The 288,358-nt window shown below is 44.6% G+C and overlaps 2 protein-coding genes and 1 pseudogene across 11 annotated transcripts in view; 2 read left to right on the top strand and 1 right to left on the bottom strand.

Annotated features, from left to right (window-relative positions):
- Positions 1–7,158: 7,158 nt before the first annotated feature.
- Positions 7,159–186,673, top strand: PATJ (PATJ crumbs cell polarity complex component). Of its 6 annotated transcripts, none has more exons than XM_069981334.1 (46): positions 7,160–7,255; positions 10,902–10,960; positions 11,045–11,226; positions 12,941–13,144; positions 19,746–19,885; positions 22,512–22,695; positions 24,800–24,928; positions 28,310–28,537; positions 30,572–30,674; positions 32,227–32,315; positions 32,864–33,005; positions 35,908–36,051; positions 39,038–39,114; positions 40,801–40,857; positions 41,899–42,033; positions 45,223–45,384; positions 52,259–52,321; positions 54,100–54,246; positions 77,175–77,384; positions 80,963–81,076; positions 82,985–83,287; positions 87,529–87,643; positions 87,917–88,037; positions 95,890–95,961; positions 96,040–96,217; positions 96,894–97,004; positions 98,942–98,995; positions 103,498–103,612; positions 124,469–124,665; positions 128,842–128,933; positions 146,967–147,039; positions 149,360–149,452; positions 159,837–159,902; positions 160,288–160,405; positions 162,238–162,374; positions 162,870–162,953; positions 165,785–165,978; positions 167,770–167,917; positions 171,033–171,119; positions 176,405–176,522; positions 177,393–177,430; positions 177,519–177,641; positions 177,832–177,936; positions 182,605–182,702; positions 183,690–183,813; positions 184,271–186,673. In XM_069981334.1, exons 2-46 carry the CDS (start codon positions 10,939–10,941, stop codon positions 184,415–184,417), a joined length of 5,643 nt encoding a protein of 1,880 aa, XP_069837435.1. In that variant the 5' UTR covers positions 7,160–7,255; positions 10,902–10,938; the 3' UTR covers positions 184,418–186,673. The 6 variants fall into 6 exon arrangements, with proteins under 6 accessions (XP_069837441.1, XP_069837435.1, XP_069837438.1 ...); XM_069981337.1 differs by having other exon boundaries at positions 80,966–81,076; positions 184,271–186,672; XM_069981335.1 differs by lacking the exon at positions 7,160–7,255 and adding an exon at positions 7,428–7,567.
- LOC138800246 (U2 spliceosomal RNA) lies at positions 86,370–86,486 on the top strand (annotated as a pseudogene).
- Positions 186,674–199,316: 12,643 nt separating the features above from the next.
- KANK4 (KN motif and ankyrin repeat domains 4) overlaps positions 199,317–288,358 on the bottom strand; it is a 106,095-nt gene continuing 17,053 nt past the window's right edge. For 3 of the 5 annotated variants that reach the window (XM_069981342.1, XM_069981343.1, XM_069981345.1), the window contains 9 exons: positions 250,503–250,573; positions 243,761–245,422; positions 237,536–237,650; positions 236,409–236,615; positions 223,797–223,884; positions 221,306–221,525; positions 209,201–209,343; positions 205,683–205,883; positions 199,317–201,690 (listed from right to left, as the gene is read on the bottom strand). In XM_069981342.1, the coding sequence (XP_069837443.1) occupies positions 201,562–201,690; positions 205,683–205,883; positions 209,201–209,343; positions 221,306–221,525; positions 223,797–223,884; positions 236,409–236,615; positions 237,536–237,650; positions 243,761–245,422; positions 250,503–250,518 (2,781 nt within the window). In that variant the 5' untranslated portion in view covers positions 250,519–250,573 and the 3' untranslated portion in view covers positions 199,317–201,561. Of the gene's footprint in view, positions 201,691–205,682; positions 205,884–209,200; positions 209,344–221,305; positions 221,526–223,796; positions 223,885–236,408; positions 236,616–237,535; positions 237,651–243,760; positions 245,423–250,502; positions 250,574–251,511; positions 251,568–257,903; positions 257,962–288,358 lie in introns of those variants that run through there. The other 2 variants (XM_069981347.1, XM_069981344.1) reach the window with 2 other exon arrangements.

The raw sequence follows: 288,358 nt of genomic DNA on the forward strand, positions 1-288,358 counted from the left end.
GATAATCGTTCGGTTGAAATGCAGTTAACGATTAACGACCGAACAAGAAATCGTTGATCGCTTTATAAGACCTGGACCTATTTTTATCGTTGCTCGTTCGCAAGACGTTCGCAAATCGTTCGCATTGAATAAGACGTCGCACGGTCGTTTGCAGTAGATACGAACACAATAGCGAAGAAAAAACTATCGCAAATACGATCATAAGTAACGATTATCGTTCCATGGAAATGAGTGAACGTTTTCAGGTCTTTCGCAATAGCGGTAGTTTGAGATTGTTAATCGTTAACGATTATGCAAACGATAATCGTTAGGTGAAATAGAGCTCTTAGATGCTGTTCCTCCCCCTCCTTTATGGTGCTATGAGAGAAAACCCTATTGAGGTCTCTGTCAGACACAAATTTAGCATGGTGTTTCTTTGATCTGAGAAAGGAAACACAAACAATAACACACACACACACCACAAAAAAAAGTTTTTACTGTTTTTTTGTGGGTTTTTTTGTGGTTGTTTTTCTTAATTTTAATGTGAATTAGTACAAGTGATCCCAATGGAGTTGTTTTTTTCATTACAAGTGGTGTAATTCTTTTATAGTGTGATTTAAAAAAAATGCCGCCAAAAAAAAGTTACCAAGTCTATGGAAGTATAAGAGTCACAATTTCTGAAATAAGAATCCAAAACACTGAGAATTCTTTGCTCACTATATAGCAGTATTAATAGCTTACTATATATACGGAGCCGTTATGTGCTCACTATATGGCAGTATTAATAGCTTAGTATATATACGGAGCCGTTATGTGCTCACTATATGGCAGTATTAATAGCTTACTATATATACGGAGCCGTTATGTGCTCACTATATGGCAGTATTAATAGCTTACTATATATACGGAGCCGTTATGTGCTCACTATATGGCAGTATTAATAGCTTCCTATATGTACGGAGCCGTTATTTGAGCACTGTGTAGGAGTTACTTGACTTTTATTTCGGCACTGTACAGTATATTATATGTCCAGCGTATGGCGGTGACGACATTGTATAATAATTTTATTTTAGCTTTCATTGTGCAACCTGTAGCATGGTAGTAGTCTCCTACCTTTGGTTCTCCAGCTGTTGCACAACTACAGCTCCCAGCATGCCCAGACAGCCATGCTGAGAGTTGTAGTTTTGCAACAGCTTAGGTTCCGTAGGTTGCAGAATACTGCCGCGACATATGGAAGGGGCCCAAGCAGAAGTTACACATCGGCACCATCTAACATACAGCCACCCAATAAAAAGTGTATTAAAAAAATGAAATAAAGGAAAATTCCTCGTAGTAAAAGAGGTCAGATGAATGAGAAGCCAGCGATCAGGTAAAGCGAGAACTGCAGACTCTCAGTCTCCAAACTTTATTCCAGGCCCCATAAAAATCAGCTTCCAGGAAATCCTTCAGAGGGCGGATGATAAAACATAAAATTAGTTATATGGCGAGCACTTTATGCCTGACAGCAGCTAATGATAATGCGTCAGCCCTTCTATCAGGACTGGATGCGTGGACTCGGAGATCGGGCCTGCAAAATAAACATCTCCAGTGCCGCGACCTATGAGATGTGCTGACGGGGAGAGGTGAAGGGGGAGCATCATATAGGGGAAGATCAAGGAGGGGAAGGGGGTCTGATCTGGGCCAAAGGTAACAATTTGTACAAACCCTCATCATTCCGTTATGACAGGGATGGGGAACCTTCGGCTTTTGCAAAACTACAATTCCCATCACGCCTGGACAGCCAAAGCTTTAGCTTTGGCTGTCCAGGCATGATGGGAATTGTAGTTTTGCAACAGCTGGAGGGCCGAAGGTTCCACATCCCTGCCTTATGATGTCCCATTCCACTCAGTGTGTGTGTGGGGGGGGGGGGGAGACATAAACAGGCCATTGTCGCTTTAAAAAAACTTTTAAATTGTCCTAAAAACATGTAAAAAGTTTTGATTGGTAGATAGAACCATGAGAATTGTATGCCAAGCGTGTTCTCTTCCAGCTCTGTGCGTGTGACTGAGAGGGGCTTCCATAAGTATATGGGACTGTCTCTTATCTCTCAGCATTACGCTTCTCCTTGATCTTTGTAGCAATTGATGGAGGTCTGAACACCCAGACTCCCACCTATCTGACAGATTATTGAAGCCAAAGCCAGGAATGGATTTGAAAAGAGAAGAAATCTCAGTCTTTCCTTTATGACTTGTTCCCTGTTTATAGTCTGTGCCTGGCTTTGTCTTCAAAAATCTGTCAGATAAATCTCTTTGTCTAAAGGCACACTAAGGGGCCTATTCCACGGAGCGATAATCGTCCGAATCGGCCCGATTATCGCTCGGTGTAATAAATACAACGATCAGCTGATGACAACGATCATCAGCTGATCGTTGATATAGGTTTGAACCTATAATTGTCGGGCGCCATACGTGTAATAGTGGTGCGCGGCCAGCGGCTGATGATATACATTACCTATCTAGCTTGTGCTTTGCTTCTCCCCGGGTCCTTCGCACTCCAGCTTCAGAGTGGCCTGTCTGAGATCACAGGCCGCTCAGCCAATCACTGGCCGTTACCGCCGCGGCCAGTGATTGGCTGAGCGGCCTATCAGCTGAGACAGGCTGCTCTGAAGCTGCAGGATGCGGGACCCAGGAGAAGAAGACCGCAAGAGGAGCCCTGCAGCCTGTATAGGTAATGTATAAAGTTTAAGCAAGGGCTGCAAGGACATCAATAACTATGTCCATGCAGCCCTTGTTAAACGATAATGAGGCCGTGTAATAGGTCCGGTAAATAAGCTCCGATCTAGCAGATCGGCACTCGTTTACAGTTATTTTCAGGCCCCCATCGGCCTGTGTAATAACACCCTAAGTGAGAGTTAGTTATCCCCAATTCCTTACAGCTGATGGGCACAGCTCTCCAACACTGTACTTTGCTGATTCCAGCTGGGACAATTTCAAAATATCAATCTTTAAAGGGGTGGTTCATCAAAAAATGTTTTCTTTCAAATCAACTGGTGCCAGAAAGTGACAGAGATTTGTTATTTACTTCTATTAAAAAATTTCAAGTCTTTCAGTACTTTTCAGCTGCTGTATGTCCTGCAGGAAGTGGTGTATTCTTTCCAGTCTGACACAGTGCTCTCTGCTGCCACCTCTGTCCATGTCAGGAACTGTCCAGATACATGTAACATACATGAAGAAACATATAAACAGTACATACAATAGTATACACTTTATGGGATATGCCTGTCCTAAAATTCTTGTACTGCCTGATAGCCACTTTTAATCCAAGATCTGTCCTGGAGTCCGTTCGGCAGGTGATGCAACACCTCTCCATCCCTCCTTCCCGCCCTCTTAACCATTAGGAATACCCCAGACAGGATTTCTCCTAATCATTACCTGTCTGAACACTGCACATGTGCTGGATAGTTAAGGCACCTGTTTGTTTATACAAGTGATGAATAGGAGAAGGGGTGTTCCTAATGGTGACGAAGGCGGGGAGGAGAGACAGAGAGGCGTCGCAGGCCTAGGGCACAGACACTCTAGGTCACACCAATTTGACACAGGGCTGCAAGTTTAAAGCGTAACTGTCATGTTTTTTTTTTTTATTGCAGAAATCAGTAGTATAAGCGATTTTAAGAAACTCTGTAATAGGTTTCATCAGCCAAAAAAGCCTCCTTCTGTACTCAAGAAGCAATCTCCCAGCCTCCCCCCCTGACTTCTTATCTGTGCATTATCAGGCAAACACAAGACGGGCTCTGCTCTCTCCATTGTAAGCCTATGAAGGGGGAGGGGCCGAGGGAGATGAGGGAGCAGGAAGAGGTGACATGAAGGTCAGCTGTTTGTAGACTCTCTGGGCACCTAAGACGCTAAATTCAGGTGTCAGAAAGGTCAGTGCTTATCTATGAACTTACTGAGAGATGATTGCAGGGTGTTGTGCTGTGCAGGACTGCTCCGTGCTCAGTCACTCCTAACAGCCCCTCCCCTCTCCATAGCCACATAATGGAGACAGAAATCTTGCTTCATTTGTTGTGAGGGGGGAGGCTGGGAGATTACTTTTTCAGTACAGAAGGAAACTCTTTTAGTACATAAAACCTAGAAAAATGACCCTGAAATGACAGTTATGCTTTAAAAGTTGTTTTTAGGACAATAACTGCATCACCTGCCGAACGGACCCCAGGACAGATCTTGGATTAAAAGCAGCTATCTGATGGTACATGCGGTTTTGGGGGAACGGGCAGATTGTGGGTACTGAGTAGCTTTAAATAGAGAAAACAAGTCGGCTTTGATTGACAGCTGGTAAATGAAGTGCACTGCCGTATACTTCCCATGGCCGTATCTCCAGATTCACATCACAGGGAGTCGGAGACAGAGTGATCAGTATCAAGTTACTGGAAATGACAGTAACTTTATTCCTGTAGCGGACGGTGTCAGGGAAGTTCTCCTATTACTTATTTTTGCTCATAAAGTTAATTTACTCGAGTCCTGAGAGACAAGGACAGCGCTGCGGAGTGGATGAGGTGTTGTTATAATTCATCCGGTTATAGGTCATAAATCTCAATGTTTACAAGATCACTTCAATCACTGCGCCATTTTCAGACCCCCCCGCCCTTTTTTCCCCTCATTCGCCATTACTTCCTCACCGCCAGCATTGCGCCATCACTGTAATCTATCACATTTAATCTTGTGAAGCAGAGCGGCAGCTCGCCTCTTTAATATACGATTAAAACCAGGGCTGTGCGGCAGGGCGCTGGCATCTGATGCCGACACAAAGCAGCGGGTCGCTGAGATTTGGAATTCTCTTTCTACTTGTTGAGTGGCAGCGGTTGTGGAGCGCAGATTCATTCCGTCTGTAGTTGGGCAGGAATCAAAGAGGCGCCGACGCACTGTTGAAGTTTATTTGCTGGGGGTCTGTGCTTCAGGGGTTAACATTACGGGGATAATTGTAATATGTCCAAGAACAAGAAGTTACGTCCTGTTTTCTGATTTTAAGTTATTGGCCAAAAAGAAAAAAGAAGAAGAGACTAGCAGACTAATATTAGGTCTGTACTGGGTTTTATTTTGTTCTCATTCACTGAAAGCAAACAGAGATTATAGAAATGGAATATCATCTATACCGGAAGTCTCCAACCAGTGGCTGGTTGAGGAACTACAACTGCGAGCATGCCCTGACGACAGCAGCTGAGATCTATAGTTTCATAAAAGCTGGAGAGTGACAGGTTGAAGAATAATGATTTAAAGGGGTTACACAGCGTTAGAAAAACTTGGCCACTTTCTTCCAGAGACAGCACCACTCGTCTCCAGTTTCGGTGTGGTTTGCAGTTTAAAATGTCACTTTCGTTTACATTTTTTTTGCAGAAATCAATAGTACAGGAGATTTTAAGAAACTTTGTAATTGGGTTTATTAGCCGAAAAATGCATTTTTATCATGAAAAAGCAGTTTAAATGTCTCCCCCCTGTCTTCATTGATCTCCTATGGAAAGGGGAGGGGTGGAGGGAGATGAGGCAGCAAAACGCGGCAACAAAGAGTTAATTTTTACATCTATATCACCGGGCTATCTCCTCTGACAGCACTGACCTCTCTGACCTCTGAATACCGGATTGTTTGCATAATCGTTAACGGTAAACGATCTCAAACGACCGCTATTTTGAAAGACCTGAAATCGTTCACCTATTTACATGGAACGATAATCGTTACTTATGATCGTTCTTGCGGTCGTCTTGTCGTTGCTATTGCGTTCGTAGCTACTTTGAACGACCGAACGACATCTTATTCAATGCCAAAGATTTACGAACGAGCAACGATAAAAATACGTCCAGGTCTTATTAAGCGATCAACGATTTCTCGTTTGGTCGTTAATCGTCAACTGCTATTCAACTGAACGATTATCGCTTAGATTCGAACGATTTAACGATAATCTGAATGATAATCGTCCCGTGGAATAGGGAGTAAAATCTGCGGAATACCGCCTGCCGCCTGTTTCTTTTTTTTTTTTTTTTTTTTTTTTTTTTATTATATTTTTATTAGTTTTTGAAGCAAGTTTTAACAACAACAAGGCCTATATATGGCCTAAAAAACAATAAAACAATTAATATAAGTAAGAGAAGAAACATAAAGAAAGAAAGAAAAACAACTGAGAAAATAGCCTGCCGCCTGTTTCAATGGGACGGCTTGCGCGCCTACACTTCTGACGCTCTCCGCTCAAGGAATTGACATGTCCGCCGCAGAATTCCGCAGATTTTCCTCTGTGAGAACTGGGCCTTAGGGTAGGTTCACATGTACCAAGTTCGCTGCAGATTTTACACTGCAATTTACTATTAGGGCCCAATTATACTACGGATTCGCGTGGAGATTCCGCTGGGGACTCTGTGCCAAATCTCTGCTGCTATGTTTTTGAATGGGATGGCTCGCGCGCCTCTCCAGTCAGAGAATTGGCATGTCCCACTGCCCCGCTGCAGTCAGTGATTGGCTAAGCGGACTGTCAGTGGACCGGATCCCAAAGAAGCAGCCGGGAGCACACCAGAGGAACGGGAGCAAGTAAGCATGGTGGGGGAGATTTATCAAACATGGTGTAAAGTTAAACTGGCCCAGTTGCCCCTAGCAACCAATCAGATTCCTCCTTTCATTCCTCACAGACTCTTTGGAAAATGAAAGGTGGAATCTGATTGGTTGCTAGGGGCAACTGGGCCAGTTTCACTTTACACCATGTTTGATAAATCTTCCCCGGTGTGTTTATTATTTTTACCTTCCTGGCATACAAGTTGTTAAAGAAAGCTGCCATTACATTCTCATGGTGGAAGTAAATTCTGCTGTAAGAATGGAGGGCTATAGACGGCGACGCTATGTGCAGTGTGAAATCCGCTGTAAACTTATTACATGTGAACTGACTTTTAAGGAGGACAAGAATGGAGCTGTTTTTGGAAGAAAGCAGTCATATTTTTCTAAGCCTGAAAAATGTTTCCTTTATGCTCCATGTATATGACCTTTCCTACTGGAGTGCACTTCCCCTTTAAGTGCATTATCTATGTGATCTGCAAACTAGTTATTCCTAGGGGATAGGAGGAGAAGAACTGGCTGTTTCACTCCATTTCCTGTTTGTCAACCTCTTTACCTGCAGCTGCTGTTACCTTTGGGGCTCAACGTCACTTTGTGCGTTTTGTTTCTTTTAAATAAAGCTTGAGAAGAGGGGGAAAAAAAAGAAGTCCAGATCCAAAGTGCAGAAGCTGCCACAAGCTGGGAGTGATTGGAGTTTGCTGGGAGAGAGGTATGTGCCCAGCTGGTGACCCTGGCACTCAGCCGCCCTGCCCCCCTCTCTTCTCCCTGTCCCGTCCAGGTATACCCCCCTCTGTATCAGGTGATCCCACCACACCCTGCTCTCCTGGGAACCTGCATGTCATTGCTACACCCAGAGACAGCAGGAAGTGACTGGCAGCCTGAGATTCCCTTATACACAGCTCCAAACCTCCTGCTGCTTTGCAGTTTCTATACATGTCGTTTGTGGTACACAGCCGGCGCCCAGCAGCTTCCAGTGTTAATTCTATAGATCATCCGATGAGTTTCCGCTAATCCAAAGCCGGTAATTCCTGAAATCTTCGGTAGAAACTATAAGTCCAAGAACTACAGCGACGTCATGTGATTGCCGCTGTCATGTGAATAAAGCTGAGTCGTAGTTTAGGAAATGTTGTGGAACTTTCTAATATACTTTGTGGATCAGTTTCTCATACGTTATTCTATTGCTGTCAGGGAATAGGAACATGGTTGTTCTTATCCGCAGGCTGGGAAATCCTGTAGAACCCATGGTTTTCATAATGGGGGGGTTTGGCATAGCTTTATCCAGTGTAGACAATGCTCTGTGAGCTAAACACCCTGGACTCTGGGCCGATACATTGTACATAGCTAGTCCTGCTCTCATCTGAGGTGATATAATTGTATCCAGTCTACATGATGCTCTGTGAGCTAAACAGCCTGGACTCCAGACTAAGGGTATGTGCACACTGCGGAAAAGCGACGTAAACTACGTCATGGAATCCGCTACTCATGGACTGCGGCGGGCACGCGTGTCTCCGTCCGTGTCATAGACTCCATTCTATGCACGGGCGGATTCTGTCATCCGTCGAAAGAATGAATGTGTTCATTCTTTGGACAGACTACGGAATCCGCCCGTGCATAGAATGGAGTCTATGACACGGGCGGAGACGACGCGCCTGCCGCAGTCCGCGAGCGGCGGATTTTGCGACTGATTTTACATCGCTTTTCCGAAGTGTGCACATACCCTAAGGGTCCATTTACACAGAAAGATTATCTGACCGATTATCTGCCAAAGATTTGAAGCCAAAGCCAGGAATGGATTTGAAAAGAGGAGAAATCTCAGTCTTTCCTTTATGACCTGATCTGTTTATCGTCTGTTTCTGGCTTTTGCTTCAAATCTTTGGCACATAATCTGTCAGATAATCTTTCTGTGTAAATGGACCCTAAGGGTGCCTTTACACAGAGAGATTTATCTGACAGATTTTTGAAGCCAAAGCCAGGAACAGACTATAAATGGAGAACAGGTCATACAGGAAAGGCTGAGATTATGCCTCTTTTCAAATCCATTCCAGGTTTCATCTACAATACCTGACATAATAGCACAGCGTTCTGCACTGATATGCTTGACACCATGCTGGACACCCAACAGACCCGATTAAAGTCATTGGCGTCTGTTGGGGGAAGCTGGAGCGAAACAGTAAAATAAACAAAACTGATGTGAATCTCCAGCCTTATACAATCCTCTGTGAGCCTAAGGCTGGGTTCACACTACGTATATTTCAGTCAGTATTATGGTCCTCATATTGCAACCAAAACCAGGAGTGGATTGAAAACACAGAAAGGATCTGTTCACACAATGTTGAAATTGAGTGGATGGCCGCCATATAATGGCAAATATTTGCTGTTATTTTAAAACAACGGCTGTTATATTGAAAAAAATGGCCGTTATTTACTGTTATATGGCGGCCATCCACTCAACTTCAACATTGTGTGAACAGATCCTTTCTGTGTTTTTAATCCACTCCTGGTTTTGGTTGCAATATGAGGACCACAATACTGACTGATATATATGTAGTTTACACAGAGAGATTGATCTGACAGATTTTTGAAGCCAAAGCAAATAATGACTTTGAAAAGTGGATAGATCTCAGTCTTTCCTTTATTACCTGTTCTCTGTTTCTAGTCTGATTCTTGCTTTGGCTTCAAAAATCTGTCTGATAAATCTTTCGCACATAACACTTCGTACATTACACTGTGAGCCTCTAGCTTTATACAATCCTCTATGAGCCTAAAACGGGGATGGGAAAGCTTCGGCCCTCCAGCCGAAGTGTTAGCTTCAGCTGTCCAGGCATGATGGGAATTGTAGTTTTGCAACAGCTGGAGGGCCGAAGGTTCCCCATCCCTGACCTGACACTTCATACGATCCTCTGTGAGCCTAAGGGTGGGTTCACACTGAGGAATTCTTGCGGATAAATTCCGCAGAATGCCGTCACCTGTGCGCACCCGCGCGCCTCTCCACCCGTGCCATGGACACCATTCTATGCACGGGCGGATTCCGCATTCCACCGAAAGAATTGACACGTCAATTCTTTTGGCAGAATGCGGAATCCGCCCGTGCATAGAATGGTGTCTATGGCACGGGCGGAGAGGCGCGCGTACAGGCGATGGAATTCCGCAGAATTTATCTGCGAAAATTCCTCAGTGGGAACCCACCCTAAAGGTGGATTCACAGGTGGAATCTGCTCAGAGAAGTTCCCGCGGATTCCGTCTCTCGCCCCCACTCGCGGCCTCACACAGCTCTGCCCGTGCCATAGACTCCATTCCATGCGCAGGTGGATTCCGCTGTCAGTTTTTTCAGGGGAACGCGGAATAGAGTCTATGGTACAGGCAGAGGTGGGGCTCATGAACAAGGGCGAGCAACGGAATCCGCAGGAACTTCTCTGCGCAGATTCCTCAGTGTGAACCCACCCGAACACTACTTACAATCCTCTGTGAGCCTAATGGTGAGAGATTTATCTGACAGATTTTTGAAGCCAAAGCCAGGAATGGATTTGAAAACAAGAGAAATATCAGTCTTTCCTTTATGACCTTTATGATCTGTTTATAGTCTGTTCCTGGCTTTGGTTTAAAAAAAATCTGTCAAATAGTCTGTTTAAACGCACCATAACACTTCATGCAATGCTCTATAAGGCTAATAGTTTGTACAATCCTCTGTGAGCCTAAGGGTGCCTTTACACAGAGAGGTTTATCCGACAGATTTTTAAAGCCAAAGCCAGGAAAGGATTTGAAAACAAGTGAACTGGGGGAGATTGATCAAACATGTTGTAAAGCAGTGCTTCTCAAACTGTGAGGCAGGCCTCACCAGTGAGGCGCCCCCTAGTTGTTGGTGAGGCCCAGCTGGGGAGTCAGTATTCACAAAAGTGACTATAAGCTGCACAGTTCTTTCCCTAAATGCAACAATCTCTGATTAAGGAACATTATTGACTCATTTTGTGCTTATTTAATGTTATACAGAGGTTAGGAGACAAATGAAGGGTAGACTGAGCAATAGTTTTAATCTTTGCATGGACTTCCATCACAGATGGTGAGGCCCGGCATCTTCTTGGTCAGTCTGGTGAGGCCCAGGCATCATTTTGTCTATTAGGTGAGGCTCTAATAGAAAAAGTTTGAGAAGCACTGGTGTAAAGTGAAACTGGCTCAGTTGCCCCTAGCAACCAATCAGATTCCACTTTTCATTCCTCACAGACTGTTTGGAAAATGAAAGGTGGAATCTGATTGGTTGCTAGGGGCAACTGAGCCAGTTTCACTTTACACCATGTTTGGTAAATCTCCCACTTTGTGCTTTATCTAAATTTCCCCTGTTTTTTTCTCTTTGCTCACAGAATTTTCGGCTGAGTCCTCCGCTGCCAAAAAGTGAAGATGCCAGAATTTCTAGACACAGGTAAATTTAGTTGTTTTTTTTTCTGGCAATGGCGGTGATGTTGCTTTGTATTATGGGGGTTCACTGCTGATGATCTCATTTTAGGGACGATCTCTGTGGACAAGCAGAAAGTGCTGCAGATCACTGACCGACTGCAGAAGAAACTGAAGGATAAGGGGGAGCTCTCGCACCATGAGAAGCTGTGTATCCTGCGTGACACGCTGGCGAGTCCGCTGTTTAACCAGATCCTTACCGTGCAGCAGTCAATCAAACAACTGAAGGAGCAGGTAGGTGTGGGCTGTCATCGCTGTCATTCTCTGTCATGATCCCCTCACGATCTCCAGTCCTTTTCCTAAAGGCCCCATATTCCAGGGGAAGCAAGCGCCAACCTGTCAGGTCAGCACTCGCTTTCTCCTTGCCCTCTGCTCACTACCTGTGCTATTACAGGCACAGAGAGAGCGAGGAGGAGCAGGAGGAGTTGCCTGGAGGATCCTTAGAGCGGTTGTCCATTGAAGTCAGCAATGCTCTGCTGCTGCTGTTCCTATTAGGGTATGTACACACTGAGAAATTATCATGCAATTTCGAGCGGATTCCACGTTAAAATGCGCTCAGGATCCGCTCGAAATTTTGCCCGTAAAAAAAAATGACAGTCTTGGCTCCCATTGTTTTCTATTGTATTTCCACGCATTAGTGCACACAGTGGAAATTTCCGTCCGGACTCCGCGTTGCACCCGAAGAATCGTTGGCTTCTTTCTTTTGGCGCATTCTGCTAGAGGAATCCCATAGTTAATGGGGCTTAAATTCCGCTCCTATTCTTCCAGAGCAGAAAAGGAGAGGAATTTCAAGCAGAAATCTTTCCTCCTCAATTCCTTGAGGAATCCGCGAGAATTCCTCAGTGTGCACATACCCTTAGGGTATGTTCAGACTGAGGAATCCGCGCAGAAAAGTTCTGGTGGATCCTGTCGCTCGCCACTGCTCACAGCTGCGCGCATCTCTTCCCGTGTCATAGACTCCATTCTATGCTCTGGTGGATTCCGCTGTCCGTCCAAAGAACGAACAGGTTCATTCTTTGGACGGATGGTGGAATCTGCTTGATCATAGGCGGAGATGCGTGTGTCCCTAAGCGGTGGCGAGCGACGTGTGGATTCCTCAGTTTAAACATACCTTTATATGGAGTGCCGAGCAGCAGCAGACCGTCACTGACATGATCTGGGATTTAAAGGGCCAGAATTCAAGTCAAAATAAAAACTGGGTGGAAACATAACAAAGAAGATCGTGACATTGTTAGAGCACGAGATCCGGAATCCTGGCAGTGATCTGTGAGTGGTAGGACAGTTCTGCGGGGGGGCAGAGGGACGGTTGAGAAGAGCTTTTGTATTATGTTCCCACACCCCCTGCCTGCAGCAGATTTGTCATCTTGGCCCAGAGTTCTCCTTTAAGATGCATGGATTAGCCCCAGTCTGTACCCAGGCTAACCAATTCAGTTTTGAAGATGTCAGTAGTGTTGAATGAACTTGCTGAACGTTTGGGTGACACGTATCTTTTTGGGATTTTCTTTTGTAATGTGACCAACAGTCTGGTTACAGGTGACCTTGTCTCTATTGTATAGACCAGTGATGTCAAATTTGCAGCCCTGTGGCCCTCCAGCTGTTACAGAACTACAATTCCCATCATGCCTGGACAGCCAAAGCTTTTTGTAACAGCTGAAGGAGGCGCAGGTTTGACACCCCTGTGCTATAGAACCACAACATTGATTTGAATTAATTTTCCCTATAAAGAACTTTCTTTTGTTTCAAAACTAGTTACATGTAACCATATGAGATAGTTGGAAAACGGTAAAAATTCACAATCTGCGCTTTCATTACTAATGCATCCTGGAATTACTTCAGTAATCGGGAATTGCAGATTTTTTTTAATGGGACTTTTCAGCTTTTCTGCCCGTAATGTGGATTTTAATTAATTTGGCTGCAACCAATTGTAATTTTTTTTTTTTTTTTTTAGCTGAACCGCATGCCAGCCGACCGTTCTGCAGAATTTGATTTCACGAAGAAAGGCTTATTGGTATTTGAAGCCGACTCTTCTGCCCAGTTGCGAAACAAGAGCAACTCTTTGTCCTTTGACAACTTCGTCTCGTCTAGGTCTCCCCTTGTCAACCCCAACTCGGGCACGGAGGAGTTCACAAAAAAAATTCAGCAGATGGCCGAGGTGAGTGATCGCCTTTCCGAATAAAAAATAAATTAATAAATAGTTTAAATAAACTTTTTATATTTAGATTTATTTTTTTATTTTTTACATTTTTATCTTTATTTTAATATAATCATAAAAATCTTGCAAATTTTATTCTCACAACCAGGCTTAAAGAGGTACTCTGGGCTGGGTCATTTTTATTGTACTCTGGGCTGTTCACTGAAAATGACCCCAGCCCGGAGTACCTTTAAATCTAAGCAGAAACTTTTGTTCTATGCAGATTTCCCAGCAGTGTACAGTGACCGGTAATACCAGTATATAGGTAACAGAGGTAACATAGTAACATAGTAAATAGGGTTGAAAGAAGACAAGAGTCCATCAGGTTCAACCTAGGAAAATCCTACTGTGTTGATCCAGGAAGGCGAAAAACCCCTATGGGGCAGAAGACAAACGCCCCACCACAGGGAGAAACTCCCCCCCCTCCCCCGACTGCAATGGCAACCAGAACAATCCCCGGATCAACGTATCACCAGAAATCTAATGCCCATAACTTGTAATATTATATTTTTCAAGAAAATCATCCAGGCCTCCCTTGAACTTATTTAATGAATCAGCCATGACAACATCATGTGGCAGAGAGTTCCACAGTCTTACCGCTCGTACAGTAAAGAACCCGCATCGATGCTGATGATGAAATCTTCTTTCCTCTAGACGTAGAGGATGCCCCCTTGTCATTGTTACAGACCTAGGAGTAAAAAGACCACTACAAAAATCTCTGTACTGTCCATTCATATATTTGTACATTGTGATCAGATCGCCCCTAAGACGTCTTTTTTCTAGCGTAAATAACCCCAAGCGTGATAACCTGTCCTGGTACTGTAACCCACCCATTCCCTTAATGACCTTTGTTGCCCTCCTCTGCACCCGCTCTAGTTCAGCTGTGTCCTTCTTATATACCGGTGCCCAAAACTGTACACAGTATTCCATGTGTGGTCTGACCAGTGATTTATAAAGAGGCAAAACTATGTTCTCATCTTTAGCATCTATACCTCTTTTGATGCACCCCATTATTTTATTAGCCTTGGCAGCTGCTGCCTGGCACTGATCACTAAAGTTGAGTTTACTGTCCACCAATACCCCCAGGTCCTTTTCGGAAGTAGTTTTACCCAGTGTTTTATTATTTAGCACATAACTGTACTTATTATTTCTATGGCCCAAATGCATAACCTTACATTTATCCACATTAAACTTCATTTGCCATTTCTCCGCCCAAGCCTCTAGCTTCTCCAAATCCCTCTGTAATATGATATTATCCTCCTCTGTACTGATTACTTTACCCAGTTTAGTATCATCTGCAAAAATGGAGATTCTACTCTGTAGCCCCTCTACAAGATCATTAATAAAAATATTAAAAAGAAGTGGACCCAACACTGACCCCTGTGGTACCCCACTAGTAACTAAAACCCAATCTGAATATGTTCCATCAATGACCACCCTCTGTTTTCTATCACACAACCAGTTACTTACCCATTTGCATACGTTTTCCCCGAGTCCCAGTATCCTCATTTTGTAGACCAACCTTTCATGCGGCACAGTATCAAATGCCTTTGAAAAGTCCAGATACACAACATCCACAGCCTCCCCCAGGTCCAGTCTATAACTTACCTCTTCATAGAAGCCGATCAGATTAGTCTGACAGGACCGATCCCTCATAAATCCATGCTGGTGCTGCGTCATAAGATTATTTTCATTAAGATACTCCAGTATAGCATCTCTTACAATCCCCTCAAATACTTTACCTACTATAGATGTTAGACTTACAGGCCTGTAGTTTCCAGGATCACTCCTTGACCCCTTCTTGAATATTGGTACCACATTAGCTATGCGCCAGTCCTGTGGAAGAATCCCTGTCGTAATAGAATCTTTAAATAATAGGAATAACGGTCTGTCCAACACAGTATTTAATTCTTGCAAAACCCTAGGATGGATACCTTCTGGGCCCGGTGACTTATGGATTTTAATGTTTTTAAGGCGTTTCCCCACTTCTTGTTGTGTTAGGCAGGTGAGATTTATGGGAGGATTAACATTATCCCTAGTCATGTCGTCTGTTATGGGATTCTCCTCTGTGAATACAGTAGAGAAGAATGTATTTAGTAGATTGGCCTTTTCCTCTTCCCCCTCCACCATTACACCCAGATTATTTTTGAGGGGACCAACATTTTCGGTTTTAAGTCTTTTGTTATTTATATAGGTGAAGAACATTTTGGGATTTGTTTTACTTTCTGTGGCTATCCTTCTTTCTGTTGCTATTTTTGCTTCTTTTATTTGCGTTTTACACATTCTATTCTTCTGTCTATAGTTGCTCAATGCTTCCCCACTACCTTCTTGTTTTAGTAGTCTGAATGCTTGTTTCTTATCATTTATTGCACCCCTTACAGCTGTAGTTAACCACATTGGATTTCTCTTATTTCTACTACGTTTATTCCCATATGGTATGTGTCGTTCACACGATTTACCCAGGATGCTCTTAAATATGTCCCATTTCTCTTGTGTACTTTTATTTCTGAAGGCATTGTCCCAGTCTATGTTCCCAAGGTCCTCTCTTAGTTTTTGGAAATTAGCCTTCCTGAAATTTAATGTTTTTGTAGCCCCTCTGCTAATCATTTTATTGAAGGATACTTGAAAACTTACTATGTTATGGTCACTATTACCTAGGTGACCCCCCACCTCTATTTTTGATATTCTGTCGGGCCTATTGGTTAAGATCAGGTCCAGAAGGGCCCCCCCTCTTGTTGGTTCCTCTACTAGTTGGGAAAGGTAATTATCTTTTACTATTTCCAAAAACACGCTTCCCTTCCTGGAGCTGCAGGTTTCTGCTTTCCAGTTGATATTTGGGTAGTTAAAGTCCCCCATAATAATGACTTCCCCCTGCTTCGCTGCCGCATCTATTTGTCTTATAAGAAGATTTTCTGATTCTTCCACTATACTTGGAGGTTTATAACTCACTCCTATAAGAATTTTATTATTCTTTGTCCCTCCCCTTATTTCTACCCAAAGAGACTCCACATTATCATCACATATATTCTCCCACAGAATAGGCTTAAGGCATGATTTAACATATAGACAGACCCCTCCCCCTTTCTTATTTTTACGGTCATTTCTGAATAGACTATAACCCTGGATATTAACGGCCCAGTCATAGGTCTCGTCCAGCCATGTCTCGCTTATCCCCACTATATCATATTTCTCTTCAACCATTATGAGTTCTAATTCCTCAGCTTTATTAGTGAGGCTTCGAGCATTAGTATACATACATTTAATATATTTGTCCATATTCCCTTTCCTTTTATCACTAGTGACTATTCTAACCCCTCCCGCCGCTCCACCCCCAGTTCCATAATCTAGGCCCAGCTCTCCATCTACTCTGTCTTCACTTACTATATTGTAGTTGCCCTCCCCCCCGGTCCCTAGTTTAAACACTCCTCCAACCTCTTAGCCATCTTCTCCCCCAGCACGGCTGCACCCTCCCCATTGAGATGCAGCCCGTCCCTACCGTAGAGCCTGTAACCGACCGAGAAGTCGGCCCAGTTCTCCATGAACCCAAACCCCTCTATCCTACACCAGCTCTTGAGCCACTTATTTACCTCCCTAATCTCCCGCTGTCTCTCAGGTGTGGCTCGTGGTACAGGTAATATTTCGGAAAAAATCACCTTGGAGGTCCTAGTTTTAAGCTTCCTGCCTAAGTCCCTGAAATCATTTTTAAGGACCCGCCACCTACCTCTAACTTTATCATTGGTGCCAATGTGCACCATGACTGCTGGGTCATCGCCAGCCCCTCCCAGTAATCTGTCAGCCCGATCCGCGATGTGACGAACTCGAGCGCCAGGAAGGCAACACACTGTTCGACGATCCCGGTCTTTGTGACAGATTGCCCTGTCTGTCCCCCTAATAATTGAGTCCCCCACTACCAGTACCTGCCTGGCCTGCCCTGAACTCCTGTTTCCCACCTTACTGGAGCAGACACCCCCCTGGCTTTCAGAGGCAGTGTCCTGCTGCAGCAATGCCACCCCTGAATCAACATCCCCCTCATCCGCCAATTTGGCAAACTTGTTGGGGTGTGCCAGATCAGGACTGGCCTCCCTCACACTCTTCCCTCTACCCCTTTTTCTAACTGTGACCCAACTAGCTGCCTCTTCCTCCTGTACCTCCATGCTATCACACTCTCCCCCATCTACCCCTTGGAGTGCTTGCTCAGTGAGAAGCAGACCCCTTTCCAGTTTGCCAATGCATCTCAATCGTTGCAGCTGCTCATTTAGATCCAGGATCTGGGCTTCCAAACCAGCAACATGCACACATCTCCCACAATGGTATGCACCCTCGATCGGTTGATCAAGGATTGCATACATCGCACAAGATGTACATTGGGCCGCATTGTCAAACATGGCGCTCATTTATATGGGGATATTATGTATAAAGAAAGAAAAAACAAACAAGCGACAAAAGCAAACAATGTGTTCAAAAGCAAATAAACTATTTGTTTTCCTCTAAAACTCCCCGAATCTAAAGTCCCAGAATATTAAAGTCCCACACTTGAGACAAAAACACACTTCAGATCAAAAACTCGCACGCTCCAAAACTCGCTCACAATACAATATAGAAGTACTTAGCTTGCAGAGTTTGTTGCTTCTGGCTCCTGTGTTTGAGAGGTACACAGTAGCTGCTGCTTACAGCTCAGTACTTCTCCATGTAGAATGACCCCCATAAAGGTCACGGAACACACCCAGAAGCCTTTGATCATTTATGTGTCTTTTGTGTCCTATGGTCTATGGGGCTTGCTGTAAAGCATATTTCTAAATGTTGTTAAAATAGCTCAGGCAAGAAAGCAGCCCCATAATTTTTTTTTTATAAAATTACAAAAAAATGGAAAGAAATTAAAAGATAAGAACATGTTTCAGTATCTGGCTCTAATCAGTAAGAAAAATCCAGGTGATACATTTCCTTTAAGGGTATAAACACACACACTGTATACACAGCGTATTTACTGCTGCGATACGCAGCAAATACGCAACACATACGCAGCAGATTAGATCTAAATAACTGAACACAGCATCAAATCTGCACCATCAAATCTGCTGCGTATACAGTGTGTGTGTTTGTACCCTAATAGTCAAATGGGAGGGAATTTTTTATTAACTCCCATTATTAGGGTGCCTTCACACGTGCTAGATCGGCTGCAGTGCCAGTTCTTTTCTATGAGAATACATACTCACAGTAGGGTTGACATCCCACTGCGAGTAGGTTAACCCCCCGCCGTCCGGACCATACATCGGGGGTTCCAGGCGTCTGCACGTCCCGCTCAGCCAATCTGTGCGCTGCCCCGCCGCAGCCACTGATTGGCTGAGCAGGACGTCCAGACGGGAACCCCCGAAGCAAGCTGGAACGTGGAGCAGCTTACCAGTTACCAGTATAGGTTGATTTTATTCGATAGTTGAAGTTTCATGGTTGGAAAACGCCTTTAAACCTTTGCTTATTATGGACTTAAAGGGGTTTGTCCAGGATTAAAAAAACATGGCTGCTTTCTTCCAAAACACATGCTCAGTTTATTTTAGGTTGTAATACCACACAATCTGAGAACAAGAGTGGCGCTGTTTTTGGAGAAAAGCAGCTCTGTTTTTTTTTTTTACTCCTGGGTGACCCCTTTAAGAGTATAGTAGGTGGTCTTAATCGGTCACTGCTAGGACTTCCCACTGGACCCCTAAGCCCAAAATGTGCAAAGGAATAAATGACAAGTTAGACTGAACATGTTCTTACAAATATATATCAATCTACTCAGCTCCTCCTGCTCTATACTATGCTGAAATGCATTTTCAATGTGACTGGTCCCCTTTAAGAACACTCCCCAAAAATCGTTAGAAAAATCTGATTGACCACTAATGTGGCCTTCACCGCAGCTTTTCCGAACATAGGGCGAGATTTATCAAACATGGTGTAAAGTGAAACTGGCTCAGTTGCCCCTAGCAACCAATCAGATTTCACCGTTCATTTACCAAAGAGTCTGTGAGGAATGAAAGGTGGAATCTGATTGGTTGCGAGGGGCAACTGAGCCAGTTTCACTTTACACCATGATTGATAAATCTCCTCTATAAACTTCCAATATGTTTTACGTTTGGGTCGACTCCATAAACGCCATTTTTGCCCCCAATTAAAGTAATTTTTTACCATAAAACATAATCCAGCGGAGAAACTCGCAAGTTCATTATTTTCAACCGCAAAAAAACCCCTCAATCTGCGTCGCCAAACACTAGTTAATTCAGTCCCGGTTTAAGCGGGAACTTATCGTACAACTTTATTTAGCCGGAGAATGAAGTGTGAAAATAGTTCTGAAATTCCCGGAGGTTTTCCGGCGCTGCGCTGACTGCATGTGCTGCTCTCTGTTTCGCGGAAAGTAATGAAGTGAGATCCTCCGCAGAATTAATTTATTATCTAAGTGCTGAGTTTGTTCTGTCTTACAGGATATAAATTTCTCCTAGTTCACCGGTCTCCCCGGACCAGATTGAACGTGTTGGCAGAGACATCGGCTCAACAAATCAAAATTCTATTTGTTTTTGTTTTTCATTAGGGCAGGCAAATTGAATATATAGATATCGAGAAACCTCCTGTAGGAGGCCTCGGATTCAGCGTCGTAGCGCTCAAGAATCCTGCCGGGGGAGACGTCGGGGTGTTTGTCAAAGGGGTTCAGGCCGGAAGTCTTGCAGACAGGTAAGATTTAAATATATTTATTTGTTTTCCTTTTATAAATTTGATTTGTTTATCTTTTATTTATTCTTTTTTTTTTTTTTTTTTATGTAACATATCACAGACCCATAATTTATATCAATCTAAAAAACCTCCAGCCATCAGCGGGATAGAAAACGGATGGGAGGGAGATTGGCTGGGAGGGTAATGTTGTGTGACAAAGGATTTTATTTTATCTTATTTTTTTTTTTTGCGTAATGTGGGTAATGATGTGGTGGGTCAGGTAAGGTCAACGTGTTTCACGTCGGTCATTGATACCAGATGGCATCTGCGGCTATTAGAGGTTCAGAACACGAAGAGCAAGTGGAAAATCGGCCAGTTTGGAGCTGATTTCCCAAGACCATTTACTTTTTTTTTTTTTGGAGGGAACAGAATATAAACATAATTTATATGTGTACAAATCGACCTGCAGCGATATTTATGAATGCGGACAAGTATATGACAGGTGTGCCGGGATCAACTCCAAGGAGCAAATGTGTTTTCTTTTATGGGGAGATTTGAAAGGGCGTGTTGACTTTTGCAATTATTTGTTTTACTGCTTTGATACATCTAAGGGGAAAAAAAGTTATAGATAGTACTGCTTATAGTATACTACTTTATCGTGTATACAGCTGTCAGTGAGTGAGTACAGCTCTGGAGTATAATACAGGATGTAACTCAGGATCAGTACAGGATAAGTAATGTAATAAAGACCTAGAGAAAGAGGAGTGTCTGCACCTCACACCCATGGTTCACATTAGTGCCCCTCGGCTATATTTAAAAACCAACACCAGAATGTTGGTATATAATTTAATCAAACCATATTGCCTCATGTACCGCCTGCAGGTCTTCTGGCACACATGAGTCCCTACTCTAAAACAGCACTGTGCCAGTCAGCGACCGCCAACCCCGCCAAGTAAACACCAACAGGGGAGGGAGGGGGCCACAGAATGGCCCTGCAACCCCACTGTCACAGGACCAAACTCCATGAGCCCGCAGGTGCTGCCAGTGGAGAAGGCTGCCTCCAAGCAACACTAGTGTGAACAAGGTGTTACTACTCACCAATGTTCCTGCTGATTGGGGTCACATGGGCCTTACAAGGGAGGAGTGCTAGCCAGAAAGAAAGCCCCCCCCCCCCTGTTGGCGCTTGCATTGCAGGGTTGGCGGTCGCTGAGTAGCTGAGTGTACTTGTTGAACATCCTTGTACTCACTGTTAGAAGTGAACTGTAGTGAAAAGACCACCTTCTGCCATACCAGCTCAGTGATTGCCAGGTTTGGTAGCACAAGTCCCAGGCCTATACAAATGGGTGAAGGTAACTCCTCAAGGCTTCCCAAGGTATTTGAGCGAAGATCTATAGGATACGTCGGCTTAGGCTTTTTGTCCTACTGGGGATCAGTCTCTTGACTTTTGTAGACTGTCCTGACTTTTATAAAGAAGCATCCTGTGCATAGACAAGGTTAACATCTGGGACGGTTACCCCACCTTTGGGTTTAGCACTGCAATTTTATCCATTGTCTGTCTTGGAAGAAATCTGTAACTGTCTCTTTATCTTAAGTTCCTGATAAGGGCTCTGGCCCTGGGCCAGGCCTGGTTATACAGTATACTGCAGCAGGAAATATGTGTGTCTTGCTCTCTTCACTATCCACTAAAAGAAGACCAAAGACAAACTAGCAAAGACCCCTCCTACTAGGAACTAACTACCCTTTTATAGGGTGACTGGGACTAACCTCCTATTGGTGGGGACAGTGTAGGAGAAAGGAGAGGGAAGAAGTGTAATAGGTGGATGTTGTGCAAGGTACCTGCACCTGTGATTGGTGGGACAGTCAAAAGAACATGGTTAACCCTTTTCTTTCAGCTGTGGTCTGACAAACAGCTAGGGGAGAGTGAGACACCAAGTGGTGACAGTGCTGAAGACATCCATCATCCCAGAATGTGACACCTGAGAGATTTACCTTTTACCTGGGTGACACGTGGGTACACCCATACACCAACACACTCAGGCTATATAGATACACGGGATGGGTATATCATACACGGGGCGGGGAAGAAGAAATGATCAAAATTAAAACCCAAGTATGTCCACTATAAACAAAAACTCAAGAAGTGTTATTAGGGGAACTTCCTGCGGCCGCTTAAAAAAAAATTAAATTCCTGTAACAGCTGGAAAATGAGAAGGAGGTGTAATCTGTAGGGCTATAAGGGAAATAGTTGAAATGGAATAAATATAGATTAACCCTGAAAGTCCCAGGAGGCCTCGGTCTGAGTGAAAAGATAAAGATAAACTATTTGAGTATGCAGCCAGATACTCCTCGTACAGTTTCCACGATACCATTATTTTATTTGTTTTAATGGTTGATTATAAATTTAAAACCATAAAATTAATAAAGATAAAAAAAAAAAAAAAAAAAAAAGAGAGAGAGGGACACAACAGGAAAATAAGCATTGAGGTTGGAGTTGAGTGCGCTTGTTCTTCACGACATATCTGATCATTATTCAACCTGCACCAACATAAGGCGTGCACGGACATTACACTGAGTATTGGGGGATCAGTGGTGAGCATATACCTAGATGTATTGCAGTAAGTTGACCTCTTCTTTTTCCCCATTTCAGAGATGGACGTCTTAAGGAGAACGATCAGATCCTGGCCATTAATTACACCCCGCTGGACATGACCGTCTCCCACCAGGAGGCCATATCGCTGCTGCAGCAGTCCTCCGGGCACGTTCACTTAGTTATTGCTAAACAGCCGCCTCCGCTCCTACCCCAGACCCCGATTCCCCAGCAGCAAGAACAGGTAAGTTCCCTGTCTCATTTCTCATTGTTTAGGAGTATCTACAGGTAACTATGCCTTACATAGAGGAAAGAGAAGGGTTCAGTAGCAGCACAGAGTATTTCAGCGAAGGCAGTAACTTGTCTATTCCTAATGTTGGTGAGTGCGGGGCTCCATGTGACAGATGTGGGAATGGAGATTGGTGGAAGGTCTCAGAGTTAAATAGTGAAAGAAACCTGGCCCATAGCAGCACAGAGTATTTCAGAGAAGGCAGTAACCTGTCTATTCCTAATGTTGGTGGCAGAAGTGGGAAAGGAGATGGGTGGAAGGTCTCAGAGAGTTACATGAAAGAAAGAGCATAGGGAAGTTTGGGTTTTTTTTTTGTTTTAAATACAGATGAAGGGACAAGAGGATGTTGAAGGGGGAAGTAGTATGATGATGGAGGGGCAGGAGGATGAGAGCGGTAGTACTATGATGATGGAAGGGCTGGAGGATGAAGGGTGTAGTAGTATGATGATGGAGGGGCAGGAGGATGATGAAGGCATAGTAATATGATGATGGAGGGGTAGTAGTATGATGAAGGAGGTAGTAGTATGATGATGGAGGAGCAGTAGAATAAGGGAGTAGTAGTATGATGTGGGGTGCAGCTGCATCATATGGGTACAAACTACCAGTATATACAGTCAGTCAGTAGAATGCTATCTCTGAGTCTCATATACTGGGGACCTAATAATGGGGTGTGTAATATACTAGGGACCTAATATCGGGGTGTGTAATATACTAGGGACCTAATATCGGGGTGTGTAATATACTGGGGACCTAATACTGGGGTGTGTAATATACTGGGGACCTAATACTGGGATGTGTAATATACTAGGGACCTAATATCGGGGTGTGTAATATACTGGGGGCCTAATATCGGGGTGTGTAATATACTGGGGACCTAATACTGGGGTGTGTAATATACTAGGGACCTAATATCGGGGTGTGTAATATACTGGGGACCTAATACTGGGGTGTGTAATATACTGGGATGTGTAATGCTCCTTTTGTGTTGTTCTGACTGTAAATTCTAACTGGAAAATTTAGAACCCACACCCATGATAGGCCACACCCCATGGAAACCACACCCACAATAAGCCACACCCCTTTTTATAGCTAAAGTGACCTTGTAAACAATTTTCAAATGTTGGCAACTATGGAGGAGTAGAGTAGTAGAGTGAAAGGAACATGGCCCATAGCAGCACAGAGTATTTTAGAAGAGGAGTATGCGGACCTTGTGGATGGCACTTATGTTATAATGTAGAAAAGGCCCCATATGACAATGCTAGGACATTGGAGACATGGGAACTAACAAGTGGAAAGAGGAAGGTTCAGCAGCACAGAGGATTTCTAAAGAGGAGTGTGCTAACCTTGTACTCAGGTGCAATAGGCCGCATAGGATAATATTAGGAGAAGGGGAATAGAGACAAATTATAAGTAACATGTGAAAAATTAGGGATTTGCAGCAGCACAGAGTGTTTCATAAGAGACATGTGTGTGTGTGTGTAGGGGCCCTTATTCATTCTTGGGATTATGATAGTGAGGACAGATTTGTGTGTGATGGGTATGTGTCCTAATATAAAGTGCAAGATTCACAGCAGCACAGAGTATTTATGACACTAGATAAGTTTAGGAGTCTGCTGGTTCAGTATTCTGACAGTAAAAGACGTGAATTTTATAACGTTTCCAGCGCTGTCACTGGGAATAGCTTCACCCCCGGTATGAGCGCGCCCATCGGAGCGCGGCTAATCAGATCAGCATGGGGGCCGATGTGGCGGGCGCGCTCTAGATGAACAGCATATGTACATGCTAAATATGAGCAATTAATAAAATGGCCAACTGCTAATGTTCATCCTAATGGGAGCCATATGGAGCGGCGGCGGGGTCTCCAGCACAAAGCCCCCTAGGCAGAGCGCTCCTCTGACGCCTCCGGCTCTGTCCATATCATACAATAGCGCTGTGTTATTGCGATGCTGCAGGACTGCGCGTCTTCATGGTTTTATTGTAGGATGGGGGGGGAGGCAGATCCGACATTTGGACTTTGTAAAATGGAAAATCTAATTCTGTGTTTCTTTCCCAATGGCAGATCCGCTGGGGCCACATGGAAGAGATTGAGCTGGTTAATGACGGATCAGGATTAGGGTTCGGGATCGTCGGCGGGAAAGCCAGCGGTGTAATTGTGAGAACCATCTTACCCGGGGGACTTGCTGATCGGGTAATTTATCTTCCCATTTTCCATAATATTTAATGCATGGAAAATAATTAGTTCTATATAAACAATATGCGGGGAGTACTGTATATCTTTCCCATCTATCATCGCCAGAACAATCGCGATTCCAGGCCTGTTACGGTTTTTTTTTCTAGTTATTGCAATCTCTGCTATTTTATGTCTTTTAATACAAGAGTCTTCTCGTGTAAGGCATACAGTATGTCAGCCTGGATAGGGAATTATTGCTGTTTTTTTCTGAAACAGCGCCACCTCTTTATACAGGTTAGTTGTAGTATTACATCTAAGTGCCATAAACTTCAATTAAGCTGTGCTGTAATGGACTGAACACAACTTATAGACAGGTGTTGCACTGTTCTTTAGTCAGAAGGGAGACGAGATGTGACTATCATCTATTGACTTCTATGGAATAGTATTGTGGGCATACTCTGTGATGGTGCAGGGGTTATTTTGCAAGAAGGTGAGCTATGGCCATCATCTGTTCATGTTTATCGGACAGTGTTGTGGCCATCCTCTGTGAAAGGAAGCATTGTAAAGGGAAAGGAAGGGAGTTAAGACCATACTTTAATGAATATATAGTCTGGAGAAAAGAAGGGAAAGGTAACATGTTAAAGGATTAAATATGGTTCAAGAGGGAAGTGTTTTTAAAGGGGTTATCCTGCGCTACAAGAACATGACCACTTTTGCCCTTCTCTTATCTCCAGTTCAGGTGTGGTTTGCAATTAAGCTCCATTTACTTCAATGGAAGGGAGTTTGAAAACCCACCCAATCTGGAGACGAGAGGGGGGGGGAAAGTGGCAATTTTTTTGTAGCGCTAGATAAGCCCTTTAATAAAATCTGAACAAAAGAACTAGAGGACACAGTGAGAGGTTAGTTGGGGAAAAGATCAGAGACAACACATTTTTTTTTTTACTTTACTGAAAGAGTAGTAGATGCTTGGAGGAAACTTCCAGCGGATGTGGCTGGTAAATCTACAAAAACTGAATTTAAACATATATCTATCCTAAGATAGATCCTAGGAAAGGGTATAATATAAGGGTAAACTAAATGAACCAAGTGGTCTTTTTCTACCGACAAATCTTTTATGTTTTTATATCCTTGGGATAGTGTTGTGGGCATGCTCTGTGATGTGTTCAGAGGTCATTTTCAAGGACTGTAGCTGTGACCATAATCTATTGATCGGTGCAGAGCTCATTTCGGAAAGAGCGGAGCTGTAACCGTCATTGATTCATGTTTATGGGGTAGTATTGTGGCATGCTTTGTGGCCCATGCCGAGGTCATTGTATAGTGAGAGGCTGACATTTTTAAGAAACTGGGCATGTTCTATGACGTGTGCATGGAAAGGGAGGAAAATCTGAGCTGTCCCAGCATTCCCGAACAGCCAAAGACTGTGAAAAACTGCTATGGTCCATCTCCATTGTCTAAGACGATGCTCACATGTTGCATGCACAACAATCCTTGTCGTCTTATTATGGACTCCAGATTACCTGCGCTTAAACATTGTAACAAAACTTATGGTCACCTGGGGAAGCGTATACAGGTTTTATCACAGTTTCGGAAAACTGTAATGAAAGCTGCTGCTTGTGAACGCAGCCTTATTGTAGTTCCAGGACTTGATCCACTTTCTTATGCCGCGCCTGCCTCGTATTTCCCGCAGCCCTTGCTGCTTTTTCTTAATTGAAGATACGTTGGCCGTGGCTGGGGCCGTATACTATCTAGATGGAGAGGCCTGTTTTTAGGAATTTAAAGGGGTTTATTGCTGGTTAATTGCAAAAATAAATAGATCTCATCAATTCACCGCCGCAGATAAATAAGCCGTGTAACCGGCGCTGACCGCCACGCCAGAAAATTGGGAGGCAATTAAAGGAAAACATGAAAGTTAGAAAAAAAAAGCTAATTTTACATGAACTGGAGCTGAATAAGACTCGGGCCTAATCTGGGCATTAATATATTTTATGTGTTTTACAATGTCTTCATTAACTAGAATTCCTTCCATATTAGTAATGGCAAAAGACCCCGTCAGCTCTGCTGTATATATAGAGCAGGGAGCAACAAATCCAACCGGGCCGGCTACGAAAGGAAATGTCTCAGCCAGAAATACATGGCTCTAATCTCTTTCTTAAAGGGGAATGCATGGCTTTAGTACATACCGTTTTCCTCCTTTTTTCCATAGTTTTGCTTCTGGACTCTAGGAATCTTATGTCGGAAATAAATCATTAAAGGAGTTGTCCAGAAAAATGACATCTTCCAGACACAGCACCTCTCCTGTCCTCAGGTTGGGTGTGGGTTTTGTAGCTTAGTTTCAATTAAATTAATAGAGCTGAATTGTAATATTACACCCAACCTGGGGACAGGTGGCACTATTTTATAAAAAAAAACTTAGATAATCCTTTAAGTTATAAGAGAACTGAGTTTTGTGGGCATGCTCTGTCACTTGTGCAAAAGTCACTGTATAGGTAAGGATGAGTCAATGCAGTCACCTATTGACGACTATTAGAGAGAGAGACTGTGAAATGCATGTTGTGCAACCAGTGCAGAGGTCGTTATGCTGGGAGAGGGAATTAGTAAGCTGTTACCATCCATCTATTGACATTAATGGGAGAGTGTAGAGGGCATGCTCTGTGGCTGGTGCAGAGGTTATTGTGCAAAGAAGAGGAGAGGTAAGTTATGACCATTACCTAGTTTCTCAGCATGCTATATGAACTGTGCAGAGGTCAAGGGAAGAGGAGGCTGTGGCCATCATCTATTGATTTGTATGGGAGAATGTTGTGGGTATGCTCTTTTACGTGTAAAGAGGGCCTTGTGCAGGAAGGAGACAGAGGTGAGCTGTGACCATTACCTAGTGATGTTTGTGGGAGGGTGCTGTGGGCATACTGTGTGACCCGTATAGAAGTTATTGGGCGGGGAGGGGAGAAGGGGACCTTTTGACATCTATAGGAAAATTTAGTGGGCATAGTTTGTAACCTCTGAGAGGAGGGGAGTTGTGGGCACACTTATTAACCTTTATAAAAGATTGTTGTGAGCATGCTTTGTGATGTAGCTGTGTTTATGAAAGGCCAGGTTAATATTGGTGGAGGCCTCTTTGCTGAGTCTGATAAGAGGTTTTTTTTTAAATTCACTGTATAATAAGTTATGCAACTGAAATATTCTCAACATCTCTGTTTGCTGTCTCTGAATAAGAACATGCGGAGGATGAAAACCTGTAAAACTCTACTTTGTTTGTTAGACTTGTGTCAGGTCAATGTGTCAGTCAATGCTCTGAGAGCTAAACAGCCTCTACTCCAGACTGGTCGATTTGTATAAACTGGATAGTGACATTACTCTCCATACAGAATTTATAACCACCATCACCATTTGATGTCTTCTTAGGATGGACGGTTAAAGACCGGAGATCACATCCTACAAATTGGAGGCATCAATGTCCAAGGCATGGCCAGTGACCAGGTCGCTCAGGTGCTGAAAAATTGTGGAAATTCTGTTCGTATGATGATTGCCCGAGATCCCAAAGGAAAAACTCCTCCGGTGAAACCCCCGGCACCAGCAACATTGCCGGTTGGCTCCCTCCCTCCTCAAGACGTCAAGAGCAGCAGCAATCCGGTAAGTACAGCCCCTTACATCACTAGTGGATCTCTTCCTATGTCGGATAATCAGTGCATTTTCTTGTTGGCGCAATTTCCAGAATTTGTTGCTTTCTCTCAGCTGGTGGGCATATCATCCGGGGGCGGGGGGGGCAAAGCTTTGGCTCAGAGAAAGAATCCAGCCAACCCTCCTGATACAGCAGAGGATGATGTGTTGTCTTGGTAGATGAAGGATTCAGGGAGCCCGCTGAGACAATATACAATCTGCACCAACTGGCCCGATCTGCTAATGAATATGTACCTGACACTCTGCAGAGATGAGTATTAGAGTGACGTCACTGCAGAGCACCTCCCCAATATTTATTAGGAGGGTGGGCTGGCCGGGGGCGGAGAATGGTAGTCCCGCCTCCAGTGCACCAAACCGCCTCATTTACAAATTTAATACACTACAAAGTTCCTGAAATTGGGGCAGAGGATGAAGGTAAAAAAAAATCATTGCCCCATGTGCTATAGGGACATATAAAAAGGTTTGATGGGGCTAGCCTGCTGATAGTTTCCCTTTAAAACATTAAGGAACCTCTTGTGGAGAAATTCTGATCCTCCCAGTGTCTCCATGTGGATACGTAAGGATATTAAGCGCATGGAGGACCTCACAGATCAGTTGTATGATGGCCCCCTTGCGTTTTTTTTGGACCTGGTTTTATTGGGACCACTTTACAGAAGCCGATGATTACAAATCCCTCTTAGCTCAGTGAGGGGGGTCTGTTTCACCCCCCCTTCTCCCTCTTCTTTTCCCCTTTCCTTCTTTACTATATATCCCCACTCTTTCCCTTCTTTCCCCAAGTTCTTAAAGCAACTCTGTAATCACAATCTGCTCCCCTAAACCACTTGAACAGTTGGATAGCTGCTTTTAATCCAAGATCTGTCCTGCTGTCCGTTCGGCAGGTGATGCAGTTATTGTCCTAACAAACAACTTATGAACTTGCAGCCCTGTATAAAGTTGGTGTGGCTGAGAGTGTCTGTGCCCTAGACCTGCACCACCTCTCCGTCCCTCCTCATCATTCTCCTGGCCAGGATTTCTCTTACTCATCACTTGTCTGAACATTGCACAGGTGCCTTATCAAACCAGCACATGTGTAGTGTTCAGAATAGGAATAGGAGAAATCCTGCGCAGTGGCGTTCCTAATGATGAAGAGGGTGGGGAGGAGGGACGGAGAGGTGGTGCAGGTCTAGGGCACATGCACTCTAGGCCACGCCAATTTGACACAGGCTTGCAAGTTTAAAAGTTATTTTTTAGGAAAATAACTGCATCACTTGCCGAACAGACCCCAGGAGAGATCTTGGATTAAAAGCAGCTATCTGAAGGTACAGACAGATTGGGGGTGGGGTGGGCATATTGTGGGTACAGAGTCGCTTTAAGTTCTCGCCCTTAGCGTTTGAACATTGTTAACTTACATGGATGTAATATTGTTACCTTTCTCATTGTCCTATGTTTCACCAGTGTTTTCCTTGCTTGTGCCTTATTGGCATTTGTTGTATTTTTCTTACATTTGGAAAAAACAAATTCTAAATTCAGAATTAAAAATTATATGATGCTTAAATGGGTTTCCCCAGATACTGATGACCTATCCTTACAATGGGCTTCTAATATCATTGTGTGTGTGGGGGGGGGGTCTGACTCCCCGCATCTCCACCAATCTGCTCTGTCTTAGAGTACAGTAAATGTGATTGAGCTGAAATACCGGAAGCAGCCACTCTAAAATGTATGGCGCTGTGTCGGATAGACTTTAGTGCTTGCTGGAGTACCTGGCGCCTTCAACTACTGGTTTGCGGTAGTGCTTGATCCTCACTGATCTGATAATCATGGTCTAGGTCATTAGTATTAATGTCCTGTAAAACCCCTTTAAGTTTCATGATATGATAAAAATAATCCCTTTAATTCTTGGTGTAGGCTGGTGACAGCTTTATGCTTCGGCTCATCGGGATATTTAGACTTCAGCAGCAATGTATGGCGGCCTCTTCTAATCACATGTCATGTTCTTTATACTTTCAGGAAAATGCTGAGAACAATCTATACGACATTACCCTCACCAAAAAGGAAGGTCAGAGCCTCGGAATAACGGTGGTGGGCTACACAGGCGGCGGGGGCAGTGGAGGTAAGAGCCATGTACCTGATATATAATGACTAGTCCGTGTTAGAGGTTACATTGGTGGAGGTGCATCAGCTAAAACACGCAAAGTTGCTAGACAGAGTGACCCCCTCCCCACTCCCTGGATTCCCTGTCCGGCCCACCCCACTTTCATGTAGGCAAGAATCTACATGAAGTTACTTTGGTTCTCAAGCAAGCAAAAAAGTGACCGAGAGCTGGTGCTTCCTTAGAATCATTTTACTGATAGGAAAAAAAGGTGGCAGGTGAAAAATCTGTCTTGATTTTTTTTTTTGTATTTTTCACTCCCCCCCCCCCCCCCCCCCATGGCGGTGTACCAGAGAGCGCACACTCGAGCAGGTATGAGGGTTTTCACTTGTTGATTGTTGCCTAATCCTCGGGCCCTTCTTGGTTAAGGCCCCTCATCCTGCTCCTTCTCATACTCTCCACCACTGCATGATGTAATCTAATCTGTCCTCCATGTTTAACTATCCTCCAACTCATTTCATCGTGGCCAAGCAAGGATGTACATACATCAGACAGGACCCCCACAAAATAATAAGAGTGGACCTCTTCTCCTCCCTAATCATCATTCCTCCATTGCTTTGTTGAAAAATGTCAATACAAACATACCCCCCCCCTTCTTCTAGTGCCCACCATACTCTGTGGTTGTGCCGGTGAAGACAAACTTTTGGTTCTGCCAAAAAGTACATGGGATCCCCATTCTTAGGTGGACAGGGACTGTTAAGAATGTGTCAGTGATGAGACTATATGTTCTCTGCTGTCATCAATTTTTTGTCATACATACTTGTCAGCAGTCCTGGTTCTGGTGTAACAGTCCTGCAAAGTGGGTCTCAAAAGAGGTGGAGTTTATACAATCCCCACCTATTTGGGGTGTTCCTGGATGGCTCTAGGGGTGTGGCTTCAGTGTGCCCTATCTAGCATGGTGGAGGCCCAGTAGCTTGGGCAACCGCTGATCTGCCAGATGAAGAGTCTGCAACCCTTCTCTTCAAGGCTTACCCAGGTACAGCTCTGTATATACTCCGATGACTGGTGGTGCTGCAGTACGAGGCAAAGCCACACCCACATATATGGCGCTGTGTCTGACCATGACTTTCTTATCAATTGCCCTTTTGGAAAAGGTAGGCCATCATTAATAAATACTTGCCAACAGACTGGTAAACCAAAGCGTAAAGAGACAGGTTTGCAAACCCCACCATGGGGCAGGGCCTAAGTATCCTGATTTGCCCAGTTTGTTGGCAAGCATGGCATGTTAGTCCTGTAAATAAAATAATGGTTTGGACTCCAGTCTGAGTATCTTGCATCAGGAGGACTTGTCGTGGCGCCTGGTACAGTTTGGCCATGATGCGTCCCATCTGGCATGTGTCGTGTTGAAAGCAATTACAGTTTTCTGCCTTTAATACCACAGAGAGATCTGTCTGACCACATCTCTGCATATCTCCATCACCAACCTCCCCTATACAATCAGGTTGGGGAAATATATATTTCCTCAGAGGCTCAGCGTTAAGTAAAATTCCCCTTTCTTCCTTTTATTTTGCAGGTTCTTCTGGTATTTACGTGAAAGGCATCATACCGGGCAGCGCTGCCGACCAGAGCGGATGTATTCAGGTTCACGACAGGATAGTAGCTGTAAGTCCGTTTCTTTCTTTGTATTTGTGATCAATAACTTACATGTAGCTGAAGACCATGCAAAACGACTCCCAGAGGGTCCAAGCAAGAAGACTCAGGGGGCATCCACACATTCTGTAATTGGGGTCCATGCACAGACTATGCCCCATAGACCCGAATCACAGAACTCCCAGCATCATGATTCATTATGATGCCGGGAGCTCCGAATCAGTTTAAATCTTTGCACTACTGTACTGACACAGCCGTGTGGCAAAAAAAAATAAAATAAGTACTTTGCTAAACTGCTTGCGATCACAACACCTGTTGATTTCTTAAAGGGAACCTGTCACCCCGCATTATGGCGCAGAACGTTGCAAAACTACAACCCCCAGCATGCTATGACTATTTTGGTCAAAACAGAACAGTCTCTACAATTCCTATCAGGAGTTGATGGTTTTGCAGCAGTCTCTACAGTTCCTATCTGTGACAGCCAAAGCATGATTGGAGTTAAAAGGTTTGTACGTGACATTGCTTTCTCAGTGATTTTGCTGGAACTTTTCATACTCCAGGTTGATGGTAATAACATCCAGGGACTGACCAATCAGGAGGTGGTGACAGCGCTGCGTAACACTGGCCAAATTGTCCATCTAACCCTGTCCAGGGGCAAAGTGCCGCTCAGCCCAGTGTCTCCCGGCATCTCTCCACATAGAGGTATGACTTTTTGCTGCATTAAAACATTTTTGAGCACATTCAGATGTACAGTGTGGAGATCCGATCACAGGCCTGAAGCCTGAGGCTGCACTACTGAGAGACTATGATAATCTCATGACGTCGTCGGGTTTGATATGTCAGCAGTCCTGTACTGAGTGAACGGAGTGGCTTTGCGTATAATTGATCACCGCTCCATTTATCATCCCTCCCCCTTCCCTGTATCCATCCCCTCCTTGGTTGAACTTGATGGACATGTGTCTTTTTTCAACCGTATTAACTATGTAACTATATATTTAAACTCTGGACCCCACATTTTTGTGATAGGTGGGGGTCCCAGAGATTGGATCCTGCCAGCCCTGTGGATAGCTATTAGGTTATCTTGGGATGACCGATCTCAGTTCTCCAACTGTCCTAAGAAACTTTATGGTTCAATGCCTTATGGTACTATTACACAGGCCAATATCAGGGGGAAAGCGAGGGCCAGCCTGTCAGGTCAGCTCTCGCTTGCTCCTCATTCCTCGCTCACTGTCTGTGCTTTTACACTCAGAGACATTACATGGTGTAACGACCAGCAGACCATCGCTATCATTATGATTATTTTGGTTCATGTTTTGAAAAAAACGATTATCCAACATTCTGCATGTCTCCTGAGCAATGCCTTTAAACATGAACTATTACACAAAGCAATTATTGGCCAAAATGGCCGGTAATTGGCCAAGTATGGCCAATAATGGCTTCATGTAATAGCACCCTTAACATTTTTACGATGTCTGTTTGCTGTCAGTGAACTAGAGAATTCTTGTTACATTGCGTTACTGTTCAGACCTTGTCCTGATCTCAGTAGAAAGCTGGATACAGTTGTGTCCAGTTTGTACAATGCTCTGTGAGCTAAACACTTGGATTCTAGGCCGATATATTAGTGTAGTGGAGCTCACAGAGCATTGTCTAGACTAGATACAATTCCCCTTTGAGCTGAAAGGAGGAGCAGCTATGTAAAATGTAAAGGGCCTATTACACGGGTCGTTCCCCGCTTGCTGCCGCCGCTATTCTACGCGGCAGCGGCGAGCTGGTGAGTGCAGGAGGGGCAGCGGGGAGCTGCGGGAGGGCTGCCCGGGTGATCGATGATCGTCCGGGCAGCCCATAGGATAAAGCAGCGTCTGCTGCCGACGCTCCTATTCAACGGAGCGACGGCAGCAGATCGCTGCTATATCAGTCGCTTGTTTTTCAACATGTTGAAAAACAAGCGACTGCAACGATCAGCCGACATGAACGATGTCGGCTGATCGTTGCACTCTATTCCACGGGACGATTATCGTCCGTAGCGGCCGATATCGGCCGAATACGGACAATAACCGTTCCGTGGAATAGGGCCTTAAGGCCCGTGCACACATCAGGAAAATCTATGTGATTTTCTTATGAGGAATCCTGACCCGTAGAGTTCTATTGGGCACAGCTATCCTTCCGGATTTTTCCTGAAGGTCCAGACATTATAAGACATGTCTTATTTTTGTCTGGAATCCTATAGGAGCATCCTGAATTCTGTACAGCTCCTTATGTGCATCTGGAATTCTGGATGCACTGCCTGCCAGACCATGCATGTGCCGCCGAGCGCTGCGTCTGGCCCTTTAACTGTACGTGCTCCTAATGTGTATTATATACAGTTAAATGCAGAGCGGTCTTTGACAGGGTAAGAAGCCATTGGCTCTCTGTCCTGTCAATAACTCCTGTGGCAGGTGGTAGCATTATACACCAGCCAGAAGAGGCCGCTCTTCCCCCAGCACCCTAAAACACAAGCAGAGCGAGGAGGAAGAGCTGTCCAGCAGGTAAGTATATGTTTTTATTATTCTTTTTTTTCCCCTTTATGTTTTTACGATCAGGAAATACATATGGTTTCCTGAAGCCTCCTGATCAGTATTTCTGGACCATAAAAATGGCTACAGACATACAGTATGCAGGCTTTTTATCTCACAGAGCATTGTCTAGACTGGATACAACTACATCTGCTGAGAGCAGGACTAGAAATGTACAATGTATCAGGCTATAGTCCAGGCTGTTTAGCACACAGAGCATTGTCTGCACTGGATACAATTTTATCGCTTCTCAGCTGAGAGCAGGACTAGCTATGTACAATATATCAGTCTATAGTGCAGGCTGTTTAGCTCACAGAGCATTGTGTACACTGAATACTACTACATTGTCTGAGAACAGAACTAGCCCCGTACAGGTTTACAGCCTGTAAATACAAATAAGAATGTCCTCATTCACTGACAGCAAACACTTATCTTGGATATAGCGAGCAAGTGAAATACAAAGTATATTACAAAGTAGCAGGACGTTCCATTTATGTGACTAAACCTTTAAATAAATAATTCTTCCCTTCGTTGTATCTACCGGCCAACCTCCTTTAAAAAGCAACAAAGTAAAGTGAATGACTCCGCCACCTGTACGGCTGGGGCCTCCTGCTGCTGCTGCGGGTGGAAATTGGGCTACGCTTCTCAGATCCTGTGCGCCAACAAAACTCTGAGTCCCCCTATTCCGCATCGTGCCAGGAGCGGAGCGGCGCACATCACTTTCTAGTCCTAATCCCCTCAAACCACCAGAGGTTTCCATGTTAGATTCTCTGATAAGTCCAAGTCTTGCCTCCCCCGTTGTGCCCGGCAGTCGTGCTGCAGACAGCATTACAGTGCCTGCCTAGCTGGGTGCTGCGCTCTGTGCCAGGCGCCGTGTTCTGCTCATTATCCTTACCTGTTAGTCTGCGGAGAACAAGCATTTGTTGTGTTAACATCTTTTGGGCCGCGTTCAGATTTGTGCTGCTGTTAATCACATCCTTCTTGCGACTGGAGAACTTCTCTTTATTCTTCTGCGCGTAAACCCCCTAATAGCCGCGTCTCTTTGTTTGTAGATGTGCCAACTGCGCCAACCGTGCCTCCACCTCCGCTGCCTGCCGTGCCACCGAGGGCGGCAATAAGTGAGATCCCGGATGGTGTCCTGAACGAGGCAGGGAGCCGAGAGCAAGACGATAACTACAAAAATGAACTGAAAACAGGTAGGTTTACGTTGAAAAGAGAAACTCATATTTTTTTATTTTTTTACTTTAATGGCAATGTATACTTCCAAAATATCAGGTTTTTTTTCCCCATGGGATGCTCCTGCTGAATCAACCTTGGTGGGGGCGGGGTTTATGCAAATGTATATAAGGTGGAAGTTTCTATTTGGTTTTCGACCTGATCAGAGGTGGGACTTAACATTTTCCACAAAACAGGATATATCTATGAGCTGTCATATATAACTGCTATATTTCACACCATTAGGCTATGTTCACACAACGTATATTTTTGTAAAATCACGGCCGTTGTACAACGGCTGTGATTATTTATGGGATCCTGGCCGGAGCGTATACGCATAGTGTATGCTACGGCCGGGATCCCTAGCGGCGCCGCAAACAACTGACATGCAGCTGTGAGCTTCCGGCCTCTGTCAGGCTGTGTGTGCCGGAAGCTCACCCTGGCCCCAGACCCTGGCGATTAATACCCCTGAAATCAAGGACCCTTGACCCCGACAGTCAAAGACCCCCCCCCCGGCGCAGACTAGGCACCCGTGGGCGGCGGAGGGGGTTTAAAAAAAAACCGGACCATGGGTGCCTAGTGGCAAATACGGCCCTGAGTAAATAGCGGCCGTAGAAAACCATGTCAGTGCACATTATGGAGCGAGCAGCTCTGACCGCTCGCTCCATAGTGTGCTGTGGGGAGTTCTGATGTGGGCGTGCACGGATGCGCCCGCATCAGAACTCTGCGGCCATAAAGATCATTTGGCCGATACTGCAGTACTGGCCGGGATGATCACGGAACGGCCGGTCTCTTACAGCATGTGAACATAGCCTTATAGTAGATGGGGGTTAAAGTGGTACTCCGGCGACATATATTTCTCTTTCAAATCAACTGGCGGCAGAAAGTCTGACACATTGCTCTCTGCTGCCACCTCTGTCCATGTCAGGAACCGTCAAGTGCAGCAGCAAATCCCCCCATAGAAAACCTCTCCTACTCTGGACAGTTCCTGACATGGACAGAGGTGGCAGCAGAGAGCGCTATGTCAGACTGGAAAAAATACACCACTTCCTGCAGGACATACAGCAGCTGATAAGTACTGGAAGACTTCAGATTTTGAAATAGAAGTAAGTCTATTTAACTTTCTGACACCGGTTGATTTGAAAGATTTTATTACCACTTTAATTATCGTTAATGTGTTGATCGTGCCTCCTCCAACTAAGCCAATGCAATAATTTTTATGCAAAACAGGCATGCACCAAAATTGCTTAAATCAATAAGTAAATTACCCCTGATATAATATTCTTGCCTGAAATATTCAAAATTTAAATATTTCTGGGGAGTAACGTTTTTAATATCCTTTAAAAATAATATGTAAAGTAAAAGTTTTTACGTATGAGAAGTTTTGATCAGCTGAGGTCTGGGTTCTCAGACCTCATTGATTGTTAGATAGAGGAGGGAGAACCACACAGCTAAGCGCTTCTTTCCTGCAGTGAGCCAGGCTATGTACATGTCAAAACCCAGCTTTCCTAGATTCCAGAGCGTCATATATAACAATATAGACATCTGTGACTTGTATACATGGCATGGTCATATGAAAAAGTAAAAGTCACCACTGTTTGCACTCGTATGCTTTAGGAAGCGACGTGCCCCCTTCCTATTCTCGGCAGCTAGTTCCGCATGACAGCCCACGTCAGTGTTTGTTCCATGTTTTCATGTATTTGATTTAGTTCAGAGATCAAGCACAGATGGGATGTGTCGTCGGTGATGATCATCCACCGAGGCCCCCGGTCCTGTGACTGATGGAATACGCTTTTCATTTCCCGGCATTTCTCCTGCAGCTGATAGGGGCGGCCGCAGCTTTTTGCAGGTTAAATATTTCCTAAGTAGGAACATTAGACCTGCACTAAGCTACCGGCCGGGGTCAGCTGCGGGACAAGGTAGTCACTCTATGCCGCAAAGGCTCATCAGACTGTCTTATTTATGCAACCCGGGCTATATTACCGTCATGTAAGGCGGCCAAAGCGCTGGAGATGTCAGAGAAGCTGCGACCACGGAAGACTGCCCCAGAACCGCGGCTTCTACCGGGTGTCCTGTTACCCCTCATCCTTATTAATCCAGACGAGACGCCTCACCTGACTACTCTGTATCATGGCGGCTGAGTGATAACAATGACGTTTTGTCAGGAGGTTCATTAACCCCCTCATGTCTCCTCATGATCGTGAAACATGGCTGCTTACTTTAATATGCAAAACCACACTTATGAATGGACTGTGTATGATATTGCGGCACAGCTGCAATACCTGACCCAACCTGCAGACAGCCATGGCACTATTGTAGAAGGAAACGGCCAATAATCTAGTTGATTACGAATGTTTGGTTAGATTGTAAATTACATTGCTGCAATAAATACTAAATTAGATGAATCCTGCAATGAATCCTGTATTATATTCCAGAGCTGCACTCACTATTCTGCTGGTGGGGTCACTGTGTACATACATTACTTATCCTGAGTTATATCCTGTATTATACTCCAGAGCTGCACTCACTATTCTGCTGGTGGAGTCACTGTGTACATATATTACATTACTTATCCTGTACTGATCCTAATTATATCCTGTATTATACTTCAGAGCTGCACTCAATATTCTGCTGGTGGGGTCACTGTGTACATACATTACATTACTTATCCTGTACTAATCCTGAGTTACATCCTGTATTATACCCCAGAGCTGCACTCACTATTCTGCTGGTGGGGTCACTGTGCACATACATAACATTACTTATCCTATACTGATCCTGGGTTACATCCTGTATTATACTCCAGAGCTGCACTCACTATTCTGCTTTTTGCTATTGGAATCTTGGTATCAGGATCTAACAGCTTAGGTAAGTTCCTATGATTGTACCAGCAGAATAGAGAATGCAGCTCTGGAGTAGATTCGGGTACTAAACCTAGAGAACTAATCGCCATCTCTTACATCCCAGTACCAGCCCTTTCTCCAGAAGCTGAAGCGTTAAAGTCAAAGTGGGAAAAGCAGCTTGGACCGGATTATCTAGTAATGGTAAGTGCACGGATCCTGTGAGCCCAGATATATGTGAACCATGCCTTGTATTCTGCCATGTTTATTACCATATACTGCCAGTGGCAAAATTGCACAAAGGTGCCCAAATGCATAACATGCTGGGTAGCATTTCATGGTGTGGTAACCAGATGGGGTAACTTGTGTGTTGTGCAGGTCTGCAGGAATTGCCTTTTTTTACTGGAATACAGTCTCTTTGATTCTGGAGTACTTAAAGGGAATTGGTCACCTAAATTTTCTTTTTACTGATTAGTCTGATACTAAAACTTGTTAGTTTATTCCAATCTGTTTCTATTTTCTGATTGTAATTTTCTTTTATTCCACTTTTTGTACATGATTATGGGGGCTGCCATCTTGCCTGGACTGGTTTTAACAGCAGTTAGTGACGTGCTTTACAGCAAGACTCATGGACATAGATGACAATAAACATTTGTCCCATTGAGATGAATGTGAAACATCACTGAGCACGATCTGTGACCTATTAAGAGGTCATTCCACAGGGAGCTGCTATATTCTCCTCTATATACTGGTGTCACATGTCACTGCACTGCTGTACAGATCACTTTACAGCAGCCTCCTCTTATTACCACAGACACAACAGGAAATCTCAGCTTGGCTTTAGCCCCAGTGGTGAGAATGAAAACTGCAAGATTTCAGGATTATTGTTAAATCTAGATAGGAAAATAGAAAATTAGGAAAAGTGTCACCAAAAAATCTTAATATGTTTAACATAAAAATGTTCTTTTAGAAATAGGTCACTTCCTGATGACACTTTCCCTTTAAAGGGAACCTGTCACCCAGGATGACGGCGCCAAGCCTGCCCGACTTCCCCTGGTGAAGCCCCGAATACTTACCCTTTCCTGCAAGTCCCGCTCCTGGACACGGTCCCGGGACAGAGATATCCCCCCCCACGAAGGTGAGCGTGCGCTGTATGCTAATTACCTGAGATGAGTCCGATGCCCATAGAGAACGAGATTCTCTATGGGTGTCGGACTCCTCTCTGCTGATCGCGCGCACGGCTTTCGACTGCGATATCTCCGTCCCGGGATCGGGTCCAGGAGCGGGACTTGCAGGAAAGGGTAAGTATCCGGGGCTCCACCGTGGGTGTGGGGGGGTTGGGCGTATTTGGTGCCGTCATCCCAGGTGACAGGTTCCCTTTAAGCGTTTTAAGTTCACTTTGACTCTAGAGGATTCTCTCAGAACTGGCAACTGCATTGTAGTGTACTGAAGCAGACTTTCTTTAAGGTTGAGGTTGAGATACAGGTGTATAATAGGGTGTAAGCATATCTGTTTTTGTTTGTTTGTTTGTTTTTGTCAATAGTGTCAAATTGGTTAGGAAACCCCTGGGAGTGAAAGAGTTAAAGGCATTGTCCAGGCTTAGAAAAGAAAAACCTGACCACATTCTCCCAAAAACAGTGCCACCCCTGTCCTCGGTTTGCATGTGGCATTGCAGCTCAGGTGCCATTGAAGTGAATAGAGCTGAATTGTAATACTACACACAACCTGATGACAGAAGTGGTGCTATTTTTGCAAGAACTTTTTTTTTTTTTTTTCTTCTTAATTAAATCCCAAATAGCCCCTTTGAATTTTCCAGAGAGTTTTATTTGCCTCTACTGTGATGGGTGGACTAGTCTCATATGGAGAACTTTATTGTTTATGAATCTACAGGTGGTTGATCTGGATACGAAGATTGAGGATGATGAAGAGTTACAGAAATACTCCAAGGTGAGGAGTTCCCCTTTAAGTAACACACAGTAAAGGGTCTGGGTGAGATTTTTCCACTTTCTTTCACTCTGTGCTCTACGAAAAGGTTATGTGCACAACGAAAAAACGGGGAGATTAGCGATGAGGTTAAAAAGTGCAGGAATATTATCAGATGACAGAAATAGAGCCAGTCTATATTGTTCTTGTGGCATGATATAGCTGGTGCAGCTTGTTAGGTGCATTAGATGTTTCCCACTTCCTTGTGGCTGTTCCGTAGTTGTCAGTAAATTACAAAATTCTTATTTATATACCTATATTGATAGCCTGTACTGGTTAAAGGGGTACTCCAGAGGAAAACAAATGTTTTCAAATCAACTTGTGTAAGAAAGTTATATAGATTTATAATATACTTCTATTTAAAAAAATCTCAAGATTTCCAGTACTTATCAGCTGCTGTATGTCCTACAGGAAGTGGTGTGTTCTTTCCAGTCTGACACAGAACTCTCTGCTGCCACCTCTGTCCATGATGGGAACTGTCCAGAGCAGTAGAGATTTTCTATGGAGATGTGCTAACTGCTCTGGACAGAGGTGACAGCAGAGAGCACTGTGTCAGACTGAAGAGAATACACCACTCCCTACAGGGCATACAGCAGCTGATAAGTACTTGAAGTCTGGAGCTTTTTAAATAGAAGTAAATTACAAATCTGTATAAATTTGACAACAGCTGATCTGAATTTTTTTTTTTTTTTCACTCTTGATTGAGAAACTCCCTCTTCTCTGCTGGACCACAGGCTGATGCTCTTAGATACTGATGCATTGTAGCAAACTGTCAGCTGTGTAAGCAGGACTACTGTATATGAGGATATTGTTCCAGCCTCTGTATGTGTAATTACAATGATTCCATCCTGTAAAAGGAAGTAGAGATCTTCTGCATCTCATTTGTTTAGATGTTGTTTAGTATCTGGTTGACACTGTTCACACTGGGAGTTGTGCTTTTGATGCTGGCTTAATGTTGGAGATTTTTTTTTTTGTTAAATGTCCCAAATTTCCCCTCCTCTGCAGCTGCTGCCAATACACACAATGAGGCTGGGAGTAGAACTGGACTCCTTTGACGGACACCATTATATATCCACCATTGCTCCCGAAGGTCCCATGGCCAAACTTGGAATTTTGCAAACGGAAGATGAATTATTAGAGGTAAAATCTCAAGTTCCTACCTGAGATCTAGATAGGACAATTATTATTACCAAGCGGGTCACTGTGTACATACATTACATTACTTATCCTGTACTGATCCTGAGTTACATCCTGTATTATACTCCAGAGCTGCACTCACTATTCTGCTGGTGGGGTCACTGTGTACATACAGTACATTACTTATCCTGTACTGATCCTGAGTTACATCCTGTATTATACTCCAGAGCTGCACTCACTATTCTGCTGGTAGGGTCACTGTGTACATACATTACATTACTTATCCTGTACTGATCCTGAGTTACATCCTGTATAGAGATGAGCGAACCAGGTTCGGGTTCGAGTCCATCCGAACCCGAACGATCGGCATTTGATTAGCGGTGGCTGCTGAAGTTGGATAAAGCTCGTAAGGTTGTCTGGAAAACATGGATACAGCCAATGACTATATCCATGATTTCCACATAGCCTTAGAGCTTTATCCAACTTCAGCAGCCCCCGCTAATCAAATGCCGAAAGTTTGGGTTCGGATGGACTCGAGCATGCTCCAGGTTCGCTCATCTCTAATTCTGTATTATTCTCCAGAGCTGCACTCAATATTCTGCTGGTGGGGTCACTGTGTACATACATTATATTACTTACCTGTACTGATCCTGAGTTACATCCTGTATTATACACCAGAGCTGCACTCACTATTCTGCTGGTGGGGTCACTGTGTACATACATTACATTACTTACCTGTACTGATCCTGAGTTACACCTTGTATTATACTTCAGAGCTGCACTCACTACCCTTCTTGCTGCCTGTATATGGTCTGCTTCTCCCTTGTACCACATCTTCCCCCAGCTATACTCCTATGTTATGGTCCTGTGCTGTAGTAGCCATATACAGTAGTAGAATACACTTGTGTCGACAGATCCTGTCGTACACAATAGATACAATGTAACAATAAGAGACTGGATGCATCTGCTAGTTAACAGATCTTATTGACAAAGTTTACTAGAAGAACATTCCCAGGCCTGTAGGATCTATCCGGATTCGTCTCACGCACATTCTGACCTAAAGAGCTATACTGTCATGTCAGTACTCTGTGTGCACATAATTTAATAACCTCAAAAGGCTCTTGGATCTGGTTTTGTAGGAAATTTAATCTCGCTCTGGAAGAAATGACATATTTTGACAAAAAAAAATCCCTTCAAGTACAAGATGTAATGTTGGGTAAAACTGTGAGGAACGTAACTGAGGAAAAGTTTTATTGTAGAATGAGACTATTGAACGGCTCGGCCACACCCCGACATCTCGCTGCCATCTTATATTTGCCTGGAAGTGTGAGAGATATATAGAGAGTCAGTATATCTTAACAGTTTTTTTTTGTTTAAGTAAAAATCCTAAACGTACCTTTTTACCTATTTGTGGTGTCCCACTAGGGATGTTACTGTTATTTACTCCCTTCGCAAAAGTCCGTACTTTTTGTGGTCTTATTGCAGCCAAAGTAGTATTAAGAGATGACCACTAGATGTAGATGTCGCTATTTTATGTATTGAAGTATGGAAGCTGCACAGCTGAAGTGTCTCAAAGGGTTATTTTGTTTGTGTGTACCAGAATCTGTAAACCAGTAGGATCTTCACTTTCTTCTGTCCTATCACCTCTTCTCTCTATTCTTCTGTTGCACTCTTTTCACCCAACCACACTGTGCCTGACGCGCTGGATTGGAAGTTAGTCCCTTGGGGAAAGGAGGAGTCTTAGTAGGGATTCTGTGGAGGAAGGATGCACCCCAGATTGCTCTCCACAGTGGTCCTACCTGGGCCCCGGCCCTCTGCCAGGTCCCCCCGTAAAGAAGGGGAGTGGTCTTAGTCAGTGCCCCGCATGGGTAGGACGCAGGACAGTGCTCTGTTACAAACTTCTCTCTCAGTGCCTATACCCCGTAGGATGCAGTGTTAAACCTCTCAGGAGAGGACTAGCCAACAGATCACCTCAACCCATGCTCTGGACTAGGAGAGACGACCGTGTAGGACCGTATCCACTAAAGAGCCAATGAGCTAGGAACTGATCCGGGTGGAGCAAAGTTACTGTAAAAGTCTATGAACTCCATCTCGCAGCCTGAGTGTCAGCCAGGGAACCCTCAGCACTCAGCTCATTCCAGGTAACAAGGTCTGGGGCCTGTGTCACCCGTTAGTACGGTTCATCCAACGCTAGTGGGCATAAGGTGGTGTGAAGACTATAGGAAGGTCAATACACAGGCACAGGTTTTTTCATTCTTCTTCTAAAAGTAATCTATATACTGTAACATCCTGGCAGAGCACATTACTACATGGGTTGAGACTCACACGGCACCCTCCTCTCTACTACGCTACTTCAGTACCACTCTACCAGCACTACTATATCCTACTCAGCACTTATCTCGCAGATCTGGTGGTTCTATGTTCAAGTGTTTCTTGGAACTTTATGCAGTGTATACCTGAGCTCATCTGTATTACCTGTTGCACATTTGCCAATAGTAAATTAAGTCATTATTGTCCACGGAGTCTGTGATTATTCACCACCACCTACACAACACTTACACCACAACATTGGGACATCTCCCCTTTCTGTGGGTGGCGGGTCCTACTATCCGGGAGGGTTATTACACCGCTCTCGCCATCTGTGACTATATCATCCGTGACTACACTATCCCAAGGGACCCGGTAGCAACCTGACAGGACACCGACCACAGGGGAAAAGAGTACAACCGACCTTACACCTTAAAAGCAGGCGTGCCATCAAACCTGTGTGCCCACCTGGCACTGGTGTCACCTTTAAGTGCAGCTGTATCTCGACAATCCACCACAGGAGTGGCGTCACACTTCCATCTAGCAAGTGACCGGCCGTCCCACCGCTACGACACCATCCGGGGGCTACTTAGCTCTTAGAGGAGCATACACTGCAAAATATCCTCATAATGGAGACTAACGTTTAGTGAAAAAAAATTCTTACCATACATAACTGATCCTGAATTACAACCTGTATTATACTCCAGAGCTGCACTCACTATTCTGCTGGTGGGGTCACTGTGTACATACATTACATTACTGATCCTGAGTTACATCCTGTATTATACCCCAGAGCTGCACTCACTATTCTGCTGGTGGGGTCACTGTGTACATACATTACATTACTGATCCTGAGTTACCAGACACATCACCCCTGTGTTGCAGGTGAACCAAGTCCAGCTGTATGGAAAGTCTCGCCGAGAAGCCATTTCTTTTCTCAAAGAGGCGCCCCCACCCTTCACACTGGTGTGCTGCCGACGTTTGGTCGATGATGAAAATGAGAACTTTGTGGATGATCCAAAAGACCTCAGAGCTCAGAATGATAGAGTAAGTGTGTAACGCTGACTGTCAGCTCTGACATACAAAAGTCTTTTTCATGTGGGTTGGTTTTGTATGTGGTTTTAGTCTTTAGAGTTTGGAGCATGTTTTTGCAGTTGTGCCATACTTCAAGATTTGGGACAATTTTTTTCCATAGTGATTGTTGTTGTTTGTTTTTGTTTTGTTTTATGTTTTGTATTTTAAAGTAGTTTTTTTTGTGTAATTTCACTAAATGTCATCGTAAATGTCACTAGAATGGGTAGGATTTGGGATATTGTTTTGCCTACTTGTATTTTTGTTATAGCTTTTGGTATAGTATGGGATTTTAGGAAACGTTTTGGGCTTTTATATATGGTATATTTCAATCTTCGCATAAATATCTAGACCAGGGGTGTCAAACTGGCCGCCCTTAAGTTGTGGCAAAACTACAATTCCCATCATGCCTGGACAGCCAAAGCTAAAGCTTTGGCTGTCCAGGCATGATGGGAATTGTAGTTTTGCCACAACTTAAGGGCGGCCAGTTTGACACAATGATCTAGACTAACAACTAGGACCTATGGGGAGGGGGGGGGGGCAGGTGCTCTTGGAAACCCTTTTGCTCACCAATCGCTAATGAGGTTGTCCAAGGTAAGAGAAAGGAGGAGTTTTTACTCACCGTAAACTCTCTTTCTCGTAGTCTTCATTGGGGGACACAGACACCATGGGTATAGGCTGCTGTCACTAGGAGGCTGACACTAAGAAAAAATAAAACAAGTCGGCCCCTCCCAGCAGGCTATACCCGCCCACTGGCACTGAGCTAATCCAGTAGTGAAAAGCAGTAGGAGGAGCCGAAGGAAAAAGGAAAAAAACCAAAGTCCACCTCAAGGTCTGAAAACACAGGCCAAACGGCAACAACAACACAGACAACAAGGGGTGGGTGCTGTGTCCCCCAATGAAGACTACGAGAAAGAGAGTTTACGGTGAGTAAAAACTCCTCCTTTCTCGGGCGTCTTATTGGGGGACACAGACACCATGGGACGTCCCAAAGCAGTCCCTTGGGAGGGAAAGAGCAGAGAAGAACTTAAGGGGAAGAAGCCACCGCTGCCTGCAAGACCAAGCGGCCCAAGCTCGCATCAGCCGATGCAAAGGTGTCCACCCGGTAAAATTTCGAGAAGGTATGCAGAGACTTCCAGGTGGCGGCCTTACACACCTGAAGGGCCGAAGCCCCATGCCGGATAGCCCAGGAAGCCCCGACCGACCGAGTGGAGTGAGCCGAGACTCCGAAAGGAGGAGCCTTCCCCTTACCACTGTAAGCTCGAGAGATAGCAGAACGAATCCAGCGGGCAAGGGTCGCCTTGGACGCCGCCGATCCCTTGCGAGGACCCTCAGGGATGATGAAAAGGGAGTCAGAAGTGCGAAACGATTTTGTCCGCGCAAGGTAGACGCGCAAGGCGCGAACCACATCTAAGTGGCGGAGCGCCCGCTCCCTCGGATGAGAGGGGGCGGGACAGAAGGAGGGGAGGATAATATCCTCATTGAGGTGAAAAGGCGACACGACCTTGGGCTGGAATGAGGCCACAGGCCGCATCACCACCTTGTCTTGATGAAAAACCAGGAAGGGAGGGCGGCAAGAAAGAGCGGCCAACTCCGATACTCGTCGAATCGACGTGATGGCCACCAGGAAGACCACCTTGAAGGAGAGAATAGACAGGGGCACGTCCCTGAGGGGTTCAAATGGAGAAGACTGCAAAGCATCCAAAACCAGGTTTAGGTCCCAGGAGGTAATTGGACGACGATAAGGGGGGGCAAGATGTGCCACCCCCTGAAGGAAGGTCTTCACCTGAGAGATCGAAGCCAAGGGTCTCTGGAAAAAAACAGAAAGCGCGGAAACCTGACCCTTAAGGGAACTAAGGGATAAGCCTGACTCCAGTCCTGCCTGGAGGAAGGCGAGGAGCCGGGCCACCGAAAAGGAAAGCGGGTGCGCCGCGCAGGCCTCGCAATGACGGAGGTAGGCCTTCCAACAGCGATAGTAAATCCTGGCAGAAGACGACTTCCGCGCCCCGATCATCGTCCTGACGACCGCGTCCGAGAAACCCCGGGATTTTAGGACCCAGGTTTCAACAGCCACGCCGTCAAACGAAGCGACGCGAAATGCGGGTGGCAGATCGGGCCTTGACTTAGAAGATCCGGACGGTCGGGCAGACGCCAGGGGGCGTCGACGGCGAGGTTCACTAGATCCGCGTACCAGGCGCGGCGAGGCCAGTCCGGAGCCACCAAGATGATTGGAACCCCTTCCGCCTTGATTTTTCTCAGGACCCGTGGAAGGAGCGGGAGGGGAGGGAAAATGTAAGGCATGCGGAACTGCCGCCAAGGAATCACCAGAGCGTCTGACGCCAGAGCCTGAGGGTCCCGCGTCCGACAGACAAACTTCGGCAGACGTCGGTTGATCCGGGATGCCATCAGATCCACGTCGGGCGTTCCCCATCTGAGACAGATCTGGGAGAACACCTCGGGGTGCAGGGTCCATTCCCCTGGGTCCACACGTGCGCGGCTTAGGTAGTCGGCCATCCAATTGTCCACCCCCGGAATGTGGACAGCCGACAGGGCCAACACGTTTACCTCTGCCCAGGAGAGGATCAGCGCCACTTCCGCCATGGCGGCCCTGCTGCGGGTGCCGCCCTGATGATTCACGTACGCCACCGCGGTGGCATTGTCTGTCTGTACACGAACGGGGAGACCTCGGAGCTGCGCCTGCCAGTGCAGGAGAGAGAGCCTGATGGCCCGTAGTTCGAGTATGTTTATAGGAAGCCGAGACTCCTGCGGCGACCAAGTCCCCTGCGCGGTGAGAGTGTGCCACACTCCTCCCCAGCCCTGCAGGCTGGCGTCGGTGGTCACTATCTGCCAGTGGATGGGCAGGAATGAGCGACCGATGGAGAGGCTCTGAGACTGGAGCCACCATTGGAGATCCCTCCGAAGACGAGCAGGGGGACTGACCCGGCGATCCAGGGAAGGAAGAGACCTGTCCCACTGCGCCAGAAGGAATAGCTGAAGGGGACGAGAGTGGAACTGCGCAAAAGGCACTGCCTCTATTGCGGCCACCATCCTCCCCAGCACCCTCATGCAGAATCGAATGGACACCGGGCGATGACTGCAAAGGGCTCGAACCCCGGAGCGAAGGGACGCCAGCTTGTCCTCCGGGAGAAAAACCCGAGCCTGAAGCGAGTCCAACCTCATCCCCAGAAACACAATGGACTGGGAGGGGGTCAAGGAAGACTTGGGTCGGTTGAGGAGCCACCCGAAACGAGAGAGAGTGTCCAACGTTATCCGGAGGCTTTCCAAATTCTGGTCCCGGGACGGGGCTTTGACCAGAATGTCGTCCAGGTAGGGTGTTACTGAAATCCCCCGGGACCGTAAAAGAGCCATGACAGCCGCCATGGTCTTTGTAAAGACACGAGGGGCCGTGGCCAGGCCGAAAGGTAGGGCCACGAACTGAAAGTGGTCCGATCCGATGGCGAAGCGAAGAAAACGCTGGTGGGAGGGAAAAATCGGAATATGGAGATACGCGTCCTGGATGTCCACCGAGGAGAGGAACTCTCCCGGCTCCAGGGACGCGATGACAGAACGCAGAGACTCCATCCGAAAATGAGATAGCCGGACGTGGCGGTTCAGACGCTTGAGGTCCAAGATTGGACGCACCGAGCCGTCCTTCTTCGGAACTACAAAAAGGTTTGAATAGAAACCGCGGAACCGTTGGGAGGAAGGAACGGGGACGACAACTCTCTTGTTGAGGAGAGACTGGAGGGCCTGAGAGAACCCGGCCGCCAGAGAGGGAGACCGAGGCAGGCGAGAAGGGAAGAAACGGTCGCGAGGAATGGAGGAAAACTCTATCTTGTAGCCCCGAGAAACCACGTCCCGCACCCAGGCGTCCTCGACATGGGAGAGCCATGCCTCCTGGAAATGCAGGAGACGGCCGCCCACCAGCGGGGAGTCGCACGGGGGGAAACCTTCAGGAGGAGGCGGTCTTGGGAGCGCCTGACTTGAAGGGGGGCCGGGAGGAGTTCGACCTGGTTTGCCAGGAAGGACGGTTCCTGGGGAAACCAGTCCTCTTGTTTTGAAAGCCCGCGTTTTTAGTGGAGGGAGCAGGCGGGAGCGACCGAAAGGAGCGAAAGGAACCCGGCTTGCGTCGGGTATCCTGACGCTTCGGGCGCTGCTGGGGAAGACTGGTACTCTTACCTCCGGTAGCGTCAGAAATTATTTCGTCCAAGCGTTTCCCAAAAAGACGGGAACCTGCAAAAGGAAGACTGGTAAGAGACCTCTTAGAGGCCGGGTCAGCCCGCCACTCACGGAGCCATAGGGAACGACGTATGGCCACAATATTAGCTGAAGCGAAGGCTGAGCTGGCTGCGGAGTCTAAGGAAGCTAGACAGATATACTGGGCCGCATCCTGTATCTGCTGAGTAAGGTCAGCCAGGTCATCAGGGGGCGCCCCAGAAAGAAGACCGTCCCTCAGTTGTTTAGCCCACACCGATATCGCCTTGGAAACCCACGTGGAGGCAAAGGTGGGCAAAAGGGAGGATCCGGAGGCCTCGAAAGCCGACCTAGCCAAGGCTTCCACCCGTCTATCGGTGGAATCCTTGAAGGAAGCCACATTGTCAAGGGGAAGCGTAGTGGCCTTAGTCAAACGGGAAACTGGAGGATCCACAGAAGGGGGGGAGGACCAGAGAGACACAAGGTCCTGCGAAAACGGATACAAGGTGTCCAAGCGTTTGGGCTTGGCAAACTTTTTATCCGGGGACTTCCAGTTCTTGGTGAGTAAAGCGTCAAATTCCTTGTGGCTTGGAAAAGAGCTACGGACACGGAGGGCGCTCCTGTTGAAACAGACCTCCCCGGATGGAGGAGGATCCGCTGAATCCTTCAACTGGAAGGTATCACGGATGGCGGCCACGAGGTTATCCACCGTGGCAGACATGTGAGGATCCTCTGAGTCAGAGGCGGAAGCCCCCTCAGAATCCGACTGGTCTCCAGGAGAATGAGACCGTCTAGCTGGGGAGATGTGGGCAGGAGCCAGACTCGACCTAGGGGAGCCTGAAGACGACCGGGAAGAGGCCGCCCGAAGGCGTTTACGGGAATGACTCCGACCGGAGCGACTGGTGGAAGGGAGAGGGCGAGCCTGAGCTGCCGCGGAAGCGGATAGACGGTCGAGGGCGGCCGCGACCGACTGGGAAAGCTCAGCCATCTGAGAGACAGAATGACAGAGGGAACGCGCCCAAGCTGGAGCTGGCTCATCCGACTCCTGGGAAGGAGGGGGATCCTGTGCAAGGGACTGAGAAGAGCAGGACTGCATGGAGCAAGCAGTGCAGAGTGGCTGAGAATGGCCAGAAGAAGATTTAGTGTTACAGGATGAACAGAAATAATAAGTAACAGAAGAAGGGGGAGGTTGCTGACGGCGAGAGGAGTCAGACCTTGACTCAGACATAATGCATATAAAGAGAAAAAAACACAAGTGCAATCTCCTAGGCAGACAGCTTAAGAAAAAAAAAAAAGGTGTCGTGTGGAAGGATTCCAGCAGAGTACCCGGAGACTGGTGACAGGCTGCAGGGGGAGAATAGAAATCCAGTGAGCCGGCAGCAAACAGACAGTAACATAAAGTAAAGAAACCCAGAGGGCTTACCCGGGAGATTCAAGCGTCCTGAAGATGAAGCAGGAGCAGCGGCGTAAAGACCGGCAGAAACGGCTGCAGAGCAGGGTACAGTGACGGCGAGTGGACCGGAAGCCTGTATCCTGGAGCCGACGCGCGGGAATGTGGAAGCGCGGCGTCCTCAGCGCAGTGACGTCACCGCGCCTGCCCGCGCGCAAGTACTGGCGCGGCGTCCTCAGCGCAGTGACGTCACCGCGCCGGAAAATTCAAACAGGCGCCTGAACCGGAATGGCGCCGGGACTGGAGTGCGGCGTACGCGGCCGGAGAAAACCAGCAAGCTGCCGCTCGGGACCAGAGGGACCCAGTATCCTCCGGTACCAGGCCCAGGTGGAGGGGTGGCCGAGGAGGGGCAGGACCTGCGCGCTACAGCCGGCGGGAGAGTCGGGCGCGCGCCGGGGTCGGGGTAGCGGCAAGCACGAGCGCACACAGCGAAGGCCCGCCGAGACCAGAAACTCACCGTTCCGATGTCTTCTGGTCTTCTGCCGGCACTGTGCCACGCTGAACGCTCAACTCTGGGAGGCTGAGGGTGCAGGGGCTGGCGGAGTGAGGTCCGCAATGAGGAGACAGACAGCTGAGCAGGTCTGTGTCCTGGGCGCTGAGTCCGGCCGTAGGTGACCTAGGGTAGACAGTCCCTCTATATTTAGGGTCTGTTCCCTGGTCACTTGGGGAGTGGGATCAGGGTGAGTCTAGATTACTCACCGTGCCCAACCTGTAAGGAAAAAGGGGTTGTTAGTAATAGAAAGTAGCAGAGATGATCTGGAGCAACCAGACCTGCATCTGCCTCCTACTGACACTAAGCTAAACTGGATTAGCTCAGTGCCAGTGGGCGGGTATAGCCTGCTGGGAGGGGCCGACTTGTTTTATTTTTTCTTAGTGTCAGCCTCCTAGTGACAGCAGCCTATACCCATGGTGTCTGTGTCCCCCAATAAGACGCCCGAGAAACTAATTTCTTCCTAAAACATCACCCCCACTATCCATAGGCTGTGAGCAGTATAGCAGCTCAACACCATTCACTTCAACTGTGCATTGTAATACCGAGCACAACCCATGCACACAAGTGGCGCTGTTCCTGAAAGAAAAGAGAGGTTTTTCTATGCAGCCACTAAATTCCTCATGTCAATATATTATGTCCTGTGTCACTTCACTCTTTTTATCAGTCTCTTGATATCAATGTTCTGTTACTTATTTTTGTATTTTTTTTCTTAGCAAGATGAAGAGGATCAAGTCTTCAAGTCACCAGAGTTAGTTGGGACCGATATTTCTGAAAAGGTAAAGTGTATGAATTTAAAGAAAAATATTTGCAGGATTTAAATGTTAAGGATTTTGCAGATGGAGGGATTTCCTGGATTTTTATTTTTTTGCTCCTATTTTATGTGATTTTAAATTTAAAATTGTTAAAGGGGTTGGTCACTTTATAGTAAAATAGGTCAGTGTATAGTAGTAGTAGTAACTGTACTTACTGTATATACTGACAGCAGCTCCCTGTGTACCTCATAGAGCTAATATCAGACTGCCCTCCTCCAGACTGGGCTGTCCTGCTCTGTGGTGATTCTGTCCATAAGATGGCCGACATGGAGGAGTATGTGACCATGCCCCGCCTCCAGTGTCCTCCATAGGCATATACAGACTAGATGGTGGACACTGGGGGGCGAGGCATGGTCACATGGTCCTCATGTCAGCCATCTTATGGACAGCCTCACCACAGAGCAGGACAGCACAGTCTGGAGGAGAGGAGTCTGATTTTAGCTCTATGAGGTACACAGGGAGCTGCTGTCAGTATATACAGTGAGTACACTTACTAATACTATACACTAAGCAATTTTACTATAAAGTGGCCAACCCCTTTAAAGAATGAACTTTTTTAATTTAAATTTTTAGTAACTTTTAGATACTTTGGAACCTTTTCTGCTGTGGGAAATGTTTAATAGTTTGACTGTTGATAGTTGAACAAATATCACCCTGTAATGTGCTATTAACATTGCGTTGGTTACAATTCCTCATCGGCTTCCCACAGACTTTTGCTGGACGTACTGGGGGCTGGGACATGTATTTTCTTGGTAATGCTAGGATCTGTTTTGTGGGAGAAAACTAATAAAAATATGTTTTTAAAAAAAGGGAGGGGGAGATGGAGAGAAAAGCTCACACACAGTTTTTTGTGTCGTCAGCAGAAAGCAGCAGCTCAGAACTGGGGAAAGGAGACTGAATAGATAATAACAAGTATGGAAGGAATTGTTAGTCTCACTATGGACAGCAACATATGAAAACTTATGTTTGAGCGGCATACCTTTTTAAGGTTGATCACTACAGCTCCGCTTCCATTCACTTCATAAAGAACTGAACTGCAGTAATCTCTCTTGGCCACTACACAGTGGACGGAGCTGTTTACTTATAGTTTTATTGTGTATACCAGCAGCAAAGCTGATGGGTGGGTGTGCAGGGTGTCAGGCCTTCACCATATTAATTACATTTTATGATATTAATGACATTTTGTTGGCTAATAATGCATTTTGCCTGGAAAACCTCTTTATAGATAAGCCTCACTATACTTTGGTTTACTTAGCTTGCGTTTACCCTTAGTAAAAAAAAAAAAAAAAAATCTCTAGTTACGTCCAGAGTAGAACTCAAATATTCTGCCTCTTTTGTTTGCAAACAAAAACTCTGGTTGCAAGAGCTCACATCCCACTACTGCCCCCTGCTGGTCTGCTCTGTCAGAATGCATTATGGGACTTAGAATTTATCAGATATAATTGTCTTATGAAGAACTAGGTAGCGAGGTAAACGCTTATGGACCTGAACCTAACAAGGTTCCCTGACTGAATACCTTTTGAGGTTTGCAGGATTTGGCCAGTTCAATTTGCTGGTAGACCGGCTCTGATTCCGTGTTGCCAGCTGAATTTACAGGTTTGCTGATCCACTAAAATTCGGCAGAGAGGACGGACGCTATAGTCCATGGTCGATTCACTATGTACCGCTCCTCAATCAGCAGCCGCTTTTATAGTTTTTCCGTCTTGTTGATTAAATCGGTAACGGTACCAGTTTCATTGTAGGAACCACCAGCTAATGACTTCACCAACATCCTTGAGGCCGAAGACTATGATGACGAGGAAGAGTTAACCTTGTGGTCTCCAGATGTTGACGTTGTTGAATTGGAAAAGGATAAGCGGGGTCTTGGGTTCAGCATCTTGGACTATGAGGTAAGCGTCGCGAGGGATCAGAGGCTGCGACTGCATGGGGTATCTCAGTGGGCCATACAATGTTGAGTATCCTTTAAATGATCCCTTTAACTGAAGGAGGAATATCGGTCTGCTTAATAATTAGAGGGTTTGGCCTAAACCCCCATAGGAATAGATTTATCAAATATGGTGTAAAGTGAAACTGGCTCAGTTGCCCCTAGCAACCAATCAGATTCCACCTTTCATTTTCCAAAGAGTCTGTGAGGAATGAAAGGTGGAACCTGATTGGTTGCTAGGGGCAACTGAGCCAGTTTCACTTTACACCATGTTTAACAACAGTGCCAGCTTCAACAGATGCCACGTTCACTTTAAGGTGAATAGACTAAGGGTCCATTAACACAAAGATTTGAAGCCAAAGCAAGGAATGGATTTAAAAAGAGGAGAAATCTCAGGCTTTCCTTTTATGACCTGATCTCTGTTTAAAGTCTGTTTCTGCCTTTGGCTTCAAATCTTTGGCAGATAATCTCTCAGATAATCTTCCTGTGTAAATGGACCCTAGGTTGTAACCTTGAATTTTTTTCAATTACAATCCATTACTTATTGTTGCCTGATCTTGATTACAGTCATCTTAAAAAATCCAGTGGGTTTCTCCATTTTGACTTTCCACTATTTATGTAAAAAAAAAAAATAGTCAATCAATGAAAGTCCTGCAATGTTCTACTGTCTTTTCTATGGAGCTTCAGCCTCTCGATCTATACAGCGATTCACTGATGGCAAATAGAGGTGGCGGGAGCTAAGATACAAAGTATATTAACTAATCGCAGAATTTTTCATGATACAATAGTTTTTGGTTTTTTTTGCGTAAACTGACCTGTCTGCGTCAGGGTCCCTGCAGAACTGGGGAGATCCTCCTGTGGAAACGAGCAGTTCTGCCTTATCTCCCCTCCCCGCTGCCGGAGGACTGGGTGTGAGTGAGGCTGCGACACCCTCCTACTCCGATGTTCAGGCAGCCTAGATCCTGCAAGCTCAGACATAATCCAATCGGTGAGTGCTTCAACTCCCCGGGGCCTCGTCCTGACATCTTCCACCGCTGACGCACACATGCCGCCAGCATCTTGCCAGCACCGATAGCTGCTCCAGGCAGCCGTCACTAGTACCAGCACCAGCAGGTTTGCAGTCACCTGGGAGGTTGTGTGAGGAGGGAGAGTTAACTGTTTAACCCCTTCTTTACTGATAGCGCTCTTTATTGATACAGAACACCTTGCCTATCTTATTTTTGGGTTGTGGAACAAATTGTCTGCAGTTTAGTAATTTCTTATGGGAAAATCTGCTTTGATATACAAGTCATTTGGATTACAAGCATGTTCCCGGATCGAATTATGCTCGTAATTTAAAGTGTCACTGTCATTTTATTTTTTTGCAGAAATCAATAGTCCAGGCGATTTTAAGAAACTTTGTAATTGGGTTTATTAGGCAAATATGCCATTATCTGCATTCAAAAATACTTTCCCCAGGTCCCCCCCCCACTCCTCTCTCACTCACTGCTCATTATCAGGAAATCTTGACTCTTTTACATCAGTCGCGCCCTGTGTAATCTATGGAGAGGAGAAGGGGGAGGAGGGAGATTAGTCGGCAGCAGAGAACAAAGAATTACACAGCAGGGAGCTGTGTTAAAGCCGATATCCAGAGGTCAGAGAGGTCAGTGCTGACTTCAGAGGAGATAGCCCGGTGATGTAGCTGTAAATTAACTCTTTGTTGTCCTGTTTTGGTGCCTCATCTTCCTCCACCCCTCCCCTCTCCATAGAAAATCATGAAGACGGGGGACAGCTTTAAACTGCTTTTTCATGATAAAAATGCATTTTTCGGCTAATAAACCCAATTACAAAGTTTCTTAACATCGCCTGGACTATAACTTAACATCGCCTGTTCTGATTTCTGCGAAAAAAAAAAAAATTAAACGGCAGTGACACTTTAAGGTTTCACAGTACTGACCTTCTTATCAACTTCTCTAGTGCACCCTAAGCCCAATACCAATGTGGAAAGAATCCTGAATCTTACAGAAAAGTGTTTTCTAGTTATGTGGAAAGGCGAAGGCTTGGATAATGTCTGGTTTATGGTATTTGTTTTTCTTTTTTTGTTGTTATTGGTGAGGTGAAACCTGTCGGAGTCAGTAACTGTGTGGCTATATCTTTCAGCAGACCTGTCCGTACACGGTGCACAATTCTGCTTACACCAGTCAGAAATGCTTCTCGGGGGTCATCCAACTTGATAGTCATGAATTAATTTTTTATTAGCACTTATTTCATATTTTTTTTTTATAAATGTATATCCATTTTGTCATATAAGTAGGGCATGTCACTACCCCTTCTAAAATACTCTGTGCTGCTGGGAAACCTGCTCCTTTGCTATGTGACTCTCAGTCTGTGACTTCCCACTTCATTCTCTAATCATAAGATTACCTGTCGCATGTGATGTTGTCCCATGATGCAACAGATTATTGTCTTCCACAACAACATTACACTCTCCTGAAATAGCATGAGGGTTATAGGGTTAAAAAATGTTTCTAAATCAGCGGATGTACAGATAAGGCAAAAAAAAATTGAGCTGCGGTGTACTGGGGGAGGCAAGTATTAAAGGGGCAGTGAAAATCTTTTTTCTTTTAAATCAATTCAGAAAGTTCTATAGATTTCTAATTTACTTCTATTTTAAAATCTTAAAAGAGTCTCTGTCCATTTCAGGAACTGTCCAGGGCAGGAGAGGTTTTCTATGGGGATTTATTATTGTTCTGAACAGTTCCTGACACGGACAGAGGTGGCAGCAGAGAGCACTGTGTCAGACTGAAAAGAATACACCACTTCCTGCAGGACATACAGCAGCTGATATTACATACTGGTCTACGATCTCCAGTGTTGTTCTCACTTCTGCCCACAGCTGCTGATGGAACTTCAGAGCCAGTCTCCGCAATGAAAGGCCGCTTAGCCAATCACTGGCCAAGACAGGGGCCTGTAATTGGCTGAGCAGCCTTTCACTTCAGAGACCGGCACAGAAGTTCCAGCAGCTGCTGCGGGGAGCGGGCAGAAGCAAGAAGAACACCGGGAGCCTGGACATGTGTGTATTAAGTTTTTTTTATTTTACACTAAAGGCAAGGGCTACATGTGCATTGCTAACGATATATATAAATATATCTATATACATACACATATATTCCTTGCTGCACGATTATGGAGCCGTGTAATTGGCTCAGTAATGAGCGCTGATCTGGCAGATCGGTGCTCGCTTATCTGGAATATCAGCCCGTGTAATAGGCCCCTTACATTTGTTTTTGAAGCCATGCCAGTAACATAAGTAGATGTAAAAAAAAAAAGGAATACCCCTTTAACAGTCCTTGTGTCCTACTGCAGATCCGGCAGATGGGGGAGGTTCCTGCTGCAGTCAGTTGTTTCATGGCCACATACAGGGCAGTGCGGAGTAAGCCGGGCACATGGCCTTTATTTAACATGGTGCATTTTTATGGATGTCTCTGTTTCGACACAGCCCTAAACTTAGAACGAAAGAAATTCTGAAGAAACGATACTAGATGGCAAGCTGGTACGTCGCCTTTAAATCGTGCCTATAAGTTTCAGAATGCACGTATTATTGAATTACAGCGCTTATCCATAAAAGACCTTCAGATAATAACCCCCCCTCCCAATCTATACAAAGTTGTAGAGTAAATTCAATGAGCAGGATTTGGCAATGATTGAAAGCTGCACACAATAATTACTGATCACAATGACACAAAAGTGCCCGGATGAAACGTTCCCTTATTCTGCTCATTGCTCCAGGACTTAATTTAGTCAGCTAGTAATTTCATATAATTGTTGCAATTTAAGGTAGAGAGATGAGATTTGCAGGGAGAGGATTGCCTCACAATGCCTCATAACGCCTCGCAGTACCTCTCCTCTGCTCTCCCCCTCGTCTCCCGCTCTGTCACTTTTATTTATTTATTTCCGCCGATCCTGACGTTAAAATAAATGTGATCTATCTGCTGCCAGTGGCTTTTTAAAGCATGACATTACATTTTAAAGTTATTGGCTATAAACATTCACGCAGGCAGCAAAGCCTCGGGGCGACAAATGGACCCCGCGCCCGATCGTTCATCTTGCAGAATTGTCTGATGTGCTGATCGCGTTCAAATTTGTTTGTGAACTTTACAGATATTCGTGTAATTATACCGGGGGCCGCCGGGAGTAACCAAGGACAGGGGTTCAGCTGAGTTATGTTGTTCTGTATAAAATATAATAACAACAATACTGCCCCCTGTGCAAGAATATTATTACTATAATACTGCTCCCCATATACGAGAATATAACTACTATAATCAAAAAGGGGGAGAAATGGATGACACCGTCCTCACAATCTCCGGTATCTGGATCCAGTGGAGAGAGACCCGCGGCGTAACCCTGGTGCGGCCACTAAACTCCGGGTGCTCCGTATATGCAGATAAGTAATGTACAAGATAAAAGGTCAAAGAAACGTGCACTCACCGATGCAGTGTGCCGCTGTGAAACTAATGGAGGTTACTTTCACATATGCAGGGAGGGGGGAGTGCGGGCAGGTGTGTTCTCAAGAGTAGACAACAATTGTTTCACGTGTTCCTACGCTTCTTCCGGTCTACGTAGACCGGAAGAAGCGTGGGAACACGTGAAACAATTGTTGTCTACTCTTGAGAACACACCTGCCCGCACTCCCCCCTCCCTGCATATGTGAAAGTAACCTCCATTAAAATTTCCCAGCGGCACACTGCATCGGTGAGTGCACGTTTCTTTGACCTTTTATCTTGTACATAACTACTATAATACTGCTCCTATATACAAGAATATAACCACTATAATACTGCCTCCTATGTACAAGAATATGTGGTACAGCTTTGCCCCTTATACACAGGTACGGTAATCCAGTGATATTAGTGGAGCACAGAGTCCTCCAGGACCAAAAGGTCTCATTTTTCCACATTCTACAAGTTGACCGCTTCCCAGCTCTTTTTCGTGTGGGGGGGGGGTCATTTAAGGTTTTGGAGCAGGTGATTTAATGAAAGAATTGGCTAATTTCCGATATATTTCCCCTCCTCACTTCCATGGTAACAGACAAGTCTTATTTTTACTCAAGAAGCTGTCATTCCCTCCGCTCTCGCCTGTCTTTATAGTCTCCCCTCTCTGCCAGACTGCCGGATTCAATCAGAATTGCAGAGGTTGCTTCTTATTTTCACCTAATTCCAAACTTCATTCTTTAACAACGCCATGAAAAATAATGAATCACCTATAAAACGGCCCCTAAATGTAACCGTCAAATTATTGCTGATTTTATATAAATATCATTATTCAATAGAGAGGGGAAAACCGACGCAAGATGTGAGGAGGTCCGTAACAGCAGGGGTGGAACCATCATGGGGCTAGAGCTGGGTTAAGAAAATACCTAAGAAATAAAAATAAAAAATTGGCTGATTTCAGGTGACTAACCCATCAATGAACTATATCTACCAGAATCTGACCGATTTGAAAAAAAAAAAAAAAAACCTATTAAAAATACAATATAAATATAAATAATGAACAGAGTTTCTGATTGTGGTGTGACAATCAGCCTGAGGAAGAGAAGCTTCAGTATAAAGCATAGTAAAGAATAAAGCATAAGAATAAGCCAGAAGGAAGGTGTATTTTAGATGTCACCAGGATCTTCGGCAGTGTAGCTAAGCAGAAGTCCCTGATCATAGCTGTATCCTATTGAGTTTAACTTAGGCCTTAAAGGAGAAGTCCGGCGAAACCTTTTATGAAAGTATTGTATTGCCCCCCCAAAAGTTATACAAATGACCAATATACACTTATTACAGGAAATGCACATAAAGGGCTTTTTTCCCTGCACTTACTACTGCATCAAGGCTTCACTTTCTGGATAACATGGTGATGTCACTTCCTGTCACGACCCGACTCCCAGAGCTGTGCAGGCTGTGGCTGCTGAGGAGGATGATGACAGGGGGACACTGAGGGACACAGGGCACTGGAGGGACACTGAGCATCCCCCTACCATCATCCTCTCCAGCATCCACAGCCCGCACAGCTCTCGGAGTCGGGACATGACATCACCATGTTATCCAGGAATTGACATCACCATGTTATTCAGGAAGTGACATCACTATGTTATCCAGGAAGTGACATCACCATGTTATCCAGGAAGTGAAGCCTTGATGCAGAAGTGCAGGGAAAAAAGCACTTTATAAGCATTTCCCGTAATAAGTGTATATTGGTGATTTATCTAACTTTTGGGGGCAATATAATACTTTAGTAAAAATTTTTATCTGACTTGTCCTTTAAAATCCAGCAGGGGTAGGAGGGAAATTGATTACAAGTCTTAACTTACCTCTCCCCGTGAGCAGCAGGGCCAGATGCAGGACCCCCGCCGGGCTCCAGGATCTCTAGAGCTGATATGTCACAACCCGTCTGATGGACTGGCCGCTGAGCCAGGCAGTGACTGGGGAAAATGCCTTCCGGTGGGGGTCCCGAGGGCGGTCCCGCTGCTCACCACGGGCACAGAAAGAGGTAAGTTCCTACTTGTAATCTGTAATCTGTTTCCCCCCTGTCTGCTGCACGTCTCCTTTAAACATAACGATATACATATTGTCATAAGCATGTCTTCTAATACACTGCTACAAATTTCCTGCATAAAGTTTAAACTATACAATTCTTGCTCCGTGCAGATGCCACTAGGGCCCTGATGGCAAACCTATGACACGTGTGTCAGTCCTGACACGCGTAGCCATGTTCGCTGACACGCGGCCACATACAGAAAAGTATGCTGCCGCATGCCGACTCCATCACAGCTCTGGCGGCGCCAAAACAGAAGCTGGAATGCACCCTGGCCTCTGACCCCTCGCTGTGTTCACGTACAGGCCGAATGCTGCTGTGGTGACGTCACCCGGCACACTTCCATTGGAAGCAGAGTGTGTGGGGAGTGATGGGGTCGGGTGGGCTAGTGTGTGTGGGGATGGGGGTCAGGTGGGCTACTGTGTGGGGATGGGGGTCAGGTGGGCTAGTGTGTGTGTGGGGATGGGGCTCAGGTGGGCTAGTATGTATGGGGAGGGATGGGGGTCAGGTAGGCAAGTGTGTGTGGATGGTGGGCTAGTGTGTGTGTGGGGAGGGATGGGGATGAATTGTAAACCTGGGGAGGTGTGGGGATGAACAGATGAACAAAGAAGTCACTAAGCGGGTATGTTAAATAATTACTTTTTGGTTTATTAAGTACAGTTATAGGCTCCGTTCCCACTGAGCAAAGGTAGCGGAATTCCGCGACGGAATTGTCCGCCGCGGAATGCCGTTAGCCTCCCGCTCATAATGGGACTCTATGGGAGGCGCGCGCTCCTGCCCTGTCCGCGCTGAAGAATGAACATGTTCATTCTTCAGCGCGTACAGAGCAGCAGCGCGCGCCTCCCATAGACTCCCATTATGAGCGGGAGGCTAACGGCATTCCGCGGCGGACAATTCCGTCGCGGAATTCCGCTACCTTTGCTCAGTGGGAACGGAGCCTTATATTACAATTACATATTTTGTTGTTATTTAAACTATAAATGATGCAAATTATAGGGGTTTTTTTGACACACCAAGCTCAAAAGGTTGCCCATCACTGCACTAGGGGGAGCTTGTTAAACTATTGTGTACTGGAGATGAGCGATTGTTACAGCACAAATGTATCGAAGCTCTGCGTTAGCTCTGCAATCAGCTTGTCAGCCGGCTGCCTTTTAAAGTCTCTGCTGATCCACTCCGGGTGCCTGGAAAAGCTGGATCCAGTCCTGGGAAACTGAGAAGACTGCTCCCATATTTAAAAACACATACTCACTTGTTTGCACATTTGTTTCCCACTGGTGCAGCGGCCCCAGTGGTGACAGGTACTCTTTAAAGGGTATTCCGACAAAAAATTATTAGCTGGAATTCCGCTTTAAACTCAATAACATTACAGTGTGCCGGAAGCTCCTTAAAGAGGATGTACCACCAGGTACGTCCTCTTTAATTTGACACAGGGATAGAACGGCGCTGTGACGGGGAAGCCGGTGCCGTGGTCTGTTTTTCGAACCGCGGCCCTGTTCCCCTGTACGGCGCCGTTCTTTCCACGGTTACCGGTGCTCAAGCACTGGAGGCGGGCCGCCCCGCCCCCAGTGGGAGGGAATTCCCTCCCCTGTATGACGCTTCTCCATTAGAATCAAAGGAGCCGCGTCATACAGGGGAGGGAATTCCCTCCTACTGGGGGCGGGGCGGGCCGCCTCCAGTGCTTGAGCACTCACCGGTAACCGTGGAAAGAACGGCGCCATACAGGGTAACTGGGCCGTGGTTCGAAAAACAAAGCGCCGCACCGGCTTCTTCATCACGGCGCCTTTCTTATCCCTGTGTCCGATTAAAGAGGACGTACCTGGTGGTACATCCTCTTTAATATCCCCTAGTGGTTGTAATTTAATTCTATGCCTGTGCAGGGGATTTGGCGGTGTGTATCAGGAAAACAATGCTCTGACCTCTATAAGAATATCTAATAAAGTTTCCCTGTGCAGAATTTCGGACATGATGGTGAAAAGCAGAGATTCACAAATCCGACTTGTTACATTTTAGTTTTTTTGTTTTTTTTTGCAATAAACATAAAAACCGATAATTAATTTTTTCATAACTGTGCAAAATACAAGCTCTCCCGACGGCCAGTGGTGAGGCGGCACGTTCTGGTTAATATTTCCTTCCTGTTCTCGGAGCCAGTGATGTCACACGGGCCGATAGGTGGGCCGGGCCCTCAGATTTATTAGTATCAATTACCATATTTGATAATATTTGAGATGTACAGGGAGCACTTTGCAAGAATTAAACTTTGCCGTAAAGATATGCATTTGCAAAATTGCATATCCCCGCAGGCATATTTCCTCTGTGATTCCAGCACGTCACGCTTCCCTATGCAGAAAAGCCTCCAAAGTGTAAGAAATGCTTTTAAGAACCCGCACCTCCCCCTCCATGCCCAGACATCCAGGCCGGCGAGTGGCTCGGAGGTTAAGGTTACTGGTTCATATAGACTTTTCCAATAAGTATTTTACCTGAGCACGGGCTTAATATCTTAAATATTCAGTCATATGCTAATGTGTAAATCCATTTTGAGTAGATTGAAGTTTGAAGTCCTCTAGAAAACACTCATTCATTACTTACTAAATAGCGACCTCTTGGCCCGAATTACTGTCTTCTCCGGGAAAGTGGTGAGATGGAAAATTTCATTTTTTTTTTCTCCTTCCACCCTTCTTGGCATCCTCCTTCCATCTTTCTTACCTATAATTAGAATTAAACTTCGATTTAGCTTTACACATAGACATGTTGGGCCCTAATCCCCTTGGTGACTAAATCAGACTGATTCATATTTAAAGAAATGCTCCAGACAACGCTGATGTCCTATTCCAGGACCATGGGGGGGGGGGGGAGCATAGTACAGGGAAGAGCTATCTCTATTAGGAAATTCTAGGTTTCATTTAGACGCTGGTACCTGCCCTATAATTCTAGCTGGTTTCCCACCAGTTTCATGCTGTCAGTGAATGGAAGCCTGTCCTGACCTTGTCCTATTACCAAACTAACCTCACTGTCCCTGCAATTTCCCTATGGAATCCCTGGACTAACTGTCCCTAGCAAAAATAACCAGAAAGTTTGAGGAAGCAGAGAAAACTAACAAAGAGACTAAGGGGTTACTCTAACATTCTGTGCAAAGTCTGTAACCATTTAAATCTTTGTGCTACTGTACTGACTCAACATGTCAGTACAGTAGTGCGAAGATTTAAACAGTCTTGGACCTCATGGCATCATCATGAAGGATGATGCTGGGAGTTCCAAAGTCTGTTTCGTATCACATCGTCCTTATATAGGGACCAGGCACAGAATGTGTGAATGACCCCTTAAGCGACATGAATGAAGTAAATGACAGATTGGTACATAGGGACCTTGCCTGTGAGGGCTTACAGGCGACAAGGTGAGGGAGTACAGACTTACAAATCACACATTATAATCCGCACAAAACTGCAGAAGCCAGGGATTTTTAAGGAGTGAGTACATCAAAAGATTTGGCAGCTGCAGGTGGCTGAAAATTTACACAGCACGACAAATTGAGGGTCCAAGCTGCACAGACGATCCATGTGTCAGTCACGCTGCCCAGGAAACTAACAGCACAGATATGTATGTAGGATATGTATATGTCTGTGCTGTCAATTTCCAGATTACAAGCAGCGGGGTATATTCACCTAGCGCACTCCTTTTTATCCGGCATCCTGCTCCTGTATCTTCTGGCCCCGACAGCGGCCAAAGGATGGGAGAGCTGTTCTAAAGACACGATTATTTGAGGATTGTGAGTTTGCCTGATCCTCAGCTGATCACTGTCACTTTTACATGGGCCAATTTTCACCCGAAGGAATGTTTCTAGCAAAAGACCCTTTAAAGGAGAAGTCCGGCGATTTATAAAATCTGTCAGGAGCAAATTTGATAACTAGTACTAATTTACCTCTCCCCGTGCCCATGATGAGTGGCAGAACTGGCCTCAGGACCCCCACTGGGCTCGGGTTCTCCGGCGCTGACACATCATGACCCGGATGATGGACTGGCCGCCCAGCCAGGCAGTTACTGGGGCATGACAATCACTGATGGGATGAACGGCCTGTCCATGAGCCAGGACAGGTCTTTTCCCCCTGTCCTAGTCGTGACGTCTGAACTCGAGGGAAAAATGCTTTCCGGTGGGGGTCCCAAGCCTGGTCCCGCCACTCACCGTGGGCTAGTTTTAACGACTAACGATAGCAAACAAGATTGTTTATCATTAACCTGAAATCGTTCACCATATTACACAGAACGATAATCGCTATTGCAATTGTTACTATGATCGTTTACTTCATCTGATCCCAGCAAAAGAATGAACAATGCAATTACACTTAACGATTATTGAACAAATGCGGACATGAGCGAACAAATGTGGAATTACAGCGAGCGATTAAGGATAATTTTAGGTTCAGATCTAAGGGCCCTGTTACGCAGGACGATTATCGTGCAAAAAATCGTTATCGTTCTACTTTAAACTATAATCGTTCTGTGTAATTGCAGGCAACGATCGAAAAATCGTTTGTTAATCGTTCGCTGTAATTCCACATTTGTTCGCTCAAGTTCCGCATTTGTTTGCTAAACGTTCAGTGTAATTGCACATTGTTCATTGTTTTGCTGGGATGAGATGGAGTAAACAGTCGTAGTAATGATCTCAATAACGATCATAGTAACGATCGTAACTAACGACTATCGCTCTGTGTAATATGGTGAACGATTTCAGGTTAACGATAAACAATCTCGTTTGCTATCGTTAATCATTAAAAATTGCTTTGTGTAATAGGACCCTAAGTCAACGATTTATCGATCGTTGCCTGCAATTAGACAGAACGATTATCGTTTAAATTTGAACGATTTAATGATTTTTTTGCACGATAATCGTGCCGTGTAATAGGGCCCTTAGAGACCCCTCCTTTAAAATCTCGTTATTTGCTTCTGTAAGAAAGAAACTCCCCTTCTAATTCCTGTAACATCTCGTTGACCTGATGCTCTGATGTTGGATCTCTATCTAACTGACCCAGAGCTGTAATAACATATCGATGACATCACTGCTGTAATAACGGTGTCATGGCTTTCTACCAAGCCATAGAGAAACACAATATTCCTCCAGGTAGATAGTTAATAACGGTCCTGATGCTCGGCCGCCCGCTCTCCCGTGGCTACTTCTGGCCGCAGGCAATGTGTTGCTTTCTGCCAGACTCTTGTACTAACAACAACCTCCCCGTAAATAATGAATTGCGGCTTTCTGTCTCATTGAAATAAATGGATTTTCCGTTCCAGACCACAGAAGGCTGCGTGGCCTTATTACTGCTATTACTGTTCCCGTATTATTACTATTGTTACTGTTTTCAAAATTACATTTGGCAAAAAAAAAGAAAATAAAAAAATTACAACATGTCTTCCTGGCCCTTTACTTTATTGATCTAGTGTTAACAGAACTGACCTGCAGTCGTCTTCTCTCTGATCAATCTCTGGGGCGCCCACTGTCCTTCATCCGGGGTACAACCCTGACCACACCGGGCCCCCCAGGTAAGAGATGTGCATGGGGCCCTGTGCAAGAGGTTTGAACACACATCTACCCCCTGCGCTTAGGGCCCTATAACATGGGATGATAATCGTTCGAAAAATCGTTATATCGTTTGAATTTAAACTGTAATCGTTCTGTGTAATTGCAGGAAACTATCAAAAAATCGTTTGTATGTCGTTGATCATTGATTTAGATCTGAACCTAAAGTTATTGTTAATTGTTGGCTGTAATTCCACATTCGTTCGCTGTAGTTCCGCATTTGTTCACTAATGGTTTTTTAACAATTCGTTTTTTAATATTAATAATAATAATAATAATAATAATAATAATGCTTTTATTTGTGTAGCGCACACAAATTTCGCAGCACTTTACATAGTTTTTTGTTTTTTTTATATCGAACAGCGTTTAGATGAATAAATCGTTCGAAAAATCGTTAGAACATTTGTAAGAAAAATCGTTATTGCGATCGTTTTAAGTTCGTTAAAAACTCAGTTCCATAGAAGTAAATGGAGCTTAATTGCAAACCCCACCTGAACTTGAGAGAAGAGAGTGGAAAAAGTAGCCATGTTTTCGTAGCGCTGGATAACCCCTTTAAGCCCATCTCACACATAGGGTGAATTGGTGAAAGACTGTTTAAACAAAGCAATCTGCAAATTTTTAGCGAACGACCAATGACGATTTGAGAACATGTTGAAAGATCAAAATGAACGATTTCTCGCTCGTCGCTTGATCGTTCACATGGGCCGATTATCGCTCGAATGCGACCATTATCGGTAACATTCGTACGATAATCCTTCCGTGTAAACGCAGCATAACTATCGACCATCGTTCTGTGTAATATGGTGAACTTTTTCAAGTTAACTATAAACAATCTTGTTTGCGATCGTTTATCCTTAGATGTTAATCGTTAAGGGTACATTTACACGGAAAGGTTATCTGACAGATTATCCGCCAAAGATTTGAAGCCAAAGCCAGGAATGGATTTGAAAAGAGGAGAAATCTCAGGCTTTCCTTTATGACCTGATCTCTGATTATAGTCTTTCTGGCTTTGGCTTCAAATCTTTGGCAGATAATCTTTCTGTGTAAATGGACCCTAAAAATCTCTCCATGTAATAGGACCCTTATACTTTCGCCGGCTGTGGCTTAGGGCATTAATATCCAAGCGTCACTAGAAACTCTCATGCAGCCGTTAATCGGCCGGTGTAAAAGTGTCAGCTATCAGCCAAGGAGTGGGAAAGATTGCACCTTTTGAGCATCCCTATAAATCATTGTTTATCGGCCAGACATCTCGCTGTGTAAATCGGCTATTGTATTTTGCAATGGCAGATTTCATTTTTCCATAAAATATGTTACGAAAATGGAAAAAAAATTATTTGCATGGTGAAATTGAAAAAAACAACGCATTTTTTTAAAAATTTACTGGGGTTTTGTGTTTATGCCGTTTGCTCTATGGTAAAAATTACTTCTATTAAATCTATGTTCCTCAAGTCACTACAATTACAATGATCTCCAACTTGCATAACTTTTATTTTATTTGACAGCTTTTAAAAAAAATCAAAACCTTTTAAAAGGGACTAAATGTTCCTTAGAGTTGCTCTGTGACCATGCTCATAGTACTTTTTTGGTGAAGCGTCATTTTTTTATCTGTTTTGTTCGTACCTTGTTTGTGTATATGCAACTTTTTGGTCACTTTTTATTACAATCTTTCTGGATTTGATGCGACCAAAAATGTGCAATTTTGCACTTTTTATTTTCTTACCAGTCTGACACAGTGCTCTCTGCTGCCACCTCTGTCCATGTCAGGAACTGTACAAAGCAGTAACAAATCCCCATAGGAAACCTCTCCTGCTCTGGACAGTTCCTGACATGGACAGAGGTGGCAGCAGAGTGCAGTTTCAGACTGGAAAAAATACACCACATCCTTCTGGACATACAGCAGCTGATAAGTACTGAAGACTTGAGATTTTTAAAAGAAGTACAGTGGTGCCTTTGGGCATAATTTGTTCTGGGACCGCGCTTGTAATCCAAATCCACTCTTAAACCAAAGCAGATTTTCCTATAAGAAATCACTGAAATGTCAACAATTGTTGCCACACTCCAAAAATAATGATTTTTTTTTCTGAATAACATGTAGATCAGATGAAACAAACAATGAGAAACAGCTGAATATGTGATATTATAAGTTACTGTACAGTATAGCAATCAGCATGTGGAGTATAATGTATAGTAAGTGCATAAACCTGAAAAAACTGCAGCAGTTTGTAGATACAGGATGGAACTGCAGATCCCCATAATTCAGTAGTGTAGTACAACAGGCTAGAATAGAGAAGCAGGGGTCAGAGGTCTGCTATCAGAGGTCTGTGTGGTCACATGACAGCAATGGGGAAGGGGTGTGTGTTCAGCCTGGACCAATCAGGAAGTGAGAATCACAGAGCTGTGCAGGAGGACAGTGACAGAAACTTATACAGCAGTTTGTATAGCTGAGTGTGAGTGCAGACACATTATGGCAGGAATGGAGAGGATGGAAAACACAAGGGCTGACAGAGACAGCAGAGAGCATGAAGAAATGAGCAGGGCATTTCTAGTACAGGAAGCTTTTAAACCAAAGCAATGCTCTTAAACCAAGTTACAATTTTGAAAAACTTTGAGCTCTTCTTGCAAAACGCTCTTAAAGGGGGTTATCCAGTGCTACAAAAACATGGCCACTTTCCCCCTACTGTTGTCTCCAGTTTGGGTGGGGTTTTGAAACTCAGTTCCATTGAAGTAAATTAAGCTTAATTGCAAACCGCACCTGAACTGGAGACAACAGTAGGGGGAAAAGTGGCCATGTTTTTGTAGCGCTGGATAACCCTTTTAATCCAAGTTACTCTTAAACCAAGGTACCACTGTAAATAACAAATCTGTGTAACTTTCTGAAACCAGTTGAATTAAAATCATTGTTTCTCTGGAGTATCCCTTTACTGTGACTATCCTCCTTTTAAAGTCTTATTGAAAGTGTTATCCACTGTGAGAAAAACACCTGCCCGGGTGATCGCTGATCGTCCGGGCAGCCCATAGGATATAGCAGCGTCTGCTGCCGACGCTTCTATTCAACGGAGCGATGGCAGCAGATCGCTGCTATATCAGTCGCTTGTTTTTCAACATGTTGAAAAACAAGCGACTGCAACGATCAGCCGACATGAACGATGTCGGCTGATCGTTGCACTCTATTCCACGGGACGATTATCGTCTGTAGCGGCCGATATCGTCCGAATTCGGACGATAATCGTTCCGTGCAATAGGGCCTTTACTGACTGACACACACAGGGTCTGTTTACACAGAAAGATTATCTGACAGATTATCTGCCAAATATCTGAAGCCAAAGCCAGGATTGAATTTGAAATGAGGAGAAACCTCAGGCTTTCCTTTATGACCTGATCTCTGTTTATAGTCTGTTCCTGGCTTTGGCTTCAAATCTTTGGCAGATAATCTGTCGGATAATCTTTCTGTGTAAATGGACCCACAGTCTTCTCCCTCCCTCTTTCCTTCTTTCTGCCCGGCCAGTCTCCACACTGTAGTATTGAGGACCTGCTGGTCATGTGATCAGGTCCTTCATCCCTCTCTCTCTCTCTCTCTCTCTCTCTCTCTCTATCTGCAGGATGCTCTCAGGTCCTGCTCTTTCTCTGTCTTCTGATGTTCAGCCGCTTACCCTGCGCTACAGTGAGCAGACTGAACATCAGAACACTGGGCCTCCCTCCCTCTCTGGTCCCCTGCGGTCATTTTGGGCCCAGCACTTGCCCGGGTAAGCCCTGTGCTGACGCCGGCCTTGGTTGTAGTTCTGCAAAAACTGGAGAGCCACAGGTTTGTGAACGCTGCGTTATCCTCCTAATCCTGGGAATGGAGGGGCCACGATACTGATTTAGCATCAGGTCCCCTTCTGAGTTTTCCCAGGTATTAATGATAGATTAATGGCATATCCTACAGCCATGCTAACACTGTGTAGGTTTGGAATACCCCTTAAAAATGGTATCATGGAAGCACAATACTGAGGGCCTAGCCATTGCAGAGCCATAACTTTATGTAGGGGGCGTAGCAGGAATCGGACCCCCTATTAAGCATGGCCCTTCAGTTGTTTGGTGCCCAGGGTCCTCTTTTTGGCTTTTTCTGGAATGGAACTTTCAGCTCTAAAGGGAAAATATAGAGGAGTAAGCGAGCGCCAATCTCAGGTCAGCGCTCGCTTCCTCTTCAATCCCTGTACAGTGTCTGTGCTATTACATGCACAGACAGTGAGCAGGGAATAGTGGGAGGGGCCTTAGATTGTCCGGGCGGCCCATTGGAGTCAACAGCGTTGTGCTGCCGCCACTCCTATTACTCAGAGCGATGTGCAGCAGACCGTCAATATCGTAATCGGGATTTTCCAACTTGTTGTCATACAGCTTCTAATATTAGACATTGAAAAGTTGCCATTCTGGAGCCTGGGAAAGCTGGGTGAACACTTCCATGGGATAGGAGTATGGTTTATTTTATGGGTTTTTGGGGAAGCTGGATGGCAATAGGTATATTTGCCATTACAACTTTCATAGAGAGGGGGATCATCCAGCTTTCCTTGAGTCCTGAACAGCAGGTTTGTTCAATTAGATGGAGTTAGTCAGTCATTAGTTCTTTAGGAGAATTGCCATTCAGGAGGCTGGATAAGCTGGGTGGACACTCTAGTGAGTAGTAACTTAGGTTATGACTTCATTTTCTGCTCCTTTTCTGGTGTTCTTACCCCCTCCACCACCTGAAGGTGCCCCCCCCCCTCATGTGTGCCCGCCCGGACCCTGCACCACCACCACATACCAGGGCAGATTATTTCAGCCCTCAGTTTATTTGCCTTGCAGTCAGTATCAGCCCGGCGTGCCTGACATTCCTGCTGTGCTCTGATTCCAGGAGGGATCCAGGGGAGGAAGACTCCATCGCTATGGAGGGAATTACACTAGAATGTATGAGAAGTGCAACACTTGGGCCTGGGCCAGGAGGGTGGGCCGCTGTATCCACACCTGGGGGGGCTCCTGAGGATAATGAATTAGGGGTGTGGGGGCTCCTAACATTTCTTTTTCATTCTCACATTTGGGCTTTATAATGTTTTCCACTATTTGCACTTCTCTTGGTGAAGGGATCCCAGCAGCACAGAGTATGTAAGGAGAGGAGTGTGCTGATGTTGTAGGAGCAATAACCCTGGCTCTCATGTGATGACATGGGGCTGCATCATGATGTCAGGAGGGGATAGAGGCAAGTGGGAGATCACAGGCTGCACGGTGCATGGTGGAAGGAGGGAGATCCACAGCAGCACAGAGTATGTAAGGAGACGACTCTGGGAGTCGTGATCTGTTTTCAGGGGCTGCTTGATGATGTCAGAAGGAGATTGAGACAAGTGGGAGATCACAGGCTGCATTCCACAGCAGCACAGAGTATTTGGAGATTACTGTAAAGCTCTTTTGGGGTGCAGTGACCTGAGCTGTCATGTGAGTCATGATGTAAGAAGGGGAATCGGGCAAGTGTGTGTATGGGGAAGGGGATTACTGAGAATTATATAGACTTCCATTATGGAAAGAACAGGGTTCCCAGCAGAAGAGAGTATTTCAAGAGATGAGGACAGCAGCACAGAGCATTTCAGAGGAGAAGTGTGCTTCAAATTTTTCACTATCCAGGCATGTTGGGAATTGTAATTTTGCAATTGATGAAGGGCAGCAGGTTCCCCTTCCCTGATGTATAAGGTCACACACAGTGGAAGGAGCATGCGCGTGAGCAGCACAGAGCATTTCAGGAGAAGAGTGTATTGATCCTGCAACAGGTCACATAGTGGAAAGAGCACAGGCCTGAGCAGCACAGAGCATTTCAGAAGAAGAGTTTACTGATCCTATGAGAGGTCACAGACTGATAGTTGTTAGGGTTAGAGACCCCAGCAGCACAGAGCATTTCAGGAGACTGATCCTGTGAGAGGCTGTGACAAGGACACCTAACATCTTCTCCACACAATACCCACCTCCCCATTATCTCCTCCTGTACCAGATCACATCCACATTATGTGTTTTGTCTTTTGTATATAGCAATGGATTTATAGGTGATGTTGTTCAGGCCGGGGTCGCCCTATATCTTTGCACCCACAGTTTCGTCTTTTTGGCGGTGGCTTTGTTACCCAGCGAGGAACGTGTTCTTTTAAAGGGGGAAAAAAAAGCGTGTCCTTCAGCAGTTTGTGCTGTGCGCATCACAAAAGTGACGACTGCTGTAACTGCATTTGTTGGGAATTATTGATCGTTACTGCCCTCTCTTGGCCAATACACATATATCTTCGCTCGGAGAATATTCTGAAGTTCTCCTGAGTCAGCATATGTGCTTAAGTTTTCCATCAACCTAATGGATCAATTCAGTCTACTCCAAGGAACGTCTGTTTAAGCTGCAAAATAGGCGCAGCAGCACATTTTCAGGGTTATATCTTCCATACCCCCCCACCCCCTTTTGCTATGATGATCATTGAGTAGATGAAGAGGGCCTCGTGCCGTATAAAGTGCTGCAGTCCCTTATCATTGGGAGTTATCGCTAACAGGGAGGGAAAAAAAATGTGGCTTTATCTCGACTTAATGAATGCTAATTTCAATTGACTGATGTGCAATTGGAGTTTTTGCAAAGTTTTGGCCCTGCGGGGAGCGCCGCGCTGGTGCAGACTCTTACAAACGCCCTTGACACGGACAGTGTCACCGGCGTAAATTCACTTGTCTCCTGTGGAAGCCGTTTTGAGGACGTCGCTTCTGAAGAGTAAGCAAAGAGAAGGCTGTCAGTGGGAATTTATAGGGTTGATCTCATTTGCAATGGAAAGGAGATGTGACTACTTATTGCTGAGTTAAAGGGAGTGTTTACTTTAGACAACCTTTTTGTCAGGATCCTTTTGATTATAAGCTTATGAGACCTTTAGTGAGTAGCTTCCCCCCAAGCACACCCTGACTTTAAAACCCTTGTGGATGGTGCATTGTCCTGCTGACAGTCTCCTTCTGCCATGGGAGAAATGGCTGGTATAAAGGGATGAACTTGGTCACCGTTATGATGAGATAAGTCCTACTGTCCAAACATCCATCCCCAGGTATCAGAGAAGCCAGGGTGCACCTAGAAACTCTTTCTCCCCCCCCCCCCCCCCCCCCCCCACCATTATACCTGCTCCACCAGCCTGAAGTGTTCACACCTGACAGGAAGGGCTCAAGAATTCATGCCCGTTCCGGAACCTCCCATCTGTATGGCACCACAGAGATCTGGGTCCATCCAACCGGCCATGTTTCTCCAAAAATATCCAAATCCATCAGACTGGTCCTATTCTTCCTCAGAGATCTGGATCCATCTGACTGGGGCCATGTTTCTCCACAAAGGTCTGGACCTATTTGACCAGCCATGTTTCTCCATACAGATCTGGATCCATCTGACCGGCCATATTTTTCCACAGAAATCTGGATCCATCAGACCAGCCATGTTTCGCCACACAGATCTAGATCTATTTGACCGGCCATGTTTCTTCACACAGATCTAGATCCATCTGACCAGCCATGTTTCTCCACATGGACTGGATCCATCTGACCAGCCATGTTTCTCCACACAGATCTGGATCTATTTGATTGGCTATGTTTCTCCACAGAGATCTGGATCCATCTGACTGGGGCCATGTTTCTCCACACAGATCTGGATCCATCTGACTGGAGCCATGTTTTTCCACACAGATCTGGATCCATCTGACTGGAGCCATGTTTTTCCACAGAGATCTGGATCTAATTGACCGGCTATGTTTCTTCATACAGATCTGGATCCATCTGACTGGGACCATCTGACCAGCCATGTTTCTCCACACAGATCTGGATCTATTTGACCGGCTATGTTTCTCCACGCAGATCTGGATCCATCTGACCAATCATGTTGTTCCACAGAGATCTGGATCCATCTGACTGGAGCGATGTTTCTTCACAGAGATCTGGATCTATTTGACCGGCCATGTTTCTCCACACAGATCTGGATCCATCTGACCGGCCATGTTTCTCCACACAGATCTGGATCCATCTGACCGGCCATGTTTTTCCACACAGATCTGGATCCATCTGACCGGCCATGTTTTTCCACACAGATCTGGATCCATCTGACTGCCATGTTTCTCCACACAGATCTGGATCCATCTGACGGCCATGTTTCTCCACACAGATCTGGATCCATCTGACCGGCCATGTTTTTCCACACAGATCTGGATCCATCTGACCGGCCATGTTTTTCCACACAGATCTGGATCCATCTGACTGCCATGTTTTTCCACACAGATCTGGATCCATCTGACGGCCAGGTTTCTCCACACAGATCTGGATCCATCTGACTGTGGCCCTTGATCTGTTTGTCTGCTGTTATAGCCCATCTATGTTAAGGAGTGGCAGGTTGTTGGTTCCGCTGTGTATAAGTACCCATACACCTTATACTAAAGTCAGTCTGTCGTCGGCAGGTTTTCCTCATTGTTGCCATTCTCTGTATACTCTCCCCACATTATTACATAAGAATCACAGCAGTGAGGTCCTGGCTCCAGCTGATCTAGCTCCAATGACCAGGCCTCACTCCATCACTCTGATCACTATATTTTTCTATCCAATGTGGATTTATACTGAGACTGATCCATTGAAAACCAACCAAGCACCCTGGGTCTAATATAGGGAAGATCCAAGCATGAAATGGATTATTTGCACTACCCAGATGAGAGCCATTAATAGTCTGGGGTTCAGGGGTAGGTGGTCAGAGGTTGTGGCTATGTAGACGCTTCAGTCCCTGCCCTTCTCTATTGAACAGGCATTGATAACAAGGTTGTCATGGATTAAAAACATGGCTACTTTCTTCTGAAACAGCGCCACACCTGTCCACAATTGCAGCTTTGCTCTATTTAAGTGAATGGGGCAGAGCTGCAATACCACTCACAACCTGGGACAGGTGTGGTGCTGTTTTTTTTTCTTTTTTTTTATTAAGAGTGCTTCCATGTTTGGTTGTCTAATCCTTTAAAAATAACTGTTGCACTGTAGTCATTTCCCGCCACTATATGTGTATCCATTAGAGATGAGCGAAATTACCGTATGTTTGGCTTTGCATAAACCTGAACGCTCTGTATTTGAGTCTTGGTGGCTGGAAAAGATGGATGCTGTAGGAATGCATCCATATTCTCCAGCCCCCAGGATTGAAATACTGCATGTTCAGGTTTGTACACTCATCAGGTTTTCTCATCTCTAGTGTCTATAGGTCATCGCTGTACTATATCAGTTTCCCCCTGTATAGAAGGCTGAAGGTCCGTTCATAGTCAAAAATTAAAAATAAAAAAACTGCCACTGATACGTTTACGTGTTTTCTATCATCCATATTGGTTATGTATATAAAGCAAGTTGTTGTCCAGGATTCAGAAACATAGCTGGTTTCTCCCAAAAGAGCGCCACCCCACTTTACAGGTTGTGTGTGGTATTGAAACTTTAAAGGAAATCTGTCAGGTCAGTACCAGGTACAGAGCTGCAGACACCGGCAAATGGGTGATAGTGAGATAAAACAAATGATGACTTTGTCTTTGCCGCCATTTGTAGAGTTATAAAATAGCGTTTTGCTTTGGAAGCTGAAGTACCGCAGCGATCTGCCTGCATCTGCAGCTCTGTACCTGGTATTGACCCGACAGATTCTCTGAGCTACAGTGACGGACACAGCCTGTGGTTAGAGGTGGCGCTGCTTTTGGGAGAAATCAGCCAAGTAATTAAAGACGACCCCTTTATTCACTGTAGGATGAAAAGTTCTGCTATTTTTTTTTTTTTTTTTAAATCAGATCATTTTTATTGAAAAAAAAAGATTTTTTTAATAAACACAAAAAGTGCTTTATTTTCACCCCTTACCCCTTTTTTGGTCAGAAAATACTAATCAACAAGAATTCAGGAAATGGTCAAAAAAAGAAGGAAAAAAAAGCCATACTCACCTGCTGCAGGACTGCTGTTGAGCTCTCCCTTTCTGCACTAGGGCACAAGGGACATCACTTACGTGCCCAGAGGTATAATGTTACCTTCAGCCAGAGGAGTGGTTAACAGGATGGGGAGCCAATGGCTCCTCGCCCCTTCAAACACAGCAGCACATTTAACTGTATGCGCTCCTGATTAGTAAGGCATACAATTAAAGGGCCAGAGGGGAAGCAGAGCACAAAGCCTTGATAGCCTTAGAAAGTTTATTTTCTTTGTTACAATTATAATAATTATTATTATTTATATTTTAATATTGTTATAATAATAATCATTTATATTATTGTTGTTGTTAGTAGTAGTTTATTTATTATTATTATTTTACTTGTTTCTATGGCCTGCAGTAAAAGAACTATAATCCAGCATTCAGTAGTCCATAAATTTCCATAATCCAGCAGTGATTTTTAGCACTGACTTGCATTACATTGCATGCTGTTCACCATTCATTGTTCTATATGTCATAATTCAAACCATGGAATGCCGGATTAAAGGAATTTTATTGTATATTTACGCTGTGCTGCTCTCTATATGTGCCGGTCACCTCCAGCTGCTCTCTATATGTGCCGGTCACCTCCAGCTGCTCTCTATATGTGTCGGTCACCTCCAGCTGCTCTCTATATGTGCCGGTCACCTCCAGCTGCTCTCTTGCCTTCCTCTATGTATCTGTATTGTACTTCTATACTCTGGTGACCCCGGTGTATCGGCAGCTCCCTGTCTCTCTGTCTGTGTGTATGAAGCTGTAAACTCTTTTGGGTGTCTCTGACTATTTTGGCTTTTGGCTCCATCTTCAGGATCCCTTAGATCCAGCACGGACGGTGATTGTGGTTCAGTCTCTGCTAGCAGGTGGTGTAGCTGAGGAGAGCGGAGAGATTCTGCCTGGTGACCGCTTGGTCTTTGTAAATGACAGTTTTATGGACAATGCTTCGCTGGAAGAGGCTGTGCAAATATTAACATCTGTGCCACCGGGAAGAGTCCGCATTGGCATTTGCAAGCCATTGGTGGTAAGAAGTGAACCCCCGGCCCAGTGCACTGAATTGTGATTCCATTGGGGGCCGTGAAATCCACGTCTAATCTGTCACGTCAACCAAATATCAGCATTACCATAATGATCATTTGGCTTCCTGATAATCTGGACATTGCAAGATTCTTCTCTCCTAGCTCACAAATGAGGTGATGCGTGGGAGAGAAGCCAAATCCAGCCAGATGCTGAATCCCCGTAATTTCCTGCAGCTTTTATTACAATCGGTTATTCCAAAACTATCAATTTTCCAGATTTAAAGGGGAGTATTCTATTTTCATCAAACTATTTTTTTTATATATATTTTAACACTTCCTTGCAGATTTTAAGATCTCTGCTTGCTGTCATTTAGAAGGACTCTTCAATGTTCAGTCCTGGTCATGTGACAACGTGGGTGCGAAGAGCTGCACCCCTTTATTTCCATCACATGGCAAGGACATATTTTTACCCACTTAAAGGGGTTCTCCGGCGAAAATCTTTTTCTTTCAAGTCTATTTACTTGAGTTTAAAATTCTCAAATCTTTCCATACTTATCAGCTGCCGTATGTCGTGCAGGAAATGTTTTCTCTCCACTCTGACACAGTGCTCTCTACTGCTACATCTGTCCATGTCAGAAACTGTCCAGAGCAGCAGCAAATCCCCAAATTCCCTCTCCAGCTCTGGACAGTTCCTGACATGGACAGAGGTGGCAGCAGAGAGCACTGTGTCAGACAGGAAAGAAGTTCCCCTTTAAAGACATTCAATGACAGCAAGCAGAAATACTAAGAAGCCATGATTAGTATTAAAAGGATATTGGATATTTTCATGGAAAAACTTTGTATGAATAATACCCTTTACCTGCTGAAACTGGAATACCCATTTTATTAAGGTGTGTAATCAGGCGAAATATTGAATAAAAAAAATTGGGAAATTGAGGAATTGCAAAAATTGTTGAAAAATTGTGAATCTCCACAAATGCTATTTTTGAAAAGATCATCCACCAGATGTAACTTAACAATTGTAGATTGAAAAGATTTTCAACTTTCTAATGCATCAATTCTATACTAATATCAAGAGCTCTGCTTACTGTTAGTGAATGGAAGTCTTCTGGTTTATGTTCAGAGGCTGTAAACTGTAGACAAAAGAAAACAACCGTGCCTCTGCCCCCCCATGCATTTAGAGAGGGGCATGGGTTTTCTGTTCTCATGATCAGTGGAGCCCCCAGGGATCAGACACTAACGGCCCCCATACACCTTCAGTTCAGTTATGTCTCCCACCTGTCCTCCCTATATACAGGAACATTTAGCACAGCCGAGCGTTCCTGTGTTCTCTATGGGGAGGGGTAATACACAGCAAGAGAGCCCTTACTGCAGCTTCTCTGACTCAGAACAAAGGAGTCATCCGTGATTTTCCATCATGACTGACCACCATCACCACCACCACCACCATCTCTCTATGGTAGTTCAAGATGGCCCTATACACTGTTTAAATGGCCCAATCTGGGGCAGTCTACAGAAGCAAATGAGCACTGATCAGCAAGATCGGCATTCAATTGCAGTGCCTTGACAAGGCTCAATTGAGGGGCCTGGCCTTGTGAACAATCGCTGTTTTATTTGTACAGCCATTTAAATACATTGCTATCAGCCGCACATCCCCTCTTAGCCGCACATCCACATTTTAAGGCCTGCTTAAAGCGGCACTATCAGCAGCTTTTGCCCAAAGAACCCGCTGATAAGCCCCACAAGCTCTTTACCTTATAACTGCATGGCTGTTAATCACCGTCTCGTGCTACCCAGTCCACCCCTTTCCGTGCCACCCACTATGCATATATGAATATGCGTAGTGGGTGGCACAGAGCTCCCCCCTAGGCCTGCCCAGTATGCCCCCTCTCGTGCTACCCAGCCTGCCCCCTCCTGTGCTGCCCACTATGCATATATGAATATGCATAGTGGGCGGCCCAGAGCACCCCCCACGGCCTGCCCAGTACGCCACCTCTCGTGCTACCCAGCCCGTCCCCTCTTGTGCCGCCCACTATGCATGCTGGGCGGGTTGAGGGGCGGTGCTCCAGGCTGACAGGTAATGCCCTAAATGCGCCTAAATTCCTGATTAGCATAGGGGCAATTAGGGAATATCAACAAAATGCTGAAGAGAAGAATAATTAACAGCAGTTATAAGGTGATCATTCATTTCTTCTCCTAGACATTTTGTTGATATTCCCTAATTGCCATATGCTAATCAGGAGTTTGGGAGCATTTGGGGCGTTACCTGTCAGCCAGGAGCACCTGCCCAGCACGCCCCCTCCGTGCTGTCCACTATGCATATTCATATATCCATACTGGGCGGCATGGGGGGAGGGTTCTGGGTAGCATGAGAGGGGGCTTACTGGGCAGGCCGAGGGGGTGCTCTGGGCTGCCTACTATGCATATTCATATATGCTTAGATGGCGGTACGGGAGGGGGGGACTGGGTGGGCTGAGCCGGTGCTTAACAGCAGTGCAGTTATAAGGTAAAGAGCTTGTGGGGCATATCCGCAGGTTCATTGGGCAGAAGCTGCTGATAGTGCCGCTTTAAAAGATGCGATCAGCCAAGGAGCGCTTCTCCGCCAAAAGGGTGTTTCTAGGACCGCTTGTTGCCAATAATCCGCCCGTCTCAAAGTCCCTTACCACCTATCATGTCCCGCCTCTTGATATATTTAGCTCTGAGTGGATTGTAGACACAAGGATCCAAATAAGAAGCCGTCAGCTATACGGAATATTAGGTCTGCCCTGGATTTCAGCCTCTGGATGTACACAACCAGTCACTTACAGTACATGTAGGTCTTCAGATTAGGGAAGAATTGAGATGAGCTGTATGATCACATTGCAGAGCGTTTTCTTATGCGCATGCCATCGCAGGTCACTAAGCAATTGAGCGGATACTGGGTTTTCTGGCTGGATACGCTACATAAAGGGGGGTTCCACTGTTATTTGCATTTGTGTTCTTGCAACTTTTACTAAATGCAGACTGTGCTACCCATGCTTCTGTATCATACTCCACCACCCTGTCCCTTCCATCTTCTGCTTGTCTACATATAAGCCCCCAATCCAAACCTTTGGACATATATTGGGCACCTCAGCCCCTCACCTCCTAGGCCTCCGTGGCACAGGCTCATAGCTAAGATTATTTAACCATATTATCTAATATATTGGTTATTTTCATTGCCTTGGGGTTATGCTCAGTGGCCTCTGCTGGGCTCATTGCAGAGGATACAACAGTGGAACATCCCTTTAAGTACTGACTGTGTGCAGGTGAAGGGTGGCTATGCACATCATACTGTGATTAATCCTACTAGAGAGAATTGACTACTAACCCTAGACTAGTGGCAATCAAGAATCAGGAGGGTGCAACTCGTCATCCTTAGTAAATCTGCCACAAGTCTCGTTCATCCTGTTTTGTCTTGAATGGAAACTTTGTATATGTTTATGTATATGGAATCCCCCTGAAATCATATTGAGGAATGAGAGAATGATGAGGGTTATCCCTTCAGTCCTAACCTGAAACCTGTTTATTATTTTTCTATTTTTCTTTGTGTCTTTTCTTCAAGCAGAATGACATAAAGGACGGACACGTGTACATCCCGCTGGTGGGGGAATCGGTGGATAGTGAGGAATTGGCGGTGGATGACCCATCGCCGACTGCGCAGTTCTACCATGTTATGGTAACACAGACTTGTACACACTGTGTTATACTTATAATTTAGAAACTGGCAGAGTGCAGACACATTGTCCATAATCCAGCACCTATCTGACACCATTAATGCCGGATAGTGTTGAGCGGACTTGTGGAACTGTTCAGGTTCTGCAATGTCCCCCACGCTTAGCATTTGACTAGAGCCTATGACTGTATCCATGTTTTCCAGGTCTCCCTGGGGTGGCATTTACCAGCCACTGGGAGGCGAATTCTGAGCATTTGGGTTCTGAGAGCGTTACTAAACCCGAACAGTAAGGCAAGTCTAGTAAAAAAGTGACCTTTATCACGTGCAAGGTCTTTCACTTAAAGGGAAATTATCAGCAGGTTAGAGTCATCTAACCTGGTGATATGTTGCTATAGCACACGAGGTGGTGAAGGTACTTTTCTTACCTTAGAGTCACTGTCTTTAAAATTTTTATTGCAGAAATCAATAGTCCAGGCGATTTTAAGAAACTTTGTAATTGGTTTTATTAGCCGAAAAATGAATTTTTATCATGAAAAAGCAGTTTGAAGCTCTCCCCCCTATCTTTATGGTTTTCCTGTGGAGAGAGAAAGTAGAGGCAGCAAAACAGGACAACAAAGAGTTAATTTACATTCACATCACAGGCTCTCTCCTCTGCAGTCACCACTGACCTCTCTGACCTCTGAATAGGGCTCTGAATAGCTCCCCCGCTGTGTAATCCTTTGTTCTCGGCTCTCTGCTGCCTGCTAATCTCGCTCCTTCACCCTCCCCTCTTCATAGAACAGACAGATCTGACTGATGAAAAAACAGTCGAGATTTCCTGATTCTGAGCAGTGGATGACAGAAAGGAGAGGAGGGGGGGGGACCTGAGAAAAGGCTTTTTACATGCAGATAATGGCATATTTGTCTAATAAACCCAATTACAAAGTTTCTTAAAATCACCAGGACTATTGATTTCTGCCAAAAAAAATAAATAACGACAGTGACTCTTTAATCCTTGGCGCCTTTTTTGTATGTTTTGTAGTTTAGTCCATATGCTAATAAGATGGTTTGGTGCCCTGGAGGCGGGACTAGCACCCTCTGTGCACCAGCATGCCTAGCCTCCTTTTAAATATTCATCTGGTGCAGAGCGCCACCCCAGTATTTAGCAGAGTAGTAGTTCCGTGCACCAAACCAACTCATTAGCATATGGATTAATCTACAATGTACAAGAAACTTTCCTCCTCAGCGCCCTGAGCAATATCAGTAGGTAAGATACTTCTAACCTGCTCATAGTTTCCCTTTTAAAAGAAAAAAATTTAAAAACTTTTACAATTTTCGAAATCTCTGCATCTGTGACGACCCATCCGATTACCACATCATCCTACATGACCAAAATAAGTAATCATTGCCACAACTGCTGTTTTTGTTCATCCCCCCTCCCCCACCAAAACAATAAAAGGTGATCACGAAGTCATATCTACCCCATCCATCTTCATAAAGGGGAAATGGGCTCTGAATGCAGTGACACAAAAATAAATTATTTTCTAAAACAAAAACAAAACAAAGTAAAAAAAAAAAAAACTACATTTGGGACCTCTGTATTTGTAGCCATAGAATAAGTTATTCTGTTATTTATACAATCATTCATTGCTGTAGCCTTCCTCTATAATAAAAAATAGACATTTACCCCAAAACACAATAAATATCATGTAAAGAAACCCCCATATATTTATGTTGAGTATTATTATTTTTTTTTTAAATGGAGATTAAATGTGGAGATCGAAAAGCAAAAAGCACTGGGTACCAAACTAGGCCACATCCTTAAAGGGTTAAATCCCTGTGGCACCCGGCCCTTTAAATTCTTATCCCGGCACCAGATGGTGTCTATATTGACTTATCCTCACATTGTATTTGATGTTTTGCTCTTTTTAGGAGAAATACCAAGTGGAGCCATTCACAGATGACGGCCGAGAGGAGCTGGTGGATGAGCCGTCGCTGTCTATGGGGCCGGCCTTTAATATCCAGCACAATAATCCCGACCCTTTACAAGAATCGTGGGAAATGCATGAAATGGGGGGATTTATAGAAGAAAGAGAGATGCTGGTGGATGATGAGGACACCCAACAAGCCGCCGCTCAGCCAGACAATGATGGGTATAGTCTGCATTATAATGGGATTCCACCTCCCTCCGTCCAGAACGCGTCTTCTGCCCCGGCCTGGCTAGACGCTGCAGCCGTACGTATTCACAGGCAATATGGGAAATGGGCATTGAGGGAACCTGGAGTTGAACTGATTATGAGATCGTCTGGCCCAGATAATGCTCTTCTTTTCTCCCTGACTGATTTATCACTCCGGATCCCGTCTGAGTCTCCTTCCCCCCCCCCCCCCCTTTGCTTTCTCTAGGATCAGATTAGTTTCTTAGGTTCTAACCCCCCCGGAAAAAAAAAATGGTCACAAAGTTATTCATTGATTCACGGAAAATTGCAAGCTTGTAAGTGCTTCAGAGCTTCGCAAATCACCATCTGATTGAATGCAAAAAAATGTTATTGGCCCAACGCGGAGTGAATATTTATGAGGTACCTGTCATCCTCTAAATGTAGTTATTGATCAGGCCGCACGTCTGTCGCACATTTTATTGACTCGTCTTATTCATTAATGCAAAAGTTGTAACAGTTTTTTCGGCCGGACTCGGAGGAGTTGTGTGCAGGTCCCGTGCACGGCTGGAGGGAACGGCCCGGGGCTTGTTAGAATGGTGTTTTTTTATTTTTTTAGCAATATGCTTTTTATTTGTTCATCTTTTTGATAGTATTTTATCTCTGTAAATCCGGGTTCGCGTATGTCCAGCAATTCAGAGCCACTCTAGATGTGGATGCTGGATCTATAACCTTGATTACCCGCCGAATTAAAACATGCTATATGCATTATTTTTTGATGGCAGCAATGGTGGATCATGGATATACGTGAATCCGTTTCTGCTGTACTTCACTGCAAACACAGATATGTTAAGAGTCACTGTCGTATTTCTTTTTTTTTTTCTTGCAGAAATCAATAGTACAGGCAATTTTAAGAAACTTTGTAATTAGGTTTATTAGGCAAATATGTCATTATCTGCATTCAAAAAGACTTTCCCCAGGTCCCCCTCCCCCCTCCTCTCATTCACTGCTCATTATCAGGAAATCATGTCTTGTTGCATCAGACATGCACCTGTCTGTTCTGTGGAGAGGGGATGGGGAAGGAGGGAGATTAGTCGCCAGCAGAGAGCAGAGTACAAAGGATTACACAGCGGGACCTGTGTGAAAGCCTCTATTCAGAGGTCAGAGAGGTCAGTGATGACTTCAGAGGAGATAGAACATTGATGTAGCTGTAAATTAACTCTTTGTTGTCCTGTTTTGGTGCCTCATCTCCCTCCACTCCTCCCCTCTCCAAAGCGAACAATGAAGACAGGGGGGGGAAGAGCTTCAAACTGCTTTCTCATGGTAAAAAAGCTTTTTTCGGCTAATAAACCCAATTACAAAGTTTCTTAAAATCGCCTGGACTATTGATTTCTGCAAATAAATAAATAAATAAATGACAGTAACACTTTAAGTCTAACCTGCACCACAAGGGGATGATCTTCAGGGCTCCTAATTCTTCTCTCTTTCTTGGACCCCATTATGTACACTTATTGGGCGCCTGTAGTAAGGGAGCTCTCTTTGTAATATATAGGCTCCTATGGATTTTTTTTTTTTTTTAAAGAAATCAACAGGGGTTATGATCACAAGCAGTTTTGCAATAGACTCCTCTTTACTTTTTAAAAAGTTTTCTGTATTCAAATCGTTATTCATATGGCCACTAGCTGTCTCCCTTCACAGCTGCTGCTCGTCCAGATGTGGCAGCAGAGAATTCTGGGGGGTGCTTGCATTGTAGGGTCGTCTCTTCTGTCACACAGCACCAAAACCGCTGTAACCTTTACAGTGACATTATTCTGACTGAATTGTCTCCTGGTTAGCTACAGATTTGATAATATAATTAGGCTAAGTTAAAGGGGTAGTGCGGCGCTCAGAAATTATTCACAGAATAACACACATTACAAAGTTATACAACTTTGTAATGTATGTTATGTCTGTGAATCGCCCTGTTCCCCGTGTCCCACCACCCCCGCACGTGTACCTGGAAGTGTTGGTGCGTTATACATTACCTGATCCGTGTCGAGGGCCGTCCGCCATCTTGTGCCAAACGTCCTCTTCGGACGGACGAGTCTCTGCCGCCCGTCCCCCCTCCGCCGCATCACAACTGTGCTCAGCCGCGAGCATCGGATGACGCTGTAGAGGGCGGCCGGCCGGCCGAAGAAGACGTCACTCGCTGAAGATTGGAGACTGGTGTCGGCACGTGACAGGTGAGTATAGCGCACCACACTTCCGGGTACACGGGTGGGGGTGGTGGGACACGGGGAAGGGGGCCATTCACAGACATAACATACATTACAAAGTTGTATAACTTTGTAATGTGTGTTAGTCTGTGAATAATTCTTTACCGCCGCACTACCCCTTTAATTACTCTCAGTTGATAAACAACCTGCATGATGAGCAGGTGTCTTTCCTTGCTTTAGCGCACAAAGGACTGGGATTTCCTGTGTTTGGTCTCTTAGGGTCCCATTACACAGAGCGATTTTTAACGACTAACGATAAACGATCGCAAGCGAGATTGTTTATTGTTAACCTGAAATAGTTCACCATATTACACAGAACGATAATCGTTAGTTACGATCGTTACTATGATCGTTATTGCGATCGTTACTATGATTGTTCATTGTTTTTCTGGGATCCGAAGGAATAAACAATGTGCAATTACACTGAACGATTAGTGAAAAAACGCGGAACTTGAACGAACGTGGAATTACAGCGAACGATTAACGATAATTTTAGGTTCAGATCTATATCAATGATCAACGACATATGAACGATTTTTCGATCGTTGCCTGCAATTACACAGAACAATTATCGTTTAAATTCGAACGGTTTAACGATTTTTCGCAAGATAATCGTCCCGTTCCTCGCTCGCTATTACACGCGATGGCAGCGAGTGGGTGAGTGCGGGAGGGGACGCGGGGAGCTGCATGGAGGCTGCCCGGGTGATCGCTAGATCGTCCAGGCAGCCCATAGAGGATAGTGGCAGTCTGCTACCGCCGCTCCTATTCCACGGAGCCACATGTTTGAAAAACAAACGACATGAACGATCAGCTGACATGAACGATGTCGGCTGATCGTTGCCTTCTATTCCACGGGACAATTATCGGCCGATATAGGCCGAATGCGGTCGATAATCGCTCCGTTGTAATAGGGCCTTTAGTCCTTTGGCTAAGATCAAGTGTAGTATCTGTTCTTATCAGTTTAATATCCGATATGCCCCTTATCTGTGGACCGTATGCATAACGTTTATTTAAAGAGAAATCTTTTAAAAAATATATAAAGAGAATATATTCCAAAAATGCTTGTTATCACAACACCTGCTTAAAAAATATATTTGCGGTAGTTACACTTTAAGGCCACATTCACATACTGTATTTTAGCATTAAACAATGACAGTGATCTGTTACGTTGAAGTGTATTGAACAACAGCCGTGGTGTATACAGTATGGGTGTTCTCTGCGGCGGCACAGAATAATTGACATGATTTTAACTGGAATGTGCTCACATTCCAGTTAAAATCAACCTCAGAACGCCCGTCCGTGGCCGTAATCTGATTGTAAAGTCATGGATTTGTGCTGTAGCTGTTGCACTCTGCAAGCTTCCGAACTTAGCTTTAGATTGGTGGGTGCCCCAGCTACACGACCACAGTCAGGAGGAGGATAAGTGGAGCTGTGGCCGAGCATGTGTAGTGCCACACCATTCATTCTCTATGGGAGGGAGAAAAATAGTGGTCGAACCCCCACCCATTTAACATTGGTCGTCCCTCGTGTCCCCAGTGCAGACCCTAACCCTAACCCAAGAATCTGTAATGGTGACTAAAAGATAGCAGAACAGGGTTCCTAACTTTATTGTATTTGACAACTCAAGGCTTTTCTGTGCCACCAGAGAACATACCCTTGGCCATCCAAGCAGGGGCTCCTATGATTGTGGGGGCTCCAAAAGCCTTTGATTGAAGAACTGGGGGTCATATAAAGAAAAGCCCTTTAAATAATAAGACATTCCAATTGACCCCTGTCCCCTCCCCGTATAAGATTTAAGAGTCTGAGATTTTTGTGCTTTCAGCACTTTTTTATTTTTATGCGGCTATAAATAAAGTTGTTGAGAAGATTTAGGATCAATTAAGCAGATTCTGCAGAACTCGGCCGTCCGTTATATTGACAGGAGCTGTAGATATCGGGGAATTATGTCAGTCTGAGAACAACGGGAATAAGGATTGTCCAGATATCTGGATTATTTTTGAATCTCTTATATGGGAAATACTGTTATATTACTATGGTAATGCTAATGGGGGTTTTCTTTCCTTTACAGTATGGAGACTCAAGAGACCCCAGGTCACCATTGGTGCCCCTCGATGCCGTGAAAACGTATGATGCCGACATCCATGATCCTGAAGAAATCAACATAGACTTAGATGTGGAGCAAAGTTAGTATTATGGAATGGACTTTAAACCTTAAAATTCTGATGTTTATGCAATGGACCCCCATACATTACACTCACAGGAAGCTGAGATATGAGGAGCTGTTTGCACAGTTTTCATTAGTAGATTCATGAGATAGGTTAAGTAAAATAACAAAGCCTAAATGCTATATTACAAGGGATTATGCGTTTCGAGAGGGTCCTCAACTTTCTTCATCGGATACAATGATACATAACATAGCATGGCTCTGTCTAATCCAGTCCACTCTTATCCTGCAGGTGAAAACTCTCTTCTCAAAGAACCCTCCATCATTTTTGATCCAGATGCGATTGCCAAAGAGCAGATTCACAGGACGGAGAGAGATTCTGGGACTCCGCGTCTGCAGAGCTTATCTTCCATGTATGTGATCAGATTGAACAGTATGATGTATTGTGATGCTCAACGTTTCTCCATCTACTTTATGGTAGATTTTGCTGCAGACACTTTGGGGGAGATTTATCAAACATGGTGTAAAGTGAAACTGGCTCAGTTGCCCCTAGCAACCAATCAGATTCCACCTTTTATTTTCCAAAGAGTCTGTAAGGAATGGAAGGTGGAATCTGATTGGTTGCTAGGGGCAACTGAGCCAGTTTCACTTTACACCATGTTTGATAAATCTCCCCCTTTATGTTCTATTTATATGGATATGAATATTTATAAGGACCAGGAGCCGGTTTGCAGGCGGATCAGGGTACAGGACCACCCCCGGCGCACTGAATTTACATATTACCTTATTTACATATTAAAAATTTAGATGGTCTGTTGCCACATTAAAGGGAATCTGTCAACACTCAGACCCGACCTGAGTTTCTGTCAGTGTTTTATATAGGTCACAGCACTCTATTCAACGTGGTAACTAAAGCTTATCCATCCATGTAGCAAAAAATGTGTAATCTTAGTGTGAGGAGTTGCGGCTCTCCGGCTGTGCCACGCTCTGTCACACCTCCTCCTTGGTTCCTCCATCCTCTACCTTTTAAATAATAATTTTATATCAGCCTCCAGTTGAACCAAGGAGGAGGCATGACAGAGCGCGGCACAGACGGAGAGCAGCTACTGCTGTTTGACACTTGATCACACTTAGGGCCCTATTACACAGAGCAGTAATAGGCCTAATCAGGATGATTATCACTCCGTGTAATAGAGAGACCGATCAGCCAATAAACGATCATTGGCTGATCGTTTCTTTAGGTCCAGACCTAAAATTGCCGGGCACGCATTGCTACGTGTAATCGTGATCCGCTGCCGACAACTGATTGTAGTATAAAATAATTAAGTATCTACTTACCTTACTGTGCTCCCTGGCCTTCATTGTAGAGACCGGAACAGAAGGCAGACCTGCACACATCAGGGAAGCCCTCCAAAGACACCAGGGAACGTGGTAAAGTAAGTTTAAAGGGGTAGTGCGGCGCTAAACATTTATACACAAAATAACACACATTACAAAGTTATACAACTTATACAAGTTATGTATGTGAATGGCCCCCTTCCCTGTGTTCCCCTCCACCCACGCTAGACGCGGAAGTGTGGTGCATTATACTTATCGCATTCGCGTCGACCCCCGGCCGCCATCTTGTGACAATTCCGGGTCTAGCGTGGGGGGGTGGGGAACACGGGGAAGGGGGCTATTCACATACATAACACACATTACAAAGTTGTATAACTTTGTAATGTGTGCTATTTTGTGAATGAATGTTTAGCGCCGCACTACCCCTTTAATACTTAAAATAATAATGATATATTATAGTCCTTGGTGCCTGATAATCGGCCCGTGTAATTGCTCAGTGCTTGTTCACAGTTTAGGACTAGGGATGGTCCGAACCTGGTTTGGACAGGGTTCGTACGGACCCGAACCCTCCGCAATGATTACCGCTGTCTGCCTGCTCCATGCAGCGGGCGGATCCAGCGGGAGGAACGCCTGGAAAACTGGGATACAGCCATAGCCATAGGCTGTATCCCAGTTTTCCAGGCGGTCCTCCCCCTGTATCCGCCCGCTGCGCGGAGCGGGCAGACAGCGGGAATCCAATGCCGAGCGTTCGGGTTCAGCCGAACCCGAACCTCGGCGGGTTTGGACCATCCTTATTTAGGACCCTAAAATTACACATTTTCTGCCACATGGACGGATAAGCTACAGGTGCCATGTATGTAAATATATAATACTGTCCGCAACCTGGGTCTGGTCTGAGTGCTGACAGATTCCCTTTAATGTGGCAGCGGACCATCTAAATAAAGGTATCATCGCATTCCCTGCCACTGACCTTATTATAATCTATAAGCAAGTTAGATCTGTCTAACCTGCTAGATTCCTTTTAAACTCTGCCGTAGAGGATCCCCACAAAATTGGTGAACTGTGGTGTAGTGAACGGAAGTATACTTATGCTTCAGGTTGCAGTATGGTCCTACATGAAGGACATTTCCAGAAGAGACTGTTGTGTTATGGAAACCACTAAGCACTAAGTCAAGCACTGAATTAAACCAACAGAGAGTTTAGTCCTTGAAATACAGATACCTCTCTTAGGTGTGCAATTTTTTCCTGTTTGTATTAAGAAGGGGTGTTTGAATAAGACAGTATAGACTGTAGGCGGTCTTTGGTAAATCCTCCTGACTCCATATGATGATGTGCTTTACCGTGTACACAGCCCAGATCAGTTACTTTAATAACAGGGTAGCTGGTAATGGATTGGGTTAAGAGGCTTTGAAGAAGTAAAAGCTTCTCTTTCTGTTGCTTGATACCTCCTAACAGGAACTGTAGACATGGTAGCAAGTTACTGGAAGCTGGTGGTAGGGTAATGCTGCATATTACTTACTTGCTTTAACAGGTTGCTGGGAGTTGAAAACTATCAAGGCCTAAGGCTTGGTGTGAGGCCTAGATCCTCGATACGGTGAACACGTATGATTCACCATGTACACAGCCCAGATCTAAAATAAAGCAAAGATAGCAACTGAAACAGTATCTTTACTAACAGGGTAGCTGGTACTGAATTGGGTTCAGAGGCACCAAGAGGCTAAATTGAGTTAAAGTGGATTGGGTTCAGAGGCTTTGAAGAAGTAAAAGCTTCTCTTTCTGACCCCTTCTAACAGGAACTGTAGACATGGTACCAAGTTACTGGAAGTTGGTTGTGGAGTAATGCTGCAGTTTAGTTATATTATTTGCTTAAGGCTTTAGCCTCCTGAGGAGAGGGGGTTGGACTTTAGCTTTTTGCAGTGAATGGTTCTAACTAGAGATGAGCGAACTGGGTTCCGGTTCGAGTCCATCCGAACCCGAACGTTCGACATTTGATTAGCTGGGGCTGCTGAACTTGGATAAAGCTCTAAGGTTGTCTGGAAAACATGGATACAGCCAATGACTATATCCATGTTTTCCACATAGCCTTAGGGCTTTATCCAAGTTCAGCAGCCACCGCTAATCAAATGCCGAACGCTCGGGTTCGGATGGACTCGAGCATGCTCCAGGTTTGCTCATCTCTAGTTCTAACCACTTCACATTAAAGTAGCCTGTTGGGGTGTCATGTGGCTGAATCTTTACTCCTTAGCCACACAACTAGTAGACCGTAGGCTGGGATATGGGTACCAGGACACTGCAATTGGGAGGGGCAGTTCTTCTGCCTCCACTACTTGAAAAGGATAGCATTGGGTTCGGCTATTCCAGTTTTTGGATCCCCACCAGTATATATCACCTATCATGTGGATTGGCGAGAAATCTAACTAATAGGGAAGACTCCTTAAAGGGGTTGTCCGGCGATAAAAAATTATTCACAGAATAACACACATTACAAAGTTATACAACTTTGTAATGTATGTTATGTCTGTGAATGGCCCCCTTCCCCGTGTTTCCCCCCACCCACGCTAGACCCGGAAGTGTGGTGCATTATACTCACCGCATGTCGTGTCGTCCACGGTCTCCGATCGTCAGCAGTGACGTCTTCTTCGTGAGTCCGGCGGATCTTCCCGAGTGCCGGCAACCCTCTGCAGCGTCATCCGAAGCTCAGCCGCGATTGGCTGAGCATAACTGTGCTCAGCCAATCGCGGCTGAGCGGCTGATGACGCGGCCACGTCATCAGCTGCTCAGCCGCGATTGGCTGAGCACAGTTATGCTCAGCCAATCGCGGCTGAGCTTCGGATGACGCTGCAGAGGGCGGCCGGCACTCGGGAAGATCCGCCGGACTCACGAAGAAGACGTCACTGCTGACGATCGGAGACCGTGGTCGGCACGTGAGAGGTAATGTATAGCGCACCACACTTCCGGGTACACGGGTGGGGGTGGTGGGACACGGGGAAGGGGGCCATTCACAGACATAACATACATTACAAAGTTGTATAACTTTGTAATGTGTGTTATTCTGTGAATAATTTTTTATCGCCGGACAACCCCTTTAAATCCACTTGTCAGACATATTTTATCGATGTACCTTTAGGACTTCATTAGTTACATAAAACAGATTGTAAATTGCGAATATTTTATCAGTTTTTGTTACTTTACGATTCTTATTGGACTGAAATGTTTTTGGCAAGTTTTCAATTTTAGGAATTGGGGTTCATAGTCAGACAAGATGCGTAGACGCGGGGCCGGGGTCTCGTGGAGGAACGCCATCACTCATTCGGAGACTTGATCTATTTGGCTTTTGTAAGGGGGAGCCCATAAAACGTTATTGTGTTTTTCGTTCGCATCATTTCAGGAGACGTATAATTTTACGAGGATATAATGAGCTCGCTCCTTCTGACTCCGTAATGGAATGATGGATTGGGTTTCCGAAGGATATTGTGAAGTCCCATTAACGGCTTTTGCCAATCAACTTTTAGTGTCTCATCTCCTCTGGGGAGCATTTTATGTTAGGTTTTTTTTTTCTTATATTTTTTAATCAGGAGGGCAGCTCGAGAATCTCCGAGACTCCAGAAGCCGCTCGCTGAACCCCACCAGCATCCCGGGCTTTGACGGATTGTTGGGCCTTAATAGGCTGTCCCTGCCGTAGCGAAGCGCAGTCTGTGAGATGGATATATATATATATCGGGACATGAAACTTTGTTGACTTTTTTTTTATTTTATTTGTGTAATGAGGAGTTCTGGAACTTTCTAACATGCTTGCTGTCATTGAATTGAAACTTTTTTGCTTAAACTACAATTCCCATCATCCCTGGACATCCAAAGCTTTGGCTATCCAGGCATGATGGGAATTGTAGTTTTGCAACAGCTGAAGGTTCCTCATCCCTGCCTTAGGGTACTATTACATGAAGCGATTTTTCGACACTTAACGATAAACAAACTTGAACGACCGCTATGGCGAACGGCCTGAAATTGTTCACCCAAATACACGTAACGATGATCGTTACTTATGATCGTTATTGCTTTCGTCCTGTTGTCGCTACTGCGAACGACCGAATAACGTCTTATTACATGCGAACGATCTGCGAACGATCAACGATAAAAATAGGTCCAGATTCTATTAAACGATCAACAATTTCTTGTTGGTCGTTTAATCGTTGTCTGCTATTACACTAAATGATTATCGTTCAAATCCGAACAATTTAACGATTTTTTGAATGATAATCGCTCCGTGTAATACCACTCTTAGAGGCAGAAGACCTGAGGAGAAGCAGTGCTGCTCACAGCTGAGCGTTTGTTACAATTTTATCTAGTCTAGAATGCTTTGCAAACTGGACAATGTGAAAAGAGCCTACAGTCTATAAGTACACCACAGGTATGTTAGGCTGTCTAGGCTGGTTGCAGTCTTATGTCTCTCCTGACTATCGCCCTCTATTGTGTATGCTTTCAATAATGGCAAATACAATTTTAAAATTGTAATTTTCAGGTTTTGGGATATAGATCATTGGGGTCTGACTGCGGTCTCCCATTCTCAATGTTGTGTCATAAATTAAAACATGGTGCTATTCAAGACATTGCTGGGGTCAGAGGTCCTGTGTCCCCTTCATTCATTCCTGTAATAAATGGCAGTGGCCTGTAGGTGGCGCTGTCTGCTTTGTTTTCTATGGAATTTGCTCACTTCTACGCGTCTTTAAAAACCCTTAAATATCTCAGGTGTCACCCACAATGTTTTTTGTCCTGTTACATAAAGTTTGATCTCTTAAATATTTTTTCCTTCTACAAGTTATATAGTTATGCTATTGGCCTTCTGGTTGGTAATCTCACTTTGCAGGATATATTTGTGAGTATACTTCACACATAGGAGATACAATGCAGATTTTCCTCTCACGCTTTTAACCACTTCTGTTTTCTGTTCTTTCTGTATTTTTTACGCATTGAAATGTGCTGCAAATGCTGAAAATCCAGATGTACATGCAATTTTTTTCCCTTTTTCTTTGTGGCAAAATGTGCAACCAACTTTTTGCATCTCATGTTGATGTTCCCTTAGGGCCCTATTACACGAAACGGTTATCGGCCGTACTTGGCTGATTACCGGCCGTTCTGTTGGATAATTGTTCCGTGCACAATGTTGGCTGATCATTGCCTTTCAGCATGTTGAATAAAAACAACGACATCGACGATATGCTGGCCATCGGTCCGTGTAATAGGAGCAGCAGCAGACCGCCGCTATCCTCTATGGGCCGCCTCGTCGATCTAAAGATCGTCTGGGCAGCCCCTCCTGCATCTCTCCGCGGCCCCCCCGCTCCTCCATGCTCGCTGTCTGTGCGTGTAATAGCGTCGGCAGCGAACGGGGAACGAGCAGCAAGCCAGCGCTGACCTGACAGGTCAGCTTGTACTTGCTCCTAAATATTGGGCCGTGTAATAGCGCCCTTAGGGTCCTATTTGATTAACCGATTTTTAACAATTAACTATAAACAATTGTTATTACACAGAACAATAGTCGTTCGGTTGTTACTACGCTTGTTTACTCCATCTGATCCCAGCAAATGAAGGCACGATGTGCAATTTGGGTCCATTTACACAGATTATCTGACAGATTATCTGCCAAAGATTTGAAGCCAAAGCCAGAAACAGACTATAAGCAGAGATCAGGTCATAAAGGAAAAATTGATATTTCTCCTCTTTTCAAATCCATTCCTGGCTTTGGTTTTTGGATTTTTCCCTGTAAATGGACCCTTACATTGAGTGATTTGTCAATAAATGTGAATTGACAGCGAACAGGGTCGGGACAAGGTGTTTTGGTTTCCTAGGCAGAGAGTGTATAGCTCCCACATACAGTATAGCCTCCTGGCACTGAAAGCCGCATAGTTCTACCACAGCCACACAGAATCATGCTGGGAGCTGTAGTTCTACCACAGCCACACAGGATCATGCTGGAAGTTGTAGTTCTACCACAGCCACACAGGATCATACTGGGAGTTGTAGTTCTATCACAGCCACACAGGATCATGCTGGGAGTTGTAGTTCTACCACAGCAACACAGGATCATGCTGGGAGTTGTAGTTCTGCCTCAGCCACACATGAGCACTAACACACACTCCATTAGCGCTCACACGCACACAGATAAATAGATACATATACTCACCCACAAAGCAGTAGCAGTGGATGGATGACACTGTCTGTGAGCAGAGGATTATACTTCTCATCTGTCTCTGTCAGGAGGTGGCGGGGGTTGGGGCATCTGTCACTACAGTTGACTTGGCTCCAGACGTCATGTGACATTGGTCAGAAGCTTATCTTCAGCTCCAGAACCAAGCAGGAGAGAGGAGGAGAGCAGGTGTTGCACCCCCTGTAATTCAGCAGGAGATGGCGCCCTAGGCCATAGCCTACCCTGGCCTACTCTTTGTCCTGGCCCTGACAGCGAACGATTAACAACAAACAAACAGTGAACGATTTCTCGTGGGTAATTTGATTGTTGCCTGCATTTACACAAAACTATTATAATTTACATTTGAACGATTTAACAGTAATTGATACGATAATGGAATCCTAAATGTTTCCATAAACTGCAGGAGGATTTCAATATGGTCCCACATTGCAGAATACGAATTGGCTACCGCACAGACATAGGAAAGCCATTGTCTACTTGATTTTGCGAATAAGACTGTTGCATTACTGGCAAAATCTTGCAGCCATTGAGCAGTGAATGCAGGTTCTGTCCACTTGCCATCAGTCTGAACAAGCAGAGCTGCAGTGCAAAGCATAACACGAGGCGTTGAGGAGACAGCACTGACATTTCTGACTACCATAGATTCCTGATAGACACTGTAGCTTATCGGGAGTCACTGATCCTAGCTAAAGTATTAAATATGCCGAATGTTCTTTTTTTTTTAGTGAACTTCCTGAGCGAGAAGAAGGGGAAGGAGAGGAGACCCCGACATTCAGCCACTGGGGGGCGCCCCGAGTGTAAGTAACGCCTTGTCTCCACCTTAGTATCTTCCAGCTGACCTGATCTGACCATGTCTTATGTTCTCATCATCACAGAGTAGAGATTTGGAGAGAACCCCAAGTGTCCCTGGGGATCAGTATAGTCGGGGGACAAAACATCATAAAACGCTTGAAAAACGGGGAGGAGCTGAAGGGAATATTTATCAAGCAGGTCCTGGAGGACAGTCCGTCGGGAAAGACCAAGGCGCTAAAGACGGGAGATAAAATCCTGGAAGTAAGTGCAAAAAACCCAATGGGTGACTGCAGCTAAACCCAGTATCCTCACCTCACTGTGTCCCACACACAGGAGCTGAGATATGGGGAGCTGTTTGATAGGGATGCCCTATTGGTGGGGGTCCAACTGTTATAACTGGTCCAGTCCACTTTTTGGCTGCCTAATGTATTTTTTATTATAATTGGGACAGAAAGGCGAAACAGATACGTCACTTTTTATTTTCCCGTCAGGTAAATATACCATAATGTGGTTTCCCGTAAAAAAAAAAAAAAAATAGTACACATAATGCTTGTTTTAAAGGGGTTATCCAGGATTAGGAACAAACAAAGCTACTTTCTTGCAAGAACAGTGCCACCCCTGTCCTCAGGTTGTATGTGGTATTAAACTTCAGCTCTATTCACTTCAATGTGATTGAGCTGCAATACTGCAACCAAACTGAGGACAAGAGTGGTGCTCTTTCTGTAAGAAAGTAGCCCTGCTTTTCTAAGCCTGGACAAGCATAGTCTGTGTCGATTTTAGCTGTGCCAACACAGTCCTAATAGTCAGCCATAAAAAATCACGTCTGGTGTAGCTGACAGAAGATAAACCGCACATTGCCGTTTCTGTAATTCAGGGTATACATTCTCAGTATTTGCTTCAGGTTCATTGATCTGATCAAGCTGAATGTTGTTTGCAGGTGTCCGGCGTGGATCTGAAGAACGCTACACACGATGAAGCCGTGGAGGCGATTAAAAACGCAGGAAACCCCGTTGTCTTTGTCATACAAAGTTTATCAGCTGCACCACGGGTGAGTAGTGAATGGCAGAGGCCCACGTCTCATAGGGATTCTGCAAGATTAGAACAAAGCGTCTGTTTTGCACACAGCGCCACCTTTGTCCCTGGGTTGTGCTTGGTATTATGGTTCAGGTCTATTTACTTCAATGGAGATGAGCTACAGTGCCACAGACAACCTGTGGAGTAGAGTGGTGCTGCTTTGGAAAGGAGGTAGTAGTAGTGTTTTTTTATTGCTGCAGAGACCTTTAAATTACAGGATTCCTAGGAGTGGCTATAGAGTCCAGAGTGGCGATGAATCGGTTTTTGATGGTCCCTTTAAAGGGGAAGTCCGGGCAAAATAATTTTAAGATATTTTATTGTCCAACAAAAGTCATGAAAATTACTAATAGACACTTATTATGGGAAACGCACCCATAGTGCATTTTCCCTGCACTTACCACAACATGGCGTGTTCAGATCTCAGTTGGTGATTTCACGTCACATAAACTGCCGACTCCTGCCGCTACAGTAGGTGTCAGCGGTTGTGACGTGATGTCACCAACTTTACAGATAGGGATGGTCCGAACCCGCCGAGGTTCGGGTTCGGATGAACCCGAACTCTCGGCATCGGATTCCCGCTGTCTGCCCGCTCCGTGCAGCGGGCGGATACAGCGGGAGGACCGCCTGGAAAACTGGTATACAGCCTATGGCTATGGCTGTATCCCAGTTTTCCAGGCGGTCCTCCCGCTGGATCCGCCCACTGCGCGGAGCGGCCAGACAGCTGGAATCATTACAGAGGGTCCGGGTTCGTACGAACCTGAATCGAACTCTGTTTGGACCATCTCTATTTACAGAGAAAATGAGCACGCCATGCTGTGGTAAGTGCAGGGAAAATGCACTATAGGTGCGTTTCCCATAATAAGTGTCTATTAGTAATTTTCATGACTTTAGTTCGGCAAAAACATATCTTAAAATAATTTTGCCCCGACTTCCCCTTTAAGCTATGTGTAGACTTGCTAAGTAATGTAAAATAATATCCCTGTGGGAACGGTATACATAGAGTAAGAGAAGATTTTTAAAGGGTTTGTCCAGGATTGGAAAATCATAGCTGCTTTCTTTCAGAAACAGCACCACTCCTCCTCAGTTTATGGTATTGCAGCTTAAAGGGGTTGTCCAGCGACTTTTTTTTTTCTTCTTTCAAATCAACTGGTGTCAAAAAGTTTTATATAGATTTGTAATGTATTTCTATTTAAAAATCTCAAGTCTTCCCATACTCTGTAATAGCTGCTGTATGTCCTGCAGGAAGTGGTGTTTTATTTACATTCAGACACGGTGCTCTCTGCCCACTCCTCTGGCTGAGACAGGAACTGTCCAAAGCAGGAGAGGTTTTCTATGGGGTTTTGCTACTGCTCTGGACAGTTTCTGAGAGAGATGTCAGCAGAGAGCACTGTTTCTGAATCTAAATAAAACATTTCCTGCAGGACATACAGCAGCTGTTAAGTATGGGAAGACTTGAGGTTTTGTAAATATACAAATCTATATAACTTTCTGACAGTTGATTTGAAAGATTTTTTTTTTTTTTCGCTGGACAACCCCATCAATGAAGCTGTGTTGTAACACCAAACATAACCTGACAGCAAGAGAGGCATAATTTTCTAATGCTGGACAATCCCTTTTTTTTTTTTTTTTTTTTTTTTTTTTTAATAAATTCTTGATATTTATAATAATCTATTTGCAAAATTTCACATACCTCGTAGCGTCCAATCACACATTATGGTAGGTTTAGCCTGAAATTGCAGAAAATGAAGCCAGTTCTCCTTCATATTGTATGATATATATTTTTTAATGCTGTTCCCTACCATGTAACATCTGACTCCTGTGTAATATGGAAGAAGCCAAAAACATTGATGTGAGCAAATCCTAAATCTGTAACCTCATCTGACTGTAAATGTTATTACTTGTGTATTTCAGCTGCTCTCCATTGTGAAACCATCAAACAAGGGGGGCACAGAGTCCAGACCACAGGTAAATAATAGTGATCGTTCTCCAATGCCCTGAAGTTACATTATTGTCAATGTTTAAGTTACATCTACTTTGACTTTTTGAAGTTTCCCACTATAGTACTAATCCTGAGTTACATCCTGTATTATACCCCAGAGCAGCACTCACTATTCTGCTGGTGGGGTCAGTGTGTACATACATTACTTATCCTGTGCTGATCCTGAGTTACATCCTGTATTATACTTCAGAGCTGCACTCACTATTCTGCTGGTGGGGTCACTGTGTACATACATTACATTACTTATCCTGTGCTGATCCTGAGTTACATCCTGTATTATACTCCAGAGCTGCACTCACTATTCTGCTGGTGGGGTCACTGTGTACATACATTACATTACTGATCCTGTACTGATCCTGAGTTACATCCTGTATTATACCCCAGAGCTGCACTCACTATTCTGCCATACACTTTTTTTTTTTAACTGTTTATCACACATCAAATTAATCATTACAAATGAGCGCCACATCTTCTGCTTTGTGTCTCGGCTATTTTACTAATAGTTTTAATCATCACGATCGTTACTGCACTGTAATTATCTGGAGTTATTCTCATCCATTTGTCTTTTTTTTTTTTTTTGTTTCATTTTTATTTTATTTTTTTTATTTTTATTTTTATTTGTGTTTTTTTTTTTTTCCTCCTCTTTTTGCTGCTCGGCACCTCGCAGGCTTCTCCAGATGGCGCTCACTTTTAAGTAAACAAGAACTTATTCAATTAAATTATTTCCCAAAGTGCGGCATTGATATTCAGCGGCCGCCTCCGGTCCCCGGTAATTATCATCTCTAATCAGCCGCCTGATTGCATGCCATTCATTACTTAGCGAACGCTGGAGATTCGTGACTCTGTTACATTCCTTATACTTTTTTTAATTTTTCTTTTAACCTTTTTGAGATATTTGTTTGTTGTGATGTTTTTGATCAGAATTCAAGTTTTTGATTTAGAATGTGAAAACTTTTTTTTTTTTTTAGATGAAAATTCAGAACAATAAGGATGGAATCCAGACACAACTGTTGCAGCCTCCTTAGGCTTTAGTTAGTCCGTTGTGTGGTGCAGAGCCATAACAGCGTGTGAGTTGGCAGCGTAATGCTGTTTTTTGGCTGGGCGCCCTATACAGGTGTAAGCAATGCAAAACGGTTATGTTTATGTTGTTTCATCTTCACTTGTGTGTTGGATGGTTATTATATCGGGTATTTGCTTCCTTTGTGCCCCATCACAGGTTCATTTCCTCATTTCTCCAGAAACATGTTTGCTTCTTACCTCCCAATGCCACGTGACGTGCCTCAATTTCTCCAGTACCCAGTGGGCTTTTTTGGTTCCACTCTTCCTGGTGCCCAGTGGCATGTTGGTTCCATTCTCTCTGATGCCCCATCACAGTTTTATTTCCCCTTGTCCACAGATAAATATTTGGTTCCCCTTTTCTTGGTGTCCATGTTTGTTTCTCCTCTTCCCTCAATTTTCACCAGTGCCCAATGGGCTTTTTTGGTTTCATTCTTCCTAATGCCCCATGACAGGTTTATTTCCACTTGTCCACAGAGACATACTCGGTTCCCCTTTTATTGGTGTCCATGCTTGTTTCCCCTCTTTCTCCAGTACCCAATGGCCTTTTGTGGTTCCACTCTTCCTGGTGCCCAGTTGCATGTTCAGTTCCAGTCTTCCTGATGCCCCATCACAGGTTTATTTCCCCTTGTCCACAGATATTTGGTTCCCCTTTTCTTGTTTCCCCTCAATTTCTCCAGTACCCAGTGACCTTTTCTTGTTCCACTCTTCCTGGTTCTCATGTGTTTGTTTGATTGCTTAGTTCTAGTGGCAAGTTTGTGTCTCCTCACCCTGGTGCCCACAGGCTTATTTAGTTGGCATTTCCAGTGCCCAGCATCATGTTTGGTTCTGCTTCTCTTTGTGGCCAGAATTGTTTTGATGACATTTTTGCTCTCCCCAAGTCCCTTTGACATGTTTGTTTCTCCATTCTGGCAGTACCCAAGGTAGTTTTTTTTTCCCCTCCAGTGCCCAGTCCTTTTTTGGTTCCACTTTTCCTAGTGCAAGTGACAAGTTTGTTTCTCTTCACCCTAGTGCCCTATGACATTCCTGGTTCTCGAATTCTCCAGGGCCCTATAGCCTTTTTGGTTTCTTCTCGTTCCCAGTGGCATATTTGTTTTGTTTTTGTTTCCCTGCATTTCCCAGTAGGATTGGTCTTCCACTCTTCCTGATTCCCAGTAACATGTTTTTCTTCTTTTTCTGGTGCTTTGTATTGTGAATGATTCTCTTTTTCTTCAGTACCCTGAGAACTTTTTTGGTTCCAGTTTTCCTAGTGCCAAGTGACATGTTTGTTTCTCGTTACCCCAGTGACCCATGACATTCCTGGTTCTCATTTTCTCCAGTACCCTGAGGTCTTTTTGTTCCTTTCTTCTCATGCCCAGTGGCATATATGTTCGTTTTCCCCCCTGCCTTTCCCAGTGAGATAGGTCTGCCACTCTTCCCGATCCCCAGTGACATGTTTGTTTCTCCTCCTCCTGGTGCCCTGTAATGTGAATGGCTCTCTTTTCTTCAGTACCCTGAGACCTTTTTGGTTCTGCTCTACCAGGTACCATTTCATTTTGGATCAACACTAACTGGTCCCCAGTGACATGTCAAGTTCTGCTCTTCCTGGTGACTAGTAGCATGTTCAGTTCCAATGTTCCTAGGCAGTACCCAATGGCATATCTGGTTCCTATTTTCCCTTTGCCCATTGCTTTGCTTCTTTCCCTATTTCCATGGGCCATTGAAATGTCTGGGACACTTCTATATGAAACCCAAGCAGGCTCTCCTTCGGAGCCATGGGAAGACAGGGTTGTGTCATCGTGGGTGTCTTCCAGGAATAATAAGGCCCCGTTCCCACTGAGCAAAGGTAGCGGTAGGGCTCCTGCCCTGTCCGCGCTGAAGAATGAATATGTTCATTCTTCAGCGCGTATAGAGCAGGAGCGCGCGCCTCCCATAGACTCCCATTATGAGCGGGAGGCTAACGGCATTTCGCGGCGGACAATTCCGTCGCGGAATTCCGCTACCTTTGCTCAGTGGGAACGGGGCCTAAGAGTGAGGACTATGTGACTATTTAAAAGAAACAGTAGCCCTATAAGAGCTGACATGGCTGACAGTGGAAACACCTGAAGAGCCGCAGGTTGGGCTACACTGGTATAATGGGTTGTAATATTAGAATTAAGACCAGTCAGCGACCTTATACAATTTTTTTTTTTTTTACCATTGTTTATGTTGCACCTTCCGACTTTTTTGGTTCCAGTCTTTTCGTTACAGCATCTTCTATCGTCTGGGGGGATGTGACCATTTTCAGGACTGCACGTGATGTTCTCATCCTGTATACTCTCTGACTTCCAGGCCGGCCTCGCTGGCTTTTTGTTACAGCGTATTCCCTTTTTTCCATAAGTGCATTTTGCTATTAGCAGCGAGATCGATTGCATAATGAAATAAATCCTTTTATTTGTGTCCAAATATATCCGGCCGTCCTGAGAGCCAATACATGAGAAATACAAGACCCGGGCTGTGGGCTTTTTAGTTTATTCTCCATAAAGGACACAATGTTGAATCCCGGTGACTCTCGGCGGTTTTACTGCGCCCACTGCCTGCGGCTCTGCCAGGTAACCCGGAGGGATTGTATCTGTATAGTTATAGCTTCACAACACAAACCTTTTCATATGATAATGGTGATTTCTTGTCCCTGCTATATGTCTGTGTGTTTGGGATTATGTATATTGGCTTTACTATAGCATTTCTGACAATGACATTTTCTGTTTGTTTGCTTTTTTAAATCTCTTTTTCTAGTGTTTTGATCATTATAATTTTTATATATATTTTTTGTCATTTATTTTCAATATTATACCATGGTTTTACTCTTTTCTTTTTTTTTTTTTATGGTTATAACAAAACATATGCTTTGAGGTCAAATGGACCTGATGGAATCTTTGCGGTGTGTGTTGTTTTGTTTTTTTTGTTTGTTTTTTTAGAATTCAGCTTTGCCAACCCTCTCGTATTCCCTCTCACAACCTAAATAAATTTGACCAAGAAACTGAACTGTTACAATTCTTCTTTTCAAAGGGCTTTGTCCCTATGTAGTGTGACTGCCCGCTCTGATCAACACTATGGGAAGGGGACTTGGTAACGCCCTGTTGTCAATTTATGTATGTTTAGGCGTAAACAAAAAAAAGTCACATTTGCCCAATGCTGAGGATCCAGAATAGTTATTTACGGGAAGCAGACAGGCCAGGAGAGAGGACAGGTCTTCTTCAATGGCAATGCAGATTTGTTTTCTTTTGGCCACTGTATATTTTCAAGATTGTACATTTTACATTTACTTCTTTCCACACTTTGCATTATTTTTTTTCAAATTTTTTTTAATTTTTTTTTATGGTTTTTCACCAGACTGTTTGTGAACAGAAAGTAAAATTCTTCCCCCCCCCCCCTTTTGCTATATTCTCTGCAGAGCGTCTCTCCTGTACCTGCTGGCACTCCACCACCAATGAAGCTTCCTCCTCCGTATAGAGATTCCCCCAGCCCTGTAACACCTGGGTTTGATCCTGATGTTGTGGACAGCGATGGTAAGAGGCTATTATGTTGTGGCCTTTTTCCTATTCCCTCATTATGTCATAGTGATATCTATTTCTTACATTCTCTGTTTATTTTGTATCTATCTATCTTCTATCTATCTATCGATATATCTATCTATCTATCGATATATCTATCTATCTCCTATCTATCTATCTATCTCCTATCTATCTATCTCCTATCTATCTATCTCCTATCTATCCATCTATCTCCTATCTATCTATCTCCTATCTATCCATCTATCTCCTATCTATCTATCTATCTTCTATCTATCTATCTATCTATCTATCTATCTATCTATCTATCTATCTATCTATCCATCTCAGTTCTAACCTATTGCCATGTAATCTTGTGCATGTATAGTCCTCCAGATAAGTTTATTCATCTAGAAAGATAATTTTACAAATATACTGAGAGATTTTGATGACCTCACGTTCCCTTCTGATATCATTGAGACTCTGTACAGTCAAATAACCAACAACATCAATGTCTACACATATGCACACATAACCACCACTATAAAGGACAAGGATATGGCTGATAATTTGGATCCACACTCTCTCTTTATGACCATTATCGCTCTTAGAATTGTGGCCTCAGACTCTGGGCCTGTAACTTCATGTTATCGGATCTGCATAGAAATGAGATATTAAAAACAGTTTTTTCCCCATTATGTTTGTACTCTAAAGAGTCTTGTGCATATTCAGTCCATGTACACCTCACCATGATGACCATTCCTTAGCCCGCTTACCGTGCTGACATCACTGAAATTAAAAGATTGCTCCCAATGTTGGTCTCTTCCTATGTGAGATATACTTAGTGCCTCCTGGTTGAGCAGTTGGTCAGCACTACAATACCCAGAATGCATTTTTTTTTTTTAAGCTTTTCATCACAGCCTTCCCGCTCTGCTTACTCTGATTCTTCCCTAAATGTCTCATTAGGCTGTAAGGGCTGGTTAGATGGGGTGGTGCTTGACTCTTGAGACTGCAGAGGATAATTACACTATATTAGTAAGTTATACATCTTGGGCTGATAGCTCTATTTTCTTATGCAGGAATGCCCCTTTAATGAGATTTACAGAGATTCACAGGAGGATAGAGACAGAAACTTTATATACAGCAGTTTGAATGGCTGAGTGTAAGTGCAGGCACATTATAGCAGCTGCAGTGTGTATAGCTGAGTGTGAGTGCAGGCACATTATAGCAGGAATGGAGAGGATGGGAAACACAAGGGCTGACAGAGACTGCAGGGAGCATAAAGGAATGAGCAGGGCAGATGTGGGCACATACATGCAGCACTCTCTGTCCAGGGAGAGAGGGGTTACAGCTATGAAGAGATTACCTCCACAGTCCTGTCCCCTGATGGGAGCCCCAGCCTGAAGTAGATCTGCTATGATTTGGAAGGTGAGGGAGACTTACTGGGTTGGAGTACAGGACTGTAGACCACCCTGTGTTGGCCGTGCCCTTCCCAGACTTTCCCTCCCACCCAGTACAGGGAGCGCTTAAACCAAAGCAATGCTCTTGAACCAAGTCACAATTTTGAAAAACTGTAAGCTCTTAAACCAAAACGCTCTTAAACCAAGTTAATCTTAAACCAAGGTACCACTGTAATTGCTTTATTAGATTATTTATTTCATTAAGCTATTGTTTAACTTTTTAACATGTTTACTAGTTAAAAAAAACTGCAACAAGGATGTAGCACTTTAGCAATTTTACTTATACTGTATAAAACACCTTATGGGTGCCTTCACACCTACCGTATCGCAGCTGAAAATCCGCTGCGGATCCGCAGCAGATTTAACTAAATGAATGAACTCAGCATTAAATATGCACTTACAAATCCGCTGCGAATCCGCAGCAGATTTGTAAGTGCGGATTTGATGCTGTGTTCATTCATTTAGTTAAATCTGCTGCGGATCCGCAGCGGATTTTTTGCTGTGATACGGTAGGTGTGAAGGCACCCTATATCACATTTGCCAATGACTTTGGCTCTTTTGGGTGAACATGTAAAGTACCGGTTATGACCATTAGGTGGCAGTGTGGAGCTAAGGTAACCATTGACTGGTGAAATTCCTTTACACTTTATATATATGCCAAGAGAGTAAGGGTCCTATTCCACCGAACGAGCAGGACCCGATCAACGACGTAAATGAGCGTCGATCTGCTGGATCGGCGCTCGTTTACTGGGGCTATTCCACGGCCCCAAAGGTTGTGAAACAAGGGCTGCAGGGACATCGTTACCGATGTCCTTGCAGCCCTTGTATCATACATTACCTGTCAGGACCGCAGGTCTTCTTCTCCCGATCCTGCGCGGCAGCATCGGCTTCGGAGCGGGGCTATCTGAACTGACAGACCGCTCAGCCAATCACTGGCCGCGGCAGTTCCGGCCAGTGATTGGCTTAGCGGCCTGTCAGTTCAGACAGCCCCGCTCCGAAGCCGATGCTGCCGCGTGGGATCGGGAGAAGAAGACCTGCGGTCCGGACAATGTATGGTTCTGCTGAAATTGTTGGATTTTAGGTCTGAACCTAAATGAACGATCAGCTGATGACACGATCATCGGCTGATCATTCTCTCAATTCCACCGAGGGAAAATCGGACGAATCGGGCCGAATGGGGCTGATTCGGCTGATTTTCGCTCTTGTGGAATAGGCCCCTAAGGCACCTAGTGTCCCTATGACTGTGTAATACACAGCTATAGGGAATCTCTGTGCTACCATTCAGTGACTACACTGCACCATATTGTGGAAGTGTTATGTTATGCTTCTAGTGAAGAATGCTTCCAAAGCCCGTCATATTATTCTGTATTTATTCTGGTAGTCCTCCATGTTGTGTTCTGCTCTTTACAGAGTTCATATCTCTCAAAGTTTAATATTCCTTAAAGGGGTACTCTGGCGAAAATCTATTTCTTTCAAATCAACTGGTTTCAGAGAGTTATATAGATTTGTAATTTACTTCTATTTAAAAATCTCGTTTTCCTATACTTATCAGCTGCCATATGCCCTGCAGAAAGGGTGTATTCTTTCCAGTCTGACACAGTGCTCTCTGCTGCCACCTCTGTCCGAGACAGGAACTGTTTAGAGCAGGGATGGTTTTCTATGGGGATTTGCTGCTGCTCTGAACAGTTCCTGTCCATCAGTAGCAGCTTGCTGATTGTTGAATTGAAATCAACTTAAAAATCAGCCAAAACCGGCAAAAAGGAATCAAAGTGACATGAAAAATTCTAGATTTGATGTGAGAACATACTGTACACTTTGAGCTTTTTCTCCTGTCGGTGTGTTTCTTATTTTCTACCACCGGGTGTCACTGTTGGAAAGTTTATTTGAAATTCATAGACGTGAATGGTGCGAGGATCACTCACATCATCTTTGTTTTTGTGTTTTCTTTTTACTTTTTCAACAAAAAATAATTATGTATAAAGGAGAATTGGGTTAGGATGGGCTGGCTTTAAATAATACAAAGTTCTCATCATCCTTGTATTGTAAGGATGGATGGTCACTTTCAGTTTAAAACAGCGCCACCCTATCCACAGGTTGTGTGTGGTATTACATCTCTGCTCCATTCACTTCTGTGGAACTGAGCTGTAATACCACACCTAAACTGAGGACAAGTGGGGTGCTGTTTCTGAAAGAAAGCGACCATGTTGGTATAAATCCTGGATAACCCTTTTAAACTTAGATTAGACTGTCTAAGTACTGTATACTCCACACTGGTCACAGGGGCTCAGGCTGTTTGGTAATTTCGGCAACAACCCTTTCATGTTTGAATTTTACCATAGACGCTTTTGTCTAACTTTTCACTACTAATTAGTTGGCTTAAAGGGGTTGTCCAGGCTTAGAAAAAAATGGCCGCTTTGTTCCAGAAATAGCGCCACTCTTGCCCTCAGTTTGGTTGAGGTATTGCAGCCCTATTAAAGTGAATGGAGCTGAGTTGTAAAACCACACACAAACTGAGGACAGGGGTGGCGCTATTTTTGTTCAAAAGTAGCTGCATTTCTCTAACCCTGGACAACCCCTTTAATTTACTACAGAGCTTTGCACCTCTATTTTGACACAGATTATCACCTCGAAAGCCATACCCCTTTTCAGTAAAGTCAGTGTGCACACCTTTTTTTTTTTTTTTTTTGTGCAATATCCTGGGACATCTGCAATAACAAATCTGTCCCACTGTATCTGCCATCAGGACAGAATAAAAGTGCTGATGATCTGTTTACCTGCAAGTGTAGCAAACCCTCAGCTGTGGTCTGAGCGTTCCTATTCACTGACAGCAAGCAGAGATCTGGAACCCTGTAAGGAACTAGAACACAAAGTATATGGGAAAGTTGCTACATCTTCATCATACTAAATATATTCCTGAAAGTGTGTGGCTGCTGCCCTTGGGACTGTGTGAGCGCCCCCTGCGCCCCCCCTGGTGTCGGTGCAGGCGGTGCAGCAGCTGGGCTGATGTCTCTGTGGGGCAGATGCTGGGAGCCGCCACTTGCTCTTCACACGTACTTTACTAGTTAGAGCCCATCTGCTGAGACTCCAGCCTCCCAGCCTCGCTGTCTAATTGATCGCATCTCACAGAGAAGGAAAGACACTCATAGGCCCAAGGTCATCGGAAGAGATCGGGGTCTGCCGGAGAGAGCGGATCGTAGCCTGGTGCTGAGTGAAGACGCCCGTCCGGCTATGTATCCGCGCTGAGCTGCCGCTGGATCAGCCATGGTGCAGGGGGGGTTCCCAGGTAAGAGGCTGCCTTCTGCTCTCCCACCGCTGTCCTATTTGCATGCTTTATAGGATGCGCCAGCTTTATCCCGCTGGAGGCTGAGGTCCCCCCGGGTGCATGACAGATGTAGCAGAGCTGGATGAAGTAGCTGAACTTGTCTTCTAAGGGATGCATGGTTTAAACCGTTGTGATTTAGCATTCTATTAGAGATGTAGCAGAGCTCAGGGGGTAAGGATGTAGCCGCTGGATTTATAATTAAAGTGTGTTAGCTTTGCCTATTGACATAACTGATATTGGTTTAGTCAACATATTACAGATATAGCAGAGCTGATAGAGTTGGAGGAAGCAGCTTGACCTGGAATCTGAGTGTCTTAAGGTTTGCACATTGAGATAACTCTGAAATTAATATTGATTTTAGTCATTTTATTGCAGATGTAGCAGAGTTGAATTTGTCCTCTGAAGTGTTTAAGGTTGGCACTTTGACTAGGTATCACCTTTTATTACAGACCAAGCAGAGCTGAGGGGGTAGTACGGAGCAGCTGAATGTATAACTTAAACGTGTGAGGCTTGCATGTCAAGATCATCGATATATTGGTTTAGTCATTTCATTACAGATGGAGCAGAGCTGAGTGGGTTGGATGGAGCTGCTGAACTTGTCTTCTGAGGGTTGGCGTTGTTTAAACCAGTATTACAGCGCTGAAACCAAGCATATAGCTTGCTATATCCAACCCTATCAGCTCTGCTACATCTGTAATAAAATGACTAAGCCAGTATCTCAATGCTCAGTCCTTCTATTATAGATGTAGCAGAGCTCAGGGAGTTGGAGGAAGGTAGCAGTTGAATTCATAATCATAAGTGTGTGAGGGTTTGTGCATTTAAATAATCGGTATTGGTTTTGTTAGTTTATTGCAGATGTAGCAGAGCTGGTAGGGTTGGATGAGCAGCTCATATTGTCCTTTGAGGGTCTAAGGTCTGCACAATGTGATGATATGGGTTTAGTCATTTTATTGCAGATGTAGCAGAGCTGAAGTGGTTATCGAAGTGTTTAAACCAGTGTTTGTTTCAGTTATCACAGTCGTTTTGTTATAGATGTAGCAGAGCTGATGGTGTTGGCTGCAGCAGTAAATTCCCCACCTAAGTGTTTGTAAGGTTGGTGCCCTGTGTAGGTTTGCACTCTAAGGGTCCTATTACATGGGACGATTATCGTTCGAATAATCGTTAGATCGTTCGAATTTGAACGATAATAGTTTAATGTAATGGTGCGTTTACATGGAACGATTATTGCTCGAATTTTCACAATAATGATCGCATTTGAGCGATAATCGTTCCGTGTAAACACAGCGAACAATCAAGCGACGAGCGAGAAATCGTTTATTGTGATCTTTCAACATGTTCTCAAATCGTCGTTTGCTAAAAATTCGCAGATCGTTTTGTGTAAACAGTCTCTCACAGATTCACCCTATGTGTGAGATGGGCTTAAGCGATCTTAAAAACGATCGCAATAACGATTTTGCTAACATTTTTTATAACGATTTTTCTAGTGATTTATTTGTCTAAATGCTAATCGTTATAAAGACCAAATTGTTGCTTCAAAATCGTTAAACAATCGATTGGCCGAATTATCGCTTTGTGTAAACGGACCATAATAGCAGACAACGATTGGACTTCCAACAAGATATCGTTGGTTGTTTGAAAGAATTGGGAACTGTTTTTATCGTTGATCGTTTGCAAATCGTTCGAATGTAATAAGACGTCGTTCACAGTAGCGACGACAAGACGGCCGCAAGAACGATCATAAGTTACGATCATCATTGGGTGAGATTGTTTGAGATTTTGAGATCGTTGAAAAAATCGCTTTGTGGAATAGTACCCTAAGGGTCCATTTATACAGAAAGATTATCTGACAGATTATCTGCCAAAGATTTGAAGCCAAAGCCAGGAACAGGCTATAAACAGGGATCAGGTCATAAAGGAAAGACTGAGATTTTTCCTCTTTTCAAATCCATTCCTGGCTTTGGCTTCAAATCGTTGGCAGATAATCTGTCAGATAATCTTTCTGTGTAAATGGACCCTAATGATGCATTTACATAGACAGTTTTATCTGACAGATTTTGAAAGCCAAAGCCAGGAATGGATTTGAGAATAGAAGAAATCTCAGTCTTTCCTTTATGATCTGTTCCCTGTTTATAGTCTGTTCCTGGTTTTGGCTTTAAAAATCTGTCAGATAAATCTCTCTGTGTAAACGCACCATAACTGTGATATTTTTAAAGGTTTACCCAATTAGAATAGACTAATGGTGCGTTTACACAGAGAGATTTATCTGACAGATTTTTGAAGCCAAAGCCAGGAATGGATGTGAAAGGAGGATAGATCCCATTCTTTCCGATATGTCCTGTTCTCTGTTTATAGTCTGTTCCTGGCTTTGGCTTAAAAGATCTGTCAGATAAATCTCTCTGTGTAAACGCACCATTAGTTGGAGTGAGTTTGTCATGGGTGATGCAAGCTCACCTTCAGTCCAGTATACAGTCACACTTTGCAGCCCATCTGTGCCTATAGTCCTATGTAGAATCCTATCTACCTGGGATGAATTTACAAAGAACTGGAAAGAGGGATGCAGCAGAGTTGAGTTAGTCAGATGTAGATGAGCCGACTGTGCAATTTTACTAGACCCATAAATCCGCAGAGGGCAAATCTTAACTTCAGCATGAGATGTGTAAAGATAATAGGGGGAGATTTATCAAACATGGTGTAAAGTGAAACTGGCTCAGTTGCCCCTAGCAACCAATCAGATTCCACCTTTTATTCCTCAAAGACTCTTTGGAAAATGAAACATGGAATCTGATTGGTTGCTAGGGGCAACTGAGCCAGTTTCACTTTACGCCATGTTTGATAAATCTCCCCCAATATGTATCGGTCCACTAGATATGTATTTTACATCCTATGTACTATCAGACAGGAGAGTGTGACAGCAGTGTGTGCGCTGTCAGCTGTCATTCATGCTCCAAACTGCTGACACTGTTAGATCGCTGTTAGATCAGGAAGACACAGGGTACCTTTCATATATCTGTGATTCCAAAATGTAGAAAATGCGTCCCTGACCTCCCGAACTGCTGCAAGCTGTAACCCCTTCTCCCCCCCATATCTGACCCTGCTGGGACCAGAGAGATTTATCTGATAGATTTTTGAAGCCAAAGCCAGGAACAGACTATAAACAGGGAACATGTCATAAAGGAAATACTCAGATTTTGCCTCTTATCAAATCCATTTCTGACTTTGGCTTCAGAAATCTGTCAGATAAATCTCTCGGTGTAACTGGTGTCAATCAAGCAGGGAGGGAGGGGGAGAGAGGAGGCATGGCAGCTTGCAGCTGTTCAGGAGCTTGGAGAAGCCTCTTTGACTCCTTGTACCAGAGAGTAACAGCATGCTTCTCTATCCTGGCAGCACAGACAGATATATGGAAGGTACCCTGGATCTCATTGTCCCAACAGCATCTAACAGTGTCAGCAGTTTGGGACATGAATTACAGCTGACGGGAGATTTTTTTCAAAAGTGCCAGCATGGCGGGGAAAAATATATAAAAAAAAATAACATGCACTTACCTCCCTGGCTCCAGCGCTGGTCCTCCGGTCCCTGGCCACTTCCTAATTAGAAAGAAGACTTGGGACGTGACGTTCCAGGCCCCCTCATCTAATCAGTGCCTGTATCTGGGTCCTGCCTCTACCACTGAATGGCTAAGCGGGCCTGGAACATCACGTCCCAAGTCTTCTCTCTAATTAGGAAGTGGCCATGGACCGGAGGACCAGCGCTGGAGCCAGGAAGGTAAGTGCATGTCGTTTCAGCCTCCAAAACTTTTGAAAAACATCTCCCTGGCTGGACTTTTTTTAAATCTGCAGAGTTGGAGTAATGTCACCTGTGGTACTCTGCACAACCAGGAATTTTGCGAAATAACAAACTTGTGAAAACCTTTTTTTTTTTTTTTTTTTTTTTTTTACATGTAGCAGTGCGGAGTGTGTCACTTGGTACATTGAACATTTCTAATGCATCAAACAACCCTAGAGTTCAAAGACAAACTCTGCTCTGCAAAGGGAGCGCATACATCTTCTACCATACTGATGAATGAGGGAGCGGGTGAATGCAGGAGACAATGAATGTACGCAACTCTGCCGCTAAGAAGAGTTTATAACTAATCATAAATTTAATTTAGAGATGCCTTGCAGGGCCGGAGCACAATGCTCAGAGGCGGGGGGGGGGGGGGGGAGGGGGGGGGAAGCTTAATTAGAATTTAGTTTCTTCTTGGAATAGCACAGTACACCTGCAGACAGTCTTCTCTACATTTTCTTTCTAGTTTAACGCAATCTATTGTTCTCTGTTATCAGCCAGCATATCCTTATAGCTTCCCATTATATATCAGCCCATAGACCAAATCTTATAATTTATACTAAAGCCAAGGACACCATTAAGATACATGTTAAAATTAATCACTACAGAATGTGGGGCCCAACTCGATGATAAGGTGAAGGTTCACTTTGAATAGTCACTAAGCCTTCAACAAACTCCTTAATAAATAATAATAGCAAATATGATAAACATTGTAATATATCTTATCAGGAAAAAATGCCTTAGCAGATTCCTTCAACCCCCCCCCTCCTTAAATTCTCTCTGTAAAAAAACAACTAACATCCATCTATAGAGGGACAAACTCACTGGGGGATTAGGTTACAGCTGCCCATAGACTATGGGGAGAGGAGGGAAGGAGGAGTTTACTTAGTGAGAAACAAGCCTAGCGCCTGAGGAGCTGCTAAAGACTCTAGTAAGTGTTATATTTCCCACAGTGCTGGATTTGCTGCGTACACTGCTCAGCACTACCCTTTAATGTCCTTCATGCTGCTGCTGCTCCTGAGGGTGTCTTATAGCGACATAGGAGGGGCAGAACCCTCTCTTAGTCACTATATGAAGACTAATGGAGCTAATGTATACCTCTTAGCTCAGGGGCAACTAAACATTAGGGATGTTAGAGCCTGCAGAGGTGAAAATGGTTAATGGTCAAAAAATATTGCCACTCAGGTATACACAGCAGCTTATCTGGGATACTTGCCCAACATGGCTGGACCACATTACAGGGGCCATTCAGTGTTAGAAAAATTTGGCCACTTTCTGGCAGATACAGCACCACTCTTCTCTCCAGTTCAGGTTTGGAATTAAACTCTATTCACTTCAATGGAACTGAGTTGCAAAACCTGCACCCAAACTGGAGACAAGAGTGGTGCTGTTTCTGGAAGAAAGTGGCCATGTTTTTCTAATGCTGGATAACCCCTTTAATCACAGTAATGCTGGAACTTACTAATATAATTTGCTTCAGTTCACAGGTTTCAGCAGCTCTGCCTGCTGTCAGTGAATAGGAACATTCAAATATTAATGGTTAAAACTATGACATACACCATATAGTTCTCACTGTTTGATGTATCCAGTTGACACAATCCTGTTTACGCTGAATACAAGAGCAGCACAATATTAGGGAGTCCTCCTTTTTAAATCTTCATCTCTTGGCCAGAATGGAAGCGACTACAAAGAGCTTCTTTCTTCCTGGAGGACCTGTCCAACCCTACATTACATAGAGGGCACATTGAAATGAATGGATACTGTGTAATACTTCAGTGGTGGCGCTGCAGGGATTTGTACATTTTCTGCCAGGTTTTCAGTTGTACAAAGCTAGTGGCCCCTTTTGACAAGCAGATTCCCAGTTGTTGACAGCAAATGGAGATCCGCTTACCTGGAAATCAACTGGTGTCAGAAAGTTAAATAGATTTGTAATTTACTTCTATTTAAATATCTCCAGTGTTCCAGTACTTATCAGCTGCTGTATGTCCTGCAGGAAGTGTTGTATTCTCTTCAGTCTGACACTGTGCTCTCGGCTGCCACCTCTGTCCATGTCAGGAACTGTCCAGAGCAGTAGCAAATCCTTATAGAAAACCTCTCCTGGTCTGGACAGTTCCTGACAGAGACAGAGGTGGCAGCAGAGAGTACTGAGTCAGACTGGAGAGAATACGCTACCTCCAGCAGGACATATGTGGTGACCCACAACTGGTGTTTCTAGTTTGGACACCTGTCGTAAAAGCACTGTACTGTAAAGCAAAGTGGTAATAAAGGTGCATTCTCAGGTTTTACCAAAAGATGTCACTGTATATACACTCACCGGCCACTTTATTAGGTACACCTGTCCAACTGCACGTTGCCACTTAATTTCTAATCAGCCAATCACATGGCGGCAACTCAGTGCATTTAGGCATGTAGACATGGTCAAGACAATCTCCTGCAGTTCAAACCGAGCATCAGTATGGGGAAGAAAGGTGATTTGAGGGCCTTTGAACGTGGCATGGTTGTCGGTGCCAGAAGGGCTGGTCTGAGTATTTCAGAAACTGCTGATCTACTGGGATTTTCACGCACAACCATCTCTAGGGTTTACAGAGAATGGTCCGAAAAAGAAAAAAACATCCAGTGAGCGGCAGTTCTGTGGGCGGAAATGCCTTGTTGATGCCAGAGGTCAGAGGAGAATGGGCAGACTGGTTCGAGCTAATAGAAAGGCAACAGTGACTGAAATAGCCAACCGTTACAACCAAGGTAGGCAGAAGAGCATCTCTGAACGCACAGTACGGCCAACTTTGAGGCAGATGGGCTACAGCAGCAGAAGACCACATCGGGTGCCACTCCTTTCAGCTAAGAACAGGAAACTGAGGCTACAATTTGCACAAGCTCATCGAAATTGGACAGTAGAAGATTGGAAAAACGTTGCCTGGTCTGATGAGTCTCGATTTCTGCTGCAACATTCGGATGGTAGGGTCAGAATTTGGCGTCAACAACATGAAAGCATGGATCCATCCTGCCTTGTATCAACGGTTCAGGCTGGTGGTGGTGGTGTCATGGTGTGGGCAATATTTTCTTGGCACTCTTTGGCCCCCTTGGTACCAATTGAGCATCGTTGCAACGCCACAGCCTACCTGAGTATTGTTGCTGACCATGTCCATCCCTTTATGACCACAATGTACCCAACATCTGATGGCTACTTTCAGCAGGATAATGCGCCATGTCATAAAGCTAGAATCATCTCAGACTGGTTTCTTGAACATGACAATGAGTTCACTGTACTCAAATGGCCTCCACAGTCACCAGATCTCAATCCAATAGAGCATCTTTGGGATGTGGTGGAACGGGAGATTCGCATCATGGATGTGCAGCCGACAAATCTGCGGCAACTGTGTGATGCTATCATGTCAATATGGACCAAAATCTCTGAGGAATGCTTCCAGCACCTTGTTGTATCTATGCCACCAAGAATTGAGGCAGCTCTGAAGGTAAAAGGGGGTCCAACCCGTTCCTAGCATGGTGCACCTAATAAAGTGGCCGGTGAGTGTATTTATGTATGTTGCACAGCTGTAGTAAGCAAAGGGTTATTATTGTATTTTGTGATTCTTTGCACCAATGAGAGGTGGTGTTCTTTTTCTACCTATCTCTACCCTCTTTTCTTCTATACACTCTCTTCTCCACCACTCAGAGGAGCTGTTGCATACACCCTGTAGGAAGTAGTCACATGGGGAGAGGAAGTGTAGGTCATTTTTAGTCAGTTCTTTTCTGATTCTCAGTGGAGCAAGATGCACAGATCAGGCATCCCAGCTGAACTTAGCCAGGAACCTGGCTCTGCCAGGTTTCTTGTCCTGGTCAGACCAGCTGTGGTGTTTGGACACACGAATGGAGAACACAGAGACTTTCTTTCTTAAAGCGACACTTGTCCTCCCTTTAGTGTTTAGTCATGCATCTTGAGCATAAGTCAGAGAACACCTAAACCCATGCGGTGAACATATCTACACAGTGCAGGGCAGTCTTAAACAGAGGAACTGATTTGGATAGAGCAAAAAAGCCATAGTCAAACGTACTCTATCTTCTACAGAATTTCGGGCAGACCATAATACTAAATTGGGTTGGGGCTCTCTACTCCTCTCCACTCCTCTGAACTCTCTACTCAACCAAACCAGCACTACTGTTCTACCTCAGCACTTCAGCAGCTCTCAGTACAGATCCAGTAAAAGCAAGTCTGTGTCAGTTGCGTATTATACTATTCACCTGTATCATCAGAGACTTGTCAGTAAAGTTTTATTTATAGTATTTATGTATAGTATTAGTTTATTTATTCAACTGGGACTCAGTACTATTTGCACCAGCACCTCTATACACACAGGCTACACCGTCCTTGGGTTATTTTCCCCTTTCTGTGGGTGGCGGTACCGACAGTTCAGGTAGGTCATCTCTCCACTCCGGACCACCATAACAAGTGTCCAAGGGACCCATCGCAGGCCACGACCATTGGGGATCAATATAGCCAGGCACTACACAAAGCAAGTATACCATCCCACCTGTGTGCTGAGTTAGCACTGGCGTCACAACAGAACTATCACCGGCCGACTGTACTACACCACTGACCAACCACCACAGAAGTGGCGTTACCAGAAACAACTCTACAGGTGACCGGTCAGACACCACACATATGTCAGCTAATAAGTACTGGAAGACTGGTGATTTTTAAATAGGAGTAATTTACAAATCTATATAACATCATGGCACCAGTTAATTTGAAAGAATTTTTTTTGTTGCCGGAGTACCCCTTTAAAATAACAAGTAATTCGATCTTTTCCAGGTCTAGTAAAAAAAAAAAGTTTCAGAACTTTTCTTTACTCAATGATTAGATTTTATTTACAAACACACAGAAAATCCCAGTAAATCCCCCCTCGGCCTCTGGGCACTGATTAAGTTGTGGCGGTAAGGAGCAGCCGGCAGCCATTTATATTACAGGTGGATAAAGCCGGAGATTTGTCACCCCTCACCCTGTGCTCCATCCTCGGGAAATCAATAAGACTCTGCTCTGCGCTGATATTAACTGCAGGGAATGGAGGCCGCACATCATCTCTGCGCTGCATGGCGGGTTTAGTTTTTTTTTAATCATCTTCACTATGATCTTGATATGTTATTCTACCCCAGGCATTGGGGGGGTCCGTCTGTTCTAGCACCATGGCGGACAGCCTCTATCCTTAGTGCTTTAATACTGTGCATCGTTGGCGCTGTCACTGCAGCGGCAGTCGGTGGCGGTTCCAGCTGTTGTTTTTCCTATCATCAATAATACAGGATACGTAACTTCTCTGCATTCTGCGCATTGAGGAGGAAAATAAATCGTGCTGTGAAAGTGAGAACGCGGTTATCTTAGTGTTATTCTCCCCACCTGGAGAGGAGATTGCAGCGCAGGATGTAACGCCGACCGTATATACACAGCAATGCAAGGAGAGACATTGCCAGAATATATTAAGGTCAAAATCCACTGTGCCACTAAGGGGTTAAACTAAATTCTTGAAGGGGTTAAAAATCGGAAGAGACCCCAGTAATACGTCCTTGATTCGTCCTCTACTTTCATGCTGGTAAAAATTCTATGCAGTAGTTTCATAGTTGTATCTGTTTCTGGGAAAGCAAGGTGGCAATCAGTAAGGCCGCTGTGTCCGTACCTACAGGGGTCACCATTGGTGTTGAGCGGACCTGTCAAACTGTTCAGGTTCTGCAACATTCACAGAACCCAAACACTCAATATTTGATGCCCTGCGGCTGCAGAAGTTGGGTGGTTGTAATTAAAAGGTTGAACAGAGCATTAAATCTGCTGCAGCTCCTGTTCATGTGAATGTAACCTAAGGACCAGTTCACACTGCGCATATTTGTCGGAAATCCCGCCCACCTGCACTGTGTTAAACAGTGTGTATATGGGAGGGCTCGCGCACCTCCGCTCTCCTCGGGCCTCTGCTTAAAGAATTTACATGACATGGAGAGTTCTGCTGCGGAATTCTGCCGAATTTGCTCAGTGTGAACTGGTCCTAAAGCTCCGTCTTTGTTCTGCTCATGAGTCACTGTGTGACTGACGAGTGAGCACAGCTCTGGAGTATAATACAGGAGGTAACTCAGGATTAGTACAGGATAAGTAATGTAATGTATGTACACAGTGACCTCACCAGCAGAATAGTGAGTGCAGCTCTGGAGTATAATACAGGATGTAACTCAGGATCAGTACAGGATAAGTAATGTAATGTAATGTATATACACAGTGACCCCACCAGCAGAATAGTGAGTGCAGCTCTGGAGTATAATACAGGATGTAACTCAGGATCAGTACAGGATAAGTAATGTAATGTATGTACACAGTGACCCCACCAGCAGAATAGTGAGTGCAGCTCTGGTATATAATACAGGATGTGGCTCTGGATCAGTACAGGATACATAGACTCTGCACTGCTTTGGCACATGGCCGGCACACTGGATCAGCCATCAGTATGCTCTTACAGTCTTGCAGTTGTTATATAATGCAGATCCTGAGTCTCCTCTGGACTCGTTGCTCTGTGATGTCTTCAGTCACCGCTTCACCTTTCGTCCTTGCTCCTGTGCTGCCGAGGATTCTGCATTTCTATTATTTCTTCTTTTATGTGAGCATTAACCTTTCCCATCAAGCCATTGCCGTCCAGCACAGCTCTGTTACATCATTCTTGAGTTTGTCACTTAGTTGGCGGCCGTTCAGCCCGGCTGTGACTTAATGCGGTTCTGCAGTGACAGAGCACGACTTGGTGACTGCTGCAGTACATCATCAGCAATTTACACAGGAAGATGTGTGTCCGGCTGGCACCCAACTTTCCTACAGTCCTGAGTGAATTCCTCTTATTCCATGTCTCTGTATAACTAGAGGGATGTGTTTTCAGGAGCCTAGGAGAGTTGGGTTACATCATCCTTCCAGATTCTACAATTGCATAGGTCACAAATAGCTTGCCACCTAACTTTCCAAGAGTTCTTAGTATGAAATCTATAGCTTAGTAATATGGGTCTATGAGAGGTGTCTACATTGCTAGGCCAGTTTGTCATTCAGGAGTCCAGGAAAGCTGAATGAATCATCGGCCAGGTTGACTGTCACTCATTTTTCCAGTAAACCAACAAAATGTCTAATTGTCTTAAATGTCTTAGTGCCCATTGAAGTAAATGGAGCTGTATTGTAATACCACACACAACCTGAGGACAGGAGTGGCGCTGTTTTTGCAAGAAAGTACCTGTGCTTTTTCTGATTCTGGATAACCCCTTGTATGAGGACCTGTCTGACTGTGCTGCTGGGGGTGTAATACACTGACAGACACCTGGTGGGGTATAACTTGAGGCCAGCAAGGGGCAGGTTGCTTATTCCCCCTCCACGGGGGGGGGGGGGGGGGGGGGGGGGGTGTTCACATTTGCTGCTGTGTGTTGTGCAGTCTGAGGGATTATTGTGACCTTTTTCTTCATACATCATCCTTGTTGCTGCGGCCTTGTAGGTCACTGCTTGTTGATGCATGAGAGTATAACCAGCTCCCCGGGTCGCTCAGCGGACTATCGGGGCGTGCAGATAGTCAATGACTACTGATTATATGACAGAACAAGCTGGGGCGGAATCCATCCTTATACTCATCCAAGGCTGGAGATGGTATTAGTGTGAGTGATGCTCAGGAACAGCAAGTGTGTATATGGAAATGATATGGGTGAGCGCTCTGCACAAGCTTTGCTGCAGCAACCACAAAGTGCACCAGTCCCTCATCTTATCATATTATCAGCAGAATAGTGAGTGCAGCTCTGGAGTATAATACAGGATGTAACTCAGGATCAGTACAGAATAAGTAATGTATGTACACAGTGACCCCACCAGCAGAATAGTGAGTGCAGCTCTGGAGTATAATACAGGATGTAACTCAGGGTCAGTACAGGAGAAGTAATGTAATGTATGTACACAGTGACTTAAATTTGATGTAGCTTGATTCTACATATAAACAGTAATATGGTGATCAGCGTTGGATGTCGCCAATATATTCTTAAAAAACAGGTTACAAAATAGTAATCATATTCCTCCCTGCGCTGCCACAGTTCTAGTGAAATTTGTAGAAGCGAAAGCATAAAAAAAAATTATTCACAGGAGCTGAGTTCCATTACCAGCCGCTGAGGCAGGAAATGATCAAAATGTATGCAATTTTCTAGCTGCTCCTGGTTTCTGGGTAATGTGGATACAGGAGTGCAAGATGGATTCTTATTCCTGCACCTCACATCATAAATAAGGAGGGATCTATATGCTGCAATAACATGTCACCCTATGGCTGTGTTTTTGCTTAGTTTCTTTGATTACATGTTTAGAATCTAAATTGTCTTTGGGGGTTTTGCAGTGTGATAAGCACCAGGCTTAATTGGGTTCTTTATAACTATGAAAGACAGTTGCAAAATCATGTTTTTTTTCCAGCATGCTGCTTACAAACACACATCTTTTTAATCTTCTCAGCCATAAACGTGGGAACACAGCCTACTTTTCACAAGCATATTACTACTATAATACTGCCCCCTATGTACAAGAATATACCTACTATAATACTGCTCCTATATACAAGAATATAACTACTATAATACTGCCCCTTATGTACAAGAATATACCTACTATAGGACTGCTTCCTATATACAAGAATATATCTACTATAATACTGCCCCTATATACAGGTATATAACTGCTATAATACTGCTCCTATATACAAGAATATAACTACTATTATACTGCTCCTATGTACAAGAATATAACTACTATAATACTGCTCCTATGTACAAGAATATAACTACTATAATACTGCTCCTATATACAAGAATATAACTACTATAATACTGCTCCTATGTACAGGAATAGAACTACTATAATACTGCTCCTATGTACAAGAATATAACTACTATAATACTGCTCCTATGTACAAGAATATAACTACTATAATACTGCTCCTATATACAAGAATATAACTACTATAATACTGCTCCTATGTACAGGAATAGAACTACTATAATACTGCTCCTATATACAAGAATATACTACTATAATACTGCTCCTATGTACAAGAATAGAACTACTATAATACTGCTCTTATATACAAGAATAGAACTACTATAATACTGCTCTTACATACAAGAATATAACTACTATAATACTGCCTCCTAAATACAAGAGTATACTATAATGCACAAGCAACAAAATAAAAAATCTGGAGCACTCACCGGTGCAGGTAATCTTCAGCGGTTTATTTCAACACATCAACACAGGGAGGGGGAGAGATGGCACAGGTGCGGGAGTGTCTCTGCTAACAACGGTTTCACGCCGAAGCACTTTCTCAAGTTCAGAGCACCAGTACCCTGAACTTGAGAAAGCGCTTCGACGTGAAACCGTTGTTAGCGGAGACGCTCCCGCACCTGTGCCATCTCTCCCCCTCCCTGTGTTGATGTGTTGAAATAAACCGCTGAAGATTACCTGCACCGGTGAGTGCTCCAGATTTTTTACCTTGTTGCTTGTGCCATATACAGTTTCCAGTTTCACTGCAGCACCCCGTTTCATAGTCCAGTGGTCCTACAACATTCACGTCCCAGCGGTCATCCATAGCATAGCCTTATACAGCCGTAGTTAGTAGTGCCGGCCCTATCTTCTCATGTATCCATAACTACTATAATACTGCTTCCTATATACAAGAATATAACTACTATAATACCGCTTCTGTATACAAGAATATAACTACTATAATACTCCCTCCTATATACAAGAATATAACAACTATAATACTGCTCCTATATACAAGAATATAACTACTATAATACTGCTCCTATATACAAGAATATAACTACTATAATACTGCTCCTATATACAAGAATATATCTACTATAATACTGCTCCTATGTACAAGAATATAACAACTATAATACTGCTCCTATGTACAAGAATATAACTACTATAATACTGCTCCTATATACAAGAATATAACTACTATAATACTGCTTCTATATACAAGAATATAACTACTATAATACTGCTCCTATATACAAGAATATAACTACTATAATACTGCTCCTATATACAAGAATATAACTACTATAATACTGCTCCTATATACAAGAATATAACTACTATAATACTGCCCCTATATACAAGAATATAACTACTATAATACTGCTCCTATATACAGGAATATAACTACTATAATACTGCTCCCTATATATAAGAATATAACTACTATAATACTGCTCCCTATATATAAGAATATAACTACTATAATACTGCTCTTTATATACAAGAATATAACTACTATAATACTGCCCTATATGTGCAGGAATATAACTACTACTATAAATCTGCTGTATCATTATTTTATAGCATTTGTAGTTTTGTACACTTGTCACCTCCAGAATTTTTGCTGAGATTTGAAAATCCCATCTCTGAACCATTGTTTGTACGGCAAGTACATGGTTTGTTTAGACGCTCCATTCGGATGATGTGATTCCCTCCTTAGTTGGTTTCCCTGTGGAGCCGGTAATTGGGTTGGAGAGCTACAGAATTGGATACAATGAGTAAATAAGACGTCTGTAGTGAGGCTGTTAGTGCAGAGTGTGTAGAATGCCGCCATCGTGTGCTGAGGAAACCTCTCGTGTCCTGACATTCACATTATCAGGATCATTAGTAGAATTAGTTAGCGGCTGATCCTTCCTCCGGGATAATACACAGGAGACGCTTCTTAGCATTTCTTTCCTTGGTTCGAAGCAACTTTTGCTTTAAAACAAATGAAGTCTTCCCAATCTTTTAATATCTTTAGCCTTGGGTGAGCATTTTCTTCTTTCCGCTTCTGTCGTCTGTAACCATGGCAATGTCCTTTTTTTACAGACCTCGGATAACATGAAGGTGCAATTATGGGTAGTAGCGTCCAGTCACAGGAATCGATCCGGCAAATTCCTGAATGATTGCAGCACTTTTCAGACACCGGAGGCACTAAGTGAAAAGTTTAGTTCCCTTAAGTGCTACACACGTTTAAAAAAATATTTTTAGCCTAGTTTTTTTTTTTTTTTATCCTTTACATGAGCAGCATATACACAGCACAATCTGAGGGAAAAAGAAGACAAGGAAATGTTGGCCTATTGGCAGCATACTCGGCAGCTTTTGTGAAAATTAAATAGGCTCTGGGTTCATTTACACAGATTATCTGCCAATGATTTGAAGCCAAAGCCTGAAACAGACTATAAACAGAGATCAGGTCATAAGGAAAAGCCTGATATTTCTCCTTTTGAAATCCATTCCTGGCTTTGGCTTTAAATCTTTGGCAGATAATCTGTCAGAAAATCTTTCTGTGTAAATGGACCCTCTGTCGTTTCGATTAACATTGCATAAATTAAGGGTACAAAAATAAGAAACTGTAATATATCTTATCAGACAAAAATACTTCTTTCTCCTTTTTTGAAGCATCATCCCTCTGAAGCATCATCAAGCACTCAGAAAAATCATCTTAGCAAAGACTTTTTTTTTACTGCTTACGACTTGCTCAGGAATTGGTTTACAACGAATACAAGCCTATGGGAGGGGGGTGCCTGGGAACACAGAAATGCTGCAGAGCGAGAGAGAGAGCGAGAGAGAGAGAAGCAGCTTAAAGGGGTTTTCCAGCGCTACAAAAACATGGCCACTTTTCCCCCTACTGTTGTCTCCAGTTCAGGTGCAGTTTGCAATTAAGCTCCATTTACTTCAATGGAATTGAGTTTCAAATCTCCACCCAAACAGTAGGGGAAAAGTGTCCGTGTTTTTGTAGCGCTGGATAACCCCTTTAAAGCAACTTCCTAATTGATTTCAATGGAGCCGCGTCATAGAGGGGCGGAGGATTCCTCCCACTAGGGGCGAGCCGCCCCGCCTCCAGTGCTCCAGCCTGGGCTGGTGCACAGTAATAGACCAGAGCCGTGTGCAGGAACCAGGCATCCTCACACCGGGGCTAGCCTAATCATATGCAACAATTAAAGGTACATTCGCTGTAAGCAACAGATTAGAACCAGACATGAATTTTTCTAAATTAAAAAAAAAAAAAACAGCTTTGTAAATAGTTTTGAACACAAATCAGTTACTGTACGATGATCTAGGTGTCTCTATGGTAACAGACTACAAACACGTTGATCCTGTAGTCGTGGTCTGTCCTATCTGTTCTAGTTTCGATATCTGTCATATCTGAGGCTATGGTAAGGATGCCATTTTTCCTTAATAATTATCTAAATTTTCTTCCCCCCCCCCCCCAGAGAAAATCAGGCAGAGATATGCAGACCTTCCTGGGGAGCTGCTCATCATTGAGCTGGAGAAGGATAAGAACGGACTGGGACTCAGCTTGGCGGGTAATAAGGACCGATCCCGGATGAGCATCTTCATTGTGGCCATTAATCCGGATGGACCTGCAGGAAGAGACGGGAGGATCTGGGTGGGGGATGAGCTGCTGGAGGTAAAAAAGGTTTTTCTTTTTTATAAATTTTGTAATAATCACTGTTCTGATTGGTTGCCTCATCGTCCTATGTCAGTAGTGTTAAGGGTAAGTCACTGCTATACACAGGCAACAACCTCTCTTCTGGCAGACACTGTATCACACATAATATACTTAGATTCATCAGTTAAGCAGACAGTATAATGCACAGTATGATAGGCTTAGATACACCTGCCCTTCAGATTGTATCTCGCATTATAGGCTTAGATGCATTGGCTCAGCAGACTGGACCACACATGAAAGGCTTATATATAGCAGCCTAGTGAATGGTTTCACATATGTTAGGCTTAAATGCGTATTCTCAGCACAGTGTATTACACATCATAGTGTTAGATGCTTAAATTCGTCAGACAGTATTATATCTGATAAGCTAAGATCAGAAAATATCACACCTGGTGATAGGTACAGACACACCAGGCCCGGACTGACAATCTGGTGTACGGGGCAAGTGCTGGTGGGCTGCTCAGATTGCTGGTCCCTAGGTTGACTGTTTCGCTGTATATTTACTTTATGTAGTGGGACAGTAACTATTACAAAAGCTCAGTAGAAAGTATCAGCGCTGACAGGCTTAGATACGTCACTGAGCAGACAATATCAAGAGAATACCCATTGATCAGCAGAGATTACTACGTATAAAAAATATTGTATGACACATAATAGGTTTAGCTATACCAGCCCAGCAGAGAGTATCACATGATAAGCTTAGATGCATATTCTCAGCCGAGTATCACATAGAATATTCTTAGATACACCGCTCTGTATGACAGTACACTGTGATGTGATTAAAATCCTGCCGCCTCCTCCTTCTCCCTCTGTATAGAATACACTTCGGAGTCGGCTTCCCCATAAATGAGCCTGTAAATTGCTCTGGTTTATGGATTTTTGAATCTGATACATTTGGGATCCTGGCGTGATGATCTTCTGTAATTGCTTCAATTCTCTGTATTTTAGTCAGAATATACAATTACTATATATATATTCTATATACTATAGGTTCCTGGGGAACTTACGGCCTTCAAGTGTTGCAAAACTACAATTCCCATCATGCCTGGACAGCCAAAAATGAAGCTTTGGCTGTCCAGGCATGATGGGAATTGTAGTTTTCCAACAGCTGGAGGGCGGCATTGAGCCATATAGAATGTTTATCCCATATAGATATCGCATGCGGATAATCCTTGAAGATTTAAGTGCCCTCCAGCCCAGGTTTTATAATAACCGTATAATGCGCTTTTATAAATTGGATATTCAGGTTGTGTAAATGTCGGCTGATGGCAGAGACGGAACGAAACAGATTAAAGAAACATTTCATCATATTACACAATGCAAAATCTAAGCCGGGAGGTAGCGGAGTATAGTAGTACCCCCAAAAAGCATTTACACCCCACCAGGGCCTCTAGAATGCTGTTCTGCTTTTTTATTATATGTACTTATGTGTTTGAAGCTGCTTTATGGTGGTATTGTTCTAGCACTGTATAGTGGTATTAAACTTGCACAGTATGGCATAGTGTTCTAGCATTATTTGCTATTATAGTACTGTATGGCGGTAGTATTTATTCTAGCACTGTATAGTGGTATTATTTCTTCTAACACTCTCTGGGAGGTATTATTTATTATAATACTATGGTAGCCTTATTGAATCTACCACTGTATTGGGGTATAATTTATTCCAGTGGAGTTTGGTGGTATTATTTATTTCAGCTGCGTATGGTGGTATTATTTATTCTCACACTTACGGAAGCTTTAGACCTTACATACGGATGATGTGCAACGGAACAGATTATCAGAACTCATGTATCATGTATCATTATGCTGCCGAGACCTCCAAAAATGTTAGTGTCACTGTCGTTTAAATTATTATTATTTTTTTGCAGAAATCAATAGTCCAGGTGATTTTAAGAAACTTTGTAATTGGGTTTATTAGCCGAAAAATGCATTTTTATCATGAAAAAGCAGTTTGAAGCTCTCCCCCCCTGTCTTCATGGTTTTCTATGGAGAGGGGAGCGGTGGAGGGAGATGAGGCACCAAAACAGGACAACAAAGGGTTAATTTACAGCTACATCTTGGGCTATCTCCTCTGAAGTCAGCACTGACCTCTGAATACCGGCTTTCATACAGGTCCTGCTGAGTAATCCTTTGTTCTCTGCTCTCTGCTGGTGACTAATCTCCCTCCTGCCCCCTCCCCTCTCCATAGAGTACACAGGGCTCAACTGATGTAAAAGAGTCGAGATTTCCTGATAATGAGCAGTGAATGAGAGAGTGGAGGAGGGGGGGGGGACCTGGGGAAAGTCTTTTTGAATGCAGATAATGGCATATTTGCCTAATAAATCCAATTGCAAAGTTTCTTAAAATCGCCTGTACTATTGATTTCTGCAAAACAAACAAAAAAAAAACAAAAAACACGACAGTGACACTTTAGCTCTTCGCGGTACTGTACTGACTCAGTCGTGTGGCTGTGTCAGTACAGTGCCAGGAAAATTATAACTGTTCCGATAATCCACTCTGTTGCACACCATCAGCATTGTTGTTATGTCACTGTATGGCACTGACTGTTCTATATGACAATTTGTTAGCCACTGTAGGGTATAGTTTTTGCGTACTGTATAACCGTACAGGCTGGGAGTAGTAGTTACACCACAGGTCACAAGCTATTGCCCTATGGGGCAGATCCAGGTAATGGTGTCATACCGGGTAAATACTTTTCTTAGTCCTTTTCGCCTTTTTCTAGTAGTATATGGGCCCTAAGGGAAAATCCATTTTGCATCGAAGATGTCATTAGGTCGTATACAGCAGTCAGCAGTTTATACATTGCAGCTATCTAGCTCTGCTGAAAGGTCGCTTGGCCTATAATCCTCTGTAACGTTTATAGAAAGTGACGCGTCACCATTAAGCTGCCTTTTATTGCATGTCACTGGCCTGATCTCTCCTCCTGGGCTTTAGGTAAGTGCAGGAAAGGTCACCCCTCTATTATACATACCTCCGCAGCTCATGCACAGCCTCTTGAGGACGAGGAGCTGTCAATCATCAGTGGGTTTCCTTGGCCCCGGTTCAAGACGTAAAACGCTGATTGACTGTTCTGCCTCCCAGGAGAGTTGTCCAGCCGACTCTACGTTACAGGTGAAGATGCTCTGGAGCTGGGTACATTGTGTTCTGCTTTATAGAAAGCACATGATGTCGGGGAGGAAAGAAAAACAGGGCTCCAAAAATGTGTAAAATATTGTACAATAAACAGTAATGTAGCTAGTGACCCCAGATTACCAAATACATAAATAATTAAAGGGGTACTCCAGAGGAAAAAAATGTTTTTAAATCAACTGGGGCTAGAAAGTTATGAAGATTTGTAAATTACTTCTATTTAAAAATCTTAAGTCTTCCAGAACTTATCAGCTGCTGTATGTCCTGCAGAAAGTGGTGTATTTTTTTCAGTCTGACACAGTGCTCTCTGCTGCCACCTCTGTCCATGTCAGGAACTGTCCAGAGCAGTAGCAAATCCCTATAGAAAACCTCTCCTGCTCTGGAAAGTTCCTGACATGGACAGAGGTGGCAGTATAGAGCACTATGTCAGACTGGAGAGAATACACAATTTCCTGAAGAACATACAGCAGCTGATAAGTACTGGAAGGCTTACAAATCTAACTTTCTGACACCAGTTGAGTTGTTTTTTTTTTTTTTTTTTAATACAGACCTCAAACCAAACCCCCTTACATGAATACAGACCCTTTAACTATGGCTATATAGGCTATCCTAAACAAATACAGACACCTGATCAGAGCTGAGACCAGAACCCTGGACACTGGCATTATAAATTGCACCATGATAGGCCCAGGTATAGAGTTTGCATGGGGGTCTGGGTAGTTCAGGTTATGTCTTTGTATACACTGGTAGGAATTGTTCTTTACGTTTCCCGGATTCTCCCGGACCCAGTTACTTGCGGGCTCTTGAGTTTCTTACATCTCGTAGTTTTCATAATCTTGTTACATTAAAAGTACAAAGAGAAAGGCGTCAGACAGCAGTGGCCACCTGGGGCAGCGTAGCTCTGGAACCATGCTCCGCCGCAGCTGGTGAAGCTGCTCACACTGGGACTGGGATGGCGGCTGACCCGGTGGACGCTCAATGCTTTCCCTTTTATTTTTATTCCAGCTGAATAACCAGATTCTCTTCGGAAAAAGTCATCAAAACGCATCAGCGATTATCAAGTCTGCTCCCTCCAAAGTGAAGCTGGTGCTGATAAGGTGAGTGATTCTGGGGATAGTACTTGCGGTACTTGTATTATTACTGGAATCTGTACATTGGGAAACAACTTATTTTAAAGGGGAAGTAACTACATATTCAATAAATGGTGATGTGTAAACTATGATCGAGGATTCTGTAGCTTTAAAAATGGTTATGGGAGAAACTTTGTTTAGCAATGTGCGGTGTCTTAATGACCCAGTTCCTAGTGTCCAGTGATTTAGTGTCCCAGTCTTTGGGTGTCTAGTGGTTAAATGTACTTGTCCCTGGTGTTCAGTAGTTTGATGCACCAGTCTTCATTGTCCAGTGTTCTGATGTCCCAGACCTTGGGGTTTAGAGGTTGGGATGCACCAGTCCCCATTATCCAGTGGTTTGATGGATCAGTTCCTTGTGCTCAATGCTTGGATGCCTCAGTCCCCACTGTCCAGTGGGTTGATGCCCCAGTCTATGGTATCCAGTAGTTTTGTGTTCCAGTTTTTGCAGTGTTTGATTCACCATTCCCCATTGTCCAGTGGTTTGACACCCAAGTCTTTGGGGTCTATTAGTTGCAATGCACCAGTTCCCATTGTCCAGTGGTTTGATGGACCAGTTCCTGGTGCCCAGTAGTGGTTGGATGCCTCAGTCCCCGTTGTCCAGTGGGTTGATGCACCAGTCTATGGTGTCCAGTGGTTTAGTGTTCCAGTTCTTGGAGTCTTGTAGTTGGAGGCACCAGTCCCCATTGTCCAGTGGTTTGATGGACCAGTTCCTAGTCCTTAGTGAGTTGATGCCCCAGTCCTTGGGGTCTAGTTGTTTGCTACCTCAGTCTCTATTGTCCATTGGGTTAATGTACCTGTTCCCTAATCGTAAGTGGCTTGTCCAGTAGTTTGCCTGGGGTCCAGTAGTTTGCCTGGGGTCCAGTAGTTTGCCTGGGGTCCAGTAGTTTGCCTGGGGTCCAGTAGTTTGCCTGGGGTCCAGTAGTTTGCCTGGGGTCCAGTAGTTTGCCTGGGGTCCAGTAGTTTGCCTGGGGTCCAGTAGTTTGCCTGGGGTCCAGTAGTTTGCCTGGGGTCCAGTAGTTTGCCTGGGGTCCAGTAGTTTGCCTAGGGTTCAGTAGTTGGCCGTACCAGTCCTTTTTTTGAGTGATTTGATGCACTAGTCCTCTGTGTCTTGTTTTTGGTTGCTCTTCATGGCTTCCATAGCATGTGGCTCCCAAATGTATGTTTGTTATAATATGGTGCTTTCCCGCGTTAATGGTCGCTTTACGATAAGATGATGCAGAACCCCATGGAGGATCTCCCCGCAGACCTTAATTCCATTAACACCAAAATTACTTCATAAGGAAAAAAAACAACAAAAGCTCTTGTTTAAAAATCTAATGAATTCTCAGTTTCCATAAAAACTTTCTCCGTATTGTGCGCAGAGATTTATTATTAAGACGTCTCGCTGCGAGAGATCAAAAGACCTAATTTAGCATTTAAGTAAGCGCCTTAGTCAGCAGAACATTTGCATATCTTAGTCGCGTTCCCTTTGTAACATCCCTATGAAGACTTTGCGTGGACGAGGGGGAATATTACTAAACTAAGGATAACTCCACTTAACGTCCCGGAGACTGGCTGTACCTCAGCCAAGGCCATCAGCCCTTTCACTATCCTCCATCTTTGTCATCTTATTTTCCACCATTCTTTACACTGCAGTCCTCTATAAGATCAATGACTCCAGCTTAACTGTACTGTCTGTTGGCATCAAAGCAAAGGTTAAACCCCCCTTCATCAGAGGCCTATGCTGCTACTCTTTATAAAGCTGCCTGGTTTTGTTAGAGTAACCCTTTAGAGTGGTGACATGGTGATGTTACTGAGCCCATGAGAGAGGTTCCTGTTCAAAGCTATTTCTCCATCTCTACATTTAAAGAGGTACTGGTGTCCGAAAGTTATATAGATTTGTAATTTACTTCTATTTAAAAACCCAGAGTCTTCCAGTACTTATCAGCTGCCGTATGCCCTGCATAGTGGTGTATTCTCTCCAGTCTGACACTGTGCTCTCTGCTGCCACCTCTGTCCATGTCAGGAACTGTCCAGAGAAGTAGAAAATCCTCATAGAAAACCTCTCCTGCTCTGCACAGTTCCTGACATGGACAGAGGTGGCAGCAGAGAGCACTGTGTCAGACTGAAGAGAATACACCACTTCCTGCAGGGCATACCGAAGCTGATAGTACTGGAAGACCTTAGATTTAAATTTAAATAGAGGTAAATTACAAATCTTTCTGACACCAGTTGTTTTAAAAGATTTTTTTTATGGAGTACCTCTTTAAGGCTATGATCACACAATGTATATTTTCATAAAACCACGTCCCTTGTTGCACATTGCAAAAGCGGCTGTAATTATTACAAAAATATACGTTACCTTGCCGTCTATGGGATCCCGGCTGGAGCTTATACATATAGTATACACTCTGGCCGGGATCCCTAGCGACGCCACAAACGACTGACATGTCTTTCAATAGCAGCCGCAGAAAACCCTGTCCGTGCACACTATGGAGTGAGCGGCTCGGGCTGCACGCTCCATAGTGTGCTGTGAAAAGTTCTGATGCTGGCACGCACAGATGTGCCCGCATCACAACTCTGCGGTGCTAAAGATCATCCGTCCGATACTGCAGTACCGGCTGTGATGATCTTTTCAGAGACCAGCTGTTACGTGGCCTGGCCAGGTCACGGAACGGACGGTCTCTTACAGTGTGTGAACATAGCCTAAGGCTGCAAAGGTGCAGAGCTGAGCTGTTTGCCAGTAGTAGATATACATGGATTTCCTTTCCCTTACTTGTCTGGTCTATCACAAGAGAGCACAGCACTTGCTCCTCTCTGCTATGCTAGCCTGGCATTGTGCTGGAAAACTATTTACAGTATACTACTATAGATGGTGTGTGGATGAAGGGGTTACTGATGCACTGGCAAAAAGAAAAGAGACCGTAGCAGCACAGCAAGGAAGAGATTACACTACAGTGGTGCCTTGGATTACGAGCATAATTCATAATCCGGGACCGTGCTTGTAATCCAAATTTACTCTAAAACCAATGCAAATTTTCCCATAAGAAATCATAGAAAAGCAGACAATTGGTTCCACACCCCAAAAATAATGATTTATTATTCAGAATAACATGTAAGACAAATGAAACAAACATTCAGAAACAGCAGAATATGTGATATTATAAGTTATTGTACAGTAATGGAGAGGATGGGAAACACAAGGGCTGACAGAGACTGCGGGGAGCATGAAGGAATGAGCAGGGCAGATGTGGGCACATACATGCAGCACTCTCTGTCCGGGGAGAGAGGGGTTACAGCTATGGAGAGTCCTATCCCCTGATGTAAGCCCCAGCCCAAAGTGGATCTGCTATGATTTGGAAGGTGAGGGAGACTTCCTGGGTCAGAGTACCCCACTATACAGACCATGCCCCTCCCCCACTCGGAATCCCACCCAGTACAGGGAGCTCTTAAACCAAAGCAATGCTCTTAAACCAAGTCACAATTTTGAAAAAAAACTGTGAGCTCTTAAACCAAAAGGCTCTTAAACCAAGGTACCACTGTATATACTAAACTACTACTGAACAGATGAAAGGGAAGTCTTGATTTAGCTTCTATTAACAGTACAGATTCCCTGGAGGATGAAGCCCTCCTCTATGCTTTACTCTACAGCTCTGCTCGTTTACATTGACCTGTGTTAAAGTTGATAAGGAATAAGTTATAAGTTGATGGACGGAATTTCTAGAGACTTCTTTTTTCAGTAGGGGCTTCTACTTTGATGACCTGCTCTTATATATGGGAGAGTTGCCCCATTCTTTACCCTGCAGCCCTGCTCCACCTGGGGGCAGCTATGATCAGCCACTACAGCTTGGCCACTTCATGTATGAGCATCCACCATGATGTGGACAGTCAGGCGGAGTGTATGTTCCTCTGCCTCGGTCCTCCTTCGGGGAGCCCTGAGACATTAGTCTTCTCATTAGCTCTATGGATTTCACCCTCCAGAAGAGATTATGAGGGAGCTGAACCCGTCCTCCTCCTAATTGTCTCTAGGAGGTTTTGTGACAAGGAAATTATTAGAACGGACTGAGCACGCTGAAGTAGTTTTGACGTCTCAAGCGTCCTTGTCCTCAGGTCAGATGATGTTAGCGTTTCCTCTGCCCGCATCCTCGGACGTGTTCTTATTGCTTTTTTATCTTCTTTAGCACTGGGAAGACCATTTAAAGGAAAATTCCACTTTAAGGTGACATTTCACATCTATCATCACCATTAAGAGCTGAGTGCATTTCCTTTCGAGATGTTGGTAATTTTCTCTGTTCACATTTAAGAGATAAGTTCAGCTGGTTGCTCCTTGGAATCTGTCGGCAGCCACATATACTCTGCTAAGAGTCATGTGACCTACTTGGTCTCAGCTCCCACAATGCACTGCTAAAACCAGAACGTCTGTCCAAAAGGAGAATAAGATTACAAGAGAAGTATTTATATGGCATACAGCATATCGTAGCTTGATCCTGTGGAGAAGTGGTCTTCAATCTTCTGGTAACTACCACTCCCAGCATATCCAGACAGCCCTTGGCTAAACCAGCACTGTGACATTTTAGGATTAGTGGGGGTCCCAGAGGTCTGACCCCTATTGGTCTTAAAGTGATTCCATATCCTAGTGGAAGGTTTCCCAACCTATGGCCCTCCAGCTGTTGCAGAACTACAACTCCCATCATGATGGGACAGCCATTGGTTAGATGAGCACTGTAGAACCATCTAAGAACTGGTGACGGTTCCAGGTTCTGACCCCTACTGATAATATAAACCTGCATATCCTAGCACAGTTTCCTACCCTGCGGCTGTTTAACTCCTGCAAAACTACAACTCCTATCATGCTGAGACAACCATTAGCTAAACCATCCCTGCACCAGCCTCTTCAACCTCATGACTGCTGGCGGTCCCAGAGATCTGACTTTTATCAGTCATAAAGTCATTGCATTTCCTGACACAGTGTTCCCCCACTTGTGTCTCTACAGATATTGCAAAACTACAACTCCCAGCATGCATGGACAGCTGTTGTCTGAACCAGCAGCATTTTCACTTTCCAGATCAGGTCTGACCTCTATCGATCATAAAGTGATGGCATATCTTGGGTCAGTGACCCCAACCTGTAGCTTTTAACTACAGTTCCCAGCATGCCTAGGGAACTAATCCAGCACTGCAGCACCTTCATTCTTAGGGGCTCACAGACTTCTATCAATCATAAAGTAGTTGCATATCCAAGCTCGGTGTTCCTTAACCTGTACTCCTCCAGCTGTTGCAAAACAGGTGTACACCTACACCTTCACCTTGTAGCACCTTTATTCTCGGAATCTCTGGGGCTCCCTGAGCTCTGATCTCTAGCAATCATAAAGTGGTTGTATACACTAGCACAGTGTCAACCAAGTTACGGCTCTCCAGCTGTTGGGAGCTGTAAAATTACAGCTCCCAACCTGCTGGGAGTTATAGTTTGGGCCGTTTGGGGATTGATAGGTTGAAGACGACTTTTATATGTGGTGCATGCCCCCAGTGATTTGGTGTCGGAGGATCGGCCGGTCACTTGCTAGATGGTAGTGTGTGATGCGACTCTGGTGTTGGTTGGCCAAGATACAGCCGGACCTTTTAAGATGTTAGTTTGTGACTTCAGTGCCAGTGAGGCACACAGATGTGATGGCACGCCTGCTTTTATTTTAGAAGGCCGGTTGTACCCTTTTCCCCTGTGGACAGTGTCCTACCGGGCTGCTTGGGATACTATCACAGTGGGCCGAAGTGGTGTAGTGACCCTCCCGGACTATCAGAACTGCTACCCACAGAAAGGGGAAATATCCCAAGGCTGTAGTGTATGCTGTGTCGGTGTGGAGTGATGAATCACGGAGTCTCTTTATCATAAATAAGCTTGGTTTTACTTGAAAATGACTTGTGTGCAGCAAGTTATACAGCTTTACTTTGACAAGACAAGTTGCATTTGATATACAAAGAAGCAGAGTAGCAGAGAGGAGGATGTCGTGAGAGTCCCAACCCAAGTAGTACTGTGCTATGCCTGGATGTTAGAGGATGAGGTGGAAGAATACTTAGAAGAAGAGGAGAATACTTGTGCCCGTGTTTTGACTTGTTAGTCTTCACACCACCTTATGCCCACTAAATTTGGGGGACCCGTCCTAGAGGGTGTCACAAGGCCCAGACCTTGTTACCTGGGATGAGCGGATTGCTGAGGGTTCCCTGCTGACAACCACGCTGCGAGATAGAGTTCCTAGGCTTATCGCAACTTTGCTCTATCCGGATCAGTTCCTAGCTTACTGCTGTCTGTGGATACTGTCCTGCTCTGTGACTCTCCTAGTCCACGGCGTGGGTTGAGGTTGTCTCTGAATTGTCCTCTCTTGAAAGGAGTTTAACACAGCATAGTGTTGTGTAGCGTCACTGAGAAGAAAACTGTTAGATGTGTCCTGTCTTGCTTCCTACCCATACGGGGTTCTGAATAAGACTGAACTGAGTCGAGGACCTTGTAGAGGGCCAGGGCCTAAAGAGGACCACTGTAGAGAGCTGTCTAGCTTGCGTCCTTCCTCTACAATGTCCAGCTTGAAAGACTCATACACTTCCTCCACCCATGTGACTTCCTTCCTGTGAGTGGGTGAAGAGTGCAATAGAAGAAGTAAAGAATGAGGTGATAGGAGAGAAGAAGAACAGATTCCCATAGGTTCGCAGATCCATGTGACGTACAAATAAACAATAACCCTTTACACACTTCAGCTGTGCAGCATCTGAATACAGCGACATCTAGTGGTGAAATTTTATCAATACCTTTATCACCACTTCTACACAATAAGTACAGATTTTTCTGTAACACCCGTGGTAGGACACCACATAAACAGAGTCAAACCATGATAAAAGTTTGCTGTTTCTTCCCCCACAGATACAGCAACCCTCTTAGACTATTCGCTTTGGAGCCACTTCTGAAAAGTAGACGCCCCCACACTTTTTTTTATTTTTTATTCTGGGTACCCCTTTAATTCTGGAAATGAATGGTGGTCACATAACATGCTGAACCGATGTGTCTAGTCTGATACAGCGGATTCTCCCATCCTGACCGTACGCTCACTGATGTATCTAGTCTGATACAGCGGACTCTCCCATCCTGACTGTACGCTCGCTGATGTGGAAGCGTTTTGTTTACAACATAACTTGCTGTAAATTGGCATTCATCTCATGGCGTCTGCTCTTCAGGCGGCGGGCCTCTGATGATGATTTTACACTCCTTGGTCACAATATGATTTACCGTCAGGCTGCATTTGATAGTGGAAACGTATTGTCAGCCATGAAATGACAGCGCATTCATCCTCCCTTTTATGTCTGGTAAAAGACAATGTTTTGGCAGTCGTAGGCCGTGACCCACATTATTATATAACACGCAGAGGTTCTCTGCGTGGTTGTCTATACCTGGGATAGCTGAGTAACGTCTGCTGCCATAACTGTAGATTTCTCATTTAGGACACTAGGAAAGCTGTAAGCAGGGCTGGCTCCAGGGTTTTGTGGGCCCTTGGGCGACAGAGCCTTAGCGGGCCCCTTTGTGGACCACTCACGTGGCGACAGTAAAATAGTAGGGCCACCTTATAGATGTCCTCCTCTGCTGAACAAACATCTTAGGCACGTCAACACCTTCCTCTATACAAGCTCCCAACAGTAACTGGACCCTCTTTGTGCCTTTTAAAGTTATTTCCTTTCTTTATGCCTTATTCTGTGGTTAGGATCCCATCTGTAGTTGAGCCCCCTCTTCTTACCCCTATCTGTAGCTGTCACCCCTCTTAGTTCACATATCTGTAGTTAGGCCTCCTTTCTGCCCCTCATCTGTAGGTGAGCCCCTTTGGGCTTCAATCTGCATTAAAGTGTCACTGTCAAAATTTTTATTGCAGAAATCAATAGTCCAGGCGATTTTAAGAAACTTTGTAATTGGGTTTATTAGCCGAAAAATGAATTTTTATCATGAAAAAGCAGTTTGAAGCTCTCCCCCCTGTCTTCATGGTTTTCCTATAGAGAGAGAAAGTAAAGGCAGCAAAAACAGGACAACAAAGAGTTAATTTATATTCACATTGCAGGCTCTCTCCTGTGACAGTCAGCCCCCACCTCTCTGACCACTAATTAGGGCTCTGAATAGCTCCCCTGCTGTGTTACCCTTTGTTCTTAGCTCTCAGCTCTCTGCTGCCCGCTAATCTTGCTCCTTCCCCCTCCCCCCTCCCCCCTCCCCTCCTCATAGACCAGACAGATCCAACTGATGAAAAAACAGTCGAGATTTCCTGATTCTGAGGAGTGGATGACAGAAAGGAGAGGAGGGAAGGACATGGGAAAAGGCTTTTTGAATGCAGATAATGTCATATTTGGCTAATAAACCCAATTACAAAGTTTCTTAAAATCGGCTGGACTATTGATTTCTGCAAAAAAAAAATTTACGACAGTGACACTTTAAGGTCCCCTCTTTTTGCAAAAAGAACTTTGCCCTTATGAACTGTGCCACTGCCCCCCCCCCCTCCCCACAATAAACTCACTAACCCCCTAATAAATTGTGCCACTGCCCCCCAATAAATTTTACCACTACCCCCCCCCCCCCCCACACACACACACACACACAACACACAAAATATTGTGCGGAATATAGGAAATATGTTCGGGAGCACCACACTAAATATACAGTCCCAGAAATCAGTGTTTCCCAAGAAGTGACTCTTCAGTTGTTATCAAACTATAACTCCCATCATGTCCTGCTAACAGTGCATGATTGGAGTTGGAGTTTTGCAGCAATTGTAGAGTCAAATGGTCTCTAAACACCCCACAAAACACTGCCCCACTCCCCTTAGTACACTTACCATCTCCTGGCCCTGGAGCTGAGCTGCTGCTCTGGCCTCCTACAATCAGGTCTGGGCCAGGGCAGAAAGATGCAGGGAGTGCAGATCAGGCTGATCTGCTGCACAGAGGAGACGCTGGCCCGCCAGGCAGGGAGGTTAATGTTTCCTACCCCCAGCCAGTCTCAGTAAGGGAAAGAAAGCAGCCCTGGTGGAACTGGGCCCCTAGCGATGCTGTGGGCCCCGGCACTTGCCCAGGTAAGCCGGGTGCTGATGCCGGCCCTGGCTGTAAGGTCAGTCCTATGGATTGCCCTGGTAACCAGGCATAATAGAGAGCAGCACTTTTGCATTAAGCAGTAAGGCTGTAAAGTTTTTCAAGGTACATCTTGAGAGCTTCATGTGTCCCCCAGACAGAACCCCCAGCTTTGTTTTAATTTCATTAACTTTCCTTAAAAGCATACTCCAGCAAAATGTTTTTCTTTCAAATCAACTGGAACCAGAAAGTTATATAGATGCAATGTATTTCTATTTAAAAATCTCCAGTCCTCCAGTACTAATCAGCTGCTGTATGTCCTGCAGGAAGTGGTGTATTCTTTCCACTCTGACACAGTGCTCTCTGCTGCCACCTCTGTCTATGTGAGGAACTGTCCAGAGCAGTAGCAAATCCCCATAGAAAACCTCTCCTGCTCTGGACAGTTCCTGACATGGACAGAGGGGGCAGCAGAGAGCGCTGTATTAGACTGGAGACAATACACCACTTCCTGCAGGACATACAGCAGCTGATAAGTACTGGAAGACTGGAGATTTTTAAATAGAAGTAAATTACAAATCTGTATAACTTTCTGATACCAGTTGATTTAAAAGAAGAAAAAAAATTACTGGAATTCCCCTTGAATGCTTTATGGAATTAAATCTTTGAGGCTTTCGGTAGTGCAGAGTACAGGAACGGTTTGCATGTATGGTAGTGCAGAGCAATGATAAGTTGTCTCCGCCATGCTGCAATCCTACACCTTGCCACACCATGAACCTGCACCTGGAGTGACACCTCCGACATCGCTCATCCAGTGGGAACTAATAGAATCCTACTATTCCCTGACCAATGAGTTCACAGACTATTTGAGTGATGCAGTCCTGTCTACATAGACCAGAATGGCGCCAGGACCTTCTCTTTGGATCATTGTCCCTAAGGCTGGGTTCACACTGCGTTTTTGCAATCCGGTTTTTTTCATCCGTTTTTTGCAAAAAACGGATGCATTTGTGTGCATCCGTTTTGATCCGTTTTTCTATTGATTTCCATTGTAAAGAAAACGGATCCGTTTTTTTTTGACAGACACAAAAACGTAGCTGACACTACTTTTGTGTCCGTTAAAAAAAATGGATCAGTTTTAATCTGTGTTTTTTTTTTTTTTTTTACAATGGAAGTCAATGGAAAAACGGATCAAAACAGATGCACACTGATGCATCCGTTTTTTTCCATCCGTTTTTCATCCGGTTTTTGCAAAAAACGGATTGCAAAAATGCAGTGTGAACCTAGCCTAACTCTTCAAACTGTTCCGAGGACAAATGGGGGTCTGGTCCAGTACAACAGAAATACCCCCATCTTCCCTGTGCTCACTCAGTTATGAAAGATCTTATACTTCTATTTCAAGGAGCCAATTACTAGCAGCTCTTATGTGTTCTCTCTCTCTCTCTCTCTCTCTCTCTCTCTCTCTCTCTCTCTCACGCTCTCTCTTGTTTGTATTCTCAGGCTCTCTTGTACTCGTGCTGTCTTCCTGTTATACACTTTCACACTCTTTCTTGTGTGTGGTCTCTCTCTTGCACTTATACCTTTGCCTGTGGTTTATTTTGCAGTCTTAGGGTATCCTCACACAACATATTTTTTATGGTAAAAACTGTCATTTTCAATTAAAACAACGGCCGTTCTTGTCATATAGATATATGCAGCATTAAAGTCATTGCAAACAATGGCCGTTGTTCACACAGTGTATTGAACAACAGCCGTTGTTTGCTATGGCTGTGGAAATGTTTGACATGTCAAATATTTCCAGATGTTGTGCATTGATTTTGCTGCAATTTTCAATGCAACAACGGCCGTTGTCAGTACTCTGTACAGTGTGTACACTCTCACTTTATGTACTCTCTGTTGCGCTCTCACACTCTCTCTTACTTTATGTACTCTCTGTTGCGCTCTCACACTCTCTCTTACTTTATGTACTCTCTGCTGCACTCCCTCACACACTCTCTTACTTTATGTACTCTCTGTTGCGCTCTCACACTCTCTTACTTTATGTACTCTCTGCTGCACTCCCTCACACTCTCTTACTTTATGTACTCTCTGTTGCGCTCTCACACTCTCTTACTTTATGTACTCTCTGTGGCGCTCTCACACTCTTACTTTATGTACTCTCTGCTGCATTCCCTCACACTCTCTCTTACTTTATGTACTCTCTGTTGCACGCTCTCACACTCTCTCCTACTTTATGTACTCTCTGTTGTGCTCTCTCACAATCTCTTCATGTACTCTCTGTTGCACTCACACTCTCTTACTTTATGTACTCTCTGTTGCGCTCTCATACTCTCTTTATGTACTCTCTGTTGCGCTCTCACACTCTCTCTTACTTTATGTACTCTCTGTTGCGCTCTCATACTCTCACTTTATGTACTCTCTGTTGCGATCTCTCACACTCTTACTTTATGTACTCTCTGTTGCGCTCTCATACTCTCACTTTATGTACTCTCTGTTGCGATCTCTCACACTCTCTCTTACTTTATGTACTCTCTGTTGCGCTCTCATACTCTCACTTTATGTACTCTCTGTTGCGATCTCTCACACTCTTACTTTATGTACTCTCTGTTGCGCTCACACTCTCTTACTTTATGTACTCTCTGTTGTGCTCTCTCACAATCTCTCTTACTTTATTTACTCTCTGTTGCGCTCTCTCACACTCTCTCTTACTTTATGTACTCTCTGTTGTGCTCTCTCACAATCTCTTACTTTATGTACTCTCTGTTGTGCTCTCTCACAATCTCTTACTTTATGTACTCTCTGTTGTGCTCTCTCACACTCTCTCTTTCGCACTTAATCTATATTTGTGTATACAGCCTGCAGTAAATACCGGAGCGGCTGCGCTGTACCAGACGTCTCTTATTAATGTCTGTGTCCGGGGATCCAATATTTATCTTTCAAAGGCTGTTAATTCCTTCCTGGAGGCGAAATGTAATAAAGCAGCGGGGAGTCGCGTTCGTCTCTATGAGGAAACCGTCACTTTATTATCGGCTAAGTAGCTACAACACTGGGATCACAAGTGATCAGTGTCACCAGCGCAGAACCGTGCAAGGGTCACGTGCCCAGGATAGCGCTATATGTAACCACCACTGCTCCACGGTCTATGAGGGCTGATGCATTTATAAGATTTACAGTCCCTATTGTAGATGGTGTCGGACACAGACATAGTTAGCAATGCCTGTGCAGCCCTTGCCCTAAACTGTAATACATTACCTCTCCATTACCTTCTCCTGTCCTCTTCTTCCCCGGCGCTGCGGCTGCAACTTACAGGGGTCTCTCTGAGATGACAGGCCGACCTGAAGCTGCGTTGGCGGGAAAATGCAGAGGGCAGAAGAAGACCGGAGCATGGAAAGGTACTTTATTCAATCCATAGCTGCCTTAGAACATGACTGGAGATTTAGGCCAAGCTTAGGTAGAGTTTATCCATCTGTAGACAGCTGTTTCGGGGTTAGTGCCCCTTCAGCTGGGGCAACATGCTCAAAAGCAATTGACTCCGTTCACTATGTTATGGTGGCCATGTGTAACTGGACAGTAACTAGGTCCAACAGAGAATACTAGTTCCAGCGTGTCCACTGTGTGGTGCAGGCAATGATTGGCAGCTTTAATTTGTCCGTGCACGGTCAGAGAAGTGTTCCCAAGCTCTGAAATGTTGTGACATGTCTTCACTTCCCCTTCTATCCCTCACCCTGCTGAATTGTCAGTCAGCTGAGTCCTGGCTGACAACCAGTCATAGGAGGGGGAGTGAGGAAGTGTTATAGCTTGGAGCAGATCAGGAGCTTGCCAAAGTCTTTGATTATTTACACTGAAGAATAAAAGCCTTTTTCTACTTTATAGAAGCACAACTGGACATATGAATGGTACCATCTGTCTCCTTGACCTAATAGCTCCTCCTCGTTCCCTGTTGTATTACGTGCACAGAAAGCTAGCAGGATGGGCTCCCCGGACGTTCCTTAGGCTACATTCACACTTTCACGCTACCTCCTTGATCCATGCAAAACCATCCGTGTTTACATCCGTTTTGCTTCTGTTTTGCGTCCGTCTTTGTCACGGATCTGTGTAAAGCATCTTAAAGTACATTGATTACATCACATCTGTTTTTATTTTCATGGATGAACACAGAAGTCACACCTGTGAAAAACACGGGTCTCATTGATTTCTATGGGGAATCTGTGCCGTGCATCCATTCCGAGTTATGACTTGTCCTATTTTTAAATGGAACGGATTTGAGATCTGTGAAAACACTGAACACGTGACTAGCTCAATACAAAGCAATGGGCTATATCTGTCAGTGCGCACAGACAACTTCACGGAACGTGTGAATGCGGCCTTAGATCGAAGAGAGCGGCTCTCCGCTTCCACCGCTACTATTACACGAAGAGACGTGCAGCAGACCGCCGCTATCATTATGTTTTTTTTAAAAAACCTATTAAAAAACAACGATCAGCCGATATCATGCATGTTGGCTGATTGTTGCCTTTTAACATGACCTATTGCACCAATTGATTATTGGCTGGTAATCGGACAAGCACGGCCATATTATCGTTTGTTTCATTTAGTTTATTCACTTTGTACATTGGAAAAGCTTCAAAAGGTTTTATCGTAGAGCTGCTTTACATATTCTTCTTCCCAGAATTCCCAGTAGAGCATGAGTGTCCTATAAGTCTCCATACTGTACATCTTCATGACGCTCGCATCAAGGGGAACCATTACCCCTTTGGTCCTCCCTAACATCCAGTATGCCCGCTCTACAAGGCTGGGTGCACATGGTGCTTCTCTTTTCAGACTTAGAGAAAGAGGAGTTAAAACCCACCTTGCAGTAATGCATGCCGCCTTACCATGAATTGCAATATGAACACAGCTATATCATTAAAAAACAAACAAACATGTTTTACCTGTTAAAATCACAGAACGAGTCACGGTAAAAACACGTTGTTTTTTGTAAACCAGATTTCCACCTGACTTTTAAATTGCAATTAAAAATGCAATTTTATCGCTCGCTATTGCAGTGGAGCAGGAATGATGGGATAATACTGCAGCGCAGATTGCTCATCATTGCCCTATGATTCTATCCCCGGGAATACAGGCGGCTCGCTATGGTGTAGCAAACCTCAAAACCTCCCCCACACCACGGACTGCGACGAAGACAATTGGCGCAATTTCTTCTTTAAATTGCCGATTGAATCAGATGTAAATGGGTTTTGGATGGTATTTGTCAGGGCACAGTCATTGCAAAGCGCACACTAGTCACAGAGGGGAGCAGAGGATGCTCCGCACATAATAGAGTATTGCGCTGCGTATTTCTCTCCCCTGCACATAGCTGCTCGGAGCATCGGGGAGTGCAGCGGCTTTATTTTCATCGCTTGTGATATAATGAGGCGAGGTGTTTGTATTTCTGTCTCCGGCGAACGCTCTGCACACAGCCTCCGACCCTCCACCTGGTACCATGCGCTGCATCTTTGTCATTAGAGACGGCATGCGGAGACGATGCTACGGCTACAGGTCAGGATAAGTTAGGGATCTGTTTACTACAATGTGTTCATTAAAATTCCAATGTTGTTATAATTCGCCAATTGTGAACTCTGCATCCGTCTGGTTACGTGATGTCTCTGTATTCCTGTATACATAAGTGTTTATAGTTATATAACGTATAGAATTAATGATGAGTGTGTAGTAACGTGGAATGTTCACTAAGTCCTAGTAGCCATGGCTGTATCTATTATTGCGCCTTTAAGTTGTTAGCTTCAGCCGGCCAAGGCTTATTATAGGAGGTGATGGAGAAGCTTATTAATGATGATATCCTGTATGCTGAAAATAAATGATCTATAATATACTTTGTTGTATAATAAGACTTCACAGACACATTCAGCCTGACAAACTGTCATCGCTGGTAATGCCAATTAATAATACTGTCCTCTATGGATTAGACTATAACTACTACTGCTTCTGTATACAAGAATATAACAACTATAGTACTGCTTCTATATACAAGAATATAACTACTATAGTACTGCTTCTGTATACAAGAATATAACTACTATAGTACTGCTTCTGTATACAAGAATATAACTACTATAATACTGCTCCTATATACAAGAATATAACTACTATAAAACTATAGTACTGCTCATACACTAGCGTTCAAAAGTTTGGGGTCACATTGAAATGTCCTTATTTTTGAAGGAAAAGCACTTTACTTTTCCATGAAGATAACTTTAAAGAAATACACTCTATACATTGCTAATGTGGTAAATGACTATTCTAGCTGCAAATGTCTGGTTTTTGGTGCAATATCTACATAGGTGTATAGAGGCCCATTTCCAGCAACTATCACTCCAGTGTTCTAATGGTACAATGTGTTTGCTCATTGGCTCAGAAGGCTAATTGATAATTAGAAAACCCTTGTGCAATCATGTTCACACATCTGAAAACAGTCTAGCTGGTTACAGAAGCTACAAAACTGACCTTCCTTTGAGCAGATTGTGTTTCTGGAGCATCACATTTTTGGGGTCAATTAAACGCTCAAAATGGCCAGAAAAAGAGAACTTTCATCTGAAACTCGACAGTCTATTCTTGTTCTTAGAAATGAAGGCTATTCCATGCGAGAAATTGCTAAGAAATTGAAGATTTCCTACAACGGTGTGTACTACTCCCTTCAGAGGACAGCACAAACAGGCTCTAACCAGAGTAGAAAAAGAAGTGGGAGGCCGCGTTGCACAACTAAGCAAGAAGATAAGCACATTAGAGTCTCTAGTTTGAGAAACAGACGCCTCACAGGTCCCCAACTGGCATCTTCATTAAATAGTACCCGCAAAACACCAGTGTCATCATCTACAGTGAAGAGGCGGCTGCAGGATTTTGGGCTTCAGGGCAGAGTGGCAAAGAAAAAGCCATATCTGAGACTGGCCAATAAAAGAAAAAGATTAAGATGGGCAAAAGAACAGAGACATTGGACAGAGGAAGACTGGAAAAAAGTGTTGTGGACGGATGAATCCAAGTTTGAGGTGTTTGTATCACAAAGAAGAACGTTTGTGAGACGCAGAACAAATGAAAATATGCTGGAAGAATGCCTGACGCCATCTGTTAAGCATGGTGGAGGTAATGTGATGGTCTGGGGTTGCTTTGGTGCTGGTAAGGTTGGGAGATTTGTACAGGGTAAAAGGGATTCTGAATAAGGAAGGCTATCACTCTGCACCACCATGCCATACCCAGTGGACAGCGCTTGATTGGAGCCAATTTCATCCTACAACAGGACAATGACCCTAAACACACCTCCAAATTGTGCAAGAACTATTTACAGCAGAAGCAGCAGCTGGTATTCTATCATAGGTAATGGAGTGGCCAGCACAGTCACCAGATCTGAACCCCATTGGGCTGTTGTGGGAGCAGCTTGACCGTATGGTACGCCAGAAGTGCCCATCCAACCAATCCAACTTGTGGGAGCTGCTTCTAGAAGCATGGGGGGCAATTTCTCCAGCTTACCTCAACAGATTAATAGCTAGAATGCCAAAGGTGTGCAATGCTGGAATTGCTGCAAAAGGAGGATTCTTTGACGAAAGCAAAGTGTCATGTAAAAACAATGTTATTTCACATACAAATCATTATTTCTAACCTTGTCAATGTCTTGACTCTATTTTCTATTCATTTCACAACGTATGGTGGTGAATAAGTGTGACTTTTCATGGAAAACACAAAATTGTTTGGGTGACCCCAAACTTTTGAACGGTAGTGTATATACAAGAATATAACGACTATAATACTGCTCCTATATACAAGAATATTACTGCTATAATACTGCTCCTATGTACAAGAATATAACTACTATAATACTGCCCCCTATGTACAAGAATATAAGTACTAAAATACTGCCCCTATATACAAGAATATAACTACTATAATACTGGCCCCTATGTACAAGAATATAACTACTATAATACTGCTCTTATATACAAAAATATAACTCCTATAATACTGCTCCTATATACAAGAATATAACTACTATAATCTCAAAAGGCAGATAGCAGTCGGCACCACAAACGTACAGCAGCAGTCAGGACAGAGGTGAGATAATAAATCCTCCGGGGTGCTCCGTATAGAAAAAGACAAATGCAATAGCAAATGGAAAAAACAGATCCGGGCACTCACCGGTAACGTAGGATTCTTTTATTCAGGCACTATGTTCAGCGGGAAAGGGAGAACAGGTGGAGGTGCGGGCGCACGCTACCTCTGGGGTAGCGTGCGCCCCCGCACCTCCACCTGTCCTCCCTTCCCCGCTGAACATAGTGCCTGAATAAAAGAATCCTAAGTTACCGGTGAGTGCCCTGATCTGTTTTTTCCATTTGCTATAACTACTATAATACTGCTCCTATGTACAAGAATATAACTACTATAATACTGCCTCCTATATACAAGAATATAACTACTATAATACTGCCCCCTATGTACAAGAATATTACTACTATAATACTGCTCCTATATACAAGAATATAACTACTAAAATACTGCCTCCTATATACAAGAATATAACTACTATAATACTGCTCCTATATACAAGAATATAACTACTATAATACTGCTCCTATATACAAGAATATAACTACTATAATACTGTTCCTATATACAAGAATATAACTACTATAATACTGCTCCTATATACAGGAATATAACTACTATAATACTGCTCCTATATACAAGAATATAACTACTATAATACTGCCTCCTATATACAAGAATATAACTACTATAATACTGCTCCTATGTACAAGAATATAACTACTATAATACTGGCCTATATATATACAAGAATATAACTACTATAATATTATAATACTGCTCCTGTATACACGTGTACAGTCAGTGTTATTATCTATATGGTGAGATTCATTGCCTTCTCTTCACCCATCTCTCCAGGAATAAGGATGCCGCTCAGGAGATGGCCATCAGCCCGTACCCCTTACCGCCCGGCAGTGACTACTCCCATCAGGTAAGCCTGTCAGTTGTGGTAAGGGTAATTGTGTGTTTGTTCGGATGGCTTCCCACCATGATTGTGGTTTCTGGAGGATCAGCATCTGTCATCTCAGGATCTGTGTCTCTGAGGATTTGTCATCTTGTCACTCGGCAACATCAACCATAAAAACCAGAAAGGAAGACATTTTTGTTTCTTAAAGTGACATCACCCTTGAGACTACTGAACACTTTGTGGACCAGCAGTGCTCCCACCTTGTTCATCCTGTACCTCCTGGTTCATGTAATGCAGGTCTTACACTGAAGACTTAATCAGTCTGATTTATTTTCCTTTTATTAACCCTTTGTGTGTTGGAATGTTTTATTTGTATCGGATTATGTAGATGTAGCGTGTATACTGTAGTTACAATGAATATGCCGTTTTGTTACCCTGGATAACATACAGTCTGGAACTGTCAGCTGTAATTTATAAAGACTGAAGTAAAAGCAATGAATGTATAAAAGATAAAAGCCTTTGGAAGCACTTAGACGCTTTGTGCACTGCCTCATTATTCATGTCGTAGCTTTTAGATTCTTACACGTCTATATTCCAGGTTAAGGACGGTCATCGCCATCCACATATCTGCATTGAGACTCTCACAAAGTGTTCATTCCTTATACTATAGATAAACATGGGCGAGTATAGAACCGCCGGGTGGGAGGGGGGGGGGGTAGGAGGTAGGGGATGGTAAGCACAGCAGTTTCTTCTATTCTGTAACACACACTTTACCATCCAATGGGGCAAACCAGGCAACTGCTTTGGGGCTCATGGTGAGAAGGGGCAGCATTGAATGACTTCTCCCTTCTCTGACAAATTCGTTGCTTTTGTTTGCAGCTCCCTCTAGTGGTGGCTATAGGAAACCAGAATAATATAATTAGGTTTACCTGACTCTTATGTCAGGTAAAAAGTATATAGATTGCTAGCCTGTCTGTCCCAGCTCTAAAATTCGTTGGTATGTAATCCTCTCCCCATCATGTCTTCTTACTTTAATTCCCAGAACACATTGCTTTCTCTACCATAGCACTCTTCTTCTTCCTACACCCCTCTCGCAGCACTTCTGCAAAGAGCCCCTGTAGAACATTTCCGTACACGGCAGACTATCGCTTGGCAGTCAGTAAATCTGCAGCACTTGCTGTATTCACTCACTGTCTGCTTCTCTGCCTGTGGCATTTTTAAGCACAAAGCAGCATGCTGTGTACACACCTCATTCTCAATATCCCTAATAAGGTATTGTCAGGGGGATGTATATAAAAAATAGGTGAAAATTTCACTTGGGGGTGGGTCTTTAGCTCAGAGACAAGACCCAGCCACGCCTCCTGAGGATGGTGGCTCATCTCAGGAGAGGAGGAGAAGCCAGAGGTACTGTTGAGACAACACCCCATGGAAAATACACAAGAACTAAAAGATCTCAACTAGTGCCTATAATACATAAGAACTACAAAACATACTGTTGGCAAAATCATGCTCAAGCCAGTACTATTGGTGATAACAGTATTTTAGTGTGATGTCTATCTATCTATATACATATATACAGCCACTGCTGTTCAGACCATACAAGAGAGATGGGGCGGGTTTACTTAATCTGTGTAAGACTCAGACTAGACAATCTAAAAGTGCGTCTGAATTATCACAGAGGTTCAGACCGATACCCTAAGCATATATTTAGACAATGTTTAGACCATGAATTAGTTGGTTTACATTACAGCTTTACTTTGTAGTTAGCGGTGTACAAATAACACAGAAGCCACACCCCTGCCTGATAAGCCACATCTCTTTGTGATAAGCCACTCCCATTCCCCGATAAGCCACACCCCTTCGCTGATTAGCAACACCACTTCCCACAGTAGCCACACCTCTTAATTGTGGCTTAAATGATCTAAAACACATCATAAATGTTTTGCCATGCACCATTTTTTGGCCCACATTTTACCAGACATCTAGTGCATTGGCAGTAGTAATCTGCCCTGATATGTGCACCTCCATTGAAGCCACTCGTGTTCACACCGTACAGGAAGGCGTGCCTACAATATTAAAGTGGTTGTCGAGGATCTATGCGTGTTATTGCAGCTCCGTTCCCTTAAATTGAATGAAGTTGTAATACCACATACAACCTGAGGATAGAGGTGGCGCTGTTTTTGGTAAGAAATATCCATGTTTTTTCTAATCCTGGACAACTAACTCCTTTTCCGCTTTCTTTCTTTCTTACATTACATGATAATGATGTATCCCTTTTTAATTCTAAATCAGAATTGATCTAGTTGTCTGTCGTTAGCTAATGACTTGATTCTCTCTCTCTTAGGAGCAGCCCGATGTCACTGTATCCAGCATATCGGAGGAGGCCAGCCTGAACGAGTTCATGAAAAACTTTACCGACCCCGAGATAAAACCGACTGTGAGTTTAATGTATCACAAATCTGTCAGATGTATATTACCAGTGAGGCCTGCAGATGCCATATACATTACATATACATGACCCGGGTAAGGCAGATTACGGGGTAGAAGAACAAACCCCCATACCCAGCGTTACACCTCACTTTAACAGTTCCCTTTTTGCCCACCCCTACCCCAATAACGGACACCACACTGAGTAACATTGGAAAATGCTGGCCACAGCAGCCTCTTTATTAAGTAGAAAACATAAATAACTGTAAACATTATATATATATAACTTTCAATTGCACTTTGTAAACGTAGCCACAAAAATGGGGAGGTAACGGATAGCCCAACCAAGCAGTACAAGTGTAATCTATAGAACCCCCAGTCGCACCGCGCCGGCTCAGGGATGGCAAATATGCCATGTACTGCTATCCACCTGGTTCCTATGGAACCTCAGAATAACCGCTTAAGCGGTAACCACCTGCACCAAATCCCAAACCGAACTGCAGATAACAAAACAGGGGTTTCCCATCACTTTAAATGGGCCCCTGAAGCCAACTCACTCAGGGCCATCCGTGACCACCCCTCCGCGGGCTGCCGCGACGATTATCAGGAGCGAGCCCCGCACCACCGGCCAGGCACAAACAATAGGGCGGGCGGGCGGGCTGTCTCGGGTCCGGACGCTGCAGACTAAGGTAACTCCTCCCCCCCAACCTATTTCTACCCCCCCAGCCATGGCCCTCCCCCACGCTCCTAACACTACCCCTATTGGTCCGTTCCTACACCCTGCACTTTTGACCGGCTGCTGCCCCCTCACTATAGCAACCCTGCTCGCCGTCAGCTTCCCTAGTTAACCCCTTCCTACCCACCCTGTCATGTACGGGCTGCACTATGCTGCGCCCGTTTCGCCCTCCCTTGACCCGGGTAAGGCAGATTACGGGGTAGAAGAACAAACCCCCATACCCAGCGTTACACCTCACTTTAACAGTTCCCTTTTTGCCCACCCCTACCCCAATAACGGACACCACACTGAGTAACATTGGAAAATGCTGGCCACAGCAGCCTCTTTATTAAGTAGAAAACATAAATAACTGTAAACATTATATATATATAACTTTCAATTGCACTTTGTAAACGTAGCCACAAAAATGGGGAGGTAACGGATAGCCCAACCAAGCAGTACAAGTGTAATCTATAGAACCCCCAGTCGCACCGCGCCGGCTCAGGGATGGCAAATATGCCATGTACTGCTATCCACCTGGTTCCTATGGAACCTCAGAATAACCGCTTAAGCGGTAACCACCTGCACCAAATCCCAAACCGAACTGCAGATAACAAAACAGGGGTTTCCCATCACTTTAAATGGGCCCCTGAAGCCAACTCACTCAGGGCCATCCGTGACCACCCCTCCGCCACCGCGAGCAAGCCCGACTCCTTGGGGTTGCGAGTCCCTCCAAACCCTCAACGCCGCCTCAATGCCATCCTGGAGATTAGACGACCAGAGGTCCATGCCAACCTCGTTGAGGTGAACACCATCCCCGTCCATAAATCCCCACTTAGGGACCTCACAGTCCCTGTGCCGGACTACAATTCCCCCATTGCGCGCCACGAAGCGGGAGACTTCCTTATTTACCCGTCCCCTAGCACTATTGAGGCGATCCACGGACCGGGCTTGGCGCCACTCAAAACGCGCCGCCATCTCGGACCATACTACGATGATGCCCGGGAACAGGGACCACAGCCGAAGCAGATCAAATTTGATGTCTCGTATGAGGTCTCTGGAGGAACGGGCACCCAAGTCGTTCCCTCCAACATGCAATGTTAAAATATCAGGGGCGCGATCTAACCGGGCATAAAAATGAATTTCTGGTAGAACCCCCCGCCACAACATCCCCCCGATACCGATCCATCGAATGTGCGCCTCGCTTCGTGGGAAGCCTAACTGCCGGCCCTCGGGTCGAATGTCAGCGCGCCGGGCCCCACGACGCACATATGAGTGACCGAGTATCCACACCAAGCAGGCACCATCTAAAAACAAAACACACAACACGAATACAAGTATGGGGAAGAAAGAACACAAAGCTATCACAGCAAATCCTGACGAACATACGAACGGAACCGTGAAGATTCCCACCGCCCAATTCGCCGAACCACACACTCATCCAGACCACATCTGACTGCCTCTGTCGCCGCTCCAATCCGGAAGGAATGGGAGGCGAACTCACGGGACGGTAAGGCCAGCCGCTCTAGACCCTGTCGGAATACTGCAATAAATTGAAAACGTGACAGAGCCCTGCCGTCCTGATGGACGAGCAAGGAGCCGCCCCGCCCCCGGGGCCGCAACCCCAAGTAATCACCCACGCAACGGACTGGGCAGGCGGGGGAGCCGTCAACCGGGTAAAGTACCACCGTCTTACCTCTCCCAGCCTGGTCAGTCTTGGAGCGGCGAAGCAAGCAGGACACCCGATCACACGCCCAGGAAACATCCGCACACAACATACCATCATCCGACAGACACGACCGGCTGATCAGCTCGCCAATTCTAAATGCCCCAAAGAAGGCTAAAGAAAAAGCGGCCCGAAACAACGCACTCTCAAAACCATTCGTACACAAGCCATCCAACACGCCCAGGAGACTCACCAAAATACTAAAAGACACCGGTCGTCTAACATCCCGCGACATTCTAGATTTTTTGTACCCGGCAACCGCTTGCCGCACCACAAAGTCCCTTGTCACATCATGCGTTCCCAGCAAACGAAACCAATAAGACAGACCTGAAAGCTTTCGAACCAAACCGGAGACCGAAATCCCTTCACTAAAAGCATCTCCCACAAACATCAACAAAAGCGGCACAAGATCCCCACTCAGACCATCCGATCCCACCGTACTGCAAAAACGCAACCATTCTTGCCATGCCGACACACGACCCTTCCATGTAGACCTGCCAACCGCACGTTCAATCAGACAGAAGGCGTTCCTGAGACTATGCTCCACAGGCAATCCGGGCAGGTCCTCCCTTGCTGATCCGCTCCCGGGGCCAACTCGCGGAAACGATCCCACTGTGAACGAGAAAGCGAATCAGCAATGGAGTTCTGAACACCCGGCAGGTGACGAGCAGAAAGCCACGCATTCAACTCAAGCCCACGCAAAACCAAATGGCGCAATAAGTTAACAACGGGCGGAGAGGAGGCAGACAAGCTATTAACCGCCTGGACTACCGAGAGGTTATCGCAGCAAAAACGAACCTTCCTGCTGCGAAACCGGGATCCCCACACCTCCACTGCTGCCACAATCGGGAACAGTTCAAGCAAAGTCAGGTTCCGACTGAAGCCACACTCACGCCAAACCTCAGGCCACTCTCCTGCAAACCATTCTCCCGCGAAGTAAGCACCAAAACCGACGGAACCTGACGCGTCCGTAAACAGCTCCATATCCACATTGTCCACCCAATCATCCATCCACATCGAACGGCCATTATAGCGCTCCAAAAACTCTGACCACACTTGCAGATCAGCGCGATGACTAGCTGTTAACCGGATGAAATGAAGGGGGGAACGGACGCCCGCCGTCGCGGAGGCCAAGCGGCGGCAAAATATGCGCCCCATCGGCATGATGCGGCAGGCAAAATTAAATTTGCCCAACAATGACTGAAGCTGGCGCAAGCGCACTTTGCGCAAACCCAAAAAATAGCCCACTACCGTTCTTAAGTCCCTCAGCTTATCCTGGGGTAGGCGGCATTCCATTGCAACCGAGTCAATCTCGATGCCCAAAAAACGAACAACTGTCGCCGGGCCCTCGGTTTTGTCCGGTGCCAATGGAATGCCGAATCTAGCCGCCACACGTTCGACTGTATGTAGCAGAACAGAACACACAGTAGACCCTGCCGGGCCGACGCACAAGAAATCGTCCAAGTAATGCAAGACGGCCTGCAAACCCGACTCCTCGCGTACGACCCACTCGACAAAAGTGCTAAAGGCCTCGAAGTAAGCACAAGAGATCGAGCACCCCATTGGCAGACAACAATCCACATAATACTGCCCCTCCCACATACAGCCCAACAAGTGAAAACACTCCGGATGCACCGGTAACAACCTGAAAGCCGCCTCAATGTCCGTTTTGGCCATTAGTGACCCCGGTCCGCACCGCCGCACCCAGGCAACCGCCCGATCAAATGAGACATATGAAACGGAACAAGTGTCGTGATCAATACCGTCATTGACCGACCCCCCAGAGGGGTAGGACAAGTGATGGATCAGCCGGAACTTGTTGGGCTCTTTTTTGGGGACCAAGCCTAAAGGAGAAACCCGCAGGTGAGGCCACGGCGGATCCACAAATGGGCCCGCCATACGCCCCAGGGCTACCTCCTTTGCCAGTTTTTCACTCACCAGGTCGGGCCGAACCCTGGCCGACTTCAGGTTTGGTGGGCGGAAAATTGGTGCTCCAGGAGAGAAAGGGATCCGGAAGCCAAACTGAAAACCTTCACGCAAGAGTAGGGCCGCCGACCGGTCGGGGTACCTACTTAGATGAGGCAGCATCGCCTCGATATTCACTGGCGTCCGACCCCTTTCGTGAAGCCTCAGTGGGCCGCCCCTTTTGTCTCTTGAAACAGCGGGACTGGGGGTGATTACCCCCGCAGATACTGCATTCATGTTTGAATTTACAGTCTGCGTTGAAGCGGCAGCGACCCTCGTTGAACTGCCAGCAGCACCCTGGGCGCTGAGAGACCGAGTTCCCGGCCGAAGTGGCCGATCCCCCGGTCCCCCAACGAAACGGCTGGGACGGCGCACGTGCCGCCGCCATGAGCCGCATCCATAAAGCAATATCTTTATGGTGCCAGCGCAGCGACGGCCGAACAGCTTTTCGTTGCCGAAACTGCTCGTCGTATCTCAGCCAGGCTGTACCCCCATAGACTCGATAGGCTTCGCCTATCGAATCCATGTAGCAAAACAGAGCCGAGCAATTCTGAGGGGCCCTTTCCCCAACAACACTGGCGAGGATGGCGAAAGCCTGCAACCAATTGGAGAACGTGCGGGGTATCAAACGATACCGGCGCTTCTCCTCCTCCTCCTTTTTGCTTTCGTCAGCCTTGCCCTTGTCGATGTTAAACTTCTCCAGTGGGAGAAGGGAGAATATTTCTACATATTCATCGCGCCAGATTTTTTCGCGGACTTCTTGCTTTAGGTGCGCCCCCAAGGGGCCATCAAAGCAAACGTATACTTCACCCCTGGCCGAATCATCCAGCCGGAGTGAAGCATCCGCCCCCGTAGTTGAAACCGCGGGCGCCGCCGAAACCGCCGAACCCGGTACCGCACTACCCCCGAGCCACGCGGAAGCCGGTGTCGCTTGACCCGACACCGCCTGCCCCGAAGCCGCCTGTGCCACAGGACCTGCCTGCGTACTAGCCAACACCTGCGCCCTAGGCACCGCTTGCGTGCCAGGAACTGCTTGCGCGCCAGACACTGCTTGCACGCCAGGAACCGCCTGCGCACCAGACACCGCTTGCGCACCAGGAACCGCTTGCGCGCCAGACACCGCTTGCACGCCAGGAACCACTTGCGCGCCAGACACCGCTTGCGCACCAGACACCACATTCGCGCCAACAACGACCGGCACGCCAGGAGCACTCCCCCCAGGTACTAGCAAGTTAGCTTGAGGGTTAGCATTCTGCACAAATTCACGCATGCTCGCCAAAAACTGAACCACCGCTTCGCTCACACCCGGAAACAGACCCCCACTCACTCCCCCCTGACCTCCTAACACACCACTGCCACTCATTCCAGACACAGCTGAAGACAAGACAGAAGACACGGACATAGGGAGAGACTCACCAGGCTGACTCTGGACAGGAGCCGGAACAGCCGCGACCGTGGAATCCAGCAGCGGGACGGTACTGGGCGAAACTTCGCCTTCTTCCAGGCTCTCTGATCCACTTCCACCGGATTCGGGCCCCACGACAACCCCGACGTCAAGGGCGCCAGGAGAGGCAGATCGCCGCCCCTGCGCCTGCACATTTGGGCGGACGCTGACAGGAGAGCGGGCTGTGGGAGGTCGCACTTGTTCTGCACGGGCTGCAGATCTGTGGGCCCCCCCTCGTGCAGGCACTGTTGGTAGGGGCGGAATATTAACCCCCCGGCTGTCAGGAACAGGCACAGGGAAGGTGGGATCACGTGACCGGGCTAAGCCCCGCCTCCCCTGCCTGTGCTGCTTCTGGGAGCCAGTCTCCCTGCGTCTCACATGCCGGACTGCCCCCTGCTGGCGCTGCTGTGAGGGGCCAGCCGCAACTGCTCCAGGTGGTGATGCCGGCACAGAGGAGGAGGAGGGAGCAGGGTGAGCCCCCCCCCGCCGGCCGGAAGCCCGTCGTGCTGAGGGATTCCTCCCAGCCTCCCTCCTGGGCCCAGGAGCTGCAGGCTGGTCAGAGGGGGCTTGAGGGTCCTGTAGAGGGCTCCCTACACGGCGGGAGCGGCGGGGCACATCAGGACTGAGCCGCTCCGGCGGGCGCCGGCGGCGTGCGGGCGGTCGGCCCCCCCCGGTACCCGGACCTACCCCCGCCACCTGAATGGCTTGTGTGAGCTGCTCCTGCAGCCAGGCAGCCCCATGTCGTGCCGCAGCATCCCTCAGGGATGCTTGGAATGAAGTTTCTGCGCCGGATGGACGTGACATTCTGCTCCCTGTCTCGGGTCCGGACGCTGCAGACTAAGGTAACTCCTCCCCCCCAACCTATTTCTACCCCCCCAGCCATGGCCCTCCCCCACGCTCCTAACACTACCCCTATTGGTCCGTTCCTACACCCTGCACTTTTGACCGGCTGCTGCCCCCTCACTATAGCAACCCTGCTCGCCGTCAGCTTCCCTAGTTAACCCCTTCCTACCCACCCTGTCATGTACGGGCTGCACTATGCTGCGCCCGTTTCGCCCTCCCTTTACACTAATATCACCTAAGGTGTATAGAGGCTACTATGACTAGTGTGTAGTTTGGCTCCCCTACGCTTCCTGTAAGATAGCAGTCATAGCAGCAAGGTCACCATTGCTTCTTACAGTGCAGACTCCAATGGATGAGCTGAAAATGATAATTTTGTATCCGAGCTCATTTGCATCTCAATGCATTAAGAAGTATCAGACGGTTAATGAACGTCCTTCACTTGTGAATATATCGCAGCCTTGATAAATCCCGAGCTGTGAGAACAAATAACATGACTGTAAAATACCTGCACAGAGCGGTCATAGATCCTGAGACGTTACCTTGTAAGCACATTAACTAAAACCAGATACAGGTTTTGGTTTTTTTTACTCATTGTTTATGGGGGACGATATTTTTTACATTTTTAGCAGTAATTTTTTTTTGTTTTGGAATTTTTATGTAATGAAAAATTAAATACAATTTTGTATTTCTACAAGCAGCCAGCGGTCAGGCCGAAAAGCAGGGGAGACTATTGTCGCTTTACTGCTGCTGTTAAGGCCCTATTACACGTATTCGTCCTTATACGGCTGTTGCGGCCGATAATCATTTTGTGTAATAGAAGGCAGCGATCAGCCCACATATAACAATCCACAGGTGATAAAAACGACTTTTTACCGGAACAAGCACCATGAGGTATAATATAAAATAAGTAATGAAAGCTGTAACATTTACCTTTACACCTGTGGAGAGCAGTCAAAATGCAAATAGGGGGTGACAGTGTCACTGTAAAGGGGTATTCCAGTAAAAGAAATCACTTTTCCCATACCACAGGATAGGGGAAAAATAGAAGGTCGTGGAGGTCCGAACTCTTTACACCCTACCGATCTCCATATCAGGCCCTGCCGACTCTGTTATGAAGAGAATTGTGGGTATCACACGCTACCCGCGGCTCTGTTCATTCCTATGGAGCTGACGGAAAGAGACGAGTTCAGCGCTCCTCCAGCATACTCAGCTCTTCCCGGAGCTCTATACGAATGAATAGAGCCGTGGGTCGTATTATTTTGTGCCTACAGCTTTTATGCAGATTTATTTGACTCCATGGTAACAGACAACAAACAAGCCTTATATGTAGTCAGATCCTCCTGTAGGTTTTATTTTTCTTGGTAGCATTTAGAAGTACTGCAAAGTAAGACTACACAGGGTTTGTTTGTAGTCTGTTTCCAAGGTAACGCCTTATGCGTTATCCGTAGACCTAAAACGATTGTAGATTTTCAGCCAATACTATGCAAAGAGTCACTTCATTTTAAGGTGCAATAAAGCCAAGAGATGTGGTTGTAAAAGTGTGAGTACCCTGAAAGGCCCCTGTTATTAACATAGGGTCTATTACTGTTACCAATGAGTAGTGATGAGCGAATATCGAGAAAATGTTCGTGTTCAGCCGCATGGCCGAACACCAACACTCGGCCTTCAACTCCCAGCGTCTGGCAAAACTGGATGGCATTGAGTTTAATGGCAAGTGTTTGTGTTCAGCCACACGGTCGCACAGGGACTTTTTTCCGTTTTACGCTCATCACTACTAATGAGCCCTGAAGTAAGCCACGTCACGGTCTGGCGGTGTGCGAGGTGAGAGCTCCACACTGCATTAAAGCACAGCGACTGTGGCCTCCCCTCCAGGACTCTCACTGTCACTCAATGACTCCTGACGGCTGCAGAGCTCATAGAGGCATCTGCCACAGTCAGCAGTGATTTGTTGACCAATTTGAAGCTCATCTTGATCTATGTGTCAGTGCGGCGTCGGATAAATCACTGTTGTAGAAAAGTTCAGCACTGTATGAAGAGATTAGAGAAGCAGAAGGAGACAGGAGACTAATAACCACAGATCTGTAGAGCCGAACGGTGCAGTAATTGCTGAGATTCTAGAATTGCTTGTATCCCCCCCCCCACCCGGGAAGCGGATTAGCGGATTTAATAAGCAATTATGCAAGTCTAAAACTTCTCCATCCTCTATAGATCCATATTATAGACCATAGGGTGCAGTGTTATAGTTATATAGATATAGTTATATTCTTGTATATAGGGTCAGTATTATAGTAGTTATATTCTTGTATATATGGGGCAGTATTATAGTAGTTATATTCCTGTATATAGGAGCAGTATTATAGTAGTTATATTCTTGTATATAGGGGGCAGTATTATAGTAGTTATATTCTTGTATATAGGGGCAGTATTATAGTAGTTATATTCTTGTATATAGGGGGCAGAATTATAGTAGTTATATTCTTGTATAGGAGCAGTATTATAGTGGTTATATTCTTGTACATAAGAGCAGTATTATAGTAGTTATATTCTTGTACATAGGGGCAGTATTATAGTAGTTATATTCTTGTATATAGTAGCAGTATTATAGTAGTTATACAACATGCCAAGAAAGGAGCTGTTGCACCTCACACCTATGGCTGACACTAATGCCACTCGGCTATATTTAAAAACCAACGCCAGGATGTTGGTATATAATTTGATCAAACCATATTGCCCCATGTACCACGTGTCGGTCTCCTGGTTCACATGGGTCCCTACACTAACTCCTCATTGTGTCGGTCAGCGACCGCTAACCCTGCAAAGCGTACACAAACAGGGTAGGGATGTGCAACAGCTCCTTTCTCTCCAATAGTAGTTAGATTCTTGTATATAGGAGGCAGTATTATAGTAGTTATATTGTATATAGGAGTAGTATTATAGTAGTTATAGTCTTGTACATAGGAGCAGTATTATATTAGTTATATTCTTGTATATAGGAGCAGTATTATAGTAGTTATATTCTTGTACATAGGAACAGTATTATAGTAGTTATATTCCTGTATATAGGAGCAGTATTATAGTAGTTATATTCTTGTACATAGGAGCAGTATTATAGTAGTTATATTCTTGTATATAGGAGCAGTATTATAGTAGTTATATTCTTGTACATAGGGGGCAGTATTATAGTAGTTATATTCTTGTACATAGGGGGCAGTATTATAGTAGTTATATTCTTGTACATAGGAGCAGTATTATAGTAGTTATATTCTTGTATATAGGAGCAGTATTATAGTAGTTATATTCTTGTACATAGGGGGCAGTATTATAGCAGTTATATTCCTTTATATAGGAGCAGTATTATAGTAGTTATATTCCTGTATATAGGAGCAGTATTATAGTAGTTATATTCTTGTACATAGGGGGCAGTATTATAGTAGTTATATTCTTGTATATAGGAGGCAGTATTATAGTAGTTATATTCTTGTATATAGGAGCAGTATTATAGTAGTTATATTCTTGTACATAGGGGGCAGTATTATAGTAGTAATATTCTTGTATATAGGAGCAGTATTATAGTAGTTTTATTCTTCTACATAGGAGCGGTATTATAGTAGTCTATACTGCGAGTCAGACAAGTGACGCTGTGTAGAAGATGAGTAATGACCTAGTTTGCTTTGTAGATAATAACTTTATTTACTTTTCAGGAAAGTAAAGTGAGATTCAGTGAAAGGACATTGGAGCTGGAGGAGGAGCAGAATGTGTTGGACAAGGTAAAGACATGATGGGTTAATGTTATCCGCCTACTTATGTGATGTTAGCTCTCACAGTGATACTGGGGAAGAATGAAAGTACCTGTCATGAAAAAAAACTTGACATGACAAAAGTTTTGATCAGTTAAGGTCTGAGTGTTCAGACTTTGACCATTCAGTAGAACGCTCTCAGTGTGTTCTCTCCCAGCTCTATGGTATGTGACAGCCGCATAATGTAAGTCTATAGGGCCGACCAGGTCGGAAAAGTACAGAGAGCTGGTAGTGAATGTGCCAAGCATAGACTTTTGTATGTGATACAGTGTAAATGATGGTTGCTTTGTGTCTTTGGCAGTATCTGCCTGGTGTAGTGTCTCTTCTCATCCTTTTGCTTCCCCTCTTCCTGTAGTTGGTCAGTCAGCTGAAAGAATCCAAACCAAGCACCAAGATCCCGTACGGACCCAAAGATATCCCCCTCAGTCCAGCTGCACCGTATATTGTACCAGAACCAGAGATCTCCAGCCACAGTAAGCCATAAACTACAACAATTATATATAGTGGGGGAGAGTGCTGTCTGGTTGATATGGATTCACTGCATAACAACCACAGTAGTCTTAATGGGCTGTCAGATGGTTGATCTACAGCAGCCAGTCTGTCGCCAATTACCTATGACTTCAGAGTTTCTAGTCCTGTACAACACTAAAGCTCCCCATACACCTTAAGGCCATGTTCACATGTCGTATAACACTAGCCGTTCTGTGACCGGGCCGAATCACAGAAAGTCCAGTGTTACTGAAGATCATCCCAGCCGGTACTGCAGTACTGGCTGAATGATCTTAATTTCTGGTGAATTCGGAAGTGGGCGCATCCATGTGCGCCCGCATCCAAATTCACTGCTGCACATAATGGAGCGCACTCTATTGAGTAAACTGGCAGGTTCTCTGCGGCCGCTATTCAATGAATAGCGGCTGCAGAAAACTGATGTCAATTTTTCTTACGGCCGGATGGAATCTCAGCCGGAGCGTATACTATGTGTATATGCTCCGTCCGGGATTCCATTCATTACAATAGAACGTGTGTTTTGTATAAATCAAGGCCATTGTTACAATTTGTGGCTTATACTAAACATATGTTGTGTGAATATGGCCTAAGGCTATGTTCACACTACGTAAAACTACGGCCGTAGTTTTCAGGGTGGAACATAGCCTTATGTTCAATGGGATCCCGGCCGGAGTATACACACACCGTATACGCTCCGGCCGGGATCCCATGCGGTGCCGGAAAAAACTGACAGGTCAGTTTTCTGTGGCCGGAATTCAGTGAATTCCGACCGCAGAAAGACCTGTCAGTGAACACAGTTCATTGTGCGCTATGGGAAGCTCTGATGCGGGCGCGCGCTGATGCACCCGCATCAGAGCTCCGCGGCCAGAAAGATCACCCGGCCGGTACTTAAGTTAGGGTCCATTTACACAGAAAGATTATCTGACAGATTATCTGCCAAAGATTTGAAGCCAAAGCCAGAAACAGACTATAAACAGAGATCAGGTCATAAAGGAAAGCCTGAGATTTCTCCTTTTTTTCAAATCCATTCCTGGCTTTGGCTTCAAATCTTTGGCAGGTAATCTGTCAGATAATCTTTCTGTGTAAATTGTCCCTTACTGCCTGACCCCTTTGTTCTGGGAGAGATAAGCTGCAGCGAGAGAACACAGGATCGCCCGCCCATGCCAAATATTCCTGTGTATGGGGAGGACAGGAGCCGGTCAGAATAGATGGCTAAACAGTAGGTGTATGGGGACTTTTAGGACCTAAACCTGGCCTTTCTTTTTCTCTTTCACTGCTGAATTTACCTTTTAACCTGGAAAAAACAGAGCAGGTGAAGCCTGTTTTTAAGCAATTTGTTACTAAAGGAACAATAAACTAAAGGGTCGTAATAAAATAAAACAGAAAGGATGAGGCTCAACAAAGGAGTAGGGGCATAGCATGCCAGGTCTACTACTGTGGAGGAGAGCTCCTGCTGCAGCAAACTGCCTTACAGCCATTCTACTTCTCCACTTGTCAGGATTATAGGAGCATACTTACCATAGCTGTAACCTGTGCCCATGCTAAGGGGTCCACTGCTACCTCTAAAGCAGGCTACCATTTCTGATATATTGTACGAAAGCACTTTCAAAGCTTGACTGTAGGGATTGCTCTATGGTGATCTGTAGAGAAGCTAGGGGCCCATACACTGCCTGTGCACAGGGGCCCTGTTCCATCCACATCCACTCTTTTATGTATATCCATAGTTAGTTTTGCACTATGCATTTTTGCACTGGAACTCTCCAGGGCTTCTGTGACTTCTGTCCGTTATCTTCCATAGGAAACGTCCCTTCTCCATTGGTACATTTTGATCCTGCAACATGTCCGATCATCCCGGGACAAGAAATGATCATTGAAATCTCCAAAGGACATTCAGGGCTTGGACTCAGCATTGTGGGTGGGAAGGACACTCCTCTGGTAAGTATCCACACTCCCTGTGTGTTACGCCATGTGAACACCATGCTGTGCGGTATACACTTTCTGCATGATAACTATTGTGTTAGGATTCAAATTCCTCCAGAGCTGTATTCTGTATTCAACTTTGTTATCCTTCAGACACCTTCTTGGTTTACAATCTGTTTATACTATATATCAATAATGTGTGACTCCCCAGCTGTTGCAGATCTACAACTCCCAGCATGCCTGGACTTCAGCTGTTGGGCATGCTGGGAGTTGTACTACTGCTATTTACTATGCTTTGTAGTGATGCATGGTGAAAGTGGTAGTCCTGCTAGTATTGTGTCTCAATACAGCCAATGGGTTTTACATGGAAGCCAGCAGAATTTTGATTACTGCTCTGGAGTCAGGATGAATGTATGAAAATGTATCGTTGAGCTCATGTAATAACCAGCAGCTCACACAGTGTTCCCCATGCACAAAGTTTCACCAATATTTGCACTTTGTATATTGCAGGAAGCAGTGGTGATACACGAGGTGTATGAAGAAGGTGCAGCGGCCAGGGACGGGAGGCTCTGGGCGGGGGATCAGATTCTGGAGGTATGTGAACCATGTCAGCGGTCTCCCAGTGAAGTGATGGCCATAGAGATATGTAGAATCCTATGTATAAGCTACATGCAAATTGAATATTCAGGTTTGCTTTTTCGATTCGATCTGTAGGCCTTAGATAACAGTGGTGCTCCAGACCGCTGTGGTCATCCATTATGGATAGGGGTCTGTGCTTTCCCTGTACTCTAGGGCTCTGGCCATTTATTATACATAGGTAATCCTGCTTTGTTTTTTGTAACAGGAGCTCTGTAGGAATCTGACCATGTCTTATAAATGCATAGGCTGGTTTTGATTCCTCTGGCATTTTTTATAACTGCGGGATTTTGTGTTTTTTCCTCTGTAGGGGCACCATAAGAGTGTGGTGATGTTATGGTTGCATGGTCATGCTTTACTTAGGGTCCTTTTAGACACAAGGGGGAGATTTATCAAGACTGGTGTATTCTTAGATAAAACGCAAGTCTTAAATAAAGCCCTGCCCTCATTCACCCCACCAGATTTACTTAGAGCCACAAGCAAAAGTGACTCCTTGCCCCATTAAAACAATTCCAAAGTTTTGGCCAATAGCTGTCTCCTTTCTCTTTAATTTCCTGTCCATTGCCTGTTGTTAGGGGAAATCTGTCTTTACTAACAAACAAAGCAACACAAAACACTTGCATGTGCTCTAACCTGAAGAGTGGTAGAGAAAGGCTGTGTCCGAGCCTATGTCCATTCTCTTGTGCATATGCAAAGTCCGTGGATTATAAATGAAGGCTTCCGTCTACCTTTAGCAGCAGTTTTAGTGCATAATGTAACCCCTTCCTTGCCGTGCTGCTGTATGTATCTCATGCATCTATTCTCCCTTAGTGTTAGCATAACCCCTAAACTGCAGTTTCTTTCATTACTACTCAAACAGCACCTTGCAAACTCCATGCATCAGTAACCTCTTCCCCCTGCTCGTGCCATCTATAGTACTGTACTATATAAACCATCAGCCCAGCACAGTGCCACCTGCTCAGTGCACTTTCACCAGCATTATATCATGGCAAGCAGAGTGAAGTAGGTGCTGTGTTGTGATTGGCCAGACAAGTAAGGTGTAGGAAGTCCCTGTGTGTGTACTACTGGTAACAGCCCTACTCTGCCTCCACCAAAGCAACATGGAGGGTGTACTCAGGGGCCCAATATCAGCAGTGAAAACACTAAAATCAGCCAATACACTGAAAAATGGGGGTTGTCTAATTAGACCTTTTAGGTGTCCAGTCTTTAGATTGTCCACCGAAAACCAGGGATGTAATCATTGGGGGTAGAGGTTGTGGCTGCACCCTGGAATCTGTGTACACCATATAATTACACCCTGTAATTTCCCAACCACACACTCCTCAATATTACTGGATAGAAAACACTATATGAGGTATATACACGTCTCCTCTCACTGTATGGTAGTTGTCTTTCCCCCCCAGCCCAATATAAATTCATTCATTACCAATAACAACAATATCTATTGCGTCTTGAGAAAAATATAATCAAGCCCGCAAGCTGGGAGTCGGCATAACATTGTATTCCGACAAGATGGATGTCACCGGCGTATAGCTGGAGGAGATCATTAATCATGAATGTAAATGCTGTGAATAACGGCGGCAGAAAGCCGAGGTCCTGAATACAGAGCTGTACGCTGCTGCCAGCCACGTTCTGCAGATCTGCATCGGTCCTGGCTATTGAGATCAGTCCCAGTCTCTGGTGGGTCTCCCGTAAGCCGGGCCGCGTACTGCGCTCATATCAGCTTTGTTGCGGTATTGCTGCTCGCAGTGTAATTGTTCTCGCTCGCTGCAGGATGAATTGTTAATGCGTCTCCAAAGCTTTGTAAGGGAAGCCTTTGTTTCCTACAAATGTCGTCTTGTCAGGAGAAATTAGGCCGGCCCAGGGTGCGGAAACTCAGCAGCTCCTGGTGCGGCTACAAGCGCCCAGCTCTGTATCTGGAATCACAATGACCGTGTCCTCATTTACTTGCTACATATAGGTCGTTACCATTGTATTATGCAGTTTTGAAACTTTCTACTATACTATATGTTACAGTTTCTCATCATTTTGTAACTCTTTGCTTGTTGTCAATGGATGGAAATCCAATTCTTGTATAAATATATAGGTTCACCTAGGACATCTTGCTATAGTTGTATGAAGTCTGGGCTCCAGGCAGAAACATTGTTAAAGCGTTTGTCCGGCTGTAGGGACATGTCAATAATGTATACTTACCTGTCCCACTCCACTGCTGGTTCCCGGGCCACCCACTCTGCACCACTGTGCGATGATGTTCCATTCCCATAGGAAATGGGCAGTCAGTATAGACTCTATGGGGGGATATACGAAGAACGGTGTACTTGCACTCGTACTTTTATTAGGCCCCAACCCCTTTTCCCAGGCAGGATTCACTAAGAGGCGCACACAAGCTGGGCATACAGGAGGCATACGCCAGGGAAAAGGGGTGAATCTGCACCTTCTCCCTGGCGTACGCCTCGGGCATATACTTTATAAGTCTCCCCCTATGTCTACAGATGTTTTCAAAATGCTGACAGTAGAGGGGAGCAGGCGGCCTGGAAACCAGCAGCAGTGTGGGGAGTGGGACAGGTAAGTATAAATTAAATGTCCCACTCAGTTCCGGCAGCATGTTTCCCGGACAATCCCTTTAAGTATATTGAAAAGTTTCAGAACTTTGCATTATACAATTATTATATAGGAGAAACATAGTACAAAGATATAGTACCCGATGTGATGGTAGCCATGCTCGGTGTTTACCAGGTGCACGTGACACAAGTACTTAGTAGTATTTTTCGCTTTACGTGTTGCTGCAGGTCAATGGCGTGGATCTGAGGAACGCTTCCCACGAGGAAGCCATTTCTGCTCTGCGACAGACTCCTCAGAAGGTGCAGTTGGTGGTATACAGAGACGAGGCACAGTACAGGGATGAGGAGAACCTGGATATCTTCCATGTGGAGCTGCAGAAGAAGAGCGGCCGAGGGCTGGGGCTGAGCATTGTTGGTAAGAGGTACGTTGGGAACATTTTTTAATATATTTCAGTATATGCGTCTTTTAAATCTAGCGGGTTGAATGAGGACAGGGCTATATTCTCGTACACCGGTCTTTATAAATGCCCCCCCTTTCATTCTTTATGAAACAACCTGAACCTGGTCTGAGATTGGGAAGGCTGGGCATATAGCGAAGTGACAATGTATTCTGGTCTGAGATTGGGAAGGCTGGGCATATAGCGAAGTGACAATGTATTCTGGTCTGAGATTGGGAAGGCTGGGCATATAGCGAAGTGACAATGTATTCTGGTCTGAGATTGGGAAGGCTGGGCATATAGCGAAGTGACAATGTATTCTGGTCTGAGATTGGGAAGGCTGGGCATATAGCGAAGTGACAATGTATTCTGGTCTGAGATTGGGAAGGCTGGGCATATAGCGAAGTGACAATGTATTCTGGTCTGAGATTGGGAAGGCTGGGCATATAGCTAAGTGACAATGTATTCTGGTCTGAGATTGAGAAGGCTGGGCATATAGCTAAGTGACAATGTATTCTAAGACTAGGAAAGCAGGATCCCAGCTAAGTGATATGTTCTGGGACAGCTATAACCCAGCTTTCTCAGTTTTAGAATGCATTGACATCTAGTTATTACGCAGCTTTTTCCAGTCTCTGCAGCAGTCTTGGAAGGTACTATTACTAAGTAGTGACCCAGCTTTTCTTATCAGAACATATCACTGAGCTATAACCAGTGCTCAAATGGGTACAACATACCCTATAACCCAGCTTTTCCAGTCTTAGCAGTATTCTTAAAGCAAATCTGTACCCTTGGACACGCTTCCCAAACTGCTGGCCCCGTTTTGATGATCACATCAAGACATGTCCGGTCTCAGGGTCTGCCTGTCCTGGGGTCGGTATTCAGGGTCAAATAAACTTTGATTCTGGCAGTGAGGCACAGTGTCAATGAGGCGGGGCCTAAAGCGTCAGTGCCCTAGGACTGCAGCGCCTCTCTCCCTGCCTATCTTCCTTTTCAGCATGCCTAAAATGAAGATCTAGGCCTAGAGGCGTGCCGAAAAAAGGCAGGAAGAGAGGTGCTGCAGGCCTAGGGTACTAATGCTCTACGCCCTGCCTCCATTGACACCCCACCTTGCCTTGCTGCCAGAATCAAAATTAATTTACACCGAATACCGGCCCCAAGAGACAGGCAAACCCAGACTTGTCTTGATGTGATCATCAAACCGGTTATCGGTGGTTTGGGGGGGGAGGGGTGTTCAAGGGGTACAGATTTGCTTTAAAACATATCATCAGTGAACTGTAGACTGGTATTCCCAGACTTGGAACAAATTGCAGATTTAAAACCCTTGTTTTCCTATCTCAGCAGCAGCCTCAGAATTTATCATCATGTAGTTATAATTCAGCTTTCCCAGTCTCTGCACATATAATCAATGAACTATTACCCAGCTTTCCCAGTCTTGGTAGCAGCCACCTCAGGAGATATCATTATGGAGCTATAACCCAGCTTTCCCAGTCCCAGTACCCAGTCTTCGCAGCAGGACAGCATGCGGTTTGTGTGAAGGTTCATCCTTCATAGCTAAATTGTATGTGAAACAACCACTTGACAAGAACAAGCTGCTCCAGTACGTGTGAGAGGCTGCGCCATTGTTCCTGACGGCTCAGTTTGTAGCCCAGATGATCATATTCATTGTCCTATTATGGCGACAATTACAGCTTTGCTGCGATGCCGGTTGAGAGGAGCTGATGGATGCTCTGAGTCAGAGCCCGGCATAACATGAATGTTTAATGCCTTGTCTTCCAGGAACGGCAGCGGAGTCTTCATCTCTGACATTGTGAAAGGGGGAGCAGCCGACTATGACAGGAGACTAATGCAGGGCGATCAGATACTGTCCGTCAATAGTGAGGACGTCCGCAACGCCTCCCAGGAAGTGGTGGCCACCATACTAAAGGTATGGACTATGTAGGGAATGGGGGGAGAAGTGATTGCATCTCATGACCTGAATCTCTTAGGGGCCTAGAAGGAGGAACGGTTATGGTGTTATAGCATTACTCTCCCCATCTGATCTCCACGGCTCCCCTGTCAGATTTCCAGAACCACAGGCAGCATGAAACCAACACAGACGCCTTCATTAGAATGTTATATACATCATGTAGCATTTTCTATACACGAATAGGGAAGAGACCTGTCAATCTAGCCCAGGGGGAGTGGGAGACGCTGGTATAAGGCCTCCCCCTATACTTAATACCATGTTCCCGATATCCGTAAAACTATGATATCCCTGAAGCACTGCGCCATTTCAGAGTGACTCATAGTGTGGTATAATAAAAGCGCCTGACAGGTTCACTCAACGTTATTAGAATTTGTAGAAGTTTTAATTTAACAAATGGTTCTCCTCTATCTACACAGCATGTTCATGCACTGTGGAAGTTAAATAAAGTACACTCATTGACAAAAAGCTACCGCACCCGAATAAACGTGTGGGATTGCTCGTCCTGCTGCTATGTCTCCCACAGATATGTAATGATGTAATGAGTCTTGCCACATGAGGGTGTAATAGTACTTCCTCCACTGCCCTGTAAAAACAAAAATGCCCTCAGAGGCCACTTTTGGATAGTGTACCTCTTGGTGAGTGCTAGACATGACTCAGAAGACAGACCGAGAGGGCGGCCATTACTGAACTGAGAGAAGCAGGATGGTCCTGTTGATGAATTACTGCCATCTAGGCCGTTCTGAGCTGTTAGGAAATATTGGGAGTAGCGGTTACATGAGGGCAGCACAGATGGTGACCGCACAAACAGACACCAGTCGATGATTGTTTGATTCACTAGCAAGCACGAGCAGCTCCCACCTTTGCAAAGGTCAACCTTATTCTCGGTCTAAGAACCCTTTTAGGCCATGATATGCTGGTTTAGCTGGTATATGCAAAGTTTTGCATGTTGCTTTTTCCTTTGTTTAAACATATCCTCTAAGAAACGTAATAAATGGACGGCACCATGTAAGCTACCTGATTGGCTGTGCAGTTTTTGCTGCCGCATGTATAATAATAGACGCTCTCCCACCAGCTAGGTAGAGGGATATTTCTGCCTTAACTCAGACCAGTGTGTCCGTATTGGTATTCCTCCCAGCGCCCTGCATCACACCTTGATGTGGAATCACACATGTAATTACAGGTCCATCTGAATTGGTATACATATGGGTTTTGTCCTAACGTTTCTTTGCTGCAGTAAAACCCAGGATCAGGTCTACTTTGGATATTTGGATATTTTAATATTGTAATCGCTTACATGGATCATCATTACATTACTCATGGAAATGGTCCCCCTACACCTTATACTTAAGACGGCCGTTTCCGCTGCTCGCTCTCCCGACCAGATGATGTCGGTGGAGATCGGGGTCAAGCATGATGGAATACCACAGCCAGACCCCTTTGTTCTGAGAGCGAGAAGCCGCCCACCCTAAGAACACAGGGAAACTCAACTGCCCGAACATTCCTGTGTGTGGGGAGGACATGGGCCGGACGAGAGAGTTAACTAAAAGCTGAATGATTGTTCACCTGTCAGCTATTGAATGTGTATGGGGACCTAAACTGTCATTATATTCCAACAAGTCCTACTTGGTGCGTTGTTTTTGTCAGTGAGTGTACTGGGAGAATGTTAAAAGGAGAAAGTTGAATTGAACCAAAATGTTGCAAGACATCAGTGCTAACAACATAGTGACTCGTAGTTGACTCTCTTATACATTACATTACTTATCTTCTATTGATCCTGTATTATGCTCCAGAGCTGTACTCACTATTCTGCAGGCATTATAGCTCTGATTTCCCTGGACTACCAATAGGTCTGTGTGTGCACACAGTTTTTTTGGTGATTTGCTTTCTGGGGAGTGCTGTCTTCACACTGTATCCACATCAATGCCATGTAATAGGATCAAACATAGCTACTATAGCTACTATAGTGCTAATCTGTTAGTGTATGTCATCAAGCTTGCTGACTGTTTTCATTAGCACATACTGTAGTGACTTATTGTGTCTTGATTTCAGACTCTTGTACAGTGTTTCCCCATTGTCTTCTCTAGCTTTGCAATCTGCAGACTGTAACTCAGTATCAGTACAGGATAAGTAATGTAATGTCTGTACACACTGGCCCCACCAGCAGAATAGTGAGTGCAGCTCTGGGGTACAATACAGGATGTAACTCAGGATCAGTACAGGATAAGTAATGTAATGTATATATACAGTGACCCCACCAGCAGAATAGTGATTGCAGCTCTGGAGTATAATCCAGGATGTAACTCAGGATCACTACAGGATAAGTAATGTAATGTATGTACACAGTGACTCCACCAGCAGAATAGTGAGTGCAGCTCTGGGGTACAATACAGGATGTAACTCAGGATCAGTACAGGATAAGTAATGTAATGTCTGTACACAGTGACCCCACCAGCAGTATAGTGAGTGCAGCTCTGGGGTATAATACAGGATGTAACTCAGGATCAGTACAGGATAAGTAATGTAATGTCTGTACACAGTGACCCCACCAGCAGAATAGTGAGTGCAGCTCTGGGGTATAATACAGGATATAACTCAGGATCAGTACAGGATAAGTAATGTAATGTATGTACACAGTGACCACACCATCAGAATAGTGAGTGCAGCTCTGGAGTATATTGTGTCTTGATTTCAGGCTCTTGTACGGTGTTTCCCCAGCAGATACCAGATGAATACATTCCTATATCCCAGGGCTGCCATCCTTTAGCTTTGTCATCATTGTCATCTGTAGCGTTACAATCTGCAGACTCGTTTCGGGGATGTAGGGAATCCGTCCCTGAGAAATCCCCCGCTGCTGTTCTTCTTCTTGTAATTCTTTCCTGCACATTGTCCCGCACTGCTTACATCTGTCTCCGGCTCTGATCCCCATTATAACCCTTCCCTCGGCAGGTTCACCAGACTTGTCTTCTCTTTGTCTTCTGCTTATTTTAAGCCGCCGTGTAACACAACGTTATGTTTGTTTATGGTGGAATCCCCTGTTGCTCTGATTCTAAAGACTCTTCTTTTTTATCTAAAGTGCGCACAAGGACTCGTTCATCTGGAGATCGGGAGACTCCGAGTCGCGTCTTGGCTGTCGTCCAGGAAAGCCTATCAAGGCAGTCAGGTGCGGGATGTGTTTTCTTATTGATGTAGAAGAAGTTTATTTACAGCTTCACTGCTGTTCCTTCCTCTGAAGTCTTAATGCTTCACACTTCCAGCCCTTACATCTCATTCACTGTAGGGTTGGGTTCACATGAGTGTAATATGAAGACATTTTCCTTCCGTATTACACCCACAAGTCGTTAGCAGCCAAAGTACAGATGCAAAAATTCATGAACCCAGCCTATAAGTATAATAAATGGTTCTGAAACTAGGGATGTATTTTATTTTACATTTAAAATACATTACAACATATATATATATATATATATATATATACTGTGTGTGTGTGTGTGTATATATATATATATATATATATATATATATATATATATATATATATATATATATATAGCAATGCTATGTGTAACTTTTCCAAGACCAGGGCTTGAGCAGCCCTGCAGTCCCCGACAAATCCATTGGTGGCTGTAAAAATAAATTAATAAAGAAAATGCTAATATATAGATTGGTGTATATTACAAAGTTATAACGTTATTAAAGAAATGTATGAAAAAATATAAGCTTTTAATATAATCCATGTTTCTATTTTTTTTATTTTTTTCATGTTTTAAGATTCCAGCTTTATGTCACAGAATAATACATTTTTCGTTTACATGTAAAAGCCTGTGCTGATCATGTCCTCCTTACAGCCCTATTAAATAGGGCAAGACGCCGTGTAAACAAACACTAATTTACAGAGCCTATTACATGCTTCGGTAATCGTACAGGGAGGGCTGCATGAACAATTGCTGAGTCGCTCATACTGCCCTTTCCTGCGAGCCGTTCTCTCCTGCACATTCCCTGTCACACAGGGAGATGTGAGGCTGACTGCCAGTCATATTTAAACAGGTGAAATTGACCCATTTGCAAATTGTCGGCTGATCGCTGGCCGTATTAAACAGGGTGATATTAGTGTGTTCTGCTGATAATCATCCTTTGTAATAGGGCTCTAATACCGGTGCGTCACTCATTACACTGTATCAGAGCTAATGATTGTACTAACGCATGTAGCCTAGGTCTGATAATCAGTCAATGTTTGACCAATAATAGAATCTAAAAACATGACCATCTGTAGCTGTTTGTTGGTTTTTTTTTTTCATTTTTTTAGATTTTTCCAGAGCAGGGAGCTGATTGGCTAGTGAGATGTTTAGGGTGTGAATAGAGGAGAGGTAATTTGAATATGCCTTTCCCAGGAAGCATTGCCTAGCTTCTCAGTCTCCACAAGGAAAAACATTATCCCCTCAAATTCTTATACATTTTCAGTTCTTATCAACAGATTTTATATTATATGCTATAAGAATATTTTGGGTACACACAGTCTGTAATATGCTTTGTATATATGCAATATACATCATGGCGTAAGCAAGACGGAGAGTGTTTTATGGCACATTTTCACTTAGATCAGTGCGTTATTAAATTATTCTCTGTATTAGGTGTAGACTATCCATCTGCCTCTATCATTGATCCTTAGCAGACGTGCCACGAAAGACACTTATTCCCTGAAAGATATCGACAGACTGCAATAATAAAGTTAATTAGATGATCTCTCAATAACGCGTCCTTAGAAATAGCTAATCCCAGCAAAACTGTAATGGCGATCAATTCATGTAAAATCCTTAGCATTTTCTCTATTCACATATCACTGGGTTAATAGATACACTTGGCTGTGGATTCATGCCGCATGCTTCCCTTTGTATAGAGGGACAGTGGTGATTATCTGCAATGAGTGCTTGAAATAAAAATTTTTCCCGCTTTATGGGATAATATAGTACAAAGTCTTTTTGCATGGCTGCTGTTCAAAGCGTCATTATAATCCAGCAGTTGATAAAACTACCGTAATGTAATAATAGAAACCGTGGATATTACCCCCTTTCTCATGTATTTGTAATGTAATGGCTGCTAAAGTGAGCAATAGATTATATTCACCTGCAAAAGGAAAGTTTGACTTTAATATTAAAGTATAGTACATTTCTGTTTCTCTATACAAGCCTATTTATGGGGCGGTTGTTCAATTTTTTTGTGCTTTTCGCCAGTTTCTTAGAATAGTTTACAACATTGACATTATTCAGTAGTACGTATGCTACCATTGTATGCATTCATATTCCCTCGGAATGGCTCCCACGTCTAGACTTCTATTCAGTTGTAAGGATGAGTTTACATGGTATGTTTTTACATGTGACAAAAAACTGGGGGCTCGTCCGGGATAAAAAATTTTATTATTTTGATAATCACGCAATATGAAAAATCAGTTCTAAAAAACTAGACCATGTAGAGCTGATCTTGTGAATTGTTTTGCTATATGTTTATTTAGCATGTTTTATTCGTACATAAGGCTTGATGTAGTTTTAGAGTCACTGTCATTAAAATAATGATGTTATGTCAAAAGTTATTTATCTAAGCGGGTCTCACTGCTGAGTCCCTCTGTGATCAGGAGATATAGTCAGGGAGAGTGCAAGGCAGCAACGCGATCCATTCCCCAGGCATATCTCTGTAATGGTTAATTCTGACAATTTCGAGAAGACTAGATTGCCGGAATTAGTGGCCAGTCAGGGAGTGGATCGCACTTATGCGCTCTCTCCTCAGCTATATCTCCTGATCACAGAAAGACTCAAAAGTTATTGATAACAGCGGCTGTCACTGCTGACATGTCAAGATATTTTTCATGACCGTGACTCTTTAAAGGAATCTACAGTATGCCAACAATTAAGTCAAAATTCTATATAAACTTTTATGGCAATGAAGCTTGCTACGTAATTGTGTAACAATAAACATTGTCCTAATGTGTGTTGGATAAAGTAAAGTTTTTATTCTGGAAGAACCTCAAATTTGTTGTCACATATAAAGAAACCTATCCTATTCCAGCATTTAGTCAGATTAGCTTTATATTGTTTCAAGAACTGATTTATCATACTGTGTGATGAAGACAAATTAAATTTTTTTTAAATCTCAGATGAACCCACAATGTGGTTTTACTAGTGTTGACCACTCGATTTTAACCAAACCCAAAGACTCAGCATTTGGCTTCCGCTGCCTGAAGAAATTGGATGCAGCCCTAGGGAGCCGTGGAAAGCATGGATACAGCCATAGGCAGCCCTAGAGTGGCCTCCAAATTCTCCAGGTAGCGGGATTCAAATGTTGAGTGAACTGTAATTTCACTCATATCCAGTGACAAGCAATCCCTATTGTCCAATGTAAACTAAGGACTTCACCAGGAAGTAAAGATATAGCCTTGGCACTACTCCGACTCCGGTACGAATTGTGTCTTACCAGGAACACGTGCTGAAACATAATGCAGTAGGCTCCCTTTTCCAAAATGGTGGTGCTCAGCATATAGGGGAAAAGTTCCATCCAATAATAACAACATAGAAATGAACTGCGGCACTTACCGAATAAATTTGCAGGAGATCTGTAATCCATAAAGGTCATGAGAAATGTGACAAAAGATGGCTTTGGACTGTTTCTTGCTAGTGCATGTGCTTACTCTCAGCCTGTCTAGTGCAGGCCAAGAGGAAGTGCATGCATTAGCGTGAAACGGTCCGGATTAAAGATCTTCTGATAATTTTTTCGGTGAGTGCCGCAGTTCATTTCTACGTTGTTATTAACTAAGGCGTTCTACTATGTTTACTATAGTAGCTTTAGAAAGAATTTTACTGTGTCTGCCTTTTCTTATTATTAAGATTCTGTTCAATATTCCATCACTTACCTGCAGGTCCCTCAATCTCACAGCAGCACTCTCTTTCCTCTCTCTCATCATAGATGCCGTTTACAAAGCATATTGCCAGGCAAGGTCACCAAAATCCGCAGTACAGTTCCCCGGCCTCGTTCTGCTAAGTGACAATGTTTTATTGAGATCCTTACCCAACGTTGAATATCAATATGAATGTTCACTCAAAATAAGCAATTTTTTTGTATTTTCTTCTACTTTATCGTTCACAGGGAAAACCATAAAAGCTTTATCTTCTGAGATGTTTCCAGTACACCTGCTCAGTGTGGCATGTACCTAATTCTAATGAACCATCATGAAACTTCACCACTTATCTGTTATTGTGTACTGAATTATAATGGTGCCAATATGGATAAAGATACAGCTTATGCAGTGTATTATGTATACCCTCCTCTTCCTATACAGATAACATGGCAATATCTCACTCATTATCACCCAATAGAATATGTTTCACCTTATAATTGTTTCTTTTTCTTTGTAGCCGAGGGGTGAGAATTAAAGGGGCATTTTGGCCGCTGTGTGTAAATAAATATGCTAAGGGTCTGGGGGAGGAATAGAAAAAAAAAATACTTACCTAGATACCCCTGAATCTCCTGTTTGCCTCTATCCAGTTTCCTAATCTTCTTCCTGCCTTTAAGGTGAGTGCTCAGGAACAGGACCTGCTGCCTCAGCCTATCAGTAGCTGCAGTGTTGTCCATTCTAAGCTTGTGATTGGCTGAGGTGACAGGTCCTGCTTCCCAGCACTCTTCCCAGAATCAGGAAGAAGAGAAAGGCTCAGCAGACTGCATGGATATGAACAGGAGCTGTGGGGGGCTGGGGCTAGGTAAGTATGTTTTTATATATGATTCTATTTCCTCCCTGCCCCACCACCATATACATTTTGACTCAGGGGCCACAATACCATCTCATACACATTGGAGAAAAGTCATCCAAAAGTGGTGAATGTAGTGGAACAGAGTGTGTAACGTGTTGGTGGTGTTGGTTGAATTCAATCCCTGATACTTAATGTTTTACCTACAAGCAAGCTGCCACCACAGGTATCTGGCAGCGGCTTTTTCTCCTGTTGAAAACCTTTGCCTACTTGTCCGAACCGTCCGTGTACGTAAACGTGAGAATCAGGATGAGCACCTGTCAGGGGAGAGATGTTAAACTGTATTGTCTTCTTCTAATTCTGTGATGCAGACAGAGCTATGGGGGGAGGCTCCTGCTGCAGTCAGTTGCTGGGCAGCCCTATACATTCTATATACAATGCAATATGAAGCTATTCTTTTCTTGTATTTCTGTATTTCTCCTGTCTGTCATCATTTAGTGATAGCATTATGTGGACTTTAATAAATCGCCAAATGTTCATGAGGATAAAACCTCCAGCCCGCTGTAGACTGCTCCGATCCTCGGCACGCGGCGCCCTTGAACGAGGGATTTGTACCTCATCATCGCCGTCTTCATCCTGTAATTAAATTGTAATGGAATTATGAAGGCTTCGCAACGAACAAGAATTTAATTACTCTGCAAATCTTTTGTTCCAGGTCGGTAAGAGCGGCTCTCAGAGTGTACCGCCGTCCTCGTTCGCCCCAGTCGTATCCAATGCGCAGAATTACAGCAGCTCCAAGAGATCATCTGCTCCGTCCTCTCAGAGAAACTCTGGTAATCATCTCTGTTCTCTGCCGCTCGTCCCCTCCGGGGGATATTACTCTATAGTAGCAGTAGGAGGCTTCCTGTTTGCTTAATGGAACATCTTATAACCCTCCCTGCACTGAAGTCTCATTACTTTGCAGTGTGCCTGAACGGAGGGGTAGAGGTTGGCGGCTGGGGTTCATGTAGTTCAGATGCTGGGAATCATGGAAGGTGGTGGTGATGGGACCAACAAGACACTTAACTTTTGTCAGGTTATTAAATCATTGTGTTCTGCAAGCTGATAGATCCCCCTCCCCTCCACACAGCTTAGCCGAGCTCCTATAATGCAGAGGGGGCACTTACTTTTTTCTGTTTCAGCTTACTGTGCAGTTCCAGGTGTATCAATGACACTACAGAATAGAAATGACAAAAGCAGGCTTTGTGCAAGGAATGCTGGGTGATTTCATCCTTTAGAGTAATATATGTACACAGTGACCCCACCAGCAGAATAGTGAGTGCAGCTCTGGAGTATAATACAGGATGTAACTCAGGATCAGTACAGGATAAGTAATGTAATGTATGTACACAGTGACCCCACCAGCAGAATAGTGAGTGAAACTCTGAAGTATAATACAGGATGTAACTCAGGATCAGTAATGAAATGTATGTACATAGTGACCCCACCAACAGAATAGTGAGTGCAGCTCTGGAGTATAATACAGGATGTAACTCAGGATTAGTACAGGATAAGTAATGTAATGTATGTACACAGTGACCCCACCAGCAGAATAGTGACTGCAGTTCTGGAGTATAATACAGGATGTAACTCAGGATCAGTAATGCATCTACAAAGTGACCCCCACCAGCAGAATAGTGACATGTTGTAATCTCTGACTCTAGGTATAGAAATGGAGCCCAGGACGGTAGAGATAAGCAGGGTGAGTACTCAGTAAGAATCTGTATACAGTAAAGATCTGCTTTATATTTTATGGAGTAACATAATAACATGTCCTTCGCCTCTCCCAGGGCCCCAATGATGCTTTAGGCATTAGTATAGCTGGTGGAAAAGGGAGCCCGCTCGGTGACATCCCTGTCTTTATCGCCATGATTCAAGCCAGTGGGGTAGCAGCTAGAACCAACAAGTTGAAGGTAAGTATTATGTTTATGTATCCAATGTAGTAAATCATCAGACCTCTGTCCGTTGTGACTAATACCCTTTACACACAGTCTGCCGCCCTCCTGGCATTATCAGCAATGCTCAGTTTGCAGTTGTACTATGTTATAGATCTGTCTGCATCGTTGAGAACCATCTATAATCTTGGATTTTTTACTTTCTCAGGTTGGGGATCGGATTGTCAGTATTAATAAGCAGCCACTGGACGGGTTGTCCCACGCAGATGTGGTTAACATACTAAAGAACGCGTACGGCACCATCACCCTGCAGGTACGCGGAGCAACAGATAATTGTTCTGGATCTGTGCGCCATTCTGCACAGCACAGTGCTCGCTCTTCCCAGGCTCATCTCAACATGTTGCTTAACAACAAGCTGAAAACCCTGTGTTTTACTGGAGATAAGTAAACGCTTTCATCATCCCGCGCTCATCTGGAAATTGCAGTGTTTAGCCGAGACATTGCGTGTAATAAGCGTCTGGCTCACTGGTCTGTGATGAGCTCCAGCCTGCAATCTCATCTGCAGCAAAATGTACGGGTACATATAGGAAAGGTGTGACATCAATGAGCCTCCGATAAAAGCAGATATACAGTGGTGCCTTGGATTACGAGCATAATTTGTTCCGGGACCGTGCTTGTAATACAAATCCACTCTTAAACCAAAGCAAATTTTCTCACAAGGAATCATTGACATGCAGACGATTGGTTCCACACTCCAAAAATAATTATTTTTTATCCTGAATAACATGTAAAACAAACATTTAGAAAGCTGTCATACTATAAGTTACTGTACAAAATAGCAATCAGCATGTGGGGTATAATGTATAGTAAGTGCATACGAATATAAAAACAGCAGCAGCTTACAAGATGGGACTGCAGATCCCCTTAATGCAGTAGTGTAGTACAACAGGCTAGAATAGAGAAGCAGGGCTGCTGTCAGATGTCTGTGTGGTCACATGACAGCAATGGGGAAGGGGGTGTGTTCAGCATGGACCAATCAGGAAGTCAGAATGACAGAGATGTGTCCAGAAGGAAATTTTTCTATACAAGGGTGTGTATAGCTGAGTGTCAGTGCAGGCACATTATATCAGCAGTGTGTATAGCTGAATGTGAGTGCAGACACATTATGGCAGGAATGGAGAGGATGGGAAACACAAGGGCTGACAGAGACTGCGCATGTGGGCACATACATGCAGCACTCTCTGTCCGGGGAGAGAGGGGTTACAGCTATGGAGAGATTACCTCCACAGTCCTGTCTCCTGATGCAAGCCCCAGCCTGAAGTGGATCTGCTATAATTTGGGAGGTAAGGGAGACTTCCTGGGTCAGAGTACAGGGCTGTAGACCCTGCTGCAGTATGCAGACCATGCCCCTACCCAACTTTCCCTCCCACCCAGTACAGGGAGCTCTTCAACCAAAACAATGCTCTTAAACCAAGTTACAAATTTGAAAAACTGTGAGCTCTTCTTACAAAAAGCTCTCAATCCAAGTTACTCTTAAACCAAGGTACCACTCTATATATAAATGTATGTCAGGGCCGTTTGGCTGCCTTTAGGGGAACTTGTCATCACTTTTATGCATCTTGAACCAAGAGTCATTGAGGAGGTCCTAGTAGCTTTTCACTGCCTTTCCAGCCTTGTTTCATGGATTCCCCCTGCCCATTTCTGTATAGAGAGAGATCTAAATAGCAATCGAAGATGGTGGGACAGGGAGAAGCTGTTCAGACTGCCCAGATGACTTGTGCTTTGGGCAGTATAAAGTGATGAGAGATTCTCCTGAAATGAGAACCCTGGCCCTTTCCATATATATATATATATATATATATATATATATATATATATATATATATTTATATAAATCTTCCCTTATATACATAATAAACATCTTATCCTTACCTTACCACGCTCCCCCTGGATCCTTGTGCGGCATCTCTGGGGCCCCGCTGACCGCTGCTGCCGCTACTTTCTTGTCTTGACTGACTTGTTTCTGCAGTGACAGCCCACTCAGCCAATCAGTACCTGAGACAGGACAGGGTAAATGAAGGTGTTTCCATTCACTAACAGCAAGCAGAGGTCTTGTATTTGATAAACAAATGAGGGACAATGCATCTTGCAGTCTGAGAACTTTTCATTAGATGATGATTAGAAGGGTTGTGTAGTTTATAAAAAACATGTCTGAATTATTTCAAAAATAGCGCCACTCTTGTGCCCAGGTTTTATGTGGTATTCCAGCTAAACTCCATTCACTTCAATGGAGCTGCAAAACCACAAATGACCTGTGGTCAGATTTGGCCAAAAATTACCTTTATTTTTCCTAAGGGGGGCAAGGGACCCTATTTCCTTCTCAAACACCATAGCGGATCTCTTGTATCAGTGGGCAATCTTAGCAAATATATCAGCTCATTCCAAATCTTATCGTGTTCTGCCGCTGCAAGGTCATATAATTGTGTTCACCGGTGTAGACAGCCCCTCCGAGTGTTTACCTCTGGAGCGGAGATCGCACATTGCGCAGATGTGGCTGGAAAAAAAGAGATTAGTCGCCATTTAATTTGCCGGAGCAGGTGCTAAAATGAGATAAGAGACGCCAGGCTATCCTGCTCTGTGCAGATTGTATGTACATGGCCGCCCCTATACAGGAGCCATCTGATAACCTTGCCCTACTCAGATACATGATGCTGTTTGCTGGCTTTAGATTGCAGAGATGCTCAGATACATGATGCTGTTTGCAGGCTTTATATTACAGAGATGCTCAGCTCTGCAACAGGTATTAGTCACAGATTCCCAGCTTCAGGGTGAGGGCAGACCCTGCTCTATCCAGATACCTTGTATAGTAAGGTATCAGTAGTGATGTTGTTTCCATCAGTATCCTGCAGAGATGGGGATGAGGACAAGCATTGTTATCTCACCTCAGGTACCTCTTGAACACGTCAATAGGATGATTTCATCTTATCCACTGGATTACCAAGGCCATGTGCTTTGTAGTGACTATTGATAAATGTCTCTTAAACAGTAATCTCATACAGACAGTGCAGCCTATCCATCTACAAGAGAGCAGTGACATCAGTGAGAATACAGCCTATCCATCTACAAGAGAGCAGTGACATCAGTGAGAACACAGCCTATCCATCTACAAGAGAGCAGTGACATCAGTGAGAATACAGCCTATCCATCTACAAGAGAGCAGTGACATCACTGAGAATACAGCCTATCCATCTACAAGAGAGCAGTGACATCAGTGAGAATACAGCCTATCCATCACTAGAGAGCAGTGACATCAGTGAGAATACAGCCTATCCATCTACAAGAGAGCAGTGACATCACTGAGAATACAGCCTATCCATCTACAAGAGAGCAGTGACATCACTGAGAATACAGCCTATCACTAGAGAGCAGTGACATCACTGAGAATACAGCCTATCACTAGAGAGCAGTGACATCACTGAGAATACAGCCTATCACTAGAGAGCAGTGACATCACTGAGAATACAGCCTATCCATCTACAAGAGAGCAGTGACATCACTGAGAATACAGCCTATCCATCACTAGAGAGCAGTGACATCACTGAGAATGCAACCTATCCATCTACAAGAGAGCAGTGACATCACTGAGAATACAGCCTATCCATCACTAGAGAGCAGCAGTGACATCACTGAGAATGCAGCCTATCCATCACTAGAGAGCAGTGACGTCACTGAGAATACAGCCTATCCATCACTAGAGAGCAGTGACATCACTGAGAATACAGCCTATCCATCACTAGAGAGCAGTGACATCACTGAAAATACAGCCTATCCATTCACTAGAGAGCAGTGACATCACTGAGAATGCGGCCTATCTATTCATTGTTGACTAGTGAGTCTTGATCAGATACATACACATTACCTATACATATTCTGTCTTTCCAGTCCTTCAAAAAGGATTGACAGGTAATAAAGGCCACGCCTCCTTCACCACATCTTGGTCCTTTCGTGCTTTAGGCTGGGTTCACACTACGTATATTTAAGGCTGTATTTGGTCCTCAAGTCAGATCCTCATACCAACCAAACCAGGAGTGGATTGAAAACACAGAAAGGCTCTGTTCACACAATGTTGTAATTGAGTGGATGGCCGCCATTTAATGGCAAATATTTGCTGTTATTTTAGAACAATGGCTGTTATATTGAAATAATGGCCGTTATTTACTGTTATATGGCGGCCATCCACTCAGTTTCAACATTGTGTGAACAGATCCTTTCTGTGTTTTCAATCCACTCCTGGTTTTGGTTGCTATGAGGCCTGAAATATACAGCCTCAAATATACGTAGTGTGAACCCAGCCTTATACTGTACCTTTTTTAGTCTGCACATTTTCTTCCCTTTTCTCTTATTTGCCCTCTTTTATGCCTTTCCTGTAATGATCTTTGATTCCACGTGGCCCGGTGTGGTCCTGTCTGCTGGGCGATGCGGGCAGGCGAGGTGAGATGTGGATGGCTTATGTAATGGATGGAGCAGCGTACTTGCCTGCACCGCACTAACATCCTTACATCTCTGTTATATGGGAGGTAAATGAGTGAGTGAGTCGGGGCGTCCTGCCTGCACCATGCAATACAATTTAAGCAAATCTCTGCAGGAACAATGAATCTATTACCAGAAGTCTTTTTTATTGCGCTCTGTATTGGGATCAGGATGGATGATGACATTCTTATATGGTTTCTCTATTGACTTACAGCACAATGAAAAGCAAAGTGATTGAAACTGGAGTCTCCAGGCTTGTACTACAGCACCCCCTGCAGTTTGCTGTGTGATTATTGAGCAGTACCTTAACCAGGCAGGCTGCCCCCGCACCATCTCTGTGCTCAGGACTGACGCCTGACCGGAGACATTCATTATATTTATGGGGCTCGGCAGGGACACTGTGATGGGATTGCAGCGCTTACCATCTAACTTCATGTCTTTTATGTCCTAGGTTGTTGCAGATACCAATATTAGCGCAATAGCCAGCCAGCTGGAGAGCATGTCATTGAGCCAGAACATTAACTCTGAACACCAGTCTGAGGAGGGGGAGTGAGTATATACATATGTCTCAGGAGGGGCAGCTCTATATTCTTATTACATCTAGGTATAAAAAAGAAATTTATGTACTGGTCAGCTATCTACAATACAGTATATAGATGCGCTAGAAAATGCAGTCTATCCACTAGAGAGCAGTGACATCACTGAGAATACAGCCTATCCATCACTAGAGAGCAGTGACATCACTGAGAAAACAGCCTATCCACTCACTAAAGAGCAGTGACATCACTGAGAATACAGCCTATCCATCACTAGAGAGCAGTGACATCACTGTGAATACAGCCTATCCATCACTAGAGAGCAGTGACATCACTGAGAATACAGCCTATCCATCACTAGAGATCAGCAGTGACATCACTGAGAATGCAGCCTATCCATCACTAGAGATCAGCAGTGATATCACTGAGAATGCAGCCTATCCATCACCAGAGAGCAGGGACATCACTGAGAATACAGCCTATCCATCACTAGAGAGCAGCAGTGACATCACTGAGAATGCAGCCTATCCATCACTAGAGAGCAGTGACATCACTGAGAATGCAGCCTATCCATCACTAGAGAGCAGTGACATCACTGAGAATACAGCCTATCCATCACCAGAGAGCAGGGACATCACTGAGAATACAGCCTATCCATCACTAGAGAGCAGCAGTGACATCACTGAGAATGCAGCCTATCCATCACTAGAGAGCAGTGACATCACTGAGAATACAGCCTATCCATCACTAGAGAGCAGTGACATTACTGAGAATGCAGCCTATCCATTACTAGAGAGCAGTGACATCACCGAGAATATAGCCTATCCATTAACAGAGAGCAGTGACATCACTGAGAATACAGCCTATCCACTCACTAGAGAGCAGTGACATCACTGAGAATACAGCCTATCCGTCACTAGAGAGCGGTGTCTGTGACCCCTATAGCTTTTTTTTTTTTTTTTTTGAATGCTTTAATATTTTCTTTTATGTGTATTTTCAGTTCTTCTGTACCGAAAATGATTCACCTGGAGAAGGGTCCGGATGGACTTGGGTTTAGTATTGTTGGAGGATACGGGAGCCCACATGGAGATCTTCCGATATATGTGAAGACAATATTCTCTAAGGTAAGTCACTATGACACATGAAGTGTATGGCTATCTTGCACTCTGACTGGTCCAGAGCTTCTGCATATTGACAGCACTGCCACCTGCTGGCTGATGCTGAGAACAGCACTGTACTTGTTCACCTCTATATAGAACAGGATTTTATTTTATCTCTTTTGGCCACATAGAAATAAACCATTTGTCACAATAAATAATCTTGGAGTATTAGTGTAGCATCATGTATCCTTGATGGCCTGGTGCTGAAGCTTCATATAAGCCTTGAGCTGCCCCTGTATCCAGTGAAGGTGATATTGAGTCTGCAGTATATACAGGGTTAACACAATTACACAAATTTCTATGACATTTGGTGGAAGGTCAGTGCAGCCTTATTCCTTTATCATATAAATCCAGTATATGTTGTCTTTTAATCCTTTTGGTTGTATTAGGACCCACTTTTATTTTCTTATTGTTACCCCAGGGCGCCGCTGCAGTGGACGGCAGACTAAAGCGGGGAGATCAGATATTGGCAGTGAACAATGAGAGTCTGGACGGCGTCACCCATGAAGAAGCCGTGGCCATCCTGAAACGCCAGAGGGGAAATGTCACGCTCACCGTATTATCGTAATGGCGAAAAGTCGCCATGTTATGTGGTTGTTTGTCAGAGGCCAAAGTCCTAGGCAGACCATTACTCACTGCTATGGGTTGCTGGTATCTGTAGTCCTACTCTCTGTGGGAGATCTATGGGCTGCCTATGACTGTCCATCTCTGCCCAATATATGAATCGCATAGTAACGTCCTAATCACGACCCTGTTACCTTAAGCCAATATGTCTTCCAGCCGACTAGACTATGCGGCAATTGTGTGTCCTGTCCGTCCGCGCACTGACTACTGTATTGTGTACTATGTTTCTGCACTAGAGAGGTGGGCGCTTGTATTCAGACTATATCACCTTGAATGATGTTAGCAAAACATGCAAATTGATGGATACATCCACCTTGTCCCCCAATGCTTAGGTCATACCAGATTGGTCCCTAAAACTACAGTCCCCATCATGCCCTGTCTTTAGTCTTGCACCAGTTGGAGGATCACAATACTCTAGAGCAGGGATTCAGCCCTGCAGCTGTTGCCAAACTACAATTCCCATCATGCCCAGACTTTGGCTTGGACTGTTCAGGCATGATGGGATATGCAGTTTTGGAGCAGCTGAAGGGCTTCAGGTCCTCCCTTCCCTGCTTTAGAGGAACTCTTTTATATACTGTGTTTTTACCTAGTGTAGCTCAGCTGAAAGGGGCCAAGAATGAGAGGTGTCTTGTCTCACCCCTGCAGATCCTTACCTAGAGCTTCTTTCTTTGATGTTTGAATCAGTGTCTTGTCCCACCCCCGTGGATCCCTACATAGATATTCGTACTTTGATGTTTGGATACCTATGTCTTACTCAGCCCCTTACTCAGGGGTGTGCACTTTCAAGTTTCAATCTGTATGTCATGCCCCGCCCCCGCGGATCCTCCTTTATACACTTCTGAATGTATCACTTTTCCCCAGAACGCTTCTTTAACATGCAGCATCTGTGTGCAAGGACCAGTTATCACCATTTACAAGGTGCCTACACTCAGCGTCTCCAGGTACACCAGTCACCGACGTGGCATATTCCACTGGTAACTTGCACTAAACCAATCACAGCTCAATGGCCAGCTCTTCACATTTGTATATCTGCATTGTATAAGTCCATGTCACCCTTCACATCTCCAGCTGTAAGCTATACATCCTGACATCTATCTGTATATAAGGTAAAGTTATATTCTATTTGAGACAAAAGAGCTAATTTTTCAGAATTCTATAAATAACTTGTGCGCTGCTTTATTTGGGTGGGGAGAGATTATTGTAATTTTTTTTACACATTTTTATTATTTTTTTGCTTATTCTACTGCTAATGGAAATAAATCGAAGGTTTATAATACATATTAAATGAAAGTGAAGCTCCGCAATCTACAGCATATAAAGTCTGATGTCTTTGTAATCTTTATGCTGTTTACAGTCTTTGTAGTAAAAAAAAAAATCCATCAACAGCAGCTTATTGCTATGTTACCCATTGTGAGACTAACAGATCTGTAAACAGTAGCGTGTTAAAACCATTATAAGAATTACTGACCCATAGGCAGAAGCCTGTTCACACCAGTCATATGAAGAACACATCCAATAGTGGCAGCTTGTTGACCGGCCCATTGTAAGGCTAGATTCACATGTTCTGTAGTTTTTGTCCGTAATTGCTGATCCAATTAGGGCCCATTGATTTCAATTGGGCCGGTAACACTATCCACTTATTTACGGATCCACAAAAATTGCATCTGCAAAGATTATCGACAAGCGCTAGTACGGACCGAAATTGCAGCACGGATTGTCCCATAGAAGTGTATAGGAGCGTCTGTAATCTTCACAGATGAAACATCTGTTTGTTTATATGTCTGTTACTAAAATAACAGATTAACAGATCCATCAACAGACATGATAAATAATAAAAGATCCATCAGCAAGCATGATAAAAAATAATAGATCCATCAGCACACATGATAAAAAAAATAACAGATCCATCAACAGACATTATAAGAAATAACAGATCCATCAACAGACATGATAATAAGAAATAACAGATCCATCAACAGACATGATTAGGAATAACTGATCTGTTATTTTTTATCATGCCTGTTGATGGATCTGTTATTCCTTATCATGTCTGTTGATAGATCTATCAACAGACATTTTAAGAAATAACAGATCCATCAACAGACATGATAAAAAAAATAACAGATCCGTTATTTTTTTTTTATCATGCCTGCTGATGGATCTATTATTTTTTATCATGCCTGCTGATGGATTTATTTTTTATCATGTCTGCTGATGGATCTGTTATTTTTTATCATGCCTGTTGATGGATCTATCAGCAGACATGATAAAAAAATAATAGATCCATCAGCAGGCATGATAAAAAATAATAGATCCATCAGCAGGCATGATAAAAAATAATAGATCCATCAGCAGGCATGATAAAAAATAACAGATCCATCAGCAGACATGATAAAAAATAATAAATCCATCAGCAGACAAGATAAAAAATAACAGATCCATCAGTAGACATGATAAAAAAAAATAACAGATCTATCAACAGACATGATAAGAAATAACGGATCCATCAACAGACATGATAATAAGAAATAACAGATCCATCAACAGACATGATTAGGAATAACGGATCTGTTATTTTTTATCATGTCTGTTGATGGATCTGTTATTTCTTATCATGTCTGTTGATAGATCTGTTATTTTTTTTTATCATGCCTGTTGATGGATCTATCAGCAGACATGATAAAAAATAATAGATCCATAAGCAGGCATGATAAAAAAAATAACAGATCTATCTACAGACATGATAAGAAATAACAGATCCATCAACAGACATGATAAAAATTAACATCCATCAACAGACATGATAAAAAATAACAGATCCATCAACAGGCAAGATAAAAAACAAAACAAAACAGATCCATCAACAGAAGCTTGTCAACAAAAATAAACATAAGAAAAACGCAGTGTGAACCCAGGCTTACAGATCCATCAACAGCAGTATGTTGCCATGTCCATTATTAGAATAACATTTACCAGCAGCAACTTATTGATCTGTCCATTATAAGAGCGGCAGATCCATCAACAGCCACTTGTTGACAGTTTACATTTAGCAAAAGGGGGGGGGGGGGAGTTAAAGCAGCAGAAGAGACCCTGGACCCTTGTTTAATTGTAGAGTCAGGAGCTTCACTTTCCATATGGCTGCTAAGTAATATTCACAGAAGGTTCTAGAAATCTTGTTGTTACTACTTGTGGGGGAAGGCATTTTTGTTCGCAAAGCTGACTTCCTGTCTGCTAGGAAACAGTAGATTGGCTGCCCACGGTGCCAAGTTTTTATCAATGAAGATCATAAAGCTGTCTAAGAAAAACATCACAGCGCCACTCCTGTATATAGGTGACAAGTGGTATTGCACCTTGTCCGCATTCACTTTGGTGGAGCTGAGCTACAATACCAGGCACAACCTTTGCACAGGGGTGGCACTGTTTGTAGATGCAGCTATGCTTTTCTATTTCTGGACAACTCCTTTAACACTGTGGGGGAGATTTATCAAACATGGTGTAAAGTGAAACTGTCTTAGTCGCCCCTAGCAACCAATCAGATTCCACCTTTCATTCCTCATAGACTCTTTGGAAAATGAAAGGTGGAATCTGATTGGTTGCTAGGGGCAACTGAGCCAGTTTCACTTTACACCATGTTTGATAAATCTCCCCTTTATTTCCCTCTGTGAATGTTGTGAGTAGTAGTACCTGAGTAACAGAAGCTTAGTCTATTGCAGTGTTCCCCAACCTGTGCCTCTCCAGCTGTTGCAAAACTACAACTCCCAGCATGCCCTGCCAGCCCGGTGCTCAGTGCAGGTTGGGAGTTGTGGTTCTGCAGCACAGGTCGGGGATACTAGAGGAGACTCCGGCTCTGTGATGGTGTCTATAGCTGCTGCCATATTCCTTGGCGCGGAGGAGGATTGTTCTTTATGTCGATCCGTCTGTTCTTTTTATTTGTCCGATCATTCGTCTTCTCAGGTGATTTTCTTTTGGTCGTTGTTTATAGGATTATTACGTCCGGGCTGATTGTGTAGCCTCGGTCCTGGATCATGTGAACAGAATATTTTATTAAGCTTATAAATTCTAATAAAATGGTTGCTTACAGCGCAGTGTGCAGTGTGTTGTGTCCCGGCTCCACATGTGCCCCCTCCCATAGGGGCCACTCACCCTGTAAACTGGACTGCTGCTATATAACAGCTGTAATGTAGATGGGGCTGGTAATGCCCAGGAAATGGAGAGAGGTAAGTATTAAGGAAGGGGCACACTGTGGCTGGCACTGTATTGGGGACACATTATGGCTGACATATATTGGGGGCACACATGGTGTTTGGCACGGTATGGAGCGTATAATGGTACATGACGGCTGGCAGTATTGAAGGCATATTCTATCTGACACTTTAATACTTTGACTAGCACTGTATTGTGGGCACATTATGGCTGGCAGTGTATAGTACAGTATGTCTGGCACTGGATGGGGCAGCACTTTATGGCTGGTGTTGTATTGTGGCACAGTATGGCTGGCACTATATGGTCGTCCATTATAGCTGGTGGTGTATTGTGGCACAGTATGGCTGGGAATATATAGGAAGCACATTATGGTTGTATAATGCCAGCCACAGTGTGCCCCATACAGTGCCAGACATAATGTACGACCATAATGTGCCCCCAATACAACACCAGCCACTGTGTACCTCTGTAGATTGCCATTACCACTGTACTGGGGCACATAATAGTTGGGCACATTTGATTTGGCACTGTATTGGGGGCACATTTGATCTGGCACTGTATTGGGGACACATTTGATCTGGCACACATTTGATCTGGCACTGTATTGGGGGCACATTTGATCTGGCACTGTATTGGGGACACATTTGATCTGGCACTGTATTGGGGGCACATTTGATCTGGCACTGTATTTGGGGCACGTTTGATCTGGCACTGTATTGGGGGCACGTTTGATCTGGCACTGTATTGGGGGCACGTTTGATCTGGCACTGTATTGGGGCACATTTGATCTGGCACTGTATTGGGGGCACGTTTGATCTGGCACTGTATTGGGGGCACATTTGATCTGGCACTGTATTGGGGGCACGTTTGATCTGGCACTGTATTGGGGCACATTTGATCTGGCACTGTATTGGGGGCACATTTGATCTGGAACTGTATTGGGGGCACATTTGATCTGGCACTGTATTGGGGGCACATTTGATCTGGCACTGTATTGGGGACACATTTGATCTGGCACTGTATTGGGGCACATTTGATCTGGCACTGTATTGGGACACATTTGATCTGGCACTGTATTGGGGGCACATTTGATCTGACACTGTATTGGGGGCACATTTGATCTGGCACTGTATTGGGGGCACATTTGATCTGGCACTGTATTGGGGCACATTTGATCTGGCACTGTATTGGGGGCACATTTGATCTGGCACTGTATTGGGGGCACATTTGATCTGGCACTGTATTGGGGGCACATTTGATCTGGCACTGTATTGGGGACACATTTGATCTGGCACTGTATTGGGGGCACATTTGATCTGGCACTGTATTGGGGGCACATTTGATCTGGCACTGTATTGGGGGCACATTTGATCTGGCACTGTATTGGGGGCACATTTGATCTGGCACTGTATTGGGGGCACATTTGATCTGGCACTGTATTGGGGCACATTTGATCTGGCACTGTATTGGGGGCACATTTGATCTGGCACTGTATTGGGGGCACATTTGATCTGGCACTGTATTGGGGGCACATTTGATCTGGCACTGTATTGGGGGCACATTTGATCTGGCATTGTATTGGGGGCACATTTGATCTGACACTGTATTGGGGGCACATTTGATCTGGCACTGTATTGGGGGCACATTTGATCTGGCACTGTATTGGGGGCACATTTGATGTGGCACTGTATTGGGGACACATTTGATGTGGCACTGTATTGGGGGCACATTTGATCTGGCACTGTATTGGGGCACATTTGATCTGGCACTGTATTGGGGCACATTTGATCTGGCACTGTATTGGGGCACATTTGATCTGGCACTGTATTGGGGCACATTTGATCTGGCACTGTATTGGGGCACATTTGATCTGGCACTGTATTGGAGTACATTTTGGCTGGTTCAGTAATCTTTCTTAGAGAATATCAGTCAGTGACTACATGAAATTCAGATTTCTTTTGGGGAAAAAAAGAGGTTCTGCAGCAGCAGCAGGTGGGCAACATCATCGAAAGATAGACCTGATCAGGGCTTTGGAGTCCTGTTAAAAGACTTCTCAAAGACGAAGGACCCACTGTGACTGTCACTGAATAGCTGTAATACACTGAAGCCAATTGTGGGCATTAGTAAAGAACAGTGTGCCCTCTGCTGATCATTACATGAATAGCAGATGTCACCTAGTGAGTTTGTGGCCTTCATGCAGCCTTGAGCTCCTCGGTAACTCTTTAGTAACTTGTTATAGTAGGGGGCAATCCATGAACACATTCGGAGTCCCATCCTGTTATGTTCATGCAGACTGTGTGCTAGATATCCTTCTTACTGCTTCTGTGGTCCCAGCCTGGCCATTTACCATCTTCTCCAGCAGATGGCGCACTCGTCAAGCCGTTCTCATTAATTAATGTTCTTGCTGCTTCTTGCATATGATTTAATTTTTTCAAGGTCAATTGAACGACCTCTACAGATGAGCTCGGCGCTGCTGATCCGCACTGATATGTACGGTGACATTTTACCCTTCTCGCAGACTATAAAACAGATTCAATGTAGTGTTCACAAAGTCTATGGAGCGTGCAGACTATTAGACGTGGGAGGGAAGACCAGGAAATCATAAGAAAGGTAGGTGCAGTGCTGCAATCTTAACTAATGCTAATGATTCCTACTCAAGCCTTATTCTTAGGGGTACACCGGCAAAATTAAAAAAACATTTTTTAATTAAGTGGTGTCAGAAAGTTATACAGATTTGTAAGTTACTCCAATTTAAAAATCTCAAGCCTTCCAGTACTTATCAGCTGCTATATGTCCTACAGGAAGTGGTATATTCTTTCCAGTCTGACACAGCGCTCTCTGCTGCCACCTCTGTCCATGTCAGGAACTGTCCAGAGCACTAGCAAATCCCCATTAGAAGACATCTCCAGCTCTGGACAGTTCCTGACATGGACAGAGGGGGCAGCAGAGAGCACTGTGTCAGAATGGAAAGACTACACCACTTCCTGCAGGACATACAGCAGCTGATAAGTACTGGAAGACTTGAGATTTTTAAATAGAAGTCAATTACAAATCTGTATAACTTTCTGACAACATTTGAAAGAGAACCCCTTTAAATAGTGATTGTGCCCTGTAATAATCCAGGCATGATGGGAATTGTAGTTTTGCAACAGCTGGAGGGCCAAAGGTCCCTGTTCTAAAGCTTTCAAGAGGGTAGTAAAGAAGTTAATCTATGGTGTCTGACTACTATTATTTGTGCCAACACTGTACCCACAGACGTTCCCTGGAGTCACATTAGAAGTGCAGACCCCCACTGAGGCCACAAGAAGGGCACCCAGCGCCCAGCTCTTACCCTGCAGTATCTGTAACATGCCCAACTCCAACCCTACATGCAATCTGCCATCTCCCCAGCGGGTGTCACAAGATCCCGTCCAATGATACATCCTACAGAATGGGGGAGATGTGAGTGGTCAGACAGCCAATGCTCCTTTACTGTCAGAAGAGAACAGACTGCTTAAAGAACAGACCGGAAGGTGAGTGCAAACATATGCGAGAATAAAAGGAGCCTTTATTACCACCAGCTTTGAAGTGCTGCCAGTTTTTAGACATGTTTACCTTGGATACCTTACCATTTCCGATGGACGTGCTCCCTTATTTGCCTACTGTGCTGCTATTTTCTTCTACTTTGGACGGATGTCGTAGCGGGGAAACACACCTGCGGAATGGCTGGGACCTGGGACAATTTTAAGGGGAGGAAAATGTTCGTGTCCCTGGATCTTACAGACTTTGCTGTAGCTGAGCTACTAGTGCTAAATCTCTCTCCTCATCGAGCTAAATAGCAACTGGTGGGCTAGCAGCTAAAGAAATGTTCCTAGGCCTGAACTGAAGCCCTGAAAGGTCCCAGGGTAACTCTAAGGGCCACATGTAACACCTATTCTAGAATAAAGAGGAGAAAAAGAATTGCAGAATCTGACAAGAAGTGGTTCTGGGTTTGAATCTTGCTGGACTTGAAAGATCTTACCTGTTCTTCTCCCCAGCACTCCCTTCTGACCTTCGCCCTTTTTGGCAGGTATGTTTTTAAGAGGAGGTGGGATCAGGGCACAATCACCATGTACAGAAAAAAAAACCACTCCTTTATGTGATGCCCAATACCTGCACAATATTACAGCGACATCCAGCAGCTATTGGACATTGCATCCCTTCTCAGTTTAGCCCTCACACAATTGTAGTGACCCACTACATGTTTTCTTTTCTCTTCTTACACCTTGGTAAAACTCTAGTGTCACAGGATAGTACAGGTTGGCCGTGGTTCTTTTCTCCAACCACTAGATGGCACACTTTCATACCACAGCTGCAGATAACACTAGCAATGAGATTTATCAAATATGATGTAAAGTGAAACTGTCTCAGTTGCCCCTAGCAACCAATCAGATTCCACCTTTCATTCCTCACAGACTCTTTGGAAAATGAAAGGTGGAATCTGGTTACTAGGGGCAACTGAGCCAGTTGCACTTTACACCATGTTTGATGAATCTCTCCCTAGGTTTCAGCTGCACACACTTTCTAGTCTCCTTAGTCTGCACTTTCTGAAGTTATTCATTCTGCTCACAGAGGGAGAAGAGAGCAGACCTGTTTTCACTACGCTGGCTATCCAAACACTATGGATTGCTACTAAAGACTGATCCTACAGTAGAGCATAATGCAAGTTCAGCCGCTCTCTACTGACAAGCGTTCAGCTTTGTAGGAAGGACACTACAAGCCAGCTCCACCTAGAGAAGAGACCCGGGACTTGTACTACCCCAGAGGACGAGTCAACCAACACTGTGGGGCTGAAGGGGGTTAGGTGAGATAACTAAACTCATCCCTCAAGAGTAGAAGGATTTTTTCAATCACTTCACAACACTTCACCACATCCTGGCTGAGTACAAAGTACAAATCAACTCACCCATCTACCTGTTGGAGTATTGTACTGATATTTTTTGCACTAACTACTGGAGCACTGTTTGTGACTGTTTGCACTGATACCCTTTTCAAGTAAAGTCTACAAGTTGTTTAACCTACACCTACACTCCGCATATCACACCTGTCCAAACCGAGGTCCGGTTGTTGTGTGTCCGGGGGTGAGTGTTACCGCTCCTGGCCACTGTGACAAGTAGCCCCCAACACCCACCAACAGGCCCAACATCAGTACCAGCAACACGGGCCACGGCACAATGATCGCAACTGGCCCCATCATCATCCTCTCAATGCTTGTAGTGTATAGGTTAACACCTTATTGTGAGCCACACTTACTACAAGTGCAATGTCAACACCTTAGCAATATAAAACAGTATGATAAAAATATAAAAGTATAAAACGTTTACAAATCCTGGCACACACCTAACCCAGTGGGAAACTGCAGATAGGCAATTAGGAAAGTTACCCTTGTCCTCGAGGGAATAATCCTTGTTTAGGATCAGCGGGTAAGTTCTGGAGCGATATGAGAGCCTCAGTAATTGAGGAGAGGAAGGTGATGGTTCATGTTCTAGCAGCTGCGCCTTGTCATCTGTAGTAACCATCGTGTCCGCAGCAACATCGATTGTGGTGTCACACTGCCACCCGGACAAATGAGAAGAAAATCTATAACCAACAGTGGAGAGCTTAGTGTGACCGGAATTGGATAGATATGTAGATAGGAATGAAAGAGAGTGATTTTCAGATCTAATCTCTCTGAGATCATGGATATATTTGTTAAGGAAATATAATATTAAAGGGAATTATGATAACACAATGACATACTACGTAACGTGTGCTTACTTCAGGATAAGCCATTGAGTAATTTTTCTGTGTAACCAGCTGCTATTATGTCTCCATACATTGAACACAGAGAAGAGGGGATCCTGTTTCCCTATATCCCTATAGCAAACCTTCAGAAGCAGCAGTACAACAGAGGACATTATAAAGCAGTACTGAGTAGTGTAAGCTGTGAATCCTGTGCTCGGGAAGATAAACTACTAAATAAAAGCAGCAGCAACATGGAGAACATTTTAGAGCAGTTGTGGTAACCCAGAAGTGCTAGGTAGTACTAGCAAGGGTTGATGGTACAAGACCACTGCAGGCCAGAGCATGACTTGCAGGAACTTGAAGAGAATCAGGATGCAGTCTCTTGGTTACTCAGGCATCTGGCCACTTGGCCAGGCCCTGGAAAGAACTCCCACAGGAACTCTGTTTCTGGGTAGACCTGCTCCGAAACAAAACTAGGAACTAGCTAACTAACTTTCCCTGCTCACCAATCTTATAACTAAGGGACAAGACTAGTTCCCTGTTGATGGAGCAGACTGTGTGGCAACTCCACACCTGATAAGGCAGAATCTGAAGAAAAGCTTCTACAAAGGCACATAAATAAGAAGGTGACTGGCAATCTTTCTCTTACAAGCACTCACAAGCATTACAATACAATTAACCGCTTTGCATCCGTCAGTATGTGCTAGCTGTAAAGAAATAGTGGCATCTTGTGGCCAAAAAGCAATAAGACAACCTTGTCAAATAAAATACTCAGTGCCGATCATATGCATACACAGAAAGCAGTGTCACACAAGTTTTGGGACACTGAACAGTACCAAACAGTTACGCTGCCAATCCTGCACTAGGGGAGCAGTATAATAAGAGGAGAAATTTGCATTTTTTTAATTTTTTTTTTACTATTGGTTTATGCAAAGTTTATTCAAACAACCATGCCGGTTGAAATGAGATTTTTAGGAATAATTCTCAATGTATTTAAAAAAAATTTTTAGTTTATAGATAATGCAAAAGTGAGAAATTTTCCAAATGCTTTACATTAGCGAAATTGCTCACTTTTTTTTATTTTGACAACCCTTCCCCCCCCCTTCTCTCCCTAAAATAGACTGCTTGTTGCTTCGGTTGCAACTATTTTATTTTATCCCATTATGTCTCTCTCTGATATCACACATGTGGCAGTGCTGGGCTGAATCCCGGAGTTGAAAATGCCCCTTTACGTTTAAGAACATTTAGGACAGAAATAGTAGTATGCTATTTTGTGTTATCACTTGTCAGCTAAGCTGTATATACTGGGCCAAGACGTGCAGAGTCATCTCATTATCAATAGAAGACTGGAGAGTTAGTAACAGTTCTGCTGTAATGCTGAAGGCCAATATAAAAGGTAGGATACTATACCCTATAAAAAAAATAGTATATATACTGTCACTCCCTAGATTGGGGGGTGGGGGGCTGGATATTATCATAGTAATCAGTTGACTCCCATTCATTGCAGCTGCCATAAAGCACATGCCCTACTGCACTGCTGTATATGAAGAAAGTCTGTCTCAAGATGGCTTCCCCTGGGGGAGACTTCATAGATCAAAAAAGTTGTAGCTATTTATTAATTTATTTATTTTTTTTTTTTTGGGGGGGTGGGGAGAAAAAAGAACAAATAGTTTCTCCTCTACAGGCTGACATCTAATGGATGAGACAAAAAATACATAATTGAGATCTTCCCTTTAATGTGTAGAAGCAGATATACAAAACTGCGGTAACACAGACATCACAGACGCCGCTCGTCCTCCCTGTGTATAATGTGAAGCCGTTTCAGGACTGGCGAAGTAACTGCTGTTTGATGCTTCGGTGAGCAGATGAGGAGTCGGCTCTATTAGGACTGAATATCTTCATGCAAAAAAAAAAAAAGCTTTTAGCTTTACTATACGCAGATTTATTATCCTGCGCCTCACTGCACAGGACTGAGGACTTTTTTACATTACATCCCCCTTACTACCACAATAGCAGTGACGGTAAATCCAGATGACTGTGGTGGCTTAGGGGGCTTCCGCATCAAGGCACACAGGAAGAAAGTGTCTTTCCTTGGATCCTAATCTGATTGCACGAACCTGAATATGATATCAATCAAGCTAAAAAATAAACCCTACTCCCCCAAAAATGAAAGACAAAAAAAACTACCTTGATTTGTGTCCTGTGGGGTTTAGTTTGTGGCTACAACTCCTAAGCTGATACGTGTGTCTCCATGGTAACAGACTACAAATACACCCTGTGTAGTCTGAGGCTGCAGTCTGTATGCTCCAGCTTCCTGCTGTATGTTAGGAAGAAGTAGGGGACACATTTAAGGCAGTGTGACAGCAGGATCAGACTACACAGTGTTTGTTTTTCTGTTACCATGGAAACACAAAGATCAGCATAGGAGCTGTAGATGCAAACTGGTTTTACATTTTTAACAAAAGACAACTTGCAAAGTTATTTCTTTTCTTGATTTAAGATGTTATGGGGTTATTAAAAATGGAGCTGCACAGACGGACACATAGCCTTAAAGGGGTAGTCTGGCCAGGACCCCTTTATGCAGAATGCCTTGGTACGGTGTGGATGGAAAAAAAAAATCCACTTACCTCTCTGGCTCCCACTCGCACTCTGCCGCTCTGGTCCCCGCTGTGTGGTCACTTCCTAGTATTGAGATGTGACATGGCAGGCTCACTCAGCCATTTCGCAGCAGAGGCGGGACACTGCTGCTGCCACTGATTGGTTGAGCTGCGATAGTGAAGATACAAGCTGGAAGACCAGAGCAGTAAGTATGATTTTAGCCATTACGTCCTCTACCAGTAGGGGGCACCTGGTTAAAAATTAGTCTCCTATTGTTTTCAATTGGGTTTGTTATTCAAGTCGAGCGCTTAAACAATGAAAAATGAGCACTCGAGTATTTAAGTGCTGGATCAACTCTAATTTTAAGTTATCTACTATCATCTACCCCCAGCTCTATAATATGGTTTTGTGCATTTATCCTTCTTATATGCTGCTCTTCCTCTCCGCATACTATGACCCTTAATGAGTTTAGTGGTCATGCTTTGTGTGGGAGGAGCTGAGAAGTCACCATCTTCAGTGGTGGATCCTGTGTTATCGCCCTCCAGCTCTATAATGTGTTTTTGTGCTTTTATCCTTCTTATATGCTGCACCCAATGCTCAATGACTCTCAATGAGTTTAGTGGTCATGCTTTGTGTGGGAGTTGAGCAGTCACTATCATCAGTAGTGGATCCAGTGTTATCTCCTGCTCTATAATGTAATAAAAAGTCTAGTCATTGCATCTTTCAAATAGGTAATAGGTAATGATTTGCCAAGAGATGACAAAGAGATGACAAATGGCAAGTTATAGTTTATTGCTTGACTTGACATAAAAATATATAACAATAATCGATAGAATAATATGCGGCAAGACAAAAAAACGTTACAGAAAAATACATTGAGAACATTAAGGAGGATACAAAAGATAAGTGCATTGATTACTTGGGCATTAAAGAGTTAACCTATGGAAGCTGTCTAATATAATGTAAGACCTAATCTGCCTCTCTGAAGAGCGAGTACAGTGTATATACATTGCGGCTGTGCAGAGGGCTCAACTGTACAAACTCTTCTCACTCCCATTGTGCTGTAATCTCTTAAAGAGACGGTAATGATTGAGTGGGCTGGGGCTGGAGTCTATGGTGAGTGCCCAGCTCTGACCAACCCTGACCATGGAGTTTAATGGTATTTGGCACTTTAGCACACTTGCCTAACATGTATATGACCAGACTGCACCAGGGACACAGCTTGGTGTATAGATATGCTATAGTAAAGGGATTCTCTGCTATATATAAGCCCTTATTGTTAGTATCAGCTGATCACACAGTGCCCTACTATTGGGATCACTTGTGATCAATTAGGATCTGTCGGGGAACCTGAAAGAAAGGGTTCAATTTTGCTGCAGCCCCATCACAGGTAAAATGAAATATTAAACAGGTCCCGGTTAATTCAATGAACTGTCCATGATGGATCTTACAGGTGAGTCATTGTATAAAACCATTGCACTGATGCATCATTATACTCCAGAGCTGCACTCACTATTCTGCTGGTGGGGTCACTGTGTACATACATTACATTACTTATCCTGTACTGATCCTGAGTTACATCCTGTATTATACTCCAGAGCTGCACTCACTATTCTGCTGGTAGGGTCACTGTGTATATTATATTACATTATATTACTTCAGAGTGAGTGCAGCTCAGCATAAGTAATGTATGAACAGTGTGACCCCGCCAGCAGAGTAGTGATTGCAGCTCTGAGGTATAATACAGGATGTAACTCAGGATCAGTACAGGATAAGTAATGTAATGTATGTACACAGTGACCCCACCAGCAGAATAGTGAGTGCAGCTCTGGAGTATAATACAGGATGTAACTCAGGATCAGTACAGGATAAATAATGTAATGTATGTATGCAGTGTCCCAGAACATGCAGACTACTACTCCTATTATGGCCATTTCTCTTGCTGTGTCCATGCCTGTTCTGGTAAGTGTTTGCACTGCAACTGCTGCTGGTTTTCCCCTAGTATTCTCTGGTAATGTGCATTCTCATGTGTATTCTCATGTATTCCTGTGTATTATTACGGTGTACAGTGGTATGCAAGGCTGTTGATCACGTGACCTGTAACCATGGTTCCTCCAATGGCCGACTAGCTCTGGCCAGGAGCAACCATGTGACCTCCCACTTCCTCCTAACAAGTGAGTCTTCCCCCTGCTTCCAAGCAAGGAGGATGTGTGTGTCCCTCTCCTGCCTCAGAGGAGTTGGGCTTCTTCTTTGCAGCTCCCACTTCACCACTAGAAGTGTGGATCAGGTGCTCTGCTGTATTCAAGTCTTCGGCTGTATCTGCCTGCTCAAGTGTCCGGAGTCTTCTCTCTCATCTGGGTGTCATTCCGTTATCTCTCCTCATCGCTGCAAGGATTCACAGCAAGTATTATTCTCAAGCTAATCCACCCAGCAACGCTATTTCTCTCATACTCCTACTCCCATCATCCGGCACGTATTCTCACAGCCTATGCAGCACCACTCCTGCCTTATATGTCAAAGCCTGCTATATACCCGGTTGCATCCGGACAGAACTGTTGCTACTAGTTACCTCATCTATAATAAAACCGCTGTTACTGAACCCTGGCATTGGTGTCCACTAACTGGTGCCCTGACTAAGTGCAGCGAGGAATCGCATGCCCATCATCACCCGCAGATTCCACAGACCGGCCCTACAGCTGTGCCGCCCTCAGGCCTATACCGTGACAAGTATAACCCCTGCAGCTGCCCCGGTCATTGCCCGCTCATAACACCAGCACTGCGGAAGTGGCCCCCAGGGGCCAGGGCATCGCATGTACACAGTGACCCCACCAGCAGTATAGTGAGTGCAGCTCTGGAGTATAATATAGGATGTAACTCAGGATCAGTACAGGATAAGTAATATATTGTATGTACACAGTGACCCCACCAGCAGAATAGTGAGTGCAGCTCTGGAGTATAATACTGGATGTAACTCAGGATTAGTTCAGTACAAATTCTAATTTTGGTTTACATATTTAATAGAGTCCATTATCAGGATGACAGTTCCAGTGTTGCTGTTCTCTATTTCTGTCTTGGCTAAGAGGAGAATGTGTTTTAATCAGCCAAAATAGACTAGAAACAATTGCTCCCATGAGTGTCATCCAGTGTATTTGGCAGTATCAGCCCGATCTGTACACTCACCACACTGCAATGAATGGTGGTGCAGCCCGCTCCCTATAGTGGCCTGAATTTTTAGTAAAAACAACCAAGGTGCTGATGACTTTATTCCTAAAGGAGTCTATGGGGCGGAGCTTGTAGATTTCTTCAGTGATGTCATTAATCAAGCTCATCAGTGAGTTCAGTGATGTCATTGATTGTCAATGAGTTCAGCTTTTGGGCAGTAGAGGGAGCTGTGTAAGGATGTAACCTGGGGGCTGGACAGGGGTGGAGCCTCTACTGGATGACAGGAGCAATATTAACATTCTGGAGCCTCACAACCTATGAATGGAAGTGATTTTGTGCTAATATTTACAATCATAACGGCTTCTAAAAAAAACTTGTGCGAATTGTATTTTGTGCTTCTTACTGTTTTTAAAGGGCTAGTCCATTCTTGCTGCTGCTGTAATCCCCAGAGCTCTGCCTGATCTCTATTCTTCTCATGTGCTTTAAGGGAATATAAAAATAGTAAACAGTAATATATTATTCCTGCATTTATGTCCTGTAATTTATAACCTTATAAAAGTCACAAACGAGTGACATCATCCTGTGCCATATGACATCATCACACGTTTTTCTTAAAGGTCCCCGAGTGTCAGTTTGTCAACAATTTTACATCTTTTTTTTTTTTTTTTGCATGCACATTGCACCAATTCCCCCTTTAAAAAAAAGTTGTGCAAATACATATTAAATTTGGGGCTATAGTCATCATTTCACGATAAATCATTCACAGAGGTGGAGGATGAAGAGCATTGTTATGGAGGTGCCCGCAGTAGCATGCAAAGAGTCCCCAGTCAGTAGGGTGTAGCAAGGAAGGAGGCCGGCAAATACTTTTTTGTTGAATAATAACCAGAACGATGTAAAATAAAATATTGTGCTCCAGGTCAAAGCATGAGCCTGTGGGTTCTTGTGGGCATGCTCACAGGAAGTTAGCTCAATGATTCAGGTCAACGCATTGACCTGTAAGTTTTTGTGGGCGTGCTCACAGGAAGTTATCCAAATGAATTAGGTCACAGTTTTGGCCTGTAAGTTTTTGTGGGCGTGCTCACAGGAAGTTAGCCCAATGGTGCTTAAAAATGCGGGCCAGAACTTACCAGCCTCCAAAATCAAACATTTCCAAAATTTTTCAAAATGTGCCCCACTATAAGGGGCACATTTTACCATTCCTGCAGATGTAAAGAGAATAGACATTGGCGTGTCAGACCCCTGGCAGCGCAGAGCAGGCCCTATACACATATTTGGAATAGTTGAGTGTAAATGAAGACAATGTAGAGATGGATGATATCCGCTCTCTGTGTTCTGACTGGAGTGAGGGCTCAGAAGAATGAGTCTTTTGTCCTCCATGGTTGTTTACAATGAGCCTCCTTCTCCCATGTCAGTGAAGGGGCAGGAACGCCGGTGCTCTGTGTGGGCTTGTAGAAGTTCTGCAATCTCACTGTGGGCGGAATCCATCACAATAGACAAAGCCGAGTTACCAGCCTGTTCCAACAAAAAGAACAAAAAAAAAAAACATAAAATGTAGGTTAGCTATAAATGATATCAAAGGTATGTCATAAAAAGGTGAGAGCCGAGCCCATGCCAGAAAAGTTTCAACATCCAGGTGCAAAAACTTCTGCCAATTATGATAATACTAATTTATATAGAAATACATTATATATACTACAGCTCAATTGTAAACCTAGGTGTCTCCATGGCAACAGACTACAAAACCTATGTAGTCTGATCCTGCAGTTATACTCACCATCTGTGCCTTACATTGATATACATATCATACATAAGCAGTAAGTAGCAAACTAAACAGATTTCATTCTTAACAGGGGGACTGTAATGGCGGCCATATTGGTCGTCAGTCATCTTTACTATAAGGAGACGTAAGTAAGGAATACCTGAATCTGTCAGAAATGATGATATGAGACACCCTGGTTGCTAGAGGCAAGCTGTCTTGGTACCCCATAAAAAGACTTGTTGTCATGCACCATACTAAAGAAGCAAATAGGGTAAAAGTAGTAAAGTAAACTATACTTTCCTCACTGATCGCCCATCACTGAAACCTAGAAGAGTGTTGGCAGAAACGCCCCCCTGGTCCATCTAGTCCGTCCTTATATTATTCCCTTTCAATTATATGAGGATAGATATATGTTTATCCCAGGCAGGTTTACATTCAGTTATTGTAGATTTACCAACCACATCTGCTGGAAGTTTCTACTACTCTTTCAGTAAAGTAACACAGAATTTTCTCCAGAACTGGACACAGTGTTCCAGATGTGATGTCACTAGAGCTCTATACAGCAGGATCACAATCTCCCTCTTCCTACTGGTTATACCTCTAGCTATAAAGGCCAGCATAGCATTATATATACAGCCCAGCATAGCATTATATATACAGCCCAGCATAGCATTATATATACAGCCCAGCATACCATAATATATATATATACACAGCCCAGCCCACCATTATATAAATACAGCCCCCACACCATTATATATATGCAGCCCAGCATACTAGTATATGTATATGTGTATATATATGTATATATATACAGCCCAGCATACCATTTTTTTATATATATATATATATATATATACACAGTGAGTCCAAGAAGTATTTGATCCCTTGCTGATTTTCTTTGTTTGCCCACTAATAAAGACACTATCCTTCAGCACTTTTAATGGTAGATATATTCTAACATGGAGAGACAGAATATCAAGAAAAAAATCCAGAATATAATTTTAAAGAATATATTTTAATTAATTTGTATTTCAATGAGGAAAATAAGTATTTGATCCCTCTTGCCAAACACACTCAATACTTAGTGGCAAAGCCTTTGTTTGCAAGCACAGCGGTGAGACGTTTGTTGTAGTTAACCACAAGTTTAGCGCACACACCAGGGGGAATCTTGGCCCACTCTTCTTTGCAGATTCTCTCTAAATCATGAAGGTTGGTGGGCTGTCGTTTGGCAACTCTGACCTTCAGCTCCCTCCATAGATTTTCGATCGGATTGAGGTCTGGCGACTGGCTGGGCCACTCCATGACCTTAATGTGATTTTTCTTGAGCCAATCCTTTGTTGCCTTTGCTGTATGTTTAGGGTCGTTATCATGTTGGAAGACCCAACCACGGCCCATTTTCAGAACCCTGGCAGAGGGGAGGAGGTTGTCCCTCAGGATTGTGCGGTACATGGCTCCATCCATCTTCCCAGTGATGCGGTGAAGTAGCCCTGTACCCTTGGCAGAGATACACCCCCAAAACATTATGCTTCCACCTCCATGCTTGACGGTGGGCACAGTGTTCTTGGGGTCATAGGCAGCATTTTTCTTCCTCCACACATGGCGGGTGGAGTTGAGGCCAAAAAGTTCAATTTTGGTCTCATCTGACCACAAAACCTTCTCCCAATAACTTGGTTCATCTTTCAAATGATCATTGGCATACTTGAGGCACGCCTCCACATGTGCTCTCTTCAGCAGGGGTACCTTTCGGGCACTGCAGGATGTGAATCCATTGTTGCGCAAAGTGTTGCCAATTGTTTCCTTGCAAACTGTGGTTCCATCTGCCTTCAGGTCATTTGCTAACTCCTGCCGAGTGGTTGCAGGACGATTTCTGACTGTTGTCAGCATCATTGCCACCCCACGAGGCGAAATCTTCTTTGGACTACCGGGCCGAGGTCTGTTGATTGTCATGTTATACTCTTTAAACTTTCTGATAATTGCACCAATAGTTATTACTTTCACATCCAACACCTTACTAATCTTTTTGTAGCCCATTCCAGCTTTGTGAAGGTTAACAATTCTGACTCTGAGGTCCTGTGACAGCTCTTTGGTTTTACCCATGTTGGAGACTTGAAATCTGTGTGATCTGTCTGATTCTGTGGACAGTTGTTTTTCACACAAGTGATTAGTGAGAACAGGCGGCTTCAGGTCAGCTAACAAGTTGATTGGGAGTGTCTAACTGGTCTGTAAAAGCCAGAACTGCTAATGAATACTAAGGGATCAAATACTTATTTCACTCCATGAAATACAAATCAATTAATATATATTCCTTAGATTTATTTTCTGGATTTTCTTTTTAATATTCTGTCTCTCCATGTAAGAATACATCTACCATTAAAAGTATAGAATGATCATGTCTTTATTAGTGGGCAAACAAAGAAAATCAGCAAGGGATCAAATACTTTTTGGACTCACTGTATATATATATATATATATATATATATATATATATATATACAGCCCAGCATACCATTATATATACAGCACAGCATACAATTAGCTTTCCCTATGGCCTGGTTGCACTATTGGTCTGATGCTTCCCAGGCCTCACTGATTCCCACTTCTCAGTCTCCTCCTAACACACACACACACACACACACACACACAGTAAAACACCAGATTAGCCAATCACTGGCCGTGGTGGATCATCACTGTAATTGGCAGAACGGGCATTTCTAGCCATTTTCTGTGTGTCTAGATTTTACATATATTAAACCTTTTTCTACGAGAGAAGTTAGGCAACACCTTGTTTTTGTGCCAACAGCAGAAAACCTGGCAGCAGCCAGCAATAGTGCCTCCCTAATGCTCTACCCACAATAATAGTGCCCCTTTCCACATTTAAACAGTGCCCCCTGCAGTAAAAATATCTCCTGGAATATATTCATCTTTCCCTGGTCCCAAGAGCCCAGATCACAGATCTACTCTATAGATTGAGTTATTAACTTCCATATAATTTCATGTGCCCCCAAACCAGAATCTGCAGAGTTCAGAGCGGGGCGTCCTCAGCCGATCCACCGGAATAATATTGACTTTGGCAGCGGAGTATTATCAGCCTCCATCATCCTGATGCCAGCAGACACATACCAGGCATACCAGGCTTATCTGGGTCAGGATTGATATGCCCGGTGACTGGTAAAGGTCATGTCCATAGATATAGATCAGGTAGACAGGGCTGCACAATATACATGGAGGCATGAGCGGGTCCGGTGGGGGTTGTAGTATGTGCAGTAACCTGGAATTTCATCCTTTACTCAGTACTGGACGAATATATCAAATGTGATAAAGTTCATAATAGAGAAATTCTACATCTGAGGCTGGAGGCACGGACGGCGCTGCCTCTGGGTGGTCTCCTGTATATTACAGGGGCCTGAGCTGGAATGTCTGCATATCCTAAAGCTCAGGGGGAGCAGATCAGTCATAACTATTACTGCCATATACAGAATTCCCTCTTATAGGCCTCACCTATAGGCTCAGTTCACATTTGGGCAGTAACTCTCATTTGAACAGATGACAGACACCACGGCCACTCGCCAGACCCCTTTGACTTATAATGGGGCTCATCAAGGTGTCTGATGAGAAAACGCAGAGCATACAGATGTGAACAGAGCCGTAGTCCCGTATACTGAAGGATTGGATAGGGAGGGGATTATACTGTACATGTGACCAGGTATGTGGCGCCATTTTTTGGAGCGGTTCTAAGTGGTACCTTATCCATCAGCTCCGCATCACAGTCCGGATGAGACAGCAGCAGTTTCACAATCTCCAGGTTGCCCACTTGGCAGGCGATTATCAGGGCGGTCTCTCCATCCTCAGCCGTCAGGTTGACGTCCGCCCCGCACTCCAGGAGGACTCTCACCATGTCTGAGCGGCCGTGGCTGACCCCAAGCATCAGCGCTGTTTGTCCTCCCTGCCACACAATGAGGAGTCAGTTATCCGACAACTCAAAAAGGAAAAATAGAATTTTTTTTTTCAAAAATCACAACAAAAAAATGCTACATGATTCATCTACTAGGACTGGTGTCAAACTTGTGGCCCCCAGCTGTTGTAAAACTACAAATCCCATCATGCCTGGACAGCCAAAGCTAAAGCTTTGGCTGTCCAGGCATGATGGGAATTGTAGTTTTGCAACAGCTGGAGGGCTGCGAGTTTGACGCCCCTGCACTTAAAGTCTCACTGTCATTTACATTTTTTTTGGCAAAAATCTATAGTACAGGTGATTTTAAGAAACTTTGTAATTGGGTTTATAAGCTGAAAAATGCATTTTTATCATGAAAAAGCAGTTTGAAGCTCTCCCCCCGTCTTCATTGTTCTCTATGGAGAGGGGTGGGGTGGAGGGAGATAAGGAACCAAAACAGGACAACAAATAGTTAATTTACAGCTACATCACCGGCTATCTCCTCTGACAGTCAGCACTGACCTCTCTGACCTCTGAATACCGGCTTTTACACAGGTCTCTTGCTCTGTAATTCTTTGTTCTCTGCTCTCTTCTGGCGACTAATCTCCCTTCTCCCTCCTCCCCTCTCCATAGGTTACACAGGGCTCCACTGATGTAAAAGAGTTGAGATTTCCTGATAATGAGCAGTGGATGAGAGGGAGGAGGGGGGAGGGGCTGGGGAAAGTCTCTTTGAATGCAGATAATGACATATTTGCCTAATAAACCCAATTACAAAGTTTCTTAAAATTGCCTGTACTATGGATTTCTGCAAAGCAAACAAACAAAAAAAAAAATACGACAGTGACACTTTAAAAAAAAAAAAACGACAGTGACACTTTCTGACGGCAAGGGGAGATCTTGAAGATGAACCATATTAGAAACTCATTGTAGTAGAGCCATTTATTTTAGTCAAAGTCAAAGGGGGCCCAAGGAGAACTCTCCCATGGGTCAGACCTTCCGACACATTTTTGGTGACTTCATGGTGAATACATTGACACAAGGCGGTGACGGACACAATGCTCCAGTGTCCGGACTTTCCGTACAATCTGTGCAGTCACTGTCACTATTCATATCACAGCTGGCTGGTAAAGCGGAGCCTTGAGATCAGCCATGAAACTTTCCGAAATGCTTGTCCAGTGATATCACAGGATTATGGATACTTGAGATTTATGTTTTCAGAAATAATGGGTGATCTTATAAAGCGGCAGCAAATAAAACCAACCGTACACAGGAGAGAACTGGTGAAGGATTGTGGTCCACCATCTCCACCATTAAAGGGGTACTCCAGCGAAATTTCAACAGGTGTCAGAAGGTCATATAGATTTGTAATTTACTTCTGTTTAAAAATCTCAAGTCTTCCTGTACTTATCAGCTGCTGTATGTCCTGCAAGAAGTGGCGTATTCTTTCCACTCTGACACAGTGCTCTCTGCTGCCACCTCTGTCCATGTCAGGAACTGTCCAGAGCAGGAGAGGGTTTCTATAGGGATTTGTTACTGCTCTGGACAGTTCCTGACAGAGGTGGCAGCAGAGAGCACTCTGCGATAATGGAAAGAATACACCACTTCCTGCAGGACATACAGCAGATAATAGGACTAGAAGGATTGAGTTTCTTAAATAGAAGTCATTTACAAATCTATGCGACTTTGTGAAATAAATTTGAAAATATTTTTTCTCTGGAGTACCCCTTTAAGGATAGGCTGCGGATCTGAGCCATCTACACCCCATCCCCCTCCCATCCTCCAAATCGGCCTTGCTGTACTGCCTCAATTACCATAAAACACCAAGCAATTAGTACACATATGTTCACACGCCTGTGATCTCACACGTGACACGACCATCGCTCTTCAGAAGAAACATCAAAAACACGGCCAAATATAAATTCCTTTGTAATGTCTGGCAAGCTGAAGGCAGATATGTACTATGAGGGATTATGTGAAATAATGCGATCCCAATTACAGAGGTTGTCCAGGATTAGAAAAACAGCACCATGCCTGATGACAGGTTGTGTGTTGCATTGCAGCTCAGTCCCATTCACTTTAATAAAGCCGAACTGCATTACCGAGCACAACCTGTGGACTAGAGTGGCGCTCTTTCAAGAAGAATGCAGCTATGTTCTTTTTATTCTGAATGCCTCTGAATTGTTGATCATGCTGAGGTTCTTTTGGGAAATAGATGGCTCCTACATTATCACACCAGCAGGGGGCAGTGTGTCGCTCCACAGCAAAGGAAGGATTGAAGATGTCATACTGCATCCAGACTGTCATTGGATCCCAAACAGATCCTGGATGCATCACTACAGATGATACGGTTTATGTCTAGCTGTCACCGATCTCCTACCAAAATATACACTACCCAAAAGTAGCCTCAAAAGAGCCTTCTTCTAAGGCAGCGGGGGGAGGGGGGGAGCACTATTACGCCCTCTTGTGGTAAGATCCAGTGTGTAATAAGACCAAATCTTTAATTACTACGTATCTGCCTTAATGTAGTGTACATTACATAGTGACTATATATTATACAGTGAGGTGTATATAATGTAGTGAGTTTATATTATATAGTGAGTGTATATTATAGTGAGTACATTAAATAGTGAGTGTATATTATAGTGAGTACATTATATAGTGAGTGTATATTATAGTGAGTACATTATATAGTGAGTGTATTTTATAGTGAGTACATTATATAGTGAGTGTATTTTATATAATGAGCGTATATTATAGTGAGTGTATATTATACAATGAGTATAATATTATGTATTTAATGTATATTATAGTGAGTACATTATATAGTAAGTGTATATTATATATTGAAGGTATATTATATAGTCAGTGTACATTATACAGTGAATGTATATTGTAAAGTGAGTGTAGATTATATATTGAGTGTATATTATAAAGTGTATATTATGTAGCAAATGTATATTATGTAGTGAGTGTACATTATATAGTGAGTATATTATACAAGACTATATATATATATATATATATATATATATAATGAGTGTTTATTATTGAGTGAGTGCATATTATACAATTAGTATATATTATATAGTGAGTGTATATTGTACAATGAGCATATGTTATGTGTGTATTATAGTGAGTGTACACTATATAGTGAGTGTATATTTTATAGTGAATGTATATTATATATTATACAATGAGTATATATTACGTAGTAAATGTACATTATGTAGTGAGTGCATATTATACAGTGAGTATATATTATATAGTCAGTGTATATTATACAGTGAGTATATATTATATAGTCAGTGTATATTATATCGGTCACATACCTGAGAGGCGGAGAGATTAACATTCCCCAGTGTCAGGAGAGCCTTCACCACCTCCATATCTTCATCCGTCTCAGCTGAGGCCAGGGGGGTGAGCATCACTGGGGTGTACCCCGCTTTATTCTGATGGTCCACATCACAAACACCTAATATAAAGAAAGGGAAATTACATATAAACTTCCATTATTTCCAGTAAAAGTGGTAAATCATTCCCCTAATGTTCTTCTCATATAGTCACATAGGCTGGCATGGGCTCCATAGCCTGCACATAGCTTCTATATAACAGCTTCATTGCCTTTCTTGTTACATTTTTGGAAACCGTCAGCAAGCAGGTTAGGAATGTAATGGAACCAGTAAGGTCTACATACAGACATGGCCGGCGTTAGGGGGGGGCAAGCAGGGCAAATGCCCAGGGCCCCCATCCCCCAGGGGCCCCCTCCCGCAGTTCCAGTAGGAGAGGAGAGCACAGACAGCGTCCTGCAGCGTCTGGCAGTGATCCCTGGCTGCTGCCATCAGGAGTCACGCAGAGGCTGCAGGACGCTGCTTGGTGTCTGCTCCGTGTGTGTAGCTCCCCCTCCCCCTCCCTCCAGCTCCTCTCTGCACGTGACTTCCTGCTCTGGTGTGGAGCTGTCGGGACGATGGAGGAGAGGGCTGCCGGGTGAGGATGACAGCCTGCTGCTGCTGCAAGGTACATGAGGGAGATTCACCACTACACCCAGCATGCTAGACAGAGTAAGTATACTGTATATGTAGTGTGTAATGTGTATGAATGTAGGTGTATAATCCATGAATGTAGTGTGTGTTACATGTCCTGTGTATAGTGTGTGGACTGGATGGTTTGTATCTGTATAATGTGTTTTCATGGATGTGTGTGTGTGTGTATATATATATATATATATATATATATATATATATAATGGTGTGCGTGTATATATATATATATATATATATATAATGGTGTGTGTGTGTATATATATATATATATATAGCTGTTTGTGATTGGGTGAATAAATCCTCACTATACACTACTGGAGTGCCGTCCTCGTGTTCAATTTTATATATATATATATATATATATATATATATATATATATATATAATGGTGTGTGTGTATATATATATATATATTATATATATATATATATATATAATGGTGTGTGTATATATATATATATATATATATATATATATATATATATATATATAAAATGGTGTGTGTGTGTGTATATATATATATATATATATATATATATAATGGTGTGTATATATATATATATATATATATATATATATATATATAAAATGGTGTGTGTGTATTAGTACTGCTGACTCCAAGTGTTGAGGTGAATAGACTGTATATAGGAGCTGCAGCCATTCTCTGGCCTCATCAGTCCTATGTAATTGCTGCAGGTGACCACTGAGGCCGCTGATTGGCTGCAGCTCCTATGTATATAAGGCAATACGGTGAGAAAAAAAAATAAGGTGGTATTCAGTCCTTAGGTGGTGGTCACTGTATGGCGGTAATATTGGTCTGTATATAGAGTCATTATGTGGCGGTCACTCTTTGGCATTAATATTGCTCTGTATATAGTGTATATATAGTCATTACTGCCATAGATTGACTACCACATAATGACACTATATACAGACCAATATTACCGCCATACAGTGACCACCACATAATGACTATATACACTATATACAGACCAATAGTACAGCCATAGAGTGATCGCCACATAATATTGGTCTGGATACAGAGTCATTATGCAGTGGTCAATCTATGGCGGTAATATTGGTCTGTATATAGTGTGTATATAGAGTTATGTGGCGGTCACTCTATGGCGGTAATATTGGTCTGTATATAGTGTGTATATAGAGTTATGTGGTGGTCACTGTATGGCGGTAATATTGGTCTGTATATAGTGTGTATATAGAGTTATGTGGCGGTCACTCTATGGCGGTAATATTGGTCTGTATATAGTGTGTATATAGAGTTATGTGGTGGTCACTGTATGGCAGTAATATTGGTCTGTATATAGAGTTATTATGTGGTGGTCAGTCTATGGCGGTAATATTGGTCTGTATATAGAGCCATTATGCAGTGGTCACTCTTTGGCAATAATATTGGTCTGTATAAAGTGTCATTATGCGGTGGTCACTCTTTGGCATTAATATTGGTCGGTATATAGTGTATATATAGTCATTACTGCCATAGATTGACCACCACATAATGATATTGCCAAATTGCCGCCATACAGTGACCACCACATAATGACTCTATATATAAACTATATACAGACCAAAAGTACAGCCATAGAGTTACAGACACATAATATTGGTCTGTATACAGTGTATATAGAGTCATTCATTATACAGTGGTCAGTCTATAGCGGTAATATTGGTCTGTATATAGTGTATATAAAGAGTCATGCGGTGGTCACTCTATGGCGGTAATATTGGTCTGTATATAGTGTATATAAAGTCATTATGGGGCGGTCACTTTATGGTGGTAATATTGGCCTATATATAGTGTGTTTTCTTCAATAACGGTATGGAGGTAATATTTGGTCCTGATTATAGTGATTTTTTTATTTTATTTTTTTAATGCAATTCATATAAATAGTTCTTGTGTTTACACCACTAGCGGCAGTCCTGGCATGTAGTGGCAGTCCCATAATGTAGCGGCAGTCCCAGAATGTAGCGGCAGTCCCAGAATGTAGCGGCAGTCCCATAATGTAGGGGCAGTCCCATAATTTAGCGGCAGTCCCGGCATGTAGGGGCAGTCCCGGCATGTAGCGGCAGTCCCGACATGTAGCGGCAGTCCTGACATGTAGCGGCAGTCCTGCCATGTAGGGGCAGTCCCATAATGTAGGGGCAGTCCCATAATGTAGCGGCAGTCCCGGCATGTAGGGGCAGTCCCGGCATGTAGCGGCAGTCCCGGCATGTAGCGGCAGTCCCAGAATGTAGCGGCAGTCCTGCCATGTAGGGGCAGTCCCATAATGTAGGGGCAGTCCCATAATGTAGCGGCAGTCCTGGCATGTAGCGGTAGTCCCAGAATGTAGCGGCGGTCCCGACATGTAGCGGCAGTCCTGACATGTAGCGGCAGACCTGACATGTAGCGGCAGTCCCGACATGTAGCGGCAGACCCATAATGTAGCTGCAGTCCTGACATGTAGCGGCAGTCCTGGCATATAGCGGCAGTCCCGGCATGTAACCTTCTGAACTGAGTAAGGGCCCTAATACATGGAGCGAAAATTGTCCGAATCAGGACGCTATCGCTCTGAGAGGACACTGGGGAACATGATCAGGTAGTATATATCACAGACAAGGCCTGAGGACACCGGGGGACCTTAATCAGGTAGTATATATCTTTATTGTTTACTATATACAGCAAGGATTGCACACACATCACTAATGATATACTGTATATATACACATAGGGGGGGAAATTTATCAAACATGGTGTAAAATGAAACTTGCTCAGTTGCCCCTAGCAACCAATCAGATTCCACCTTTCATTACTCACATTCTAAGTAGGTGGAATCTGATTGGTTGCTAGGGGCAACTGAGCCAATTCTTCTTTACACCAGTTTGATAAATCTCCTCCATAGCTTTTGCTGCATCATAAAAGAGCCATGTAGTAGGCTCTCTAAGCGAGCTCCATTCTACCAGATTGGCGCTCGCTTCTGCGGAATATCAGGCCGTGTAATACGGCCTTAAAAGTGGCCGTACGCTTCCAATAACTGCTGGCTGAACAATCCTTCAGCTGACAATTATCTGTCCCATCCGGTCCCGTCCTCCCCATACACAGAAATTTGGCACATCTGAGTGTTCCTGTGTTCTCTATGAGAGGGGAAAGCCATAGCCATACAGATCTGATGCCGGCTTATCTCTCTGAGAACAAAGAGGTTGGGCGTTGATTTTCCATCAAGCTCGACCCCCTATGTCCACTGATATCATCTGTCAGAGGACTGGCCAGAGAGCCCCATACACCTTACACTGATGGCCGAACCCACCAGGAGCAACAGGTACCACCAACAAAAGAGTAACATGTATGGGGACCTTAAATTGTTGATAAAATATTTCAGCATTTGGGGCCCCACCTTTAACTTCGCCCAGGGCCACATCTAGTCTAAAACCGGCCCTGCATACAGAACATTAATGTGCGCTCATCCTGCTGTAGAGTCGTACGAGAATATCAGATCAGTCAACAGCAGCTTGCTGACGGTTTTCACTGCTGTTGTATAGCTTTTGTAAGCAGCCATATCAGACTTCTTATAGCTGCGGTTGTTTACTTGCATCTACCCGAGAAGACGACTACCCGGGCGTTAAAGAGTGTCTGTCTGGGCTGACGGGATAAGATGGGTAATTCAATTGGTTCATCTGTGTGTCAGGTTTAGGCCGTCAATCACTTGGATGTGCGATCAATACTGAAATTAGAGACACGATTTGAGCCAAATGAGATAAGATCCATCGGTCCAGACATCATGAGGCCTGACGGGGCTGCATCCTCATCACTCCGACAGAGATTTCTCGTTTTAAACACAGACATGAAGATGGCGCCTGTGGCTGCAATAATAGATGTTCTTATAATAGGATGAAGCAGATCCGGGGAGGGGGTTATTATACATCTGACACATTATAACAAGCCTGGAGCAACATGTACCGTTTATATACAGCTGTAATATATAAGGCGGAGTCACTTTATAAATACATTGCATAACCTAACTTGTACTGTATATTCTGTATTATACTCCAGAGCTGCACTCACTATTCTGCTGGTGAGGTCACTGTGTACATACATTACATTACTTATCCTGTACTGATCCTGAGTTACATCCTGTATTATACTCCAGAGCTGCACTCACTATTCTGCTGGTGGGGTCACTGTGTACATACATTACATTACTTATCCTGTACTGATCCTGAGTTATATCCTGTTTATACTCCCCAGCTGCACTCACAATTCTGCTGGTACATCTGTACAGATTACATGCTGGGAGAAGTATTATTGCATATATCTATTGCAGCCCTATGACCTATAAATCCGCCGTCACTCGATATCAGTTTATGTAGAGTTGGGGACTTGCACACTTCCTTTACTTTTTATGTTGTTTGCATCCAGACATCGGCTATAAACCTCGGCTTTAATCAATATCCAATAATCCTAAACGGCCTCCCTCTTACTTCTCCCCCATTGCCGCTGTTCTCCCCGGGAGATGACATTTACATTAAAAGGCTAAAAGCTTATTTAGAAATCTCATCCAGTTTACATAAAAGCTGCAACCAGAGAACGTACACCATGTCACACACCGTACAACACACACTATATAACACGCACTGTACAACACACACACTATATAACACGCACTGTACAACACACACACTATATAACACACACTGTACAACACACACTATATAACACACACTGTACAACACACAATATATAACACACACTGTACAACACACAATATATAACACGCACTGTACAACACACACACTATATAACACACACTGTACAACACACAATATATAACACACTGTACAACACACACACTATATAACACACACTGTACAACACACACTGTACAACACACAATATATAACACACACTGTACAACACACACACTATATAACACACACTGTACAACACACACTGTACAACACACACTATATAACACACACTGTACAACACACACACTATATAACACACACTGTACAACACACACTGTACAACACACACTATATAACACACTGTACAACACACACTACAACACACACTGTACAACACACACTATATAACACAAACTGTACAACACACACTGTACAACACACACTATATAACACACACTCTACAACACACACTATATAACACACACTGTACAACACACACTATACAATATAACACACACTACACAACACACACTATACAACATAACACACACTACACAACACACACTATACAACATAACACACACTGTACAACACGCACTGTACAACACACACTGTACAACACACACTGTACAACACACACTGTACAACACACACTATATAACACACACTGTACAACACACACTATATAACACACACTGTACAACACACACTGTACAACGCACACTATATAACACACACTACACAACACACACTATAAAACACACACACTGTACAACACACACTGTACAACACACACTGTACAACACACACACTATAAAACACACACTGTACAACACAACTATACAATATAACACACACTATATAACACACACTGTACAATATAACACACACTATACAACATAACACACACTGTACAACACACACTACACAACACACACTGTACAACACACACTATATACAACACACACACTGTAAGTGTATTGAAAAGAAGAAAGTCTGCCCAATAGGATTAATTAATTCTTGTAGAACAGTAGGTGCTGCAGGGGCATCTGGGTCCTAAAGCCTGGAGGGGGAGGAGCTATCCATATACAAAGCACTATAGAGGAGCAGTGCATGGCCGAACCCACTGCGCGTGGCGGACACGACCGACTAAAGTATAAGGTGTATGATGACTTTGAGATAGGAATAGGTTTACAGAGTGGAAGGAGCTGCCAGTGGGACAGAGCAGCGACCTCTACAGATGGAAAGTAGTATTACATGAATGGGACAGAGCAATGACCCCTAAAGGTGGAAAGAAGTATTACATGGATGGGACAGAGCAGCGGCCTCTAGAGGTGGAAAGCAGTATTACATGGATGGGACAGAGCAGCGACCTCTACAGATGGAATGGGATGGAATAGGATTACATGGATGGGACAAAGCAGCGACCTGTAGAGGTGGAATGTAGTATTACATAGATGGGACAGAGCAGCGACCTCTAGAGGTGGAATGTAGTATTACATGAATGGGACAGAGCAGCGACCTCTAGAGGTGGAATGTAGTATTACATAGATGGGACAGAGCAGCGACCTCTAGAGGTAGAATGAGGTATTATATGGACAGGATACAGCAGGAGCTACTTACACCTCGTACATGTCTGCTACTATAGTGCACGCTCAGGAACTCTCTCTGTGGGATCCATTTAGCACTTTATAAAGGTCATGTGCTTTCGCATCCTAATATATAACCCCATATACCCCTGCTAAGGCCATTAGAGTAAATGCAGGATGTCCTGAGCCTGCACAATGCTGCAGGGAGTGGTGTTTCTGTGGGTATTGTACCCCTCACTTACATGACAGAATCATGGCACCAGGTGGGCAGCATTCTCTAGAGCTTGCAGTCTCAGCAGCTGCTACAGATCAGGCGGTGTGGAGCGGAGCTGTCAGTCACAGGAGCAGAGCCTGGTATCACACAGAGGAATCATGGGATCAGGCATCAGCCGATGACAGATCCGCTCCCGCTGGAGGTTCTTCCCTCCAGCTCTCTGCTTCTCCCAAATGAACGGACTAATGGGTTTTCCAGGCGGCCCGTCAGCTATAGCGGACGTGTCACGATTACTAATGCCATGATTTAGGGGCACTAAGAAAATCATTATCCCCAAGTTATAAACTTTCTTTTTCTTCGACCAGGGACACAGCACAGGGAGGAGAATTAAGTTGCACCTTGATACCTGATCCCCGGCAGACGCCGCCGGTCTGGAGGGTCCCGCCACCAGCAGACATTCCGTCACTTGTAAAATTGCAGCAAATCAAGCAGCGGAGCTAAATAGCATAATGATGGCGGCTTGTTTACAGACGGCCTTTCAACTACTCAACGGGAAAATTGGAAACAGCGCTTAGATGGCGGCGTAAATGACCTGGAGCCGCCATCCGCAGCCTTCAGCACTCTAGATTACAGATCAACTAGATGGCAAGTTAACCGCAAAAAGTCAGGATTCGGCCATTAAGTTAATTGTGCTTCGATGTTATTTTTGGCCTATGACTATGTATGACAGGCCCCATAATGTATAGCAGGGGTTCACAACTGGCGGACCGTGGTTCGAACACGGACCGTGGAGGCCAGCTGTCCGGACCACTGCTGCAGCTCAGTATACCTGTATACTGAGCTGCGTTGTTCCCCTCTGCACAGTAACTATGAGCACTTGTAACGTATTTACTGTGTTACAGTGCAGGAGCAGCACTGACAGAGAGGGAGCCATCGATTCTAATGGAGCAGTGTCATAGAGGGGAGGAGGTTTCTTCCCACTGGGAGTGGGTCAGCCTGCCTCCAGTGCTTCAGCACAGGCCTGATGGTACAGTCCCTATAAGTGTTTGGTTTTTTATTTTATATGCTATATAGGAGGGGGAGCACAGGGGGCTATATAACTGGGGGAGCACACAGCAGGGGTGCTATATACTACTGGGGGCGCACAAGGGGAGTATATACTACTGGGGGAGCGCACAGGGGAGCTATATACTACTGGGGAGCACGAAGTGAGGAGCTATATACTACTGGGGTGCACAAAGCGGGGGTCTATATACTACTGGGGGAGCACACAGTGGGTGGCTATATACTACTGGGGAGCAAAAAGCAGGGGTCTATATACTACTGGGGGAGCACACAGGGGGGCTATATAATACTACTGGGGAGTGCACAGGGGGGGCTATATACTACTGGGGGAGCGCACAGGGGTCTATATACTACTGGTGGAGTGCACAGAAGGGCTACATACTACTCGGGGAGCGCACAGGGGGGGCTATATACTACTGGGGGAGTGCACAGGGAGACTATATACTACTGGGGGAGCGCAGGGGGGACTATATACTACTGGGGAGCGCACAGGGGGCTCTATACTACTGGGGGAGCACATGGGGGGCTATATACTACTGGGGGAGCACAGAGAGGGACTATATACTACTGGGGGAGAGCACAGGGGTCTATATACTACTGGGGGAGCAACGGGGGGGCTATATACTACTGGGGGAGCACAACACGTTTACTAATGATGTTCAGCTCGGACATGACAATAGACCCCTGTAAGTGGACGTTCACTAAAAGTTGTTGAGTACCCCTGATGTATAGCATCCCCCAGTAGTCACAGCAGTGTCCTCCATGCCCCAGTAGTGGCAGCAGTTCCCTTCCTCCCCCAGTAGTAACAGTAGTTCCCTTCATCTCCCAGTAGACGCAGCAGATCCCTACTTTCTCAGTAGGCGTAGCAGTACCCTCCATCCCCCAGTAGTCGCAGCAGTACCCTCCATCCCCCAGTAGTCGCAGCAGTGCCCTCCTTCCCCCAGTAGTAGCAGCAGTACCCTCCATCCCCCAGTAGTCGCAGCAGTGCCCTCCATCCCCCAGTAGACGCAGCAGATCCCTACTTTCTCAGTAGGCGTAGCAGTACCCTCCATCCCCCAGTAGTAACAGTAGTTCCCTTCATCTCCCAGTAGACGCAGCAGATCCCTACTTTCTCAGTAGGCGTAGCAGTACCCTCCATCCCCCAGTAGTCGCAGCAGTACCCTCCATCCCCCAGTAGTCACAGCAGTGCCCTCCTTCCCCCAGTAGTCGCAGCAGTACCCTCCATCCCCCAGTAGTCACAGCAGTGCCCTCCTTCCCCCAGTAGTCGCAGCAGTACCCTCCATCCCCCAGTAGTCGCAGCAGTGCCCTCCTTCCCCCAGTAGTAGCAGCAGTACCCTCCATCCCCCAGTAGTCACAGTAGTGCCCTCCATCTCCCAGTAGTCACAGCAGTGCCCTCCATCCCCCAGTAGTCACAGCCTCTCGTTTCCCTATGGTAGTCAGTGACGTGCCGCCCTGACACGCTGACCTGAATGCTATAACCTTCAGTATAATAACATGTTGTCATAGTTTATAGCTGATAATTATACTCTGTAATCATTTTATAGTCAGCTCCACTCTCTTTGTTGCCGGAGTCTCTCCTTAATCTGCATATTGTATAACCAATAAACAATGGAATTATAATGCTGCCAGTCATGTGTCGCTGAGATGATGCGGGTATTTTACAGGCGCCCCAGGGCCAGGTTGTTGAGTCGCAGTGCAGACATGTTTTATGATGATGTTCTTGACCTTTTTCAATCACAAACCAAGATAGCAGAAAATTACAGAGCCCCCCCGGCCAAGAACAATGCCGGTGTGCCATCTCTTATTCCATACACCCCCGCTGCTTCCACTTACACGTGGTTACTGGTACAGAAGCACCTGGATGACACCATAGTCAGTCATAAAGGATCTGATGGGGCGGTAAATTGTCCCAATTGTAGCGAATAGAGAGGATGCCTGATAGCCACTATAGGAATACTGAGATCACTGAACATTGACCTCATCGTATAAAATAATCTCATCCTATTCTGTGATGACATCATTTTCATTGACATCATCATAATCAGTGACCTTGTGGTGACCTGGTACGGGCACCTAAACCTTTACTGCACCTGAGTAAGGTAACTCCCTCGGGTTCACACAAGTGGGATGAGGTATCCACTGCAGTTAGTGTTTTTCCCACTAGATGTCACTGTGTTTGTTAGCTTATTCTATGCACAGCTAAAGTATGAAAAGTATGACACAGCTATAGTATGACAAGGGTAAACTATTGTATGTGACATGTTGTCCTTTAAACACTCACAGGTGCAGGTGGTTTGCCTCTTTTCTTCACCCCATCGTCTACTCTCTCTCTCTCTCTCTATCTACACACGCACACAGCCCACCAATCACAGACAGGGTTAGACAAACCCCTGTAGTTAGGACCCTTAGGGTCTTATCACACGGAGCGATTTTTAACGATTAACGACTAACGATAAACGATTGCAAACTAGATTGTTTATCGTTAACCTGAAATCGTTCACCATATTACACAGAACGATATAACGATTTTACACACGATGATCGTCCCGTGTAATAGGGCCCTTAGTTCCTGGCGGGAGGAGTTAGTCAGTTGTAGTCTGGATTCAGTGTGAGGGGAAGCAACACAGACGAGTCTTTGCTGACGCCAAGCCAGGGCCTGGCTTTGGTCAGGTCCTTTGACAGGGACACAACAAAGCAAGCTATCAAAGTTCCTTCTTATAAGCAACAGAATTGCTATGCAGTGCTAGAACTCTACAGGGGGAGAGAAGCCATATAGGGAACTCCTTGTCCATGCCAGGAACCTCTCCAAGAGTGCAGGGCAGCTACCTCAACAGTCACAAAAACTGACCACCGTGGAACAAAGTTACGGAAAGTCTACGTATTCCACTGCGCAGTGGCAGACAACAGGGAAATCTTGGAAGTCGGGTTAGCCCAGATAACAAGGCCTGGGACTCGTATTACTCACCTCGGACAGGTAGCCTGCAACTAGGGACAAAAGGCGATCAGACTAAAGTTCATCCATGAGTACGAGTAGTCTCTATTTCTCTTCTACACACCTCTACTGTTCCGGGCAGAGTACACTTCTACATTGGACAAGGTCCCTCAGGCAACCTCTCTCCTCTACTCTCTCTTCTTCAAAGCACCTTATCTCTACCTCAACTACGAGCACCTAAGTCACTTGCAAGATTCATCTCTGATTGTATTGCACTGGACTGTATTTCTACCAAAGTACTATCCTTGTATTGCACTACGTTCTCCCAAGAAAACAGCAGCGCCCACACATACCTGTACACTTGGGCTAAATCCTTGTTGGTGGGCACCAAAACGTCCAGGTAGGTCCTACACCACTCCTGGCTATACCACTCCAGGCTATACCACCCTAGACCCACTCAGCTACCATACCATCATACCAGCTAACTTGGCAGGGAGACCACCAACCCAAACTCACCATGCCTCAAGGGCTACCACAACCTCATTATATACAGTGATCTCAACATAAATCTTCAATAGCCCCATAGTAAGGGAATGGAGTGGTAGCAGGTCATTCACTCAAAGGGGAACCCATCCTGATTGGTGGGGGTGCCATAGCATACTTGCCACCTATCTTATAATAACTCTGTTAAGTATCCACCCACTACCAGGTCTCCTGGTCAGTCCATTTAGGTGGCCACTGACCAGCGACAATGTCATAATGTATCCATAGTACAGGGCCTGAAAGGGGGGGGTGCATGACACAGGGGTTATCATGAGTTCATACATGTGACACAATGTTAGATCACAGACCCTCTGGGGATCTTAGCTGAGCATTGAGTATTGACACAATGTAACGGAACGCCCCGTCCTCACCTGTTTCCAGAAGGAGCTTCACAATCCCAAAGTTGGAGTGGGAGACACTGTAATGGAGGGCGGTGTTCCCATTCTCATCTGCGATATTGACCACCATCTGCAATAGCTGCGGGCTAATCGATCGGAACTCCTCCAGATAAACCGCCACCAAATCCGGCGAGGACGTCTTCTGGCTGGAGACTCGGAACCACTCCTGGCAGACGGTGTACAACGTCTGTCTCTACAACAGGGGAAAAGTTATGATTAGTTACCGGCCAAGGCGCGATGTCTATCTCGGAGCAATCCTCAGATAACCGCAACCGCATCTCCATGTTCTGAGAGAATCCATAAATCAGACGTTTATTGGAAACATGGAAGAGATCTCTCCGCAGCGAATTCACTTGTTTACACTGTAACAAATCCCTGCGAGGCTCAGATGTAAGAGGGATGTGATGAGATCACAACAGAAACTTGGAGCAGAGTCCAGGCTGGAGAGACACTTAAAGGGGAACTCCACAAAAAAAAAATTCTGGACCTTATTTACTAATCAGTGTCACGGTTTTAGAAAAAAAAAAAACACACAACGTGAATAATCCCTGACATGCTGAATACCAAAAAAGTGCGGAGAAGGCCTGAAGCGCCTGGATCTCTCGGCTGACTGGTTTAATGAAGACAGATTGCGGCATTGTGCTGAGATCACACAGGAACCGCTGAGAATGAGCAAAGTGATAAAAACCCGGCCCGGCGATGAAAAGGAATAAAACTACCGCACATTCTGGATTTCTCTATGTGCCGCACAGACAGGTTATTATGCGGCGCTCTCACCCTCCGCGTTAATTACATCGTCTCTCCGGAGATGACTGCACTTCTGTCTGGTAATAAGTGTAATGAGGACCTGAGCGAGGAAGGTTATTTATAGAAAGATTCCCGCAGCCGTATAACACGCAAAATAATTGCTTCTGAAAATGATAATTCCTCCAAATCCTTATTAGTTAAATTCTCATACATAGGAGCAGTATTATAGTAGTTATATTCTTGTATATAGGGGCAGTATTATAGTAGTTATGATAGCAAGTAGAAAGAGAGACTGGGGCACTCACCAGGCTTGCAGGTTCAGTTTATTGTACGGTACGACTTCAATCCATAGGTGAGGGAGGACAGATGGAATAGCGGGCGCTTACACCCCCGGGACGACGTTTCACGCCCACTCGGCGCTTCTTCCTGTCGGGGATTGAAGTCGTACCGTACAATAAACTGAACCTGCAAGCCTGGTGAGTGCCCCAGTCTCTCTTTCTACTTGCTATCATATACGCTATCCTGTTCTCCTGGGAGCACCCCTTTGCATCAGTCAGCTCAGGTCGGATCTCCACTAGCTCCATAGCGCTACCAGCACCGGCAGTGCTGACCGCACTCTACTTCCATATTATAGTAGTTATATTCTTGTATATAGGAGGCAGTATTATAGTAGTTATATTCTTGTATATAGGAGCAGTATTATAGTAGTTATATTCTTGTATATGGGAGCAGTATTATAGTAGTTATATTCTTGTATATAGGAGCAGTATTATAGTAGTTATATTCTTGTATATAGGAGCAGTATTATAGTAGTTATATTCCTGTATATAGGAGGCAGTATTATAGTAGTTATATTCTTGTATATAGGAGCAGTATTATAGTAGTTATATTCTTGTATATAGGAGCAGTATTATAGTAGTTATATTCTTGTATATAGGAGCAGTAGTATAGTAGTTATATTCTTGTACATAGGGGCAGTATTATAGTAGTTATATTCTTGTATATAGGAGTAGTATTATAGTAGTTATATTCTTGTACATAGGGAGCAGAATTATAGTAGTTATATCCTTGTATATAGGGGGCAGTATTATAGTAGTTATATTCTTGTATATAGGAGCAGTATTATAGTAGTTATATTCTTGTATATAGGACCAGTATTATAATAGTTATATTCTTGTATATAGGAGCAGTATTATATAGTAGTTATATTCTTGTATATAGGAGCAATATTATAGTAGTTATATTCTTGTATATAGGAGCAGTATTATAGTAGTTATATTCTTGTATATAGGAGCAGTATTATAGTAGTTATATTCTTGTATATAGTAGCAGTATTATAGTAGTTATATTCTTGTGCATAGGAGCAGTATTATAGTAGTTATATTCTTGTGCATAGGCCCGGGAATTGCTGTAACACAGATCTATGTAGGACACTAGCACTTTGAGCTTGTCATGAGAAAACCCTAAGCACATGCTCTCACACTTGGTTGAAGGTTACATGATCACAATCGTCACTGACCTTTCTTCTCGCTCAGATGAAGTGCCCAGTATCATCGTATGAGATTAATTATACTAGAAATTCCATTACAGATTCTTGTCTATAAAGTATAACATATGCGGCGGGCCTGGCACTTTTTAATTAAAAGAGCAATTATTACACGCAGTTGGACGCAATTAGAACAAAGGGGGTAGACGGAGCGGGAGGGATGATCTGTACCAGCTTATTATCCATGGTGGTCCTCAGTTCTGCAAGATGGCTGCTCAGTATCTGGCACTCGTTGCGGAAGGTTTCTCCCACCGTACACCTGTGTGAAGAGAACAGGAAAGCTTAGATCACCTCTTATTATTTAGGTCCACTTTTTATACATTGTAATTTTAACTATTTGGCTAAATCCCTCACTTCAGGAAAACTCTGTTAATCCAGCACCTGGTAATCCAACATGATGCTAAAGTAGTTCATAGGTCTTTGGTCCACTGGCCCTTGCAGCTGCAGAAGATTCGTGATGAACAGCTCCACTTCTACCCACAGGTTATGTCTGGTATTGCAGGATTCACTTGATGAGTCTTGGCTGCAATACCACACACAGCCCATGAATAAGTGTGGCGCTGTTTGTAGATCAGTCATGGACAAAATACCGAGCAAATAATGAACCAGTTAGTGAATGGACAGAAATGAAATGTTTTTAAGATCTCTGCTCAATGGCCAATTGATACCATTCAGTGACAACAGAAAAATGCATAATCAAAGTTAAATATCAGAAAAAATACACTATGTGAACACAGCCTAAAGGGGCTGTAAGGGAAGAAGAAAAAAAACAAAGCTGCTTTCTTTTAAAAATAGACCCCTCTTGTGCAGAGGCTGGGGCTGGTACTGCAGCAGTCACTTGAATGATGATAAAACCTTCAATACTACACACAGCCAATGGATAATGGAGGTGCTGTAGGGAGATGTAACCATGCTTCTCTATGTCCTGCAGGAAGTGGTGTATTCTTTCCACTCTGACACAGTGCTCTCTGCTGCCACCTCTGTCCATGTCAAGAACTGCCCAGAGAAGTAGCAAATCTCCATAGGAAACCTCTCCTGCTCTCCAGGCTATAAAGAATACACCACTTCCTGCAGGACATACAGCAGCTGATACATTGTGGAAGACACAAGATTTTTTAATACAAGTAAATTAGAAGTTTCTGGCACTTTCTAGAACCAGTTGATTTGGAAGAAATTACTTTTAGTGGAGTACCCCCTTTAAGCTTCTAAAACCTTCTTATAGGCGCATGAAGCAGAATATTCAGATCTAGCTTTCTGGAATTAAGAAAATGATAGATGAAAGAGAAGCCTGACCGCCTCGTCCTACGCTCCCCCTGTACATCAATGTCCATTGATCCCATTGCAGAGGACGTGATTTGGCTGCTCTCCCTGTTTTATACTGAACTTGCCGCACGCTGTGTAGCGATCAATGGCGGCACAGCTGGGGGGGAGGGGTCCTGCTCCGGACGTGACACCTGGCGCACCAATATACCAGGGTTTTTCGTGTAATTGTGCCCTTCTTTTTTGGTAAGAAGAAATGCAGATATACAAAGTCCTCGTACCGGCGAATTACTGGAAGAAACCCAGGAATCTTTGGCAATAAAAAATAGGACTAATCAATCCATTTTGGAGTACGCATTATGCACGGTCCTGCTGACTCGCTGCCGTCTAATTGCTCTAAATGACTATTATTATAATCATCGACTATTTATGAAATGCCAGCGCTTCACCTCATCCTGTACAGTTTATATACCGCCATATGTGCGGTATTAGAGGCAGCATACACCTGGGCTTCTACTCTGCAAAAAAAAAATTCCTATCGTTTTGTGTATACAGCTCCTATGCAGATCTATGTATTGCCATGTGGGCAGTTATGTATGACTCCATTCCCTCTGAACCCAGTGTGTTGCTATAGAAGGCATGTTCTAGAACAGGGATGGGGGACCTTCGGCCCTCCAGCTGTTGCAAAACTACAACTCCCATCATGCCTGTCCAGGCATGATGGGAGTTGTAGTTTTGCAACAGCTGGAGGACCGAAGGTCCCCCATCCCTGTTGTAAAGAAACACATGTCCTTATGGCTCAATGCCAAAGGTTCAGAAAGCTGAGATATAGGGCGCTGTTTGACAAACAGTAGGGGGAGATTTATCAAACATGGTGTAAAGTGAAACTGGCTCAGTTGCCCCTAGCAACCAATCAGATTCCACCTTTCATTTTCCAAAGAGCCTGTGAGGAATGAAAAGAGGAATCTGATTGGTTGCTAGGGGCAACTGAGCCAGTTTCACTTTACACCTTGTTTGATAAATCCGCCCCAATTACTTTATTTTTCAGAACAGTAGCACCCACTTCTATTTGATCCTTTAAAGGGAATCGCACAAATTGCCAATTATTTAAAAGAAGTTTTTATTTCAAACATTTAAAAAAAAAAAAATCTTGATGCTTAAAGGGGTTATCCAGCGCTACATAAACATGGCCACTTTTCCCCCTAATGTTGTCTCCAGTTCAGGACAAGAGAGGTGCTGTTTCTCTAGTAAAGCGGCCATGTTTTTCTAAGTCTGGACGACCCTTTAAATGTAGAAAATAGGTGACTACTGTATGTGCGGCAGTATATTATGTGCACATGCAGGTAAAGGGATAGGGGAACATTAAATGTCCATGCTTCATGAACGAGACAATGTAGAAACTGGAGACTGAGCAAAGAGGAGATAATACGAGGTCAAACAATATTTCCATTACAGCGAGACATAAAGGATGACACCGCGATGAGGGATCCGATGAAGAGCTGGCAGAAAACGTATAATTCAGAACTTACCAGTATGAGCTTCCTTTTTTAGCACATTCTGCTTCTTCGCAGCTCAGAGCCAGTGCTTGGTAGAGCATGCTGGGCATCAATGGCGGATATCTACAAATAGCCTGGCACTACTTGTGAGCGGACTTGTCAAACTGTTCAGGATAGGCAGCATTTTCTGAAACCGAATGCTCACTTTAAGGAAACATTTTTTTTCTTCCTTTCAAACCAACTGAGAGTGCCTGAGATTTAAAATTCTGTTTAAGTACTTTAAGTACTTATCAGCTGCTGTATGTCCTGCAGGAAGTGATGTATTCTCTCCAGTCTGACACAGTGCTCTCTGCTGCCACCTCTGTCCATGTCAGGAACTGTCCAGAGCAGCAGCAAATCCCCATAGAAAACCTCTCCTGCTCTGGACAGTTCCTGACATGGACAGAAGTGGCAGCAGAGAGCACTGTGTCAGACTTTGGGACATACAGCAGATAATAATTTTTAAAAAAAAAAAGTAAATTACACATCTTTGGAACTTTCTGGCAGCAGTTGATTTGAAAGAAAAAAGAAATAGCTGGAGTACCACTTTAAAGCGACTCTGTACCCACAATCTGCCCCCTCCTATCCACTTGTGCAGGTGATGCAGTTATTGTCATAAAAAACAACTGTTAAACTTGCAGCCCTGTGTCAAATTGGCGTGGCCTAGAGTGTCTATGCCCTAGGCTTGCACCACCCCTCCGTCCCTCCTCCCCGCCCTTCTCATTATTAGGAATGCCCCTAGAACAATTTCTGCTATTCATCACCTGTGTGAACACTGCACATGTGCTGGATCGTTAGGGCACCTGAGCAGTGTTCAGGTGCCGAATAGGAAAAATCTTGCCCAGGGGTTTTTATAGTGATGAGGAGGGCGGGGAGGAGGGACGGAGAGGCGTTACAATTCTAGGGCATACACACTCTAGGCCAGTTTCGGAGGGGGGGGGGGGGGCGGGATTGTGGGTACAGAGTCGCTTTAAGTAAAAATGTAATCATTTTATGTATCACAGTTAAAGGTGTTATCCAGTGCTACAAAAACATGGCCACTTTCTTTCAGAGACAGCATGACTCTTGTCTCCAGTTCAGCTGCGATTTGCAATTAAGCTCCATTCACTTCAATGGAACTGAGCAGCAAAACCCCGCCCAAGCTGGAGACAGGAGCGGGGCTGTCTCTGGAAGAAAGTGGACATGTTTTTGTAGTGCTGAATAACCCCTTTAGGGTAGCTTCACACGTACCGTATCGCTGCGTATTTAACGCTGCGTATTTAACGCTGCGTTATTGGTGCGATTTTTACATGCGAGTTTTGATTTTCACATGAAAATCATGAATGACTTTTTTTTTTAGAATGCCAATGCTTTTACTACAAACAAACCCTGCATATAGTCTGATTCTTCAGTCATGCATTACCCATGATCTCTGGGTAGCAGGGTGCAGAGGGAGTGAAGTAACACATGACTACAGGATCAGACAACACAGAGGGCTTCTTTGTAGTCTGTTACCATGGAGACACATAGGTCTTCATCAGAACTTTTTTTCTTTTTTACGTTGTTTTTTTTTATTTTAGACGCATTGTAGCATTAATCATTATTACAAATTTGTACTTTTTTGTACTTTTTCATACAGTTAGCTCACACAATTGTACACACCCTTAAAATTTTATAACATTTTGTTACAAATGACCAACCCCACCCAGTGAATAAGACCCTTGGAATTTCAGATTCATCACTGACAGCCTCACTCACAGTCCATTGAACCGTAGCTGGCAGAGTATGCAACAACACGAGCCGGTATCCTGCTATAACATGTGCTTTATGCAGCAGGTGTCCCCCCCCCCCCCCCCCATTAGCACATGGAGTGATGTCACTGACAGGACCAGCCGGTAACATCAGCCCTAATCCCTCATACAGACTATTCTCTCATCAGGAATAGTTTGTTCCTTAAGGAATTCCAGTAGGTTTCTTGTCAGGTGTATTGTTGTATGGGTCTGCACGGTGTGACCTGGCATAGTTCTGTGACATCACTGTACTTTTTGATGTTTGTGCAGGTGTTGGATACCAAATTCTCTATGAATATAACCTACACATTCAATGCTGACATCACTTTCCCTTTCAATGTTCAATTGTTGCAGAACTACAACTCCCAGCATGCTCTGAGCCACGGGCAGCATATACTCAAATAGTAGTCAAGTTGTTGCTAAGCAACCTTTTTGGTCTCTACCCTTGTTTTATCTTGAAGCTGCATGTGACAAATCGCCTGGTGGCCGGTGTCCCACTCCTTACTGCCGGGTCTGGTGCTAAGCGGCTATACACATACAATAGCAGTCAGCCATCTTTTCTGATCCCCCGTCATATACATGAATGCTCGGATGAGCCAAGTGTTCATGTGTTCTCAGGTCCTGCCAGACACTTCTGGCAGTGGCTTATCTCCTTTAGAACAAAAGGACGGTACAGATGGCATAAAATGCGCTCTACGGTTTTCTCCCTTGACAACTGCCATCAGGGGAGAGCTGGGTGGCCTACATACACATTAAAAATTAAGATGATTCCACTGAAATAGTTCGACACTTGGGTCGACACCCAAGAAACAACAACCTATCCGACCATCCCCTTTGCCCTGATATTCTACCTGCCCAGTTGATGATTTGGTACCACGATAGTATCATTAGTCAGTGTCTTACTGACCATACTCATAAGGTAGCTGTAGGCCAATTGCAGCAAGGGGCAGCTGTGTTTGCTGTAGCATCATGGCCCCTTAAAGGGGTACTCCGGCGGAAATCTTTTTCTTTCAAATGAAATGGTTTCCGAAAGTTAAATAGATTTGTAATTTACTTCTATTTAAAAATCTCCAGTCTTCCAGTACTTATCAGCTGCTGTATGTTCTGCAGGAAATTGTGTATTCTTTCCAGTCTGACACAGTGCTCTCTGCTGCCACCTCTGTCCATGTCAGAAACTGTCCAGAACAGTAGCATATTCCTATAGAAAACCTCTCCTGCTCTGGACAGTTCCTGACATGGACATAGGTGGCAGCAGAGAGCACTGTGTCAGACTGAAGAGAATACACCACTTCCTGCAGGACATACAGCAGCTGATAAGTACTGGAAGACTGGAAGATTTTTAGAAGTAAATTATAAATCTGAAACCAGTTGAGATCTTTACTGGAGTACCCCTTTAACGTTGTTCTAGACACAGCGCTATATGTGGTTGTCTGGTACTGCAGCCTCAGTCAAGGGGAGGGGACTAAGCTCTGGATGTGTCATATAAGTGTCTGTAAGTTGTCTTTGGCTGTCCAGGCATGATGGGAATTGTAGTTTTGCAACAGCTGGAGGGCCGTGGGTTCCCCATTCCTGTCTTGGGGCCCTATTACACATATGTGCTGCATACAATACTTCTCAGCTATATACTATTCTATTCTTTTCGCTTTCAGCCTCCGTACGCGGCTGCCATCACTGGGCCGGCAGACAATGCCCTGGCGCTATCTCGCTGATAAGATTTCGTATTCATTTCCTGTTAAAACACGATAAGCGGCTACTTAACTACATGAATAAATAAATGCCATACAAAGTAAAGTATGCGGAATAACAAAGATTGCAGTAACTTCCATCCCAGCGTCTGATAAGAAGGAAGCCAGCCATCTTCTATGTGTATCACAAATCTGCTATTCCTAAAGCCGAGCTCACTGCACCACTGCTTCTGCACCCGACACATATACAAGAGCAGAGAGGTGTAAAATACTTCATAGGGTCAGGGGACATAAAACTAAGATAATAGTAAGACTTGGCTATCCAGAATGGCTGGGTATAGTATGAGGGCAGAAGTATGTGCTCCAGAGCTGCTCTTCCTAACTATACTTGGAGCCATAACGAATCATTTTTGAACCACAGATCTGTATTTTGGTCTCCCAGTCTGTACACAAGTACATACAGACACCTCCATATACATCTACCTACTCACTTTGTTTCACCCCCATGTTTAGACTGCACTCATTTCACTTGTTAGAGCAGAAGTACGTGCTCCAGAGCTGTTGTTCCTAACTATACCTGGGGAACCACACTGATCTATTTTATAGGCAGAACGCTTGTCTTTGGTCTCCCAGTCTGTGTACAAGTACATACAGACAATTACCTCTCTCTCTTGTCTTTCTTTTGCACAGCATCGATTCTACTTATTAGATGAGAAGTATGTGCTCCAGAGCTGTTCTTCCTAACTATACCCAGGCACATTTTTAATGCCAGAGATCGCAGCCTGAGGTCACCCTGTCACCCGGTCTGTGTATAAGTACATATGGGCACTTCCTCCATATTGGACTGCACCATAAACAGAGCAGAAGTATGTTCTTCAGAGTTGTACTTCCTAACTATATCAGGGGACAGGAAGCTGGAACCACATGGAACCATTTTGCCCCTAGAGCTGTCCGTGGTCATCCGGACACCCAAAGAAAATACAGACACTCCCTGTACCTTGCCCTCCTTCTTCATGAATTGTTAAAGGGATACTCCATAGGAAAAAAAATTAAATCAACTTGTGCCAGAAGGTTATACAGATTTGTAAATTACTAGTGATGAGCAAACTTTATAAAAACATCCAAGTTCGGACATATATCCATGTTTTCCTGGCATCCCCAGGGCGGCATCCAATTTATCCAGACACCGGGAGCGTAATGCCATTTTTCTGAAGTTCACTCATTACTATAAATTACTTCTATTTGAAGGGGTACTCCAGAGAGAAAAAAAAATCAGATCAACTGGTATCAGAAAGTTCTAAAAAGTTCTAAATTATTTCTATTTAATAAATTCCAGCACTTACAAGCTGCTGTATGTCCTACAGGAAGTAAAGTATTATTTCCAGTCTGACACAGCGCTCTCTGCTGCCACCTCTGTCCATGACAGGAACTGTCCAGAGCTGTGGCAAATCCCCATAGGAAACCTCTCCTGCTCTGGACAGTTCCTGCTTTGGACAGAAGTGGCAGCAGAGAGCGCTGTGTCAGACTGGAAAGAATACACCACTTCCTGCAGGACATACAGCAGCTGATAAGTACTCGAAGATTTGACATTTTTAAAAAGAACTAATTTACAAATCTGTAAAACTTTCTGACACCAGTTGATTTGAAAACATTTTTTTCTCCAGAGTACCCCTTTAATGCCATACAAATTCCTGCACTGATGGTTTCTATTAGTCTCAGTACAAGGAGAATGCAAATTCAAATAAATTATAACAACAGGATTCTTTATGCTTTGTTCTAAAGTCATAGGACTGACTGAGTTATTTGCATTTCAAGACAAAGTTGCATCACAGAGATGCAATGGAATATTTCCATGTCTGCAGCAGACCATCACACCTTAGTGATTACGAGTCCACCAGGCCTTATTGTTCAGCTTGGCTACAGGAGGTTACATAAATCATGTATCCTGGTGGTCTGCTACCCAGATTTTACGTAGTCTCGAAGTCAGCCATGCTGCCCTGGGTGTATACAAGATATCACATCTGGAAATCATAATGGAAAGCCGAATAATTAAGAAATATGCAGATTCTGATGGAATGGATGGGAAAGAACAATGTGTAAGATCCAGGAATCTGTGCGACATAAAAAACAGAATTCATCCCATGATTGTCAAGACAAATGAACAAGCTCCCCCTCCCCTGAAAATGTCCTTGTGCACATGGCAGGGCCATCTGGACAATGCCTGTATGGCGGCACATGGAGCACTACTCAATTATCATTAACATTGGGAACTGCTCATTTTAGCATCTATGCACTGAAATGTAGAATAAAACAAACTATAACTAATGACATCCACATTTATCAGTCTGCTTTCTGTACAATACAGGACGTAACTCAGGATCAGCACATGCATGTAATATATGTACATAGTGACCCCACTAGCAGAATAGTGAGTGCAGCTCTGGAGTATAATACAGGATGTAACTCAGGATCGGTACAGGATAAGTAATGTAATGTATGTACACAGTGACTCCACCCAGGGGTGATTCTAGCCTCTCTGCTGCCCGAGGCAAACTATAGGATGACGCCGACCCCCCCCCCCCCCCGTCAATCCGCCCACATTATAATCCAATACTGCCCCCCCCCCCCCCCCCCCCCCAATGCTGTCCCTAGTAAACATAATGTTTGGTCCCTTGCTGCACAGAGGATGTCAGGAGAGGAGGGTGCTGATCTTATAGGAGAATTCCCAGCAGCACAGAGTATGTCAGGAGAGCAGGGTGCTGATCTTTTAGGAGATGGTCCCCCTCTTCCCCCTTATAGATGGTCCCCCTCTTCCCCCCCTTATAGATGGTCCCCCTCTCCCCCCTCCCTTATAGATGGCCCCCCTCTTCCACTCATTTAAAGATGGTCCCCCTCTTCCCCCCTCCCTTATAGATGGTCCCCCTCTCCCCCCCCCCCCTTATAGACGGTCCCCCTCTTCCCCCCCCTTATAGATGGTCCCCCTCTCCCCCCTCCCTTATAGATGGTCCCCCTCTCCCCCCTCCCTTATAGATGGTCCCCATCTCCCCCCCCCCTTATAGATGGTCCCTCTCTCCCCCCCCCCCCCTTATAGCTGGTCCCCCTCTTCCACTCATTTAAAGATGGTCCCCCTCTTCCCTTCTCCCTTATAGATGGTCCCCCTCTTCCCCCCCTTATAGATGGTCCCCCTCCCCCCCCCCCCCTTATAGATGGTCTCCCTCTCCCCCCCCCCTTATAGGTGGTCCCCCTCTTCCCCCCCCCTTATAGATGGTCCCCCTCTTCCCCCCTCCCTTATAGATGGTCCCCCTCTTCCCCCTCCCTTATAGATGGTCCCCCTCTTTCCCCCCTTATAGATGGTCCCCCTCTTCCTCCCCCCCTTATAGATGGTCTCCCTCTCCCCCCCCATTATAGATGGTCCCCCTCTTCCCCCCCCCCCCTTATAGCTGGTCCCCCTCTCCCCCCCCGTTATAGATTGTCGCCCTCATCTTCCCCCACTTTTATAGATGGTCCCCCTCTCCCCCCCCCTTATAGATGGTCCCCCTCTCCCCCCCCCTTATAGATGGTCCCCCTCTGCCCCCCTCCCTTATAGATGGTCCCCCTCTGCCCCCCTCCCTTATAGACGGTCCCCCTCTCCCCCCCCTTATAGATGGTCCCCCTCTTCCCCCCTATAGATGATCCCCCTCTGCCCCCCCTCCCTTATAGATAGTCCCCCTCTGCCCCCCTCCCTTATAGATGGTCCCCCTCTCCCCCCCCCTTATAGATGGTCCCCCTCTCCCCCCCCCCCCTTATAGATGGTCCCCCTTTCCCCCCCCTTATAGATGGTCCCCCTCTCCCCCCTCCCTTATAGATGGTCCCCCTCTCCCCCCTCCCTTATAGATGGTCCCCCTCCCCCCCTTATAGATCGTCCCCCTCTCCCCCCCTCCCTTATAGATGGCCCCCCTCTCCCCCCTCCCTTATAGATGGTCCCCCTCTTTCCCCCCCTTATAGATGGTCCCCCTCTTCCCCCCCCCTTATAGATGGTCCCCGTCTTCCCCCCCTCCTTATAGATGGTCCCCCTCTCCCCTCTCCCCCCTCCCTTATAGATGCCCCCCCCCTGCACAGCAGATAAAACAAAAAACAGCACACAACTCACCTGCCATCCGTTCCCCCGTCGAGCTTCTCTGGTCTGGTCCCCGGCTGATGCACGGCTGCCGGAGGTGTCCTGTCCTGTCCCCGGCAGCGCGCGCATCAGAGAGCTCCCCGTGCGCCTGTGACTTCTGGCGCACGGGGAGCTCTCTGATGCGCGCGCTGCCAGGGACAGGACGGGACACCTCCGGCAGCCACGCATCACCCGGGGGACTAAGGCTGCATTCCCACGTTCCGTGATCCTGACGGATCACGGACGTGGAATGGCGGTACCGGAGACCCCTGCGTCCGGACAGCATCTGTAATTAGATGCTGGGAGCGGGGGAGACTGCATTCATAAGCACCACGCTGTAGTATCAGCACCGCGCGGCTGATTCATTATAGCGCCGCGCTTATGAATACAGTCTCCCGGTACATGCATTTCGGGGACTCCGGTACATGCATTTCGGGAATGCAGCTAATAATTGGCAGATTATAATGTGGGCGGCGGGGCATGGGCCCCCCGGAGCCTCGGGCCCCGGGCGGCCGCCCAAACCGCCCATATTATAATCCGCCATATGCCGCCCCCATGATGACAGCTGGTGGCGACTCAGGTCGCCTCATCATTGCGGCGTCACTGACTCCACCAGCAGAATAGTGAGTGCAGCTCTGGAGTATAATACAGGATGTATCCCAGGATACATAAACATAGGGTAAGGAATGTAATGTATTTATACAGTGACTTACAGTAACTTTTTATGTAGTACAGAGGTCTATTGATGCTCTAATACAAAATGGTCTGTCTGAGAATAATACAGGATGTAACTCAGGATCAGTACAGGATCAGTAATATAATGTATGTATACAGTGACTCCACCAGCAGAATAGTGAGTACAGCTCTGGAGTATAATACAGGATGTAAAGGTCATATTACTCGGTACAATATAAGGGGGAAGCGAGCTCCTCTCCTGGGGAGCAGCAAGAGGGTCTGCCCGGATGATCCTTAAAGTGTACCTGTCGTTATAACTTTCAAAATGTAAATCAGCAGTAGAGCAAGTTTGCAATTTACAATCTTTATTTTTTTTTTAGTTATCATGGAAAACACAGGACTTCCTGTGTTCTGACTCTTTTTTTTCTCAAAAAACCGGAAACAGTCCGAAAACAGGAAGTCCTGTGTATATCCCAGGCCATCTGAGCGCTCACAGAGAGAAGGTAGTCATGTGATTGACAGACGCATTGAGCGGTGACTCTCTGTACTGGCCGGAATTCCTGTGTTTAGTCTGTTTTTTTTAACCGGCAGAAAATCTGCCTTCAGGAGACTGGACCTGGATTTCTGGTAAGTTCAGCTTTGTTTAACAGCATGATAACAACAACAAAAATAATGAATGTCAATTGCAAACTTGCTTTATTTCACATCTACTGTTAATTTAGATTTTGAAAGTTAAAACGACAGGTACACTTTAAATCGCCTGGGCTGCCCAATGAAGTCAGTGGTGGTCTGCTGTCGCTGCTCCTATAACATGGTGTGGCGAGTAGCAGACCGTTGCTGTCGATAACAAGATTTTTTAACATGTTGAAAGGCCGCAATCAGCCGACATTGTGCTCAATGGCATATACAAAGTGACTCACAATAAAGCTTTGACATGTCAGACTTCAAGGTCTTACTGCTGAGACCTCCATTGATCATTAGACCAAGTAGGGAGAGTTGGAATGGTAACATGTTATTACTCCCCAGCTGGAAGTGATTCCCATCCTGTTTGTTTGGACGCTTCGATTGTAGGTTTATAGGGGACATTTACGAAAATTGTGGTAGGAGCGTATGTTAGGAAGAAGGTGCAGATTCGCTCCTTCTCCCTGGCATATACCCAACCACTCGTCTGGGGGGAGGAGGCGTGTTCGCAGGCATAAATTATGATCTAAATCTATACCTGCCGGAAGCAGGTGCAGATTTATTGCGCCGGGTGCAGGGTCGGAGGCCCAGCCGGCAGGATCCACTAAGAGGCGTGCACCTCTTAGTGAATTCAGCCGGGGAAAAGGGAAAAGGGGGTGTGGCCTAATTTAAAACTGGCGTACGCTGGTCTTGATAAATCCCCCCCCCTATAAGTCTGTGATTTGTGGAGTAAAGAGTGTGACAGGCTGCTTTTCCCCACTCATTCTAATGATTTTTGGGGGTTTCAGCAAGTAAATGACAGGGACAACATGGAGATTAAGGGGGAGATTTATCAAACATGGTGTAAAGTGAAACTGGCTCAGTTGCCCCTAGCAACCAATCAGATTCCACCTTACATTCCTCACAGACTCTTTGGAAAATGAAAGGTGGAATCTGATTGGTTGCTAGGGGCAACTGAGCCAGTTTCACTTTACACCATGTTTGATAAACCTCCCCCTAATTCTCTATATAAAGTGTGATCAGTGGAGAGCATGAAGGGTTACCTCTGCACACTCTGTCGCGCCTCCGGGACTGCCGGGCCTGAAGATTCCAGTAACTTTTCTCCTTCATGTTCCGTGTCTTGAGGGGCCATGTTGTCTGTGTGACCACCCCCTCCATCCTGTGAATGGGAGGCTATCTCGGTCTTCTCTCCATCGCTGTCTCCCTCATCCTCAGAGGAGCTAGAATCCTCGCTAGATGTCGTTTCATAACTATGGACACAAGATTAGATTATAAATCTGATGGGAATTCATTCTGATTGTACAAAAATCCATAAGGATTTTCCGTAATGGGGTGAAATCAAAGAGCAAAAGATTAGAGAAACATGCCGGCCTCCTCCAGAAACTGCGCCATATGGCATCTATGGGGTGTGTGGGGTGTTGCAGTTAAAGGGGTAAAGTTAAAAGAAAATGATTTTTCTTTTAACTCTTTTAAATCAACTTGTTTCATAAAGTTATACAGGTTTGTAATTCACTTCTATTTAAAAATTTCACTTCTATTTAAAAATCTCAAGTCTTCCAGTACTTATCAGCTGCTGTATGTCCTGCATGAAGTGGTGTATTCTTTCCTGTCTGACACAGTGCTCTCTGCTGCCACCTCTGTCCATGTCAAGAACTGTCCAGAGCAGTAGCAAATTTCCATAGAAAACATTTTCTGCTTTGGACAGTTCCTGGCATGGACAGTGGTGGCAGCAGAGAGCACTGTGTCAGAATACATAACTTCCTGTAGGGCATACAGCAGCTGATAAGTACTGGAAGACTGGAAGAAGTAAATTACAAATCTATATAACCTTGTGAAACCAATTGATTTGAAGGGGGAAAAATCCCCTTTAAGTTCTTAAATGAATGGAAATGAGCTGCAATACCACCTATGACCTTTGGACAGGAGGGGCGCTGTGTTATATATATTAACTCATTATAGTAAACTACTGACTATAATTTTCCATAACATAAATGATATGAAAGGAAATATCTAGAATTATCCCCAGCTACATAATAAATTTTAATAGTAGGAACCCTAATTCTAAAAAATCCTGCCTTGATTTCTTGTCCATGCGGCTGAACCCTAGTAATTGAATTATAGTTACATTTCCTGACAATGCGGTAGTGTGTGCGTCCTCTGTGATGCTTACCCACCATTGACCCCAACAAACTGGAGATTCTTCTTAGCTTGAGTGTCTCCAGCCGAGCGGCCGCTGCTACTGTTCTTCTTCTTCATTATGGACTTCAGGCTCTTGGGAGACGCTTCTGTATAGGGAAACCCAGACACGAATTGGCATTGGGCATCTGATCAGACATCAATATATATGGAAAAGATGTGACTGATGATTGGGATGTTGTTTAAGCTTAAAGTTTGAATACAGAGGAGTATATAAATGAATCAAAATGGCCGACTTTACACAATGTTGAGTAAGTAAGTTGCCTTCTTAGTTACACTGGGATGGAAAACAGTATATGATGTAGCAGCACAGCTATGGAGAGGATTGTCTGTCAGCACGATGTTGGCAGAATACAGCAATGAGCTAGCAGAATTCTGAATGCAGCTCTTGGAATATGATGTAAAGGGGGAGTATATGTGTTAACTTGTTTTGAATCAGAGATCAAAATGGGGATCAGATCTGTCACCCCGCATTGGAGCATAAACTTCAGTGATTGGTTTCAGTGTGAACCCACATTAGATGGGAAAATTCATTGATCAGAGAGACAGGGAATGAGACCTGGTCATTGGAAAAAGACTAGCCAGTATGTATACGGAGAGTATAGGGAAGAGTATACAGAGAATGATGGGGAAAGTATACAGAGAATTGTGTAAAAGAGGTCAGGAGGGTGTCAGGGATTGTTCTGCCGAATACAACACTGGTGTCTGACTAACATATCTGAACCCACAACTCACTGCCCCATTGTGCAGATGGATTATAGCAACAGACGACCAGCTCCAGTACCATGGTGTTCGAGGGAAATATAAAGGGGAGACACTGGGGGAAAAAGAGCAAATACTGGATCACTGAGTGGGGTAGGAATCAGGCTGCTCAGATGGATGCAGATCTCTGTGGTGAAACATGGCCCAGTCAGATTGATTGGGCAGATGGATTTAGATCTCTGTTGAGAAATATGGCCGGTCAGATGGATCCAGATCTATGTGGAGAAACGTGACCTAGTCAGATGGATCCAGATCTCTGTGGAGAAACATGGCCCGGTCAGATGGATCCAGATCTCTGTGGAGAAACATGGCCCGGTCAGATGGATCCAGATCTGTGTGTAGAAACATGGCCTAGTCAGATGGATCCAGATCTTTGTGGAGAAACATGGCCCCAGTCAGATGGATCCAGATCTTTGTGGAGAAACATGGCCCCAGTCAGATGGATTGGGCAGATGGATCCAGATTTCTGTGAAGAAACATAGCCAGTCATATGGATCTAGATCTCTGTGGAGAAACATGGCCCGGTCAGATGGATCCAGATCTCTGTAGAGAAACATGGCCCCGTCATATGGATTCAGATCTCTGTGGAGAAACGTGGCCTAGTCAGATGGGTCCAGATCTCTGTGGAGAAACATTGCCTGATCAGATGGATCCAGATCTCTGTGGAAAAACATGGCCTAGTCAGATGGATCCAGATCTTTGTGGAGAAACATGGTCCCAGTCAGATGGATTGGGCAGATGGATCCAGATTTCTGTGAAGAAACATGGCCGGTCAGATGGATCCAGATCTCTGTGGAGAAACCTGACTGGTCAAATGGATCCAGATCTCTAAGGAGAAACATGGCCTGGTCAGATGGATCCAGATCTGTGTGGCACCATGCTGATTTGAGGCTTTGGCACAAGCAGCAAGATTTTAATATTTCAGGCTGATAGAGGAGTAATGGAGGGGGCAATGTTTTTTAGGTGCACCCTGGGTCCCATGAAAGTTTGGACAGAAGGGTTTCAGCATCTCAGCATCGTGATCGACAGTTTTTTCCCTTCATAGAAGAGACTTCAGCAGGACAATGCACCATCCACAAGGCTTGTACAGTCATGGATTGGCTCCAGGAACATGATATCAAGTTTTTTCTTGCTTCTTCTGCCTTCATAGTCTTCAGATCTTAATCCTATAGACATCTCTGGCATGAAGTAAAACGGGTTGTTCAATGCATGTGAGGACTTCCATCTACCTTGTCTGTGGGACGATATTCCTGAAAATGTTTTTCCCTTGTGGAATCTAAGATCAATCACTAAAGGCTAAAAAGGTCCAATTTGCTACCAGATGGGGGGGGGGGGTCTCTAAAAAGTAGCCATTCAAGGTAAATGAATTTGAAGAGAACCTTTAGTTTTAGAAAAAAATGTCACTTGTCTGGGTGCTAAGCCCCGTCACTGATCACTAATCACTAATAAAGTAGCTCTTCAAGTCCATGAAGGACCACAGAGTCCATACATCACTCCACCCTACATAGCATATTCAGCTGATTCTAATCTACTACAAGCAACTCGATCACTTGGTGATTTATTGTGGTTTCCAGTGTAGATGACCACTATAATCCACAGGTCAGACATGCTCAGTGTACAGCTCCCTCAGGAGCATGTTAGTATGTAGAGGGCAAGTGGGGTCAGTGCAAAGGCTTGTGGGGGCTATCCTCTGTAATAAATCCTCACTGTTGGAGACAAGGAGCCTCTCTGGAGTTAAATCCTCCTGCATAAGATGAAATATTTATGGACCAGGGTGAACAAAGCTCAGACTATCCTTCACTAACAGGACAATTGCTTTCCTTTAAAAACATTAAATAATAGAGAAAAGCATCTGCAAAATACTCAACATTATATGTGTGAATTCCATTTATAAATTATATTACTCCATGGGGTATTGGGTTTCATTGAGGAGCTCCAGATGCAATGCACCATGGGGGAAGAGTATGCAAATGAACCCCCTGCTAGAACAGGGAAAATACCTATAGGTGTCACTAGAGAGGCAGGTTTCTTCTTTCTGGAGGGGGCAAGTTTGCATGCAAGTGATATTCAAAGACAAAACTTTAGAAGGAGCCCATTAAGGCTTTCACTGTCCACATTTTCTATTAGGGTTTATGGCTATTGTAGATAGGGAACCCCTGTCTTGGAGTGGGGTGCTATTGTAATAATATTATTATTATTATTATTATTATTATTATTATTATTATATAGAATATATAATATAACGCATAGTATAGGGCCTACGGAGCATGACACAAAGGTAGAAGTCTGCCCCCTTAAGGCCGAGTGATAGGAATAACACTGGGAATCACTTTTCCTTGGAGTGTTCACATAATATTGTTTCCCTCTAAAAATAATATCTTATTACTTTCAGCCATAAAAGGCAAATGCTGACTATTCCGTGTTCATTCTGGATGGGCACAGCAGGGGGTTGGCAGAATACACCCAGTAGTTAACCAAGGTACATCAGCGACTCCCGTTCACAGGATTCTGGCAGCGTCCACCATATTCCACATAAAAATATACACTGTTACCATAAAAACACGAATCACAGGGAGACACCGATGGAGGGCGACTGGCCAGATCTAGTGTCATAGATAACAACGTCTGACTGGTGGAGCGCTAAGAATGATTCACCGCGTTCTCTGGAAGATACTCAGGGGAAAAAAACAAATGTGGAGCCATGACAAATATTCAAGGATAAACCGGAGTGAAATCTTATTGATGTCATGTTTATAGATCCCCAAACAATTCTACAATGGGAGATGTCGTTGCCATGCCAATGCAAGAAACAAGGCAGCAGAACAAAGGGTATAGGACCCTGGAAGGGAGAAAAGGGTCAGAACACTGGTGAATTGTACAAGGGATGAAATAGTCTGCAGACAATACAATATTATGTATGATTATAGGAGTATCAGGCTATGTATTATGTTACTGCTGCTTCCAATATAACCAGAGGAATGTCTGCCCAGAGACTGCAGGGTATCTCCTCCTCTCTACTTCTTCTTCACAACTTCTTTCCTATATCTCTTTATTTCCCCCCTTTTTCTTTCTTCTTTCCTTCCCTTATTATTCCTTCCTTCTTTCCCAACTTCCTTTTTTGCTTCTTTTTCCCCTCTTCCTTCTTTCTTTGGTTCTTCATTCCCTCTTGCCTTCTTCTCTAATTTCTTCTTTTTACATTTTTTTCCCTTGCCTCCTCTATCTCTGCATCATTTCCTTATTTCTTCATCTCTATTGCCATTCTTTTATTACTTCTTCTTTCTTCCTTGCTTTCGCTCGCCTTTCCTTCCTTCTTCAGTTCTTTATTTCCTCTATCTTTCCTCGTCTTTTCTCCCTAACTTTCTTCTTTACACCCTCTCCCCTCTCTCCCCTCTCTCATTCCTTCTTCATTCCTTCCTTCCTTTTTCAGTTCTTTATTCCATCTATCCTTCCTCATGTCTTTTCTCGGTTCTTTTTCTCCTTTACTCCCTCTCCCCTCTCTCATTCCTTCTTCATTCCTTCCTTCCTTCTTTAGTTCTTCATTCCCTCTATCTTTCCTCGTGTCTTTTCTACCTCCCTTTCTTCTTTACTCCCTCTCGCCTTTCATTCTGTCTTCTTCATTCCTTCCTTCCCTCCTCCTTCAGTTCTTTATTCCTCTATTCTTTCTCATGTCTTTTCTCCCTCCCTTTCTTCTTTACTCCCTCTCTCCCTTCTCATTCCTTCCTTCTTCAGTTCATTCCCTCTATCCTTCCTTGTGTCTTTTCTCCCTCCCTTTCTTCTTTACTTCCTCTTCCCTCTCTCATTCCTTCCTTCTTCAGTTCATTCCCTCTATCCTTCCTTGTGTCTTTTCTCCCTCCCTTTCTTCTTTACTTCCTCTTTCCTCTCTCATTCCTTCCTTCTTCAGTTCTTCATTCCCTCTATCCTTCCTCATGTCTTTTCTCTCTTCCTTTCTTCTTTACTCCCTGTTCCCTCTTTCATTCCTTTTGCTTCTCTTTCTCAGTTTCTTTTCTTCCTTACTTCCTCTTACCCTCCATCTTTTCCTTATTGATTCCATATTAGAGATGAGCGATCTTGCAGAAAGTTTGGGTTCACATGAATCTGAACAATTGGTATTTAAGTCCCACTGCCTGAAGAATGTGGTTTTACAGGCAATCCTTGGACTGCATCCACCTTCTCCAGGCAGCGGGAATCAAATGCAATCATTTAGGTTGGTGCAATCTCGCTCTTCTTTATTCCTTATTTATTGCTGTTCTTATTTGGAGCCATAATGTAAGATGGGAAAGTGTTATCTCTATCCCCTTCATTGTCAGTGTGACATCATAAAGCAGACAAAAGAGGGGAGAGAGGGGGGATGCAGCAGCAGTTTCTCTTTCTGTATCTGTTGGACTGTATTCTGTAAATAGCAGGGTATGGCAGAATAAATGTAATGTTCAGAAACTTCCTTAGTATTCGCCATAATTTGGTAACAGGGGGCAGACAGCAAAAAGGGGAGAGGAGGGGGGTACAGTCGAAGTTACTTTTACTTTCTGTACTTGTAATACTGCATTCTATAAATAGGAGGGGAAGCAGCAGGGCATTGGGAGAAAAAAGAATTCTTAGAGGATTATTAAAAAGTAAATCTAGTTAGATGCACAATGACTGGCTGCATTATATCTAATATATATCTACCTAAGGAGCATTTGTGTGAATACTCTTAGAGAATTAGAAACCTGGCTACTCCATGAGGCAGTTCTAATAGGGGGGGGCTCGGGGGGTTCCTCTTCCCACGATTTTCATCAAAGAACATCTCTGTCTCTGGAGGACCTGTCCTGGATTACATAGACAACCTATGGACATGAATGGCCACTGTGTAATACTTCACTTCCCCTGTGGTGGCGCTGCAGAGAAACTGAACATTCTAGATGGATAAATAACCACTCTGCCATTTCCTAAAATTTTCTTACTAAAAATGCAACGTATTAGGGCTTATTTGTGCTCGGCCCGCTCTTCTCCCGGGCCCCATAGCAGCTTATTAGGATTTTCTATGGTATATACACTTACTAACCTCCTTCTAATGAGATATATATATAATCTCCAAAGAGACTGCAGCATGTATTACTTGGCTTAGCTCCCTATTGCTTATTTTAAGCTCACATACTTGGCTTATCTCTACACATCCATGATGAGGCTCCCCAAGACGTATGACTGCGAGGCAGGAAATATTACATAAACATCTCCCCTCTCCATGGTCGCTGGCCTGTCAGGTAGAAATATTACTTGGGAGATAAGCCGGGACAAAAATCCAAAAACACTTTATAGGATTTTTTCAATCTGAAAAGCAGCCAAGAAATTCATTGCTGCCTTCACCCCCACATCGTAACTTACGACCACACATCAGCGACATCATTTCATCCATATTTTTAAATGACAATAAAAAATTATTTTGCCGTCTCTTACTGACCTGCAGAATGGCTCTCCGACCTGAGAGTCTCCCGATCCGATGTGGAGTAAACTGAGGACAACAAGTTGAGGGAATTCACCAGCTGGTTCTGGATGGAGCTGAGTTTGGACGCCGGTTGTCTTAGGGCGCTGGCCAGGTCTGGATATCCATGTTCTAGACATGTCCACTGTTCCTGAAGCAGATCCTGGATTCGTTTTACGTACTGTCCTATAGAGGCATCTGCAGGTGGTTGATGGACAGTGGGGCAGTGCCTAATAGTGGTGGGTTCTTCATAGTTGCAGGCTTTGTTATTGTCACACATTTGAGGTTGGTGGCTGTGACAGTCCGACAATGGTTCCATCTCATCACCTTCTTTGGCCTCAGTCTTAGTAACTCTCTCTATTTCTATTTTATTACATTCAATACTTTCATCAACCAACATATCATGGACTACAGGGTGTGTGGTGTTGTCCTCCTGGTTGGAAGCTGCCAGACTATGATCAGTGTCATCAGGTGGCTGATCTAGCTCCAAGTGATGGACACCACAGCCTACTGATCGAGTCTCAACACTTATATTGGCATAGGTATTTTTATCAAAACTTTCTGTCTTCCCTTCAACATCATCTTCTTCAGTGTTGACCGCCATATCCCGGAAGTGTTTGCTTTCTACTTCTCTTCTGCTTTCTTCCATGCTTTCCATCATTTTTGTCAAATCTGTAATATACACATCCTTGGCCTTCAATTCATTGTTCTGCTTCTCCACCAACACCCTCAGATTATGCACTTCCCTGGCTCGGTCATCCAGTCTTCTAGTCAGATCGGTTACCTGCTGTTTGATGGTCGAGAACGGTGAGTCACTTACATAGTCATAGCTGAACTGTCCATTGACTTCCCCATTTCCATTGTCCAAGCTCTCAGTTCTTGCCTTGTTTTCCAAAAACACTTCTCCCTCCTGATCTTTTATGTTCCCTAAAAACTGAGAAAGTGACTTCAGCTGAGTATTTAATTTATTGTTTTTGCCTTCTAGGACGTAAATAGTTTTTTGCAGTTCTGGGATAGTTTTTATCTGTTCTTCGAGTTCTTTGATCTTCTTAAAGGCGGCTGCCAGCTCATTGGACTGGAGTCGTGATGGACTGGCAGGCTCCTCCGATGAACTGTCGCTGAAACCGCTGATGTTACGGGTCACCCTTAGGAAGTGGGTTTGATCAGAAGACATTGTGCTTTGCGGAAGGCTGGCCGGAAGACTAGAAGCTCGAGCAAATTGTGGCCGATCTCTGCTGGCGCTAAAGTCTTCAGGAGCCAATTCTTCTAACGTGGCATCGCTCATGGTGTCCTTTCTCCGATAGTTTAACTCGTGAACATACCTCAAGCGTAAAGAGGAGTCATTTCCTGAAAACCCGTGAGAGTCTCTTGAGTCGGTTCTATAGCGGCTGGGGCTCCAGGTTCTGCTTGAGGCAGCGGAGTAAGATTGGGAGCCATTTTCCGGAACGCTAAAGTTACGAGGCAGCGTGCTAAACTTGGATTGCTTTGCTCTTCGGTGGATGTGGATCCTCTTGATGGTGTTCCCCTTTTCGATATCATGCACGTACTTGAGAAAGTCAAGATCCAAGTGGAAGCCATATGGTGTCTCCACGGAGTAGGGCACCCGATTCTCCTTTTTCTCCTCCTTAGATCCATTTTCTCCTTGAGAAAAGAAACAAGAAATAAACTTAATATTCCCAGACAGTCCTCTATGGCAAAGGCTCAAACATTCATTAAAAAGGTCTTAACAAACCTCCAGCCTGTTCGGTGTTTAGTGTCTCATGCATTAGTGATGCCACCGGCCCCTGGTGGATTCATGGGTTGAATATTGGTCTCATAAAACACAAGCTCAGTGCAGGAATACGACACAAAACTGCATGTTATTGGGGAGGGAAAAATCAATGCTTCTTATTATTGTCTGTCTGCTTCATAAGGCGGGAACGAGAGTGAAAACAGCTGTTATTAAAGCAAAGGTTTAACTGCTGTATTATAAAAGAGGACGTCAGGTACCACACGCATAATACATCTCCATTACCTAAATCTCTTACTGTACATATGGGAATAATTCAGGAAAGAGGAAAGAGCAGAAACAAAGGAATGAGATTCCTGCAGCTGATTTCCTTATATGTAGTCAAAGCTCTGCAGACTCTAGGGCTAACATATCCCCTGCTTGTTCAATGTCTACATAGATCTAAGGGTATTATTACACGGAACGATAATCGGGCCGTGTAATAGACCCAGTGAACGAGTGCCGATCTAGCAGATCGGTGCTCGTTTACAGTTGTTATTGGGCCCCTATCGGCCCGTGTAATACTACCCTAAATGTGGTGGTGAGTTGTGGTACATCCTGGCCCGCCCCAACAGGAGAATAGTGAGTGCAGCTCTGGAGTATAATACAGGATGTAACTCAGGATCAGTACAGGATAAGTGATGTAATGTATGTACACAGTGACCCCACCAGCAGAATAATAATTGATACTAGATCCTCATTATGTTCCCCATTAGAGATGAGCGAACTGGGTTCGGGTTCAAGTCCATCCGAACCCGAATGTTCGGCATTTGATTAGCGAGGCTGCTGAAGTTGGATAAAGCTCTAAGGTTGTCTGGAAAACATGGATACAGCCAATGACTATATCCATGTTTTCCACATAGCCTTGGGGCTTTATCCAACTTCAGCAGCCACCGCTAATCAAATGCCGAAAGTTCGGGTTCGGATGGACTCGAGCATGCTCCAGGTTCGCTCATCTCTATTCCCCATCAATTATGCATGCCAATCATTAAATATATTTTAGAGTTTTATGTGAATATAATATGCTTGTCTTTCTACTTTCTCAAGATACTCTCAAAAAGTGGCTCCTGTTCTGGAGAACTCAACACAACCAATGTTCAAATGAACATCATGAATTACAACATGTTGTAGCAGTTGGGGGCAGCTTTTAGTGATTTTTCATACCTGTATTGGTTTTGTATATTGCCATTAGAGGTGAGCTGTTACTTTTTTTTGTGTGTTTTGTGTGTTTGCAATTTCAGCCATAGCAACATGCTCCTGTCTAGTGTGAATAGTGTTGTAGGAGAGCTGACCAAATGTGTCTTTTTTTGCCTGTAATACAACAGACAAACCTAGGTTTAGTAGCCAAGGTTTGTCTGTTTGTGCAATAGGGTTCATAATCTTGTCAGTAATATAGAACACAATTTAGCTTTACTAGATATGTAGTCAAATTGATAGAAACTGTAGTTCAATGTTTCCAAATGTAAAATAATGCACTTGAGGAAAGGGAATTCTGTAGTTCTGTTTTGGAAAAGACTTCAGAAGAGAAGGATTTAGGGCTAGTCATTTCTGACAGCCTTAAAATGAGTCTTCAGACGGTAGAGAAAGCAAATCATATATATATATATATATATATATATATATATATATATATATATATATAATGGTATGCTGGGCTGTATATATAACAGTACGCTGGGTATATATATATATATATATATATATATATATATATATATATATATTTGTATGATCTCACTGTTTACAGCTCTAGTGACATCACATCTGGAATACTGTGTCCAGTTCTGGAGATCTCATCTGCATACACACCTACTGCGCTGCTGTGTGATCTGGCATCCTCTGTATGTTCTGACTACCACCTTCTCCAGATGATTGACAGCTGAAGAAATAGCAGAGAGGAGGATGCCGGATCATAAACAGCGTGGTTGTTATGTATGCACTGCTTGGTGATCTGGAGACTGACAGGAAGGATATATACATATATACATATCTGTGCAGTCAGTTTTTACGGCAGGATGAATAATCCTTGTATCGTTCATGCGGTACCGTATGCTTGGTTAATTTGTGCTTATCGACGCTTGTTTGCACCCCCCGAGAAATCTTTTAGTGTAAAAGGACCCCAAATCTCTGTCCTCATGATCTATTATCATTCTAGGCACTCTTCCTTAATAACATTATAATTTACTGTATTTTATATGTATGGTTGAATCCCTGTTTGTTTCATTTAAGTTAATACAGAAAACATTTGCTTTGTATATGATGACCCATTTTACAGCGTCTGATAGGAACGCTTAAGTGAGAATGTAAATTACATCCGCGCTTAGTTTAATGAAGGTGATTAATCAGGCCGCGAGGCTCGTATACGCTCCGGAGCCGCAGAATTAGATTAATAGGTTTAATAAGCAGCGGAAGTATCGGATCCATAACTTGGCTATTTTAGATTATTTCAGGACACACAGTGTGTAAAGCATGGGGTGACTGTCCTTAAAGGGGGCCCGGTATAAAACTATATGGGTACAGGCCTCAATTGCATCATAGGGATTCCTTTCCATGGTGATCTAAGAAGGTTCCCCCCCCCCTCCTTCTATCAGATGATTGCTGATCCTACTTAATGTGTTACTGTCATTTGCAGACATGTCTGATCAGACTGGGTCTCAGTCCTGAGGCCTCACTGCGATTCCAAGATTTCCTCACCTGTCAGTCAAATCCAATGCATTTGCTTTATTTGCAGTCTGGAGTGAAGAAGTTGGAACTGATTGACAGTGGAGGAGAGCTGCCACTCTTCCTGGATGTATCAATATGAGGATTCCAGCGGGTCTCAGGCATAATACCCTGTGCGATCAGTAACTTTTGACATGTCTGATGAAATGTCAAGAGTTTGTACAAATGACTGTGAAAGAGACCTGCTGCAATACCATGTACAGGTACTATCCAGTATATTGCGCTTTGTTGGGATAGAGGAGGCTGCAGACCTTCCAAGAATGCCACGGCCCCTCAGATCATGTGATTGTGGGGGTGTTAAGATTCAGGGCACGGGCAACCTGATATTAAATGTCAGATGTTTGTCCAGATAGTTACACTTGAGTACAGAAGTTTCCTTCTGTACTCAAAAAGTTTTGCAGCTTAACCCCCCCGTCACTTCAGAAGAAGCAGGATTTCTGTGTCCATTATGGTTTATGGAGAGAGGAGGGGCCGAGGAGAATGAGGGAGCAACGAGAAGAGAAAAGGCAGCCCTGCAAATCAACATCCTGCAATTTTCTCTCACCAAGCTCCCAGGTAAGCACTGACCTTTCTGACCTGTGAATCCCGTTTATGTGCCCAGTCTCCAAACTGCTGAGCTGCTTGTCTCCTCTTCCTGCTCACTCATCTCCCTCGGCTCCTCCCCCCTCCATAAGTTATAATGGACACAGCCGAACCAATCTTTACTTTGCTCCTTTGTAATGAAGACAGATTTACTTGATAATGCACAGATAAGAAATGAAGGGGGAGGCTGGAAAATGGCTTTTTGGGTACAGAAAGAGGCTTTTTTTTGACTAATAAAACCTATTACAGAGTTTCCTAAAACCGCTTGTACTACTGATTTCTGCAAGAAATACTTTAAATGACAGCTACAGATATAAAAATCTACAATGTGTAAAGAACCTTGTGGAGCACAACAGAGGGAAGTTTGAATGCTTGTGTCATACACTGCACTAACCATATGATGTATCCTTTAAAGGGGTTATCCAGCGTTAAAAATGTAGTGCTCCGGTACTTTATACCACCTGGGGAAAAGTACCTCTGTCAGGTATCGCACAAAGGGGATGAAGGTGCTATTTGTGTATTACCCCACTAGATGTCCCTCTGTTCCTTTGTATTATATGATCACTGCTGAAGGAAATGGGTTAACTTATTTTATTTGTCTGTTCACTGTTCTGTCCAATCACAGGTGCAGGTGCCTCACTTGGCTCTCAGCCAACTACACTTCTTCACTCTCTTTTCTCCATACAGCCCCACCAATTGGAGTTAGTCCTGGTTTCCCCTATAAAAGGGTAGTAAGTTCCTCATGGGACGTCTTCAGTTGGCAGATGGTGGTAGGAGATACAGTCAATAGAGAGCGTTCCTGCTGCAGTAAAGCTGGGCCTGATCCAGGCCAGGGCCTTTGTCAGGAACTACAGAAATAAAGATTTCCTTAAGAAAGCAATTTATCTCAGTATTCAGTGCTAAACCCTCAGGAGGGGTTAACGTCCTCTAGGGTACACCTTCTCCATGCCAGGAATCCATCTCAAATATTCTCAGGACAGTTACCACAGCAAGGAACTGCTCCCCAGTAGGACAAAGAGCAGCAAGCTAAAGTATCTTACTGACTTACACACGGCTCTTCTGGGAGGTCTCGGGAAGTCTGCTTCACCCAGTAGCAAAGGCCTGGGGCTCATACTACCCAACCTGCCACTCGCTGAACTGGTTGGGCAGAAGTCGGTCAGATAGTCAAGTATCTAAACATGAGCACGAGAATTCTTCTTCTACACACTTCTACACTACCAATTCCCGGCAGAGTACAATACTAAATCGGACAAGGTTCCCAAGACTGTCCCTACACCTGCACTACGTTACCTCTACCTTCCTTTCTACTCTTCACCCCTGTCACCTGCACCTTCTGAGTTTACCGATGTTATCCTTGTATTGCACTAAAGCTTCTCAAGTAAAAGCGCTGGACTCATTTTATTTTTGTGCCGACCTGCACCTACACCTACACTTGGGCTACCCCTTTTTTCAAGAAAAACACTTTCTTCTAGAGACAACACCACTCTTGTCTCCAGTTCAGGTGTGGTCATGTTTTTCTAACACTGGATAACCCCTTTAAGCATGAAGCGCTCCTTCAATGACCAAATGCCAAGCATATGCATACATGTACGCTCCTCCATTGCTCATAAAGCCAAAGTAAAAAGTCGCCATTACGGTAGTTGTACATACCAATTGTCTTCTCCATGGCTGATCCCGCTTTACCTAGCAAACTTCATCCACGCAGAAAAATGGGTTAGAACCTAGAAAACACGAACATAAAGGACGTTAACTACGGCATCTCGCCTCCTCCACCTGGTGTACTCGGAGACTTTAGCGGAAAGCAAAGTCATTACACAAAATCAATGCAATTTCTTCCATTTAGTTTTCATGCCCCCCCTCCTCCGCCTCCGCTAACCTACAAACAACCAGTCGCCGCGTTCTCACCAGGTGCTTATTTATTTGGAGCAACTTTACATAGATCAAAAATAACACAGAGCGGGTTGTGCTAGCTGCGGTACATATGTTCACCGTGTTATTTCTAAACTCACTTTGAAATTAAGCACCCCCCCCCCCCCACCGCCGCCACTACCACCATACACATCATCATCGGATAGAGACGGCAGGAATAATTTCATAGTCCGATGCCAGTCCTTCTCTTTACACACAGACACGACTGCAAGCAAAAGAAGGCGTCAAAGCTACAGAATGGGGTAGGATCCTATACAATAAATCTCAGCCCCCCCCCCCCACTTCAGGTATTGATCAATGTGATTTACTGCCTGGATCGGAATAAAAGCGAGAGAGAGATAGAACCGTCCGCCGCCACCTGCTTTATCTCCACTCCGTAACTAGATCATTAAAACATTTGCATATCTTACATAACGTTCGCACATAAAAGGGACTCCGCAGGCAGAGACGAGATGCAATTATTTGCCCCGTGCGTTTAACTAATACATAATCCGGACTAAGCGACGAGACGAGAGAGATGGGAGAGGAAGAAGAAAGAAAACACATTAACAACTGTTCAGGAACACCATGGCCACCTCCGAAGCCTCAGCCTGGCATCGGCGTCTGCATTGCAGTTGGTTCAGAATGGAAAGAGGAGAGAGAGGGAGAATAACATGAAATCCCCAACAGGGATCGGAGCAATCACATTGTCAGGGAATCACAGTGGCGGCTGACATTGAGGGTCTCCTACCTGCACGCCGGGGGAGGGGCCCACAAGTTTGAGGCTACCTTCTCAGACACATCTGCTCCCATTGCAGGTGGGGGGGGGATGTTTACAGCAGACAGCAAAGAAGTGTGTGTTCTCCCTATTAAGAGGCGGACGGTCAGGTGACCAGTGACCTTCAGAGCAGAGCAAATATCTTTTTTTTTTTTTTTTTTTTTAATGATACGGGAGTTACGGCCACTGCAGCTGATATCCTGTTTGTAAGGATTTCTATCAGGCTGGAAAATTAGGTTGCGTTTACAAGCAAAACGAACTTCACATTTTAAGAGTTTTTAAATTATTTTTAATGGACCTTTTATTTTTATTTTTTAGGAAATCAGACAAAAAATTCAAGAAAAACATATAAAACGTATGTAAAATGTAAGTTGACTTATTAAAGCGCGACTGTTATTTGTATTAAAAGCGTAGTTGGGGGGGGATAGTTTTAAAACAACTGTTTTCAGGATGTTATACAGGTTTGTAAATGATTTCTATTTAAAAAAACAAACTAAAATCTTCCAATATCAGCTGCTGTATGTCCTGCAGGAAATAGTATATATTTTTTTCCAGTTTGTCACAGTGCTCTCTGCTGCCACCTCTGTCCATGTCAGGAACTGTCCAGAGCAGTAGCAAATTCCCATAGAAAACCTTTCTTACTCTGGTGGCAGCAAAGAGCACTATGTCAGCCTTGAAAGAATACACCACTTCCTGCAGGCCATACAGCAGCTGATATGTATTGAAATATTTTAGATTTTCAAATAGAAGTGATCTACAAGTCTGTACATCTTTCTGGTAGCAATTGATTAAAAACCATTTTACACCTTATAATACACCTCAGGACACTAGCTTGAAACTACAGACCGGTTTCCCCTCACTTATGGTTCTCTAGCTGTTGCAATACTACAACTCCCAGCATGCCCCAACAGCCTTCGGCCACAGTCTTTTAGATGTGTTATCAGGAGGAATTGTTATCCTGCCCACTGTTCAGCAGCTGATACTGTTTTATACTCCAGAGCTGCACTCACTGTTCTGCTGGTTGAGTCACTGAATATGTGGTGTTGTACTGCTCAGTTATGTTGGTGTTGAGGCAGCTTCCACCCATCACTGGTTAGGTGGTATGCTGTGACTCCACTGCTATGGTGGTCGGTCGATGGAGTATAGCTCAGCCTCATGTTATACTGTCATGACGCCCGTTTGGCACACAGGTATGAGAAACACCTGCTTTTAGTTTTGTGTGGCTGGCTATACCCTTTCCCCTGTGGTCGGTGACCAGCTGGGCTGTTTGGAGTCCCTTGGGCGCTTATTACGGTGGTCTGAAGAGGAGATATGACCCATCCGGACTATCAGTACCACCACCCACAGAAAGGGGAGATGACCCAAGGAAGGTGTAACTACTGTGTAGGTGCTTGAGCAATAACCACTGAGTCCCGTTATAATATATAAACTCTTTTTTACTGAAGGAACACTTTAGTACACCAGCTAACAATACACTTTGGACTTGCTGAGAGCTTTAGAGGTAGAATAGCAGTGCTGACTTGGTTGTGTGCTGAGAAGTAGAGTGAGTTCAGAGAAGTGGAGAGGAGTAGGTCGTGGGAGTCCCAACCCAGTTTAGTACTGTGCTCTGCCGAAACTTTAGAAGAAGAAGAATACTTGAGAGTACTTGAGAGTAGAAGAATACTTGTGCCTGTGTTACGACCTCTGTCGTGATACCACCTATTGCCCTGCAGCGTCGGGTGACCATCCTAACAAGGTGACACAAGCCCTAGTCCTTGTTAACTGAGTTGAGCAAGGTGGCCAAAATTACCTGGTTGCACCTGCGCTGCGAGATAGAGTACGTAGGCTTGTAGCAAATTTGCTCTATCTGGATCAGTTCCTCTAGCTTTAGGATACTGTCCTGCACCTTAAGAGACATTAAACAGCGTGGGTTGGGGTGATCCCTGACTTGTCCTCTCTGTTGTGTGTTTAGCACTGCATGGTTAGAATAAGTGTTGCTTGGAAGAGAAGAGTCTCTGTGTTTCCCATGCTCCTGGCTAAACTCTGCAGGAGACTCTGGTCTGTGTGTCTTGACTCTACGAGAACCAGAGAAGAACTTACTAGTATGGGTGTACACTTCCTCTCCCAATGTGACAACTTCCTACAGGGTGTGTAACAACTCCTGTGAGTGGAGGAGAAGAGAGTGCAAAGAGAAAGGGGAATAGAGAGGTGAAGAAGAATAGCTCTCATTGGTGCACAGATCACAAATAAACAATAACCCTTTGCTGTGCAATATACAGGTACAAAGAGTACATACTAGCAACATCTAGTGGCAAAACTTAGATATAACTTCATTACCACTTGACTTTGAGTCACAGGCTTTTGCGAGGGGTGTACAGACTAGCAACACCCGTGGTGGGACACCATATGCACATACATTACATTACTTATCCTGTACTGATCCTGAGTTACATCCTGTATTATACACCAGAGCTGCACTCACTATTCTGCGTGTGGTCACTGTGAACATACATCTTTGCATTGCAGTCAAGAAGTGGAGATTGCAAGACGGCAACTTAAGGAAAGTTTTGAAATTGGAGGAACAGAAAACCAGAAAGCCTGGGCCTGTATAATAATTAACAGCAGACCCAGCCACAGCGTATTATAATAGGACATTGTACAGACACAGAAGAATCACAAGAGACTGCATGCCTGGCTGAGAGGAACCTCCAGAAACATTAGTATGCCGAGTATATTATTCATGTTCTTAGTTAATGCCTTCAAAGTAACAGACTGCAGACCCTGCATCCGCTCCATGGCTGCGAGCTGTATTTTATCTTCAAAAACTGGAAGAAATGTGCAATGGAATTCTGAGCAGCGGCGGCGGCGGATACAATGTCCCTTGTAGGGTAGAGGGCTAGGAATGAAGAGTAGGTAGGAGAAGACGCCTGTAGTAATTGGAAGGGGGGAGGAGGGGAGCGCGGCTGCATAATGTCTGGGGGCGAGAGATGATAAGGAGGAAAAACCATCCATTTATTAAGATAAAGGTTTACAATAAGCCGATTCTGACATTAACTCCGCAAAGATGGAGAAGTGATGGCGCTCGTGATATAGAGGAAATGTAAACGCTATTCACCACCGCAAATTATCTGCGTTTTGCCATGAAATTGTAGATAAAACTTGAGTTATCTGAAAGTGCAACAATGATCCTAATCTGTTTCCGTAAAGAGGACCTGTTCCCCCCCCCCCCCCTGTGCCGGGATGACAGGCTCCCGACACCCAACTAGATCCCCTAATACAGACCTCATTTGGCCGAGACCCGCACCCAGAGACGGTCCCGGGACGGAGATATCCCGGTCAGAAGCCGGCGTGCGCTCTGTGGAGATAGGTCCGGCGTCCATAGAGAATAAATAGAGCCGGACTCATCTTTGCGCCGGCTTCTGACCGGGGTATCTCTGTCCCAGGACCAGCTCCGGGAGCGGGACTCTGCCAGATGAGGTCTGTATAAGGGAATCTACCTGGGGGTCGGGAGCCTGTCACCCTGGCACGGGGGGTGACAGGTTTCCTTTAAGTTCTGTAATTGTTTTTTATAAAACATTGAAACATGTTACTACTATAGGGGACATCAAGACTCTTAGTGACTCCAGCAGGACGTGCGCCAAAAAATTGACACCTGATCAAGGTAAATGAGGCAAATGAGGAGGCCACGCCTTCTCTCTGTTTTGTCACGCCGCCCCTGCTCATCTATCAGGCGAGCGGGAGTTATGGTTGGTGTACGCCTCGAGTGCATCATTAAAGCGACTCTGTACTCACAATCTGCCAACCCCCCCCCCCCCCCCCCCCCGAACTGCTTGTACCTTCGGATACCTGCTTTTAATCCAAGATCTATCCCTATGGTCTGTTCGGCAGCTATTGTCCTAAAAAATAACTTTTATACTGGCAGCCCCGTGCCCTATGGGCATGGCCTAGATTGTGTATGCATTAGGCTGGCACAACTTTTCTGTCCCTCCTCCCCGCCCTCCTCATCATTAGGAATACTCCAGGCAGATTGTCTCCTATTCCTCACCTGTGTCAGCCCAGCACATGGGCTGTATTAAGGCACCTGTGCGATGTTCAGCATTGAGAAAATGTTCCAGTGGCATTCCTAATAATAAAGAGCGTGGGAAGGAGGGGCGGAGGGGTGGTGCAAAGTTAGGGCACAGATACTCCCGTTTGGCATGAGCTGCAAGTTTAAAAGTTGTTTTTTAGGACAATAACTGCATCACCTGCCAAATGGACCGCAGGACAGATCTTTACGCTGCTACAGGTACAAGTGGTTTGGGGTGTCAGATTGTGGGTACAGAGTCACTTTAATAAATCTGCCCTTATGTGTTATCAGGTGAAATAGCTATCCTCCCCACTGTCCAGCAGCTGTTCCTGAGCTACATCCTGTATTATACTCCAGAGCTGCACTCACTATTCTGCTGGTGGGGTCACTGTGTGCATACATTACATTACTTATCCTGTACTGATCTTGAGTTACATCCTGTATTATACTCCAGAGCGGCACTCACTATTCTTCTGGTGGGGTCACTGTGTACATACATTACATTACTTATCCTGTACTGATCCTGAGTTACATCCTGTATTATACTCCAGAGCTGCACTCACTATTCTGCTGGTGGGGTCACTGTGTACATACATTACATTACTTATCCTGTACTGATCCTGAGTTATATCCTGTATTATACTCCAGAGCTGCACTCACTATTCTGCTGGTGGGGGTCACTGTGTACATACATTACATTACTTATCCTGTACTGATCTTGAGTTACATCCTATATTATACTCCAGAGCTGCACTCACTATTCTTCTGGTGGGGTCACTGTGCACATACATTACATTACTTATCTTGTACTGATCCTGAGTTACATCCTGTATTATACTCCAGAGCTGCACTCACTATTCTGAGTACAGTACAGTTTAAGGTATAAAGACACCAATTTCCATAATGCAGTCTACAAAGAAAACTCAGTTCAGACACTGAACAAGCAGGGAATCATCGGCAAGAACCTCCAGGTAATATGATCAACGTTCACCGTTGTCATGATTTATTGGGACCTTATACCATGTAATGAATAATTATTCGCCCCTATTGCCTGCCAAGACGCTGCAGAATGATCACATGACTGATGATAATGTGTCCGCATAATATTAGAAACACAAGAAGGAAACAAATAAAGTTTTACAGCCCCTTTAAGGCTGTGTTCACATCTGCACTGGAGCCTTTCTCTCAGATGCTGAACCATCACCTCAGCAGAACCCGACAGACCACAGAACAAGCCAGAGAGATCTGCGGGGCACCGCTGGTGTTTGTCGTGTGACAGATCCAGCAGAGCATTGTAGTTTCTGCCATAACCGGAAGCCGCAACACAGATGTGCACAGAGTTTAACCCTGTCTTATGATGTAGTCATAATAATTCTAAAAGAGAAGACAAAGATATAAAACATTGGGTGGGGGGTGAGCACTGAAACCCCCACTGATCACTACATAGGGACAGGAGAAGCACTCGGCTATGCGCTTCTCTCTCTGTCTCTCCTCTCACTGCAGGAGACAGATTCTATAGAAAATCTGTCATCCCCTGCTACTGCCCATACTCTTCTGTGTACGGGCAGTAGCAGACTATTCCTGTGCTGCCCATTATTAAATAGGGTTATATGATGATGTACCCGGTGCTCTCTGTTTCTAACATCGGGTATGGCATCAGGTAAAACTATTTCGAGGCAGAGAACAGCAGGTACAGCGTCAGGAAAACCTATTTAGAGATAGACAAAGAGCACCAGGAACCGAAGACAGGGCTCTACCACCCTCTGCTACTGCCTGTGCTCAGCTGTGTACAGACAGTAGCAGACTGCTCCTGGTGCTGGATTATCTGATGCTGGACCTGATACTCTTTGCTAGACATGAGTGGAACTAGAGCATGCTTAAGTTTATTCATTTGGCATTTTAATACCCATGGCTGAAGAAGTTGGATGCAGCCCTAGGGGGGAGTCCATAAAAACATGAATACAGTCATAGGCTTTATCCGTTTTCCCCAGACTCCCTAGGGTTGCATCCATCTTCTCCAACCACCTGTATTCAAATGCCAAAGGATCAGAATTGAGCATGGTCGAGTTGTGCTGTTCTCTCCTCTCAGCCTATAGTATCAGATATGGCATCAGATAATGCTATTTAGTTAAATAGACTACCGGAAGTAGTGAGGAACGGTGCAGCTCTTCTACTGCCTGTAGAAGCATAGCATAGCAATGGCATCTTAGGAGCAGAGATGGGGGAGGCACCTGTTTAAAGTAATACTGTCACTCTATGTTCTCTACTCTATGTTCTCCGCACCATCCACAACCTTAGATGCTGCACATTTGATATATACCTGTATAAAACTTGTCTGCCTCTTCTTTCTGCTCTAAAATCGCTTCATTTCATCGACGGACACTGTCAACAAGGCGGGGCCTCATGACAGTTGGGCCCTTTTCCCCAGCCAGGAGATGGGGCCCAACTGCCGAGAAGCCCCACCCAGTTGACACTTGGCATGGCAGTGGTGGTTTCTGTGTGTAAGTCTGGTACAACTTTCGAGTAAGTCACAGCTGGCGGTGAATAGTAAAGGAAAATGGAGGCAGTGCCCGTCGGCCTTCCGACGGCTGGCACAACCCCGAAGAAGATTTTCTGTTTTTTCAAGGTTATACTTTAATAAAGCTGTGGCCGACCCCGTCCACTTAAGTTGGAACTGTTGTCCGTGCAGTTATTTCAGGAGTTCAGCACCATCACGCGGTAAGGGGTATCCTAGCAGTCTAGGAAAATTCATTCAAATTGTGTAAATTAGGGAAAAAAAGTCTGACCATTACATTTTGAAATGATGCACAATAAAAATTACTAAACTAAATGTGGCCATAAAGACCAAAAAGACCTCTGTCTCTAAGCGGTTAACATACCTAGTACGGCCCGTGGTGTGGCACCTGATATCTTGCAGATGTCGACGTGGTAGAGCGGAGTTTTATATACAGACACGCCTGAGCAGAGGCCGGATTATGTTAGAGGATATACAGTTTGGTTACCTGTGCCAAGCCGTACAAAGCGTCGCAGAGATACCAAGGCCCGATGTGTATAAAATGGACAAAATGGGGGGGGGGGGTGAACGAATCTGCAAATATACAGACAGCGCTCCCCTGGGCGCCTCTGCAAACACCGCCGCAGAATACTTCCACTATTTTCTTAAAGGAAAGTTATAAATGGGGCCTTTATTCCTCCAGCACAAATCCATGTCGAGCTGTTGTTTCTGTTATATACGCACTGCTGGATTGTTCTTCTATTGGAGGCGCCCGTAAGAAATGCCGCCTGTGCCTCCCATACCATGTCATACGCGTCTAGAGACGACTGGTGTATATACAGGAGTGACTGACAGCTCTGATCTTACAGTCTTATATAAGCAGATGAGTGCATTGTAAAACCTGAGCTCACAAACCTACCCGACATGTCTAAGGGTCAAGTCTCGTGAGACAGATGTTGGTTCTAGGAGGTCACCGACATCACGATGACACTTCCATCCTGGGTGAATCTGCCCTTAGGTTCTCATTACATCCATATCACAGTTTCAGGTTCTAACGGAATCCATTATCGCTGCATTCATTATACAACATACTCCTTACCGCCATGTGATGATGTTGTTAAAGGGGTTTTCCATTAATAACATCTATGGTATTTCCATAGGATATGAAATGTTCATGACTTCATGACTTCCCAGAACTCCCAGTGGAGCATGAATGGCCTATACCTTTACATACGTACATCTTTATGGCACTCTCTTCAAGGAATGACATTACCCCTTTGGTCCTATGATGATAGGCGGCTCTGCAGCCAACCAGCATCCTGCTTTGTACTGCTGAGGAGCAATAACCCTGTATCAGCTCTCTACAAATTGGTAACATGTTCTAAGGGCCCTATTCCACCAGACGATTATCGTTCAGATTATCGTTAAATCGTTCGAATCTAAACGATAATCGTTCGGTTGAAATGCAGTTAGCGATTAACGACCGAACGAGAAATCGTTGATCGCTTTATAAGACCTGGACCTATTTTTATCGTTGCTCGTTCGCAAATCGTTCGCATTGAATAAGACATCGTTCAGTCGTTCGCAATAGATACGAACACAATAGCGAATAAATAGCAAAGAAAAACAATCGCAATTACGATCATAAGTACCGATTATCATTCCATGGAAATGAGTGAACGTTTTCAGGTCTTTCGCAATAGCGGTCGTTTGAGATTGTTAATTGTTACCGATTATGCAAACGATAATCGTCCGGTGGAATAGGGCCCTAATGCCCCTATTCCACAGGTCGTTTAGAGGAGCAAACGAGCGCTCTCAGCGCTCGTTTGCTCCTCGTTCCCCGCTCGCTGCCGCCGCTGATCGTTGCACTCTATTCCACCGGACGATTATCGTCCGTAGCGGCCGAATACGAACGATAATCGTTCCGTGGAATAGGGCCTTAAGGCTTCTTAAATGAGTTTACAACTGACTTGAAGGGAAAGTTACCTCTAAACGGTGGCACCAGTCCAGAGAGCTGCCATGCACAAGCCTATTCCCAGAATTCCAAGAACTCCCAGTACTTTCTTGGGTTACTGTGAGCGCCATCCTTGTACTGTGGTAACTCTAATCTATGGCATCACTGTGAATATTACACTTGTCCATTAGGGAGAGTGAAATATTTTTGAAACTTTCCTTACTTTGCACTTCCTGCTGAAGGTGCTCAAGGCCACGAATAAAGTTTTGCCATGGCGCCCCTGTCCGGAACCTTCTATTCCCCGGCATTGTCCTCAGCAGCTCAAGGCCCTTGTTGCTTTGAATAATTACAATTACTGGGGTTTCCCTTTAAGAATCACTTAAAGTGAAAGCTGCAAAACCTCATACAATGAGGATTTATATTAAGCAATGAGTGTAAGAAAGTAAACTCTCCAGAACCCCATCTCATGGACTGACCCAAAGGAGAGGAAAACAATCTGTACAGAAGGATTTTTTGTTGCAATTCCAGAAATAACTGCGTCCTCTCTGGGAATATTTGTTCGTTCTCATCTCTTTCTCTTCCACACAGGAAATTGATGTAATGAGTTTCCAGTATGGTGAATGCACGACCTAGACAATCCCTTCAGCTCCACAACTTCTCACCATAGAGTCTTATCCAGCAGGTTAAAGGGGGAATCCGGGCACATTCTGACAAGTGGCAAGGAGAGAAGCACCTGCACGGCAAGTATTGTGCATGAGTATAGAACAGGAACCGAACATAATACAGCCATGTATCAGCACTCGTACATAATACAGCCGTGTATCAGCACCCGTACATAATACAGCCGTGTATCAGCACCCGTACATAATACAGCCGTGTATCAGCACCCGTACATAATACAGCCGTGTATCAGCACCAGTACATAATACAGCCATGTCTCAGCACCCGTACATAATACAGCCGTGTATCAGCACCCGTACATAATACAGCCATGTATCAGCACCAGTACATAATACAGCCATGTATCAGCACCCCTACATAATACAGCCATGTATCAGCACCTGTACATAATACAGCCATGTCTCAGCACCCGTACATAATACAGATTTTAGGAATGTTTCATAGAAGAGAAGACGTTATATTAGAAAATTGCTAAAAACCACCTCTACAAGTCTCTCTACATTACCAAACAGATTCAGAGCTCTATGGTTTCTTCACTGCTAGAGGCCCAATTTGCTTCTTTAAGGGGTATTCCAGTCTTAACTATATTAAAGGATTAGAGATGAGCGAACCTGGAGCATGCTCGAGTCGATCCGAACCCGAACGATCGGCATTTGATTAGCGGTGGCTGCTGAACTTGGATAAAGCCCTAAGGCTATGTGGAAAACATGGATACAGCCAATGACTGTATCCATGTTTTCCAGACAACCTTAGAGCTGTATCCAAGTTCAGCAGCCCCAGCTAATCAAATACCGATTGTTCGGGTTCGGATGGACTCGAACCCGAACCCGGTTCGCTCAGCTCTATAAAGGATAAATCTATCCAACTGGCTGCAGGAATGGGCAGGGGGTAATATAATAATGAAGGTCTACTTACCTGTCTCCATGCCCCTGCAACACCACATTACCGCTCCTGGTACCCCGCCGGGCTCCTGGATCTCCTGCTGCTGGAACGCCACCACCTGGCCAATGGATTGCCTGCTCAGCCAATCAGTGACTTGACAGGCCACTGCTGCAGTCACTGACTGGCTGAGAGGGCAATCCATCACCTGGCTAAGGTATTTCCTGATCCTGATCCAGGTGATGGATCCCCTTTCAGCCAGAACAGGACAGGTAAGGTATGTATATATACTTAAGTATGAATATTATGTTACACCCCCCCCCCCCCCCGTCTACTGCCATTTTGGTCGGAGTTCCCCTTTATGGCTGATAGCTGTTCTGCACCACATGTAAAAAGAAAGGATGGTGGATGATGGGGGGATGTTTTCTGCTTCTATAAGAAAATGTTTCCTACGGTCTTATACACACGAAATGTGGTGGTCAAGGGACACATGATTTTGCTGGTAAATCATGCAACGATTGGCCAGATCGATCAGGGCGCGGTTTATCTGCATGCAGCAACTGCAACATTAGGGTGTAACCTATCGGTTTTAGTAAGACGCATAATGTTCTTCCAGATTCCTTCTTCTCCGACCAAGCATGCGACAAAAATTTCTGTCTTGTAATAACAAAAATACAAAATTGCGCACTGCTGACAACCCACACTTTACAGCCCGCAACCTAACAGCTGCTGATAGGGGTCAAAAAGCTTCAAAAGGATGTCGGCTAATTAGTGGCAAATACGCGGCGGCACAATTCATTACCCGTGACCCCATGAATGGAGCAATTTGCTCAGACGAAGGCATTTATCTCACTAATAAATTGCAAAAGAGCAATCGAGCAGCAAGAAGATTTATCCCTCCGCAGAAAGAAAATACACAAACCCCCTCCTACTACTTGTGCTCCTTACATCATGGTCTGATGTTCTTTAAGGATCTCAAGCCTGAAGCTTAGTGTCATAAGATGTCAAGAAATCTAAACATGTTCCTAAGAATCATGTTCAAGTAAAGGGGTTGCCTGGTTTAGGAAGCCACATTCTGGAGGACCCAGACATGTAATGCCTCTTTTCCCCTTTGGGGGCAGTGCAGGAGAAAATAAATCTACTGTGGTACAAAAAAAAAATTCCTACAGAAAGGTTTAATTAAAGCAGACACACTCTTTAATTCTTTAGAGTAATTCTGGGCAAATCTAGACTTTTGTAAATTACCCACCCCTAGAGTTTAATTTCACAGAATGACGCCGTGTTGGTGACCCTCTGCTGCCCTCTTACAACTTGGCACTGAAACTTGGCTATGACATGAGCCCCTGTCAGGAGTCACCAGGAAGTTTGTCAAAGGCCACATTTACACATCTGTAGTGCAGCCCATGACCGCGGACCCGCAACCGCGGCCCGCACTACGAATGTACATCTGTAGTGCTCCGTGCTTCACGGAGCACTACATTGCCGCTTGATTACCATAGCGATCCGTGCCGCATTACAACATGTCCTTTTTTTGTGGCACAGATTGGGGTACGGACATGTAAACGGGGCCAGTGAATACAATTGGTTCTATGTTCTGTCCGCAATTGCGTACAGAACAACGAATGTGTGAATGTAGCCTAAGAATCATTAACACCTGCAAAGCAGCTGTCAGGCATGCTGAGATTTGTAGTGTGCAATAGATAGAAAGCTATAGGTTGCAGTCCTGGACTACTGTTCTGTGCAGAACTCAGGTGGCTCCAACAGCACTGTTCAGCTTTTATGGCTGCATAAAGCTTAAATGGGCACTGTCACAAAAAAAAAAAAAAAAAAAAAAAGAGCATGTTGTAGGTGTTCAGACCCCCACCAGACAAAACTGGGAGAAGCACTCAGCTGAGCACTTCATTCCCCCCCTTGTTGCCTTTCCTTTCTCACTACCAGTCTATGGAGACCATCTCCCACAGCAAGGCAGATATCACAGTGAACTGGAGAGAGAAGTGCTTAGCCACCCTCTTCTCCCAGCTCTAACACTCTATTGATGGTTTGATCACTCAGACTGGACCGATTACAACTTTTACATGTTTCTAGGACATGTAAAAAGTTTTTCTTTTTTAAAGTCACAGGGACGATTTAAAGGAATATTCTAAGACTTTAATATTGATGGTTTATGCCATAGATAGGTTATCAATATCAGATCGGTGAGCATCCAACTTCCAACACTCCCAACTGATTAAGTGCTGCTACCTTTTTATTATTATTTTCCGGGAACAGCGCCATGCACTTTGTAGAGGCTGTACCTGGTACTGCAGCTCAGTCCAATGCTAGGGAATCTACCTCTTAGGCCTTATTCACACGTCCCGTAATTTACGGATCCGTAAATTACGGGACGTGTAAATAAGGCCTTACACTTTTCATATCAAACCCTCATAGTTATCAAGGGAACCTGAGGATTAAAAACCTGTTCTGGCCCTGTGCATGGCTTGTTATATCATATTATCAAACTTTTGCAATGAAAGTGCTTAATAATGGCAGAGCCCTTTAAGACGTCAGTCTTGATAAGAGTTCCCTTTAAGAAGATCTCTGGGTGGGCACGACGCCTCCACCCCGGGAGAGTTCACCAGCAGCCTGGGGGCTTGTGCCAGGCTGCCAGCGATAACATACGGGCCGCCATGTGATACTGACAGCTGAGCAACCGGACCTGGGTTAATCAGGTGTCACGGCCGTCAACTTCAAAGAGATTCGGCAAACGTCGAGATAAAAAAGCAGCGATGGCTGCCAGGATGAGAAGTAAGATCTAATAATAGCGAATGATTTTCTTAATGCTCCCAAATCCTGTTTATCTGGACCTCTCACTTCTCCTTAGTGTCCAGACACAGGAATAACAGGGCCGATAAGGCCTCCATATTAATAGCCTCTTATTTTTCCCTCCGAGGCTTTGTTGTCATTGTGACACGGATCCTTCCAGAACGGCTGATATAAATACAGGCTGCACGCTGCAGAAAATAACAGGATCCCAGCCAGCAGAGACGCAATTCAATTTCTGCAGGATGTCACGCAGAATATCTGCTGGATTTGATGGGTGCAGAATTGCCCGGAGCCTGGAATGACAGTTTCATCGAAGAAAGAAGAAAAATTTAATTTCACCACATTTTTTTTTTTTTGCAGTTCACATCCAGCCATAATTCAATAGGCTGCAGATTAAAGCTGGCCGTGCACTGCAGATCGCTGTCACCGCAACCGCATCAGTCCTGATGCCTCTATATACGTGCAGCAATGGATTCATTAATGGAGACAAGGAAGGAAGCTGCAGAATTGTGTGGCTGCAAACCATACAACTTCACTTAGCCTTAGGTTATATTCACTCTATGTAAGTTCCGCAGAAATCACGGCCGTTGTAACTTACATAGTGCTGCATGCTGAGGGAATCCCGCCGGAGTATATACACATAGTACACACTCCGGCCGTTATCCCTAGCCGCGCTGTAAAAAATTGACGTCAGAAAACCCTGTCAGTGCACACTAGTGTGCTGTGGGGACTTCTGATTCGGACGCACACTGATGCGCCCGCATCAGAACTCACCGGCGCTAAAGATCATCCGCCAGTACTGCAGTACCGGCCGGGATGATCTTTTTTGAGACTGGCCGTTCTGCGACCTGGCCAGGACGGCCAGTCTCATACTACATGTGACCATAGCCATAGAATACGATCCCTATACTGTCTGCAATTGCTGATAGTATCAAACTCATAGAAACACTGAAGATTGTCGGCAGAAAAAGACCATTGGGTCCATCTAGTCTGCCCTTTTAGTATTTCCCTTCTTATGATCTTAGGATAGATACATGTTTATCCCAGGCAGGTTTACATTCTGTTATTGAAGATTTACCTACCACATCTGCTGGAAGTTTGTTCAAGTATCTACTACTCTTTCAGTAAAATTATATTTTCTCAGGTTTCTTCTGATCTTTCCCCCAGATAACCTCTCACTGTCTCCTCTTGTTCTTAAGTTCAGTCTTTTTCGAAAAACAATTCCCTCCTGAACCTTATTTGGTCCTTTTAAAAACTTAAAGCGTAACTGTCATGTTTTTTTTTATTGCAGAAATCAGTAGTATAAGCGATTTTAAGAAACTCTGTAATAGGTTTCATCAGCCAAAAAAGCCTCTTTCTGTACTCAAGAAGCAATCTCCCAGCCTCCCCCCCTGACTTCTTATCTGTGCATTATCAGGCAAACACAAGACGGGCTCTGCTCTCTCCATTGTAAGCCTATGAAGGGGGGAGGGGCTGAGGGAGATGAGGGAGCAGGAAGAGGTGACATGAAGGTCAGCTGTTTGTAGACTCTCTGGGCACCTAAAACGCTAAATTCAGGTGTCAGAAAGGTCAGTGCTTATCTATGAACTTACTGAGAGATGATTGCAGGGTGTTGTGCTGTGCAGGACTGCTCTGTGCTCAGTCACTCCTAACAGCCCCTCCCCTCTCCATAGCCACATAATGGAGACAGAAATCCTGCTTCATCTGATGTGAGGGGGGAGGCTGGGAGATTGCTTTTTCACTTCAGAAGGAAACTCTTTTAGTACATAAAACCTATTACAGAGTTTCTTAAAATCGCTTGTACTGTTGATATTTAATGTTTTCAGAAAAATTACCCTGAAATGACAGTTATGCTTTAAAGGAAATCTTTAGAGGGAGGTGCCCAGGTGCTGACAGATTCCCTTTAAAGGTTTCGATCATGTCCTCCCTTTCTCTTCTTTCCTCCAAACTATACAGATTCAAATCCTTAAGTTTTTCCTGATATGTTTTATACTTGACACCCTCAACCATTTTTGTATCTCGTCTTTGGACCCGTTCTATTTTATCAATATCCCTATCCAATATCCAGTCTATGGTCAAAGCACACGAGGGTGAATGGCGTGGTCTGTGCAGCTGCCTGGGGGTCCGGACTGTAAGCTCTATAGACTTCAGATCCCTACACAAGTACAGAGTCCGTGCACTATGGAGCCACATATAGATGTGTAATTTGATCTATAAAGGGAATCTGTAAGCTGTTGTAAACTACTGACACTGTTATATAGCTGTTAGGTCAAGGAGACACATGGTACCTTTCATATGATATGTCTGTGATTCTAGAACATAGAAAAATGCTTTTATTTGATGGTACAGAGTTCCCACGCTCCTGAAGTGCTGAGGGCTGTAACACTTCCTTGCTCCCCCTCCCATCATTATACCTGCATCTAGATGACAATCAAGCAGCCATTGGGATGGGAGGGGGAGTAAGGAGGTGTCACAGCATGCTGCATTTTAGGAGCTTAGGTACATCTCATTGACTCTTTCTACCATAGAATAAAGGCTTTTTTCAATGTACTGGAAGCACAGATGGATATATGATACCATGTGTCTCCTTGACCTAAAAGCTATCAATTTGGAATGTGAATTGTAGCTTGCAGATTCCCTTTAATGTTTTCTGGGTGAATTCAGGCAAACTTGTAACATTTCTGCAGTTGTCTCATTCTTCTGAATGGCGACGGATCTCTACCCCGTTCAGATGAGCGAGCCAGTCGCAGAAATGTCTGCACCATCTCTGCCACCTGTGAATAAATCCTTCTATGGAAGCTTTAGTCATACTATGAAGCCTCGCAGCATGTATATAAATCTGGAAAAAGAAACAAATCAATAAACAGCATCCTCAAAACCACGTAAACACGTCTTTGACTCCTATGAGAAATCACACTTCATTTTTTTTTTCCATAGGATTTGTCGTGACGGGCAGGAAGTGTTAACTTGAGTCATTGCAGTAAAACACATTGTAGGATTATTTCTGTTTTCCTCTTAGATGTGAAGGAAGTGATAATAAGCGGGTAACACGTCTACTTTCACACGCCGCTGCAATGATCCGTACCATTCAAAATCATCTGAGCAGACCGTATCACCAGGGCGATGCTCTAAGCTGCACCTGTCACTTCCTTCACAATAAAACATAATCTGTTTACCTGCAGCAGCCAATAGGGGGAGCTCTATGTATACGGATTGATATAGCTCCCAGTGAGATCAAAAGGTTTAAAGGGGATATTGTCATCCACCTAAAACTTGTTACTATTATTAATTTTTGCATTAGGTGAGCATGCGCAGTTACCTAAAAGTTCTACTATTGAACTGAATACGATAGCAGCCAGGCATACACAGCACCCTTAGAGACTATTAATATGTTTTGAACCTAATGAATAGGTTGGCACCTGAACATGCACGGGAACCTGAAAGTCATCCTATTAACTTCTATTCAAGTGAATAGGATGTTACCTGAGCATGCGCAGTAGTCTGAAAACCACCCTATTAACCTCTACAGCGGTGTATGCGGTAACCCGAAAGCTGCCCAAATAACTTTTACGGAATTATATAGGATTACAACTCGACATGTGCAGTAGCATCAGAATGATCCTATTCTACTGAAGTGAACAGGATAGCACCTAGGCATGCACAGTAGCCTTAGAGCCATCCTAGTAACTTGTTTAGAACTGAATAGAATGGCACCTGGACTTGCACATTAACCTGAGAGTTGTCCTATTAACCTCTACTGAGTTGAATATGATGTTACCTGTGTGCATGCACAGCTGTCTCAGAACCACTTTTACTGAATTGGATAGTATCTAACCTAAGAGCCGTTGTAATTATTTCTAGTGAATTATATAGGATGGCACCTGGACGTGCGCAGTAAAATCCTTTCTATTGAAGTGAACAAGATAGCACCCAGGCATGTGCAATAACCCAAGAGCCATGCTATTGACTTTCATTAAACTGTATAGGACGGCACCTGAGCATGTATAGTAACCATAGAGCCCTTACATTATTCTCTATTAATTATAAAGTATGGCGTCCAGACATGCGCAGTAGGCTGAGACCTATGCTACGACTAGGACAGCAGTTGGGCATGCACGATAATCCAAGAGCATAGTGAGAAGCATGTGGTGCTATAAGGAGCACTTAAGTATAAGAGTCCTTTTACACGGAGAGATTTTTAACGATTAACGACTAACGATAAACTATCGCAAATGAGATCGTTTATCGTTAACCTGAAATCGTTCACCATATTACACAGAACGATAATCGTTAGTTATGATCATTACTATGTTCGTTATTGGGATCGTTACTATGACCGTTTATTCCTTCTGATGCCAGTAAAACAATGAACAATGCGCCATTACACTGAACGATTATTGAAAAAAACGCGGAACTTGAGCGAACGAATGTGGGATTACAGCGAACGATTAACAATAATTTTAGGTTCAGATCTAAATCAACGGTCAACGACGTACGAACGATTTTTCAATCTTTGCCTGCAATTACACAGAACGATTATCGTTTAAATACGAAAGATTTGACGATTTTTCGCACAATATTCGTCCCGTGTAATAGGGCCCTAAGCCCTTTAAGGAAATATCATACAATAAATCAGGATTTCGGACCATTGTGAGTTTTGCTAGTTGTGTGTACGCCCCTGTTTACACACAGCTCTATAACATCAGTGTACAGGAAAGTGATCTGTTCTCTCTAGGAACATGTGCAGCTCCGGTTCGGGCTCCTCTGGAACAATCACAATGCGCTGCCATGATGCCAAGATCAACTGTGACTGTTTGGAAAGAGCTGCATGCAAAATGATGGAATAATCCCGTCACTTGTCAGGTACCAAATGAGTCACGTTCAAGAACCAACATTATTCCCGAGTCTCTAAACAACCCGTCATTCAGGGTCGAGCAGTGTAAACAGTACAGCGAAATGACAGCTCATATCATCGATCCAACAGCTTCAAGAAGGCATGAAAAATGCAGTACAGGACTGGATAAACAGCGCCATCCTTGTCCACAGGTAGTGTGTGGTTCTGCATCTCATCCCCATTTACTTTGGCTGTGCTGAGCTGCAATATTAGACCCAACTAGTGATGAGCGAATAGTGAGATATTCGAAAATTCGATATTCTTACGAATATCCCACGAATATTCGAATATTCGATCGAATATTCGATCCCATTGAAGTCTATGGGAACAAGTATTCGATCAGTGAAAACCATCTATTTGACCATTTGGTGGGTGAAACCGGAGGCTGGGGGATTTGAACACTTATCGAATATGTATCAAATATTCGCTGGATATTCGTACGAATATCGAATATTCGAATATCTCACTATTCGATCGAACAGTATTCGCTCATCACTAGACCCAACCAATGGGCACAATTTCTATTTTTTCTAGAATCCACTTAAATGTGACAAGGCAGCGTCTTCAGATTTGACTCATGACTGAATCCTGTCTGATATATATATATATTACTAAAGTCAGTGTGGGGCTCATCAATATGGCTGCAGCATCCTTCAGTTCCTTTGATGCACTTTACAAACACAATGGGGGAGATTTATCAAACATGCTGTAAAGTGAAACTGGCTCAGTTGCCCCTAGCAACCAATCAGATTCCACCTTTCATTCCTCACGGACTCTGTGGAAAATGAAAGGTGGAATCTGATTGGTTGCTAGGGGCAACTGAGCCGGGCAGCCCATAGCATATAGCAGCAACTGCTGACGACGCTCCTATTCCAAGGAGCGATGGCAGCAGATCGCTGCTATATGGGGTGTTTGTTTTTCAACATGTTGAAAAACAAACGACTGCAACGATCAGCCGACATGAACGATGTCGGCTGATCGTTGCCTTCTATTCCACGGGGCGATTATCGGCCGTAACGAACATAATCGTTCCATGGAAATAGAGCCTTAAGCCTCACCAGGCTTCCCTGCTCCTTGTTCCTTGGACTGTAAAGATTCCCTTCAATTTAGTAAATTAGTACTATTAATACAATAAACTTTTAAATAATAAGAAAAGGGACAGTAACGCTTTAAAATATTGAGTTACATTGAGAATTCTTAGCGTTACACAGTCTCCTACTCCGCCACATGACGTTATAGTCTGCAATCCCATTCTAAACTCGGACTTATATCAGGTTCCTGTTAATAGAGAGTGGTGCATTGTGGGAGTTAGGGGATAGCTCCCCTGAGTCACACAAAGAAAGTTGCACATGGACTTTATTACAACGGTCTCAAGTTTCTTTGCAACTTTTATTTCCCCATCTGCAATTTTTACCATATATTGTGGGCAAATTTGTGATCCTGCAAATCTCCTGACTGTACCTCACACTCACTCACTATTCTTCTGGTGGGGTCACTGTGTACATACATTACATTACTTATCCTGTACTGATCCTGAGTTACATCCTGTATTATACTCCAGAGCTGCACTGACTATTCTTCTGGTGGGGTCACTGTGTACATACATTACATTACTTATCCTGTACTGATCCTGAGTTACATCCTATATTATACTCCAGAGCTGCACTGACTATTCTTCTGGTGGGGTCACTGTGTACATACATTACATTACTTATCCTGTACTGATCCTGAGTTACATCCTGTATTATACTCCAGAGCTGCACTCACTATTCTGCTGGTGGGGTCACTGTGTACATACATTACATTACTTATCCTGTACTGATCCTGAGTTACATCCTGTATTATACCCCAGAAAAAAAAAACAATCATTATGTTGTATTTTAGATACCCAAGCCTTTTGTTCTTGGGGAGATAAGTCACCACCAGAGGAGTCTGGCAGTGGCAAGCAGAACACAAGAATGCTCAGTCCAACTTAGCAATCATGTATATAGACAGAAATAGAGAGAAGAGGTATTGCCACCTAAAGATAAACATTCTGGCAGAAGCTTTTACTTATGCAAGTCCATACCCTGAAGAAGAGCAGTAACCTGATGAGGACAGTAAGGAATGTTCTTGTGCTGCGCTGGCCAGGAGTAGCTAGTAAAACAATGTACGGGGCGGCTGGATGGCTGACAGCACTGATCGGCTATCTGCGCCGGCCTTGCAGCTGCGTAAATATTTTCAAGTGAAGAGAAGGTTTTATAAACAACCAAAAAATATTGTGTCATCAGAAGCCAGAACGCTTCCTGTATCGTCCCCCGAGACTCAAAAACACCCAAAAAGCACCATCCCCATCATTATACAAGACGATCAGAGGCTCAGGCGGTGACCGGCATCTCAGGGGAAGGGAAGGAAGTTGGGATTTATCAACTAAATTTATATGACAGAAGAAAACTTGAACTCGTCGTCCCCTTAAACTATTCAACTCGGCCTTGAAGGGGAATATTCTGGTCCCTCAAATAATTATTATACTTTCTGTTTTGATTCCTTGTGGTTTTCAAGATCTCTGCTTGTGTCAGAAACTTTCAATGTAACTTCCTGGTCATGTGATAGATGCACAGGGACAGGTCTGACTACGACTACGGGAGCATCAACGTGTCTTTGATCACATGACCAGAGACTGATTTTTGTTCCATAAGAGTTGAATCTGTAAATTGTACAAAGTTTATTTTGATACAACCAGAACACCCCTTTAAGTTACTAAAACCAGGATGACCATGAGCCAATAACATTGACATTTTGTTACTTTATAAAAGGATTCTTCGCTGTGATTGGTGGGAAAACATGGCAATAAGTGTTTAATTTTCCTACAGCGCCACCACAGGGGGAATGAAGCATCACATGGTGTTCATTCATATCCATGGCTGTCTTTGTAATACAAAAGTCTCCTATATAAGTGAAGAACTCCCTTAAGTGACAACTTTCACAGATTTTCTTTTAGTACCAAGAGAGTTCAATAGCTGATGAGTAATTTCCTGATTTATTAAAGGGGTAGTTCACCCCAAAATGTTTTTCTTTCAAATCAACTGGTGCCAGAAAGAGCCAGAGATTTGTAATTTACTTTTAAAACATTTGAAGTCTTCCAGTACTTATCAGCTGCTGTATGTCCTGCGGGAAGTGATGTATTCTCTCTAGTCTGACACAGTGCTCTCTGCTGCCACCTCTGTACATGTCAGAAACTGTCCAGAACAGTAGCAAATCCCAATAGAAAACCTCTCCTTCTCTCCAAACTGGAAAGAATACCACATTCTGCAGGACATACAGCAGCTGAAATGTACTATTATAAATACATGAGATTTTTCAATAGAAGTAAATTACAAACTTCTGGCACTTTCCGGAACCTGATGATTTGAAAGAAAAATGTTTTTTGGTGAACAACCCTTTTGAGAAGTGGAAGCTAAAAGGAACCATAGTAACACTTAAAAGGGGTTATCCAGTATTAGGGTAAATGCAGCTTTCTTATAAAAATAGCGCCACCCTGCCCTTAGGTTGTGAGTGGTATTACAATTCAGCTCCGATAGGACCAGGCTACAAAACCCCACACCTAAACTGAGGACAACAGGGGTGCTGTTTCTGGAGAAAAAAAAAGTGGCCATGTTTTTCTACGCCTGAAAAACCTCTCATTAAATTTACAGAGGAAGGCCACCAGGTGCTAAGACACACATTGGGAGATTTATCAAACATGGTGTAAAGTGAAACTGGCTCAGTTGCCCCTAGCAACCAATCAGATTCCACCTTTCATTTTCCAAAGAGTCTGTGAGGAATGAAAGGTGGAATCTGATTGGTTGCTAGGGGCAACTGAGCCAGTATCACTTTACACCGTGTTTGTTAAATCTCCCCCACAGTGCATAATAGTCACCAACGTATCCTAACAAAAACTGAGCTTTCTTTTACCAGTAAGGATACATAAAGGTAATCTGTCACTAGATGTATGCCGCGTTAAATGAGGGCAGCATAAACTAGCGATATAAATGCTGAACAGATCGGTGTATTACTTCCCTCATTCTGTTCAGCCGTTCTCCTAATATGCAGGAGAATAGGATTGTTGCCGCACCCCTCCCCTGCCCTCCAGCTGTTGGTTGACAGGTGACTGTCTATACACAGCATGGATGGATAACTGCCAATCAGCAGCTGGTGGGAGGAGTTTTCTGCACATAATGGAGAGGACTACTGATTGTCCATGTTATTCAGGAGGATATCTCTGGATCAGCTGCACAGAACAATGTAAGTGATATCTCATTCTGTTCAGCTTCTCTGTCACTAGTTTATGCTACCATTACATAGGGCATATAAACCCACTGACAGAAGGAGAAACCATAAAATACAGAGAATTCAAGAAGAAAACTTACTGCAGACCCCAAGAGAACTGCCAAGGCAGAAAGCTGCATGACCATGGGGTTCTCTGACTAAGTACTGAGTTCAGATTAGAGAATAGTTCATAGTATAATAAGAATTTAGGCAGGCAGCTGCTATTACGCTGTCATTCTTGTCATTACTGCCCATACACAATGGTTTCCAGCATCTTCCTGTGTCGGTATCAGCGATATCTGGACATGATAAGGATTTGTTCTTGCTGTCAGGAAGTTGAGCCACAAGTGTTTGCTTAGCTCCCTGCCAATCCTGTAAGAAGTCAAGTGTTATAATCAGGCCGGCCTCTTGTCTCAGCAATCAGTGACATCTTCCTTGTGATTGCAGCCCTTGCAGCTTGTGGAGTGCTCTCCCCGCTCCGCCTGGATGACTGTGTAGTGACCTGGGTTGTGTATATTACTGACTTCCCCTGACCACTTCCCGGCCTTTCATTATTTTGTCTGTCGCCTTTACGATTTGCGTGTGACTCCTAACCTCATCTCTACATATAAAGGGTCACAAAGGCCAAAATATAAAAGGTGCAGCAGTGTTATCAGAGGAGCGACTAGTATCAGTCACACCTATAGACATATGAGAGGAGTGCATACATGGGGGCAGGCAGGGGCGGGCTGGGCCGGGGGGCAGGAGGGCATGTGCCCCCCGGGCCGGTCTTCCCCACCAATGAGTGGGCCGCAACCCGCGGCCGACTCTCTGCAGTAGTTGAGACTGAAAGAATAGCGCGGCCGGCCGCCGCGCTATTCCCTCAGTCTCTTCCGGGCCGCCTGATCCCCCAGGAGCCGCAGACGTGCTGTACGCAGGCACGTCTGCAGGCACCTACATCAGGCCCCAGCGGTGACGTCACTTCCCTGACGCGCCGCTGAGGACCTGATAGGAAAGGGAGAGGAGAGGAGCCGCCGCGCTGCAGCAGCAGGGAGAAGCTGCTGCACACTGAAGATCCGGCCCGAGGAGAGGTGAGTTGTTTTTCTTTTTTTTTAAACCCATTAACATGTGGCCACACCGGGGGGGGGGGGGGGGGGGCTATTCTATGAGGGGGGGTGCACAAGGGGGCTATTCTATGAGGGGGGATGCACAAGGTGGCTATTCTATATTGGGGGATGCACAGGGGGGGCTATTCTATATTGCGGGGATGCTCAGGAGGCTATTCTATGAAGGGGGATGCGCAGGGGGGCTATTCTATATTGGGGGGATGCTCAGGAGGCTATTCTATGAGGGGGGATGCACAGGGGGGCTATTCTATATTGGGGGGATGCACAGGGGGGCTATTCTATATTGGGGGGATGCTCAGGAGGCTATTCTATGAGGGGGGATGCTCAGGAGGCTATTCTATGAGGGGGGATGGACAAGGAGGCTATTCTATATGGGGGGTGCATGGGGGGCTATTCTATGAGGGGGGATGCACAGGGGGCTATTCTATGAGGGGGGATGCACAGGGGGCTATTCTATGAGGGGGGATGCACAGGGGGATATTCTATTAGGGGGGATGCACAGGGGGGCTATTCTATAAAGGAGAATGCACGGGGGGGGTATTCTATTAGGGGGGGATGCACAGGGGGCTATTCTATGAGGGGGGGGTGCACAAGGGGGCTATTCTATGAGGGGGGATGCACAAGGTGGCTATTCTATATTGGGGGATGCACAGGGGGGCTATTCTATATTGCGGGGATGCACAAGGGGGCTATTCTATGAAGGGGGATGCGCAGGGGGGCTATTCTATATTGGGGGGATGCACAGGGGGGCTATTCTATATTGGGGGGATGCTCAGGAGGCTATTCTATGAGGGGGGATGCTCAGGAGGCTATTCTATGAGGGGGGATGGACAAGGAGGCTATTCTATATGGGGGGTGCATGGGGGGCTATTCTATGAGGGGGGATGCACAGGGGGATATTCTATTAGGGGGGATGCACAGGGGGCTATTCTATAAAGGAGAATGCACGGGGGGGGGTATTCTATTAGGGGGGGATGCACAGGGGGCTATTCTATGAGGGGGGGTGCACAAGGGGGCTATTCTATGAGGGGGGATGCACAAGGTGGCTATTCTATATTGGGGGATGCACAGGGGGGCTATTCTATGAGGGGGGATGCTCAGGAGGCTATTCTATGAGGGGGGATGCTCAGGAGGCTATTCTGTGAGGGGGGATGGACAAGGAGGCTATTCTATATGGGGGGTGCATGGGGGGCTATTCTATGAGGGGGGATGCACAGGGGGGCTATTCTATATTGGGGGGATGCTCAGGAGGCTATTCTATGAGGGGGGATGGACAAGGAGGCTATTCTATATGGGGGGTGCATGGGGGGCTATTCTATGAGGGGGGATGCACAGGGGGCTATTCTATTAGGGGGGATGCACAGGGGGGCTATTCTATAAAGGAGAATGCACGGGGGGGTATTCTATTAGGGGGGGATGCACAGGGGGCTATTCTATGAGGGGGGGGATGCACAGGGGGAGCTATTCTATAAGGGGGGGTGCACAGGGGGGCTATTCTATGAGGGGGGGATGCACAGGGGGGCTATTCTATGAAGGGGGGTGCACAGGGGGCTATTCTATGAGGGGGGGATGCACAGGGGGCTATTCTATGAGGGGGGGATGCACAGGGGGAGCTATTCTATGAGGGGGGGATGCACAGGGGGAGCTATTCTATAAGGGGGATGCACAGGGGGAGCTATTCTATAAGGGGGGATGCACAGGGGGGGCTATTCTATAAAGGAGAATGCACAGGGGGGCTATTCTATGAAGGGGGATGCACAGGGGGCTATTCTATATGGGGGGTGCATGGGGGCTATTCTATATGGGGGGGTGCATGGGGGCTATTCTATATGGGAGGATGCACAGGGGGGTTATTCTATATTGGGGGAATGCACAGGGGGCTATTCTATGAGGGGGGATGCACAGGGGGGCTATTCTATATGGGGGGGTGCATGGGGGCTATTCTATATGGGAGGATGCACAGGGGGGTTATTCTATATTGGGGGAATGCACAGGGGGCTATTCTATAAGGGAGAATGCACAGGGGGGCTATTCTATATGGGGGGATGCACAGGGGGAGCTATTCTATATTGGGGGAATGCACAGGGGGCTATTCTATAAGGGAGAATGCACAGGGGGGCTATTCTATATGGGAGGATGCACAGGGGGGCTATTCTATGAAGGGGGATGCACAGGGGGGCTATTCTATGAGGGGGATGCACAGGGGGGCTATTCTATATTGGGGGGATGCACAGGGGGGCTATTCTATATGGGGGGGTGCATGGGGGCTATTCTATATGGGAGGATGCACAGGGGGGTTATTCTATATTGGGGGAATGCACAGGGGGCTATTCTATAAGGGAGAATGCACAGGGGGGCTATTCTATATGGGGGGATGCACAGGGGGAGCTATTCTATATTGGGGGAATGCACAGGGGGCTATTCTATAAGGGAGAATGCACAGGGGGGCTATTCTATATGGGAGGATGCACAGGGGGGCTATTCTATGAAGGGGGATGCACAGGGGGGCTATTCTATGAGGGGGATGCACAGGGGGGCTATTCTATATTGGGGGGATGCACAGGGGGGCTATTCTATGAAGGGGGATGCACAGGGGGCTATTCTATGAGGGGGGATGCTCAGGAGGCTATTCTATGAGGGGGGATGCACAGGGGGCTATTCTATGAGGGGGGATGCACAGGGGGATATTCTATTAGGGGGATGCACAGGGGGAGCTATTCTATAAAGGAGAATGCACAGGGGGGGTATTCTATTAGGGGGGGATGCACAGGGGGCTATTCTATGAGGGGGGATGCACAGGGGGAGCTATTCTATGAGGGGGGATGCGCAGGGGGGCTATTCTATATCGGGGGGATGCACAGGGGGGCTATTCTATATTGCGGGGATGCACAAGGGGGCTATTCTATGAAGGGGGATGCGCAGGGGGGCTATTCTATATTGGGGGGATGCACAGGGGGGCTATTCTATGAGGGGGGAGGCTCAGGAGGCTATTCTATGAGGGGGGATGGACAAGGAGGCTATTCTATATGGGGGGGTGCATTGGGGGCTATTCTATGAGGGGGGATGCACAGGGGGCTATTCTATGAGGGGGGATGCACAGGGGGATATTCTATTAGGGGGATGCACAGGGGGCTATTCTATGAGGGGGGGATGCACAGGGGGGCTATTCTATAAAGGAGAATGCACAGGGGGGGTATTCTATTAGGGGGGGATGCACAGGGGGGCTATTATATGAGGGGGGGATGCACAGGGGGAGCTATTCTATAAGGGGGGTGCACAGGGGGGCTATTCTATGAGGGGGGGGATGCACAGGGGGGCTATTCTATGAAGGGGGATGCACAGGGGGAGCTATTCTATGAAGGGGGGTGCACAGGGGGCTATTCTATGAGGGGGGGATGCACAGGGGGCTATTCTATGAGGGGGGATGCACAGGGGGAGCTATTCTATGAGGGGGGGATGCACAGGGGGAGCTATTCTATAAGGGGGATGCACAGGGGGAGCTATTCTATAAGGGGGGATGCACAGGGGGGGCTATTCTAAAAAGGAGAATGCACGGGGGGCTATTCTATGAAGGGGGATGCACGGGGGGCTATTCTATGAAGGGGGATGCACAGGGGGCTATTCTATATGGGGGGTGCATGGGGGCTATTCTATATGGGGGGGGTGCATGGGGGCTATTCTATATGGGAGGATGCACAGGGGGGTTATTCTATATTGGGGGAATGCACAGGGGGCTATTCTATGAGGGGGGGATGCACAGGGGGAGCTTTTCTATAAGGGGGGATGCACAGGGGGAGCTATTCTATAAGGGAGAATGCACAGGGGGGCTATTCTATGTGGGGGGATGCACAGGGGGAGCTATTCTATATTGGGGGGATGCACAGGGGGGCTATTCTATGAAGGGGGATGCACAGGGGGGCTATTCTATGAGGGGGATGCACAGGGGGGCTATTCTATATTGGGGGGATGCACAGGGGGGCTATTCTATGAAGGGGGATGCACAGGGGGCTATTCTATGAGGGGGGATGCTCAGGAGGCTATTCTATGAGGGGGGATGGACAAGGAGGCTATTCTATATGGGGGGGGTGCATGGGGGGCTATTCTATGAGGGGGGATGCACAGGGGGCTATTCTATGAGGGGGGATGCACAGGGGGATACTCTATTAGGGGGATGCACAGGGGGAGCTATTCTATAAAGGAGAATGCACAGGGGGGGTATTCTATTAGGGGGGGATGCACAGGGGGCTATTCTATGAGGGGGGGATGCACAGGGGGAGCTATTCTATAAGGGGGGGTGCACAGCGGGGCTATTCTATGAGGGGGGGATGCACAGGGGGGCTATTCTATGAAGGGGGATGCACAGGGGGCTATTCTATGAGGGGGGGATGCACAGGGGGCTATTCTATGAGGGGGGGATGCACAGGGGGAGCTATTCTATGAGGGGGGGATGCACAGGGGGAGCTATTCTATAAGGGGGATGCACAGGGGGAGCTATTCTATAAGGGGGGTTGCACAGGGGGGGCTATTCTATAAAGGAGAATGCACAGGGGGGCTATTCTATAAAGGAGAATGCACAGGGGGGCTATTCTATAAAGGAGAATGCACAGGGGGGCTATTCTATGAAGGGGGATGCACAGGGGGCTATTCTATATGGGGGGTGCATGGGGGCTATTCTATATGGGGGGGTGCATGGGGGCTATTCTATATGGGAGGATGCACAGGGGGGGTTATTCTATATTGGGGGAATGCACAGGGGGCTATTCTATGAGGGGGGGATGCACAGGGGGAGCTATTCTATAAGGGGGGATGCACAGGGGGAGCTATTCTATAAGGGAGAATGCACAGGGGGGCTATTCTATATGGGGGGATGCACAGGGGGAGCTATTCTATATTGGGGGGATGCATGGGGGGGGCTATTCTATAAGGGGGGGATGCACAGGGGGGGCTATTCTATAAGGGAGAATGCACAGGGGGGCTATTCTATATGGGGGGATGCACAGGGGGAGCTATTCTATGAAGGGGGATGCACAGGGGGGCTATTCTATGAAGGGGAATGCACAGGGGGCTATTCTATGAGGGGGGATGCACAGGGGGAGCTATTCTATATGAGGGGATGCACAGGGGGGCTATTCTATGAGGGGGGGATGCACAGGGGGAGCTATTCTATGAGGGGGGATGCACAGGGGGAGCTATTCTATGAGGGGGATGCACAGGGGGCTATTCTATAAGGGGGTGCACAGGGGGCTATTCTATATGGGAGGATGCACAGGGGGGCTATTCTATATTGGGGGGATGCACAGGGGGGCTATTCTATGAGGGGGGATGCACAGGGGGAGCTATTCTATGAGGGGGATGCACAGGGGGAGCTATTCTATAAAGGAGAACGCACAGGGGGCTATTCTATGAAGGGGGATGCACAGGGGGCTATTCTATGAGGGTGGATGCACAGGGGGCTATTCTACGAGGGGGGTTGCACAAGGGGGCTATTCTATATGGGGGGATGCACAGGGGGGGCTATTCTATATGGGGAGATGCACAGGGGGGGGCTATTCTAAATGGGGGGATGCACAGGGGGGGGCTATCCTATATGGGGGATGCACAGGTGGGCTTTTCTTTATGGAGAGATGTGCAGCGGGGGGGGGGGCTATTCTATATGGAGAGATGTGCAGCGGGGGGCTATTCTATATGGAGGGATGTATTGATGAGGATGTTGCTGGAGCAAGAAGCCTAAAATGTCTGTCTGACAGATCCCGTGGAGAGGAGTCATGGCCAGAGAAGCCTTCATGATGGCCGGAGCCGGATGGAGAAGAAAAGGAAAAGTGGACGTCTCTTCATGCAGAGAAGACGCCTACTGTGAGTCACTGAATGTAACTGCACTATAATAACTTATAAGGTCTTATAACTTATCAGGGGTGTCAAACTATGTCCCTCCAGATGTTGCAAAACTACAATTCCCGTCATGGTTTATCTGTCCAGTCATGATGGGATTTGTAGTGTTGTAACAACTGGAGGGACGGAGTTTGACAACTGTGTTCTATTGTCAGTGTTCTTATACCGGAGATAGATAGGAGATAGATAGGAGATAGATAGGAGATAGATAGGAGATAGATAGATAGATAGATAGGAGATAGATAGATAGGAGATAGATAGATAGATAGATAGATAGATAGATAGATAGATATGGGATAGATAGATAGATAGATAGATAGATAGATAGATAGATAGATAGATATGGGATAGATAGATAGCTAGATAGATAGGAGATAGATAGGTAGGAGATAGATAGGTAGGAGATAGATAGATAGATAATGGATAGATAGATAGATAGATAGATAATGGATAGATAGATAGATAGATAGATAGATAGATAGATAGATAGATAGATAGATAGATAGATAGATAGATCCAGTAGGAAATAGCTATCTAGCAGTTCATTATGTATCTTTGATTACACAAGAGATCACGACCAGCTGACACATTTTAATAATGAGAACCTTCTATGGGGATGATCCTGGTATTTGTACAGTGGATGTTAGTTAGTAATGGCGGTGGTGGTGAAGGGGTTGTGATATTTGTTTCTTTTATACTGGTATTATTGGTCTTGTTATACTGGATCTCAGTTATGGTTTGGTGGTATTAGTTAGTATGGGGTGGTAATGGTTGTGGTCACAGTGACAATATATGTTTCTTATATACTGGTGTATTGGATTTGGTCAGTAACGGTATATTTCTTCTATCCCCTATTAGTTCTGTTCTGGGGTCACATCCACACACTGAGCCCCCACAGGACTCTGTATACTGATCTCTCACAAAGCCTCCAGTATACAATACACCAGGAATCCTCCAAGTACAACAGCTGCAAACACTACAACTCCCAGCATTTACTTACAGTCTGCAGCCCTCAGGATATGCTGGGAGTTGTAGTACATCCTCTGATAACAGCTGGTGCTGCAGAGATTCAGGGCTGATGGTTTTAACATGATAAGAGAACCAAAGGGGCATTACAGCACTGATAACAGGGTCACCGGGTACACAGCATGGTACCTTAAGGGTGCATTCACACAGACAGATTTAGCTGACAGATTTTTGAAGCCAAAGCCAGGAATGGAGTTGAAAAGAGGAGAAATCTCAGTTTTTCCTTTATTACCTGTTCTCTGCTTATAGTCTGTTCCTGGCTTTGGCTTCAAACATCGGTCAGATAAATCTCTCTGTTTAAAGGCATCCTAAGGTACTATGCTGTGCACCTGGAGCTAGGTTCCCTTTAATCCAATAGATGTATATCACAGGGGCTTTTCGTGGCTGGGAACACTGGCCACAATACTATAATTCTGTGGCGCATGTGTAATCTTCCTTTCCCGCACTTATTTGGGGAGGGTAATACCAGGTAAGGGCCAGGGTGGTGGATGGGCCGCTAGCCTGCCAGTCAAGGGCCAGTGCCGTGTGCTTGCCCCCCAGGCTAAAATCTGCCAGCCAGCCCCTGGGGGCAGGGATGTTTCTGGGTTTCCTGCCAAATAAGCCATGAACAATACTACAGTCAGCCTGAACTGGCAGAGATATACAGTACATTCAATCTATAGGAAATGTACATTACTTATCCCGTACTCTCTCTTTCTCTTTCTATATATATTCTTATACTTCAGGGCTACTATTCTGCTGGTGGGGCCACTGTGTACATACATTACTTATCTGTACTGATTCTGAGTTACATCCTGTATTATACTCCAGAGCTGTACTCACTATTCTGCTGGTGGGGGTCACTGTGTACATACATTACATTACTTATCCTGTACTGATCCTGAGTTACATCCTATATTATACTCCAGAGCTGCACTCACTATTCTGCTGGTGGGGTCACTGTGTACATACATTACATTACTGATCCTGTACTGATCCTGAGTTACATCCTGTATTAAACCCCAGAGCTGCACTCACTATTCTGCTGGTGGGGTCACTGTGTACATACATTACACTACTTATCCTGTACTGATCCTGAGTTACATCCTATATTATACTCCAGAGCTGCACTCACTATTCTGCTGGTGGGGTCACTGTGTACATACATTACATTACTTATCCTGTACTGATCCTGAGTTACATCCTATATTATACTCCAGAGCTGCACTCACTATTCTGCTGGTGGGGTCACTGTGTACATACATTACATTACTGATCCTGTACTGATCCTAAGTTACATCCTGTATTAAACCCCAGAGCTGCACTCACTATTCTGCTGGTGGGGTCACTGTGTACATACATTACACTACTTATCCTGTACTGATCCTGAGTTACATCCTATATTATACTCCAGAGCTGCACTCACTATTCTGCTGGTGGGGTCACTGTGTACATACATTACCTTACTTATCCTGTACTGATCCTGAGTTACATCCTGTAATTCTTTTTATTAGAAAAATATAAAACTTAACAAGTATAACAACATAAACATAAACGCGGCTCCATCGGCCAGAACAAAAACAAATACAAAGCTTTCTGCTTATAACAAAAACAACAAATCAATAAATTCCAAAATAATAATCATATTTTCTATAAGGAAATCATCCCTCACACCTGCCTCACCCGGCCAGTCCAGCTTCATAATAAAACACTACCCCCCCAACTTACCCTTACTACTACTATTACTACCCCACCACCGCTACTACCTACCCCACACTCACACCCCACAGCACACAGAAATAATATAGTATAGACACTCTGTCTAGACCAAAACCAAAAAATCTACAACATGCTCTGAGCCATTCTCGGCTCTAACTCAACACAGTCCCAGTCTGGACTTTTTTTTTTTTTTTTTTTTATTATAATGCGCACACACACACACCATGCCCTGCAAACCCAACACACAAAGCCCCCCCCCCCTCACACACATACACATACACCCCAGCATAAGTCACCCACCAAGCCCCCCACTTCCAGATAAATAACTCCCATCCAACAACACACACACGCACTATACAACTTTAACAGTTATCTTTTTGAAAGTATCCCAAGAATACGAGGTCCGGCTGCCTTATAAGACACAAATACTGATAATGCAAATCATAATAATAATAATAATAATAATAATAATAATAATAATAATAATAATAATGCAAATCATAATAATAATACTAATGCAAATCATAATAATAATAATGCAAATCAATAAATTACAGCAACCATATCACACATAAACCTATCTACTACACTAACTATAAGCCCCATTTCCCACACCCCAAATCTGGACATGAGTCTGGGTCCTTGAGTTCAGTTTTTGTCCCTCAGTGACCCATGCCAGAACCCCAATACCCATCCAGGGAACCCCTCCCCCATCACCCCACCCAACCTATCCTATACCCCAGAACTTATACAATATGAAGTATACACCATAACAATATCCCATAACACAAACACATTATGACATAACAGCAAGGCTCAAGTTCGGTAGCCTGTAAGCCCTTTACTGTTTACTACTTGTTAGAAAACAAAAAGCTAAAGTGTCATGCATAGCCCCCCACCGGGATCGGAGAATGGCAGACCGGGTACCATAATAATTTATAACCTATCCCTGACTATGCCCCCTACCCTCTCCCTACTACTATCCTTAAATATTAATCTAACCCTCACACTCTCCCTACCTCTGTCCCTACCTACTCTGTCCCTAACCAGAATTTTGGTCCCTCACCCAGTGGGCTCAGTACCTAGGGCACAGCAAAGGAAAAACCCCTCCAGAGGAGAGAAGCCCTACTGGTACCCAGCCTGCCATACTCCAAAGACCTGATCTTCCCAAGGTCACCAGTGATGTTCCTACAGACCTCCACCTCGGAGAGGACTCTACGCTGTGTAGATACTAGACACCGTGCGTTCCACGTGTGGTACCTAACCACTAAGCTGACTAGAAATAACGTGTATCGATCTCGGCCACCCAGGTTCCTGAATGCTCCATAAGCCCACTCCGGATAGGTGAGACTGACTAACTGACTCCAACCTATGGAGGCGCCCACCCTGGTGTAAACCCCTATATTGAAGGGACAATGAAGCAGGAAATGATCCATGCTCTCCAGCGTATTTCCACACTCCTCTCGGGGACACCCCCGATCATCGGAGCTCCTGCATTTCAAATTGTCCCTCACATATAGCTTCCCCTGGAAGCAGCGCCAGGCCAAGTCCCAAAACTTCTGGGGGATCCTCTTTGAGTTCAATAGACTTAACCCAACCCTCAGATCCCGACCTGGGCAATCCCTGAGCGCCAGGGGCTTCTGGAAATGGGTCAACAGAACCCTTTGGTCAAGGAATTTCCTCGACTGAGTCCTGATCTCCCACATTCCCAGACCCCACCGACGTATCATCTTCAGAGTCGGGGTAGCGTAAGCCGGAAGATATCCATGGGGTGTACGAAGGTCCTTCACTCGCCCTCCTGTCTCCCATTCCTGGAAGAAAGGCCGAAACCATTCCCTACAGGAGAGTACCCACGGAGGAGCCCTCTCTTTCCAGAGGTTTGCGATGTTAGCTTTCAAGAAGGTGTTCACTAAGAACACCACAGGGTTCACCATAGACAAACCCCCAAGTCTCCTCGTGCGGTACGTAACCTCTCTCTTGACCAGGTTCAGCCTATTCCCCCATAACAACTGGAAGAACAGGCTGTAGATCCTAGTATAGGAAGCCTCTGGCAAGATACATACACTGCCCAGATAGATGAACAAAGGGAGCAGGTACGATTTGATCAGGTGTACCCTTTCCCTTAAGGTTAAAGACCAACCTTTCCACTGGTCCACCTTCCGAGTGGCATCCAGGAGCCTACCATCCCAGTTTTTAGTGGGGTAATCACCCTGGCCAAATGTGATGCCCAATACTTTTGCTGACTCTTGGGGCTCTGGAAGGGTGTCCGGGAGATCAAACCTGGGATCTCCCCCTCCCAGCCAGAGACTCTCACACTTATCCTGGTTGATCTTGGACCTGGACGCCTCCGAGTAGCGCTCCACTTCAGACATCACCATATCTGCCTCCCCTCTCGAGGATACAAAAACAGTGACATCATCAGCGTACGCCACCACTCTCAGGGTGGCTTCTGGTTCCTCCAGGCTCATCCCGACCCCTGCCAACGGTCCACAACCAACCCTCCTAAGGAAAGGGTCGATCGCGAACACATACAACAGTGGGCTCAAAGGACAGCCCTGGCGAACACCAGACCCAACCTCAAAAGAGCGGCCAGACCAACCGTTCACCAGCGGGAAACTCTCTGCCCCTGCATACAAGATCTTAAGCCAATTGACAAAAGTATCTGGTAGGCCATATCTCCGAAGGACAGACCAGAGGTACTCGTGGTTCACCCGATCAAATGCTTTGGCCTGATCCAAGGACAGCAAGTACCCCTTCCAAAGACCAGCACTACTCCGCTCCACTGCCTCCCTGACACTAAGGACAGCACTTAAGGTGCTTCGGCCTGGAACAGAGCAGTGCTGAGCCCCCGAAAGGAGCCGGGGTGCAAACTTCACCAGCCGATTAAACAGTATCTTGGCCAGAATCTTCCTGTCCGCATTGAGAAGAGCTATGGGCCTCCAATTCTCAATACGGCTCGAATCTTTTCCTTTTGAGAGAAGAATCAGGTCCTCATTGACCTCGGCAGAGTGCCCGAGGAAAGACACTCATTGAAGACCTCGGTCAAGAGGGGAACCAAGAGGTCCCTGAAGGTCTTATACCACTCAGATGTTAAGCCATCTGGACCTGGCGACTTCTTCAGGGCAAGCCCTTCAATCGCCAGTCTAACTTCCTCTTCCCTGATTTCTTCTGCCAAAACATCAAGAGAGGGGTCTACCCCTGGCTCAGGAATGGTTTCAGCCAGGAAACCCGACATCACATCTCGATCTAGATCCTTCCTCCCCAAGAGGTGTGAGTAAAAGGATCTGACGACCTCCAGGATCCCTGATCTGGACCGGTTCAGAGATCCCGTACTATCAACCAGTCCAGTCACGATCTTACTACTCACTGACATCTTACAGTTTCTGTAGGGGTCAGGCGAGCGGTACCTCCCGAAATCCCTCTCAAAAACTAAAGATGCGTGCCTATCATACTGACACCTCATGAGCAAGGCTTTCACTCTGGAGATCTCCCCTCTACTACCTCCAGTCGAGACGAGATGCTCGAGTTTCCTCCTCAGGCCCTGATACACACGATACCTATTCAGGGACCTGAGGCTCGAGAGCTGGCGGAAGAACCTCGCAACCCGCTTCTTGAATATCTCCCACCACTCTGACTTACTGCTACATAGGCCCAGTAGAGGTACCTGACTCTGAAGAAAATCCTCAAAAGGATTGTCTTACCTCTGCTTCTTCCAGGAGGGACGAATTCAGCCTCCAGTAGCCTCTACCCATCCGGGGGGTCTCTGAAACATTCAGGGAAAACAAAATTAGACAGTGGTCGGAGAACTCCACCTCAACCACGGACACTGCGGAAGAGACGGCTTCCTCCTTTAAATAAAACCTGTCTAATCTAGACCTGCAGCTACCTCGATGATAGGTGAAACCCGCGTGGCCCGAGGGTGTCCGGATCTGGGCATCCTCTAGGCGAGCTTCCCTAACTATACTAATCAGGGCCATGCTATCATAAGCCAGCTTGTCTTTGGCGCCTCTCCTGTGCTGAGACCTCGTGATAGTGTTGAAGTCTCCACCAAAGATCACTTGCCGACTCGTAAAAAGAAAGGGCTTAATCCTCATAAAAAGGCTTTTACGGTCCCACTTAGTTTGTGGGGCATAGATGTTAATGAGCCTGAGCTCTTGCCCCTTCATGAGGACATCCAAGATCAGGCACCTCCCCATTTCTAACTCAATAACCCGTCTGCATTCTACAGGAGCGGTAAAAAGGACCGCCACCCCACTATACGGCTCAGCCGCAAGAGACCAGTGTGAAGGCCCATGCCTCCACTCTCGCTTGGCTTTAACTAGCAAGGCTTGATTTGTCAACCTGGTCTCCTGCAAAAACAAAATGTCGGCGTTAATACGACCGAGAAAATCAAAGGCTGCAAATCTAGCCGTATCCGACTTAATGCTGGCACAGTTAATGGATGCCAGAGTCAATGGGGTGAGTGCCGCCATCATGAGTGATTGAGTTAAACAGCCTTACTTATTTACTTTTTCCCTTTCTTCTTACCCCCCTCCCCATCAGAGGATGACCCTTTAGACTTTTCTTTAATCCTTTTTAAGGATGTAGACAAATCCATCCCTGGATCCTCATCTCCAGACCCTGGGGCCACCTGACCTCCCGAGGAAACTGCCTCTGGAGAAGCAGGCTCGGCGCCCCCTGGAAGCTCCTCCACCTCCAACTCCGTACCCCCTTCTCCAAGGGTCTGGTACCTATTGGATAGAACGATCAGAGGGGGGTTAGTCGGGTCTTCCTTAGACACATGGCCCGTAACACCAGAGGAGGATTTAGAGGAAGCACCAGACTTCCCTTGACCCTGCCTTCTTTTGCCACACTTAGGTCTTTCATCTTGCCCTTTCCCACCATCCTCATCCAAACTTTCATATTGGGAGGAACTTGAGGAAATGGCCCTCTTGGCTTCTTCCTTACGAAGTCTCCTCATCTCTTCGCCTAACTCGGTATCCCCCAGAGCCTCAGCTGTTCTCTCTGAGCCAGCACCAGGAGCAGGACCACTGACTACTCCTGCCACCAGGGAACTTCCAAGGTC

This window comes from Dendropsophus ebraccatus, chromosome 8, assembly GCF_027789765.1.
Source record: "Dendropsophus ebraccatus isolate aDenEbr1 chromosome 8, aDenEbr1.pat, whole genome shotgun sequence".
Classification (NCBI taxonomy): Eukaryota; Metazoa; Chordata; class Amphibia; order Anura; family Hylidae; genus Dendropsophus; species Dendropsophus ebraccatus.

Excerpts from the sequence above, each read along its gene's own strand:
- PATJ (XM_069981334.1), top strand. The coding sequence starts at position 10,939 with ATGCCAGAATTTCTAGACACAG. Across the intron at positions 88,038-95,889 it reads CTGCAGAGCTTATCTTCCAT|TGAACTTCCTGAGCGAGAAG; the intron begins GTATGTGATCAG and ends TTTTTTTTTTAG. Across the intron at positions 177,642-177,831 it reads CTAGAACCAACAAGTTGAAG|GTTGGGGATCGGATTGTCAG; the intron begins GTAAGTATTATG and ends TTACTTTCTCAG.